This window comes from Anomalospiza imberbis, chromosome 1 (genome assembly GCF_031753505.1).
Source record: "Anomalospiza imberbis isolate Cuckoo-Finch-1a 21T00152 chromosome 1, ASM3175350v1, whole genome shotgun sequence".
NCBI classification, from domain to species: Eukaryota; Metazoa; Chordata; class Aves; order Passeriformes; family Viduidae; genus Anomalospiza; species Anomalospiza imberbis.
The window spans coordinates 4,865-282,520 of record NC_089681.1 but is presented as its reverse complement, the minus strand read 5'-3'; the positions used below and the strand labels follow the sequence as shown (position 1 = coordinate 282,520).

The following is a 277,656-nucleotide window of genomic DNA, read 5'->3' as shown; positions in this document are numbered from 1 at the left end:
GGAGCCTTGTGATCCAAAGTCAAGCTGGAGTTAAACTTCAAATGAAGTAACTCAAGAGTCGTATCCATGATGCCAACACTGTTCAACATCCTCAAAAATGGCATGGTCAGTGTGGGCAGTTCTGGGTTCCGCAGGGGAGGAGGCCCACAGAATTAATGAAACAAGGCCAGTTGAGGGCTACCCAGGTATTTAAAGGCCTGGAGGATTTTTCACAGAGGACTGAGAGCGAGGGAGTTCCAGGAGACAAGGCTGGATGGGCGGTTGTTACCAGTGTGTGTAAATCGCAGATGGCAGGGAATGAAGCCGAGGGATCACATCTGTTCTCAGTGCTGCACATGCAATGGAAAAGTCTGCAACGACACAAATGAAAACAGATGGAATTCCATGGACAGAGCAGACAAGCCTTTTTTAGTGTGAGAGTGGTCAGAGAGTGGAAGAGGTGCAGGAGTCTCTCTGTCCAGGGAGATGAAAACCTGAACTGTCCATGGCTCTGGAAACCCTTCTCTGGGTAGCCTCACTTGAGCAGAGGGGATGGAAGCCCTTGCAGCACTTCCCGAGTTTCTCTGAGAGTGGATGATATTGTGATTGTTTGTATGGTTTGATAGTTCTGATGAGAGGAGATACTGTCAAAGTTATGCTGGAATGGAGAGACTTTTCCAGAGCAATGAGCAGGAGAGCATTGTTGTGTTAAAGCCTTTGGTATAGCAGGTGATGTGTTTTTGTCATGTTCTGTCACCCTTCAACCCAGCTTCCGTGCCAGTCTTGGTTATTGCTGGTGGGTGCCTACTTGTTTTGGAAGGTGTTGTGCCCCTTTGCCCTGCACACCATGGATGAGGGTGTGAGCTGTTTGGAATTCAAAAAAGAAGAGGAAACGTGAGGTTTTAATGCAGGAAATCTTTATTGCTGCAAAAGAATGAAAAGGCAAAGAAAATAATTTGAAGAGATACGGCATAAGGTAGAAGTAGGGCAACCACCAGCCGAGGTGCTTTGCTTTCTGGAGCTGTTGCCAGAGAGACCAGAGCTGGTGGTGTCAGGGGTGGTGCTGAGGGCCCTTAGCAGATGTAGCCATAGCCCCTTCTGCCATAGCAGCCCAGGCCTCCCAGGCCGTAGCCAAGGCCAAAGCCAAATCCACCAGAGATGGGCTGTCCCTGGGCACTGAATTCAGTGCCCAGAGCAGCCGAGGAGGTGGATCCAACGGCGGTGTTCTGGGGGAAGGAGGTCATGATGGGTCCTGGCAGGGTGACCAGCACAGGGGAAGGGTTGATGATGACGCGGGAATCCTGGCATTGCAGGGCACAGGGCTCGTTGCAGCTGTTGGCCAGCGGGGTGGGTCCGCAGGGTTGGCAGAGGTTGTTGCAGGCCATGGGTGTGGTGTGGAGGGTGCCTGGAAGAGAGAGGGGTGAGGCAGGACAGGTACATGGGGGTGCAGGGGGCACTGATGCAGGAGGGTGATGCAGGGTGGAGGTTGCTGTGGGGCTGTGGGGAGTTGGACGGGCTGCTGAGGCTGGGGCTGAGCATGCTGACAGAGAGGGGCCAGGAGTGCAGGAGCTGGAGGGTCAGGGACTTGAGACTCACCTGGTTGTTAGCAGGAGGAGAAGGTGTCAGGAGAAGTGTGTGAGGGAGAGAGGCTCTGGGCTGGCTTTTATGCTGGTTCTGGAGGGGTGGGACAGCCTTGTCCCATGGCCTTGGGGCATTTTGTAGGCCACAGTTCCTGTTTGGCTCAGAGTGATGAGTCCTAAAGTGGGCAGTGTTTTCCATCCCACAGCTCTGCAGTGTTATGTCCAGCTTTTGAGTCCGTGTCTGTCTGACCTTGTTGGCAGCTTTTAAATGCAAGTATTAGAGACCAAAGTCTGTTGATGTTGATGAAGATGTTTTTTGTGGTGGACGGAAGATGTGGCTTGAGCTTTGGGCAGTCGGGTGTCATCACTGTAGTCACCCTCTGGCCCTGGTGTGCTGTGGTATGTGGTGTCTTGTGGAGAGGGTCCTCATTCCCCCACAGCCACATCAGGCTCATCTGGACTTTGCAGCTCTTGTGGGCGTGACGAGTGTCACCGTGCAATACATTCTGTCTGTCCCTGTCCTGTTGCCAACATTCTAAACCTGTGCCTATACCAGACCTTTCCTGCAGGACAGGGGAGATCAATTCTTATGACACCTCCCCTGCTGTCCAATGCCTTGTGCTGGTTCATCCGTAGTGATGGTCTCAACTGGGCCCAACAAGGTCACGCTCTGGGGTCCCATTGCTGGGCTCTGCGTGAAACCTAGAAAGGAACAGTGTTGCAGGATAAGAAGACATGAAGGGCACTTGAAGGAACTGCTGGCTTTCGCTTTTCAGAATATGCGTGTTGACCTTGGAACTCTCTAGAGGTGCCATACCTAGAGTTATCTTTTTTGTCAGTCACAGCCTTTCAAGTCATGAGGTGGAGAGAGTATTCCTCCCCACAACTCTGCCCTGTCATGGCTTTTGAGGTCATGTCCATCTGACCTTGGTGGCAGCTTTAATGTGAGACTTGGTATTTGGGAGGATTGCCATGGGTGATATGTGTCAGAGAAACCAAAATATATGACAAAAACCCAAGAAAAATATGGGTGTCACCAGTGAGGTCATTTTGTGGCATTTGTGTGCTTTAGTTTGTGGATGTGCTGTGAAGAGGGGCCCCATTCCACTGCAGCCATGTCAGGCTGGTGTGGGCTTTGCAGCTGTGCTGTGCATGAGGAGCTGCCCCTTCCATCATGGTCATTCCTCCTGTAAAGTGTGAGTGTTTGAAACCAAAGGCTGATGTTGATGGTGCGTGTCAAAGGGGACTGAAGATGTGACCAAGATTTGAGAGCTGGTGTGTCATCAGTGAGGTCAGCCTGTAGAACTCATGGTTTTGGGTTTGTAGTTGTGTGGTGAAGAGGTGCCCCAAACTATCCCAGGCCTGTCAGCCTGGTCTGGGCTTTGCATCTGTCCCAGGGGTGAGTGCCAGGACTCTTCCATTCCATGTGGGCAGTAGGAGAATTGCCCCCTCAGCGAGCTGGCAGATGGTGGAGTGTTTGAGACCATACTTGTTTGATCCACCATTCAGAGGGATCTGGAGTCTAGGGATTAACAGAATCTCCTGTATTTCAAGTGCGGAAAATATGAATTTCGGCATCCAGACAGAAATGCATTGAGCCCCAGGTCCTGCTCTGGGCTGAGAGTGTGGAAAGTGGCTGGTGGAGAATGAAGAAACCACAAGTTTGCAGTGGAGCTTTACTTCAAAGGATGGCACCAGTGTCCAGGATAGATTTCTGAAAATTGTTGCCATGAAGTGAGGAGAGGTGGCCCTTCCTCTCTTTAGAGCACTGGTGGAATCTCGTGTGGAGTGGTGTGGACAGTTCTGGCCTCCACAGGTTAAGAAGCACAAGGGGGTAGTGGACAAAGACCAATTGAAGGGCACTAGACAGTGCAAGTGCTGGAGAATCTTTGCTAGAGGAGGGACTGAGAGAGCTGGGACTGTGAGATACAAAGCTGGACAGAGGGGTGTCACCAGTGTGTGGGAGCCCAGCTGTTCTCGGCACTGCACACATGAAGGGAAAGAAGGCACGTGCGCATTTGAAACACAAGGTAATACCATAAGCAAGGAAGCAAGAATTCCTCAGACTGTGGATGTTCACAGAGCAAAAGAGGCAATGGGGTCCCTCTTCATGGAGGTCCAAATCTGAAATGGCCATGATTTCTGTTCCTGCTGCGTCTGCTTAAGCAAAGGGGTTGGAAGCACTTGCTCTCCTGATTTCTTTTCCAAGTGGATGCTCTTGTTCTTCTGTTATCTGAGAGTGATGCTGGGAAGAGAATTTTTACAGTGTGTGCTGGTATAAAGTGACTTTGGCATAGCAGTGCCCAGGAGAGAATTGTTGTGTCAAAGCCTTTGGTAGATGAGGTGATGGACTTGTGTCATGTTCTGGAAGGTTTCCCCCTCTCCCCTGTTTGCCAGGTCAGTGTTGGTTGTTACTGGTGGGGATATATGTGATAAGAAATGTTCTTTGCTCCCTTTCCATCCCACGTAATAATTGAGTGCTGGCATTACACAGAGTGAGGATGTGAGACCATTGGAATTCAAAACAAAGAGGCAGCAACTCAGGCTGTGATGCAAGAAAAATTTTATTGAAGTGAAAGAATGATGAGAAGGAAAAAGCTGAAGGAATCAGGTGTGAGGTACAACTCGAGAGACCAGCAGCCGAGGTGCTTTGCTTGCAGGAGCTGTTGTCAGAGGCCAGAGCTGGTGGTGTCAGGGGTGGTGCCGAGGGCCCTTAGCAGATGTAGCCACCCCTTCTGCCATAGCAGCCCAGGCCTCCCAGGCCGTAGCCAAGGCCAAAGCCAAATCCACCAGAGATGGGCTGTCCCTGGGCACTGAGTTCAGTGCCCAGAGCTGCCGAGGAGGTGGATCCGACGGCGGTGTTCTGGGGGAAGGAGGTCATGATGGGTCCTGGCAGGGTGAGCAGCACAGGGGAAGGGTTGATGATGACGCGGGAATCCTGGCATTGCAGGGCACAGGGCTCGTTGCAGCTGTTGGCCAGCGGGGTGGGTCCGCAGGGTTGGCAGAGGTTGTTGCAGGCCATGGGTGTGGTGTGGAGGGTTCCTGGAAGAGAGAGGGGTGATGCAGGACAGGGATGTGGGGGTGTGAGAAGCAGTAATGCAGGAGGATGAGGGAGTGTGGAGGCTGTTGTGGGGCTGTGGGGAGGCGTGGGAGCTGCTGCAGCTGGGGGTGAGTATTCTGGCAGAGAGGGGCCAGGGCTGCAGGAGCTGCATGCTCAGGGGCTTGAGACTCACCTGGTTCTTTGCAGGAGTAGGACAGAATGTGTCAGGAGAAGTGTGTGAGGGAGAGAGGCTCTGTGCTGGCTTTTATGCTGGTTCTGAAGGGGCAAGACAGCCTTGTCCCTTGGCCTTGGGGCATTTTGTAGGCCACAGTTCCTGGTTGGCTCAGAGAGGTGAGTCCTGAGGTGGGGAGCGTTTTGCATCCTGCAACTCTGCAGTGTCATGTCCAGGTTTTGAGTCGGTGTCCATCTCACCTTGTTGGCAGCTTTGAAATGCATGTGTTAGACTCCAAAGTCTTTTGATGATGAAGATGTTTTTTTTGTGGAGCGCTGTGGACGTGACAAGAGCTTTGGACAGTGGTGTGTCATCACTGAAGTCACCCCCTGGCCCTGGTGTGCTTTTTTTTTGGGTGTCTTGTGGAGAGGGTCCTCATTCCTCCAGAACTGCATCAGGCTCATCTGAGCTTTGCAGCTCTACTGGGAGTGATGTGTGTCCCCGTTCATCACATCCTTTCCCTCCCTCTCCCATTGCCAATATTGTAAACCTCTGTATATGTCAGGCCTTTCCTGCTGGATATGGGAGAACAGTCCCTGTGACACCTCCCCTGCTGTCCAATTTCTTGTTTTGGTTCATCCCTAGCGCTCAGCTGGGTCCAGCAAAGTCACAGTCTGTGTTCTCATTGCTGGGCTCTGAGTGAGACCTAGATAGGAAAAATGGTGACGGATAAGAAGATGACTTGTCAGGAGCAGTTGGAGGACCTGGGTGCGTTGGATTTTCAGAACAAATGTGTAGACCTTTTTACTCTCAAGGTACTTGAATGAAAATCATAACATTTTACCTGGCACAACCTAGTGAGTCATGAGCTATGGGCTGTTTTCCTTCCTGCAACTCTACAATTCCATATCCAGCTCCTTTACTTGTGTCCATCTGACCTTGGAAGCTGCTCTAAAGTGAGAGTTGGTATTTAGGAGGATTTACTTGGAAGGTGCGTGTCGGAGCAACCAGAATAAACCACAAATGCCTATGAAAATTGGGATGTCATCGGTGAGGTCAGCCCACGGGACAAGTGTGTTTTGGTTTGTGGTTGCATTTGAGAGAGGGACCCCATTCCTTTACAGCCCTGTCCGGCTGGTCTGGGCTTTGTGGCTGTGCCAGACTTTAGGACCTTCCCCTTCCTGTGCATTTACTCCCTCCCACCTTGACCATGGATTTCCAGGGATCTTGTTCCTGCACACAAGGATGGGACAATTCTCTCCCCTACAGAGCATTTCCAAGTGCAGCTTGTACAAGGTGATGAGGAGCAGTTAGAGTTGATTTTGAAGGGCAAAACCATGTCTTAGTAACCTCCATGTTACGTAGAGAACAAAAAAATTATACTGTGGATGATGAGGGAGCCATGGCTGGTGTTTACCTCCACCTCTTAGCAGTGTCTTTGGCATTGTCTCCTACTGCATCATGCCAGACTCTGCAAGGATGTACAGGTGGTGTAAAGGTCAGTGAGGTGGACTGCTCTATTTATATAATATTTAAACAACATGACGTGGAGCCTTGTGATCCAAAGTCAAGCTGGAGTTAAACTTCAAATGAAGTAACTCAAGAGTCATATCCATGATGCCAACACTGTTCAACATCCTCAAAAATGGCATGGTCAGTGTGGGCAGTTCTGGGTTCCGCATGGGAGGAGGCCCACAGAATTAATGAAACAAGGCCAGTTGAGGGCTACCCAGGTATTTAAAGGACTGGAGGATTTTTCACAGAGGACTGAGAGCGAGGGAGTTCCAGGAGACAAGGCTGGATGGGCGGTTGTTACCAGTGTGTGTAAATCGCAGATGGCAGGGAATGAAGCCGAGGGATCACATCTGTTCTCAGTGCTGCACATGCAATGGAAAAGTCTGCAACGACACAAATGAAAACAGATGGAATTCCATGGACAGAGCAGACAAGCCTTTTTTAGTGTGAGAGTGGTCAGAGAGTGGAAGAGGTGCAGGAGTCTCTCTGTCCAGGGAGATGAAAACCTGAACTGTCCATGGCTCTGGAAGCCCTTCTCTGGGTAGCCTCACTTGAGCAGAGGGGATGGAAGCCCTTGCAGCACTTCCCGAGTTTCTCTGAGAGTGGATGATATTGTGATTGTTTGTATGGTTTGATAGTTCTGATGAGAGGAGATACTGTCAAAGTTATGCTGGAATGGAGAGACTTTTCCAGAGCAATGAGCAGGAGAGCATTGTTGTGTTAAAGCCTTTGGTATAGCAGGTGATGTGTTTTTGTCATGTTCTGTCACCCTTCAACCCAGCTTCCGTGCCAGTCTTGGTTATTGCTGGTGGGTGCCTACTTGTTTTGGAAGGTGTTGTGCCCCTTTGCCCTGCACACCATGGATGAGGGTGTGAGCTGTTTGGAATTCAAAAAAGAAGAGGAAACGTGAGGTTTTAATGCAGGAAATCTTTATTGCTGCAAAAGAATGAAAAGGCAAAGAAAATAATTTGAAGAGATACGGCATAAGGTAGAAGTAGGGCAACCACCAGCCGAGGTGCTTTGCTTTCTGGAGCTGTTGCCAGAGAGACCAGAGCTGGTGGTGTCAGGGGTGGTGCTGAGGGCCCTTAGCAGATGTAGCCATAGCCCCTTCTGCCATAGCAGCCCAGGCCTCCCAGGCCGTAGCCAAGGCCAAAGCCAAATCCACCAGAGATGGGCTGTCCCTGGGCACTGAGTTCAGTGCCCAGAGCAGCCGAGGAGGTGGATCCGACGGCGGTGTTCTGGGGGAAGGAGGTCATGATGGGTCCTGGCAGGGTGATCAGCACAGGGGAAGGGTTGATGATGACGCGGGAATCCTGGCATTGCAGGGCACAGGGCTCGTTGCAGCTGTTGGCCAGCGGGGTGGGTCCGCAGGGTTGGCAGAGGCTGTTGCAGGCCATGGCTGTGGTGTGGAGGGTTCCTGAAAGAGAAGGGATGAGGCAGGACAGGGATGAGGGGGTTGCAAGTGGTGGCGATGCAGGGGAATGAACGAGTGTGGAGGCTGTTGTTTGGCTGTGGGGAGGCGTGAGGGCTGCTGCAGCTGGGGGTGAGCATGCTGGAAGAGAGGGGCCATGGGTGCCGGAGCAGCATGGTCAGAGGCTTGAGACTCACCTGGTTCTTTGCAGGAGCAGGACAGAATGCGTCAGGAGAAGTGTGTGAGGGAGAGCGGCTCTGTGCCGGCTTTTATGCTGGTTCTGAAGGGGCGGGACAGCCTTGTCCCTCGGCCTTGGGGCATTTGGCAGGCCACAGTTCCTGGCTGACTCAAAGTGGTGAGTCCTGAGGTGGGGAGTGTTGTCCATACCTCAACTCTGCAATGTCATGTCCAGCTTTTGAGTCCGTGTCCATCTGACCTTGGCAGCAGCTTTGACATGCTGGTGTTATTGACCAAATACTGTGGGTGATGATGTTTTTTACGAGGACTGTAAACGTGACCTGAGCTTTGGATTGTGGGGTATCGTCACTGAAGTCACCCCCTGGCCCTGGTGTGCTGTGGTTTGTGGGTGTCTTATGGAGAGGGTCCTCATTCCCCCACAGCCACGTCAGGCTCATCTGAGCTTTGCAGCTCTACTGGGGGTGACAGGTGTCCCCTTCTGTCATGTTCTCTCCCTCCCTGTCATGTTCTCTCCCTCCCTGTCCTGTTGCCAACATTCTAAATCTGTTTGTATGCCAGGCCATTGCTACTGGATATGGGAGAGCAATTCCTGTGACACCTCTGCTGCTCTCCAATGTCTTGTGTTGGTTGATCCGAAGCGCTCGTCTCAATGGGGCCCAGCAAGTTCAGACTCTGGGGTCCCATTGCGGGGCTCTGAGTGAAACCAAGAAAGGAGAACTGGTGAAGAATACGAAAAAGACTTGAGGAGTAGTTGAAGGAACTGTCAAAATTTATTTTTCAAAACCAAACAGTTAATCTTATTACACTCTATTTATTCTTGAATGGAAATTGTAATGTTGGTTTTGTGTGGCATAGATTTGCAGTTCTTGATTTGGGGACTGTTTTCCTTCCCTCAATCCTTGAGTGTCATCTCCTGCTCTTGAGGGTATGTCCATCTGACCTTGGTGGTGTCTTTAAAGTGAGAGTTGGTATTTGGGAGGATTTTCCTGGAAGATGTGTGTCAGAAAAACAAAAATATATAACAAAAGCCCAGGAAAAACATGGGTGTCATCAGTGAGGTAATTTTGTGGCACTTTTGTGATTTAGTTTGTAGATGTGCTGTGAAGAGGGACCCCATTCCACTGCAGCCATGTCAGGCTGGTGTGGGCTTTGCAGCTGTGCTGTGCATGAGGAGCTGCCCCTTCCATCATGGTCATTCCACTTTTAAAGTGTGAGTGTTTGAAACCAAAGGCTGGTGTTGATGATGCGTGTCAAAGGGGGCTGAAGATGTGACCACGATTTGGAGAGCTGGGGTGTCATCAGTGATGTCATCCAATGGAACTCATGGTTTTGGGTTTGTGGGTGTGTTCTTTAGAGAGGCCCCAAACTATCCCAGGTCTGTCAAGCTGGTCTGGGCTTTGCACCTGTGCCAGGTGTGAGCACCTCAACTCTTCTGTTCCACGTGGGCAGTAGGAGAGTATGTTGGGTGATGATTAAGTGTCTGAGGCACTTCTTGACCTCTCCACCACTTAGAGTGGTCTGGAGTCAAGGGGTTAAAGGAATCTCCTGAAATTCAAGCAATGTCAATGTGAGGCTCTGCATCTGGAAAGGAATAGTACTTGACCCTGGATAATGCTGTGGGCTGAGGATCTGAAGTTTGGATTTTGTGCGCAGGACCCTGTGGTGCTGGTGGAGAACAGGGAGACCAGAGGGCTGCAGTGGGGTATTACTTCAGTCACTATCACCCGTGTCCAAGACAGATTTCAGAAAATTGTTGCCATGAGGATCAGAGTGGTGGCCCTTCCTCTCTTTAGAGCACTGGTGGGATGGCATGTGAAGTAGTGTGGACAGTTCTGTCCTCGACAGGTGAAGAAGCACAAGGTGATAGTGGACAAAGTCCCCTTGAAGGCCACCAGATACTTAAAAGCCTGGTGGATCCTCACTAGAGGAGAGACTGAGAGAACTGGGACTCTGAGGAGACAAGGCAGGGCAGGATGGTGTCACCAGTGTGTGGGAGCCCAGCCATTCTCAGCACTGCACACATGAAGGGAAAGAAGGCACATGCACATTTGAAAAAAAGTGGATACCTAAGGCAAAGGAGGCAAGTATTTTTCAGTGTGTGTGGATGGTCACAGAGTGTAAAAGAAATTGGGGTCCCTCTTCTTGGAGATCCAAAACTGAACTGGCCATAATCTTGGAAATCCTGCACTTCCTGTGTCTGCTTGACCAGAGGAGATGGAAGCACTTGCTCTCCAGTTTTCCTGCAAAAGTGGATCCTTTTCCTCTGTTCACTGGGAGGACTCAAGAGTGCTGCTGGGAAAAGAATTTTTCAAGTGTGTGCTGGCATAGAGTGACTTTGGCATAGCAGTGCCCAGGGGAGAATTGTTGTGACCAAGGCTTTGGCAGATCAGCTGATGGCTGTGTATAATGTTTTGGAAAGTCTCCCTCTCCCCTGTAACTCATGTCAGTGTTGGTTGTTACTGGTGGGGACATATCTGATAAGAAATGTTCTTTGCTCCCTTTCCATCCCACGTAATAATTGAGTGCTGGCATTGCACAGGATGAGGATGTGAGACCATTGGAATTCAGCAAGAAGAGGGAGGGACTCAGGTTGTGATGCAAGAGAACTTTATTGAAGTGAAAGAATGATGAGAAGGAAGCAGCTGAAGGAATCAGGTGTCAAGTACAAGTAGAGCGGCCACCAGCAGCGGTGCTTTGCTAGCAGGAGCTGTGGCCAGAGGCCAGAGCTGGTGGTGTCAGGGGTGGTGCTGCAGGCCCTCAGCAGATGTAGCCACCACTTCTGCCATAGCAGCCCAGGCCTCCCAGGCCGTAGCCAAGGCCAAAGCCAAATCCACCAGAGATGGGCTGTCCCTGGGCACTGAGTTCAGTGCCCAGAGCAGCCGAGGAGGTGGATCCGACAGCGGTGTTCTGGGGGAAGGAGGTCATGATGGGTCCTGGCAGGGTGACCAGCACAGGGGAAGGGTTGATGATGACGCGGGAATCCTGGCATTGCAGGGCACAGGGCTCGTTGCAGCTGTTGGCCAGCGGGGTGGGTCCGCAGGGTTGGCAGAGGTTGTTGCAGGCCATGGCTGTGGTGTGGAGGGTTCCTGGAAGAGAGAGGGGTGATGCAGGACAGGGATGTGGGGGTGTGAGAAGTGGCAATGCAGGATGGTGAAGGAGTGTGGAGGCTGTTTTGGGGCTGTGGGGAGACGTGAGGGCTGCTGAGGCTAGGGCTGAGCGTGCTGGCAGAGTGGGGACAGGGGTGCAGGATCAGGAGGATCCGGGGCCTTGAGACTCACCTGGTTGTTGGCGGGAGCAGGAGGTGAAGGCGTCAGGAGAAGTGTGTGAGGGAGAGAGGTTCTGTGCCGGCTTTTATGCTGGTTCTGGAGGGGTGGGACAGCCTTGTCTCTTGGCTTTGGGGCATTTGGCAGGCCACAGTTTCTGGCTGACTCAGAGTGGTGAGTCCTGAGGTGGGGAGCGTTTTCCATCCCACAGCTCTGCAGTGTTATGTCCAGCTTTTGAGTCCGTGTCCGTCTGACCTTGGCGGCAGCTTTGACATGGAAGTCTTAGAGACCAAAGGCTGTTGATGATGATGATGATGTTTTTTATGGAGGGCTGTGGACGTGACAAGAGCTTTGGACAGTGGTGTGTCATCACTGAAGTCACCCCCTGGCCCTGGTGTGGTGTGGTTTGTGGGTGTCTTGTGGAGAGGGTCCTCCTTCCCCCACAGCCACCTCAGGCTCATCTGGGCTTTGCAACTCTTCTGGGCGTGATGGGTGTCCCCTTGCATTCCATTCCATTCTCTCCTTCCCTATCCCGCTGCCAACATTCTAAACCTGTCTATATGCCAGGCCATTGCTGCTGGATGTGGGAGAACAATCCCTGTGATGCCTCCGCTGCTGTCCAATGCCCTGTGTTGGTTCATCCGTAGCGCTCGTCTCATGTGGTCTCAGCAAAGTCACACTCGGGGGTCCCATTGCTGAGCTGTGAGTGAAACCTTGGAAGGAAAACTGTTGCCGGATAACAAGAAGACATGAGGAGTAGTTAAAGGAACTGCAAACATTCACTTTTCAGAGAAAGAACATTCTCTTTGTAGGGTACCATATCTAGAGCTATCATATCTGTTTTGTCAGTCACAGACTTGCAAGTCATGAGGTGGGGAGAGTATTCCTCCCCACATCTCTGCCCTGTCATGGCTCTTGAGGCCATGTCCATCTGTCCTTGGTGTCAGCTTTCATGGGAGACTTGGAATTTGGGTGCATTGGCATGAATGATGTGTGTCAGAGAAACCAGGATATACAGTAAAAGCCCAAGAAAAATATGGGTGTCAGCAGTGAGGTAATTTTGTGGCACTCTTGTGCTTTAGTTTGTGGGTGTGTTGTGAAGAGGGGCCCCATGCCACTGCAGCCATGTCAGGCTGGTGTGGGCTTTGCAGCTGTGCTGTGCATGAGGAGCTGCCCCTTCCATTGTGGTCATTTCTCCTTTCACGTGTGAGTGTTTGAAACCAAAGGCTGGTGTTGATGGTGCGTGTCAAAGGGGACTGAAGATGTGACCAAGATTTGAGAGCTGGGGTGTCATCCGTGAGGTCAGCCTGTAGAACTCATGGTTTTGGGTTTGTGGTTGTTTTGTGAAGAGGTACCCCAAACTGTCCTAGGTCTGTCAGGCTGGTCTGGGCTTTGCGCCTGTGCCAGATATGAGCGCCTGGACTCTTTCATTCCTTCTGGGCAGTCAGAGGGTTGTCCCTTCCGCAAGCTGGCAGGTGATGGAGTGTCTGAGGCCCCACTTGTCCGTTTCACTGGTCAGAAGGAACTCGAGACTAAGGGTTAAAGGAATCTTCCAAAGTTCAAGTAAGGGAAATGTGAAGTTTTGCATCTGGACAGGAATTGTACTTGGCCCTGGATAATGCAGTGGACTGAGTGTCTGGAAAGTGACGTTAGTGGGCAGGACCCTGTGGTGCTGTTTGAGAACAGAGTGACCAGCAGGTTGCAGTGAGGAATTACTTCAGTGGGGTGTCAACAGTGTCCAAGAGAGAGTTCTGAAAATTGCTGCCATGAAATTGTGAGAGGGGACCCTTCCTCTCTTTAGAGCACTGGGGAGATTCAGTGTGGGTGGTGTGGACAGTTCTGGCCTTGAGAAAGGAAGAAGAACAAGGGGATAGTGGACAAAGACCAGTGGAGGGCCACTAGATAGGTAAAGTTCTGGTGGATCTTTACTGGAGGAGAGACTGAGAGAGCTGAGACTCTGAGGTGACAAGGCTGGGCGGAGGGCTGTCACCATTGTGTGGGAGCCCAGCTGTTGTCAGCTCTGCGCGCATGCAGGTAAAAGGGGCATGTGCAAAGGTGAGAAAATAGATGGAATTCCATGGGCAAAGGAAGGCAGAATTTTTCAGTGTGTGTGGAAGGTCAAAGAGTGTAAGAGGAAATAGGGTCCCTCTTCTTGGAGGTCCAAAACTGAACTGACCATAATCCTGGAAATCCTGCTGGGCCTGATTCTGGAAGAGAAATGGAAGGATTGGCACTCAGGAGTTCCTGCCCACGTGTATGATGTTATTCGTCTGTTCAGTGGGAGGTCTCGAGAGTGCTGCTGGGAAGAGAATTTTTCAAGTGTGTGCTGGTATAAAGTGACTTAGGCATGGCAGTGCTCAGGAGAGAATTGTTGTGTCAAAGCCTTTGATAGATGAGGTGATGGCTGTGTGTCATGTTCTGGACAGTCTCGCCTCTCCCCTGTTTGCCATGTCAATGTTGGTTGTTACTGGTGGGGACATATGTGATAAGAAATGTTCTTTGCTCCCTTTCCATCCCACGTAATAATTGAGTGCTGGCATTGCACAGGATGAGGATGTGAGCCCATTGGAATTCAAAACAAAGAGGCAGCAACTCAGGTTGTGGTGCAAGAGAACTTTATTGAAGCGAAAGAATGATGAGAAGGAAGAAGCTGAAGGAATCAGGTGTCAGGTACTAGTAGAGCGGCCAGCGGCTGCGGTGCTTTGCTTGCAGGAGCTGTTGTCAGAGTCCACAGCTGGTGGTGTCAGGGGTGGTGCTGCGGGCCCTTAGCAGATGTAGCCACCCCTTCTGCCGTAGCAGCCCAGGCCTCCCAGGCCATAGCCAAGGCCAAAGCCAAATCCACCAGAGATGGGCTGTCCCTGGGCACTGAGTTCAGTGCCCAGAGCAGCCGAGGAGGTGGATCCGACGGCGGTGTTCTGGGGGAAGGAGGTCATGATGGGTCCTGGCAGGGTGACCAGCACAGGGGAAGGGTTGATGATGACGCGGGAATCCTGGCATTGCAGGGCACAGGGCTCGTTGCAGCTGTTGGCCAGCGGGGTGGGTCCGCAGGGCTGGCAGAGGTTGTTGCAGGCCATGGGTGTGGTGTGGAGAGTCCCTGGAAGAGAGGGGGGTGAGGCAGGACAGGGATGTGGGGGTGTGAGAAGTGGCAATGCAGGTGGGTGAAGGAGTGTGGAGGCTGTTGTGGGGCTGTGGGGAGGCGTGAGGGCTGCTGAGGCTGGGGCTGAGCATGCTGGCAGAGTGGGGACAGGGGTGCAGGATCAGGAGGATCCGGGGCCTTGAGACTCACCTGGTTTTTGGTAGGAGCAGGAGGAGAAGGCGTCAGGAGAAGTGTGTTAGGGAGTGGGGCTCTGTGCTGGCTTTTATGCTGGTTCTGGAGGGGCGGGACAGCCTTGTCCCTTGGCCTTGGGGCATTTTACAGGCCACAGTTCCTGGTTGGCTCAGTGTGGTGAGTCCTGAGGTGGCGGACAGTTTTCCATCCCACAACTCTACAGTGTCATGTCCAGCTTTTGAGTCGGTGTCTATCTGACCTTGTCAGCAACTTTTAAATGCAAGTATTAGAGACCAAAGTCGTTTGATGATGATGATATTTTTTTGGAGGAGTGAAGATGTGACAAGAGCTTTGGACTGTGGGATGTCATCACTGAAGTCACCCCCTGGCCCTGGTGTGCTGTGGTTTGTGGGTGTCTTGTGGAGAGGATCCTCATTCCCCCACAGCCACGTCAGGCTCATCATGGCTTTGCAGCTCTTCTGGGGGTGACAGGTGTCCCTTTGCATGACATTCACTCCTTCCCTATCCTGCTGCCCAAATTCTGAACCTGTTTTTATGCCAGGCCATTGCTGCTGGATGTGGGAGAACAATTCCTGTGACTCCTCCCCTGTTGTCCAATGTCTTGTGCTGGTTCATCCATAGCACTCATCTCAGCTGGGCTCAGCAAGGTCACACTCTGGGTTCCCATTGCTGGTCTCTGAGTGAAACCTAAAATGGAAAACTGTTGCCGGAGAAGAAGAAGACATGAAGGGCAGTTGATGAAACTGCAGACATTTACTTTTCAGAAAAAGAGGGTTGACCCTGGATATCTCTAGAGGTACCATATCTGGAGTTATCCTATCTTTTTTGTCAGTCACAGACTTGCAAGTCATGAGGCGGAGAGAGTATTCTTCCCCACAACTCTGGCCTGTCATGGCTTCTGAGGTCATGTCCATCTGACCTTGGTGGCAGCTTTAATGTGAGACTTGGTATTTGGGAGCATTGCAATGGGTGATGTGTGTCTGAGAAACCAGAATGCACAACAAAAGACTAAGAAGAATATGGGTGTCATCAGTGAGGTCATTTTGTGGCACTTTTGTGCTTTAGTTTGTGGGTGTGTTGTGAAGAGGGGCCCCATGCCACTGCAGCCATGTCAGGCTGGTGTGGGCTTTGCAACTGTGCTGTGCACGAGGAGCTGCCCCTTCCATCATGGTCATTCTTCCTTTAAAGCATGAGTGTTTGACACCAAAGGCTGATGTTGACGGTGCGTGTCAAAGGAGACTGAAGATGGGGCCAAGATTTGAGAGCTGGGGTGTCATCCGTGAGGTCAGCCTGTAGAACTCATGGTTTTGGGTTTGTGGTTGTGTGCTGAAGAGGGTCCCCAAACGATCCCAGGTCTTTCAGGCTGGTCTGGGCTTTGCACCTGTGCCAGGTGTGAGCACCTGGACTCTTCCATTCAATGTGGGTAGTGGGAGAGTTGCCCCTTTAGTGAGCTGGCCGGTGATGGAGTGTCTGCGACCCCACTTGGTTGATCGACCCTTCAAAGGGATATGGACTCTAGGGGTTAAAGGAATCTCCTGCATTTCAAGCGCTGTAAATGTGAAGTTCTACATCTGGACAGGAATGTCACAGGGGCTCGGTCAGGCTATGGGCTGAGTGTCTGGAAATTCACTGGTGGAGACTGAAGGAACCTTAAGGTCGCAGTGGGGCTTTACTTCAAAGGATGGCACCACTGTCCAAGACAGATTTCTGAAAATTGCTGCCATGAAGTCAGCGGAGGGGGCCCTTCCTCTATTTAGAGCACTGTTGGGATCCCACATGGAGTGGTGTGGCAAGTTATGGCCTCCACAGGTTAAGAAGTACAAGGGACATAGACCAGTTGAGGGCCAGCAGACAGTACTACTGCTGGAGAATCTTTGCTAGAGGAGGCAATGAGAGAGCTGGGACTCTCGGGAGACATGGCTGGGCAGGGGGATGTCACTACTGTGTGGGAGCCCAGCTGCTCTCAGCACTGCAGACATAAAGGGGAAGAAAGAAATTGCACAAGTGAAAATACATGGAATTCCATGTGCAAAGGAAGGAAAAGTTTTTCAGTGTATGGGTATGTTCACACAGTGAAAGAGAACATGTGGTCCCTCTTCTTGGAGGTTCAAAATTGAACTGGCCATAATCCTGGAAAGCCTGCTCCTGCTGGGCCAGCTTGAGGAAGGAGGATGGAAGCATTTGCACTCAGGAGTTCCTGCCCAAGTGCATGATGTTATTTCTCTGTTCATGGGAAGTACTCAAGAGTGTTGCTTAGAAGAGAATTTTTCAAGTCCCTGTTGGCATAGAGCAACTTTCGCATAGCACTTCCCAGGAGAGAATTGTTGTGTTAAAGTGTTTGGCCGATGAGGTGATGGCCTTGTGTCATGTTCTGGAAGGTCCCCCACTCTCTATTATTTACCATGTCAGTGTTGGTTGTTACTGGTGGGGACATATGTGATAAGAAATGTTCTTTGCTCCCGTTCCATCCAACATAATGGACGAGTGCTGGCATTGCACAGAGTGAGGATGTGAGACCAGTGGAATTCAAAACAAAGAAACCGCTACTCAGGGTGTGATGCAAGAGAACTTTATTGAAGCGAAAGAATGATGAGAAGGAAGAAGCTGAAGGAATCAAGTGTGAGGTACAAGTAGAGCTACCATCAGCCACTGTGCTTTACTTGCATGAGCTGTTGCCAGAGAGACCAGAGCTGGTGGTGTCAGGGGTGGTGCTGAGGGCCCTTAGCAGATGTAGCCACCCCTTCTGCCATAGCAGCCCAGGCCTCCCAGGCCGTAGCCAAGGCCAAAGCCAAATCCACCAGAGATGGGCTGTCCCTGGGCACTGAGTTCAGTGCCCAGAGCAGCCGAGGAGGTGGATCCGACGGCGGTGTTCTGGGGGAAGGAGGTCATGATGGGTCCTGGCAGGGTGACCAGCACAGGAGAAGGGTTGATGATGACGCGGGAATCCTGGCATTGCAGGGCACAGGGCTCGTTGCAGCTGTTGGCCAGCGGGGTGGGTCCGCAGGGCTGGCAGAGGTTGTTGCAGGCCATGGGTGTGGTGTGGAGGGTCCCTGGAAGAGAGGGAGGTGAGGCAGGACAGGGATGTGGGGGTGTGAGAAGTGGCAATGCAGGTGGGTGAAGGAGTGTGGAGGCTGTTGTGGGGCTGTGGGGAGGCGTGAGGGCTGCTGAGGCTGGGGCTGAGCGTGCTGGCAGAGTGGGGACAGGGGTGCAGGATCAGGAGGATCCGGGGCCTTGAGACTCACCTGGTTGTTGGTAGGAGCAGGAGGTGAAGGCGTCAGGAGAAGTGTGTTAGGGAGTGGGGCTCTGTGCTGGCTTTTATGCTGGTTCTGGAGGGGCGGGACAGCCTTGTCCCTTGGCCTTGGGGCATTTTACAGGCCACAGTTCCTGGTTGGCTCAGTGTGGTGAGTCCTGAGGTGGCGGACAGTTTTCCATCCCACAACTCTACAGTGTCATGTCCAGCTTTTGAGTCGGTGTCTATCTGACCTTGTCAGCAACTTTTAAATGCAAGTATTAGAGACCAAAGTCGTTTGATGATGATGATATTTTTTTGGAGGAGTGAAGATGTGACAAGAGCTTTGGACTGTGGGATGTCATCACTGAAGTCACCCCCTGGCCCTGGTGTGCTGTGGTTTGTGGGTGTCTTGTGGAGAGGATCCTCATTCCCCCACAGCCACGTCAGGCTCATCATGGCTTTGCAGCTCTTCTGGGGGTGACAGGTGTCCCTTTGCATGACATTCACTCCTTCCCTATCCTGCTGCCCAAATTCTGAACCTGTTTTTATGCCAGGCCATTGCTGCTGGATGTGGGAGAACAATTCCTGTGACTCCTCCCCTGTTGTCCAATGTCTTGTGCTGGTTCATCCATAGCACTCATCTCAGCTGGGCTCAGCAAGGTCACACTCTGGGTTCCCATTGCTGGTCTCTGAGTGAAACCTAAAATGGAAAACTGTTGCCGGAGAAGAAGAAGACATGAAGGGAAGTTGATGAAACTGCAGACATTTACTTTTCAGAAAAAGAGGCTTGACCCTGGAAATCTCTAGAGGTACCATATCTAAAGTTATCCTAACTTTTTTGTCAGTCACAGACTTGCAAGTCATGAGGCGGAGAGAGTATTCTTCCCCACAACTCTGGCCTGTCATGGCTTCTGAGGTCATGTCCATCTGACCTTGTTGGCAGCTTTAATGTGAGACTTGATATTTGGGAGCATTGCCATGGGTGATGTGTGTCTGAGAAACCAGAATGCACAACAAAAGACTAAGAAGAATATGGGTGTCATGAGTGAGGTCATTTTGTGGCACTTTTGTGCTTTAGTTTGTGGGTGTGTTGTGAAGAGGGGCCCCATGCCACTGCAGCCATGTCAGGCTGGTGTGGGCTTTGCAACTGTGCTGTGCACGAGGAGCTGCCCCTTCCATCATGGTCATTCTTCCTTTAAAGCATGAGTGTTTGACACCAAAGGCTGATGTTGACGGTGCGTGTCAAAGGAGACTGAAGATGGGGCCAAGATTTGAGAGCTGGGGTGTCATCCGTGAGGTCAGCCTGTAGAACTCATGGTTTTGGGTTTGTGGTTGTGTGCTGAAGAGGGTCCCCAAACGATCCCAGGTCTTTCAGGCTGGTCTGGGCTTTGCACCTGTGCCAGGTGTGAGCACCTGGACTCTTCCATTCAATGTGGGTAGTGGGAGAGTTGCCCCTTTAGTGAGCTGGCCGGTGATGGAGTGTCTGCGACCCCACTTGGTTGATCGACCCTTCAAAGGGATATGGACTCTAGGGGTTAAAGGAATCTCCTGCATTTCAAGCGCTGTAAATGTGAAGTTCTACATCTGGACAGGAATGTCACAGGGGCTCGGTCAGGCTATGGGCTGAGTGTCTGGAAATTCACTGGTGGAGACTGAAGGAACCTTAAGGTCGCAGTGGGGCTTTACTTCAAAGGATGGCACCACTGTCCAAGACAGATTTCTGAAAATTGCTGCCATGAAGTCAGCGGAGGGGGCCCTTCCTCTATTTAGAGCACTGTTGGGATCCCACATGGAGTGGTGTGGCAAGTTATGGCCTCCACAGGTTAAGAAGTACAAGGGACATAGACCAGTTGAGGGCCAGCAGACAGTACTACTGCTGGAGAATCTTTGCTAGAGGAGGCAATGAGAGAGCTGGGACTCTCGGGAGACATGGCTGGGCAGGGGGATGTCACTACTGTGTGGGAGCCCAGCTGCTCTCAGCACTGCAGACATAAAGGGGAAGAAAGAAATTGCACAAGTGAAAATACATGGAATTCCATGTGCAAAGGAAGGAAAAGTTTTTCAGTGTATGGGTATGTTCACACAGTGAAAGAGAACATGTGGTCCCTCTTCTTGGAGGTTCAAAATTGAACTGGCCATAATCCTGGAAAGCCTGCTCCTGCTGGGCCAGCTTGAGGAAGGAGGATGGAAGCATTTGCACTCAGGAGTTCCTGCCCAAGTGCATGATGTTATTTCTCTGTTCATGGGAAGTACTCAAGAGTGTTGCTTAGAAGAGAATTTTTCAAGTCCCTGTTGGCATAGAGCAACTTTCGCATAGCACTTCCCAGGAGAGAATTGTTGTGTTAAAGTGTTTGGCCGATGAGGTGATGGCCTTGTGTCATGTTCTGGAAGGTCCCCCACTCTCTATTATTTACCATGTCAGTGTTGGTTGTTACTGGTGGGGACATATGTGATAAGAAATGTTCTTTGCTCCCGTTCCATCCAACATAATGGATGAGTGCTGGCATTGCACAGAGTGAGGATGTGAGACCAGTGGAATTCAAAACAAAGAAACCGCTACTCAGGGTGTGATGCAAGAGAACTTTATTGAAGCGAAAGAATCGCAAGAAGGAAGAACCTGAAGGAACCAAGTGTGAGGTACAAGTAGAGCTACCATCAGCCACTGTGCTTTACTTGCATGAGCTGTTGCCAGAGAGACCAGAGCTGGTGGTGTCAGGGGTGGTGCTGCAGGCCCTTAGCAGATGTAGCCACCCCTTCTGCGATAGCAGCCCAGGCCTCCCAGGCCGTAGCCAAGGCCAAAGCCAAATCCACCAGAGATGGGCTGTCCCTGGGCACTGAGTTCAGTGCCCAGAGCAGCCGAGGAGGTGGATCCGACGGCGGTGTTCTGGGGGAAGGAGGTCATGATGGGTCCTGGCAGGGTGACCAGCACAGGGGAAGGGTTGATGATGACGCGGGAATCCTGGCATTGCAGGGCACAGGGCTCGTTGCAGCTGTTGGCCAGCGGGGTGGGTCCGCAGGGCTGGCAGAGGTTGTTGCAGGCCATGGGTGTGGTGTGGAGGGTCCCTGGAAGAGAGGGAGGTGAGGCAGGACAGGGATGTGGGGGTGTGAGAAGTGGCAATGCAGGTGGGTGAAGGAGTGTGGAGGCTGTTGTGGGGCTGTGGGGAGGCGTGAGGGCTGCTGAGGCTGGGGCTGAGCGTGCTGGCAGAGTGGGGACAGGGGTGCAGGATCAGGAGGATCCGGGGCCTTGAGACTCACCTGGTTGTTGTCGGGAGCAGGAGGTGAAGGCGTCAGGAGAAGTGTGTTAGGGAGTGGGGCTCTGTGCCGGCTTTTATGCTCGTTCTGGAGGGGTGGGACAGCCTTTTCTCTTGGCCTTGGAGCATTTGGCAGGCCACAGTTCCTGTTTGGTTCAGAGTGGTGAGTCCTGAGGTGGGGAGCGTTTTCCGTCCCACAGCTCTGCAGTGTCACGTCCAGCTTTTGAGTCCGTGTCCATCTGACCTTGGCGGCAGCTTTGACATGGAAGTCTTAGAGACCAAAGGCTGTTGATGATGATGATGATGTTTCTTATGGAGGGCTGTGGACGTGACAAGAGCTTTGGACAGTGGTGTGTCATCACTGAAGTCACCCCCTGGCCCTGGTGTGCTGTGGTTTGTGGGTGTCTTGTGGAGAGGGTCCTCCTTCCTCCACAGCCACCTCAGGCTCATCTGGGCTTTGCAACTCTTCTGGGCGTGATGGGTGTCCCCTTGCATTCCATTCCATACTCTCCTTCCCTATCCCGCTGCCAACATTCTAAACCTGTCTATATGCCAGGCCATTGCTGCTGGATGTGGGAGAACAATCCCTGTGATGCCTCCGCTGCTGTCCAATGTCCTGTGTTGGTTCATCCGTAGCGCTCGTCTCATGTGGTCTCAGCAAAGACTCACTCAGGGGTCCCATTGCTGAGCTGTGAGTGAAACCTTGGAAGGAAAACTGTTGCCGGATAACAAGAAGACACGAGGAGTAGTTAAAGGAACTGCAAACATTCACTTTTCAGAGAAAGAACATTCTCTTTGTAGGGTACCATATCTAGAGCTATCATCTGTGTTTTGTCAGTCACAGACTTGCAAGTCATGAGGTGGGGAGAGTATTCCTCCCCACAACTCTGCCCTGTCATGGCTCTTGAGGCCATGTCCATCTGTCCTTGGTGTCAGCTTTCATGGGAGACTTGGAATTTGGGTGCATTGGCATGAATGATGTGTGTCAGAGAAACCAGGATATACAGTAAAAGCCCAAGAAAAATATGGGTGTCATCAGTGAGGTCATTTTGCTGCACTTTTGTGCTTTAGTTTGTGGGTGTGTTGTGAAGAGGGGCCCCATGCCACTGCAGCCATGTCAGGCTGGTGTGGGCTTTGCAGCTGTGCTGTGCATGAGGAGCTGCCCCTTCCATTGTGGTCATTTCTCCTTTCACGTGTGAGTGTTTGAAACCAAAGACTGGTGTTGATGGTGCGTGTCAAAGGGGACTGAAGATGTGACCAAGATTTGAGAGCTGGGGTGTCATCCGTGAGGTCAGCCTGTAGAACTCATGGTTTTGGGTTTGTGGTTGTTTTGTGAAGAGGTACCCCAAACTGTCCTAGGTCTGTCAGGCTGGTCTGGGCTTTGCGCCTGTGCCAGATATGAGCGCCTGGACTCTTTCATTCCTTCTGGGCAGTCAGAGGGTTGTCCCTTCCGCAAGCTGGCAGGTGATGGAGTGTCTGAGGCCCCACTTGTCCGTTTCACTGGTCAGAAGGAACTCGAGACTAAGGGTTAAAGGAATCTTCCAAAGTTCAAGTAAGGGAAATGTGAAGTTTTGCATCTGGACAGGAATTGTACTTGGCCCTGGATAATGCAGTGGACTGAGTGTCTGGAAAGTGACTTTAGTGGGCAGGACCCTGTGGTGCTGTTTGAGAACAGAGTGACCAGCAGGTTGCAGTGGGGAATTACTTCAGTGGGGTGTCAACAGTGTCCAAGAGAGAGTTCTGAAAATTGCTGCCATGAAATTGTGAGAGGGGACCCTTCCTCTCTTTAGAGCACTGGGGAGATTCGATGTGGGTGGTGTGGACAGTTCTGGCCTTGAGAAAGGAAGAAGAACAAGGGGATAGTGGACAAAGACCAGTGGAGGGCCACTAGATAGGTAAAGCTCTGGTGGATCTTTACTGGAGGAGAGACTGAGAGAGCTGAGACTCTGAGGTGACAAGGCTGGGCGGAGGGCTGTCACCATTGTGTGGGAGCCCAGCTGTTGTCAGCACTGTGCGCATGAAGGGAATGGGGGCATGTGCAAAGGTGAGAAAATAGATGGAATTCCATGGGCAAAGGAAGGCAGAATTTTTCAGTGTGTGTGGAAGGTCAAAGAGTGTAAGAGAAAATAGGGTCCCTCTTCTTGGAGGTCCAAATCTGAACTGACCATAATCCTGGAAATCCTGCTGGGCCTGATTCTGGAAGAGAAATGGAAGGATTGGCACTCAGGAGTTCCTGCCCAAGTGTATGATGTTATTCGTCTGTTCAATGGGAGGACTCGAGAGTGCTGCTGGGAAGAGAATTTTTAAAGTGTGTGCTGGTATAAAGTGACTTTGGCATAGCAGTGCCCAGGAGAGAATTGTTGTGTCAAAGCCTTTGATAGATGAGGTGATGGCTGTGTGTCATGTTTTGGAAAGTCTCGCCTCTCCCCTGTAACTCATATCAGTGTTGGTTGTTACTGGTGGGGACATATGTGATAAGAAATGTTCTTTGCTCCCTTTCCATCCCACGTAATAATTGAGTGCTGGCATTGCGCAGAATGAGGATGTGAGACCATTGGAATTCAAAACAAAGAGGCAGCAACTCAGGTTGTGGTACAAGAGAACTTTATTGAAGCGAAAGAATGATGAGAAGGAAGAAGCTGAATGAATCAGGTGTCAGGTACAAGTAGAGAGCCACCAGCTGCGGTGCTTTGCTTGCAGGAGCTGTTGTCAGAGTCCACAGCTGGTGGTGTCAGGGGTGGTGCTACGGGCCCTTAGCAGAGAGCATTGGAATTCAAAAGGAACAGAGTCATCTGAGGCTTTGATGCAAGAGAACTTTATTGAGGCAAAACACTGGAAAGACAAAAGAAAAAAGTGGAAGAGATTGTGGAAGGTGTAAGTAGGGCAACCATTAGCTGAGGTGCTTTGCTTGCAGGAGCTGTTGCCGTAGGATCAAATTCCCTGTGTCAGGGTGGTGCCGAGGGCCCTTAGCAGATGTAGCCATAGCCCCTTCTGCCGTAGCAGCCCAGGCCTCCCAGGCCGTAGCCAAGGCCAAAGCCAAAGCCACCAGAGATGGGCTGTCCCTGGGCACTGAGTTCAGTGCCCAGAGCAGCCGAGGAGGTGGATCCGACGGCGGTGTTCTGGGGGAAGGAGGTCATGATGGGTCCTGGCAGGGTGACCAGCACAGGGGAAGGGTTGATGATGACGCGGGAATCCTGGCATTGCAGGGCACAGGGCTCGTTGCAGCTGTTGGCCAGCGGGGTGGGTCCGCAGGGCTGGCAGAGGTTGTTGCAGGCCATGGGTGTGGTGTGGAGGGTCCCTGGAAGAGAGGGAGGTGAGGCAGGACAGGGATGTGGGGGTGTGAGATGTGGCAATGCAGGAGGATGAAGGAGTGTGGAGGCTGTTGTGGGGCTGTGGGGAGGCGTGAGGGCTGCTGAGACTGGGACTGAGCCAGGTGGAAGAGAAGGGCCAGGGGTGCAGGAGCAGAAGTGTCAGGGGCTTGAGACTCACCTGGTTGTCAGCAGGAGCAGAAGGCGTCGGGAGAAGTGTGTGAGGGAGAGCGGCTGTGGGCTGGCTTTTATGCTGGTCCTGGCAGGGTGGGACAGCCTTGTCCCATGGCCTTGGGCTATTTTGCAGGCAGCGCCTCTTGGCTGACCCAGCGTGGTGAGGGATGAGTTGGGAATTGTTTTCCATGCCATATTTCTGCTATTCCGTGTCATGTTCTGGAGTCTGTGTCTCCATCTGACCTTGGTGGCAGCTTTTAAATGCGAGTAATAAAGACCAAAATTTGATGATCATGTTGTTGTTTTTCAGGGAGGGCTGGCAACATGACCAAAGCTTTGGACAGTGCGGTGTCATGCATGAAGTCACTCCACAACACCGGTGTGCTGTGGTTTGTGGCCATCTTGTGAAGACGGGCCCCGTTCCCTCCCATGTCTGTTAGGATGGTCTGGGATATGCAGGTATACTTGGAGGGACAGATCTGGACCTTTCATCATGTTTTCTTCCTCCCCACCTTGGCTCCACATCTCTAGGCCTGTCTCTATGCCTTTCCTTTCCTCTTGGAGACGGGAAAGTGATCCCTGTGATTTAGGGAGGTCTCCCATGTTCCCCAAAGTCTTGTGTTGGTTCATCTATAGCACTCATCTTACTTGGGCCCCGGAAGGTCACACTGTGGTGCCACACAGCTGGGCTCTGACACATGGAAAGGGAAAGTGGTGAAGGATAAGGAGAACAAGACACATGAGGAGCAGGTGAAGCAACAGGGGATGTTCAATTTTCAGAGCAAGGTTGTCCTTGTTGCCCTCTGGAGTGACCTGAATGGAAATAATTTGACCTAAGTCTTGTCTTCCTTTTATCCAACCATGGGAGAAGAGGGAACGGAGTCAATTGGCCCCAGGGCAGGTTGAATTTGGAATCAGGGGAAGTTTCTTCACATGAAGAGATTTCAGGCCCTGTACATGACTGCCCAGGAGAGTGGTATAGTCACCGTTGCTGAATGAATTTAGAAGCCGTGGAGATTTGGACTTTGGGAAGTTTCATGGTGGCTTTAGAAGTGATGGAGGAACAGTTGGACTTGATGCCATTTTACATGTAAGTCTTCTACAAATGGACCATTTCTGAGATTGGTGGCATTCACAGATTAGTTTTAGAGTTGGACTGAATGTGAAGAGTCTTTTCCAGCTGAAGGGATTCCATGGGTGTTGGGGCAGCTGAGCAAGGGAGGAGAGGGTAGATGGGAGCAGCAGCAGGTGAGGGGTGAGCCAGGCCTTGGTGGTCTTGAGTTGTGGCAAGTGCCGATGGGTGAGGCCACTTGGAGGATTTCCCTTGAGGAAATGGTGCCTGGCTGAGCTGTGTGTCTGCTCTGTGCCAGTGACTCAGCCTGGGCATGAGGGGAGAGCTGTGGCTGCTGTTGAAGTCAACCCTTTTGTGAAGCCGTTGATGCTCCTTCCCATTCTCCACTCCCAGAGCACCCGAAGAAGCCCAGGTTGCCAGAGAGTGCAGTGAGTGGCCTGTAGTGGTTGAGAGGCTGGCCCAGAGGCTGGGGATCAGTGGCATGAAGTCCAGATGGAGTCAAGTCTCAAGGGAAGCATGTCAGGAGTTGCATCCATGAGGCCCACCCTTTTCAAGATCCTCAGCAACGATGGGGGCAGTTGACTGTGAAAGAAGACCAGTGGAGGACCAGCAAGATCCTGAAAGGGTGGAGAAGCTTTCCTAGAGGAGAGCTGAGCGAGCTGGGATTCCCAGGGGACGAGGATGGATGGGGGTGTCACAAGTGTGTATAAATCCCTGACGGCAAAGGATGAATCCAGGGAGCCCGGCTGTTCTCAGCACTGAAGGAGAAGGGGGAAGGGCGCAAAGGAAGATGGATGCAATTCTATGGGCAAAGAAGGCAAGAACTTTTCATTGTGAGAGTGGTGAGAAAGTGAAAGAGGTGATGGGGTCTGTCCAGGGTGAACCAAAAGTCAGCTGTCCATTGTGCTGGCAATCCAGCTCTTGCTGACTCTGCTTGATCAGTGGGGTGGAAGCGCTTGCACTCTAGGGTTTGTGCCCAAGTGAATGGTGTTATTTCTTTATTTGTGGTGGAGTTTCAAGAGTCTTGCTGGGAAGAGATTTTGCCAAGTGCGTGCTGGCCTGGAGTGACTCTTCCAGTTTTATGCTCAGGAGAGGATTGGGTCGAAGTCTTTGGAGTATCAGGGAATGGGCTTGTGTTGTGTTTTAGAAGGTGTGCCCCCAGTCTCTGCTTGCCATAACAGACTTGGTGGTTCCTGGTGGTGACCGAATTGTTAAGAAAGGTTTTTTTCCCCTTTTCCATCCACCCCAATGGCCTGTTCATTGCAATAAATGTGTCAGGTGAGGGTGTGAGAGCATTGGAATTCAAAAGGAACAGAGTCATCTGAGGCTTTGATGCAAGAGAACTTTATTGAGGCAAAACATTGGAAAGACAAAAGAAAAAAGTGGAAGAGATTGTGGAAGGTGTAAGTAGGACAACCATTAGCTGAGGTGCTTTGCTTGCAGGAGCTGTTGCCGTAGGATCAAATTCCCTGTGTCAGGGTGGTGCCGAGGGCCCTTAGCAGATGTAGCCATAGCCCCTTCTGCCGTAGCAGCCCAGGCCTCCCAGGCCGTAGCCAAGGCCAAAGCCAAAGCCACCAGAGATGGGCTGTCCCTGGGCATTGAGTTCAGTGCCCACGGCAGCCGAGGAGGTGGATCCGACGGCGGTGTTCTGGGGGAAGGAGGTCATGATGGGTCCTGGCAGGGTGACCAGCACAGGGGAAGGGTTGATGATGACGCGAGAATCCTGGCATTGCAGGGCACAGGGCTCGTTGCAGCTGTTGGCCAGCGGGGTGGGTCCGCAGGGCTGGCAGAGGTTGTTGCAGGCCATGGGTGTGGTGTGGAGGGTCCCTGGAAGAGAGGGAGGTGAGGCAGGACAGGGATGTGGGGGTGTGAGATGTGGCAATGCAGGAGGGTGAAGGAGTGTGGAGGCTGTTGTGGGGCTGTGGGGAGGCGTGAGGGCTGCTGAGACTGGGACTGAGCCAGGTGGAAGAGAAGGGCCAGGGGTGCAGGAGCAGAAGTGTCAGGGGCTTGAGACTCACCTGGTTGTCAGCAGGAGCAGAAGGCGTCGGGGGAAGTGTGTGAGGGAGAGCGGCTCTGGGCTGGCTTTTATGCTGGTCCTGGCAGGGTGGGACAGCCTTGTCCCATGGCCTTGGGCTATTTTGCAGGCAGCGCCTCTTGGCTGACCCAGCGTGGTGAGGGATGAGTTGGGAATTGTTTTCCATGCCATATTTCTGCTATTCCGTGTCATGTTCTGGAGTCTGTGTCTCCATCTGACCTTGGTGGCAGCTTTTAAATGCGAGTAATAAAGACCAGAATTTGATGATCATGTTGTTTTTCAGGGAGGGCTGGCAACATGACCAAAGCTTTGGACAGTGCGGTGTCATGCATGAAGTCACTCCACAACACCGGTGTGCTGTGGTTTGTGGCCGTCTTGTGAAGACGGGCCCCGTTCCCTCCCATGTCTGTTAGGATGGTCTGGGATATGCAGGTATACTTGGAGGGACAGATCTGGACCTTTCATCATGTTTTCTTCCTCCCCGCCTTGGCTCCACATCTGTAGGCCTGTCTCTATGCCTTTGCTTTCCTCTTGGAGATGGGAAAGTGATCCCTGTGATTTAGGGAGGTCTCCCATGTTCCCCAAAGTCTTGTGTTGGTTCATCTGTAGCACTCATCTTACTTGGGCCCCGGAAGGTCACACTGTGGTGCCACACAGCTGGGCTCTGACACATGGAAAGGGAAAGCGGTGAAGGATAAGGAGAACAAGACACATGAGGAGCAGGTGAAGCAACAGGGGATGTTCAATTTTCAGAGCAAGGTTGTCCTTGTTGCCCTCTGGAGTGACCTGAATGGAAATAATTTGACCTAAGTCTTGTCTTCCTTTTATCCAACCATGGGAGAAGAGGGAACGGAGTCAATTGGCCCCAGGGCAGGTTGAATTTGGAATCAGGGGAAGTTTCTTCACATGAAGAGATTTCAGGCCCTGTACATGACTGCCCAGGAGAGTGGTATAGTCACCGTTGCTGAATGAATTTAGAAGCCGTGGAGATTTGGACTTTGGTAGTTTCATGGTGGCTTTAGAAGTGATGGAGGAACAGTTGGACTTGATGCCATTTTACATGTAAGTCTTCTACAAATGGACCATTTCTGAGATTGGTGGCATTCACAGATTAGTTTTAGAGTTGGACTGAATGTGAAGAGTCTTTTCCAGCTGAAGGGATTCCATGGGTGTTGGGGCAGCTGAGCAAGGGAGGAGAGGGTAGATGGGAGCAGCAGCAGGTGAGGGGTGAGCCAGGCCTTGGTGGTCTTGAGTTGTGGCAAGTGCCGATGGGTGAGGCCACTTGGAGGATTTCCCTTGAGGAAATGGTGCCTGGCTGAGCTGTGTGTCTGCTCTGTGCCAGTGACTCAGCCTGGGCATGAGGGGAGAGCTGTGGCTGCTGTTGAAGTCAACCCTTTTGTGAAGCCTTTGATGCTCCTTCCCATTCTCCACTCCCAGAGCACCCGAAGAAGCCCAGGTTGCCAGAGAGTGCAGTGAGTGGCCTGAGAGTGGTTGAGAGGCTGGCCCAGAGGCTGGGGATCAGTGGCATGAAGTCCAGATGGAGTCAAGTCTCAAGGGAAGCATGTCAGGAGTTGCATCCATGAGGCCCACCCTTTTCAAGATCCTCAGCAACGATGGGGGCAGTTGACTGTGAAAGAAGACCAGTGGAGGACCAGCAAGATCCTGAAAGGGTGGAGAAGCTTTCCTAGAGGAGAGCTGAGCGAGCTGGGATTCCCAGGGGACGAGGATGGATGGGGGTGTCACAAGTGTGTATAAATCCCTGACGGCAAAGGATGAATCCAGGGAGCCCGGCTGTTCTCAGCACTGAAGGAGAAGGGGGAAGGGCGCAAAGGAAGATGGATGCAATTCTATGGGCAAAGAAGGCAAGAACTTTTCATTGTGAGAGTGGTGAGAAAGTGAAAGAGGTGATGGGGTCTGTCCAGGGTGAACCAAAAGTCAGCTGTCCATTGTGCTGGCAATCCAGCTCTTGCTGACTCTGCTTGATCAGTGGGGTGGAAGCGCTTGCACTCTAGGGTTTGTGCCCAAGTGAATGGTGTTATTTCTTTATTTGTGGTGGAGTTTCAAGAGTCTTGCTGGGAAGAGATTTTGCCAAGTGCGTGCTGGCCTGGAGTGACTCTTCCAGTTTTATGCTCAGGAGAGGATTGGGTTGAAGTCTTTGGAGTATCAGGGAATGGGCTTGTGTTGTGTTTTAGAAGGTGTGCCCCCAGTCTCTGCTTGCCATAACAGACTTGGTGGTTCCTGGTGGTGACCGAATTGTTAAGAAAGGTTTTTTCCCCTTTTCCATCCACCCCAATGGCCTGTTCATTGCAATAAATGTGTCAGGTGAGGGTGTGAGAGCATTGGAATTCAAAAGGAACAGAGTCATCTGAGGCTTTGATGCAAGAGAACTTTATTGAGGCAAAACACTGGAAAGACAAAAGAAAAAAGTGGAAGAGATTGTGGAAGGTGTAAGTAGGACAACCATTAGCTGAGGTGCTTTGCTTGCAGGAGCTGTTGCCGTAGGATCAAATTCCCTGTGTCAGGGTGGTGCCGAGGGCCCTTAGCAGATGTAGCCATAGCCCCTTCTGCCGTAGCAGCCCAGGCCTCCCAGGCCGTAGCCAAGGCCAAAGCCAAATCCACCAGAGATGGGCTGTCCCTGGGCATTGAGTTCAGTGCCCACGGCAGCCGAGGAGGTGGATCCGACGGCGGTGTTCTGGGGGAAGGAGGTCATGATGGGTCCTGGCAGGGTGACCAGCACAGGGGAAGGGTTGATGATGACGCGGGAATCCTGGCATTGCAGGGCACAGGGCTCGTTGCAGCTGTTGGCCAGCGGGGTGGGTCCGCAGGGCTGGCAGAGGTTGTTGCAGGCCATGGGTGTGGTGTGGAGGGTGCCTGGGAGAGAAAGCATGAGGTAGGACAGGGCTGTGGGGCTGTGAGTGGTGGTGATGCAGGAGAGTGGGAGAGTGTGGAGGCTGTTGTGGGGCTGTGGGGAGGCGTGAGGGCTGCTGAGGCTGGGGCTGAGTGTGCTGGCAGAGAGGGGCCAGGGTTGCAGGAGCAGGAGGGTCAGAGGGTTGTGGCTCACCTTAATGACAGCAGAGCAGAAGGGTTCAAGAGAAGGATGTGAGGGAGTGCAGTTCTAGGCTGGCTTTTATGCTGATTCTTGAGGGGCGGGACAGCCTTGGTCCCAGACCCTGGGGCATTTTGTGGGCTGCAGCTCTTGCCTGGCCCAGCCTGGTGAGTCATGATGTGGCGAGTGATGTGGCGAGTGGTTTCCTTCCCACAGTTCTGCAGTTCCATGACTTGCTTTTCAGACCATGTCCATCTGATCTTGGTGGCAGCTTTAAGGTGAGAGGTGTTATTTGAGGCTTCAGCATGGAAGTTGTGTGTCAGAGAAACCAAAATATACAGCAAAACCCTAAGAAAAATATGAGTGTCATCAGTGAGGTCATTTTGTGGCATTTGTGTGCTTTAGTTTGTGGGTGTGCTGTGAAGAGGGGCCCCATGCCACCGCAGCCATATCAGGCTGGTCTGGCCTTTGCAGCTGTGCTGTGCATGAGGAGCTGCCCTTTCCATTGTGGTCATTCCTCCTTTCACGTGTGAGTGTTTGAAACCAAAAGTAGGTTTTGATCGTGCGTGTCAAAGAGGACTGAAGAGATGACTGGTACTTTGTAGAGCTGGGGTGTCATCGGTGAGGTCACCCATTGGAGCTCATAGTTTTGGGTTTGTGCTTGTGTGCTGAAGAGGGGTCTGAAACTATCACAGGTGTGTCAGGCTGATCTGGGCTTTGTCTCTCTTTAGCTGTGAGCACCTGGACTCTTCCATTCCATTCACTCCTTCCTCTCCTTGCCTCCATCTCCCCAAGCCTGTCTATATGCCTGGCTTCTCATGTGGGTGATGGGAAAGTGGTTTCTGTGATTTAGGGAGGCCTTCCGTGCTCACCACACTCTTGTGTTGGTTCACCCATAGTGCTCATTTTACCAGGGCCTAGGAAGGTCCCTGTGGGGTCACAGGACTGGACTGTACACGTGGAAAGGGAATGTGGTGAAGGATAAGGAGACCAAGACACATGAGGAGCAGGTGAAGGAACTGTGGGTGTTCAGTTTGAGGCCCTAAGCTCAGAGGTTGTTAAACAGTGGCCCGAAGTCTAGAAGGAGTAAGGTCTCAAGGGAAGGAGGTCAAGAGTTGTATCCATGATGCCAACTCTGTTTGACCTCCTCAAAAAGGATGTGGGCAGTGGCACTGTTATCCCCTCAGCAAGTTGGCAGCCCATGGAGTTGCTGAGGCACCACTTGATTCTGCCACCAGTCAGAGGGAGCTGGAGACTGAGGGTTAAAGGCATCTGCTGAAGTTCCAGAGCAGAAAATGCGAAATTCTGCATGTGGGCAGGAATGGCAATGGGCCCCAGGTCGTGCTGGGGGCTGAGAGGCTGGGTAGGAGCTTTGCAGAGCAGGATCCTGTGGAGCTGGTAGTGAACAAAGGGACCACAAGGTCTCTCAAGCCTCACTTAAAAGGGTGTCCCCAGTGTTCAAGATTGGTTTCAGAAGATTGTTGGACAAAGTCCATAGGCTCAGTGAAGCAAGTCGAGTTCAGGGCCAGAAAGATTCTAAAGGGGCTGGAGGACCTTTTGTAGAAGAGAGGCTGAGAAAGCTGGGACTCTCAGGAGACAAGGCAGGATGGGGGTGTTATCAGAGTTTGCAAATTCCTGCTGGCAGGGAATGAAGTGAAGGAGCCTGGCTGTTCTCAGCAGTGCACATGTCCAGGACAGGAGCCCAAGGGCAAAAGGGAAAAGAGATGGAATTCCTTGGGTAAAGAAGGGAAGAATTTTTCATTGTCAGGGTGGTCACAGGCGGGAAGAGGTGGTGGAGTGTCTGTGCTGGGTGAGCCAAGTCTGAGCTGTCCATGGTGCTGGAGATCAAGCTCTTGCTGACTCTGCTTGAGCAAGGGAGTTGAAGCACTTACACTCCAGACTTTGTGCCTAATTGGTGTGAGATAGTTTCCCCTCTTTACTGTAAAGGATTGAGATTCCTGCTGGGAAGATATTTTGTCAAGTGTGTGCTGTCACGGTGAGATTTAACCAGAACCATTGATGAGCTGGAGAGCACTGATTTGTCAGTGGCTTTGGTGTAGAAAGTGATGGCTTTGAGTCCTGTTTTGGAAGGTCACCCCCTTTACCAATTTTCCCGTACCAGTCTTGGTTGTTACTGGTGGGAGCCTAATTGTTTAGGAAGGTGTTGTGCCCCTTTGCCATCTGCCCCATGGCAGTGGGTTGGTTAAATGTGTGAGAGCTTTGGAATTCAAAAAGGAGATGTGAGGCTTTGATGCAGGAAAACTTTATTGCTGCAAAAGAATTAAGAGGCAAGGGATAGAACTTGAAGAGATCCAGGGTGAGGTGAAAGTAGGGCAACCATCAGCCGAGGTGCTTTGCTTGCAGGAGCTGTTGCCAGAGGCCAGAGCTGGTGGTGTCAGGGGTGGTGCTACGGGCCCTTAGCAGATGTAGCCATAGCCCCTTCTGCCATAGCAGCCCAGGCCTCCCAGGCCATAGCCAAGGCCAAAGCCACCAAATCCACCAGAGATGGGCTGTCCCTGCACACTGAGTTCAGTGCCCAGAGCAGCTGAGGAGGTGGATCCGACGGCGGTGTTCTGGGGGAAGGAGGTCATGATGGGTCCTGGCAGGGTGACCAGCACAGGGGAAGGGTTGATGATGACGCGGGAATCCTGGCATTGCAGGGCACAGGGCTCGTTGCAGCTGTTGGCCAGCGGGGTGGGTCCGCAGGGACGGCAGAGGGTGTTGCAGGCCATGGGTGTGGTGTGGAGGGTGCCTGGAAGAGAGGAGGGTGAGGTAGGGCAGGGGTGTGGGGGTGTGAGGGGTGGTGATGCAGGAGAGTGAGGGAGCGTGGCAGCTGTTTTGGGGCTGTGGGGAGGCATGAAGGCTGCTGAGGCTGGGGCTGAACGTGCTGGAAGAGAGGGGCCAGGGTTTCAGGAGCAGGAGGGTGAGGGGCTTGAGGCTCACCTGTTTGTCTGCAGGAGCAGGAGGAGAAGGCGTCGGGAGAAGCGTGTGAGGGAGAGCGGCTCTGTGCTGGCTTTTATGCTGGTCCTGAATGGGTGGGATAACCCTTCCCTTGGCTTTGGGGCATTTTTTAGGCAGCAGGTCTTGTCTGGCCCAGCCTGCTGAGTCATGAGGTGGGGACTGTTTTCCTTCCCAAAACCCTGCAATTCCATCTCCCATTCTTGAGTCTGTGTCCATTTGTCCTTGACGGCAGCTTTAATGTGTGAGTTTAAGAGACCAAAGTTTGTTGGTGATGATGTTTGTCAGGAAGGGCTGAAGTCATGACCGAAGCTTTTGACAGTCAGGTGTCATTAGTGAGGTCACCGTGTGTAATCTGCTTTGTTGGTGTCTTGTGAAGAGGTGCATCATTCCCCCAACAGACACACCAGACTGGTCTTGGCTTTGCTGCTCTTTTGGAGGTGAGCGGTGTCCCCTCCCATTACATTCTCTCCCTCCCTACCATGTTTCAAACCTTCTAAACATGTCTGTGTGCCATGATTTATTTACTGGAAATGGGCAGGCCATTTAGGTGTTTAGGAATGCCTCCTGTGCTCCCCAAAGTCTTGTGTTGGTTCATCGTAGCTGAAAGATAAGAAGACCAAGACGTGAGGAGCAGTTGAAGGAACTGGAGATGCTGAATTTTCAGAAAAAGAGAGTAACTTTGTTACTCTCTAGAGACACCTGAATGGAAATCATAACATCTGTTTTGCCTGGTGCAGCTGTGCGAGTGATGGGGAGGTGGAGAGTGTTTTCCTTCCAGCAACTGTACAACTCCATGTCCTGCCCTTGAGTCTGCATCCATCTGACCTAGGCAGCAGCTTTTAAGTAAGAGTTGGTATTTGGGAAGAATTGCTTGGAAGGTGTGTGTCAGGGAAGCCAGAATATCCACCAAAACCTAAGAATAATATGGGTGTCATCAGTGAGGTCATTTTGTGGCATCTGTGTGGTTTAGTTTGTGGGTGTGTTGTGAAGGGAAGCCCTCTTCACCCTGCCAGGCTGCTCTGGGCTTTGCAGCTGTGCTGGGCATTCACACCTGCCCCTTGCAGTGCATTTACTCCCTGTGACTTTGCTAATGGCTTTCCAGGAACCTTGTTCCTGCAGACAATGATGGGACAGTTTTTAATTCTGTTAAGCACTGCCAAGAGCGGGTCAGACAAGAAGATAATCAGGAGATGTTAGCAGTAGTTTTGGGGGCAAAATCCTATTTTAGTGACCTCTGTATTACCTACAGAGAAGAACAGCTAACTGGGGATTATGAGAGAGACATGGCTGGTGTTAACCTCCACCTTTCTCCTAGGGTATTTACTGTGTCTCCTACAGCATCATCCCAGACAGTCCCAGAATGGACAGGTTGTGTAAATGGTCAGTGAATTGGACAGCTAGATTTATATCATATATAACATTCTGGGCAAGATCCGAAGTCCAGGTGAAGTCAAGTCTCAAGAGACATAGGTCAAGAGTGGTATCCATGGAGCCAACACAGTTCAACATCCTCACCATTTAGATGGGTTGGTGTGGGCACTTCTGAGCTCCCCAACAGAAGAACTCCATGGACTTCTTGAAACAAAACCGGTACAAGGCCACCAAGATAATATAAGGGTTCTTTCACAGAGGATTGAGATACCTGGGACTCCCAGGAGACAAGGATGGACTGGGGAGTGTCATCAGGGTGTGCAAATCCCTGACGGCAGGGAATGAAGTCAAGGGAGCCTGGCTGTTCTCAGCATTGCACACGTGCAGGACAAGAGGGCAAGGACAAAGGGAAAACAGATTGAATTTCCTGGGCAAAGAAAGAACTTTTCATTGTGGAGGTAGTCAGAGAGGGAAGAAATGGTGGAGTCTCTTTCCTTGGCAATCCAAACCTGAACTGTCCATGGTTCTGGAAATGCTGGTCTTGCTTGAGCAGGAGGGTTCCCCAGGCTTCCTGCCCAAAGCAATGATGTTGTTTTTCTGTTTGTAGTGAGGGTTTGAGAGTCCGACTGGGAAGAGAATTTATCAAGAATGTTCCAGCATGGAGTGTCTTTGCCAGAGACATGCCCAGGAGAGCATGGATGTGTCAAAGCCTCTGGTGTTATCAAGTGAAGGGCTTGTCTCATGTTCTGGAAATTCGTCCTCCTCCTCCCTTACATCCTTTGACAGTCCTGGGCAGAACAGGTGGTGACATCTTTGCTAAGTGAGATGTTTTGCCCCTTTTCCATCTACCCCAATGGCCTTTTCACTCCTGGCACTGTGCTGTGTAAGGAGGTGAGACCAGCGGGATTCAAAACCAAAAGGAGGTGTCTCAGGTTGGATGAAACAGAACTTTATTGAGGCAATAAAAATGAAGAGAAAGGAGAAAGAAATTGAAGGGAACAGGCTTGCAGAGCAGATAGGGCAAACACCAGCCAAACACCTGCTTTGCTAGCAGGAGCTGTTGCCGGAGGCCAGAGCTGATGGTGTCAGGGGTGGTGCTGAGGGCCCTTAGCAGATGTAGCCACAGCCCCTTCTGCCATAGCAGCCCAGGCCTCCCAGGCCATAGCCAAGGCCAAAGCCACCAAATCCACCAGAGATGGGCTGTCCCTGGGCACTGAGTTCAGTGCCCAGAGCAGCCGAGGAGGTGGATCCGACGGCGGTGTTCTGGGGGAAGGAGGTCATGATGGGTCCTGGCAGGGTGACCAGCACAGGGGAAGGGTTGATGATGACGCGGGAATCCTGGCATTGCAGGGCACAGGGCTCGTTGCAGCTGTTGGCCAGCGGGGTGGGTCCGCAGGGCTGGCAGAGGGTGTTGCAGGCCATGGGTGTGGTGTGGAGGGTGGCTGGAAGAGAGAGGAGTGAGGCAGGGCAATGCCATGGGGGTGTGAGAGGTGGAGTGATGCAGGAGGGCAAGGGAGGCAGGGGAGTGTGGAGGCTGTTGTGGGGCTGTGGGGAGGCATGAGGGCTGCTGAGGCTGGGGGTATGCCTGCTGGAAGAGAGGGCCACGAGGAAGGAGGGAGGATCAGGGACTTGAGGCTCACCTGGTTGTCGGCACCAGAGCAGAAGGCGTCAGAAGTGTGTGAGGGACAGAGGCACTGGGCTGGCTTTTATGCTGGTTCTGAAGGGGCGGGACAGCCTTGTCCCATGGTTTTGGGGCATTTTTTAGGCAGCAGCTCTTGGCTGGCCCCGCCTGGTGAGTCATGAGATGAGGAGTGTTTTCTTTCACCCAGCTCTGCAGTGTCATGTCCTGCTGTTGAGTCCATGTTCATCTGACGTTGGCGGCAGCTTTAATGTGACATTTTTTATTTTGGGAGGATTTGCATTTCAGATGCATGTCTGAGAATGCAGAATAGACAACAATAGCTTAGAGGTGTCATCAGAGTCCGCACCCTATTGCTCTTGTGTAGTTCGGTTTGTGGGAGTGTTGTGCAAAGGGGCCCCATTCCATTACAGCCCTGTCAGGATGGTCTGGTCTTTGCAGCTGTGCCATGAGTGAGGAGCTGACTTTTCCATCATGGTCATTCTTCCTCACCTCACCACCTGGTCAGCAGACCTGTCTTTTGGACTTGCCTTTCTCCTTAGTTCTGCTCCGGCTTTGCCATCCTGGTGTTACAATGGTTCTTTTGTGGTGTGACACATCCTAGGAACAGCTGCTGAGGGATCTGGAGAACAAGATTTTGAGTAGTGGTTTTAGGAACTGCAGTTTTTTAGAGGCAGACAAGGCAGCCAAAGGAGAAATTGTCTCCCTTTCTTCAGCTCTCTCAAAGGAGTTTTTTGTAAGACTATTATTGCTCTTTCCTCCCTTTAAGCAAGTGATGGGACAAGTGGAAATGGCCTCAAGTTACTAAACCTTGAGTTGACAAAGGTTATGGGCAGCCTTGTTGAGCTGTCCTTCCTTGAGCAGGTTGGGTTGAACTCCAGGTTCTCCTACACAGAGAGTGATGGAACAAGGGGAAATGTCTTCCCACTGCCAGAGGGTAGAGTTAGATGGGGTATTGTGAAGAAATTCTTCCCTGTGTGGGTGATGAGGGCCTGGCACAGGTTGCCCAGAGAATCTGTGACTGCCCCAATGCTGGTAACGATCAAGGCCAGGTTGGCCAGGGCTTCGAGCAACCTGGGATAGTGGAAGGTGTCTTTGTCCACTGCAGGGGTTTGGACAAGAGAATCTTCATGGTCCTTTCCAAGCAAAACCATTCTACAATGAGTCTTTGGTCACCTCCAAGAAGTTCCTTGTGCACTAATGATTCCTTTTGCTGTGATTCTGCTTCCTGGGATGGGCACAGCGTCATGCTGAGGGAGAAGGTTCCTTACCCGGGAGCAAAATTCAATTCAATTCAATTCTTCCTAATCCAATGAGGATGGTCAGTGGCAGACTTGTGTGTGGCACTGAATTGATCCACGTAAGGGCTTCCAAGCCACTTGCTATCTTTTGCCAGCACTCCTGGCTAACTGGAGAGGTCCCAGTTGATGCAGGCTTGAAAATGGGATTCTTTCCTAGAAGAAGGGCCAGAAGAAGGGTCTGGGCAACTCCAGGCCTTTCAGTCTGAGCCTAGTGCTGCAGAAGCTGCTGGAGCAGATAATCTTGAGAGTATTTAATGGCCCTTGCAGAACCACCAGGTGATCAGGCCCAGCCAGCCTGGCTTTAGCAAAGTCAGGTCCTGCTTGGCCAACCTCATCACCTGAGGTGTCAATGTGACCTCCTTAGTAAGCGACAAAAAGGCTGTGGATGATTTTTACTTGGAATTTAGTAAAGACTTAAATTTCCAGGTTTGGGAAGGAGCGACGAAGAAGCTGCCTATGGGAAAAGGAGCTGGGGGTGCTGGTTGACTGTAGCTGAACATGATCCAATGTGTTCCCAGGTGGCAACGAAAATCAGTGGCGTCCTGGCTTGTATTACCTATAGTGGAGCCAGCAGGACCACTGCAGTGGCTGTCCCACTGTGTTGGGTACTGGTGAGGCCACACCCTGAATCTGAGCTCAATTTTAGGTCCCTCTCAGCAAGAAAGACATTGAGGTGCTTGAGGGTGTCCAAAGAAGAACAAGGATGTTGGTGAAGAATGTACAAAACCATTTCTGTAAGAGGCAGCTGAGGGAAGGGTGGTTGCTTTGTCTGGGGATCAGGCTAGCTTGAACTAATGGATTTCCCCGGGTTCCTTGTGCACTCCTGTGCATTCCAATTCTGGGATGTTCAGAGAGTCCTGGTGGGGAAGAGTTGGACCAATGTGTGCTGACATTGGGAGGTTGTTCTGGGGTTATGGGCACAAGTGCAGCGGTGTGTCCAAGGCTTTGGGAAAAGGAAGGGCCTATGCTGCATCCTAGATGCCCAGTGGATGGTTCTGTTGTTGACAGACATCCCAGGAAAGGTCTTGTGGCCCCTTTTCCAGACACCAATGGGCTGCTGACCCTTGACTTTGTGCTAGGTGAAGTTGCAAGAGCCTTGGTAGAACAAAGGAGGAGGAGACGTGTGAGGCTGTATTCCAGGAAAACTTTATTGAGGCAAAAGAATTACAAGACAGGAGAAAGAAGTGGGAAGGGAGGTGGTGTGAGGTGCAATAGGGTGACCAACAGCTGAAGTGCTTTGCTTGCAGGAGCTGTTGCCACAGCACCAAGATGGTGATGTCAGGAGTGGTGCTGAGGGCTCTTAGCAGATGTAGCCGCCCCTTCTGCCATAGCAGCCCAGGCCTCCCAGCCCGTAGCCAAATCCACGGCCATAGCCAAAGCCATAGCCAAAGCCAAAGCCAAAGCCACCAGAGATGGGCTGTCCCTGGGCACTGAGTTCAGTGCCCACGGCAGCCGAGGAGGTGGATCCGACGGCGGTGTTCTGGGGGAAGGAGGTCATGATGGGTCCTGGCAGGGTGACCAGCACAGGGGAAGGGTCGATGATGACACGGGAATCCTGGCATTGCAGGGCACAGGGCTCGTTGCAGCTGTTGGCCAGCGGGGTGGGTCCACAGGGTCGGCAGAGGGTGTTGCAGGCCATGGGTGTGGTGTGGAGGGTTCCTGGAAGAGAGGGGGGTGAGGCAGGGAAGAGATGTGAGGGTGTGAGGGGCAGTGATGCAGGAGAGTGAGAGAGTATGGAGGCTGTTTTGGGGCTGTGGGGAGGCATGAAGGCTGCTGAGGCTGGGGCTGAGCATGCTGGAAGAGAGGGACGAGGAGTGCAGGAGCAGGAGGGTGAGGGGCTTCAGGCTCACCTGGTAGTCGGCAGGAGCAGGAGGAGAAGGTGTGCGAAGCTTGTGAGGGAGAGAGGTGCTGGGCCGGCTTTTATGCTGGTCCTAGAGGGGCGGGATGGCTTTGGCCCATGGCCTTGGAGCAATTTGCAGGCCAAAACTCTTGCCTGGCCCAGCCTGGTGAGTCATGAGGTGAGGAGTGTTTTCCTTCATGTAATTCTGCAATTCCATGTTCAGCTGTTGATGCTGTGTCCATCTGACCTTGATGGCAGCTTTAGGGTGAGTTGATATTTGGGAGGATGTGATTGTTCAGCGTGTGTCAGGGATGGCTGAATAAACAACCAGAGCCCAGGAGCGGTGCAATGTCATCTGTGAGGTAATTTTGTGGCACTCATGTACTGTGGTTTTCAAGGGCCTTGTGAAGCCTGGACTCATCCCTTTGTGTCTTGAATGAGATCAAGGTAGAGAAACTGGAATACCAGGTGCTGGTCAGGCTTTGTTGAATTTTTATGGTCCATTTGGATTTCAGGAAATGACATGACAATGAACTCTTTCATTTTAAGTGTATATCTTAACATCATTAAGGAATCGAAAAAACCCACCAGTCAACAGTGTCTGATCCTTTTTTTATGACGGCTGGTCGGTGACTTCAGTTCTGTTATTGTGCATTCAAACTGTAAGGTTTCATATCTTACATCCCTTAAACCTTAATACTGTGCTCCTGGTAGCAAAAACCAATAATTGCTACCTGATGGTCAGCATGCTCTTCTTTCCTTCTTTGTCACGGTATGGGCATTTCTTAATGAAATTCTATGATTCCATGTCATTCTCTTGAAGCCTTGTCCATCTAACCTTGACAGCAGCTTTTAAGCACAAGTTAGTATTTGAGAGGGTTTGCATGGAAGATTAGTGTTAGGCTGGGCCCAATAAACGGCCAAAATTTAGGAGAGGTGTGGTGTCATCAATGAAATGACCCTGTAACGCTCTTGTGCTGCGGTTTGTGGATGTGCTCTCATGAGGAGCCCCATTCCTTCCCAGCCCTGTCCAGCTGCTCTGGGATTTGCAGCTGTGCTGAAGGTGTTGCCCCTTCCCTCACATTCCATTGCTCCCCACCTGGATAAGCCTGACGCTAGACCTGACTTTTCCTGTTCACTCTCCTGTGTGGATATCTTGGTGCTCCTCTTGCTTTTAAGCTTTTGCTATCCAGGGTAATTAGGTTTCAACTCAGTGCAAAGGGCTCAGGCCACTTGTGGTTGTCAGAAAGAGGATTGGGGGGTCAGCCAGGGTTGTTGCAGGTGAGCATTTAATGATCTTTGACAACCAGGCAAGTCCAGGTTGTGTCAGGGCCCAGCGTGGTGGACTGAGAAAAATCTGAAGAGCTGGACCCGGAGGCTTGTGGTCAGTGTCCCAAAGTCCAGATGGCAGCAAGCCCCCAGTGCTGTAGCCCAGGAGTTGGATCTATTGGGGCAACCCTGAAAATCTGGTGCTGAAATTCAGCAAGGGCTTCTGCCAAGGGCTGTTTGTTGGGAGGAGTCACCCCAGGTAGGAAGGAATGTATGAGTATCAAATGTAAGAATAGTTTTCTTCTGAGAAATCACCCTTGTGTTTCTTAGTGAGCAAAAGTGGAGCAGCCAGTGTCCCTGTACCTTTTCCCTGTAGGAAAAGGTACCCCAAGTCTTCAGGTCAGGACTGGGAAAAGTGTTGTGATGAAGCAGGAGGAGGTGACTCTTGGTGTTACCTGAGCCTTGGTGAGGTCCCATGTGAGGTGTTCTGGGCTTCCCACATGTAAATTAAGTAGATTTAGTGAACTGACACCAGTTCAGGGCCAAAAAGATTCTAAAGGGCCTGGAGGATCTTTCCCAGAGCAGAGGCTGTGAGAACTGGGACTTCCAGGGACAAGGCTGGACAGGGGGGTGTCATCAATGTGTGCAAATTCCAGATTGCAGAGAATGAAGTCGAGGGAACCTGTCTGTTCTCAGCAATGCACATGTGCAGGACAAGAGGGCAAGGACACAAGTGAAAACAGATGGAATTTCCTGGGAAAGGCAGAAAAGCCTTTTTCAGTAGGAGATTTGTCCTAGAGTAAAAGAGGTGGTCGAGTACCTGTTCTGGGAGAGCCAACTCTGAACTGTCCAAGGTCTTGGAAATCTGGCTCTTGCTGACTATGACAGAGCAGAAGAGAATGAAGCAATTGCACTCCAGAGTTCCTGCCTAATTTGGATGATGTTGTTCCTATTTTTTGGGGAGGGTTAGGGATCCCTGCTAGGAAGAGAGTTTATCAAGTGTGTACTGGCCCAGGGAGACCTGGAGAGAGCCATGAGCAAGAGAGATTTGTTGTGTCAAAGCCTTTGGTGTAGTAGGTGAAGGGTTTGTGTCTCCCCTCAATCCCTGCTTACCATACCAATCTTGATTGTTACTGGTAGTGATGTATTTTCTAAGAAAGGATTGAGACCTTTTTTCCATTCAGTCCAATAGTCTATTTATTCCTGGCACTGGGTTGGGTAAGGAGGTGAGACCACGGGAATTCATAAAGATGAAGAGACATGTCAGGCTTTGATGAAGGAAATCTTTACTAAGTCAAAAGAAAAAAAAATAGACAGGAGAAAGAATTTGAAAGGATTGGTCTGAGGTAGAAGTAGGGCAACCATCAAACGAGGTGTTTTGTTTGCAGGAGCTGTTGCCAGACACCAGATCTGGTGGTGTCAGGGGTGGTGCTGAGGGCCCTTAGCAGATGTAGCCATAGCCCCTTCTGCCATAGCAGCCCAGGCCTCCCAGGCCGTAGCCAAGGCCAAAGCCAAATCCACCAGAGATGGGCTGTCCCTGGGCACTGAGTTCACTGCCCACGGCAGCCGAGGAGGTGGATCCGACGGCGGTGTTCTGGGGGAAGGAGGTCATGATGGGTCCTGGCAGGGTGACCAGCACAGGGGAAGGGTTGATGATGACGTGGGAATCCTGGCATTGCAGGGCACAGGGCTCGTTGCAGCTGTTGGCCAGCGGGGTGGGTCCGCAGGGACGGCAGAGGTTGTTGCAGGCCATGGGCGTGGTATGGAGGGTGCCTGGAAGAGAGGGGGGTGAGGCAGGACAGGGGTGTGGTGGTGCAAGGGACAGTGATGCAGGAGGATGATGGAGTGTGGAGGCTGTAGTGGTGCTGTGCGGAGGCGTGAGGGCTGCTGAGGCTGGGGCTGAGTGTGCTGGCAGAGCGGTCAGGGGGGCAAGGGTTGGAGGTTCAGGGGTTTGAGACTCACCTGGTTATCAGCAGGAGGAGAAGGAATCAGGAGAAGTGTGTGAGGGAGAGAGGTGCTGGGCTGGCTTTTATGCAAGGTCCTGGCAGGGCGGGACAGCCTTGTCCCATGGCCTTGGGGCATTTTTTAGACAGCAGTTCTTGGCTGGCCCAGCCTGGTGAGTCATGATGCACGGAGTGTTTTTCTTCCCACAACTCTGCAATGCCATGTCCAGCCCTTGAGTCTGTGTCCATCTGACCTTAGCGGCAGTTTTCATGGGAGAGTTGGTATTTGGGAGGATTTCATTATTGAATGTGTTTAAGGGAGGACTGAATAAGCAACCATAGCCCTGCAGAACTACAATGTCATCAGTGAAGTCATTTTGTGGCACTTATGTGCTGTGCTTTGTCGGTTCCTTGTGAAGACTGTGACTCTGTTCTGTGCCATTGGATGTCCATCAGTCATTGTGTGGCACCCAGGAATGCTGAGGGAGCTGCTGATGTTCTGGGGAGGTCACTGCAGTACAGCTTGGAAAGGTCACAGTGCCTGGGAGTGTTTCCTGATGGATTAAAGAGAGTTTATGGTGTTCTGTCTTAAATGCAATGAAGGGAGAGCATCTGGAAAAGGAGAGGCTGTTCAGGCTGAACTTGTTCCAATGTTATGGCCCTTTCAGAATTCTCAGCTGTACATGATAACGTACTCTGCATTTAAATTGTATTCCTTGACCTCATTAAGAGACCCATTAAACAAACAAGAAACGGGTGCCCAGGCAGGTCTGTGACATCAGTTGTCTTATTCCACATTAAGGTCATACAGTTTCATAATTTGTATCCTTTAAGGCTTAACATTGTGTTCCTGTGAGCAAAACCCAATAATTACTAGGTCTGCTCAGCAACATCATCTTCCTTTCCCTGTCACGGTGCAGGTGTTTGTTTTTGGAATTTGGTTATTCCATGTCCTTCTCTTGAGTCTGTGTCCATCTGACCTTGGTGGCAGCTTTTAAATGTGATTATTAGAGGTTAAAGACTGATGTTGATGGTGCATGTCAGGGTGGGGTGAAGATGTTACCAAAGCTTGGGAGAGGTGGGGTGTCATCGTTGATGTCACCCTGTGATACTGGTGTGCTGTGGTTTTTGTGTGTGTTGTGAAGAGGGGCCCCATTCCCTGCCAGCCTTGTCAGACTGGTCTGGGCTTTGCAGGTGTTCTGGGGCTGAGGCGCTGCTCCTTCCAGTGCGTTCCTGCCTGCCTTGGCTCCATCTCTCCTGCCCAGTCTATATGCCAGGACTTTCTCGGTGGAGATGGGAAAGCAGTTCCTGAGATTTTTGAAGGTCACCCAAGCTCCCCAAAGTCCAGTGCTGGTTGATCCATAGCAGTCGTCTCAGCTGGACCCAGCATGGTCACACTGTGAGGTCACAGTGCCGAGTTCTGACTGACACATGGAAAGGAAAACAGCTGAAAGATAAGGAGAACAAGATAGGAGAGGAGAAGTTGAAGAAACTGGAGTTGTTCAGTTTTCAGAAGAAGAGGATTGACCTTATTGCTCTCTGGAATTGTCTGAATGGAAATTTTTTAACACCAGTCTTGTCTCCCTTTCACCAAGCTGTAGAATAGAGGGAATGAATTTAGGTTTCCCTAGTGGAGGTTTAGTTTCCTAACAGGGAAATTTAATTCATGAAAACACAGGACAACCAACATACAGAAAGGGCTGGAGAATCTTTCATAGAGGAGAGGCTGGGAGAGCTAGGACTTCCAGGAGACAAGGATGGGCAAGCGGGGTGTCATCAATGTATGAAAATCCCTGATGGCAGGGAATGAAGTCAAGGGAGTCCATTTATTCACAGCAGTGCAACCATGTAGGAAAAGAGGGCAAGGACACAAGTAAAAACAGATGGAATTCCATGGGCAAAGAAGGGAGGGATTTTTCAGTGTGAGGGTGGACAGAGTGCAGAAGACATGCTGGAGTCTCTGTCCTAGGAGAGCCAAATCTGAATTGTCCATGGTACAGGAAATCCTGCACTTGTTAGTCTTTCTTGAGCAGAGGGGAGTGAAGCACTTCCATCCCAGAGTTCCTGCCCAAGTGGATTATTTTGTGACTCTGCTGAGAGGGTGCAAGAGTTCTGCTGGGAAGAGTTTGCCAAGTGTGTGCTGGCATGGAGTCACTCTACCAGAGCTGTGCTCAGGAGACCATTAATGTGTCAAAAGTCTGGTATAGCAGGTGATGGGCTTGTGCCAGGTTCTGGCTTCTCCCAGTCCTGTGCTTCCTGTGTCAGTCTTGGTTGTTAATGGTGGTGGCATATTTGCTAAGAAACGTGTTGTGCCCCTTTTCCGTTCACGCCAATGCCCTGTCTGACACTGTGTGAGGTGAGGATGTGGGACCACTGTAATTTACAAAGATGAGGAGACATGTCAAGCTCTTATGCAGGACAACTTTATTGAGGCAAAAGAATTAAAAGGCAGGAGAAAGAAGCAGAACTGATCCAGTGTGAAGTGCAAGTAGGAAGACCATCAGCCAAGGTGCTTTGCTTGCAGGAGCGGTTGCCAGAACCCCAAGGTGATGCCTTTAGCAGGTGTAGCAGCCCCTTCTACTATAGCAGCCCAGCCCATAGCCATACCCACGACCATAGCCAAAGCCATAGCCAAAGCCACCAGAGATGGGCTGTCCCTGGGCACTGAGTTCACTGCCCACAGCAGCCGAGGAGGTGGATCCGACGGCGGTGTTCTGGGGGAAGGAGGTCATGATGGGTCCTGGCAGGGTGATCAGCACAGGGGAAGGGTTGATGATGACGTGGGAATCCTGGCATTGCAGGGCACAGGGCTCGTTGCAGCTGTTGGCCAGCGGGGTGGGTCCGCAGGGACGGCAGAGGTTGTTGCAGGCCATGGGTGTGGTGTGGAAGGTTCCTGGAAGAGAGGACGGTGAGGCAGGGCAGGGATGTGAGGGTGCAAGGGACAGTGATGCAGGAGGGTGATGGAGTGTGGAGGCTGTTGTGGGGCTGTGGGGAGTTGTGAGGGCTGCTGTGGCTGGGTCCAGGCATGCTGGAAGAGAGGGCCAAGGGGGCAGGAGCAGGAGGGTCAGGGGCTTGAGACTCACCTGGATGTCAGCACCGGAGCAGTAGGTGTCAGGAGAAGTGTGTGAGGGAGAGCGGCTCTGGGCCCACTTTTATGCTGGTTCTGGAGGGGCGGGACAGCCTTGTCCCTTGGCCTTGGGGCATTTTGCAGGCAGCAGGTTTTGCCTGGCCCAGGCTGTCATGTCATGATGTGGGGAGTGTTTTCCTTCCCACAACTCTGCCGTGTCATGTCATGCTCTGAGAAGACCATGTCCATCTGACCTTGGTGGCAGCTTCTAATTGGGAGTTGGTATTTGGGAGCATTGGCATGGAAGTTGTGTGTCAGAGAAACCAAAATATTCAAAAAAAGCCTAGGAAAATGATGGGTGTCATCAGTGAGGCACTTGTGTGGTTTAGTTTGTGGGTGTGTTGTGAAGAGGGGCCCCATTCCACCACTGCCATATCAGGCTGGTGCGGGCTTTGCAGCTGTGCTGTGCATGAGGAGCTGCCCCTTCAATCTTGGTCATTCCTCCTTTAAAATGTGCAGGTTTGAAAACAAAGGCAGGTGTTGATGGTGTGTGACTGAAGAAATGACCAAGATTTGTAGAGGTGGGGTGTCATCAGTGAGGTCATTCTGTGGAACTCATGGTTTTGGGTTTGTGGATGTGTTATTTAGCAGGGCCCCAAACTGTGCCTGGTCTGTCAGGATGGTCTGGGCTTTGCATCTGTGCCAGGTGTGTGCACCTGGACTCTTCCATTCTCTGTGCGCAGTTGGAGAGTTGCCTCCTCAGCGAGCTGGCCAATGGTGGAGTGTCTGAGGCAGCACTTGGTTGTGTCACCAGTGTGAGGGAGCTGGAGACTGAGGGTGTAAAGGGAATCTCCTGCATTTCATGAGAGAGAAATGAGAAGTTCTGGATCTCGGCAGGAATAGCACTGGGCCCTGGGTCATGCTGTGGGCTGAGAATCTGGAAAGCCGCTTTGCTGAGCAGGACCCTGTGATGCTGGTGGAGAACAAAGAGACTACAAGATCACAATGAAGCTTTAGTTGAAAAGGCATCATCCGTGTCCAAAATAGATTTCAGACACTGCCTGCCATGAAGTTGGGAGACGTGACCCATCCTCTCTTTAGGGCACTAACTGGGTCCCATGTGGTGTGGTTTGGGCACTTCTGGGCTCCCCAGTGGAAGATGCTCATGGACTTAGAAACAAAAACAATTCATGGCCGACAAGATTCTAAAGGGGCTGGGAGATCTTTCATAGATGAGACACCGAGAGAGCTGTGACTCCCAGGAGACAAGGATGGAGAGAGGCATGTCATCAGTGAGTGCAAATCCCTGATGGTAGGGAATGAAGATGAGGGATCACAGCCATCCTCAGCAGTCCACATGTGAAGGATAGTAGGGCAGTGACACAAGTGTAAACAGATGTAATTTCATGGGCACGGAAGAGAAGTATTTTTCAATGTGAGGGTGGTCACAGAATGGAAAAGGTGTTGGAGTCTGTCCAGGGAGAGCCAGAACTGGAACTGCCCATGGTCGTGGAATTCCTGCTTTTGTTGGTCTGACTTGAGCAGAAGGGAAGGAAGCTCTTGCTCTCCGATGTTCCTCCCAAAATGTATGATTTTGTGACTGTTTACAGGGAGGGTTTGAGGATCCAGCTGGGGAAGAGAGTTTGTCAAGTATCTATTGCCATGTAGCAGCTTTTTCAGAGCCATGAGCAGGAGAGCATTGGTGTGTCAAAGCCTTAGGTGTAACAGGTTATGGGCTTGTGGCATATTCTGAAAGGTCACACTTCCACCCTCCTTCCTGTGCAATTCTTGTGATTACTGGTGGGGACATATGTCCTAAGAACGTTGTTCCAACCCTTTTTCTGCCTATGCTAATGACCTGTTAACGCCTCACACTGTGCTGAGTGAGGATGTGAGACAATTTGAAATCAAAAAGAAGAGGAGACATATTAGGCTTTGATGCAGGAAAACTTTATTGAGGAAAAAGACTGAAGACAGAGGAGGAAAAGATGGAAGGCATGCAGTGGAAGTTGCAAGTAGGGCAACCATCAGCCAAGGTACTGTGCTTGCAGGAGCTGTTGCCAGAGCCCCAAGATGGTGAACCAGTCCTTAGCAGGTGTAGCAGCCCCTTCTGCCATAGCAGCCCAGGCCTCCCAGACCATAGCCATAGCCCAGCCCATAGCCAAATCCACGGCCGTAGCCAAAGCCGTAGCCAAAGCCACCAAATCCACCAGAGATGGGCTGTCCCTGGGCACTGAGTTCACTGCCCAGAGCAGCCGAGGAGGTGGATCCGACGGCAGTGTTCTGGGGGAAGGAGGTCATGATGGGTCCTGGCAGGGTGACCAGCACAGGGGAAGGGTCGATGATGACACGGGAATCCTGGCATTGCAGGGCACAGGGCTCGTTGCAGCTGTTGGCCAGCGGGGTGGGTCCGCAGGGTCGGCAGAGGCTGTTGCAGGCCATGGGTGTGGTGTGGAGGGTCCCTGGAAGATGGGAGAGAGAAGCAGGGCAGGGGTGTGGGGCTACGAGGGTTGAGGGAATTTGGAGGGTGTTGTGGGGCTTTGAGGAGGCGTGAGGGCTGCTGAGGCTGGGGTTGAGCGTCCTGGCATAAAGGGTCAGGGGATGCAGGAGCAGGAGGGTCAGGGGCTTGAGACTCACCTGGTTGTTAGCAGGAGCAGGAGGAGAAGGCGTCAGGAGAAGTGTGTGAGGGGCAGAAGCTCTGTGCTGGCTTTTATGCTGGTCCTGTAGGGGTGGGACAGCCTTGTCCCATGGCCCTGGGGCATTTTGCTGGCTGCAGGTCTTGCCTGCTGAGTCCTGAGTTGGGGAGTGTTTTCCTTTTTGCGATTCTGCAATTTTATGTCTTTCTCTTGAGGCAGTGTCCATCTAACCTTGGTGGCTGCTTAAAGGGAGAGTTGGTATTTGGGAGGATTTGATTGTTGAGTGTGTGTCAGCGAAGAATGAATAAACAACCAGAACGCCAGAGAACTGCAATATCATCAGGTAAGGTAATTTTTTGGCTCTGATGTGCTATGGTTTGTGGCTTCCTTCTGATGACTGGTCCCCTATTCTGTGCCACTGGATCAGTCATTGTGTTGCATCCAGGAATGCTGAGGGATCTGCTGATGTCCTGGAGGTCACTCTGCCAGAGCTTGGAAAGATCCTCATACCTATGAGCAGTTTCTGATGGATGAAAGGGAGCTCATCCCCTCATGTCTTCAGTGGGATGAAGTGACAGCATCTGGAAAATACAAGGCTGTTCAGGCTGAAATTGTTCAATTTTTAAGGTCCATTTGGAATTCTCAACTTTACATGACAATGTACTAGGACAGTTAAAGTCTATTTCTTGACCTCGTTCAGAAATTAAAAAAAAAACAATCAGCAAACCTGGCCTGATTACTTTTTACCCCAGGTTGTTCTGTGACATGACTTCACTTATTCCACATTCAAGGCATGAGGTATAACTTGTAAGTCTTTATATTTCATTCCTGTTAGCAAAAACCAATAATTACTGATACTCAGCAAACTACTTTTTCCATTTCTGTCATGATGTGGGTATTTCTTTATGGAATTCTATGATTCCATGTCCTGCTCTTGACTCATTTTCTTTCTCACCTTGGCAGCTGCTTTTAAGTGTGAGTGGGTATTTGGGAGGATGTGCATGGAAGGTTGATGTCAGGGAGGGCAGAGTAAACAACCAAAGCATTGGAGCAGTGGGGTGTCATCAGTGAGGTCACTGCGTGAAATTCATGTGCTATGGTTTGTGGATGTGTTTTGGAAAAGGGCCCCATCCCCTCCCCGCCCTGTCAGGCTGCTCTGGAATTTGCAGCTGGAGGTGTTGCCCCTTCCATCACATTTCATCCCTCCCCACATTGATCCCACCTGGCTAAGCCTTAAACTAGACCAGACCTTTGATATTGACTCTGCTCTGTGGGTGTCTTGGTGCCCCTCTTATTTTTAATCTTGTGATATCTGGGGCCTTTTGGATTTTTACATGGGCTGTGTGCCAAAACATGAGGTCGCTTGTGATTGTCAGAAGGAGCATTTGGAGGCCACCTAGGATTGTTGGAGGTGAGCATTGCATGATCCTCAAAAACAACCCAGGCAAGTCCAGGTTGTGTCAGGGCCCAGCGTGGACGTCTGAGAAAGGTCTGAAGGGCTGGACCTGGAGGCTTGTGGTCAACATCCATAAGTCCAGATGGCAGCAAGTCCCCAGTGCTGTAGCCCAGGAGTTGGATCCATTGGGCCAACAGGGAAAACCTGGCAGGTGCTGGATGTCTTATGGGGTTCTGTCAGGGCAGAATGGGGTTCTGCCAAGGGCTGTTTGTTGGGAGGAGTCATCCCAGGTAAGAAGGAATGCCTGGGTATCAGTTGGAACAATTGTTTTCTTCTATGAAAAAGCCTTTTTTTTGTGGTTGTGGTTGAGAAGGAATGGAGCAGCCAGTGTCCCTGTGTGGGAAAAGGGAACCCAAGTGTCCAGGTTATGATTGGGAAAAGTGTATGACCAAGCAGGGGGAAGTGAGCTGTCTGCTCAGCACTGGTGAGGTCCCACATGAGGTGTTGTGGGTAGTCCTGGGCTCCCCAGTGTGAAAATGAAGTACATTTAGTGAATACAGACCAGTTCAGGACAACAAGACTCCGAAGGGGTTGGACAATCATTCCTAGAAGATAGTCTGAGCTGGGACTCACAGGGGACAAGGATGGATGGGGGGGTGTCATCAGTGTGTACAAATCTGTGATGTCAGGAAATGAAGTGAAGGAGTCTGGCTGTTCACAGCAGTGCTCATATGCAGGGCAAGAGAGCAAGGTCACAAGCGAAACCAAATGGAATTCCCTGGGCAAAGAATACAAGAATCTGTCATTGTGAGGGTGGCCACAGAGTGGAAGAGGTGTTGGAGTGTCTGTCCTGTGAGGGCGAACACTGAGCTGTCCATGGTGCTGGAGATCCGGCTCTTGCTGACTCTGCTTGAGCAGGGGAGTTGAAGCACTTGCAGTCCAGATTTCCTGCCAGAGTGGTTGATGTAGTTCCTCAGTTTGCTGGAAGGCTTCAAGAGACCTCCTGGTAAGAGAGTTTGTCAAGTGTGCACTGGCATGTAAAGACTTTACCAGAGCTGTACCCAGGAGAGCACTGATGTGTCGAAGGCTTGGTGTATCAGCTAAGGCATGTGTGACAGATTCTGGAAGGTGTTCCATCCTTTGCTTCGCATGCCAGACTCTGTTATTGGCTATTTTGACATATTTGTGAGGGAAGGTGTTTTTGGTTTATAATATGTACCCCAATGTTGAGCTGTGGAAGGTATTCAGTGAGGATGTGAGACCATTGGAATTAAAAAGAACAGGAGGCACCTCAGGTTTTGATGCAGAAAAGGTTTATTAAGGCTAAGGAATGAAGAGGCGGGAGAAAAAAGTGGAAGGAATCAAGTGTAAGGTGCAAGTACAGCAACCTGAGGAGATTGGCTAGCAAGAGTGGTTGCGGAGTCCCGAGCTTGTGATGTCCGGAGTACTGATGAGGGTCCTTAGCAGATGTAGCCATAGCCCCTTCTGCCATAGCAGCCCAGGCCTCCCAGACCATAGCCACAGCCATAGCCAAATCCACGGCCGTAGCCAAAGCCACCAAATCCACCAGAGATGGGCTGTCCCTGCACACTGAGCTCAGTGCCCACGGCAGCCGAGGAGGTGGATCCGACGGCGGTGTTCTGGGGGAAGGAGGTCATGATGGGTCCTGGCAGGGTGACCAGCACAGGGGAAGGGTCGATGATGACGCGGGAATCCTGGCATTGCAGGGCACAGGGCTCATTGCAGCTGTTGGCCAGCGGGGTGGGTCCACAGGGTCGGCAGCGGTCGTAGCAGGCCATGGGTGTGGTGTGGAGGGTGCCTGGAAGAGAGCGGGTGAAGCAGTGCTATTGGGGTGCGAGGGGTGGTGATGCAGGAGGGTGAGGGAGTGTGGAGGCTGTAGTGGGGCTGTGGGGAGGTATGAGGGCTGCTGAGGCTGGGTCCAAGCATGCTGGAAGAGAGGGGCCAAGGGGGCAGGAGCAGGAGGGTCAGGGGCTTGAGACTCACCTGGTTGTCGGCAGGAGCTGAAGAAGAAGGAATCAGGAGAAGAGTCTGAATGTGAGAGGCACTGGGGTGGCTTTTATGCTTGTCCTGGATGGGCGGGACAGCCTTGTCTCCTGATCTTGGGGCATTTTTTAGGCAGCAGCCCTTGGCTGACCCAGCCTGGTGAGTCATGATGTGGGGAGTGTTTTCCTTCATTATGTTCTGCAGTTCTGTGTCCTTCCCCTGAGTCCATGTCCATTTGACCTAGACCAATTGGGAGAAAAAAAAGGCCAGTGGATTGGTACTGGGTTTGTTTTGAATGTAGTAGAGGCAAACAAAGACTACAGGAATTTGGGTGTTGTTTCATGTCTTCAGCTAACCCCCAGCCATTCCTTCTGGCCAAACCTACTTCTCTGTGGCCTGGGATATGGTCACTTCTCTGGGCTGAAATTTCATAAATGAGTCATGAGGTGGCCATGTACCCTTGGCTATGAAAAGCTCCAGCAGTTACTTGGACCAGATTAGGAAAAGAAATACAAGCAGGCTGAGGGATTTGATCCTCCTGTTCCACACCACTGATGGGGCTTCTCAGTGGAATAAGGCCATGAACACAGTTGGCCAAGAGCAGTGCAGGGAAACCATGAAACAGATGGGAGTGGAGGATCCTTAAGATGAGGAGAAGCTGAGAGAGCTGAAATTTCTTTGAGGCAGGAGGCAAGAATGCAAATGGGACAATATGCCATGTCAAGGTGCCATGGAATGACCTCAGTGATGACACCACAAATCTCCTAAGCTGTGGTTGAATCTATGATGTGTCAAGACACGCACAATCAACAACACCTTGGTCTCTAATTCTTGCAACTAAAACCTGCCACCAAGGTTAGATGGAGATTGCCTCGGGAGCAGAACATGAAATTGCACAATTCCACAGAGGAAAAACTGCTCCATGACACAGAAGGAAAGAAGAGCTTACTGGCTGTCCGTTAGTAATTATTGGGTTTGCTCACAGGAATAACACATTAAGACTTATTAATTATAATTTCTAAAAACTTGTGGCTTGAATGCGGAAAAAAGGAATTGATGTCATAGACCAGCCTGCGAAAAAAGGAATCGGGCCATGTTTGTTCTTTATTGGATTCCTGAATGAGGTCAAGGAATACACTCTAAATGACAGAGTATATTGTCATGTAAATTGTGTAAATTTCAAAATACAAGTAGACTGGAAAAATTCAGCCCTGAATTGGCTTTTATTTTCCAGATCTTCTTTCTTGATATCATTTAAAACACAAGAGGGAGGAGGTTTCTTTCCTCTGTCAGGAAGGACTCTCAGGCACTGTAATCTTTCCAAGCTCTTGCAGAGTGACCTCCCCAGGACATCAGCAGCTCCCTCAGCATTCCTGGGTGTCACACAATGACTGATGGACATCCAGTGGCACAAAACAGTCACAGTCTTCACAAAGCACCCACAAACCACAGAGCACAACTGTCACAAAATGACCACACTGATGACATTGCACCTTTCCTGGGTGCTGCTTCTATATTCACCATCCCCTGACACGCACTGAACAGCCAAATCCTCCCAAAGACCAACTCCCAGTTAGAAGCTGCCACCAAGGTCAGATGGACACAGTCTCAAGTGCAAGATATGGAATTGCAGAAAGGGATGTAGGAGAACACTCCCCACCTCATGACTCACCAGGCTGAGCTAGGTGAGAGCTGCTGCCTAAAAAATGCCCCAAGGCCATGGGATAAGGTTGTCCCGCCCATACAGGACCAGCATAAAAGCCAGCCCAGAGCCTCTGTCCCTCACACACTTCTCCTGATACCTTCTCCTCCTTCTCCAGTGCAGACAACCAGGTGAGGCTCAATCCCCTGACCCTCCTGCTTCTGTACCCCCTGTCCCTCTCTTCCAGCATGCTCAGCCCTCATACCAGCCCTCTTCCAGCCTCAGCAGCCCTCATACCTCCCCACAGCCCCACAACAGCCTCCATGCTCCCTCACCCTCTTGCATCACCACCCCTTGCATCCCTCACCCCTGCCCTGCCTCACCCCTCTCTCTTCCAGGGACCCTCCACACCACACCCATGGCCTGCAACACCCTCTGCCAACCCTGCGGACCCACCCCGCTGGCCAACAGCTGCAACGAGCCCTGTGCCCTGCAATGCCAGGACTCCCGTGTCATCATCGACCCTTCCCCTGTGCTGGTCACCCTGCCAGGACCCATCATGACCTCCTTCCCCCAGAACACCGCCGTCGGATCCACCTCTTCGGCTGCCGTGGGCACTGAGCTCAGTGTGCAGGGACAGCCCATCTCTGGTGGATTTGGTGGCTTTGGCTACGGCTTTGGCTATGGCCGTGGATTTGGCTACGGGCTGGGAGGCCTGGGCTGCTATGGCAGAAGGGGCGGCTACATCTGCTAAGGGCCCTTGACACAGCATGCTCCAACTGTGGGGCAGGAAGGCACTGATGATCTGGAAAAACCTCCTCCAAGCAATGGGCTTTGGCTGGTTGCCCTACTTGCACTTCAGCCTGGCTCATTTCCATTTGCTACCTATGGCCTTTCAGTCTTCTACCTCAATAAAGTTTTCCTGCATCACATTTTATGATGAGTCCTTCTTCTTTCTTCTCCCAAGACTTTTCCAGTCTCACTCAGCTCTCAGCCAGGCTTCCAGAGTCCACTGAGGGTGGGTGAAAAAGTGCTCCAAGACCTCTTCCATGATTTATTTCCCAGTTCTCCTACCCACTGGCACACTTTGCTCTTCTAGTGCATCCCACAAATCCTTCAGCTACTAAATCACAGACCTAGATACACTAAGACAGATCTATCCGTGCCTCTGACACAAGCTTCTCTGTGTGGTGTGTTCACTTTTGCTGGACAGCAGTTGCTTCTGTCCCTCATCCTCTTCCATGCCCTTCTACAGATCCTATGAAGTAGGTCCATTCTTCCTTGTCTCTGTGGGCTCAGAGTTCAACACAGAACTCTGATCTTAGTACAGGAGAGCAGAGGCTGAGATTCCCTCACTCTCTTGTGCTGCCCATGCTGTGGGGATGAGCCCAGGACACCGGGGGAATTCCTGGTCAGTGAGTGCACATGGCTGGGGCACATCCAATATCCAGTTCTTCATTCACCAACACCCCAAGTGCTCCTCCTTGGGCGTGCTCTCAATCCCCTCATCACCCAGCCTTTATCCTGCTTGTTTGGGATTGCTCCAATGCAGGTGCAGCAGGTTCTGCTCCTCTGCTCTGGTGATATTGTAGAACTCTTAATATCTGGCTTACTGGGAACAAGGAAGACAAGACTCTGCTGGAGAAGATAAAGAGTATGGCGTTGAGGATGATCCATGGGTGAAGGTTTGGGACAGCTTTGGCCCATGACATTGGGACATCTTCCAGGCAGAAGCTGTTGCCTGGCACAGCTTGGTGAGTCATGAGGTTGGGCCTGTTTTGCTTCAAACAGCTCTGAAACCTGCCTTGGTGGCAGGTTTTCCATGTTCTGCTCTTGAGGCCACATCCATCTGACCTTGGCAATAGCTTTAATGGGTTGGTATTGGTGTGCTACCACAATACTGGTTCCACTATGGGTGAATGAGGGAAGGTGAACCAGTATCCTGTACCTGGACTTGTGCAAAAATTTGTCCCTGTGCCAGACAACATCCTTGTCTCTAAGAAGGAATCGATGGTTGGACCTCTGCTGGATAAGAAATGGGCAGGATGGTCTCACTCAAAAGTTGTGGTCACTGGCTCCATGTCCCAGTGTGGAGAACAGGGATTAGCGATGACCTACAGGGATTCATATTGGAACCACTGTTACTTCCCATCTTTGTCAGGGAGGGTTTAAGCAGAGAGCGGGTTTAAGCGTCCCCTTGGCAACATTGGGGATGACACCAAAGTGAGTGCTGTGGTTTACTGCCTGGAAGAAGGGAATGACATCCAGAGGGTTCTGGACAGGCTGGAGAGATGGGCTGGTACGAAGCTTGTGAAGGTTAACAGGGCCAAGAGGAAGGTCCTGCACCTGGATTGGATCAAGCACAATAATGGATGTTGGATGGGCAAATAGTTAATTAACAGCATTCCTGAGGAGAAGGACGTTGCATGTCAGTGGAGGAAGAATTGGACATGTCCAATGAGCTGAGCAAAAATCCCCCATGTCCTGGGGTTATCACCCCACAATGTGAGCAGCACATTCTGCACCTCTACTGCACTCTGATGAGGCTGGACTTGTGTGTTCCACTCTGAAGACGCAAAAAAAAGGGAAGACATGGACCTCCTCCAGCAGATCTGTAAATGGCTTTAGGAGATGATGAGGCTCTGGAGGAACTGGTGCCCAGCCAAGTGAACACACCAGCCAGGAGGGCCTTGTGTCAGAGTCACAGACAAACCTGCATTGCGGTATCCAGGCGTGTGTTCAAGCAACTGAAAAGTTGCTGTGGTGCACTGGAAGAGCAAAGTGTACCAGCGGGTAATGGAATTAGGGAAATAATTCCTAAAAGAGGTCTTGGAGCACTTTTTTAACAATCCCAGCAGCCTCAACAGCATTGGCCTAGTCTCAAAGTATCTAAGGAGAAGAATGAAGGAGGAGTCTTGTGAGGTTATGATGCAGGAAAACTTTATTGAGATAGAGCAGTGAAAACTCAGGAGCAGCCAGTGGAAGGGAGCTGGTCTGAGGTGCAAGTAGGGCGACCATCAGCCGAGGCCCCTTGCTTGCAGATGGTTTGGTTAGAGCATCAAAGCCTTCCCGCCTCACAGTGGAAGCAGCCAAGCAGAGGTGCCCAATGGTCACTGGCTTGGGAGAAGGGGTTTGCAGCAGAGGGAGCTGGACAGAGCTGAAGGGGCAATGCAGAGCAGGGTGTGGGAGAAGAGCAGGAACAGAGATGGGCCATGTTTGCAGGCAGCCCAGGCTGGCCTCTTGGCTACTGCCTTGCTTGGTGGCCTGAGATCAGGAGCTGGAAGTGCTGAGCCCATTTGAGAGCCTTGGTCCAGAGATGTTTCATCAATGTCTGAGATGTGTTCCAGGGAGTGGGTGGTTGGTGTCGGGGTGGTGCTGAGGGCCCTTAGCAGTTGTAGCCATAGCCCCTTCTGCCATAGCAGCCCAGGCCTCCCAGACCATAGCCACAGCCATAGCCAAATCCACGGCCGTAGCCAAGGCCATAGCCAAAGCCACCAAATCCACCAGAGATGGGCTGTCCCTGCACACTGAGCTCAGTGCCCACGGCAGCCGAGGAGGTGGATCCGACGGCGGTGTTCTGGGGGAAGGAGGTCATGATGGGTCCTGGCAGGGTGACCAGCACAGGGGAAGGGTTGATGATGACGCGGGAATCCTGGCATTGCAGGGCACAGGGCTCGTTGCAGCTGTTGGCCAGCGGGGTGGGTCCGCAGGGTCGGCAGAGGGTGTTGCAGGCCATGGGTGTGGTGTGGAGGGTGCCTGGAAGAGAGAGGAGGGTGTGGCTGGGCAGGGATGAGGGGCTGGCAGTCAAGGGAATTTGGAGGCTGTTGTGTGGTTGTGGAAAGGCATGAGAGCTGCTGAGGCTGGGGCTGAGCCTGCTGTGAGAGAAGGGCCAGGGGAGGAGGAGCAGGAGGGTCAGGGGATTGAGGCTCACCTGGTTGTCGGCGGGAGCAGAAGGAGAAGGCGTCAGGAGAAGTGTGTGAGCGAGAGAGGCTCTGGGCCGGCTTTTATGCTGGTCCTGTAGGGGCGGGACATCCTTGTCCCATCGCCTTGGGGCATTTTTTAGGCAGCAGCTCTTGCCTTGCTCAGCCTGGTAAGTCATGATGTGGGGGATGTTTTCCTTCCTGATGTTCTGCAGTGTCATGTCTTCTTTTTTTTTTGTGTCCATGTGACATTGACGGCAGCTCATAATTCAAGACCAGTGTGGGTTTTTTTGATTACATGTATCGAGACATGTAGAAGATTCAACCAAAGCTAAGGAGAACAGGGGAGACATCAGTGAGGTCATGCCATATTGACAACATGTCCCATTTGCATTCTTGCCTCCCATCTCAAGAAATTCCCAGATCTTCCAGCTTCTCCATGTTTTGAGGATACCCCAGTATTGTCAATGTCATGGTTTCCCTGCACTACTCTTGGTCAACCATGTCCATGTCCTTGTTTCCACTCTGGAGCCCCAACAGTGGTGGGGGACAGGAATGTCAACTCCTTCAGCCTGCTTATATTTCTTCTCCTACATTACATATCCTGGTAACTGCTGGATATTTTTATTCCCAAGAGTACATGTCCACCTAATGACCCACTTAAGCTCCAGCAGCACTACAAGGACCTTCCCTTCTAGAATGTTTTGGTTGCCAAGGGAATGGCAATTGGTGTCATCCTGAACTTCTGTCAGGGCTTTAATGCAGTCTCAAGTAACATCTTTATCTCTGAACTGCAGGCAGGTGGGTTTCAAAAGTGGTCTAATGAATGGATGAGGAGCAGCCAGATATTGATGGTCAATGTCTCTCTGTACAGGGAGAGGCCAGTGACAAGGCTGCCAGGCCTCTGCCCTGGACTGATGATTTTGGATACCTTTATCAAGGAGATGAGCAGTGAGATTGAGACCACCCTCAGCATGTTTGCAGGTGCCAGGGAGCAGAGCAGTGCAGTTGACACAAGAACAACGAGGGATCCCTCCAGGAGGGACACTGGGAATGTTGAGAACGTAAGAACCTTGTGTGGTTGAACAACTCCAAGTTCAAGGTCCTGCATCTGGTCTGGGAGAGTCCCAGACATGAGCACAGCTTTGGAGAGGAACTCCTTGAGAGCAATTCCACAGAGGAGAATTGCCGGTTCTGGTGGACCAAAACAACACAGCAATGTGAATTTTTAGCCCAGAAAAACAACCATATCCTGGTGTAAAAACAGGTGTGGCCAACAGGAATGCCTGGGTGTCATTTGAAGACAGGAGAAAACAGCCAAATTTCTGTCAGCTTTGTTTGCATCTTCTACATTCCTGAGTCAAACTAATACCAAAACCTTGACCTGTATTGCTCTTAATTAAAAGCTGCTGCCAAGGTCAGATGGACACTGCCTCAAGGGGAGGGCATGGAATCACAGAATATCAGGAAGGAAAACAGTCCCCACATCATGACTCACCAGGCTGGGCCAGGCAAGAGCTGCTGCGTAAAAAATGCCCCAAGGCCAAGGGACAAGACTGTCCCACCCCACCAGGGCCAGCATAAAAGCCGGCCCAGAGCCTCTGTCCCTCAACACTTCTCTTGACGCCTTCTCCTTCTGCACCAACAACCAGGTAAGTCTCAAGCCACTGACCATCCTGCTTCTGCACCCCTGGCCCCTCTCTTCCAGCACGCTCAGCCCCAGCCTCAGCAGCACTCACACCTGCCCACAGCTCCACAACAGCCTCCACATTCCCTTGCCCTCTTCCATGACTGCCCCCGGCACCCCCATGCCCTTGCCCAGCCTCACCCTCCTACCCTCCTCTCTCTTCCAGGGACCCTCCACACCACACCCATGGCCTGCAACAGCCTCTGCCGACCCTGCGGACCCACCCCGCTGGCCAACAGCTGCAACGAGCCCTGTGCCCTGCAATGCCAGGACTCCCGTGTCATCATTGACCCTTCCCCTGTGCTGGTCACCCTGCCAGGACCCATCATGACCTCCTTCCCCCAGAACACCGCCGTCGGATCCACCTCTTCGGCTGCCGTGGGCACTGAGCTCAGTGTGCAGGGACAGCCCATCTCTGGTGGATTTGGTGGCTTTGGCTATGGCCTTGGCTACGGCCGTGGATTTGGCTATGGCTGTGGCTATGGTCTGGGAGGCCTGGGCTGCTATGGCAGAAGGGGCTATGGCTACAACTGCTAAGGGCCCTCAGCACCACCTCGACACCAACCACCCACTCCCTGGAACACATCTCAGACATTGATGAAACATCTCTGGACCAAGGCTCTCAAATGGGCTCAGCACTTCCAGCTCCTGATCTCAGGCCACCAAGCAAGGCAGTAGCCAAGAGGCCAGCCTGGGCTGCCTACAAACATGGCCCATCTCTGTTCCTGCTCTTCTCCCACACCCTGCTCTGCATTGCCCCTTCAGCTCTGTCCAGCTCCCTCTGCTGCAAACCCCTTCTCCCAAGCCAGTGACCATTGGGCACCTCTGCTTGGCTGCTTCCACTGTGAGGCAGGAAGGCTTTGATGCTCTAACCAAACCATCTGCAAGCAAGAGGCTTCGGCTGATGGTCGCCCTACTTGCACCTCAGACCAGCTCCCTTCCACTGGCTGCTCCTGAGTTTTCACTGCTCTATCTCAATAAAGTTTTTGTGCATCATAACCTCACAAGACTCCTCCTTTATTCTTCTCCTTAGACACTTTGAGACTAGGCCAATGCTGTTGAGGCTGCTGGGATTGTTTAAAAAGTGCTCCAAGACCTCTTTTAGGAATTATTTCCCTAATTCCATTACCCGCTGGTACACTTTGCTCTTCCAGTGCACCACAGCAACTTTTCAGTTACTTGAACACACGCCTGGATACCGCAATGCAGGTTTGTCTGTGACTCTGACACAAGGCCCTCCTGGCTGGTGTGTTCACTTGGCTGGGCACCAGTTCCTCCAGAGCCTCATCATCTCCTAAAGCCATTTACAGATCTGCTGGAGGAGGTCCATGTCTTCCCTTTTTTTTGCGTCTTCAGAGTGGAACACACAAGTCCAGCCTCATCAGAGTGCAGTAGAGGTGCAGAATGTGCTGCTCACACTGTGGGGTGATAACCCCAGGACATGGGGGATTTTTGCTCAGCTCATTCACGTGGCCAGGACATGTCCAATTCTTCCTCCACCAACATCCAAAGTCCTTCTCCTCAGGGATGCTGTTAATTAATTAATTACCCATCCAACATCCATTATTGTGCTTGATCCAATCCAGGTGCAGGACCTTCCTCTTGGCCCTGTTGACTTTCACAAGCTTCACACCAGCCCATCTCACCAGCCTGTCCAGAACCCTCTGGAAGTCATCCCTTCCTTCCAGGCAATCAACCACACCGCTCACCTGACTGTTATTCACATTCTTTCTTTGGGGACACACAATTGTGCTCCCCATGTTCCTGGCAGAGATGGGAAGTGATAACGGTTGAACACGCATCTCTGCGGGTCACCACTCATCCCTGTTCTCCACACACACATGGAGCCCTTGACTCTTTCATAACTCTCTCAGTGAGACCATCCCACCCATTTCCTTCTTAACCAAATGGTCCAACCAAGCTCCACATCTCTCAGGTTAGAGACAAGGATGTTTTTTGGCATAGGAACAAATACTGTGCACAAGTCCAGGTACATGTTATTGGTCCCTCTTCACTCATCCAGCAATGCTGGAACCAATACAAACTCATCAAATCTGCTGCCAAGGTCAGATGGACACAGCCTCAAGAGTAGGACATGACAATGCAAAGCTGTGGGAAGAAAAACCCTCCAACCTTATGATTTGCCAGGCTGTGCCCAGAAAAAGTTGCTGCCTGAAAAAACGCCCCGGGATAACTGGCCAAGGCTGTCCCAAACCTCCAGCCATAGATTGTCCTCAAGGCTGTGTTCCAGATCTTCTAAACCAGAATCTTGTCTTCCCCATAGATCAAGAGTTCTCCCCTGTCACCAGAGAGGAGCTGAGGGGCAGAATCTGCTGCATCTGGATTGGAGCAATGGCAAACATGCAGGATAAAAGCTGGTTGATGAGGGGATTGAGAGCAGTCCCAAGGGGAAAGGATTTGGGGTGTTGGTGGATGAAGAATTGGACATGCCCTGACCATGTGCACTCGCAGACCAGAAACTCCCTGTGTCCTGTGCTCATCCCCACAGCGTGGGTGGCAGGTGAGGAGGGGATTCATAGCTTCTACTCATGTCTGGCAAGACTGGAATTGTGTGTTCAACTGTAGGACCCCTACAATAAATAAACCTCGCACATATCCCATTTCCAATCACAACAAGGATTCTTCGGTCCCCTCAACCTCTTGCTGTTCCTACACTCTTCTTGCTTCACTAAGTCCATGTCTTTCTTCCACTGTAAAGCCCAGCACATCACCCCAAATCAGATATCCTTATCTCTGAGGAGATAGGAAGTGTCAATCTGCTAGAAACCCTGTTCCTGAAGTTCTTTTGCTGCACGGATGCATGGCCATGATAAGAAAGACATGGACCTGCTTGAGCAGATCTCTAAGTGTGCTGAGGAGATGATGAGGAGCTGGAGCAACTGGTGTCCACCCAAAGCAAACACAGCACCCAGAGGGGCTTGTGCCAGCAGCAGGAAGAGACCTGCTTTAGTGTATCCAGGCCTGTGTTCTACAAACAGAAGGGTTTCTGGGATGCACTGGAAGACCAAAGCATGCCAGTGAGTGGTAGAACTGGGGAAATAAATCCTAAAAGAGGTCTTGGTACACTTTTTAACCCCAGTGATATCTACAATTTTGGCTTAGTGCTAAGTGAGACTGGAAAAGTCTTGGGAGAAGAAAGAAGGAGGAGTCATTGGAGGCTATGATGCAAGAAAACTTTATTGAGGTAGAAGAATGAAAGATCATGAGCATCCCAGTAGAAAACAGTAGGCTGAGGTGCAAGAAGGGTGACCATCAGCCAAACCTCCTTTCCTCACAGGAGGTTTTTCCAGAGCAGCAAGGACTTCCAGCCCCACAGTGGGAGCAGCCCAGCAGAGGTGCCCAATGGTCTCTGGCCTGGGAGAAAGGGTTTGCAGCAGAGGAGACTGGATAGAGCCAAAGGGGCCATGCAGAGCAGGGCGTGGGAGAAGATGAGCCAGATGGGCCATGCTTGCAGGCAGCCTGGGCTGGCCCTTAGCAGATGTAGCCGCCCCTTCTGCCATAGCAGCCCAGGCCTCCCAGACCATAGCCACAGCCATAGCCAAATCCACGGCCGTAGCCAAGGCCATAGCCAAAGCCACCAGAGATGGGCTGTCCCTGCACACTGAGTTCAGTGCCCACGGCAGCTGAGGAGGTGGATCCGACGGCGGTGTTCTGGGGGAAGGAGGTCATGATGGGTCCTGGCAGGGTGACCAGCACAGGGGAAGGGTTGATGATGACGTGGGAATCCTGGCATTGCAGGGCACAGGGCTCGTTGCAGCTGTTAGCCAGCGGGGTGGGTCCGCAGGGTCGGCAGAAGCTGTTGCAGGCCATGGGTGTGGTGTGGAGGGTCCCTGGAAGAGATGGGGTGAGGTAGGGCAGGGGTGTGGGGGGTGTCAGGGGCGGTGATGCAGTAGAGTGAGGGAGTGTGAAGGCTGCTGTAGGGCTGTGAGGAGGTGTGAGGGCTGCTGAGGCTGGGGCTGAGCGTGCTGGAAGAGAGGGGCCAGGGGAGGAGGAGCAGGAGGGTCAGGGGCTTGAGACTCACCTGGTTGTCAGCAGGAGCAGGAGCAGAAGGAATCAGGAGAAGCGTGTGAGGGAGAGAGGCTTTGGGCTGGCTTTTATGTTGGTCCTGGATGGGCGGGGCAGCCTTGTCCCATGGCCTTGGGGCATTTTTTAGGCAGCAGCTCTTGCATGGGCCAGCTTAGGGAGTCATGAGGTGGGGAGTGTTTTCCTTCATGCAATTCTGCAATTCCATGTCCTGCTCCTGAGGCTGTGTCCATCTGACCTTGGCAGCAACTTCATTGCATTTGTATTTCGGCAGATTTGATTCTTGGATGTGACTCAGGGAGGTCTGAATAAACAACCAGAGCCCAGCAGACATGCAATGTCATCAGTGCCGTCATTCTGTGGCACACGTCCTGTGGTTTGAGGGTACCTTGTGAAGACTGGGACTCTTCTGTTCCACTGGATGTCCATCAGTGATTGTGTTGTCCCCAGGAATGCTGCGGTAGCTGCTGATGTCTTGGGGAGGTCAGTTTGCAAGTGCTTGGAAATGTTCCAGTTCCTGGGACCTCTTCGTGATAGATGAAGGAGACCCCATGCAGATGTTTCTTGTGTAGGATCAAGAGAGAAGATCTAGAAATTAAAGCTTCCTTAGGCTGAACTTGGTCCAATGCTGTGGTCCATTTGGATTTCTCAACTTTCCATGGAAACATACTCTGTCATTTAAAGTGTATTTCTTTACCTCTTTAAGAAATCAAATAAACAAGTAACCAATGATGCATTGATCACATTTTACCCAGGCTGGCCTCTGACGTGAATTTGCATATTCTGCATTCAAGCCATATGGTTTCATAACTTATATCCTGTCAGATGTAATATTTTGTTCCTGTTAGGAAAAAACACTAATTGCTACTCGATGGTCATTGTGATCCTATTTCCTCCTCTCTGTCATGGTGCTGGAGTGTCTTTGTGGAATTCTGTGATTCTGTGTCCTTCTCTAGAGGTTGTGTCCATCTGATCTTTGTGGCAGTTTTTAATTTTGAGGAGTAGAGGCCAAAGGATTCATATTACTAGTATGTGTTAGGCACATAGAAGACAACAACAAAGCCTACAAGAATTGGGGTGTTATGAGTGAGGTCATACCATGAAACACTCACAGCATCTCCTTTGTCCATTCTTCCCTTCTTGCAAAAATAAACCTCACACATCTCCCATTTCCAATCACAACAAGGATTCTTCGGTCCCCTCAACCTCTTGCTGTTCTAACACTCTTCTTGCTTCACTAAGTCCATGTCTTTCTTCCACTGTAAAGCCCAGCACATCACCCCAAATCAGATATCCTTATCTCTGAGGAGATAGGAAGTGTCAATCTGCTAGAAACCCTTTTCCTGAAGTTCTTTTGCTGCAAGGATGCGTGGCCTTCTCTTGAACCTTTTGGTCTCTATTGGTGTCCCTATTTGGGTCCCTATTTTGTTACCTATTGGTGACAATAATAACATTCTCATGTCTCCAATTAACCCCCAGCTATTTCTGCTAGCCACACTTCTTTCTATGCAGCCCAGGAAATGGCTGGTGGCCTGGGCTGAAAATTCACACTGCTGTTTCCTTTTAAGATTTTGGTCCACCAGAACCCTCAGGTCATTCTCTGTAGAACTGCTCTTAAGGATTCCCTCTCCAAAGCTGTGCTCATGTCTGGGACTGTCCCAGCCCAGGTGCAGGACCTTGAACTTGGAGTTGTTGAACCACACAAGGTTCTTATGTTCTCAACATTCCCAGTGTCCCTCCTGGTGGGATCCCTCGTTGTTCTTGTGTCAACTGCACTGCTCTGCTCCCTGGCACCTGCAAACATGCTGAGGGTGGTCTCAATCTCACTGCTCATCTCCTTGATAAAGGTATCCAAAATCATCAGTCCAAGGCAGAGGCCTGGCGGCCTTGTCACTGGCCTCTCCCTGTACAGAAAGCCATTGACCATCAATATCTGGCTGCTCCTCATCCATTCATTAGACCACTTTTGAAACCCACCTGCCTGCAGTTCAGAGATAAAGATGTTACTTGAGACTGCATTAAAGCCCTGACAGAAGTTCAGGATGACACCAGTTGCCCCTCCCTTGGCAACCAAAGTATTCTAGCAGGGAAGGAAGGACCTTCTGTTCCTGGTGGAGCATAAATGGATCTTGGGGTCACCATGTGCCCTTAAAAACCTCCAGCAGTTAGCAGGACAGGATTAGGAACAGAAATAAAGTAGGTTGAAGGAGTTGAACCTCCTGTTCCCCACCACAGGTGAGGCCGTATGGACAAGAACATTGACCAAGAGCAGTGCAGGGAGACCGTGACACTGATGGGAGTGGCGTATCCTCAAGATGAGGAGAAGCTGAGAGAGCTGGGAGTTCTTCCAGGCAGAAAGCAAGAATGCAAATGGGAGATGTTGTCAATATGCCATGGGATGACCTCAGTGACGGCACCCCAGTCCTTGTAAGCTTTACTTGAATCTTCTACATGTCCTGACAGCCACTGGCCATGTGCATGTCCTGGCATGCAACATTAACAACAACACCTTGGTCTCTAATTCTCGCCACTAAAAAATAACACCAAGGTCAGGTGGAGATGGCCTCAGGAGCAAAACATGAAATTGCACAATTCCACAAAGGACCAACCAAACCATGGCAAAGAAGGAAAGAGGAGCTTGCTGGCTGTCCATTACTAATTATTGGGTTTTGCTTATAAAAACAAAACATTAAGACTTATGATTATAAGTTGTGACACCTTGTGGCTTGAATGCGGAAAAAGTGAATTGATGTCACAGATCAGTTTGGGAAAAAAGGGATCAAGCCTGGTTTGTTATTATTTACAGGATTTCTTAATGAGGCCAAGGAATACACTTTAATTGAAGAGTACATGGTTGAATAAATTTCAGAAATCCAAATGGACCATAACAATGGAACTCGTTCAGCCTAATCAGCCTCCATTTTCCATATTCTCCCTCTTGCTCACATACAAGACGCAAGAGAATAAGCTCTATTTCAGAAATCAGGAGCAGCTCCCACAGACCAGAACATTTCCAACATATTACTCAGTGACCTCCCCAGGACATCAGAAGCTCCCTTGACCTTCCTGGGTGCAACACAATGACTGATGGACATCCAATGGCACAGAAGAGGAGCCCAGTCTTCACAGGGCAGCCACAAACCACAGAACACCAAGGCCAAAAAATGACGGCACTGATGACATCGCATTTCTGCTGGGCTCTGTCTGTTTATTCAGCCCTCCCTGACACACATCTAAGAATCAAATCCGCCTAAATACCATCTCCAAAAGCTGCCGCCAAGGTCAGATGGACACAGCCTCAAGAGCTGGATATGACACTGCAGATTGGTGGGAAGGAAAACACTCCCCACCTCATGACTCAGCAGGCTGGGACAGGCAAGAGCTGCTGCCTAAAAAATGCCCCAAGCCCAAGGGACGAGGCTGTCCTGCCCCTCCAGAACCAGTCTAAAAGCCAACCCAGAGCCTCTCTCCCTCTCACACTTCTCCTGATTCCTTCTGCTCCTGCTCCTGCTGACAACCAGGTGAGCCTCAAGCCACTGGCCCTCCTGCTCCTCCTCCCCTGGCCCCTCTCTTCCAGCACGCTCAGCCCCAGCCTCAGCAGCCCTCATATCTCCTCACAGCCCTACAGCAGCCTTCACACTCCCTCACTCTACTGCATCACCGCCCCTCACACCCCCACATCCCTGCCCTGCCTCATCCCCCTCTCTTCCAGGGACCCTCCACACCACAGCCATGGCCTGCAACAACCTCTGCCAACCCTGCGGACCCACCCCACTGGCCAACAGCTGCAACGAGCCCTGTGCCCTGCAATGCCAGGATTCCCGCGTTGTTATCCAGCCTTCTCCCGTGCTGGTCACCCTGCCAGGACCCATCATGACCTCCTTCCCCCAGAACACTTCTGTCGGATCCACCTCCTCGGCTGCCGTGGGCACTGAACTCAGTGTGCAGGGACAGCCCATCTCTGGTGGATTTGGTGGATTTGGCTATGGCCGTGGATTTGGCTACGGGTTGGGCTATGGCCGTGGATTTGGCTACGGGCTGGGAGGCCTGGGCTGCTATGGCAGAAGGGGAGGCTTCATCTGCTAAGGACCCTCAGCACCACTCCTGATGGCCACTCTCTGGAACACATCTCAGGCATTGAGGAAACATCTCTGGTCCAAGGCTCTCAAATGGGTTCAGCACTTCCAGTTCCTGCTCTCAGGGCACCAAGCAGGGCAGTAGCCACACAGCCAGCCTGCAAAACAGGCCTATCTCCCTCCTCCTCTTTTTCCATTCCCTGCTCTGCATCACTCCTTTGTTTATGTGCAGTCTCCTCTGCTGCAAACCCCTTCTCCCAAGCCAGAGACCATGAGACACCTCGGCTGGACTGCTCCCTCAGTAAGGCAGAAAGCCTGGCACAACCTCCTGCATGCAAAGATGCAAAGCAGCTCGGCTCATGATCGCCCTACTTGCACCTCAGACCATCTCCCTTCCACTGGCTGCTCCTGAGTTTTCACTGTTCTACCTCAATAAAGTTTTCCTGCATCATAGCTTCAGATGAGTCCTTCTTTGTTTTTCTCTCAAGACTCTTCCAATCCCTGCTCAGTACTGTACCAGGCTTGTAGAGACCACTGGGGTGGGTGAAAAAGTGCTCCAAGACCTCTTTTATATGTTACTTCCCTAGTTCTACTACCCCCGGCACACTTGGCTCTTCCAGTGCATTACATCAAAGCTTCAGCTACTGAATCACAGGCCTGCATACACTAATGCAGATCTCTCCCTGCCTCTGACACAAGCCCCTCATCTTCCAGGCTGTGTGTTCCCTTTGGCTGGACACCTGTTGCTCCTGACCCTCATCATCTTCCATGCCCTTCTACATATCTGCTCAAGCAGGTCCATGTCTTCCTTCTCTCTGTGGGCTCAGAGTTCAACACAGAACTCTGATTCTAGTACAGGAGAGCAGAGGCTGAGATTCCTTGGTCCTGCTCTCAATCCTCTCCTCACTCAGCCTGTATTGTGCATGTTTGGGATTGCTCCATTCCAGATGAGGGAGATTCTGCCCCTCTGCTCCTCTCTGCTCACACTAGAAAACCATATTTATCTCTGGCTTACTAGGAACAAGGAAGACAAGATTCTGCTGGATAACATCCAGAGTATGATACTGAGGATGATCTGGGGCTGAAGGTTTGGGGCAGCCATTAGCCATGTCATGGGGCATTTTTTCAGGCATCATCTCTGGCAAATCATAAGGTGGGAAGTGTTTTGCTTCCCTCAGCTCTCCTGTATCATGTCCAGCTACTGGGGATGTGTCTGTCTGACCTTGGTGGCACCTGTTAATGAGCTGGTATTGGTTCCAGCCTTGTTGGATGAGGGGAGAGGGAACAATATCATGTACCAGGACTTGTGCATAGCATTTGTTCCTGTACCAGAAGGCATCTGCGTATTCACTCTGGAAAGATGTGGAGTTGTGGTTGGACCATGTGGTTGATAAAGAATGGATGGGATGGTCTAACTCAAAGAGGACAGTCTAAGTCAAGCCGTTGTAGCTCCATGTGTGTGGAGAAAAGCAATGACTGGTGACAGGCAGAACCCCCTATTGGGACCAGTATTATTTCCCATCTTTGTCAGGGACAGGGACAGTGGGATTGAGTGGGATGTTCAGCAAAATCAGAGACCAGAATAAGCTGAGTAGTGGGGTTGGTTGTCTGTAGGGAAGGGATGGCATAGAGGGGCTGGAACAGGTTGGGGCAGTGGGATATTATCAGTTTCATGAAGCTGAACATGGCCAAATGCAAGGTCCTGCATGTGGTTTGGAGCAATGCCAAACATGGCTGTAGACTGGACAGTGCAGGGGTTGAGAGCAGCCCAGAGCAGAAGGACCTGGGATGTTGGTGGATGAAGAATTGAACATGCCCTGGCCATGAACACTTACAGACCAGAAACTCTCCGTGTCCTGGCCTTATCCCCACAGTGTGGGCAGCAGTGAGAGGGGAATTCTGTCCCTCTGCTCTGCTCCTCAGAGACGGGCAATGTGTATTTGGAAGACATGGACATGCTCAAGCAGAGCTGTAGATGACCTTGGAAGATGATGAGGGTCTGGAGCAATTGGTGTCCAGCCAAAGTGAAAACAAGACCCATACACGGAGACTATCAGAGGCAGGGATAGACCTGCATTAGTGTATCCAGGCCTGGGATCAAGCAAGTGAAGAGTTTGTAGGATGCAATGGAAGAGAGAAGTGTGTCAGTGTGGGCCCGTGAAGAAAGAGGACACTTCACAGTGTGCAATGCAAATTAATTTTATTGAGGCACAAAGACCAGTGAAAGTCATGAGCAGTAAGTGGAAGAGGCCAGGCTGAGGTACAAGGAGAGCAAACAACAACCGAGGCCCCTTTGCTTGCAGATGGTTTGGCCAGAGCATCAAAGCCTTCCTGCCCCATAGTGGAAGCAGCCAGGCAGAGGTGCCCAGTGGTCACTGGCTGGGGAGAAGGGATTTGCAGCAGAGGGAGCTGGACAGAGCTGAAGGGGCAATGCAGAGCAGGGAGTGGGAGAAGAGCAGGAACAGAGATGGGCCATGTTTGCAGGCAGCCCAGTCTGGCCCCTTGGCCAATTCCTTGCTTGGTGGCCTGAGATCAGGAGCTGGAAGTGCTGAGCCCATTTGAGAGCCTTGGTCCAGAGATGTGACCTCAATGCCTGGGGTCACTTCCAGGGAAGGGGTGGCTGGTGTCAGGTGTGGTGCTGAGGACCCTTAGCAGTTGTAGCCATAGCCCCTTCTGCCATAGCAGCCCAGGCCTCCCAGCCCGTAGCCAAATCCACGGCCATAGCCAAGGCCATAGCCAAAGCCACCAAATCCACCAGAGATGGGCTGTCCCTGCACACTGAGCTCAGTGCCCACGGCAGCCGAGGAGGTGGATCCGACGGCGGTGCTCTGGGGGAAGGAAGTCATGATGGGTCCTGGCAGGGTGACCAGCACAGGGGAAGGGTTGATGATGACGCGGGAATCCTGGCATTGCAGGGCACAGGGCTCGTTGCAGCTGTTGGCCAGCGGGGTGGGTCCGCAGGGTTGGCAGAGGTTGTTGCAGGCCATGGGTGTGGTGTGGAGGGTGCCTGGAAGAGAGAGGAGGGTGAGGCAGGGCAGGGGTGTGGGGGGTTTGAGGGGAAGTGATATAGGAGAGTCAGAGAGTATGCAGGGTATTGTTTGGCTGTGGGGAGGTGTGAGGGCTGCTGAGGCTGAGGCTGAGGATGCTGGAAGAGAGGGGCCAGGGGGTGCAGGGACAAGATGGTCAGGGGATTGAAGCTCACCTGGTTGTCAGCAGGAGAAGTAATCGGGAGAAGTGTGTGAGGGAGAGAGGCTCTGGGCCAGCTTTTATGCTGGTCCTGGAGGGGTGGGACAGCCTTGGGCCATTTTTTAGGCAGCAGCTCTTGCCTGTCCCAGCCTGCTGAGTCATGAGGTGGGGAGTGTTTTCCTTCATGCAATTCTGCAATTGAATGTCCTGCTCCTGAGGCTGTGTCCATCTGACCTTGGCAGCAGCTTTTAATTGCAAGAATTAGTGACTGTTTTCTTGTTGCTTGTGCCTTTCAGGACATGTCGAAGATTCAAACAATCCTGAGGACAACTGATGTGTCATCAATGAGGACATGCCATGGCATAATGACATCATGTCCCAATTTCCTTCTTTCCTCCTGCTTAAAAGGGCCCTCAGCTCTGTAAACTTCTTGTTTTAAGGGTACTCTAGTTCCATAGGTCTCCTGGCACTGCTCTTGGTCAACCATGTCCATGTCCTTGTTGCACTCTGCAGCCCCATCTGTGGTGCACAATAAGACGGTTGACGTTCTCATCTTCCTCATATTACTTTTGTTATTTTGTATTTCCTAATTCTCTCCTGGTAATTGCTGGAGCTTTTTTCATCAGAGGGTCCATGGCCACCTCATGATCCATTTATGCTCCATCAGGATCACAAGGTCGAATGCTATTTTTGACAAGGGAATGGCAACTGGTGTCATGTTCCTGGAATTCTATCAGGGCCTTAAAATAGTTCCACAGGCCATCCTTATCTCTAAACTGCAGACACGTGGGTTTGAAGGGTTGACTAACCAATAGATGAGAAATTGTTCCCCTCATGCTTCTTCCTCTCCTTATCCTCCACGAGGTTTCCTTTCCATGTGTCAGTCACAGCCCAGCAATGGGACCCCACATTGTGACCTTGCTGGGCCCAGCTGAGACGAGCACTACAGATGAACCAACACAAGACTGTGAGGAGCAGAGGACACCTCCCTAAGTCATGTGGATTGCTTTCCCATCTCCAATGGCAAAGGCCAGGAATATAGACAAGCCTGGAGAGATGTAGCCAAGGTAGGGAGGAAGAGAACGTGATCAAAGGGGCAGATGCTCACCCCCAGAACACCTGCAAAGCTTAGAGCAGCCTAAAAAGGGGAGCTGGGGTTGTTTATCCTGGAGAAAACGAGACTCAGGGGTGACCTTATCAGTCTCTACAACTTCCTGAAAGGGGTTGTAGTCAGGTGGAGATTGGTCTCTTTCCCCAGGTTCTGACAGATTGAGAGGACACCGTCTCAAGCTGCATCAAGGGAAATATAGACTGGATATTAGGAAAAAGTTTTTCACTGAAAGAATGATAAAGTACTGGAATGGTCTGCCTGGGGAGGTGGTGGAGTCGCTGTCCCTGGATGTGTTTAAAATAAGACTGGATGTGGCACTCGGTGCCATGGTTTAGTCGAGATGTTAGGGCATGGGTTGGACTCGATGATCATGAAGGTTTCTTCCAACCTGGTGATTCTATGAATTCTATGAATTCTGTGAATTCTGTGAAAAGCTCTATGAGGAAATGGGTCCCTTTTCACCACACACACAAAACACAGCACATCAGTGCCGTGGGGTGACCTCACTGGAGACACCCCATCTCCACAAAGCTTTGGTCACATCTTCAATCCATCCTGACATAAACCATCAAGACCAACATTTAACCTCTAATAATCACACTTTAAAACCTGCCACCAAGGTCAGATGGACACGGCCCGAAGAGAAGGATGTGGAATCACAGAATCACACAAAGGAATGCCAGCACCATGACAGAGAAGGAAAGAGCAACTCACTATCTGACCTTAGTAATTATTCCTTTTTGCTAATAGGAACACAATATTACATTTACAGGATATAAGTTATGAAACCCTTTGTCTTGAATGCAGAATAAATAAATTGACATCACACACCAGGCTGAGAAAAAAGGGATGGGCCCACATTTGTTGTTGGCTATTGGATTTCTAAATGAGGTCAAGAAATACTCTTTAAATGATAGAGTGGCTTGTTGGGTAAATTTTACAAATCAAAATGGAATATAAGATTGGAAAAAGTTTAGTCTGAGCAGCCTCTACTTTCCAAGATCCTCTCTCAATCCCATTCAAGACACAAGAGCAAGAGCCCACTTTCATTCATCAGAAGAAACTCCCAGGCACTGGGACCTTGACAAATAATTTCAGAGTCACCTTCCCAGGACATCCCTCAGCATACCTGGGAGAAGGACAATGACTGATAGACATCCAGTGGCACAGAACACAGTCCCAGACTTCACAAGGCACCTGCAAACCACAGCCCACAAGGGCCACAAAATTACCCCACTGATGACATTGCACCTCTGCTGGTCTCTGCTTGTTTATTCAACCTTCCCAGACTGTTAGATTGTTTCTAACAATCAAATGTTCCCGAAGACCAATTATCACTCAAAGGCTGCTGCCAAGGTCAGATGGACACGGCCTCAAGAGCATGACATGACACTGCAGAATTCTGTGGAGGAAAACACTCCCCACCTCATGACGCACAAGGTTGGGCCAGGCAAGAGCTCCTGCCCGCAAAATGCCCCAAGGCCATGGGACAAGGCTGTCCCACCCCTCCAGGACCAGCATAAAAGCCGACCCAGCACCTCTCTCCCTCACACACTTCTCCTGACTCCTTCACCTCCTGCTCCTGCTGACAACCAGGTGAGCCTCAAACCCCTGAACCTCCTGCACCCCTGGCCCCTCTCTTCCAGCACACTCAGCCCCAGCCCCAGCAGCCCTCACGCCTCCCCACAGCCAAACAACAGCCTCCACACTCCCTCGTCCTCCTGCATCACGGTCCCTCACACCCCCTCATCCCTGTCCTACTTCATCCCCCTCTCTTCCAGGCACCCTCCATACCACACCCATGGCCTGCAACACCCTCTGCCAACCCTGCGGACCCACCCCGCTGGCCAACAGCTGCAACGAGCCCTGTGCCCTGCAATGCCAGGATTCCCGTGTCATCATCAACCCTTCCCCTGTGCTGGTCACCCTGCCAGGACCCATCATGACCTCCTTCCCCCAGAACACCGCCGTCGGATCCACCTCCTCGGCTGCCGTGGGCACTGAACTCAGTGTGCAGGGACAGCCCATCTCTGGTGGATTTGGTGGCTTTGGCTACGGCCTTGGCTACGGCCGTGGATTTGGCTATGGCTGTGGCTATGGGCTGGGAGGCCTGGGCTGCTATGGCAGACGGGGCTATGGCTACAACTGCTAAGGGTCCTTAGCAACTCTCCTGACACCATCCAGCCACTCCCTGGAACACACCCCAAGCATTGAAGATGCATCTCTGGGCAAAGGTTGTCTTAGGGGTTCAGCACTTCCAGCTCCTGCTCTCAGGCCACCAAGCAAGGCAGTAGCCAAGGGGCCAGCTCCGACTGCCTGCAAACATGGCCCATCTCTGTTCCTTCTCTTCTCCCACTCCCTGCTCTGCATCCCCCTTTTGGCTCTGTCATCGCCCCTTCTGCTCTGCTTCTCCTGAGCCAGAGACAGTTGGGCACCTCTTTTGGGCTGCTCCCACTGTGCGGCTGGAAGGCCTTGATGCTCTGGCCAAACCATCTGCAAGCAAAGGAGCTCAGCTGATTGCCGCCCTACTTGCACGTCCTACTTGCACTGCCCTCTTCCAGTGGATGCTCATGACCTCCCACTGTTCTGTTAGCTCAATAAAATTCTCTTGCATTACAGCCTCAGATGTCTCCTTTCCTTCACTGACACACACTGCCACACTTGGCCTTTCTGGTGCATTCCACAAACCCCTCACTTGCTTCATCCCAGGTGTGGATACACTAATGCAGGATACACTAATCCCTGGCTCTGATAGAAGCTGTGTATGGGTCTTGTTTTCACTTTGGCTGGACATGAGTTACTTCACACCCTCATCACCTTCCAGGGCCATCTACAGCTCGGCTTCAGCACATCCATATCTTCCATATCCTTGAGTTCCCATAGTTGACCACACATCTCCAGTCTCTCAAGAGCTGAGCAGAGGGTCAGAATTGCCCCCTCACCTGCTGCCTACACTGTGGTGATGAGCCCAGGACACGGAAGGGTTTAGATCTACGAGTGCACATGGCCAGGGCATGTCCAATTCTTCATCCACCAACATCCCAAGTCCTCCTTGGGCATGTTCTCAATCAATTCATTTCCCATCTGTTATCCATTACTGAGATTGCTACATGTCTGAGGGAACAACACTGCTCAGCTCATTATTTAGGATGTTGCACAGAGCTGACCCCATGGATCTGACTCCAGGGCTGCAGTACTGGGGACTCACCTCCATTTGCACTTTGGGCCACTGATCAGAAGCCTCTGGCCTCAGCCCCTCAGCCACTCTCAGGCCACTCACTACACTCTCAGGCAACCTGGACCTGCTCAGCTGCTCTGAGAGTGTAGAATGGGAAGGAGCCTCAAAGGCTTCACAAAAGGGTTGTGTCCAACACCAGCCACAGCTCTCTCCTCATGCCCAGGTTGAGTCACTGGCACAGAGCAGACACAGAGCTCAGCCAAGCACCACTTCCTCAAGTGAAATGCTTCAAGAGAAGTGACCTCAGCTCTGGGCACTTGCCACAACACAAGGCCCCAGAGGCCTGGCTCACCCCTCCCCTGCCGCTGCTCGCATTTTCATGAAGGATAAATTCTTCCTGAAAAGTTTGATGGGGTTCCAACACTGGTGAATGGCAGAAGAGCAACTGATATCATGTACATGGACTCATGCAAAACATTTCTTCCTGTGGCAGACAACATCCTTATCTCTGACTTGGAGAGATGTGGAGTTGATAGCTGGAGCATCAGCTGTGGGGTGGAAAATGGACAGGATGGTCTCACTCACAGAGTTGTGGTCAACAGCTCCATGTCTGTGAGGAGAACAGGAATGAGTGGTGACCTACAGAGGCTTGTATTGGGACCATTCTCACTTCCCATTTTGTCAGGCACAGGGACAGTGCAATTGAGTGTCCCCTTATCAAGAATGGGAATGACATCAAGGTGAGCAGTGCGGTTGATTGTCTGGAGGGGAGGGATGGCACCCAGAGAGCTTTTGACAGGCTGGGGTGCTGTGATTGTCATGAGGGTCAACAGGACGAAGTGCAACATCCTAGATCTGAATTGGAGCAATCTCAGTAACGGATATTGGATGGCTAATGAGTCGATAAGAGCATCCTTGAGGAGAAGGACTTGAGGAGTTGGTAGATGAAGAATTGGACATGCCCTGGCCATGTGAACACGCCAAATAGAAACTGCCCATGCCATGGGCTCATTGCTACAGTGTGGGCAGCAGGTGAGGAGGGAATTCTGACCCTCTGCTCTGCTCTGCTCTGGTGAGATTGGAGTTCTGTGCTATGCTCTGGGGCCTCAAGGGTAAGGACCTGCTCGTGTGGATCTGTATATGGGCTAAAGAGATAGTGAGGGACTGGAGCAACATCTGTGTAGCCAATGTAAAAACGTGGCCCAGAGGGGCTTTTGTCAGAGGCAGGGATAGATCTGCCGTAGTGTATCCAGGCATAGAATCACGCAAGTGAAGGGTTTGTAGTATGTATTGGAGGAGGAATCTGTGCCCGTGTGTGCCCATGAAGGAAAAGGAGACATAACAATGCTGCAATGCAAGAGAATTTTATTGAGGGAAGAGTGAGAGGTCATGAGTGGCAAGAGGAAGGGAAGTGGTCTGAGTGGCAAGTAGGGTGGCCATCAACCGAGATCCTTTGCTTGCCGGTAGTTCAGCCAGAGCATCAAGGCCTTCCTGCTCGGCAATAGAAACAACCTGATGGTGAATGTTCCTAATAGTCTCTGACTTGGGAGAAGAGATATGCAGCAGAGGGAGCTGGACAGAGCCAAAAGAGAGTGAGAGAAGACCAGGAGGCAGATGGGCCATGTTTGCAGGCAGCCCGGGCTGGCCCCTTGGCTACTGCCTTGCTTGGTGCCCTGAGAACAGGAGCTGGAAGTGCTCAGCTGGTTTACAGCTTTGGCTCAGAGAGGTGTCTGCAGCACCTGGGGTGTGTTCCAGAGAGAGGGTGGTTGGTGTCAGGAGAGGTGCTGAGAGACCTTAGCAGTTGTACCCATAGCCCCTTCTGCCATAGCAGCCCAGGCCTCCCAGACCATAGCCGTAGCCCAGCCCGTAGCCGAATCCACGGCCATAGCCAAGGCCATAGCCAAAGCCACCAAATCCACCAGAGATGGGCTGTCCCTGGGCACTGAGTTCAGTGCCCACAGCAGCCGAGGAGGTGGATCCGACAGCAGTGCTCTGGGGGAAGGAGGTCATGATGGGTCCTGGCAGGGTGACCAGCACAGGGGAAGGGTCAATGATGACACGGGAATCCTGGCATTGCAGGGCACAGGGCTCGTTGCAGCTGTTGGCCAGTGGGGTGGGTCCACAGGGATGGCAGCGGTCATAGCAGGCCATGGGTGTGGTGTGGAGGGTGCCTGGAAGAGAGAGGAGGGTGAGGCAGGGAAGGGGTGTGTGGCTATGAGGGGCAGTGATGCAGAAGAGTGAGGGAGTGTGTGGCAGCTGTTGAGGGGCTGTGGGGAGGCGTGAGGGCTGCTGAGGCTGGGGCTGAGCATGCTGGAAGAGAGGGCCCAGGGTGCATGAGCAAGAGGGTCAGGGGATTGAGGCTTACCTGATTGTCGGCAGGAGCAGGAGGAGAAGGTGTCAGGAGAAGTGTGTGAGGGAGAGAGGCTCTGGGCCAGCTTTTATGCTGGTCCTGGAGAGGTGGGACAATCTTGTCCCATGGCCTTGGGGCATTTTTTAGGCAGCAGCTCTTGCCTAGCCCAGCCTGGTGAGTCATGAGGTGGGGAGTGTTTTCCTTCATAGAATTCTTCAGTGTCATGATCGGTTCTTGAGGCTGTGTCCATCCGACCTTGGCAGCAACTTTAAAGTGAGAGTTGGCATTTGGGAGGTTTTGATTGTTTGATGTGTGTCAGGGAGGGCTGAATAAGCAACTCTGCCCAGCAGAGTTGCGATATCATCAGTGAGGTCATTTTGTGACACATGTCCTTTGTTTTGTGGGTGCCTTGTGAAGACTGGGACTGGGACTCTTTTCTGTGCCGCTGGACGCCCATCAGTCATTGTGTTTCTCCCAGGAATGCTGAGGGAGCTGCTGATGTCCTGGGGAGGTCACACAGCAATAACATGGAAATGTTATATTGCGTAGGAGTGTTCCTATAGATGAAAGACAGCTCACAGCCTTGTGTCTTGAATTGGATCAAGAAGGAACATCTGGAATAGTAGAGGCTGGTCCAGTTGAACTTGTTCTGGTGTCATGGTCCATTTGGACTTCTCATCTTTACACGGCATTGTACTCTGTCATTTAAAGTGTATTCCTTGACCTCATTAAGAAATCCATTAAACAAAGACCCAACCCAGCTTGATCCATTTTTTCCCAGGCTGGACTGTGATGTCCTTTTTTTTATTCCGCATTCAAGCCATAAGGTTTCATATCTCATATCCTTTTAGTTTTAATAATCTGTTCCTGCTAGCAAAACCCCGTAATTACTAATGGTTGGTCAGCACAGTTGTCTTCCCTCCCATGTTATGGTGCGGGCATTCCTTTGTGGAATTCTGCAACTCCATGTACTTCTTTTGAGGCCATGTCCATCTGACCTTGGCGGCAGATATTAAGTGTCTTAGAGGTTAAGGGCAGGTGTTGATGGCATGTGTCATGGTGGGCTAAAGACATTTCCAAAGCCTTGGAGAGATGGGGTGTCATCAGTGAGGTCACCCCATGGCACTGGTGTGCCCTGGTTTTGGGTGCATTGTGAAGTGGTGCCCCGAGTCATCTGGGGCCAGCTCTGTCAGGATTGTCTGGCTTTGCAGGAGCACTGCTTGTGAGGAACTGCCCTTTCCATGATATTCTCTCCATCCCCACCATGCTGCAAACATTCAGAGCCTGTCTATATTCCCAGCCTTTCCTGCTGGAGATGGGAAAGCAATCCCTGTGGTTTGGGATGGCCTCCTGTGCTCCCCAAAGTCTTGAGTTGGTTCATCCATAGCACTCATCTCAGCTGTGACCAGCAAGATCACACTGTGGGGTCCCAGTGCTAGACTGAGACTGACCCATGGAAAGGAAAAATGCTGAAGGATAAGGAGAACAAGACACATGAGGAGAACAGTTCCCCATCCATTGATTAATCCACTCTTGAAACCCATGTGCCTGAGCTATAGAACAGTTGAGGGAGTGAACAGTCCTGGTCCCCAGCACTGTGGGGGCTCCCTGGTGGAACAAGGATATGGACATGGTTGACCAAGAAGGCTGCAAGGACACCATGACACTGATAGGACTGGGGTATCCTCAAAACAAGGACAAGATGAGAAACCTGGGAGTTCTTTCAGGCAGGCAGCAAGAATGCAAATAGGAGATATCATCAATATGCCATGGTGTGACCTTACTGACAATACCCCAATTATCCTAAGATTCGGCTGAGTATTTTACATGTCCTGGCACACACCATAAACAATGAGATAATGGTCATCAATTCTCCTAGTTAAGATATTTTGCCAAGGTCAGATGGACACAGCCTCAAGGGAAGAACACAAAATTGCAAGACTGCAGGAAGGAAAACCCTCCCCACCTCATGACTCACGAGGCTGGGTCAGGCAAGGGCTGCTGCCTAAAAAATGACCCAAGGACATGGGATAAGGTTGTCCCGCCCCTCCAGGACCTGCATAAAAGACAGCCCAGTGCCTCTGTATCTCACACGCTTCTTCTGACACTTTCTCCTTCTCCAGTGCAGACAGAAAGGTGAGTCTCAAGCCCCTGACCTTCTTTCCCCTGCTGCCCTGGTCCCTGTCTTCCAGCATGCTGAGTCCCAGCCTCAGCAGCCCTTACACCTCCCCATAGCCCCACTACAGCCTCCAGACTCTCCCTCACTCTCCTATATCACTGCCCCGCACACCCCCAAACCCCTGCCCTGCCTCTAAGCTCTCTCTCTTCCAGGCACCCTCCACACCACACCCATGGCCTGCTACGACCGCTGCCGTCCCTGTGGACCCACCCCACTGGCCAACAGCTGCAACGAGCCCTGTGCCCTGCAATGCCAGGATTCCCGTGTCATCATTGACCCTTCCCCTGTGCTGGTCACCCTGCCAGGACCCATCATGACCTCCTTCCCCCAGAACACCGCCGTCGGATCCACCTCCTCGGCTGCCGTAGGCACTGAACTCAGTGTGCAGGGACAGCCCATCTCTGGTGGATTTGGTGGCTTTGGCTACGGCCTTGGCTACGGCCGTGGATTTGGCTATGGCTGTGGATTCGGCTACGGGCAGGGCTATGGCTATGGGCTGGGCTGCTATGGCAGAAGGGGCCGCTACAACTGCTAAGGGTCCTCAACACCACTCCTGACACCACCAGCTCAGGCCTCTGGCAACAACTCCTGCAAGCAAAGCACCTCAGCTCGTGGTTGCTCTGCTTGCTCCTCACATTGGATCCCGACTTCTCCTTTCTCCTGTCTCTTCATTCTTGTGCCTCAATAAAGTTTTCATGCATCAAAGCCTGAGATGCCTCCTGTTCTTCTGTAATTCCAGTGGTCTCACTTCCTTAGCAAGTACATTCCACACCTCAACAGGTCTTTGGGGTATGTGCAACAACACCTTTCCTCACTAATATGTCAAAACAACTAATAAGAATGCCTGGCATAGGAAGCACAGGAGCTGCCACTTTCCAGAACATGACCAAATCCTTTACCTGATAGACCAAAGCCTTGGACATATCCACGCTCTCCTGGTGGAGTCATTCTGTGTCAGCACACACTTGGCAAGCTCTCTTCCCCACCAGGACTCTTGAACTCTTCCAGCAAAGAGAGTCCCAAAAGCCTCCGCTTGGGCAGGAAATCTGGAGTGCAAGTGCTTCAACTTCCCTGCTCCAGCAAGACCAACAGGAGCAGGATTCCCAGCACCCTGGACAGTTCAGTATTGGATCTCCCAGGACTGACAGTAAAACACCTTTTCCATTCTGTGAGCACCCTCTAAACGAGAATTTCCTGTCTCCTCTAGCGATTGCATTCCATCTGTTTTCCCTGTGCCCTTGCCCTCTTGCCCTGCGCATGTGCACTGCTCAGAACAGCCGGGCTCCCTCGACTTCATTCTATGCAATCAGGAATTTGCGCACACTGATGGCACCTCCCTGTCCACCCTTGTCCCCTGGGCATCCCAGTTTCTCACCTAGCAATGATTCACCAACCCTTTTGGAATCTTGGTGGCTCTGAACTGGTCGCTATTCACTAAACTGACTTCATTGTCACACTGGGGAGACTAGAATTTCACACACCCCCTCCCATGGGACCTCACCAGTGCTCAGAAGACACCAAGCGTCTTCTCTTCCTGCCTTATCACAGCAATTCTCCCCAGTCCTGATCTGGAGACTGAGGGTGCCATTTTCCCCGACGATACAGGGACACCTTCTGGCCCATTCCTTCTAACCCAGAACCACAAAGGCGTTTTCAGAGAAGAAAACAATTGTTCCAAGCGACACACAGGTATTTCTTCCTACCTGGGACGACTCCTCCCATGAAAAAGCACTTGGCAGTTGCCCTTGCTGAAGTCCAGCAGATGTCCAGAACCCAGCAAGTTCTCAGTGTTGGCCCAGTGGATCCAACTCCTGGGCTACAGCACTGGGGATTTGCTGCCATCTGGACTTTGGGACACTGGCCACAAACCACTGGGCCCGGCCCTTCAGACCTTTCTCAGTCCACTACGCTGGGCCCTGACACCCGCTGGACTTGCCTGGGTTGTTGAGGATCATGAAATACTTGTCTCCGACAGCCCTGGTCAGCCTCCAAATCCTCACTCAGACAATCACAAGTGGCCTCAGCCTTTGGCTCTCAGCCCAAGGGATGACAGAAAATATCAAAACCTTTGAGGTTAGACTATCGCTTGTGCACCCACTGAGCATGTCCAAATTGAAAGGTGAGGTCTGAGGGCAGGCTTTGCCAACTGGCATAAATGCATGGAAGGGTGAAGGCAATGTGTCAGGGGTCTGGAGGTCAAGATGATCCCGAGATTGTAAAAGTCTTTTTCTCTCAGCCCGCGCAGCCAAAGAAGAAGTCAGAATGCATAGGTTCGGCTTCTCGACGTTGTTTATTTTCCCTAATCTATAACATGCTTTCTCCAGGAGCTGTGGTCTGTCTAGCAGGTCAGTCTGCGACAGACTCCAACCCCCTTGGGGTAGTGTTACCATTTTATACTTAAAATTACGTGTTTACTATGTTTACAATAACGTGCCAACATCCATCATTTATGTTGGACCGTGTGTCTTTACCTTAAACCAATAGAAACGTGTCACCATCACAGCAAGACATGGAGGGCAAGAAGAAGGAGAAGAAGGTCAGGACATGCCCAAATCCCTCCATCTTGTTCCCTTGAACCCCTTATTTTAAAACCCTAACATTCTAATTTTTCACCCTGTGTTAATTCAACTACCACACTACTCAAACCCTTGTGGCTTGTAATTCCTCAGACAAAGTTGGCGGTTTTTTCCACAGGCTAAAATCGAAGCCACAAGTGTTTTTGACTTTGTGCCAAGGTCTCCGAGCCCACTGCCAGGGTCTCGAGGCAGCCAGGGTAACCAGAGGGATGTCCTGGGTTCCCACAGCAATGGAAGTTGCAACACCTCCTCCTTGGCACAGCTGCAGAGCCCAGGCCAGCCTGTCAGAACTTTGAGACATTTGGGGTAATTTTTCAGCAGGCACCAACAAACCACAGCACATGAGAGCCATGAGGCGACCACAGTGATGACGCCCCACCTCTCCAAAGCTTGGGTCATGTCTTCAGCCCTCCCTGACATGCACCACCAACAGAAAAATTTGTCCTCTTAGAACTTGCAATTAAAAGTTACCGCCACAGGTGGACAGGGCCTCAGGAGCAGGACGTGGAATTGCACGATTCCACAAAGACACGCACCCGCCTTGTCAGGGAAGGACAGAGGAGCTCATAGATTGTCAATGAGTAATTATTTGTTATTTGCTTACAGGAACACAATGTTAACAATTTCAGGTTAGGAGGTATGAAAACTGTGTCTTGAATGCGGAATAAGCTGCTTGAGGTCACTGACAGCCTGGGAAAAAAGGGATCCCTCCCAGTTTGTTGTTTCCTTAATGGATTTCTTAACAAGGTCAGGGAATACAGTTGAAATGGCAGAGTACATTGTCATGTGAATTGGAGAAATCCAAATGGGCCGTAACACTGGAACAAGTTCAGCCTGAACAGCCACTCGTTTTAAATGTCCTCTCTCGTGACCCCATTCAAGATCCAAGGCCTTGAGCGCTCTTTCATCCAACAGGTGAAGCTCCCAGGCCCTGGGATCTTCCCCAGCTCTTGCAGAGTGACCTCCCCAGGACGTCAGCAGCTCCCTCAGCATTCCTGGATGCAACACAATGACTCATGGACATGCAGTGTCATGGAACAGAGTCCCAGGCTTCACAAGATACTCACAGACCACAGAACATGAGTGCCGCAAAATGACCTCACTGATGGAACCGCAGATCTTCAGGGCTTTGGTTGCTCATTGAACCAACCCTGACACACATGGAACGATCAAATCCACCAAAATACCAAATTATTAAAGCTGCTGCCAAGGTCAGATGGACACAGCCTCAGGAGCAGGACATGGAATTGCAGAATTGCATGAAGGAAAACACTCCCCACCTCATGACGCACCAGGCAAGACCTGATGCCTGCAAAATGCCCCAAGGCCATAGGACAAGATTGTCCCACCCCTGCAAGATGAGCTTAAAAGCTGGCCCAGCACCTCTCTCCCTCAAACACTTCTCCACACGCCTTCTGCTCCTGCCAACAACCAGGTGAGTCTCAAGCCCCTGACCCTCCTGCTCCTGCACCCCTGGCCCCTCTCTGCCAGCACGCTCAGCCCGAGCCTCAGCAGCCCTCACGCCTCCCCCCAGCCCCACTACAGCCTCCACACACTTTCAAACTTCTGCATCACTGCTGATCACACCCCCACATCCCGGCACTCACTCACCCCCTCTCTCCTCTAGGGACCCTCCACACCACACCCATGGCCTGCAACACCCTCTGCCGTCCCTGTGGACCTACCCCGCTGGCCAACAGCTGCAACGAGCCCTGTGCCCTGCAATGCCAGGATTCCCACGTCATCATCAACCCTTCCCCTGTGCTGGTCACCCTGCCAGGACCCATCATGACCTCCTTCCCCCAAAGCACTGCTGTCGGATCCACCTCCTCGGCTGCCGTGGGCACTGAACTCAGTGTGCAGGGACAGCCCATCTCTGGTGGATTTGGTGGCTTTGGCTATGGCCTTGGCTATGGCCGTGGATTTGGCTATGGGCTGGGCTGTGGCTACGGGCTTGGAGGCCTGGGCTATGGCAGAAGGGGCCGCTACAACTGCTAAGGGTCCTCAGCACCACCTCTGATATCAACAGCATGTTTGCAGCTCTGGCAGCAGCTCCTGCAAGCACCTCTGATATCAACAGCATGTTTGCAGCTCTGGCAGCAGCTCCTGCAAGCAAATCGTCGTGGCTGATCGTCGCCCTACTTGCGTCTCACACTGGATTCCTTCTAGTTCTTTCTCCTGTCTTCATTTTTTCCCCCTCAATAAAGTTCACCTGCATCAAAGTCTGAGATGTCTCCTCATCTTTTTCATTTCCTATAATATCATATCTTCTCCTAGTAATATGCCAGATAGACCATTGGCATGGATGAGTAAGAAGCAGAACACCTCTCTTAGGTAAGATGTCACCACCAGCAATAACCACGACAGACACTGAAAGCAGGGGTTGAGGGCACACTTTTCAAAACATGACACAAACCTGGGACCACTGCCTCAAGTATTTTGACACTTTCATGCTCTCCTGCTCATGGCTCTGGTAGAATCTCTCTGTGCCAGCACACACTTGAAAAACTCTCTTTCCCATCAGGACTCTTGAACCCACCCAGCAAACAGGAGGAACAACATCATCCACTTTGGCATGAACTCTGGAATACAAGTGCTTCATTTCCCTCTCCTCGTGGAAAGTCCGCAAGGGCAGTATTTCCAGGTCCGTGGCCAACTCCATTTTGGTTCTCCCAGCAGAGACTCCACCAGCTTTTCCACTCCAAGACCACTCTCCCACTAAAAAATTCTTGCCTTCTTTCCCCATGGAATTCCATTTGTTTTCCCTTCTTCCCGTCCTCACTTTTCTTCTCCCGTGTGCACTGTTGAGAACAGCCAGGCTGCCTCAACTTCATTTCCTGCCGTCAGGGATCTGCCTTGTCTCCTGGGAGTCCCAGCTCTCTCTGCCCTCTAGGAATGATTCTCCACCCTTTCAGCATCTCGGTCGCACTGATCTGGTCTTGTTTCACTAAGCCTTTGTGCTTCTTTCCCTGGACAGCCCAGAACTGCCCAGACCACCCCACACAGGACCCCACCAGTGCTCTAAAGAGAGGAAAGGTCACTTCCCCCAATTTCTGGGCAAGAATTGCCTGAAATCTATCTTGGATACTGGTGATGCCTTTTCCAGGAAGGAAAGCATTGAGATTTTGTGACCCATTTGTTCTCCACCAGCACCACAGGGTCCTGCTCTGCAAAGCTCCTACCCAGCCTCTCAGGCCCCAGCATGACCTGGGCCCCATTGCCATTCCTGCCCAGATGCAGAATTTCACATTTCCCTTGACTGAGCTTCAGGAGATGCCTTTAACCCTCAGTCTCCAGGTCTCTCTGACTGGTAGTTGTGCCTCAGCCACCCCATGGGCTGCCAGCTCGCTGAGGGCACAACAGCCCCACTGCCCACATCATTGTTGAGAAGGTTGAACAGGGTTGGCCTCATGGATACAGCTCTTGACTTACTTCCCTTGAGATTTGCTTCAATTTGAATTTTGGGCCACTGATCCCCAGCCTCTGGGCCCAGCCCCACAGCCGCCCTCAGGCCACTCCCTGCCCTCTCAGGCAACCTGGATTTGCTTGGTTGCTCTGGGAGCATGGAAGGGGAAGGAGCCTCAGAGGCTTCACAAAAGGGTTGCATCCAACACCAGCCACAGCTCTCTCCTCATGCCCAGGCTGAGTCACTGGCACAGAGTAGACACAGAGCTTGGCCAACCACCATTTCCCCAAGGGAAATCCCCCAAGACAACAGGCCTCACCCCTCAGCATTTGCCACAACTCAAGACCCCAAAATCCTGGCTCACCCCTCCCCTGCTGCCTCTCCCCTTTGGCCTCTGCTCCCTTGCACAGCTGCCACCAACACACAGGGAGTCAGCTCTGATGGAAAAGCCTCTTGACATGGAGTACAACTGTTAAAGCAGGACTACAAAATCGGCCACTAAACGATCACATCTTAAAAGCATTTTTGTTGCAGAAGATCTAAAATTTAAGTACAAAGTCTAACCATTCCCTCTGCACTACCAAAGCCAGCATTAACCCGTGTCCCCAAATTACACATTTACAGGGATATTAAATCCCTGCAGGGATGATGACTCCACCATTATGCTGTGCAGTCTGTGACAACAATGGCAACCCTCTCCATGAAGGAGGATTCCATAATAGCCAACCTAAACTTCTCTTGAAGACACTTGGACTATTGATTCCTGCTCTCCTGTGGCACAGCACAAGGGAAACAGGTTTCACATCCAGCTTATTACGAGTGAGTCCATTCAGAAAACAGACATCTGAAATTGTGATGCAAGAAAAATTTTATTGAGACAAAATAGTGAAAAAGCAGGAGCAGCCAGTGGAAGGGAATTGGGCTGCGGTGCAATCAGAGTGACCAACAGCTGGGGTCTATTGCTTGCAGAACATTTGGCCAGAGCATCAAGGACTTCCTGCCCACAGAGGCAGCAGCCCACCAGAGGTGCCCAATGGTCTCTGATCTGGAAGAAGGGGTTTGCAGCAGAGGGGACTGGACAGAGCTGAAAGGGGAGAGCAGAGACCAGGAAGCAGGGAGAGGAGAAGTGAAGGAGGCAGATGGGCCATGTTTGCAGGCCGCCCAGGCTGGCCCCTTGGCTGCTGCCTTGCTTGATGCCCTCAGAGCAGGAGCTGGAAGTGCTGAGCCCCTTGGAGAGCCTTGACCCAGAGATGCGTCTTCAATGCCTGAGTTGTGTTCCAGGGGGTGGGTGGTTGGTGTCAGAGGTGGTGCTGAGGGCCCTTAGCAGATGTAGCCACCCCTTCTGCCATAGCAGCCCAGGCCTCCCAGCCCGTAGCCAAATCCACGGCCATAGCCAAGGCCGTAGCCAAAGCCACCAAATCCACCAGAGATGGGCTGTCCCTGCACACTGAGCTCAGTGCCCACGGCAGCCGAGGAGGTGGATCCGACGGCGGTGCTCTGGGGGAAGGAGGTCATGATGGGTCCTGGCAGGGTGACCAGCACGGGAGAAGGCTGGATAACGACGCGGGAATCCTGGCATTGCAGGGCACAGGGCTCGTTGCAGCTGTTGGCCAGCGGGGTGGGTCCGCAGGGTTGGCAGAGGGTGTTGCAGGCCATGGTTGTTGTGTGGAGGGTGCCTGGAAGAGAGAGGGGTGAGGCAGGGCAGGGGTGTGAGGGGTGATGATGCTGGAGGGTGAGGGAGTGTGGAGGCTGTTGGGAGGCTGTGGAGAGGTGTGAGGGCTGCTGAGGCTGGGGCCAATGGGACTGAGAGAGGGGCCAGAGGTGCAGGTGCAGGAGGGTCAGGGGATTGAGACTCACCTTGCTATCTGCACAGGAGAAGGCGTCAGGAGAAGTCTGAGGGAGAGAGGCTCTGGGCTGGCTTTTATGCAGGTCTTGGAGGTGTGGGTCAGCCTTGTCCCATAGCCTTGGGGCATTTTTACGCAGCAGCTCTTGCCTTGCCCAGCCTGGTGAGTCATGAGGTCGGGAGTGTTTTCTTTCCTGCAACTCTGCAATTCTGTGTTGTTTCCCTTGAGGCCGTGCCCATCTGACCTTGGTATAACCTCTTAGTTGAGAGAATTAACAACCAATAGCTTGTTGTTGATAGCAAGTGTCAGGACATGCAGAGTACTTACCAAATGCTCTGGAGAACCAGGGATTTAACACTAGGTCATGCCATGGCATATTGACAATATCTCCCATTTGCATTTTGTCTCTGTCTGAAATTCCAGGTCCCTAGTTTCATCTCATTTTAAGGATGCTCCAGTTCCATCATTGTCTTGGTCTCCCTGAGCTGCTCTTGGTCAACCATGTCCATGTCAGTGTTCCACTGTGGAGTCCCAGCAGTGGTCACTGAAAAGATGGGCACTGCCCTCAAGCTGCTTGTATTTCTTTTCCTAATCCCGTCCTGGTAACTACTGGAGTTTTTTGCAGCAAAAGGTACTTGGCCAAAGGGTGGATTAATCAGTGGTTGAGGAACAGTTCTCCTCACATTCTCCTCATGTTCTCCTTATCCTTCACCATTTTCCCTTTCCAAGCGTCAAGCAGAGCTCAGCACTGTGACCCCACAGTGTGACCTTGCTGAGCCCAGATAAGATGAGCACTATGGATGAACCAACACAAAACTTAGGACAGCATGGGATCCTCCCTAAACAACAGGATTGCTTTCCTGCAGCCAGAAAGGTCTGATATACAAAAACACCTGGAGAGATGGCAACATGGTGGGGATGGAAACAATGGGATGAAAGGAGCAGACTCTCACAAGCAGCGCTCCTGCAAGGCCCAGACCAACCTGACAGAGCTGTGACGGTTTGGGGCCCATTTTCACAATGTACCCACAAACTACAGAACATGAGTGCCCTGGGGCAACCTCACTGATGAGGTGGCTTTGGTCATGTCTTCACCTTGCCCTGACAAGGCCAACAACACCAGCATTTAACCTCTGATACTTGCATTTAAATATTGCCATCAAAGTCAGATGACAAGACCTTAAAAAAAATGGCTTAGAATCTCAGAATTCCAAAAAGGAATGCCAGCACCATGACACAGGAGGGAGGAGGAGCTCATTGATCGCCCATTAGTAACAATTAGCTTCTGCTAACAGGAAGAAAATATTAAGACTTAGAGATTTTAAATTATGAAACCTTGTGGCTTGGATGTGGAATAAGAGAATTGACATCACAGACCAGCCTGGGCAAACACGGGCTTGTTGTTTGTTTATAAGGTTCATGAATGAGGTCAAGGAATATGTTTTAAATGACAGTGTATGCTGTCGTGTAGATTGCAGAAATCCAAATGGACCTGACAAATAAAACAAGTTCAGCCTGAACAGCCTCTGCTTTGCTGGATCCTCGCCCTTGATCCCATTCAAGGCCAAGAGCTCTCTTTCATTCATTAGGAAGGGCTCAAAGGCACCAGAATCCTGCCAGGTTATTGCAGAGTGACCTCCTCAGGACATCAGAAGCTTCCTTGACCTTTCTGGGTGCAACACAATGACTGATGGGCATCCAGCAGCACAGAAAAGAGTCCCAGTCTTCACAAGGCACCCACAAACCACAGCACATGAGTACCACAAAATTACCTCAGTGATGACACTGCACATCTCCAGGGCTCTGGTTGTTTATTCAATCCTCCCTGAAACACATGGAACAATCAAATCTGCCCAAAACCAATTCTCACCCTAAAGCTGCCGCCAAGGTCAGATGGAACCAGCCTCAAGAGCAGGACATGGAATTGCAGAAAGACATGAATGAAACCACTCCCCACCTCATGACCTCATGCCAGGCTGGGCCAGAGGAGAGCTGCTGCCTGCAAATTGCCCCAAGGCCATGGGACAAGGCTGTCCCACCCCGACAGGACAGCCATAAAAGCCAGCCCAGAGCCCCTCTCTGTCACACACTTCTCCTGATTCCTTCTGCTCCTGCTCCTGCTGACAACCAGGTGAGTCTCAAGCCCCTGACCCTCCTGCTCCTGCAACCCTGGCCCCTCTCTTCCAGCATGCTCAGCCCCAGCCTCAGCAGCCCTCACGCCTCCCCACAGCCCCACAACAGCCTCCACACTCCATCACGCTCCTGCATCACTACCCCTCACACCCCCACACCCCTGCCCTGCCTCACCCCTCTCTCTTCCAGGGACCCTGCACACCACACCCATGGCCTGCAACACCCTCTGCCAACCCTGCGGACCCACCCCGCTGGCCAACAGCTGCAACGAGCCCTGTGCCCTGCAATGCCAGGATTCCCGCGTCATCATCAACCCTTCCCCTGTGCTGGTCACCCTGCCAGGACCCATCATGACCTCCTTCCCCCAGAACACCGCCGTCGGATCCACCTCCTCGGCTGCCGTGGGCACTGAGCTCAGTGTGCAGGGACAGCCCATCTCTGGTGGATTTGGTGGCTTTGGCTACGGCCTTGGCTATGGCCGTGGATTTGGCTACGGGCTGGGAGGCCTGGGCTGCTATGGCAGAAGGGGCTATGGCTACATCTGCTAAGGGCCCTCAGCACCACCCCTGCCACCACCAGCTTGGGTCTCTGGCAACAGCTCCTGCAAGCAAAGCACCTCAGCTGATGCTTGCCCTGCTCGCACCTCACAGCAGATTATTTCCACTTCTTTCTCCTGACTTTCCATTGTTTCACATCAATAAATTTTACCTGCATCAAACCTGCAACGCCTCCTTATCTTTTTTATTCCAGTGGTCTCACATCCTCACCCACCACATTCTAGAGCTGAACAAGCCACTGGAAGGATGTGGAACTAGGCAACAACAATTTTGCTTACATATATCTCAAAACAACTAATAACAAATTACTTATAGGAGTGACTAACAGGCATAGGAAGAACAGGAAGGGACATCTCCTAGAACATGTCACGCACCCTGCAAGCTTCTACACCAAAGTCTTTGACACAAACGTTCTCTCCATGGCACAAAAATGGAAAAGTCACTCCATGCCAGTGCACACTTGACAAACTCTCTTCCTGGCCAGGACTCCTGAAGCCTTCCAGCAAAGAGAGAAACATCATCAACCTCTTGGGCAGGAGCTCTGGAGTGCAAGTGCTTCAACTGCCCTGCTCAAGCAAGACCAACAGAGGAACATTTCCAGAACCAGGGACAGTGCAGATTTGGATCTCCCAAGACTGCGACTCCACCACCTCTTCCACTCTACAACCTTTTCCACTCTGTGGCCACTCTCACGATGAAAGATTCTTGTCTACTTTCCCCGTGGAGTTTAATCTCTTTTCACTTGTGCCCTTGGTCTCTCACCCTGCACGTTTGCACTGCTGAGAACAGCCGGGCTCCCTTGTCTTCATTACTCACCATCCAGGATTTGCACACACTGATGGCACAGCCCTGTCCATCTTTGTCCCCTGGGAGTCTCAGCTCTCCCATTCTCTCCTCTAGGAAAGTTCCACCAGCCCCTTTAGAGCATTGCTGGCCCTGAAATGGTTTAGATTCAATAAATGGATTTCATTTTCATGCGGGGGAGCCCAAGACCGGTCGTAATACCCCACATGGGATGTCAGCAGCTTTCAGGACACAGCAAGAATCACCTCCCCCGGTCTCATCTCAACATTTTTCCCACTTCTTCCCTTGAACCTTCAGGTCCCTTTTCCCACTCAAAGGCACCCCCTGGTCCATTTCTTCTCAGCCACAACCCCAAAGTCTTTTTCAGAGAAGAAATACATTGATCCAAGTGACTCCAAGACTTTACTTCCTACCTGGGATGACTCCTACCAACAAACAGCCCTTGGCACCTGTCCTTGCTGAGCTCCAGCAGATGTCCAGGACCACTCAGGCTTTCAATGTTGGCCCAGTGGATCCAACTCCTGGCCCACAGCACTGGGGATTTGCTGCTGTCTGGACTTTGGGACACTGTCCACAAGCCTCTGGATCCAGCCCTTAGGAGCCTTTTGCGGCCACCACTGACACAATCTGGACTTGCCTGGGGTATTTTCAAGGATTATGCAATGCTGTCCTCCAACAACCCAGGGGAACTGCCCAATCCTCTTTCTGACAACCAGACATTGCCCAGAGGAGTGATCTCAGTCCTTAGCCCAAGAAACGACCCAGAAGACCCTGGATATCAAAACTCTAAAAATAAGAGGGGCACCAAGACTCACAGAAAGCACAACCAACAGGAAAAAGATGGTCCAATGTCAGCCATTGCCAGCTGGAAGAAAAGCTAGGAGGGAGGGCATGTGATTGAAGGTACAACACCTCCTACTTAGCACAGCTGCAAAATGCAGACCAGCCTGACAGGGCTGCCAGAGAGTGGGGGCAACTCCTCCCCACACAGCCACAAACCACAGCACGGAAGTACCATGGGGTGACCTCAGTGATTACACCCCACTTCTCCAAAGCTTTGGTCACGTCTTGAGCCCACCCTGACACAAGCCATAAATACCAGAATATGTTCTCCAAAACTCACACTTAAAAGCCGCCGCCAAGGTCGGAAGGATATGACCCCAAGAGAAGGACATGACACTGTAGATGTGGGGGAAGGCAAGGAATCCCCAACTCATGACTTGCCAGGTAGGACCATCCATGAGAAGGAAGAAAAGGACCAGCTCAAGCAGACTTGTAGATGAGCCTCGGAGATGATGAGGCACTGGAACCAAAAGTGAACACAGAGACCACAAGAGGTTTGTGTCAGAGGCAGGCAAAAACCTGCACTAGAATATCCAGGCCTGATCTCAAGGATGTGAAGGGTTTGTGCAGTGAAATGGAAGACCAAAGTGTGCTAGGGGTAGTGCAACTGGAGCAATATTCCCTAAGACAGGGCTTAATGCACTTTTTCATCCACGCCAATTGTCTGCACAAATTTGCCTTAGCACTGAGTGAAACTGGAAGAGTCCTGGGAGAAAAAAGAAAGAGCCATGTGAGGTTGTGATGCAAGAAAACTTTATTGAGGATGAAGAGTGAAAACTCAGGAGCAGCCAGTGGAAGAGAGCCGGTCTGGGTTGTGAGCAGGGTGACAATAAGCAGAGAAGCTCTGCTTGTAGGTCTGGCCAGAGCATCAAGGCCTTCCAGCCCCACAGCAGGAGCTGCACACCGGAGATACCCAATGGTATCTGGCTTGGGAGAAGGGGTTTGCAGCACAGGGGACTGGACACAACTAAAGGAGTGATGCAGAGCAGAGAGTGGAAGGAGGAGGCAGATGGGCCATGTTTGAAGGCAGCCTGGGATGGCCCCTTGGCTGCTGCCTTGTTTGGTGCCCTGAGATCAGGTGATGCCTAAAGGCATCACAGGAACTGGAATCGCTGAGCCCATTGGGGAGCTTTGGTGCAGAGACATGTCCTCAAAGCCTGAGATGTGTTCCAGGGAAAGGGTGGTTGGTTTCATGAGTGGTGCTGAGGACCCTCAGCAGATGTAGCCGCCCCTTCTGCCATAGCAGCCCAGGCCTCCCAGCCCATAGCCAAATCCACGGCCGTAGCCAAGGCCGTAGCCAAAGCCACCAAATCCACCAGAGATGGGCTGTCCCTGCACACTGAGCTCAGTGCCCACGGCAGCCGAGGAGGTGGATCCGACGGCGGTGTTCTGGGGGAAGGAGGTCATGATGGGTCCTGGCAGGGTGACCAGCACAGGGGAAGGGTCGATGATGACGCGGGAATCCTGGCATTGCAGGGCACAGGGCTCGTTGCAGCTGTTGGCCAGCGGGGTGGGTCCGCAGGGTCGGCAGAGGGTGTTGCAGGCCATGGGTGTGGTGTGGAGGGTCCCTGGAAGAGAGAGGGAAGTGAGGCAAGGCATGGGTGTGGGGGTAAAAGGGGAAGTGATGCAGGAGTGTGATGGAGTGTGGAGGCTGTTGTGGGGCTCTGAAGAGGTGTGAGGGCTGCTGAGGCTGGGGCTGAGCGTGCTGGAAGAGAGGGGCCAAGAGGGCAGGAGCAAAAGGGCCAGGGGCATGAGGCTCACCTTGCTGTCAGCAGGAGGAAGAAAGTGTCAGGAGAAGTGTGTGAGGGAGAGAGGCTCTGGGCTGGCTTTTATGCTGGTGCTGGAGGGGTGGGACAGCTTTGTCCCATGGCCTTGGGGCATTTTTGAGGCAGCAGCTCTTGCCTCACACAGCCTGGTATGATGTCATGCGGTCGGGAATGTTTTCCTTTGTCATGTTCTCCAATTCCGTGTCCTGCTCTTGAGTCTGTGTCCATCTGATCTTGGCGGCAGTTTTCATGGGTTGGTATTTGGCAGGTTTTCCTTGTCAGATGTGCGTCAGGGAGGAACAAATAAACAACCAGAGCCCTGGAGATTTGCAATGTCATCAGTGATGTCACTTTGTGGCCCTTGGGTGCTGTGGTTTGTGGGTGCCTTGTGAAGACCTCGACACTGTTTTGTGTTGCTGGATGTCCTTCAGTCATTGTGTTGCACCCAGGAATGCTGAGGAAGATGCTGATGTCCTGGGGAGGTCACTCTGCAAGAGCTTGGACAGATGCCAGTGCGTGCGAGATGTTCCTGATGGATGAACAAGAGCTCTTGGCCTTTTGTATTGAATGGGATCACAAGATCTGGTAAACCAGAGGCTGCTCAGGCTGAACCTGTTCCATTTTTATGGTCCTCTTGGATTCCTCAAATTCTAATTTCAACACACTCTTGCATGTAAAGTGTATTCCTTGACCTCATTCAGAAATCCAATAACAAACAACAAACAGCATCCGATCCCTTTGTTCCCAGGCTGCTCTGTGGTGTCAATTCCCTTATTCCACATTCAAGCCATCAGGTTTCATAATGATTTATATCCCGTGAATCCTAATATTGTGTTCCTGTGAGCAAAACCCAGTAATTGCTACCTGATGATCAGCATGCTCCGCTTTCCCTCTCTGTCATGATGTGGGTGTGCCTTTATGGAATTTCACGATTCCACATCCTCCTCTTGAGGCCCTGTCCTTCTGACCTTGAGGGTGGCTTTCAAGTGTGAGTTACTGGTATGTGAGGGTTGGTGGGGAGGGTTTGCTCTGCGGGTGAGTGTCAGGGAGGGCTGAATAAGCAACCAAAATTTTGGGGAGGTGCGGTTGTCATCGGTAAGGTCACCCTGTGGCAGGGGTGTGCTGTGGTTTGTAGGGTGTGCTGTGAAGAGGAGCCTCATTCCCTCCCAGCCCTGTCTGGCTGGTCTGGGACTTGCAGCTGTGCTGGAGGTGTTGCCCCTTCCCTCACATTCCATGCCTTCCCACCTTGATCCCACCTGGCTAAGCCTGACACTAGACTTGACCTTTCCTGTTGACGGTGCTCTGTGGGTGTCTTGGTGCTCCTCTTGCCTTTAAGGTTTTGGTATCGAGGGCCATTGGGGTCTTTACTGGGGCTGAGTGCAAAGGGTGAGGCCACTTGTGATTAACAGAAAGAGGATTTGGCGGTGTTCCAGGGTTGTTGGAGGACAGCCTTGCCTGATCCTCAATGACCAGGCAAGTCCTGATGGTGTCAGTGGTTTGAGAAGGGTCTGAAGAACTGGGCCCGGAGGCTTGTCCCAAAGTCAAGATGGCATCAAGGCCCCAGAGTTGGATAATTTTGGCCAAAACCACAAACCTCAGTGGTCCTGGACATCTGCTGGAGCCCAGCAAGGGCATTTGCTGAGGGCTGTTTCTTGGGAGGAACAAGGATGTCATCCCAGGAAAGAAGGAATATGTGGGTATCAATTGGAACAATTGCTTTCTTTTCCAAAAAGCCTTTCGGGTTGTGGATGACAAGAAATGAAGCTGGAGGTGTCCCTGTGCCCTTGTGGGAAAAGGGATCCCAAGGTTCCGGGAATGATATGGACAAGTGTTGGGATGAGGCAGTGAGAGGTGATTGTTGGTGTTTGCTCAGCACTGGTGAGCTCCTGTGTGAGGTGTTGTGGGCAGTTCTGGGCTCCCCAGTGAGACGAGCTCAGGGCCACCCAGATACAAATGGGCCTGAAAGATGATTGCAAGATGGGAAATGGAGAGAGCCAGGACTCCCGGGGGACAAGCATGGACATCAGTGAGCAGCAGTGTCCTGGACATCAGGATGTGCAAATCCCTGATGGTGGTGGGTGAGCCTGACAAGGGAGCCTGGCTGTCCTCAGCAGTGCACACGTGCAGGGCAAGACAGCAAGGGGACAAGTGGAAAGAGATGGAATTCCATGGGCAAAGAAGCCCAGAATCTTGCATTATGAGGATGAGGTAGTGGAGTCGCAGTCTTGGGAGATCCAAATCCGCACTGTCCCTGGTTCTGGAAATCTTCCTCTGTTGGTCTTGCTTGAGCAGGGCAGTTGAAGCACTTGCACTCCAGAGCTCCTGCCCAAGAGGTTGATGATGTTTCTCTCTTTGCTGGAAGGCTTCAGGAGTCCTGGCCAGGAAGAGAGTTTGTCAAGTGTGCACTGGCATGGAGTGACTTTTCCATTTTTGTGCCATGGAGAACATTGATGTGTCAATGTCTTTGGTGTAGCTGTTTGCAAGGTGTGTGGCATGTTCTGGAAGATGTCCCCCTCCTGTGCGTCCTATACCAGAACAGGTTTTTAATTGTTTTGTATATATAAGGAAAAATGTTGCTGCCCTGTCCCAGGCACCCTCAATGACCTGTTGAAAGCTAGAGAGTGGTGGGTGAAGATGCAAGACTACTGGAATAAAAAGGATCAGGAGACATCCCAGGTTTGATGCAGGAAAACTTTATTAGTGCAAAAGAATAAACATTCAGGAGAAAGATTTGGAAATAATCGGTTGTGAGGTGTGAGTAGGCCGTCCATCAGCCGAGGTGCTTTGCTTTCTGGAGCTATTGCCAGAGCCCCAAGCTGGTGGTGTCAGGGGTGGTGCTGAGGGCCCTTAGCAGATGTAGCCATAGCCCCTTCTGCCATAGCAGCCCAGGCCTCCCAGCCCGTAGCCAAATCCATGGCCATAGCCAAAGCCGTAGCCAAAGCCACCAAATCCACCAGAGATGGGTTGTCCCTGCACACTGAGTTCAGTGCCCAGAGCAGCCGAGGAGGTGGATCCGACGGCAGTGTTCTGGGGGAAGGAGGTCATGATGGGTCCTGGCAGGGTGACCAGCACAGGGGAAGGGTCAATGATGACACGGGAATCCTGGCATTGCAGGGCACAGGGCTCGTTGCAGCTGTTGGCCAGCGGGGTGGGTCCGCAGGGTCGGCAGAGGGTGTTGCAGGCCATGGGTGTGGTGTGCAGGGTCCCTGGAAGAGAGAGGGGTGAGGCAGGGCAGGGGTGTGGGGGTGTGAGGGGTAGTGATGCAGGAGTGTGATGGAGTGTGGAGGCTGTTGTGGGGCTGTGGGGAGGCGTGAGGGCTGCTGAGGCTGGGGCTGAGCATGCTGGAAGAGAGGGGCCAGGGTTGCAGGAGCAGGAGGGTCAGGGGCTTGAGACTCACCTGGTTGTCAGCAAAAGCAGGAGGAGAAGGTGTCAGGAGAAGTGTGTGACGGAGAGGGGCTCTGGGGTGGCTTTTATGGCTGTCCTGTCGGGTGGGACAGCCTTGTCCCATGGCCTTGGGGCAATTTGCAGGCAGCAGCTCTCCTCCGGCCCAGCCTGGCATGAGGTCATGAGGTGGGGAGTGGTTTCATTCATGTCTTTCTGCAATTCCATGTCCTGCTCTTGAGGCTGGTTCCATCTGACCTTGACAGCAGCGTTCATGAGGTAGCGCATGGGTCAATTTGATTGTTCCATGTGTGTCAGGGAGGGGTGAATAAACAACCAGAGCTCTGAAAAGGTGCAATATCATCAGTGATGTAATTTCGTGGCACTCATCTGCTGTGGTTTGTGGGTGCCTTGTGAAGACTGGGACTCTTTTCTCTGCTACTGGATGTCCTTCAGTCATTATGTTGTAACCAGGAATGCTGAGGGAGATGCTGATGTCCTGAGGAGGTCACTTGGCAGTAACTTTAAAGGCGTGAATGCTTGGATGAAAGAGAACTTCTAGGCTTGAGTCTTGAATGGGATCAAGAGAGAGGATCTGGAAAGCGAGACTCTTTTTGGGCTGAACTTGTTGCAGTGTTCTCGTTCATTTGCATTTTAGAAATTTATACAACAGCATATGCTGCCATATAATGTGTAGTTCTAGACCTCATTCAGAAATCTAATATTGAGGAATAAACCCGGTCCATTCCATTTCTTGCCACTGCCGGACTGTGATGTCAATTTCCGCATTCTGCATTCAAGCCATAAGCTTTCATAACTTCTATCCTGTAATCTCAGTTTTCTGTTTCCGTTAGCAAAAGCCAGTAATTACTAGAGAAGTGTCAGCAAGGTCCTCTTCTCTCCCAGTCATTGTGGTGGCAAAAAACGCCAGCAGTTACCAGGACAGGATTTGGAAAAAAAATACTAGTGGGTCGAAGGCAGTGTCCATCATTTCGCCCACCACTCCTGGGAGTCCACAGTGGATCAAGGATCTGGACGTGGATGACCAAGAGCAGTGCAGGGAGATTATGACAATGATGGGACTGGAGCACCCTTAAAACGAGATGCTGAGAGAGCCGGGAGTTCTTTCAGGCAGGAGGCAAGGATACACATGGGACATTGTCAACATGCCATGGAATGACTTCAGTGATGACTTCCCAGTTCTCCAAAGCTTTTCTTGAATATTCAAAATGTCCTGACACCTGCTGTCACCAATGAGATAATGGTCACTAAATTCTCTCCATTAAGAGGTGATGCCAAGGACTGATGGAAACAGCCTCAAGTGGAGGACATGGAGTTGAAGAGTTGCAGGAAAGAAATCACTCCCCACCTCATGACTGAGCAGGCTGGGCCAGGCAAGGGCTGCTGCCTCAAAATGCCCCAAGGCCATGGGACACGGCTGTCCCACCCCTCCAGGACCAGCATAAAAGCCAGCCCATTCCCACCCTGCTTCAAACACTTCTCTTGACTCCTACTGCTCCTGCTCCTGCTGACAACAGGTGAGTCTCAAGCCCCTGACCCTCCTGCTCCTGCCCTCTTGGCCCCTCTCTTCCAGCACGCTCAGTCCCAGCCTCAGCAGCCCTCATCCCTGCCCACAGCCCCACAACAACTTCCACACACCCTTCTCCTTCTGACACATTGCGCCTCACGTTCCCATGCCTCGACCCTGCCCCCTCTCTTCCAGGAACTCATCACACCACACCCATGGCCTGCAACACCCTCTGCCGACCCTGCAGACCCACCCCGCTGGCCAACAGCTGCAACGAGCCCTGTGCCCTGCAATGCCAGGATTCCCGTGTCATCATCGACCCTTCCCCTGTGCTGGTCACCCTGCCAGGACCCATCATGACCTCCTTCCCCCAGAACACCGCCGTCGGATCCACCTCCTCGGCTGCTCTGGGCACTGAACTCAGTGCCCAGGGACAACCCATCTCTGGTGGATTTGGTGGCTTTGGCTACGGCTTTGGCTATGGCCATGGATTTGGCTACGGGCTGGGAGGCCTGGGCTGCTATGGCAGAAGGGGCTATGGCTACATCTGCTAAGGGCCCTCAGCACCACTCCTGACACCACCAGCTTGGGGCTCTGGCAACAGCTCCAGAAAGCAAGCACCTCGGCTGATCGACGGCCTACTCACACCTCACAACCGATTATTTCCAAATCTTTCTCCTGACTGTTTATTCTTTTGCACTAATAAAGTTTTCCTGCATCAAACCTGGGATGTCTCCTGATCCTTTTTATTCCAGTGGTCTTGCATCTTCACCCACCACTCTCTAGCTTTCAACAGGTCATTGAGGGTGCCTGGGCAGGGCAGCAACATTTTTCTTTATATATACAAAACAATTAAAAACCTGTTCTGGTATAGGACGCACAGGAGGGGACACCTTCCAGAACATGCCACACACCTTGCAAACAGCTACACCAAAGACATTGACACATCAATGTTCTCCATGGCACAAAAATGGAAAAGTCACTCCATGCCAGTTCACACTTGACAAACTCTCTTCCTGGCCAGGACTCCTGAAGCCTTCCAGCAAAGAGAGAAACATCATCAACCTCTTGGGCAGGAGCTCTGGAGTGCAAGTGCTTCAACTGCCCTGCTCAAGCAAGACCAACAGAGGAACATTTCCAGAACCAGGGACAGTGCGGATTTGGATCTCCCAAGACTGCGACTCCACTACCTCTTCCACTCTACAACCTCTTCCACTCTGTGGCCACTCTCACGATGAAAGATTCTTGTCTACTTTCCCCATGGAGTTTAATCTCTTTTCACTTGTGCCCTTGCTCTCTCACCCTGCACGTTTGCACTGCTGAGAACAGCCGGGCTCCCTTGTCTTCATTACTCACCATCCAGGATTTGCACACACTGATGGCACAGCCCTGTCCATCTTTGTCCCCTGGGAGTCTCAGCTCTCCCATTCTCTCCTCTAGGAAAGTTCCACCAGCCCCTTTAGAGCATTGCTGGCCCTGAAATGGTTTAGATTCAATAAATGGATTTCATTTTCATGCGGGGGAGCCCAAGACCGGTCGTAATACCTCACATGGGATGTCAGCAGCTTTCAGGACACAGCAAGAATCACCTCCCCCGGTCTCATCTCAACATTTTTCCCACTTCTTCCCTTGAACCTTCGGGTCCCTTTTCCCACCCAAAGGCACCCCCTGGTCCATTTCTTCTCAGCCACAACCCCAAAGTCTTTTTCAGAGAAGAAATATATTGATCCAAGTGACTCCAAGACTTTACTTCCTACCTGGGATGACTCCTACCAACAAACAGCCCTTGGCACCTGTCCTTGCTGAGCTCCAGCAGATGTCCAGGACCACTCAGGCTTTCAATGTTGGCCCAGTGGATCCAACTCCTGGCCCACAGCACTGGGGATTTGCTGCTGTCTGGACTTTGGGACACTGTCCACAAGCCTCTGGATCCAGCCCTTAGGAGCCTTTTGCGGCCACCACTGACACAATCTGGACTTGCCTGGGGTATTTTCAAGGATTATGCAATGCTGTCCTCCAACAACCCAGGGGAACTGCCCAATCCTCTTTCTGACAACCAGACATTGCCCAGAGGAGTGATCTCAGTCCTTAGCCCAAGAAACGACCCAGAAGACCCTGGATATCAAAACTCTAAAAATAAGAGGGGCACCAAGACTCACAGAAAGCACAACCAACAGGAAAAAGATGGTCCAATGTCAGCCATTGCCAGCTGGAAGAAAAGCTAGGAGGGAGGGCATGTGATTGAAGGTACAACACCTCCTACTTAGCACAGCTGCAAAATGCAGACCAGCCTGACAGGGCTGCCAGAGAGTGGGGGCAACTCCTCCCCACACAGCCACAAACCACAGCACGGAAGTACCACGGGGTGACCTCAGTGATTACACCCCACTTCTCCAAAGCTTTCGTCACGTCTTGAGCCCACCCTGACACAAGCCATAAATACCAGAATATGTTTTCCAAAACTCACACTTAAAAGCTGCCGCCAAGGTCGGAAGGATATGACCCCAAGAGAAGGACATGACACTGTAGATGTGGGGGAAGGCAAGGAATCCCCAACTCATGACTTGCCAGGTAGGACCATCCATGAGAAGGAAGAAAAGGACCAGCTCAAGCAGACTTATAGATGAGCCTCGGAGATGATGAGGCGCTGGAACCAAAAGTGAACACAGAGACCACAAGAGGTTTGTGTCAGAAGCAGGCAAAAACCTGCACTAGAATATCCAGGCCTGATCTCAAGGATGTGAAGGGTTTGTGCGGTGAAATGGAAGACCAAAGTGTGCTAGGGGTAGTGCAACTGGAGCAATATTTCCTAAGACAGGGCTTAATGCACTTTTTCATTCACGCCAATTGTCTGCACAAATTTGCCTTAGCACTGAGTGAAACTGGAAGAGTCCTGGGAGAAAAAAGAAAGAGCCATGTGAGGTTGTGATGCAAGAAAACTTTATTGAGGATGAAGAGTGAAAACTCAGGAGCAGCCAGTGGAAGAGAGCCAGTCTGGGTTGTGAGCAGGGTGACAATAAGCAGAGAAGCTCTGCTTGTAGGTCTGGCCAGAGCATCAAGGCCTTCCAGCCCCACAGCAGGAGCTGCACACCGGAGATACCCGATGGTATCTGGCTTGGGAGAAGGGGTTTGCAGCACAGGGGACTGGACACAACTAAAGGAGTGATGCAGAGCAGAGAGTGGAAGGAGGAGGCAGATGGGCCATGTTTGAAGGCAGCCTGGGATGGCCCCTTGGCTGCTGCCTTGTTTGGTGCCCTGAGATCAGGTGATGCCTAAAGGCATCACAGGAACTGGAATCGCTGAGCCCATTGGAGAGCTTTGGTGCAGAGACATGTCCTCAAAGCCTGAGATGTGTTCCAGGGAAAGGGTGGTTGGTTTCATGAGTGGTGCTGAGGACCCTCAGCAGATGTAGCCATAGCCCCTTCTGCCATAGCAGCCCAGGCCTCCCAGTCCGTAGCCAAATCCACGGCCGTAGCCAAAGCCGTAGCCAAAGCCACCAAATCCACCAGAGATGGGCTGTCCCTGCACACTGAGCTCAGTGCCCACGGCAGCCGAGGAGGTGGATCCGACGGCGGTGCTCTGGGGGAAGGAGGTCATGATGGGTCCTGGCAGGGTGACCAGCACAGGGGAAGGGTCGATGATGACGCGGGAATCCTGGCATTGCAGGGCACAGGGCTCGTTGCAGCTGTTGGCCAGCGGGGTGGGTCCGCAGGGTCGGCAGAGGCTGTTGCAGGCCATGGGTGTGGTGTGGAGGGTCTCTGTAAGGGAAGAGAAGGTGAGGCAAGGCATGGGTGTGTGGGTAAAAGGGGAAGAGGTTCAGGAGTGTGAGGGAATATGGAGGCTGTTGTGGGGCTCTGAAGAGGTGTGAGGGCTGCTGAGGCTGGGGCTGAGCGTGCTGGAAGAGAGGGGCCAAGAGGGCAGGAGCAAAAGGGCCAGGGGCCAGGGGATGAGGGCTCACCTTGCTGTCAGCAGGAGGAAGAAAGTGTCAGGAGAAGTGTGTGAGGGAGAGAGGATCTGGGCTGGCTTTTATGCTGGTCCTGGAGGGGTGGGACAGCCTTGTCCCATGGCCTTGGGGCATTTTTGAGGCAGCAGCTCTTGCCTCACACAGCCTGGCATGAGGTCATGCGGTCGGGAATGTTTTCCTTTGTCATGTTCTCCAATTCCGTGTCCTGCTCTTGAGTCTGTGTCCATCTGATCTTGGCGGCAGTTTTCATGGGTTGGTATTTGGCAGGATTTCATTGTCAGATGTGCGTCAGGGAGGAACAAATAAACAACCAGAGCCCTGGAGATTTGCAATGTCATCAGTGATGTCACTTTGTGGCCCTTGGGTGCTGTGGTTTGTGGGTGCCTTGTGAAGACCTCGACACTGTTTTGTGTTGCTGGATGTCCATCAGTCATTGTGTTGCACCCAGGAATGCTGAGGAAGATGCTGATGTCCTGGGGAGGTCACTCTGGAAGAGCTTGGACAGATCCCAATGCGTGCGAGATGTTCCTGATGGATGAACAAGAGCTCTTGGCCTTTTGTATTGAATGGGATCACAAGATCTGGTAAACCAGAGGCTGCTCAGGCTGAACCTGTTCCATTTTTATGGTCCTCTTGGATTCCTCAAATTCTAATTTCAACACACTCTTGCATGTAAAGTGTATTCCTTGACCTCATTCAGAAATCCAATAACAAACAACAAACAGCGTCCGATCCCTTTGTTCCCAGGCTGCTCTGTGGTGTCAATTCCCTTATTCCACATTCAGGCCATCAGGTTTCATAATGATTTATATCCCGTGAATCCTAATATTGTGTTCCTGTGAGCAAAACCCAGTAATTGCTACCTGATGATCAGCATGCTCCGCTTTCCCTCTCTGTCATGATGTGGGTGTGCCTTTATGGAATTTCACGATTCCACATCCTTCTCTTGAGGCCCTGTCCTTCTGACCTTGAGGGTGGCTTTCAAGTGTGAGTTACTGGTATGTGAGGGTTGGTGGGGAGGGTTTGCTCTGCGGGTGAGTGTCAGGGAGGGCTGAATAAGCAACCAAAATTTTGGGGAGGTGCGGTTGTCATCGGTAAGGTCACCCTGTGGCAGGGGTGTGCTGTGGTTTGTAGGGTGTGCTGTGAAGAGGAGCCTCATTCCCTCCCAGCCCTGTCCGGCTGGTCTGGGACTTGCAACTGTGCGGGAGGTGTTGCCCCTTCCCTCACATTCCATGCCTTCCCACCTTGATCCCACCTGGCTAAGCCTGACACTAGACTTGACCTTTCCTGTTGACGGTGCTCTGTGGGTGTCTTGGTGCTCCTCTTACCTTTAAGGTTTTGGTATCGAGGGCCATTGGGGTCTTTACTGGGGCTGAGTGCAAAGGGTGAGGCCACTTGTGATGGTCAGTAAGAGGATTTGGCATTTGCCAGGATTCTTGGAGGTTGCCTGATCCTGGACATCCAGGCAAGTTCTGATGGTATCAGTGGTTTGAGAAGGGTCTGAAGAACTGGGCCCAGAGGCTTGTCCCAAAGTCCAGATTGCAAGAAATCACAGTGCTGTATCCCAGGAGTTGGATAATTTTGGCCAACAATGAAAACCTGAGTGGTCTTGGACATCTCCTGGAGCTCGGCAAGGACATTAGCTGAGGGCTGTTTCTTGGGAGGAACAAGGAAGTCATCCCAGGAAAGAAGGAATATGTGGGTATCAATTGGAACAATTGCTTTCTTTTCCAAAAAGCCTTTCGGGTTGTGGATGAGAAGAAATGAAGCTGGAGGTGTCCCTGTGCCCTTGTGGGAAAAGGGATCCCAAGGTTCCAGGAATGATATGGACAAGTGTTGGGATGAGGCAGTGAGAGGTGATTGTTGGTGTTTGCTCAGCACTGGTGAGCTCCTGTGTGAGGTGTTGTGGGCAGTTCTGGGCTCCCCAGTGAGACGAGCTCAGGGCCACCCAGATACAAATGGGCCTGAAAGATGATTGCAAGATGGGAAATGGAGAGAGCCAGGACTCCCGGGGGACAAGCATGGACATCAGTGAGCAGCAGTGTCCTGGACATCAGGATGTGCAAATCCCTGATGGTGGTGGGTGAGCCTGACAAGGGAGCCTGGCTGTCCTCAGCAGTGCACACGTGCAGGGCAAGACAGTAAGGGGACAAGTGGAAAGAGATGGAATTCCATGGGCAAAGAAGCCCAGAATCTTGCATTATGAGGATGAGGTAGTGGAGTCGCAGTCTTGGGAGATCCAAATCCGCACTGTCCCTGGTTCTGGAAATGTTCCTCTGTTGGTCTTGCTTGAGCAGGGCAGTTGAAGCACTTGCACTCCAGAGCTCCTGCCCAAGAGGTTGATGATGTTTCTCTCTTTGCTGGAAGGCTTCAGGAGTCCTGGCCAGGAAGAGAGTTTGTCAAGTGTGCAGTGGCATGGAGTGACTTTTCCATTTTTGTGCCATGGAGAACATTGATGTGTCAATGTCTTTGGTGTAGCTGTTTGCAAGGTGTGTGGCATGTTCTGGAAGATGTCCCCCTCCTGTGCGTCCTATACTAGAACAGGTTTTTAATTGTTTTGCATATATAAGGAAAAATGTTGCTGCCCTGTCCAGGCACCCTCAATGACCTGTTGAAAGCTAGAGGGTGGTGGGTGAAGATGCAAGACCACTGGAATAAAAAGGATCAGGAGACGTCCCAGGTTTGATGCAGGAAAACTTTATTAGTGCAAAAGAATAAACATTCAGGAGAAAGATTTGGAAATAATCGGTTGTGAGGTTTGAGTAGGCCATCCATCAGCCGAGGTGCTTTGCTTTCTGGAGCTGTTGCCAGAGCCCCAAGCTGGTGGTGTTAGGGGTGGTGCTGAGGACTCTTAGCAGATGTAGCCATAGCCCCTTCTGCCATAGCAGCCCAGGCCTCCCAGCCCATAGCCAAATCCACGGCCATAGCCAAAGCCGTAGCCAAAGCCACCAAATCCACCAGAGATGGGCTGTCCCTGCACACTGAGCTCAGTGCCCACAGCAGCCGAGGAGGTGGATCCGACAGCGGTGTTCTGGGGGAAGGAGGTCATGATGGGTCCTGGCAGGGTGACCAGCACAGGGGAAGGGTTGATGATGACGCGGGAATCCTGGCATTGCAGGGCACAGGGCTCGTTGCAGCTGTTGGCCAGCGGGGTGGGTCCGCAGGGTCGGCAGAGGGTGTTGCAGGCCATGGGTGTGGTGTGGAGGGTCCCTGGAAGAGAGAGGGGTGAGGCAGGGCAGGGGTGTGGGGGTGTGAGGGGTAGTGATGCAGGAGTGTGATGGAGTGTGGAGGCTGTAGTGGGCCTGTGGGGAGGCGTGAGGGCTGCTGAGGCTGGGGCTGAGCATGCTGGAAGAGAGGGGCCAGGGTTGCAGGAGCAGGAGGGTCAGGGGCTTGAGACTCACCTGGTTGTCAGCAAAAGCAGGAGGAGAAGGTGTCAGGAGAAGTGTGTGACGGAGAGGGGCTCTGGGGTGGCTTTTATGGCTGTCCTGTCGGGTGGGACAGCCTTGTCCCATGGCCTTGGGGCAATTTGCAGGCAGCAGCTCTCCTCTGGCCCAGCCTGGCATGAGGTCCTGAGATGGGGAGTGGTTTCATTCATGTCTTTCTGCAATTCCGTGTCCTGCTCTTGAGGCTGGTTCCATCTGACCTTGGCGGCAGCTTCATGAGGTAGCGCATGGGTCGATTTGATTGTTCCATGTGTTTCAGGGAGGACTGAATAAACAACCAGAGCTCTGAAAAGTTGCAATATCATCAGTGATGTAATTTCGTGGCACTCATCTGCTGTGGTTTGTGGGTGCCTTGTGAAGACTGGGACTCTTTTCTCTGCTACTGGATGTCCTTCAGTCATTATGTTGTAACCAGGAATGCTGAGGGAGATGCTGATGTCCTGAGGAGGTCACTTGGCAGTAACTTTAAAGGCGTGAATGCTTGGATGAAAGAGAACTTCTAGGCTTGAGTCTTGAATGGGATCAAGAGAGAGGATCTGGAAAGCGAGACTCTTTTTGGGCTGAACTTGTTGCAGTGTTCTCGTTCATTTGCATTTTAGAAATTTATACAACAGCATATGCTGCCATATAATGTGTAGTTCTAGACCTCATTCAGAAATCTAATATTGAGGAATAAACCCGGTCCATTCCATTTCTTGCCACTGCCGGACTGTGATGTCAATTTCCGCATTCTGCATTCAAGCCATAAGCTTTCATAACTTCTATCCTGTAATCTCAGTTTTCTGTTTCCGTTAGCAAAAGCCAGTAATTACTAGAGAAGTGTCAGCAAGGTCCTCTTCTCTCCCAGTCATTGTGGTGGCAAAAAACGCCAGCAGTTACCAGGACAGGATTTGGAAAAAAAATACTAGTGGGTCGAAGGCAGTGTCCATCATTTCGCCCACCACTCCTGGGAGTCCACAGTGGATCAAGGATCTGGACGTGGATGACCAAGAGCAGTGCAGGGAGATTATGACAATGATGGGACTGGAGCACCCTTAAAACGAGATGCTGAGAGAGCTGGGAGTTCTTTCAGGCAGGAGGCAAGGATACACATGGGACATTGTCAACATGCCATGGAATGACTTCAGTGATGACTTCCCAGTTCTCCAAAGCTTTTCTTGCATCTTCAAAATGTCCTGACACCTGCTGTCACCAATGAGATAATGATCACTAAATCCTCTCCATTAAGAGGTGATGCCAAGGACTGATGGAAACAGCCTCAAGTGGAGGACATGGAGTTGAAGAGTTGCAGGAAAGAAATCACTCCCCACCTCATGACTCAGCAGGCTGGGCCAGGCAAGGGCTGCTGCCTCAAAATGCCCCAAGGCCATGGGACACGGCTGTCCCACCCCTCCAGGACCAGCATAAAAGCCAGCCCATTCCCACCCTGCTTCAAACACTTCTCTTGACTCCTACTGCTCCTGCTCCTGCTGACAACAGGTGAGTCTCAAGCCCCTGACCCTCCTGCTCCTGCCCTCTTGGCCCCTCTCTTCCAGCACGCTCAGTCCCAGCCTCAGCAGCGCTCATGCCTCCCCACAGCCCCACAACAACTTCCACACTCCCTTCTCCTTCTGACACATTGAGCCTCACGTTCCCATGCCTCGACCCTGCTCCCTCTCTTCCAGGAACTCATCACACCACAACCATGGCCTGCAACACCCTCTGCCGACCCTGCGGACCCACCCCGCTGGCCAACAGCTGCAACGAGCCCTGTGCCCTGCAATGCCAGGATTCCCGTGTCATCATCGACCCTTCCCCTGTGCTGGTCACCCTGCCAGGACCCATCATGACCTCCTTCCCCCAGAGCACCGCCGTCGGATCTACCTCCTCGGCTGCCGTGGGCACTGAGCTCAGTGTGCAGGGACAGCCCATCTCTGGTGGATTTGGCTTTGGCTACGGCCTTGGCTACGGCCGTGGATTTGGCTATGGGCTGGGAGGCCTGGGGTGCTATGGCAGAAGGGGCTGTGGCTACAATTGCTAAGGACACTCGGCTCTACTCCTGACACCAATCCCACACTTTTTGGAACATATCTCAGGCATTGAAGATGGATCTCTGGGCCAAAGATCTCAAAAGGGTTCAGTATTTCCAGCTCCTGCACTCAGGTCAGCAAGCAGTTCAGTAGCCAAGGGGCCAGCCCAGGCTGCCTGCAAACATGGCCCATCTGCCACCTTCTCTTATCCCATCCCCTGATCTGCCTGGACCCTTTGGATCTGTCCACTCCTCTCTGGACAAACTTCTTCTCCCAAGGTAGACACCATCTGGCACCTCTGCTGGGGTGCTCCCATCGCAGGGGAGGGAGGCCTTGATGCTCTGGCCAAACCTCACCAAAGGAAGGGACCTTGGCTGATGGTCGCCCTCCTTGCATCTCAGACCAGCTCCCTTCCACTGGCTGCTCCTGAGTTTTCACTCTTCTACCTCAATAAAGTTTTCTTGCATAGCCACCTCAGATGACTCCTTCTTTCTTCTCCCAAGCTTCTTCCAGTTCCACTCAGCACTAAGCCCGGGTTGTAGGGGCCTCTGGGATGGGTGAAAATGTGCACTGAGAACGCTCTTAGGTATTATTTGTGCTGTTCCACTACGCAGTGCCACACTTTGCACTTCCAGTGCATGTTCACATAAATCCTTCAGCTATTGAAACACAAACCTGGACACACTAATGCAGGTGTCTCCTTGCCTCGGGAACAAGCCCCTCGTCGGTGGTGTGCTCAATTTTTATGGACACAAGACGCTCCTGCTCGTCATTGTGTTCCAGGGCTCTGTCCAGCTCTGGTCGGGCAGGTCCATGTCTTCCTTGTTTCCAGGTCCCAGAGCTGAACACATATCTCCAGTCTCACCAGAGTGGAGCAGAGGAACTGAATCTCCCCCTCACCTGCTGCCCACGCTCTGGGGATGAGCCCAGGGCACAGCGGGGTTTCTGTTTGGCACATTCACATGGTACAACATGTCCATTACTTCATCCACCAGCACCCCAAGTGCTCCTTCATGGGCTCAATCCCCTCATCACCCCGCCTTTATCCTGCATGTTTGCGATTGCTCCAATCCAGGTGCAGCAGCTCCTGCCCCTCTGGCCTGCTCTGATGATTTTGGAGAACTCTGATAATCTCTGGGTTACTGGGAGCAAGGAAGACAAGACTCTGGTGAGGGATATCCAGAGCACGGCCTCAAGGATGATCCATGGCAGAAGCTCTGGGACAGCCATTGCCCATGACATTGGGGCATTTTTCAGGCTCACTGCTCTTGGCTGGCACAGCCTGGTGTGTCCCGAGGTTGGGAACACTTTGCTTCCCACAGCTCTGCAATTCCATATCACACTCTCGAGGCTGTGCCCATGTGACCTTGGCAGAAGCTCTGATGAGTTGTTATCCACTCCAGCATGGGTGGATGAGGGAAGATGGGCCAGTATCCTGTACCTGGACTTGTGCAAGTCCTTTGTTCCTGTGCCAGACAACATCCTTGTTTCTAAGCTGCAGAGATGTGGAGTTGATGGTTGGACCATTTGGTGGGTAAGGAATGGGCGGGATGGTCTCACTCAAAGAGTTGTCGTCAATGGCTCCACGTGTCTGTGTGGAGAACAGGGATGAGTGGTGACCCACAGAGACTCCTGTTGGGATTGTTATAATATTGTATCATTGTCAGAAATCAGGGCACCGGGGTTTAATGGGATGATCAGCAAAAGCAGGGACCACTGCCAGCTGAATAGTGGGGTTGGTTGTCTGGAGGGAAGGCATGGCATTCAGAGGGGCTGGAACAGGTTGGGGCAGTGGGATATTGTCCATCTCAGGAGGCTGAACAAGGCCAAGTGCAAGGTCCTGCATGTGGTTTGGAGCACTGCCAAACATGGCTGCAGACTGGACAATGAGTGGATTGAGAGCAGCCCAGAGGAGAAAGACTTGGGATGTCTTTGGATGAAGAACCGGACATGCCCAACCACATGAATGAGCTGACCAGAAACTCCCCTGAGCTCAGGTCCATGGCATGGGCAGAAGGTGATGGGGGGATTCTGCCCCTCTGCTCTGGTTGGGGTGGACTGGAGTTGTGTGTGGAACTCTGGGAGATGAAAATAAGGGAGACATGCAGCAGCTTGAGTGGATCTGTAAATGGGCCTGGAAGATGATGAGGGTCTGGAGCAACTGATGTCCAGCCAAAATGAACACAGCGCCCGTGAGGGGCTTGTGCCAGAATCCAGGATAGAGCTGCATTCTTGTATCCAGGCCTGTGATTAAGCCAGTGAGGTTCTTCTCTGTGATGGACACAAAGTGTGTCAGTGTGTCCCAGTGGGTAGTGGAACTGCCGAATCAATTCCACGAGTGGTATTTTTGCAGTTTGCACCCACCACAAATGGCATGTGGAGACATGGATTTGTTCCAAGTGTGGTTGGCACACCTTTGTCAGAAAGAAGTTGAAGGAGACGTCCCAGGTTGCAAGGCAAGAAAATTTTATTGAGGCAGAAGAAGAGTGAGAGGTCATGAGCAGCCAGTAGAAGGGAGTTGGTCTGATGGGCAAGCAGGGCCAAGGTCCTTTGATTGCAGTAGGTTTGGTCAGAGCATCAAGGCCTTCCTGCCCTGCAGTGAGAGCAGCACTCCAGAGGTGCCTGATGATCTCTGGCTTGGGAGAAGGGGTTTGCAGTTGAGGGGAATGGACAGAGACACAGGGGCAGTGCAGAGCATGGAATGGGGAAATGGAGGAGGCAGATGGGCCACGTTTGAAGGCAGCCTGTACTGGCCCCCTGGCTTCTGCCTTACTTGGTGCCCTGAGAGGAGGTGGAAGCGTCAAGTCCATTTGAGACCCATGGCCCACAGATGCGTCCTCAATGCCTGAGATGTGTTCCAGGGAAGTGATTGTTGGTGTCATGAGTGGTGATGAGGACTCTTAGCAGATGTAGCCACCCCTTCTGCCATAGCACCCCAGGCCTCCCAGCCCACAGCCAAATCCACGGCCGTAGCCAAAGCCGTAGCCAAAGCCACCAAATCCACCAGAGATGGGCTGTCCCTGGGCACTGAGTTCAGTGCCCACGGCAGCCGAGGAGGTGGATCCGACGGCGGTGCTCTGGGGGAAGGAGGTCATGATGGGTCCTGGCAGGGTGACCAGCACAGGGGAAGGGTCGATGATGACGCGGGAATCCTGGCATTGCAGGGCACAGGGCTCGTTGCAGCTGTTGGCCAGTGGGGTGGGTCCGCAGGGTCGGCAGAGGGTGTTGCAGGCCATGGGTGTGGTGTGGAGGGTCCCTGGAAGAGAAGGGAGTGAGGCAGGGCAGGGGTGTGGGGGTGTGAGGGGTGGTGATGCAGGAGGGTGAGGGAGAGTGGAGGCTGTTGTGGGGCTGTGGGGAGGCGTGAGGGCTGCTGAGGCTGGGGCTTAGCATGCTGGCAGAGAGGGGCCAAGTGGGCAGGAGCAGGGGGGTCAGGGACTTGAGGCTCACCTGGTTGTTGGCAGGAGCAGGAGGAGAAGACGTGAGAATTTTGTGAAGCAGAGCAGTGCTGGGCCGGCTTTTATGCTGGTCCTGTAGGGGTGGGACAGCCTTGTCCCATGGCCTTGGGGCATTTTGCAGGCAGCAGCTCTTGGCTGGCCCAGCCTGGTGAGTCATGAGGTGGGGAGTGGTTTCTTTCCTGCAACTCTTCAACTCCATGTCCTCCACTTGAGGCTGTTTCCATCTGAACTTGGCGTCACCTCTTAACGGTGAGAATTAGTGATCATTATCTTGTTGGTGACAGCTCATGTCCGGACATGTAGACAATTTCACCAAAGCTTTGGAGAACATGGAATTCATCACTGAAGTCATTCCGTGGCATGTTGACAATATGTCCCATGTGCATCCTTGCCTCCTGCCTGAACAAAATCCCAGCTCTCTCTGCTTCTCATTTTAAGGATGTTCCAGTCCCATCATTGTCGTGAACTCCCTGCACTGCTCTTGGTCATCCACGTCCAGATCCTTGATCCACTGTGGACTCCCAAGAGTGGTGGGCGAAAGGATGGACACTGCCCTCAACCCGTTTGTGTTTCTTTTCCGAATCCTGTCCTGGAAACTGCTAAAGTTTTTTGCAGCAAAGGGTACATGGCCAAGAGGATGGATTAATCAACGGATGAGGAATTGTTCTTCTCATGTGTCTTTTCTCCTTATCCTTTACAACATTTCCTTTGCAGGAAGAAGAGTCCAGAGCCCAGCACTGTGACCCCACAGTGCGACCTTACTTGGCCCAGGTGAGACAAGCTTTACAGATTGACCAACACGCGACTTTGAGCAGCATGGGAGGCCTCCCCGTATCCCAGGGATTGCTTTCCTATATCCAGCAGGAATTACCAGTCATGTGGAAAGGCATGGAGAGAGGGCAACATGGTGAGGAGGGAGACAATGTGATGGAAGTAGTAGCCCTGCAAAAGCAGCGCCCCTCCAAACCCAAGATCAGCCTGACGGTGTGGAGGGGTTAGAAGGTCTGAGGCCCCTCCTCAAAACACAACAGCACGCAATGCCATGCGGTGACTTCACTGATGATAGTCCACCTCTCCTAAGCCTTGGTCATGTTTTCAGCCCTCTCTGGTTCGCATCATTAACACCATCTTAACATCTAAAATTTACGTTTAATATTTTCTCCAAGGTCAAATAGAAAGTGTCTCAAGAGAAGGACATGGAATAGCGAAATTCCAAAAATATGTGCCCCCACCATGACAGAGGAGAGAATAGGACCTTGCTGAGCCTCCTGCAGTAATTACTGGCTTTTGCTAACAGAAACACAAAATAAAGATTTACAGGATAAAAGTTGTGAAACATAATGGCCTGAATGCAGAATTTGGAAACTGATATTACACATCTGCCACAGCAAGAAAGGGACTGGACCAGGATTGTTCTGCATTATTAGATTTCTGAATGAGGTGTAGAAATACACTTCATATGACGGGGTATGCTGTTGTATAAATTTGAGAAATCCAGACAAACCAGAAAGCTGGAACAAGTTCAGCCTAAACAGAGTCTCGCTTACCAGATCCTCTCTCTTGATCCCATCCAAGACACAAGGCCAGGAGCTCACTTTCATCCAAGCACTCAGACCTTTAAAAGTTATTACAGAGTGACCTCCTCAGGACATCAGCATCTCCCTCAGCATTCCTGGTTACAAAATAATGACTGATGGACATCCAGTAGCAGAGAAAAGAGTCCCAGTCTTCACAAGGCACCCACAAACCACAGCAGATGAGTGCCACGAAATTACATCACTGATGACATTGCACCTTTTCAGAGCTCTGGTTGTTTATTCACCCCTCCCTGACACACATGGAACAATCAAATCGACCCATGCGCTACCTCATGAACGCTGCCACCAAGGTCAGATGGAACCAGCCTCAAGAGCAGGACACGGAATTGCAGAAAGACATGAATGAAACCACTCCCCATCTCAGGACCTCATGCCAGGCTGGGCCAGAGGAGAGCTGCTGCCTGCAAATTGCCCCAAGGCCATGGGAGAAGGCTGTCCCACCCGACAGGACAGCCATAAAAGCCACCCCAGAGCCCCTCTCCGTCACACACTTCTCCTGACACCTTCTCCTCCTGCTTTTGCTGACAACCAGGTGAGTCTCAAGCCCCTGACCCTCCTCCTCCTGCACCCCTGGCCCCTCTCTTCTAGCATGCTCAGCCCCAGCCTCAGCAGCCCTCACGCCTCCCCACAGTCCCACAACAGCCTCCACACTCCATCACACTCCTGCATCACTACCCCTCACACCCCCACACCCCTGCCCTGCCTCACCCCTCTCTCTTCCAGGCACGCTCCACACCACACCCATGGCCTGCAACACCCTCTGCCGACCCTGCGGACCCACCCCGCTGGCCAACAGCTGCAACGAGCCCTGTGCCCTGCAATGCCAGGATTCCCGTGTCATCATCGACCCTTCCCCTGTGCTGGTCACCCTGCCAGGACCCATCATGACCTCCTTCCCCCAGAACACCGCCGTCGGATCCACCTCCTCGGCTGCCGTGGGCACTGAACTCAGTGTGCAGGGACAGCCCATCTCTGGTGGATTTGGTGGCTTTGGCTTTGGTCTTGGCTACGGGCTGGGAGGCCTGGGCTGCTATGGCAGAAGGGGCTATGGCTACATCTGCTAAAGGCCCTGCAGCACCACCCCTGACACCACCAGCTCTGGACACTGGCAACAGCTCCAGAAAGCAAAGCACCTCGGCTGATGGACGGCCTACTCACACCTCACAACCGATTATTTCCAAATCTTTCTCCTGAATGTTTATTCTTTTGCACTAATAAAGTTTTCCTGCATCAAACCTGGGACGTCTCCTGATCCTTTTTATTCCAGTGGTCTTGCATCTTCACCCACCACTCTCTAGCTTTCAACAGGTCATTGAGGGTGCCTGGACAGGGCAGCAACATTTTTCCTTATATATACAAAACAATTGAAAACCTGTTCTGGTATAGGACGCACAGGAGGGGACACCTTCCAGAACATGTCACGCACCTTGCAAACAGCTACACCAAAGACATTGACACATCAATGTTCTCCATGGCACAAAAATGGAAAAGTCACTCCATGCCAGTGCACACTTGACAAACTCTCTTCCTGGCCAGGACTCCTGAAGCCTTCCAGCAAAGAGAGAAACATCATCAACCTCTTGGGCAGGAGCTCTGGAGTGCAAGTGCTTCAACTGCCCTGCTCAAGCAAGACCAACAGAGGAACATTTCCAGAACCAGGGACAGTGCGGATTTGGATCTCCCAAGACTGCGACTCCACTACCTCATGCTCATAATGCAAGATTCTGGGCTTCTTTGCCCATGGAATTCCATCTCTTTCCACTTGTCCCCTTGCTGTCTTGCCCTGCACGTGTGCACTGCTGAGGACAGCCAGGCTCCCTTGTCAGGCTCACCCACCACCATCAGGGATTTGCACATCCTGATGTCCAGGACACTGCTGCTCACTGATGTCCATGCTTGTCCCCCGGGAGTCCTGGCTCTCTCCATTTCCCATCTTGCAATCATCTTTCAGGCCCATTTGTATCTGGGTGGCCCTGAGCTCGTCTCACTGGGGAGCCCAGAACTGCCCACAACACCTCACACAGGAGCTCACCAATGCTGAGCAAACACCAACAATCACCTCTCACTGCCTCATCCCAACACTTGTCCATATCATTCCTGGAACCTTGGGATCCCTTTTCCCACAAGGGCACAGGGACACCTCCAGCTTAATTTCTTCTCATCCACAACCCGAAAGGCTTTTTGGAAAAGAAAGCAATTGTTCCAATTGATACCCACATATTCCTTCTTTCCTGGGATGACATCCTTGTTCCTCCCAAGAAACAGCCCTCAGCAAATGCCCTTGCTGGGCTCCAGCAGATGTCCAGGACCACTGAGGTTTGTGGTTTTGGCAAAAATTATCCAACTCTGGGGCCTTGATGCCATCTTGACTTTGGGACAAGCCTCCGGGCCCAGTTCTTCAGACCCTTCTCAAACCACTGACACCATCAGGACTTGCCTGGATGTCCAGGATCAGGCAAGGCTGTCCTCCAACAACCCTGGAACACCGCCAAATCCTCTTTCTGTTAATCACAAGTGGCCTCACCCTTTGCACTCAGCCCCAGTAAAGACCCCAATGGCCCTCGATACCAAAACCTTAAAGGCAAGAGGAGCACCAAGACACCCACAGAGCACCGTCAACAGGAAAGGTCAAGTCTAGTGTCAGGCTTAGCCAGGTGGGATCAAGGTGGGAAGGCATGGAATGTGAGGGAAGGGGCAACACCTCCAGCACAGCTGCAAGTCCCAGACCAGCCGGACAGGGCTGGGAGGGAATGAGGCTCCTCTTCACAGCACACCCTACAAACCACAGCACACCCCTGCCACAGGGTGACCTTACCGATGACAACCGCACCTCCCCAAAATTTTGGTTGCTTATTCAGCCCTCCCTGACACTCACCCGCAGAGCAAACCCTCCCCACCAACCCTCACATACCAGTAACTCACACTTGAAAGCCACCCTCAAGGTCAGAAGGACAGGGCCTCAAGAGAAGGATGTGGAATCGTGAAATTCCATAAAGGCACACCCACATCATGACAGAGAGGGAAAGCGGAGCATGCTGATCATCAGGTAGCAATTACTGGGTTTTGCTCACAGGAACACAATATTAGGATTCACGGGATATAAATCATTATGAAACCTGATGGCTTGAATGTGGAATAAGGGAATTGACACCACAGAGCAGCCTGGGAACAAAGGGATCGGACGCTGTTTGTTGTTTGTTATTGGATTTCCGAATGAGGTCAAGGAATACACTTTACATGCAAGAGTGTGTTGAAATTAGAATTTGAGGAATCCAAGAGGACCATAAAAATGGAACAGGTTCAGGCTGAGCAGCCTCTGGTTTACCCGATCTTGTGATCCCATTCAATACAAAAGGCCAAGAGCACTTGTTCATCCATCAGGAACATCTCGCACGCACTGGGATCTGTCCAAGCTCTTCCAGAGTGACCTCCCCAGGACATCAGCATCTTCCTCAGCATTCCTGGGTGCAACACAATGACTGAAGGACATCCAGCAACACAAAACAGTGTCGAGGTCTTCACAAGGCACCCACAAACCACAGCACCCAAGGGCCACAAAGTGACATCACTGATGACATTGCAAATCTCCAGGGCTCTGGTTGTTTATTCGTTCCTCCCTGACACACATCTGACAAGGAAAATCCTGCCAAATACCAACCCATGAAAACTGCCGCCAAGATCAGATGCACACAGACTCAAGAGCAGGACACGGAATTGGAGAACATGACAAAGGAAAACATTCCCGACCGCATGACCTCATGCCAGGCTGTGTGAGGCAAGAGCTGCTGCCTCAAAAATGCCCCAAGGCCATGGGACAAAGCTGTCCCACCCCTCCAGCACCAGCATAAAAGCCAGCCCAGAGCCTCTCTCCCTCACACACTTCTCCTGACACTTTCTTCCTCCTGCTGAAAGCAAGGTGAGCCTCATGCCCCTGGCCCTTTTGCTCCTGCCCTCTTGGCCCCTCTCTTCCAGCACGCTCAGCCCCAGCCTCAGCAGCCCTCACACCTCTTCAGAGCCCCACAACAGCCTCCACACTCCATGACACTCCTGCATCACTTCCCCTTTTACCCACACACCCATGCCCTGCCTCACTTCCCTCTCTCTTCCAGGGGACCCTCCACACCACACCCATGGCCTGCAACACTCTCTGCCGACCCTGCGGACCCACCCCGCTGGCCAACAGCTGCAACGAGCCCTGTGCCCTGCAATGCCAGGATTCCCGCGTCATCATCGACCCTTCCCCTGTGCTGGTCACCCTGCCAGGACCCATCATGACCTCCTTCCCCCAGAGCACCGCCGTCGGATCCACCTCCTCGGCTGCCGTGGGCACTGAACTCAGTGCCCAGGGACAGCCCATCTCTGGTGGATTTGGTGGCTTTGGCTACGGCTTTGGCTATGGCCGTGGATTTGGCTACGGGCTGGGAGGCCTGGGCTGCTATGGCAGAAGGGGCTATGGCTACATCTGCTAAGAGTCCTCAGCCACAGCACCACTTCTCACACCAGCCACCAACTCACTGGAACACATCTCAGGCATTGAGGATGCATCTCTGGACCAAGGCTCCCAAATGGGCTCAGCAATTCCAGTTCCTGTGATGCCTTAAGGCATCTCCTGCTCTCAGGGCACCAAGCAAGGCAGAAGGCAAGGGGTCAGCCTGGGCGGCCTGCAAACATGGCTCATCTGTCTCCTCCTATTCTCCCACTCCCTTTCAGCTCTGTCCAGCTCCATCTCCTGCAAACCCCTTCCCCCAAGCTGGAGACCATTGGGAACCTTCACCATCAGGTTGCTTCTGCTGTGGAGCAGGAAGGCCTTGCTGCTCTGGCCAAACCTACTGCAATCAAAGGACCTTGGCTGATGGTTGCCCTGCTTGCCCCTCAGACCAGCTCCCTTCTACTGGCTGCTCATGACCTCTCACTCTTCTTTCGCCTCAATAAAATTTTCTTGCCTTGCAACCTGGGACGTCTCCTTCAACTTCCTTCTGACAAAGGTGTGCCAACCACACTTGGCACAAATTCATGTCTCCACCAGTGGTGGGTGCAAACTGCAACAATACCACTCGTGGAATTGGTTCTGCAGTTCCGCTACCCACTGGGACACACTGACACACATTGTATCCATCACAGAGAAGAACCTCACTGGCTTAATCACAGGCCTGGATACAAGAATGCAGCTCTATCCTGGATTCTGGCACAAGCCCCTCACGGGCGCTGTGTTCATTTTGGCTGGACATCAGTTGCTCCAGACCCTCATCATCTTCCAGGCCCATTTACAGATCCACTCAAGCTGCTGCATGTCTCCCTTATTTTCATCTCCCAGAGTTCCACACACAACTCCCGTCCACCACAACCAGAGCAGAGGGGCAGAATCCCCCCCATCACCTTCTGCCCATGCCATGGACCTGAGCTCAGGGGAGTTTCTGGTCAGCTCATTCACGTGGTTGGGCATGTCCGGTTCTTCATCCAAAGACATCCCAAGTCTTTCTCCTCTGGGCTGCTCTCAATCCACTCATTGTTCAGTCTGCAGCCATGTTTGGCATTGCTCCAAACCACATGCAGGACCTTGCACTTGGCCTTGTTCAGCCTCCTGAGATGGACAATATCCCACTGCCCCAACCTGTTCCAGCCCCTCTGAATGCCATGCCTTCCCTCCAGACAACCAACCCCACTATTCAGCTGGCAGTGGTCCCTGCTTTTGCTGATCATCCCATTAAACGCCGGTGCCCTGATTTCTGACAATGATACAATATTATAACAATCCCAACAGGAGTCTCTGTGGGTCACCACTCATCCCTGTTCTCCACACAGACACGTGGAGCCATTGACGACAACTCTTTGAGTGAGACCATCCCGCCCATTCCTTACCCACCAAATGGTCCAACCATCAACTCCACATCTCTGCAGCTTAGAAACAAGGATGTTGTCTGGCACAGGAACAAAGGACTTGCACAAGTCCAGGTACAGGATACTGGCCCCTCTTCCCTCATCCACCCATGCTGGAGTGGATAACAACTCATCAGAGCTGCTGCCAAGGTCACATGGGCACAGCCTCGAGAGCAGGATATGGAATTGCAGAGCTGTGGGAAGCAAAGTGTTCCCAACCTCGGGACACACCAGGCTGTGCCAGCCAAGAGCAATGAGCCTGAAAAATGCCCCAATGTCATGGGCAATGGCTGTCCCAGAGCTTCTGCCATGGATCATCCTTGAGGCCGTGCTCTGGATATCCCTCACCAGAGTCTTGTCTTCCTTGTTCCCAGTAACCCAGAGATTATCAGAGTTCTCCAAAATCATCAGAGCAGGCCAGAGGGGCAGGACCTGCTGCACCGGGATTGGAGCAATCGCAAACATGCAGGATAAAGGCGGGGTGATGAGGGGATTGAGCCCATGAAGGAGCACTTGTGGTGCTGGTGGATGAAGTAAGGGACATGTTGTACCACGTGAATGTGCCAAACAGAAACCCCGCTGTGCCCTGGGCTCATCCCCAGAGCGTGGGCAGCAGGTGAGGGCTCAGAGCTGATTCTGCTCCACTCTGGTGAGACTGGAGATATGTGTTCTGCTCTGGGACTTGGAAACAAGGAAGACATGGACATGGTCAACCAGAGCTGGACATAGCCCTGGAACACAATGACGAGCAGGAGCATCTTGTGTCCATAAAAACTGAACACACCACCAACGAGGGGCTTGTGCCCAAGGCAAGGAGACACCTGCATTAGTGTGTCCAGGTTTGTGTTTCAATAGCTGAAGGGTTTATGTGAACATGCACTGGAAGTGCAAAGTGTGACACTGCGTAGTGGAACAACAGAAATAATACCTAAGAGTGTTCTCAGTGCACATTTTCACCCACCCCAGAGGCCTCTACAACCCGGGCTTAGTGCTGAGTGGGACTGGAAGAAGCTTGGGAGAAGGAAGAAGGAGTCATCTGAGGTGGCTATGCAAGAAAACTTTATTGAGGTAGAAGAGTGAAAACTCAGGAGCAGCCAGTGGAAGGGAGCTGGTCTGAGATGCAAGGAGGGCGACCATCAGCCAAGGTCCCTTCCTTTGGTGAGGTTTGGCCAGAGCATCAAGGCCTCCCACCCCTGCGATGGGAGCACCCCAGCAGAGGTGCCAGATGGTGTCTGGCTTGGGAGAAGAAGTTTGTCCAGAGAGGAGTGGACAGATCCAAAGGGTCCAGGCAGAGCAGGGATTGGAGAAAAGCAGGAACAGATATGGGCCATATTTGCAGGCAGGTTGGGCTGGCCCCTTGGCTGCTGCCTGTCTTGGTGCCCTGGGAGCAGAAGGTGGAAGAATTGAGCCTCGTTCAGAGCCCTGGTCCAGAGATGCATCTTCAACGCCTGAGATGCGTTCCAGGGAGTGGCTGGATGGTGTCAGGAGTGGTGCTGAGGACTCTTAGCAGATGTAGCCACCCCTTCTGCCATAGCAGCCCAGGCCTCCCAGCCCGTAGCCAAATCCACGGCCATAGCCAAGGCCGTAGCCAAAGCCACCAAATCCACCAGAGATGGGCTGTCCCTGGGCACTGAGCTCAGTGCCCACGGCAGCCGAGGAGGTGGATCCGACGGCCGTGCTCTGGGGGAAGGAGGTCATGATGGGTCCTGGCAGGGTGACCAGCACAGGGGAAGGCTGGATAACGACGCGGGAATCCTGGCATTGCAGGGCACAGGGCTCGTTGCAGCTGTTGGCCAGCGGGGTGGGTCCGCAGGGTTGGCAGAGGGTGTTGCAGGCCATGGGTGTGGTGTGGAGGGTGCCTGGAAGAGAGAGGGGTGAGGCAGGGCAGGGGTGTGGGGGTGTGAGGGGTGGTGATGCAGGCGGGTGAGGGAGTGTGGAGGCTGTAGTGGGGCTGTGGGGAGGCGTGAGGGCTGCTGAGACTGCGGCTGAGCAGCTGGAAGAGGGGGCCCAGGAGGGCAGGAGCAGGAGGGTCAGGGGCTTGAGACTCACCTGGTTGTCAGCAAAAGCAGGAGGAGAAGGCGTCAGGAGACGTGTGTGAGGGAGAGAGGCTCTGGGCTGGCTTTTATGCAGGTCCTGGCAGGGTGGGACAGCCTTGCCCCATGGCCCTGGGGCATTTTGAGGCAGCAGCTCTTGCCTGGCCCAGCCAGGTGAATCATCAGGTGGGGAGGTTTTTTCTTCATGCAATTCTGCGATTTCATGTCCTGCTCTTGAGGCCATGTCCAGCTGACCTTGAGGGCGGCTTTCAATCGGGAGTTGGTATTTGGGTGGATTTGATTGTTCAGTGTTTGTCAAGGAGGGCTGAATAAACAATCAGAGCCCTGGAGATTTGCAACGTCATCAGTCAGGTCATTTTGTGGCCCTCGTCTGCTGTGGTTTGTGGGTGCTTTGTGGAGACCTGCACTTTGTTCTGTGCCACTGGATGTCCATCTGTCCTTGTGTAGTACCCAGGAATGCTGAGGGAGCTGCTGATGTCCTGGGGAGGACACTCTGCAAAAACCTGGAAGATTCCAGTGCCTGGGAGTGTTTCCTGGTGGAAGAAAGAGAGCTCCTGGCCTTGTGTCTTGAGTGGGGTCAATGGAGAGGATCTGGGAAGCACAAGGCTGCTCAGGCTGTATTTGTTACAGCGGTATGATCCATTTGGATTTCCTAAATTTTAACAGCAACCTCATCTGTCATTTAAAATGTATTTCTTGACCTCATTCAGAAATCTACAAAACAAACAACAAATGGGGCCCATCCCTCTGTTTCCAGGGTGCCCTGTGATGTCAATTCCTTTATTCCGCATTCAAGCCAAAAGGTTTCATAATTTACATCCCTCGAGTCTTAGTATTATGTTCCTCTTAGCAAATAACCATTAATTACTAACGGACGGTCAACAACCTCTTCTTTCCTTCTCTGCCATCACTTGGGCATTTCTTTGTGGGATTCTCAGATTCCACATCCTCCTCTTGAGGCCGTGTCCATCTCACCTTGGCGGCAGCCTTTAGGTGTGCATTTAGAGATGGAATTTTGGTGTTGTGGGTACAGCATGAAGACGTGACCAACGCTTTGGAGAACTGAGGCCACCCTGTGGCACTGGCCTGCCGTGGCTTGTGGGTGAGTTGTGAGAGTTGCCACCAGCCTCTCTCAGCCCTGACAAGCTGGTCTGGGCATTGCTGCACTTCCAAATATCTGGTGTTGCCCCTTCCACCCCATTCCCTCTCTCCACACCATTTCCCCAACTGTCAAAGACTGGAGACATCACCTTTACCATTGGTTGTGCCCTGAGGGTGCCTCGGTGTCCCTCTTGTCTGGAAGGATTTGATACTCAGGGTCTTTTGGATCTTTACTTGGACTGAGTGTGGAGCAGGCAGATCACTCCTCTGGGCAACGTCTGATTGTCAGAAAGAGGATTTGGAAGTTGTCCAGGGCTTTTGGAGGCCAGTATTACACAATCCTCAACAACCCAGGCAAGACCAGGTGTCCAGTGTGGTGGCCTGAGAAGGATATGAATGGCAGGGCCCAGAGGGCTGAGGTCCACGATTTCCCTTAAAACAGGCAGAAGCTGAGAGAGCTGGGAGTTCCTTCAGGCAGGAGGCAAGAATGCAAATGGGACATGTTCTCAGTACACCAGGGAATGACCTTGGATGACACCCAAGTTTTCCTCAGCTTTGGCTGAATCTTCTACGTGCCCTGACACGCGACATCAACAACCACACACTGGTCTCTAATTCTGGCAGTTAAGAGGTGCCGCCAAGGTCAGATGGACACCGCCCCCAAGGGAAGGACCTGAAACTGCCGAATTCCAGGAAGGAAAACACTCCCCACCACAGGACGCAGCAGGCTGGGCCACGCAAGAGATGCTGCCTCAAAATGCCTCAAGGCCATGGGACAAGGCTGTCCCACCCTGCCAGGACCAGCATAAAAGCCGGCCCAGAACCTCTCTCCCTCACACATTCTCCTGAAGCCTTCTCCTCCTGCTCCTGCTGACAACCAGGTGAGCCTCAATCCCCTCACTCTCCTGCTCCCGTACTCCTGGCCCCTCTCTTCCAGCACGCTCAGCCCAAGCCTCAGCAGCCCTCACGCCTCCCCACAGCCCCACAACAGCTGCCACGCTCCCTCACCCTCCTGCATTGCCACCCCTCACACCCCCACACCCCTTCCCAGCCTCTCTGCCTTCTCTTCCAGGCACCCTCCATACCACACCCATGGCCTGCAACACCCTCTGCCAACCCTGCGGACCCACCCCGCTGGCCAACAGCTGCAACGAGCCCTGTGCCCTGCAATGCCAGGATTCCCGCGTTGTTATCCAGCCTTCCCCTGTGCTGGTCACCCTGCCAGGACCCATCATGACCTCCTTCCCCCAGAACACCGCCGTCGGATCCACCTCCTCGGCTGCCGTGGGCACTGAACTCAGTGCCCAGGGACAGCCCATCTCTGGTGGATTTGGTGGCTTTGGCTACGGCTTTGGCTATGGCCGTGGATTTGGCTACGGGCTGGGAGGCCTGGGCTGCTATGGCAGAAGGGGCTATGGCTACATCTGCTAAGGGGTCAGCCACAGCAACACTTCTCACACCAGCCACCAACTCACTGGAACACATCTCAGGCATTGAGGATGCATCTCTGCACCAAGGCTCCCAAATGGGCTCTGCGATTCCAGTTCCTGTGATGCCTTAAGGCATCTCCTGCTCTCAGGGCACCAAGCAAGGCAGAAGGCAAGGGGTCAGCCTGGGCGGCCCGCAAACATGGCCCATCTGCTTCCTCCTCTTCTCCCACTCCCTTTCAGCTCTGTCCAGCTCCATCTCCTGCAAACCCCTTCCCCCAAGCTGGAGACCATTGGGAACCTTCACCATCAGGTTGCTTCTACTGTGGAGCAGGAGGCCTTGCTGCTCTGGTTAAATCTACTGCAATCAAAGGACCTTGGCTGATGGTTGCCCTGCTTGCCCCTCAGACCAGCTCCCTTCTACTGGCTGCTCATGACCTCTCACCCTTCTTTCGCCTCAATAAAATTTTCTTGCCTTGCAACCTGGGACGTCTCCTTCAACTTCCTTCTGACAAAGGTGTGCCAACCACACTTGGCACAAATCCATGTCTCCACATGCCATTTGTGGTGGGTGCAAACTGCAACAATACCATTCGTGGAATTGGTTCTGCAGTTCCACTACCCACTGGGACACACTGACACACGTTGTGTCCATCACAGAGAAGAACCTCACTGGCTTAATCACAGGCCTGGATGCACGAATGCAGCTCTATCCTGGATTCTGGCACAAGCCCCTCATGGGCACTGTGTTCATTTTGGCTGGACATCAGTTGCTCCAGACCCTCATCATCTTCCAGGCCCATTTACAGATACACTCAAGCTGCTGCATGTCTCCCTTATTTTCACCTCCCAGAGTTCCACACACAACTCCAGTCCACCCCAACCAGAGCAGAGGGGCAGAATCCCCCCCATCACCTTCTGCCCATGCCATGGACCTGAGCTCAGGGGAGGTTCTGGTCAGCTCATTCACGTGGTTGGGCATGTCCGGTTCTTCATCCAAAGACATCCCAAGTTTTTCTCCTCTGGGCGGCTCTCAATCCACTCATTGTTCAGTCTGCAGCCATGTTTGGCATTGCTCCAAACCACATGCAGGACCTTGCACTTGGCCTTGTTCAGCCTCCTGAGATGGACAATATCCCACTGCCCCAACCTGTTCCAGCCCCTCTGAATGCCATGCCTTCCCTCCAGACAACCAACCCCACTATTCAGCTGGCAGTGGTCCCTGCTTTTGCTGATCATCCCATTAAACCCCGGTGCCCTGATTTCTGACAATGATACAATATTATAACAATCCCAACAGGAGTCTCTGTGGGTCACCACTCATCCCTGTTCTCCACACAGACACGTGGAGCCATTGACGACAACTCTTTGAGTGAGACCATCCCGCCCATTCCTTACCCACCAAATGGTCCAACCATCAACTCCACATCTCTGCAGCTTAGAAACAAGGATGTTGTCTGGCACAGGAACAAAGCACTTGTACAAGTCCAGGTACAGGATACTGGCCCCTCTTCCCTCATCCACCCATGCTGGAGTGGATAACAACTCATCAGAGCTGCTGCCAAGGTCACATGGGCACAGCCTCGAGAGTGTGATATGGAATTGCAGAGCTGTGGGAAGCAAAGTGTTCCCAACCTCGGGACTCACCAGGCTGTGCCAGCCAAGAGCAGTGAGCCTGAAAAATGCCCCAATGTCATGGGCAATGGCTGTCCCAGAGCTTCTGCCATGGATCATCCTTGAGGCCGTGCTCTGGATATCCCTCACCAGAGTCTTGTCTTCCTTGCTCCCAGTAACCCAGAGATTATCAGAGTTCTCCAAAATCATCAGAGCAGGGCAGAGGGGCAGGACCTGCTGCACCGGGATTGGAGCAATCGCAAACATGCAGGATAAAGGCGGGGTGATGAGGGGATTGAGCCCATGGAGGAGCACTTGGGGTGCTGGTGGATGAAGTAATGGACATGTTGTACCACGTGAATGTGCCAAACAGAAACCCCGCTGTGCCCTGGGCTCATCCCCAGAGCGTGGGCAGCAGGTGAGGGCTCAGAGCTGATTCTGCTCCACTCTGGTGAGACTGGAGATATGTGTTCTGCTCTGGGACTTGGAAACAAGGAAGACATGGACATGGTCAACCAGAGCTGGACATAGCCCTGGAACACAATGACGAGCAGGAGCATCTTGTGTCCATAAAAACTGAACACACCACCAACGAGGGGCTTGTGCCCAAGGCAAGGAGACACCTGCATTAGTGTGTCCAGGTTTGTGTTTCAATAGCTGAAGGGTTTATGTGAACATGCACTGGAAGTGCAAAGTGTGACACTGCGTAGTGGAACAACAGAAATAATACCTAAGAGTGTTCTCAGTGCACATTTTCACCCACCCCAGAGGCCTCTACAACCCGGGCTTAGTGCTGAGTGGGACTGGAAGAAGCTTGGGAGAAGGAAGAAGGAGTCATCTGAGGTGGCTATGCAAGAAAACTTTATTGAGGTAGAAGAGTGAAAACTCAGGAGCAGCCAGTGGAAGGGAGCTGGTCTGAGATGTAAGGAGGGCGACCATCAGCCAAGGTCCCTTCCTTTGGTGAGGTTTGGCCAGAGCATCAAGGCCTCCCACCCCTGCGATGGGAGCACCCCAGCAGAGGTGCCAGATGGTGTCTACCTTGGGAGAAGAAGTTTGTCCAGAGGGGAGTGGACAGATCCAAAGGGTCCAGGCAGAGCAGGGATTGGAAAAAAGCAGGAACAGATATGGGCCATATTTGCAGGCAGGTTGGGCTGGCCCCTTGGCTGCTGCCTGTCTTGGTGCCCTGGGAGCAGAAGGTGGAAGAATTGAGCCTCGTTCAGAGCCCTGGTCCAGAGATGCATCTTCAACGCCTGAGATGCGTTCCAGGGAGTGGCTGGATGGTGTCAGGAGTGGTGCTGAGGACTCTTAGCAGATGTAGCCACCCCTTCTGCCATAGCAGCCCAGGCCTCCCAGCCCGTAGCCAAATCCACGGCCATAGCCAAGGCCGTAGCCAAAGCCACCAAATCCACCAGAGATGGGCTGTCCCTGGGCACTGAGTTCAGTGCCCACGGCAGCCGAGGAGGTGGATCCGACGGCGGTGCTCTGGGGGAAGGAGGTCATGATGGGTCCTGGCAGGGTGACCAGCACAGGGGAAGGCTGGATAACGACGCGGGAATCCTGGCATTGCAGGGCACAGGGCTCGTTGCAGCTGTTGGCCAGCGGGGTGGGTCCGCAGGGTTGGCAGAGGGTGTTGCAGGCCATGGGTGTGGTGTGGAGGGTGCCTGGAAGAGAGAGGGGTGAGGCAGGGCAGGGGTGTGGGGGTGTGAGGGGTGGTGATGCAGGCGGGTGAGGGAGTGTGGAGGCTGTAGTGGGGCTGTGGGGAGGCGTGAGGGCTGCTGAGACTGCGGCTGAGCAGCTGGAAGAGGGGGCCCAGGAGGGCAGGAGCAGGAGGGTCAGGGGCTTGAGACTCACCTGGTTGTCGGCAAAAGCAGGAGGAGAAGGCGTCAGGAGAAGTGTGTGAGGGAGAGAGGCTCTGGGCTGGCTTTTATGCTGGTCCTGTAGGGGTGGGACAGCCTTCTCCCATGGCCCTGGGGCATTTTGAGGCAGCAGCTCTTGCCTGGCCCAGCCAGGTGAATCATCAGGTGGGGAGGTTTTTTCTTCATGCAATTCTGCACTTCCATGTCCTGCTCTTGAGGCCATGTCCAGCTGACCTTGAGGGCGGCTTTCAATCTGGAGTTGGTATTTGGGTGGATTTGATTGTTCAGTGTTTGTCAAGGAGGGCTGAATAAACAATCAGAGCCCTGGAGATTTGCAACGTCATCAGTCAGGTCATTTTGTGGCCCTCGTCTGCTGTGGTTTGTGGGTGCTTTGTGGAGACCTGCACTCTGTTCTGTGCCACTGGATGTCCATCTGTCCTTGTGTAGTACCCAGGAATGCTGAGGGAGCTGCTGATGTCCTGGGGAGGACACTCTGCAAAAACCTGGAAGATTCCAGTGCCTGGGAGTGTTTCCTGGTGGATGAAAGAGAGCTCCTGGCCTTGTGTCTTGAGTGGGGTCAATGGAGAGGATCTGGGAAGCACAAGGCTGCTCAGGCTGTATTTGTTACAGCGGTATGATCCATTTGGATTTCCTAAATTTTAACAGCAACCTCATCTGTCATTTAAAATGTATTTCTTGACCTCATTCAGAAATCTACAAAACAAACAACAAATGGGGCCCATCCCTCTGTTTCCAGGGTGCCCTGTGATGTCAATTCCTTTATTCCGCATTCAAGCCAAAAGGTTTCATAATTTACATCCCTCGAGTCTTAGTATTATGTTCCTCTTAGCAAATAACCATTAATTACTAACGGACGGTCAACAACCTCTTCTTTCCTTCTCTGCCATCACTTGGGCATTTCTTTGTGGGATTCTCAGATTCCACATCCTCCTCTTGAGGCCGTGTCCATCTCACCTTGGCGGCAGCCTTTAGGTGTGCATTTAGAGATGGAATTTTGGTGTTGTGGGTACAGCATGAAGACGTGACCAACGCTTTGGAGAACTGAGGCCACCCTGTGGCACTGGCCTGCCGTGGCTTGTGGGTGAGTTGTGAGAGTTGCCACCAGCCTCTCTCAGCCCTGACAAGCTGGTCTGGGCATTGCTGCACTTCCAAATATCTGGTGTTGCCCCTTCCACCCCATTCCCTCTCTCCACACCATTTCCCCAACTGTCAAAGACTGGAGACATCACCTTTACCATTGGTTGTGCCCTGAGGGTGCCTCGGTGTCCCTCTTGTCTGGAAGGATTTGATACTCAGGGTCTTTTGGATCTTTACTTGGACTGAGTGTGGAGCAGGCAGATCACTCCTCTGGGCAACGTCTGATTGTCAGAAAGAGGATTTGGAAGTTGTCCAGGGCTTTTGGAGGCCAGTATTACACAATCCTCAACAACCCAGGCAAGACCAGGTGTCCAGTGTGGTGGCCTGAGAAGGATATGAATGGCAGGGCCCAGAGGGCTGAGGTCCACGATTTCCCTTAAAACAGGCAGAAGCTGAGAGAGCTGGGAGTTCCTTCAGGCAGGAGGCAAGAATGCAAATGGGACATGTTCTCAGTACACCAGGGAATGACCTTGGATGACACCCAAGTTTTCCTCAGCTTTGGCTGAATCTTCTACGTGCCCTGACACGCGACATCAACAACCACACACTGGTCTCTAATTCTGGCAGTTAAGAGGTGCCGCCAAGGACAGATGGACACCGCCCCCAAGAGAAGGACCTGAAACTGCCGAATTCCAGGAAGGAAAACACTCCCCACCACAGGACGCAGCAGGCTGGGCCACGCAAGAGATGCTGCCTCAAAATGCCTCAAGGCCATGGGACAAGGCTGTCCCACCCTGCCAGGACCAGCATAAAAGCCGGCCCAGCACTGCTCTGCTTCACAAAATTCTCACGTCTTCTCCTCCTGCTCCTGCTGACAACCAGGTGAGCCTCAATCCCCTCACTCTCCTGCTCCCGTACTCCTGGCCCCTCTCTTCCAGCACGCTCAGCCCAAGCCTCAGCAGACCTCACGCCTCCCCACAGCCCCACAACAGCTGCCACGCTCCCTCACCCTCCTGCATTGCCACCCCTCACACCCCCACACCCCTTCCCAGCCTCTCTGCCTTCTCTTCCAGGCACCCTCCATACCACACCCATGGCCTGCAACACCCTCTGCCAACCCTGCGGACCCACCCCGCTGGCCAACAGCTGCAACGAGCCCTGTGCCCTGCAATGCCAGGATTCCCGCGTTGTTACCCAGCCTTCCCCTGTGCTGGTCACCCTGCCAGGACCCATCATGACCTCCTTCCCCCAGAACACCGCCGTCGGATCCACCTCCTCGGCTGCCGTGGGCACTGAACTCAGTGTGCAGGGACAGCCCATCTCTGGTGGATTTGGTGGCTTTGGCTACGGCTTTGGCTATGGCCGTGGATTTGGCTACGGGCTGGGAGGCCTGGGCTGCTATGGCAGAAGGGGCTATGGCTACATCTGCTAAGGGGTCAGCCACAGCAACACTTCTCACACCAGCCACCAACTCACTGGAACACATCTCAGGCATTGAGGATGCATCTCTGCACCAAGGCTCCCAAATGGGCTCTGCGATTCCAGTTCCTGTGATGCCTTAAGGCATCTCCTGCTCTCAGGGCACCAAGCAAGGCAGAAGGCAAGGGGTCAGCCTGGGCGGCCCGCAAACATGGCCCATCTGCCTCCTCCTCTTCTCCCACTCCCTTTCAGCTCTGTCCAGCTCCATCTCCTGCAAACCCCTTCCCCCAAGCTGGAGACCATTGGGAACCTTCACCATCAGGTTGCTTCTACTGTGGAGCAGGAGGCCTTGCTGCTCTGGTTAAACCTACTGCAATCAAAGGACCTTGGCTGATGGTTGCCCTGCTTGCCCCTCAGACCAGCTCCCTTCTACTGGCTGCTCATGACCTCTCACCCTTCTTTCGCCTCAATAAAATTTTCTTGCCTTGCAACCTGGGACGTCTCCTTCAACTTCCTTCTGACAAAGGTGTGCCAACCACACTTGGCACAAATCCATGTCTCCACATGCCATTTGTGGTGGGTGCAAACTGCAACAATACCATTCGTGGAATTGGTTCTGCAGTTCCACTACCCACTGGGACACACTGACACACGTTGTGTCCATCACAGAGAAGAACCTCACTGGCTTAATCACAGGCCTGGATGCACGAATGCAGCTCTATCCTGGATTCTGGCACAAGCCCCTCACGGGCGCTGTGTTCATTTTGGCTGGACATCAGTTGCTCCAGACCCTCATCATCTTCCAGGCCCATTTACAGATACACTCAAGCTGCTGCATGTCTCTCTTATTTTCATCTCCCAGAGTTCCACACACAACTCCAGTCCACCCCAACCAGAGCAGAGGGGCAGAATCCCCCCCATCACCTTCTGCCCATGCCATGGACCTGAGCTCAGGGGAGGTTCTGGTCAGCTCATTCACGTGGTTGGGCATGTCCGGTTCTTCATCTAAAGACATCCCAAGTTTTTCTCCTCTGGGCTGCTCTCAATCCACTCATTGTTCAGTCTGCAGCCATGTTTGGCAGTGCTCCAAACCACATGCAGGACCTTGCACTTGGCCTCGTTCACCCTCCTGAGATGGACAATATCCCACTGCCCCAACCTGTTCCAGCCCCTCTGAATGCCATGCCTTCCCTCCAGACAACCAACCCCACTATTCAGCTGGCAGTGGTCCCTGCTTTTGCTGATCATCCCATTAAACCCCGGTGCCCTGATTTCTGACAATGATACAATATTATAACAATCCCAACAGGAGTCTCTGTGGGTCACCACTCATCCCTGTTCTCCACACAGACACGTGGAGCCATTGACGACAACTCTTTGAGTGAGACCATCCCGCCCATTCCTTACCCACCAAATGGTCCAACCATCAACTGCACATCTCTGCAGCTTAGAAACAAGGATGTTGTCTGGCACAGGAACAAAGGACTTGCACAAGTCCAGGTACAGGATACTGGCCCCTCTTCCTTCATCCACCCATGTTGGAGGGGATAACAACTCATCAGAGCTTCTGCCAAGGTCACATGGGCACAGCCTCAAGAGCAGGATATGGAATTGCAGAGCTGTGGGAAGCAAAGTGTTCCCAACCTCGGGACACACCAGGCTGTGCCAGCCAAGAGCAATGAGCCTGAAAAATGCCCCAATGTCATGGGCAATGGCTGTCCCAGAGCTTCTGCCATGGATCATCCTTGAGGCCGTGCTCTGGATATCCCTCACCAGAGTCTTGTCTTCCTTGTTCCCAGTAACCCAGAGATTATCAGAGTTCTCCAAAATCATCAGAGCAGGCCAGAGGGGCAGGACCTGCTGCACCGGGATTGGAGCAGTCGCAAACATGCAGGATAAAGGCGGGGTGATGAGGGGATTGAGCCCATGAAGGAGCACTTGGGGTGCTGGTGGATGAAGTAAGGGACATGTTGTACCACGTGAATGTGCCAAACAGAAACCCCGCTGTGCCCTGGGCTCATCCCCAGAGCGTGGGCAACAGGTGAGGGGGAGATTCTGTTCCTCTGCTCCACTCTGGTGAGACTGGAGATATGTGTTCAGCTCTGGGACCTGGAAACAAGGAAGACATGGACCTGCCCATCCAGAGCTGGACATAGCCCTGGAACACAATGACGAGCAGGAGCATCTTGTGTCCATAAAAACTGAACACACCACCGACAAGGGGCTTGTGCCCGAGGCAAGGAGACACCTGCATTAGTGTGTCCAGGTTTGTGTTTCAATAGCTGAAGGGTTTATGTGAACATGCACTGGAAGTGCAAAGTGTGGCACTGCATAGTGGAAGAACAGAAATAATACCTAAGAGTGTTCTCAGTGCACATTTTCACCCACCCCAGAGGCCTCTACAACCCGGGCTTAGTGCTGAGTGGGACTGGAAGAAGCTTGGGAGAAGGAAGAAGGAGTCATCTGAGGTGGCTATGCAAGAAAACTTTATTGAGGTAGAAGAGTGAAAACTCAGGAGCAGACAGTGGAAGGGAGCTGGTCAGAGATGCAAGGAGGGCGACCATCAGCCAAGGTCCCTTCCTTTGGTGAGGTTTGGCCAGAGCATCAAGGCCTCCCACCCCTGCGATGGGAGCACCCCAGCAGAGGTGCCAGATGGTGTCTGGCTTGGGAGAAGAAGTTTGTCCAAAGAGGAGTGGACAGATCCAAAGGGTCCAGGCAGAGCAGGGATTGGAGAAAAGCAGGAACAGATATGGGCCATATTTGCAGGCAGGTTGGGCTGGCCCCTTGGCTGCTGCCTTGCTTGGTGCCCTGGGAGCAGAAGGTGGAAGAATTGAGCCTCGTTCAGAGCCTTGGTCCAGAGATGCATCTTCAATGCCTGAGATGCGTTCCAGGGAGTGGCTGGATGGTGTCAGGAGTGGTGCTGAGGACTCTTAGCAGATGTAGCCGCCCCTTCTGCCATAGCAGCCCAGGCCTCCCAGCCCGTAGCCAAATCCACGGCCATAGCCAAGGCCGTAGCCAAAGCCACCAAATCCACCAGAGATGGGCTGTCCCTGGGCACTGAGCTCAGTGCCCACGGCAGCCGAGGAGGTGGATCCGACGGCGGTGCTCTGGGGGAAGGAGGTCATGATGGGTCCTGGCAGGGTGACCAGCACAGGGGAAGGCTGGATAACAACGCGGGAATCCTGGCATTGCAGGGCACAGGGCTCGTTGCAGCTGTTGGCCAGCGGGGTGGGTCCGCAGGGTTGGCAGAGGGCGTTGCAGGCCATGGGTGTGGTGTGGAGGGTGCCTGGAAGAGAGAGGGGTGAGGCAGGGCAGGGGTGTGGGGGTGTGAGGGGTGGTGATGCAGGAGTGTGATGGAGTATGAAGGCTGTTGTGGGGCTGTGGGGAGGCGTGAGGGCTGCTGAGGCTGGGGCTGAGCAGCTGGAAGAGGGGGCCCAGGGGTGGGCAGGAGCAGGAGGGTCAGGGGCTTGAGACTCACCTGGTTGTCAGCAAAAGCAGGAGGAGAAGGCGTCAGGAGACGTGTGTGAGGGAGAGAGGCTCTGGGCTGGCTTTTATGCAGGTCCTGTAGGGGTGGGACAGCCTTCTCCCATGGCCCTGGGGCATTTTGAGGCAGCAGCTCTTGCCTGGCCCAGCCAGGTGAATCATGAGGTGGGGAGGTTTTTTCTTCATGCTATTCTGCAATTCCATGTCCTGCTCTTGAGGCCATGTCCAGCTGACCTTGAGGGCGGCTTTCAATCGGGAGTTGGTATTTGGGTGGATTTGATTGTTCAGTGTTTGTCAAGGAGGGCTGAATAAACAATCAGAGCCCTGGAGATTTGCAACCTCATCAGTCAGGTCATTTTGTGGCCCTCATCTGCTGTGGTTTGTGGGTGCTTTGTGGAGACCTGCACTCTGTTCTGTACCTCTGGATGTTCATCAGTCCTTGTGTAGTACCCAGGAATGCTGAGGGAGCTGCTGATGTCCTGGGGAGGACACTCTGCAAAAACCTGGAAGATTCCAGTGCCTGGGAATGTTTCCTGGTGGAAGAAAGAGAGCTCCTGGCCTTGTGTCTTGAGTGGGGTCAATGGAGAGGATCTGGGAAGCACAAGGCTGCTCAGGCTGTATTTGTTACAGCGGTATGATCCATTTGGAGTTCCTAAATTTTAACAGCAACCTCATCTGTCATTTAAAATGTATTTCTTGACCTCATTCAGAAATCTACGAAACAAACAACAAATGGGGCCCATCCCTCTGTTTCCAGGGTGCCCTGTGATGTCAATTCCTTTATTCCGCATTCAAGCCAAAAGGTTTCATAATTTACATCCCTCGAGTCTTAGTATTATGTTCCTCTTAGCAAATAACCATTAATTACTAACGGATGGTCAACAACCTCTTCTTTCCTTCTCTGCCATTACTTGGGCATTTCTTTGTGGGATTCTCAGATTCCACATCCTCCCCTTGAGGCCGTGTCCATCTCCCCTTGGCGGCAGCCTTTAGGTGTGCATTTAGAGATGGAATTTTGGTGTTGTGGGTACAGCATGAAGACGTGACCAACGCTTTGGAGAACTGAGGCCACCCTGTGGCACTGGCCTGCCGTGGCTTGTGGGTGAGTTGTGAGAGTTGCCACCAGCCTCTCTCAGCCCTGACAAGCTGGTCTGGGCATTGCTGCACTTCCAAATATCTGGTGTTGCCCCTTCCACCCCATTCCCTCTCTCCACGCCATTTCCCCAACTGTCAAAGACTGGAGACATCACCTTTACCATTGGTTGTGCCCTGAGGGTGCCTCGGTGTCCCTCTTGTCTGGAAGGATTTGATACTCAGGGTCTTTTGGATCTTTACTTGGACTGAGTGTGGAGCAGGCAGATCACTCCTCTGGGCAACGTCTGATTGTCAGAAAGAGGATTTGGAAGTTGTCCAGGGCTTTTGGAGGCCAGTATTACACGATCCTCAACAACCCAGGCAAGACCAGGTGTCCAGTGTGGTGGCCTGAGAAGGATATGAATGGCAGGGCCCAGAGGGCTGAGGTCCACGATTTCCCTTAAAACAGGCAGAAGCTGAGAGAGCTGAGAGTTCCTTCAGGCAGGAGGCAAGAATGCAAATGGGACATGTTCTCAGTACACCAGGGAATGACCTTGGATGACACCCAAGTTTTCCTCAGCTTTGGCTGAATCTTCTACGTGCCCTGACACGCGACATCAACCACCACACACTGGTCTCTAATTCTGGCAGTTAAGAGGTGCCGCCAAGGTCAGATGGACACCGCCCCAAGGGAAAGACCTGAAACTGCCGAATTCCAGGAAGGAAAATACTCCCCACCACAGGACTCAGCAGGCTGGGCCACTCAAGAGATGCTGCCTGCAAAATGCCTCAAGGCCATGGGAGAAGGCTGTCCCACCCTGCCAAGACCAGCATAAAAGCCGGCCCAGAACCTCTCTCCCTCACACATTCTCCTGACACCTTCTCCTCCTGCTCCTGCTGACAACCAGGTGAGCCTCAATCCCCTCACTCTCCTGCTCCCGCACCCCTGGCCCCTCTCTTCCAGCACGCTCAGCCCAAGCCTCAGCAGCCCTCACGCCTCCCCACAGCCCTACAACAGCCTCCACACTCCATCACTCTCCTGTATCACTGCTGCTTGCACCCCTACACCCCTGCTCTGCCTCACTGCCTTCTCTTCCAGGCACCCTCCACACAACAACCATGGCCTGCAACACCCTCTGCCAACCCTGCGGACCCACCCCGCTGGCCAACAGCTGCAACGAGCCCTGTGCCCTGCAATGCCAGGATTCCCGCGTCGTTATCCAGCCTTCCCCTGTGCTGGTCACCCTGCCAGGACCCATCATGACCTCCTTCCCCCAGAACACCGCCGTCGGATCCACCTCCTCGGCTGCCGTGGGCACTGAGCTCAGTGTGCAGGGACAGCCCATCTCTGGTGGATTTGGTGGCTTTGGCTACGGCTCTGGCTATGGCCGTGGATTTGGCTATGGGCTGGGAGGCCTGGGCTGCTATGGCAGAAGGGGCGGCTACATCTGCTAAGGGCCCTCAGCACCACCCCTGACACCACCAGCTTGGGGCTCTGGCAACAGCTCCTGCAAGAAAAGCACCTCGGATCATGGTCATCCTGCTTGCAGCTCACTCTGGATCCCTTCCATTTCATTCTCCTGTCTCTTCATTCTCTTGCTTCAATAAAATTTTTCTGCATGAAAGCCTGAGATGCCTTCTGTTTCTTTTTGAATTCCAGTGGTCTCACATCCTCAGCCCGCACAGTGCCGGGGCTCAACAGGACTTTGGTTAAAGCAAAAGGGGCACAAGACTTTTCTCTAGGAAATATGTCAGCAATATTTAACAGAGCCACCACCCCCAGTAACAAACAACACCTGCAAAGGAAGCAGAGAAAAGGGGGGAATCTTCCAAGATATTTTACCAGCCAAACACCTGCTACACCAAAGGCTTTGACACATTAATGCTCTCCTGCTCATGGCTCTGGCAAAGCCTCTCTCTGCCAGCACACAAACTCTCTTCCCAGCAGGACCCTCAAACCCTCTGAACTAACAGTCAGAAACTCTTCCACTTGGGCGGGGAGTCTGGAGTGCAAGTGCTTCATTCCCTTCAGCTCAAGCAGGCCCAGCAAGAGCAGAGTTTCTCAGCACCACGGACAGTTCATGTTTTGCTCTCCCAGCACGGTCTCCACCGCCTCTTCCCCTCTGTGACCAACCTCACACTGAAAAATCCTTGCTTTCTTTTCCTGCAGAATTCCATCTGTTTTCCCTTGTGCCCCTGCCCTCTTGTCCTCCTCGTGTTCACTGCAGAGAACAGCCGGGCTCCCTCGACTTCATCTTCCGCCATCAGAGATTTGGACACACTGATGGCTGTGAGTCCCAGCTCTCTCAGCCTCTCCTCTAGGAAAGATCCTCCTTTAGAGCATTGCTGGCCCTGAAATGGTCTCGATTCACTAAACTGACTTCATTTTCACACTGGGCTGGCCAGGACTGCCCACAAGCCCTCACATGTGACCCCCCCAGTGCTAAACAGACAGCAAGAGTCACCTCTCCCCGCTTGGTCATAACAATATTCCAGGTCCTGGACACTTGAGGTCCCTGCTCCCACCATGCTACAGGGACAACTCTTTCTGCATTTCTCCTCAACCACAACCACAACGGCTTTTTTGGAGAAGAAAACAATTGTTCCAACTGACACTCAGACATTTTATCCCATCCGGGATGATTCCCCCCCACCAAGAAGCAGGGCTTGGCACCTGTCCTTGCCGAGCTCCAGCAGATGTCCAGGACCACTCAGGCTTTCAGTGTTGGCCAAAAGGATCCAACTCTTGGGCTACAAGCACTGGGGACTTTGGGACACTGACCACAAGCCTCTGGGCCCAATTCTTCAGAGCCTTCTCTGGCCACCATGCTGGGCACTGAGACAATTCGGGCTTGCCTGGTTGTTGAGGATCATGCAATACTCGCCTCCAAAAACACTGCGCAACCTCCAAATCCTCATTCTGACCATCAGATGCTGCCCAGACAAGTGACCTCACACCTCAGCCCAAGTTGGGACCTAAAATGCCCTGGATATCATAACTGTAAATTCAAGAGGGGCACACAGAAAGCCGAAGAGCATGACCAACATGAAAAACAAGGTTTAATGTCAGGGTTTGCCAGACTGGGGAAACGCAGAGAAGAAGGGAATGTGATGGAAGGGGCAGCAGCAGATACTTGGCACAGCTGCAAAGCTCAGACCGGCCTGACAGGGCTGAGAGAAGCTGGGGGCAACTCTTTACAACACACCCAAAAGCCACAGCACACGAGGGCCACGGGATGACCTAAATGATGACACCCCAGCTTTCCAAAGTTTTGGTCACGTCTTCAGCCTGCCCTGACATGAACCATCAACAGCAGAATTTGGTCGCTATAATTTGCAATTAAAAGAATTAAAAGCTGCCACCAAGGTCAGATGGACATGGCCTCAAGAGAGGGACGTGGAATCACAAAATTTACAAAGACATGCCGGAACCGTGAGAGGGGAGGGAAGAGGATCGCACTGACTGTCCGTTAGTAATTATTAGGTTTTGTAGAGGGACACAACATAAAACATAAAACATAAGTTATGAAACCTTGTGGCATGAATGCGGAATGAGAGAATTGAGGTCACAGCCCCGGCAAAAAGGGATCGGGCACAGGTGTGTTGTTTGTTTACTGGATTTCTAAACCAGGTCAAGGAATGTGCTTTAAGTGACAGAGAATGCTGTCGTGTAAATTTGAGAAATACAAATGGATCCAAACTTTGGAACAAACTCAGCCTGACCGTGCTCTCATTCTCCAGATCCTCTCTATTGACCCCACTCAAGACACAAGGACAAGAGCTCTCTTTCATCCATCACTAAGGACTCCCAGGCACCTGGACCTTGCCAAGCTATTCCAGAGTGACCTCCCCAGGACATCAGCAGCTCCCTCCGTTCTGGGTGCGACACAACGACTGATGGACATGCAGTGTCATGGAACAGAGTCCCAGTCTTCACAAGGCACCCACAAACCACAGCACTTGTGTGCCGAAAAATGACCTCACGGATGACATCGCAGATCTTCAGGGCTCTGGTTGTTTATTAAGCCCTTCCAGAATCACACTGAACAATCACATCCATGCAAATACCAAATTATTGAAGTTGCTGCCAAGGTCAGAAGGACACGGCAACAAGAGCTAGTCACAAAACTGCACAATTGTGTCAGGGAAAAACACTCCCCCCACAATGACTCACCACTAACAAAAGAGCTGCTGCCTAAAAAATTACCCCAAGGCCATGGGACAAGGCTGTCCCACCCTGACAGGACCAGCATAAAAGCCGGCCCAGAACCTCTCTCCCTCACACACTTCTCCTGACGCCTTCACCTCCTGCTCCTGCACACAACCAGGTGAGTCTCAAGCCCCTGACCCTCCTGCTCCTGCCCACCCCTGGCCCCTCTCTTCCAGCATGCTCAGCCCAAGCCTCAGCAGCCCTCACAACTCCCCACAGCCCCACAACAGCCTCCACACTCCCTTGCCCTTCTGATGCTTTCCCCCTTGTGCCCCCACACCCCTGCCCTGCCTCACTGCCTTCTCTTCCAGGCACCCTCCACACCACACCCATGGCCTGCAACACCCTCTGCCAACCCTGCGGACCCACCCCGCTGGCCAACAGCTGCAACGAGCCCTGTGCCCTGCAATGCCAGGATTCCCGCGTCGTTATCCAGCCTTCCCCTGTGCTGGTCACCCTGCCAGGACCCATCATGACCTCCTTCCCCCAGAGCACCGCCGTCGGATCCACCTCCTCGGCTGCCGTGGGCACTGAGCTCAGTGCCCAGGGACAGCCCATCTCTGGTGGATTTGGTGGCTTTGGCTACGGCCTTGGCTACGGCCGTGGATTTGGCTACGGGCTGGGAGGCCTGGGCTGCTATGGCAGAAGGGGCGGCTACATCTGCTAAGAGTCCTCAGCACCACTCCTGACACCATCCAGCCACTCCCTGGAACACATCTCAGGCATTGAGGAAACATCTCTGGACCAAGGCTCTCAAACAGGTTCAGCTCTTCCAGCTCCTGCTCTCAGGCCACCAAGCAAGGCAGCAGCCAAGGGGCCAGCCTGGGCTGCCTGCAAACATGGCCCATTTCCATTCCTGCTGTTCTCCTCTCCCTGCTCTGCATGGACCCTTTGGAGCTGTCCATTCCCCTCTGGACAAATCCCTTCTCCCAAGCCAGAGACCACTGGGCACCTCTGCTGGGCTGCTCCTATTGCAGGGTAGGAAGTCCTTGATGCTCTGGCCAGACCTCCTGCAATCAAAGGATCTGTGCTGATGTTCGTCCTCTTGCACCTCAGACCAGCTCCATTTCATCTATTTATCCTGCTTTTTTTTTTTTCTCAATAAAATTTTCCTGCATCGTAGCCTCAGGTGACTCCTTTTTCCTTAATCTCCCAAGACTGTTCCAACCTCTCACAGCCTGAATCCAGCCTGAATCCGGCTCAATTTTCCATCACCTTCAGCAGGCCTCGGGTTTGGTGTTCACCCTTTTTCCATTCTGGCCAAGCCACTCATCCCAGTGATGACCTTCCAAGGTGCCAAGACTTATTCACCCCATATTTCACCCCAAGTATTTCACCCCAAACAACTTTTGGTGAAATTTTTCCTTCTTTGTTGACCAACCTCCTTCCCTAACACCACTCAAGATCCATAACGAAAAACAGAAAGGAATTCTGGAGGCAGGGAGGGAAAGGAAGAGGAGGGAAAAGAAGCGGGAAAAACGCCTTATTCCTTTCCATGGGTTCAGCACTGACTTCAACGTCCCCCTTTGTTGCAGTAAGGTAGAAAAATTATGAAGCAACGCCTCATAAAATCAAGCCTGCTCTCCTAAAATCAGTGGCTGGCCTTGCCAAGCTAGCACTTTGCAAGTTCCCATGTGAAAGCAATCCTGGTGTGGGCAGCTCGTTAGCGTAACAATCTGTTCCTGGGTGAAAAAACAACTTGCACCTGTATAAACTGTTTTTACACCATTAGATAGAAAAATCAGAACTATCTATCACAAACAGCTTTTCCTGAGTGACCAATCAATACAGGGTAACACCGTGTTAATAACCAATAAAGTAATTGGCAAGAAATTACTAACCAGTTGGAGTCCGTAAAACTGGATAAAAACGAGTTACGTGAATAAAGAACGGGCTTTTTCCACCACTGAAGAAAATGGAGTAATATAAACGTGTTCTATTCCAATACCCATTCCATAACCTGTAAAGCACCGACCAAACAGGCTCTGGCCCCTTTTCCACAGGGACCATCACTGTCCGAGGCATCTCCTGTGTCCTGCACCAAGGAATGGCAAAGGAATGGCCACAAAAACCATCCCGTGCCTCACTTCTATCCCTGGAAGAGCTCGAGGCCAGGCTGGGTTGGTATGAAAACAATTTCCCGTGGTGTTGGAAATATTTGCTTTGGAAACTTCAGTGATTAGTGACCAGAGACTGGAAAAATTGTGGATGAGTAGAGGGAATCATCATGAGACCCTACGAACAGGAGGGGCTCAGCCTGGACAAAAGAAGGCTTGGGGGAACCTTCTGGAAGGACGGTGGAGCCAGGTGGGGGTTGGGTTCTGTTCCCAGGGAACAAGGGAGAAGAAGAACTGGTGTCAAGTTGTGCCAGGGGAGATTCAGTTGGATATTAGGAAAAATTCCTTCCTGGAAAGGGTTGCCCAGCCCTGGCACGAGTGCCCATCCCTGAGAGGGATCAAGGTCCATGTGGGTGTGGCACCTGGGGACATGGCTCGGAGTGGCTTTGGCACTGCTGGGGGAAGGAGAGTTGGACTCAGTCTCAGAAGGCTTTTCCAACCTCAACAATTCCACGATTCTATGCCCCTTTGGAAGCTGATTCTGAGATTTCAATTCCTTACAGTAAATACAGAACCAATTTTGCCACCTGGAACCTATGGCTCAGTCCCTCTTCTAATTGTGGCCAATCCTAATGAACCACTTAATTGATAAGAACGATAAGCCAGTGATAAGCCAGCGATAACCCCATGATAAAATGCCAATAAGCCTTCTTAAACCTTTGTTATCCACATAAATAATTCTAAATTAATTCTAATTTGATGTTCCCTTTTATGTCTCGTCCATGTTGGCGATCTTGGAGGCCTTTCCCAACCACAATCATTTTAGGATATGATTTTAATTCGTAGAGTGGACCTTCCCATCAAACCGTATATTGACAAAATATAAAAAAATGTAATTTATATAAAACCAGCTTTTGTTGCTGCCTTTGACAGTGAGAGTTTAACCAACCTGAACGATTAATTTCACGACACTTTGGTGTGGAAGTGAAAGTGCTGTTCACCTCTTCCATGTCCTGTGGAATCATGGCCCCTGATTCTCCAGTTTATAATAATAATAATAATAATAATAATAATAATCCCTCAAAACCATCTGCAATTGATAAATCCATCGACAGACCCCCACAAGCAGATGGGGAAGGAAAAATAACCCCATGAAGATTAAAAAACCCCCCAAAAAATTCCTGTTTTAAGTGAATCCATAAAGCCCCACCAGAATAAATCAGAATAAATGCCAAAACCAAACCACCCAGCAAAGGCCTTCTGGGGGAGAAAGGCTGCCAAAAAATAGGAAACATCTGGTTACAAAACCCCACCTAAAGCAATTATTAAGATTGAGCAATGAGCCCAGAAAAATAGAGGGAAAAAGGGAAAAGGATCAATTTTCACAAAAAGAGGGGGGAAATGGCAAAACCCCACAATATATAAACTGTGAGAAAGGGGGAAGAACAATGATCCAAAGGCAAAAAGTTCCTAAAAATGTTGATAATAAGAACAAACGCTGAATTTTTCCAAAGCAAATCTGCAGGTGCCACAGATTCCCCAATTCCATGTCAGTATTCACCATCCAGAGGGTCCTTGGACCAACGATTTGGGATGTTGTCACCTCCTGCTCTCCCTGTCCCCACCCTGACGGAAAGTTTGGGGCAACCCAGAGCACCCAGGTCAGGGAATTGTGGAAGGGTTTGGGTGGGAAGGGACCTTCAAGATCTTTAATTCCAACATTTTGCCAGGGCAGGGACACCTTCCACCATCCCAGGTTGCTCCAAGCCCTGTCCCACCTGGCCTTGGACACTTCCAGGGATGCAGGGGCAGCCACAGCTTCTCTGGGAATTCCATTCCAGCCCCTCACCACCCTCACAGGGAGGAATTCATTCCCAATATCCCAAATTCCCTCTGTTAATTTAAAGCCATTCCCCTTGTCCTGCCCCTCCAGGCTCTTTCCCAAAGATTCCAGTCAAATCAAACTTTCCACGGGAAACAAAGGAAACAAATCCATCAGCCAGGATCCCTTCAGGATCCTGTTGTCAGCATCCCGTTATTCCCAGGGGGCTACACCCGACCCTGGGAAGGGAGCCCAAGTCCCTCCACCTTGGAAAAGCCTCTGGAGTGATGGCTCTGCCTGAACCAAATCCCACGGCCATGGAATTCACCTTTTGGAGAAAACCTGCCCGGACAAAGGGATTGGGCTAATCAGGGGATGGAACCGGGTGGACTTTAGGGTCCTTCCCAACCCAAACCATTCCATAAGGATTTTGGAGCCCAACCCGTTCACCTCAACAGGGCAACCCTTTAAAGGGAATTTTCCGGGTTTCTTCCTGGGCCTCCTTTGGCCGGTGCACATCAGGACGCTCCGAGCCTTCCTCTCCTCCCAGGTTTTGTTATTCCCTGGCAGAATTGCTCAAGAACCAGGAGAGGACTCTGGTACAGGCTCCCAAGGACTGAAATTATATTTTCCACTCCCAAAATCCGGTGTTACCCAAGAGGACTTTGTGACTGGTGGCTGAATTCCTGCGGCTCCCGCTCCCAGGTGGGACAACAACAACATTTCCCAATTTCCCAGCTGGACACGGACACCTTCCAGAGAAGCCAAGCAAACAGAAATGAAGATTTTATATGAATTTAGAAACTGCTCAGGGTTGTGTGAACATCAGGAGAGCCAGGAAAGCAAATTCACCAACATGGGAAAAAATCATCCTGAAAAATGCCCTCCAGTCCTGAAGGAGTCTTGTTCTCCAGCTCCATTCCTTAAGGTTGGATTTGGAACAGGCCAGGGGGAACGGAGAAGGAGCAGCGTGTTAAAATATGGGATTAAAACATCAGCACTCCAAGATTTGGGCTGTGGAGATGCAGTGGAATAAATGGGATTGGGTTTTTTTTCATGGAATGGCTCGGGTTGGGAGACACCTTCAAGATCATCCATTCCCATCTACTTTTTGATGGAAAAGTGGATTTAATTTTTCCACTCTTCCTCTTGTTTAATCGTTGAGGGGGTTTCAGAGTGTTTGCAAGCCTTTATATAACTTAAAAATATTAAAAGACAACAGTCTCGCGTTTCCATGGTGACGGAGACAGCGGGAACACATGGGCTTGAGTTGCTGGCATCTCTTTTTTAATCAAGGTTTAAAAGTCAGAGAAATTTGCTTGGAGCTTCCCTGAAAAGCTCCAGGCAGAACAAAGAGAGGCCGTGCCCAGGAATAGAATCATGGAATGGTTTTGAGGTGGAAGGGACCTCGACCATGTCCCCCAAGTGCCGCATCACTCCCCTCAGATACATCCTGATTTCCCTCTGGAAGCGTCCAAGGCCAGGTTGGACGGGGCTTGGAGCACCCTGGGGTCATGGGAGGTGTCCCTGCCCATGGCAGGGGGGTGGAACTCGATGAAATTCCCTTCCAACCCAAACCATTCCATGATTTGGTGATGGAATGGATTTTCTCGGATCAGGATGCTTAGAGAAAAGGACAAAGTTGCTCCTTTATTCTGCACAAATCATGCTAACTTGAAAAAAAAAACACAAAAAAAAAAAACCCCAACCAGCCCAAAACGAAATATATTCCCAAAACTAAACCTAAAGAGCAAGAGGAGGAGGAGAAAAACCCCCAAAATTTTACTGACTCACCCTTTCCCAGCCTCCATCCCCCTCCATGCATGTCCCAAAGGAGCTCAGAGGAGAAAACCTGACGGGTTTTGGGTCCTTCTGCTCCCAAAAAAAAAACCACGGGGTGAACGTGAGGGAGCTCTCGCAGCTGTGGAAAAGAGAACATGTGAGCAGCACCCCGGGCACGGCGGAGCCGCCGATCCTGCTGAGACAGCCGGCCAAATTCCTGGAAAAATTGCAAGTCAGGGATTATGCTGAGGCTGGAAAGGGAATAAAAGGGTTTTGTGGTTGGTTTCGTGCCGTGACCGAACTTGTCCCCTCCTGGCAGATTGAATTCCCCAAGTTTTGGCCACGGGGTGAAAGCTGCTCCGAAGGTCTCGCGGTGTCCTCAGCTCCGCTGTCACCCTGGCCAGCTGTCCTTTATCCTCCCGAAAATATATTTTGGGCTCCGTCCTCGGGGTGTGTTGAGTTTTGGGCTGTGTTGATGGACATCCCAGAGAGGGAAAGTCTGAGGGCGCAGCAGGAAGGGGTGGTGGGGTCGAGGGAAAAGTTTGGGGTGGACAAATCTCAGCGGCGACCCCCAGGCTGAACAGACCTGGGGGGGGGGGCCGGAGGGGTTGGAGCCTCCCAGCTTGGGGTCTCCATCCCCACCCCAAATGCACCAGGGGGGGAATGGGAACATGGATGTGGGTGGGGGGCACAGGGGGTGGGGACACGGGGGGGACAGTGGATGGTGGGGCACGGGTCCCACAGGGTACAGCGGGGTGTTTTGGGATGCTGGGGGACACGGGGGGTGGCGGGGGGGGAGTGTCACAGACCCCGGGGGGGAACTCAGGGGCCGCACGGTGGCACCGAGGGGTGAAGGTCCCGGGGGACCCGTGGGTGCCGGGGTGCTGGGGCACCCACGGGTGTGAGCCTGGCGGAGGTGCACACCCAACACGCACAGAGTGCCCGCGGCAGCTCCCACGCGTGTTTCTCCCCCCTGCCCGCTTCGTGCGCCTCGGGAAATACGGGATTACCGTATTTCCAAATGTGCGTGCGCGCCGCGGGTACCATAATTTTTCCTAATGCGCATCGCGCCGGTACCGTAATTACCAGCGCGCATGCGCAGTGCCGCCGCCGTTATTTCAAATGCGCATGTGCAAAACAAATAACCAGATTTTTGCGTGCGCGTCGGACCGCTACCGTAATTTCACCTTGCGCATGCGCACTGACAGCAACGTATTCTAAATGCGCATCACACGGTTACCGTAATTCCCGACGCGCACGCGCATCACACAATTACCGTACCTCGACAGGCGCATGCGCGCCTCAAGTACCGTAATGTCCAAAGTGCATCGAACTATTCCCGTGTGTGCAAGAGCGCACGCGCACAAGAAGCATCGCAGTTCCAAAGGAGGATCACGCAGTACCGTATTTCCCAATGCCCATGCGCATCACACTATCGTTTCCAAACGCGCCTGCGCGCCATCGCTACCGTATTTCCAAGTGTGTATCGCGCCCATTCTGTATCTCCCAGTGCGCATGCGCAACACAACTACCGTAATTCCAACATCCTCTAATACCAGAACTACGATGTTTCTAAACGCGCATGCACACAATTACCGTATTTCCCAAAGAGCAGCACAATGCCGGAGTCAAAAATGCTCTTGCGCGCCGCGGCTACCGTATTTCCGAGTGTGCATCCAACACAACTACCGTAATTCCCAATGCGCATCGCAACACAACTACCGTATTTCCGAGTGCGCATCACAACACAACTACCGTATTTCCCAGTGCGCATCACAACACCACTACCGTATTTCCCAATGCGCATCCACACAACTACCGTATTTCCGAGTGCGCATCCAACACAACTACCGTATTTCCCAGTGCGCATCGCAACACAAGTACCGTATTTCCCAGTGCGCATCGCAACACAACTACCGTATTTCCGAGTGCGCATCGCAACACAACTACCGTATTTCCCAGTGCGCATCGCAACACCACTACCGTATTTCCCAATGCGCATCGCAACACAACTACCATATTTCCCAGTGCGCATCACAACACAAGTACCGTATTTCCCAGTGTGCATCGCAACACAACTACCGTATTTCCGAGTGCGCATCGCAACACCACTACCGTATTTCCGAGTGCGCATCACAACACAACTACCGTATTTCCCAGTGCGCATCGCAACACCACTACCGTATTTCCCAATGCGCATCGCAACACAACTACCATATTTCCCAGTGCGCATCACAACACAAGTACCGTATTTCCAAGTGCGCATCGCAACACCACTACCGTATTTCCCAGTCCGCATCACAACACAACTACCGTATTTCCGAGTGCGCATCGCAACACCACTACCGTATTTCCAAGTGCGCATCGCAACACAACTACCGTATTTCCCAGCGCGCATCGGAACATAACTGCCGTAATTCCGGGTGCGCATCACAAAAAACTACCGTATATTCAGGGACGCATGCGCGCAACGAACCGGCCGTAACCACGAGCGCGCGCCGCATCGCCGTGGTTACCGTAATTCCCAGCGCGCACGCGCACCACGCTCCACGCCCCCTTCCCCCCCCCCCCGCTCCGCGCTACCGTATTTCCCAGAACGCACGCGCACTCCACCCCCCCGCCCAAAACCCCATCCTCCAACCCCCCTCTCCCATCATCCCCCGCGGGGTTTTTTTCCCCACGCCCCCTCATTTGAATAGGGGCGTGGTCTCCGGGGCAGGACAAAGGGGCGTGTCCCCGGCGCGTCCCCGCCCCCCAGCGCTGCCCCCATTGGCCGCGCCGCCGTTGTCGCTGGTGACGGGGACGCGGCGGGGCCGCCGCGCTCGGAGCGCGCCGGGAGCGGCCGCGGAGCGAGGAGGGGCCGGGGGGTGGGGGGGCTCGGGGTCGGTCACGGGGGGGGCCATGGGAGCCCGAACCGGGGCCGGGGCCGGCGGCGGCGAGCGGTAGGAGCCGCCGGGGATCATGGCGGAGAGGTGAGAAGCGGCATCGCGGCGGGGAAAAGGGTGGGGGGGGGGGGGGTGGGCGCGTTTGGGGAGGGGGGGTTGGGCTGGGTGGGGGGGCTGCGCCTCCTGGTGCAAACCCCCCCCCCCAAACCCCCTTTAGGGACCCCTTCTTGCACCCCCCTCCTCTTCATATGGCGCTTGTGGGGGTGAACCCCCCCCACCCCTTCTTTGAGGTGCCCTTGGGGGGTGTTTACCCCCCCCCATCAGCACTTTGGCGGGGGGGGGGTCTCAGCCCTTTTTTGGGAAAGGAGGTGTTCCCTCCTCCTCTGGCTCCGTTCCGGGGGCTCCACTTCGATGTTGGGGTGCCGGGTGGGGGCATGCCCACCTGCGCTGCATCCAGGTGTTGGTCTGGCTGGAGGATTCCAAACCCCCCCTCCCCGATTTTGGTGCATGGAGTGGGGGGGCTGGATGCGCCCACCTGGTTCCCCGTGGCTGCAGGAAGGGGATGGAAAAAGGGGGATGGAGCTCAACCCCACCCTGGATTTCGGGGAGGATTGGGAAAGGAGTCGGGGGGGGGGGTTGGATCCCATCCTGCTCCCAGTGGAGGGGCTGGATCCCACCCAGCTCCCTTTGGAAGGGGTTATGGAGGGGCTGGATCCCACCTGGAGCGGCTGGATCCCACCCTGCTCCTCTCAGGGGGTTTTATGGAGGGGCTGGATCCTATCCTGCTCCCCTTGGCTGGGGCTGGATCCCCGTTCCCTGGTTCATGGAGGGGCTGGATCCCAGCCTGACATCCTGAGAGGGGTTTGGAGGGGCTGGATCCCATCCTGCTCCTTATGGAGGGGCTGGATCCCATCCTGCTCCTTATGGAGGGGCTGGATCCCACCCTGTTTCCCTTTTTAGAGGGGTTTGGAGTGGCTGGATCCCATCCTGCTCCTCACAGGGGATTTTATGGAGGTGCTGGATCCCATCCGGCTCCCTATGGAAGGGTTAAATCCCATCTTCCTTCCCTTTTTCAGGGAGGTTTGGAGGGGCCGGATCCCATCCTGATCCATATGGAGGGGCTGGATCCCACCCTGTCCTTCCTGAGAGGGATTTGGAGGGGCTGGATCCCACCCTGCTCCTTAGGAAGGTGCTGGATCCCACCCTGCTCGCTCCGGAGGGGTTAAATCCCACCCTGCTTTCCCTTTTTGGGAGCGTTTGGAGCTGCCGAATCCCATCCCGCTCCCCATGGAAGGGGTTTGGAAGGGCTGGATCCCACCCTCCGGAGGATGGGGGTTGGAGGGAGGGGGGGGTTAATCCCAACCTCCTCCCTCGGAAAGGTGATGGAAGGGCTGGATCCAACCCCATCCCGCTGCCCTGCTCGGGCTGGGGCCGGGGGAAGGTGGCTGCTGCCCGGGATGGATCCCATGGGATGCGGGAGGTGTTTTCATGGAGGTGTAAGGTGTGGCAGGGCGAGGGGGGGGCAGCTCCCGGCGGGGAGGGTGGGAGTGGGTGTGGATGGATGCGGGGATGCGCCGGGAAAGGGGAGCGGGCAGGGATGGAGCCGGGTGGGATGGAGAGGAGGGGAGGGGAGGGGGCTGCAGCGGGATGCGCAGCGCCGGAATTTGGGGCGGGGATCTGGAGGACCAAATCCGCTGGTTTTGGAAAGGTGGAGGGGCAGAGTTGTTTGGGATTTATTTTATTTCCCGAGGACGACGGAGCCGCCGGTTCGGGATTTTTATTTTTTTTTTTTTTCCCCCTCCCCTCCTCTTCCCTTCGCCGTTTCCCCCCCCTCCATTCCTTGCATTTCCCTCCGGCTGCGAAAACTGCAGGATGGGAGTGGAGTTATTTATTTATTTCCTCATTTATTTATTTCCTCACTCATTTGTTTGTTTCCTCGTTTGTTTATCCCCCCCCGCATTTATTTGTTCCCTCGTTTTTATTTATTTTCCTCGCTTATTTGTCCCGTCATTTATGGAGTCATTTATTTATCCTCTTATTTATTCCCACTTTAATCAACCCCTTGAGTGACCTCTACGGAGAAATCCGCAGCTGCTCCACGGCTCCGGAGCCTCACCTGGCACACGCAGCTGGGTGGGATTAAGGGGGAAAAAAAAACACACACACACACAAAAAAACCCACAAAACACATTTTCCATGGAAAACGGATGGATTTGGGATGTTTGGAGCGAGCAGCAGGTGGCTTGGACAGGGTTGGAATTGGGATGTGGCGCTTCCCTCCGTGCCCATCCAGGGATCGGGGTTGGTTGGGCTCCTTCCCCCATGGAATGCCTTTTCCTGGATGGAAGCTCACGGAGCCCAAAATCAGCGGGATTGCGAAATGTGGGGAGCCAGGTTTGGTGCTGCCGGTGGTTTTGGGGAAGGGGGAGAGCGGCGGGATTTGGTCGTGGATGTGGATTCCTTCGGGAATGTGGGATCTCAGGTTATTTGTGTGGTTTTGTGTTGGATTTTGGAGTCCTCCGAGTGTTATTCCGTGTGGATTTTGGTGGGGATCGAGGGTTGTATTCCCACGGGATGGGTGGAGGAGGAGGGAGAGCACCCGGCGGCCTTCCCTTTCCTCCGAAGGGATTTTCTTGGAATATCCCGAATTACAGAATCCTGGAATGGTTTGGGTTGGAAGAAGCCTTAAACCCGATCTAATCCCACAGGAATCCCATTTTCCACAATCCCAGGTTTCTCCAAGCCTGATCCAACCTGTCCTGGAGTTGGAGTGCCGGATCTTGGGGTCGCTGACAGGGAGCAATTCCAGGCCCAAAAAAGCCTAAATTTGGGTGAATTTAACTGCAGAAATTGGAGTTTCGTGTCACTGGTGGTGGCACAACTCATCCCACCAGAACCAGGGATGGATTTTCAGGATAATCCCAACATGAATCCCATTGGGAAAGAGCATTTTGATGCTTCCTTTGGGAAGAAAGGCCTGTGGGGAGGCCCTCATTTTCCAGGGAAGTCTTCGCTTTTCCCACCCAAATCCTGGATTTTTCCAGCGGCAAATCCGCGCAATCCAAAGTCTGGGCTGTCTGTCAGCCAGATGTCCTCGGGCTGCTCTTTTCCAGAGGGGCTGGAGATGGGTTCAAAGGGATTTTTGGGAATGCCCCGCTGTGCCATGGGATTGGCTGCTTGGCATGGTGGGAGCAACGAGGGGTCAGGGATTTATGGAATGGTTTAGGCTGGAAAAATCCCCTTAAAATCATGCAGTTCAACCCTAAAAAGGTTGGAAGGAAAGGGAGGCTCCTGAAGGTTTTCCAAATCCTGACTCAGGTTGTGTTTCACCATGGGTTTTCCTGATATCCATGAAAATTGGTCAGTTCAGTTTTATCCCAATTTTTTTTTGGGGGGGGAGGGGGATTTTATTCATTGGTGACGCTGTTTTCTTGGGACAAGGAGCTTTTTTACCCCGGATGCAACCCCAGGTGGTTTTTATGGATTGTCCAACCTTTGTAGGGTTTCCAGGCCTTTATATCGCTGGATCATCCCAAATGACCCACAATCATTTTAAAAAAAGGTGTTTCCTGGAATTCCAGGCTTCTGGAAAATGCGGGAATGTTGTGTGTGGGGTTGGTTGGACATCACAACTCCTGGGAACGTGTGGAATCCACTCCATGAAAATCTCGTCCTGTGGGCCACCAAAATCCCTTCTTTAGAGGGAAGTTGGAGAATTCCTGATGCATCCCATAGGTCCTCCTTATGGATAATCCTGATGTTCTCAGGTAGAGCTCCAGGGAAGCAATTCCCTCAACTTTGTGCTCCTTTAAAGCTTCCCCCCCTCCCCCCACACCATTTCCCAGAAAATTTGGATGAATCCGTAGTTCTTTACCTGGATTTGATGGTGACCTACTTAGGCCTTGATCCCAAAATTCCAGGCTTCTCAGAACTCCTTAAACCATTCCCAGAAAACCAAAGCTTTGCGTTGCCGTCGTTCCTTTCCCGAGAAGTGATGGATTTTGGAGTCCCACCTCTGGGAATTTGGGAACAGACACCACAAAAATCCCAACCAAATAATGACCCCAAAACCTTTTAAAAAAATCCCGAATCCAAGCCACAAAATACAGCTGGGAATTCAGGCAGATTCCAGAGTCAAATTGATGTCAAATCCCGTAAAACCATGTGTTCCCCGATGGTGGAACAGAGCCGTGGAGGGGCCTGGATTTAGGGGAAGGATCCCAAATCATCGGATCTGGGATTTTTGGGGCTGTGCTGTGGCTGCTGTCGCTGCTTTATGGGGGTTTTATTTAGGAATGCTTGCTCCAGATGATAAATATCAGTGGGAATTTCGTTTAGATGATTAGGATTTTGTTACGATGATTCCAAAGTTGTTCCGGTGACCTCTTCCTTAAAAAAAAAAAATCCTTTAAATTACCATTCCTTGCTCTTCCTCCATCCTCTCCCTCCCGCATTTTTTGCTCCAGTGATTATTTCCTTACATGCTCTAAATAACGCATTGAACCCCGACCTTTCCTCTTCCTCCTCTGGCTCTTCCCAAAAATAAACATTCCGGATGGAATTTATTTCCCCCCCCCCCCCCCCCCTCCACTTTCCAACTCATCCATGCTGGCTATTTTTAATTCCAGCCGCCAAGAAGTGTTTGAGGGATAAATGTGCTCCAGGTGCCGAGGGGAAGAAGTGGAGCGCTCCAGACCTCCCAGTGCCCTTGGGAATTTGTTGTTATCCCTGAAATTGCTCCCAGGGATCCCCAAATCCCGATGTTTTTTTTTTTGGTTTTCCAGCTCCTGAAAGGATCACATTGTGCTGTTCCAGTTGGAGGTGCCTCCCAAGTCTCAAATTCTTCATCCCTTGCTCTTTCCTTGACCTTCACAGATCCAGGGATTTGGTTTATTTCCTTCCTCCTGCTCCTGCCCTTTAAACATTCCCACATCCAGCTCCCCCATCCTGATTTTTAGGGAATAAACCCACCAATACCATTTTTTTTAGCAAGCTAAAAACATCACCCTGACTTTTGGGAAGCTGGATATCCCCATCTCCATAGTCCCAAGAGGAAAATAAATCTTATTTCCAGTTTTTTTCAAGTCTTTCTCAACAATAAACGGGAAGAGGCAGCGGAGTGACCCAGTGGTGTCATTCCAAGACCAGGATTCGCCGTTCCCGCAGGGAAGGACGTGGGAATTTCTGATTGTTGAGGAAGGTCTCGTAAGACTTGGAGCAAATGAGGCCTGGAATGGACTCTCAGAGGGAGAAGGTTTTGTTTGCTGGATTTTCCGGAAGAGGGGGATCCTGGCAGGTTTTGTTCCTGGCTGGAAGTCTGGGGTTCTGGGTTGGAGCAGAGCTTTCGGGACGGTTTGGGTGGGAAGGGGACCTTCAAGACCACCCATGGGCAGGGACACCTTCCAGAATCCCAGGGGGCTCCAAGCCTCGTCCAACCTGGCCTTGGGTACTTCCAGGGATCCAGGGGCAGCCACAGCTTCTTTGGGAAGATTCCATCCCAGCCCCTCACCACCCTCCCAGGGAAGAATTCCTTCCCAATATCCCATCCATCCCTGCCCTCTGGCAGTGGGAAGCTATTCCCAGTGTCCTGTCTCTCCGTCCTTTGTCCCAAGCCCCTCTCCAGCTCTCCTGGAGCCCCTTCAGGCACTGGAAACATCTCCAAAGTTTTCTTCCCTTCTCCAGGTGAACACCCCAACCCTCTTCCCATTTTCCTGGGATTTCATCTCCTGGGCCACAACAGCCTTCACCCACACTGTCCCTTTATTCTTCACCTCCAAAAAGCAGGGAAAAAATCCCTGGATTGAGGCATGGCTCCTTCCTTACGGTCTTTTCCCTACGGAAAACCCGTGTGCCCGATCCGTTTGCGCCGGGGCCGGATTCCAGCGGATTCCGGGCCGCCTCTTCCCGAGGTGCTGACGTTTCCCTGCCGGCCTCGTTGTGTTTTTATTGATCTTCCCTCTCTGCTCCGTGCCGGAATGGAAACGACTTCCAGCGGGTCCGCGTGTCCGGGAAACCCATTGGAAAACGTTACTGTGGGAAGCGCCGCCACGGAATTACAGTTTTCTTTATTGATCTTCCTTGTGCGCTTCACACCCGGCTGGGAGAGGTCATGGAAAAGCACGGAAAAGTGCAATTATGGGATGGAAATGGGGCAGTTTCCTGTCTGCAAGAGGAGGATGGACAATGAGGTGCCTGGGAATAACGTGGGAATTTCTGTTGCTTTGGAATTTCAACCCGCCGTCGGTCCGGGGCGTTGGAACCGCTGAAGTCATGGAATCATGGAATTGGGTTGGATGAGGATATAAAGATCACCCAGTTCCACCCCCTTGCCATGGGAAAGGATAATTTCCGCTATCCCAGGTTGCTCCAACCTGGCCTTGGACACTTCCAGGGATCCAGAGGCAGCCACAGCTTCTCTGGGAATTCCATCCCAGGTCCTCACCATGCTCCCAGAGAGGAATTTCTTCCCAATATCCCACCTAACCCTGCCCTCTTGCCTCCATTCCCTGTTATCCTGTCATTCCATGCCTTTTTCCAAAACTCTTTTGGGAAAACTCTTCCCCAGCTTTTTTTGGGATGTCTTTGGACTCTAAATCCTTTCAAAGGCTCCAAGTGAAGCTGTCCCTGGATTCTGAGTTCCAGGTGGGCTTGGAAGGGAAAATGCTGCTCCTTGAAGAGCCCATCTCCCTTCTTTTCCATATTCCAGGGTTTTTTTTTATCTTTTTGGTGTCTGTTTTTAAATTCCTCACCTTCAGGGACGCACCCCAAGCTGCCCCAAGCACGGACACAAGGATTTGGTGGATCTATGGATGCATCCTGAATTTTACTGGGAATTATGCTGCCTCGTAGGGGTTTTCTGGATCCATTTTTGGACCTGGACTTGGATTTCTGGATGCTTCCTAAGGTTCTTTGCTCCCTTTAATCCAAATGGTGCATCCATGGATCCATGTCCTCTCAAAGACATGGAGAGGAGGAATTCCATGGAGCCCTTTTCCAGTTGGGCTGCTTGAAAAAAAAAGAATAACAGAACAAAAATCCTCAGCAAGATTTAACGTAGTCAGAAATATTTGGGAATAATTAGGGAAAAGGGGGAAAAATAATTAGGAAAAGAGGAAAAATTCCTTTTGGAAGAAGAGGAATTGAGGGATTCGTGCTCACAGATCTCTGACCACTTCAGTGGGCTCTGGGTGAGGTGGGAGGGGATTTTCTTCCACTTTCCATAAAAAATAGGGGGATTTGGGTCGGAGGTTGTTGGCTGAGGCAGCTGGACTCGGAATCACCCACAGGGCAGGAATTCTTCTTAATCATGGAGTCATGGAATGGGTTGGAAGGGGTTGGATTAAAAACTATCTCATTCCAACTCCTGCCATAGGCAGGGACACTTTCCCCTATTCCAGGTTGCTCCAAACCCTCTCCAGCCTGACCTTGGACACTTCCAGGGATGGGGCAGCCATGGAATTCCCTGGGAATTCCATTCCGGGCCTCTTCACCCTCTCTGTAATAAATTGCTTCCTTAAATCCAGTCTGAATGGCTCAGGAATCTTGCTGGGTTGGAGGTCTTGGGTTGCTGATTCCTGTGGGGATGGTGCCAGGACGGGAGCGGCTTCCCTCGGGATTGGTGCGTCCCTAATTAAGTGTGTCTGGATTAAATGGAGCAGTCGGGCAACAAAAACGTGGAAAAGCCTCTTTATTTTCCTTTAATTCCACATCAAATTGATTTTTATTGCAACCTCTGCCTCTCCCAAGGAGCAGAGATCATTCCCTTCCCTATTCCCACCTTCCATGCCATTTTTTGGAGACGCCATCGGATCTGTCAGAGCTGCCAGGAAGGAGAAAATTCCAAACTAATCCATCCTTTTAGGAGCCTTTTTCTTTTCCCCCCTTCTTCTCCTGCCTCTCGGACATCTCCTGAAAGTCACCCTCAGGAATCCATATCGGAGCGTGGCGGTTCCATTCCAGGGATTTTCTTTTTGGTAGTGGGTGCTGCTCCCCAGAAAAAAACCCAAAAAAAACCCAATCCCATAGTGATCCAGAGAACACATTTTTTGTCTGGGAATTTTCTGCTTAATTTTCTGTTTTAACAGGAAGTTCCTGAGGGTTTTTTTTTTTTTTTTTGATTGAGGACAATCCTGTGCTCAGGACTCTCCAAACCCCATAAGTGTGTCTGGAATTATTCCTGTTCTGTCACGCTCTGGCTCACCTGAACAATTCTCCCTTTTTTCCTCAGCTGGGAGGGGCACGGAAAGGGATTTTTATCAGGATGGAAGTGGGAATAAGATCAAAGAATGGGTTGGGTTGGAAAGGGGGACCTTAAAAAGTATTCCCAACCCCCTTCCATGGGCAGGAACACCTTCGACTATCCCAGGCTGCTCCAATCCCGTCCAGCCTGGCCTTGGACACTTCCAGGGATGGAGCAGCCACAGCTTTTCTGGGAGTTCCATTCCAGCCCTTCACCATCCTCATCGCAATGCTCGGAGCACAGAACGAGGTTGGGAAGGTTTTTTGTGGGAAAACCCATGGGAATAACACAGGGAGGAAAACAGATCTTAATGTATCATGTCCGTAATCCCCCAAAGTGTTTTTTGGGAAGCTCCAAGCAGGAAATCAACGCAAACCCTTGGGAAAAGCCAAGCTGGGTGTGCAGGAGGAGCAAGTTTGGCAATAGATCCCGGTGCTTTTCCACGTAGGAAAATCCCGATCCAGACTTTTAAGCCACAGGTGAGATTTGCTTCATTCCATGCATTGCCTCAGCCTTATCAGCTCATTAAGTGCCTTATCAGCTCATTAAGTGCCTTGTCAGGAGGGATCTGTGGCCTTTGGAATTCTGAGGTGCCCGTACTTTGGGCAGTAGGGATCATAGAAAAATCGGGATACTCCTGGCATGTGCAAAAAATCTTCCCTTAAGGCTTTTAACTACGGAAAAAATTACTTTTTCTGGGGATAATTTTGTGGGAATACCTGGATCAGGGAAGTGACAATCCCACTGTGTCGATGGACCTCAAATCCTGGGATCGGTTTTGGGCCCTTCATGGCAAGAAGGACATTGAGGGGCTGGAGCGTGTCCAGGAAGGGAAATGGATTTGGGGAAAGGGCTGGAACACCAGGAGTAGCTGGGGGGGGGGGGGTGGTGGGGGGTGTCTCATCCTGGAAAAAATGAGTTATTTTAGGGATAAATAGGCTGAGCTTAAGAGTTGTCCCTCCTTGTGTCAAACCCCACTGCAAATCCGGGAATTCCGATTCCATTCCTTCTTCCCTTTCCCTCCATCGGAGCATGGAAAACTCCTAAATTTGGAAAACTGAGACCCTGGATATTTCAGTGCCGCGAAAATTTTTCCTGCAGTTGGTTTTGTTCCGGAGAACCTGGAAGAGGGAATTTCAGAGGGTACAAACCTGCCCGTGGCAGCGATTAAAGGTTGTCGGTGACTCATGGATCTCCCTCGCCCACATTCCCTGATCCAAGCGCCTTTTCCTCATTCATGTCAGATTTTCCTGGGTGGCAGAAATCATTTCACCTTCAGGAACGCTCCGAGGAGATCTTGGAGCTTCTTCCAGTGCCTAAAGGGGCTCCAGGAGAGCTGGAGAGGGATTTGGGATAAGGGATGAAGGGACAGGACACAGGGAATGGCTTCCCAATGGTTGGATGGGATACTGGGAAGGAATTCTTCACTTTGAGGGGCTGGAATGGAATTCCTAGAGAAGCTGTGGCTGCCCCTGGATCTCTGGAAGTGTTCAAGGCCAGGTTGGATGGGGCTTGGAGCAACCTGGGATAGTGGAAGGGAGTTGGAACTGAATGGGTTCTGATCCAATCCCTTCCAACCCAACCCATTCCACGATTTTGTGAACTTAAAGAGAAGAACTTAAAGCTCCATGGAATTTTGGCTCAAGCAGGATTTAGAGCGGGGATGGAAAGGCACAAATGTCCGAGGAGTCTGCAAAAACCTGGAAAACTCTGAGAAAAAACAGGGATTGGGAAGGAAAAGATGAGAGGGGAATGAGGAATCAATTACTTGGGACCCATGTGGGTAAAAAGTAGAATTGCGGAATTGTTTAGGCTGGAAAGGAGCTTTGAGGTTGAGCCCCAGCTCTTCCAAGGCCACCATTGACCATGTTCCCCAAGTGGATTTTGGATCTCTCCTGGACAGCCCTTTCCAGGAGGAATTGTCCCAAAAATATCCCACCTAAACGTCTCCTGATGCCACTTGAGGCCATTTCCTCTTGTCCTGTCCCTCATTCCCTTGGGAGAAAATCCCGACCTTCACCCGGCTCCAACCTCGGAGCAGAAAAGTGGCGGGGGGGGGTGGGAAACCCAATAAGTGTGGAATTAATCCAAAGGGACAGAAACCCGGGAGAAGAAAACTGGATGTGAAGGAGGCTGAGGATGCTCCAGGCTACGCGTGGAAGTTGCATGCATGGAGAGGGATGTGGAGGCTCTTTGATTGTGATCAGGAAAGAAGTGCAGGCTCGGGAAAAAAAAACAGGGAAGTTTGGAATGGTTGCGAGGAAAAAACAGGCAGCGCTTCAGTTCCTAAATCCCTGTTTATGGGGAATGCGAAAATATTCCAGCCAAACTTAAATCCCGGGGAATGAAGGGAGGTTTGGTGCCGCCTCTGTGGGTTTTTTAGGAATTGTTGTTCCTGGAAAGTCGTGGAATTAGGGAAGCCTTTGAGGCAGGAAGGGCAGGAATAAATGAGATTTTGGATTTGCCTGAAATTGTGGGAATGAGAGTGGACCAGACAGACTTTTTAAGGAAGCATCTTTTTTGGAGCTTCTGGATTGGTGGGTAGTATTTTCTGTAGTCAGATAAATGCATAAAAATCCCCTTTTTTTGATCAGGAAAATTTACAGCAGGAATTTCTGGAGCAGGAACAGGAGAAACCATGGAGCAAGGGTCAAATCACCAAGAAACCATTCAGTGATTTGAGGCTCTTGTACCTCGCGCTTCCGCTCCTTCACAGAACCGAGAATTCCAAGGGAATGCTCGGGATTGGGAGAGGTTCTGCCGTTCATCCCGAACATCTGAGGGACAAGGGAACAGGCAGGATGTGATCTCACAGAGATGGTCTGAGGATACCCCAGAACAGATTTTATTTGGGATCCTTCTCCATGAATGAACTTTTGTATTTTCGACAAAATTTCCCTGGAAATGTTTTTTTATCCCATCTTTTCCCTGCGAGATACTGAAGGAATGGCAGAGGAAGCGATGGGAGTGGGAGGGCAGGAGAATTGGGGAGAAAAAGGACAAAAAGCGTGGCCGTAGCAGGAGCTTCACATTTGGAGAAATTCCAAGTAAAACTTGGACATGAGGAGAACATTTGGGAAGATGCTGATGGAACATTGGAGCTGTCTGGGGGTTGGGATCTGCTCCCAGGGAAAAAGGGACAGGACGAGGGGAAACTCCAGCCATACCAGGGGAGGTTTAGGCTGGATTTGGGGAAAATTCTCCCTGGAAAGGGCTTGGCACAGAGAGACTCGGGAATATTTTTGGCTGGGAATGATAACGCAGAATCCATTTGAGGCAGGATCCATTTGATGCAGGAGATCAGAGGAAGTCCAGTTAAAAATCCCAGGACAGAGGAATAGGAATGACAAAGGGTGTGGGATCTCTCCTTGTCTTCTAAATCAGAGGGAGAAGCTCCAGTTGAGCTTCCAACCCTTTAATCCACCAAAACATATTTCCAAGGAATGCCTTTTTTCCCCTATTCCTCAATGTAATTGGAAACTCTTCCAACCTGCTCTGTGTGTTGCACTTACTCCTTTCCCAGTTTTAGATTCGCTTCCCCTTGACAAATTTCCTTTTATCCCTAAAAAAGGCCTTGAACTGCTCCAAAGGGCGAAAACACTCGGAGCAGATTTGGGTTTTTTCCCACATCTGACTCAGGAACTCCTCTGTCAGCTGGAGGAGGAGGAAGAATAATTTAAAATATTCAACCCTTCACCAGCAGTGCTCCAAGAACATTTCTAATGCAGCCGGAATAAGATTTGGGTTTTGGAGCTCTCTCGGTATTGATTTGTTGCTTCAATTTGTTCGTTGTGCAGGGAGGGAGGAAAACGTTTTCTAAAAAGATTTCTGAGCACACCCGGCGATGGCTGGGCCAGCACGGAGTTGCTTTGGCTGTTCATGGTTAATTTGATTTCTATTTAAATCCAGCAGGGATTTATTTTGTCGCATTTCAAAGGAGAAAAAGGGAGGAGTGGGCGGATCTCATTGGGACCCTGATTTAGGAGATGTCTCCTCCTTCCCCAACCTCAAATCGGAGCTTTTTTATCCTAAATTTCTGTCTCACCCTCGCCTGGGTGCAAGTGGCATTTGTCAGCCCGAGGAGAGTAAATGATAAACGTCCTAAAATACCCCAAAACCTGAAACAAACCCCAAATCTTGATGTTTAAGGAATTTTCCTGCTCACCTCATCGTCTTCCGTCATTTTTAGCTGCACTTTTCAACCGTAGCTTCCAAGAGCACGGGTCATTGACTTTGAGATTGGCAGATGAGATTCCCTCTGGCTCCGACGTCGCTCCGAGGAATCCGTGTCCAGACAGGCGGAATTGAGCTGGGTGGGCACCGTTGGGTGAAGAACCCAATGAAGGCATTGGCTGGGGTTTGGAAATGCCCTCGGAGCGTGGCAATGTCTGGCAATTCCTTTTCATCCCTGGAAATTTGTTGCCCAGGCAGTTGGAAGAGGTTTTTTCTCGGGGTTGGAGTTGAGGTCGGACTCCCGGGATCTTGGAAAGCCGCGCCATCCTGGAATCTCTGCCTCAGTTTCTGAGCAGGGATGTTGGATGGTTCTAGATGAGTTTCTGCTCAAATGTTTGGGTTTAAAGGGTCTCAGTTGGGAAGGCCTTGAGGGTTGGGATTGATTTTCCTTTCCCAGAAAAAATCGGATCATGTTGGAACAGGCTGGGAAGAGCTGGGAATGTCCAGCCTGGAGAAGGGAAGGATCCAGGGAGACCTCAGAACCTTTCCAGTGCCTGAAGGGGCTCCAGGAAAGCTGGAGAGGGACTTGGGACAAGGGATGGAGGGACAGGAGACAGGGAATGGCTTCCCACTGCCAGAGGGCAGGGATAGATGGAATATTGGGAAGGAATTCTTCCCTGTGAGGGTGGTGAGGCCTGGGATGGAATTCCCAGAGAAGCTGTGGCTGTCCCATCCCTGGAAGTGTCCAATGCCAGCTTGGACAGAGCTTGGAGCAGCCTGGGAGAGTGGAAGTTGTCCAAGGCAGGGAGTTGGGACTGGTTGGTCTTGAAGGTCATTTCCGACCCAACCCATTCCGGTATTTTGTCCTTCTGGTGCCACTTTGGGAGGAGGATCCTGCCGGATAACGAGACCAGCTCCCCGTCCAACACCTCGGAGCTGTGGCCATTGTGTGGCCAAGGTCCAGCTGGCTGTGGACCTTCTCTGTGGACGCTCAGCGTGCTTGGAGAACATCCCAAATGGCTCAGACTTATGGACAAACAACTTTTTGGATGGTTTATGGTGGGAAACATTCCTGGTGAACTCACTCAGGTGAGTCGCCCGCGTCGCCCGAAACCCGTCCCTGTGCCAGACTGGCTGAGCGAGTCCTGGAGGCTCCAACAACGTCTCATCCATGCCCAAACAACCGCTGCCACCCCCCAAATGTTGGGATGAGATCGTTTATCCCGGGAGGCAGCCGGTGTGGTTCCTTCAAGTGTCTGGGGGATGATTTCCCTAATTTTCCTGCTGCTCCAAGGGTTTAATCAGCCAGCAAATTGCAGGCCTGGCTGATTCCCACCTTATCTCCCGGCCTTGCTGCTCGGGTTCAAGGGCCCTGCTTGGCTTTGTCATTTCGGGATGAGCTCCCAAACTTCTTTGAGGGTGGAATTAGCGGGATTAAAGGCTTTGGGCACACAGGACCTGCTGGTTTGAGCAGCTTCTCCAGGAGAGCAAACTTTGTTTAACCACAGGAAGCATTTTGGACTCTTTGAATCTTTCCAGGTGAGGAGGAGCCTTTCCATGAAAAGCCCCCCACCCCGCGACTCAGCCACATCCAGTTCAAACCCTCAGGAATTGCGTTAAATTCGCCAAATTCCCCTGTCATCCGTAAAAATTCCATGACGTAGCATCCCTTTAACCTGGTTACCTGCTTTTCCTGTGATCTTTCAGAGGGATCCCTGTGTTTCCTCTGCCCTATTTTCCCTCGGCAGCTCCGTCGCGAGGGTGACACGGATAAGAAGGGAAATTTTCTGCTCTCCCACGGGGCCCAGAGCCTGATTTGCTCACGGAAGGCATCGCTGGGATAATCAAACCTTCCAGCTGCTTTGTTCCAGGCACCTATTATTGGGAAAGGAGGCTGCTGTGAACTCTCACAAAGGGTTTGGAAGGCTGGAATTCAAAGGGAGGCAGGTTCAGGAGGAGGATTTGGTCACCTCACCCTTTTGGAGAGGGTGTGGGAGTTGGGATTTGGGTCATTTGTTCTTCCTGCGTAATAAAAACAGATCCTAATTGCTACAAGTTCTTGTTGTTATGCCAAAATTACCGTGACAGGTAAACCATTCCCAACGTTGTCGTTCCAAAAAAGACAATACAAAAAATGAATCATTTTCCCGGTGATAATTCCCTGTTTTTCCAGTCCACAGCTCCAGAGCTTCCAAGATGTGGGTGATGGGTGGGCTGGATGAAGCTCTTCCTGTTCCGTGGTGGTTTCTCTCTCTCTCCTGTTTTGTTCTCCAGAGTGGTGGAGTTTGGCCTCCTGGTCCAAGGAACCTTTGGAAATGGCTCTCTAGGATATTCTGGGATTTTGGGGGCTGTCCTGTGGTGGACTCGACAACCCTTGTGGAATAGTTCAGGTTATTGACTATTTTGATTCCGTGTCTTTGAGAATCTTTCTGTGATTCTCACCCTTTGTTTTGGGGTGCTAGGAGTTGGAAAAACCTGGGAATACGGGGAAGGAATAATTTTACTCTTAAAATCAAATTACTGGCCTTTAAGCAGGGAATAATTCCATTGTGGATGGAGTGTGGGTGATGGAAATGGGCTCTTTGCTGTAGAGTAGCCCCAGCACCATCAGAATTCCTAAAAATGTTTTATTTTAAGGATCCTCTTCATGAGCACCCAAGACCACCCTGACTTCTGTTCCAAAATATTCTTCCTTGGGAGAAATGAGTTCCTGGCGCGTAAACCTCCCCGAACTGGTTTAAAGCTCTGCTTGGAGCCCTAAAGACTGGGAAAATCCTTATTTAAATATTCCTTATGCAAAGTGGAGCTCCTGACTCGACTGGTGCCGCAGGTATTCCCCTGTTTTACAGCCTGATTATCCCACAACAGTTTCTCCTACGTTTTCAGCTCCCGTCTGCAGCTCCAACCACAAATCCCAAAGTTTTGAGTCAGCTCCTCATCCCAGCTGCCTCCGGAGTGCTTCTCTCCCACACGCACCCAGCTCCTCTTTCCCTTGGCTTTCCCACTTACCAGCCCAGCAATCGTTCCCTGCTCTGGTGGTGGAAAAATCGGGATTAATCACCCTGACAGCTCTGTGATGACTTCCAGGGCACCTGATTTAAACGGGATGAGACAAAATCTTATTTCTCGTGTCTGCCTTTGCCAGTCGCCTGCTCTTTCTCCTTTCCTTTGCTATTTGTTTAAGACAGGCTTGGATCTGTTGGAGCAAATCCAGGAGACGCTCCAAGGGCTGGAGAGAGGCTGGGAGAGCTGGGAATGTTCAGCCTGGGGAAGAGAAGGCTTCAAGGAGACCATAGAGCCCCTTCCAGTGCCTAAAGGGGCTCCAGGAGAGCTGGAGTGGGACTTTGGACAAGGGATGGAGGGAGAGGACACAGGGAATGGCTTCCCACTGGCAGAGGGATGCTGGGAAGGAATTCCTGGCTGTGAGTGTGGTGAGGCCTGGAATGGAATTCCCAGAGAATCTGTGGCCACCCAATCCCTAGAAGTGTCCAAGGCGAAGTTGGAGCAACCTGGGATAGAGGAAGGTACACTATTCCATGGGATAAGATTCTGGGAATCTGGGAGAGACTTCCATGCCCATGGCAGGGGGTGGGGCTGGATGATCCTGAAGGTCTCTTCCCACCCAAACCATCCCATGATATTTATTTCTGACTCAGCTGTGCTCCAGCAAGACATTAAAAATCACAACCAATTATTCAATTTTCTTCAACTCCTCACCATTCCTGGGCTCCATCCCCCCGAAAACCTCATTCTGCCTTATTTTTTTGGGATTTTGGAAGGGTTTTTTCCCTTCTCCTCATCTTTCCCCTTCCAAGGCCTTCAACCAGAGCGTTCTACTCATGCCTTGGTTCTTCTCCTACCTGTGGAATACAGGGCTGCTAAACCAAGATTTTCCTGGCTATCCCAAACTTTTTACAGGCCTGGAAGGTCTGAGAAATTTATTGAGAAAATCCTTGTGGGATTTGCTGGAAAATTTGCCCCCTCCTGCCTTTATTTCTCACGTTTTCCTTCTGCTCCATTTCTCCTCGCTTGCTTTTTTCACACCTTCCGCGTCCTCCTTCACGGCTCCGGCAGAAACTCCTTCATCCCCACGAGGAGAGACTCGGAATTCTGTCAGAAAGCTGCAGAAGCACAAAAATATCCCTTCTGGCTGCTTTTCACGGAGCTCCTGGAGTCCGGTGGAGCCGCAGGGATGTGTGAGCTCCATCCTCAGGTGTTTCACAGAGTTGCTCCTCATTTTTCTGTGCCTTTTTCTGCCCTTTTCCCCTAGGATCAACCTTTGAGTTTCCTCCTCCTCCCATCGTTTTTTGGTCATTCCTTGTTGGAATTATCTCGTATCAGGTTTTTGAGTATGTCTCTTAGAATGACGGAATTGATGGGGTTGGGAAAGATTTCCATGCCCAAGGAGTCCAACCATTCCTTCAGCACTGCCAAAGCCACCACCGGCCATGTCCCCATGCGCCACATCCACAGGGATGTCGAATCCCTCCAGGGATGGGGATTCCACCTCTGTGCCAGAGCTGGACAGCCTGAATATTCCCAGTATCCAACCTAAACCTCCCCTGGCACAGGTTGAGGCCGTGTCCTCTCATTCTTGTTCCCTGGGAGCAGATCCCAACCCCCGGCTGGCTCCAACATCCTGTCAGCATCTTCCCAACTGTTTTCCTCGTGCCCAAGCTCTGCCGTTCCCTTGGAATTTCTCCAACTGTCGAGCTCCTGCTACAGTCACACTTTTTTGTCTTTCTTTTTTTTTTTTTTTTCCCCCCATTCTCCTGTCCTCCCACTCCCATCACTCCTGCTGCCATTCCTTCAGTATCTCGCAGGGAAAAGATGTTTTCATACTCCGGGATCTCGTGGAGTCTTTGATGCTCGGATATGCAAATTTATTTGCATCTCCTTTGTGCTGCTGGTACCTTGCTGTGTCTTTCAGGTGCTGGATTGTTGATCCAGCTCCGCTGTATCCCAGTGGGAATTAACCCTCATGCTGGGAGACTACTGGTTGCTGTTAATCCGTGGGAAAAAAAATAAAAACCCCGAAACTGCATTAATTCCTGCCAATTTTAGCACAGAGTTTTTTGGCTGCTGTGAGTCGTGAACAAGAGGCTGGAGGGAAAATTCGGGGTGTGGAATTTGGAAAAAATGTACAGAAAAGAGAAGTTGTGGCAAGGCTATCCCGTGATCTTCCTTCTGCTGGAGCGAAATGGGCCCCGGTTTTGTCAAATTGGGAGGAAATTATAAAATTTTTCATTGCTTTCGTCAGGATTCCTTGGGAAGAACTTGGGAGTTTCATGGGTGGTTTGAGGTGCTTTCCCTGCTGGATGAGGATCCCTCAAAGTGGGGATTGGAGGGCTCTGTCTCAGTTGCAATTCATGGAATCATGGAATGGTTTGGGTTGGAAGGGACCTTAAAGATCCCATTACAAATCGTTGCTGAGTATCCATTTCCCCATCTGTTGGGAAAGTGACTCCTATCCACGGATATCCATCCCATTTTCCTCGAGGAAAAATGCAACACAATCCCTCTGTGGAAGAACTTAAAATTTGAGGGTGTTCTGAAGGAAGGAGAAGTCTGGAGCAGCCAGGTCATTGAGCTTTTTTGTATCCAAGTTTTGTTATGGATACGGCACGTCTCCTTCCAATGGTGATGGGAATGTGATCCATGCCGTGCAGCCAATGGGCTGGCTGGGAAGCCAAAATAAACAGTGTGGAGTAGGAGGAGGAATTTTGATGTGGCAGGGAACAAAATCCAGTGTAGGTTGGTGTGGAGTTGATTCAAGCCTCAAATGGGAGGATTTTAACCCGGAATTCTTTCACAGAATCTGATGATGAATTCCCTGTTTGCTTCAGGAGTGTTGATGAGCAGCGTTGTCCTGCCCTGCCATGGATTGCTCCATTTTTGGAGTCTGTGGAAAGGGGTTGGGTGGGAAGGTGAGGAAGGGTCGGTCCAGTGTGGAAGGTTGGGAATGATTATTCTGGAAGGCGAGGAAGAGTCCGGTGTGGAAGGTGAGGAATGTTCTGGTGTGGAAGGTTGGGAGTGGTTGTTGTAGAAGGTGAGGAAGGGTCTGGTGTGGAAGGTGAGGAATGATGGGATGTGGAACATTGGGAATGGTCATTGTGGAAGGTGGGGAATGGTCCAGTGTGGAAGATGAGAAGTTCAATGTGGAAGGTGAGGAATGATTTAGTGAAGAAGGTGAGGAAGAGTCCAGTGTGGAAGTGAGGAGCAGTTCAGCATGGAAGGAGGGGAATGGTCCAGTGTGGAAAGTGAGGAATGGTCCAGTGTGGAAAGTGAGGAATGATTCCTTGTGGAAGGTGGGGAATGGTCCAGTGTGGAAGGACTATGTGGAAGGTGAGGAATGATTTGGTGAGGAAGGTGAGGAAGGGTCTGGTGTGGGAGATGAGGAGCAGCTCAGTGTGGAAGGTGAGGAATGATTCGGTGAGGAAGGCGAGGAAGGCTCTGGTGTAGAAAATGAGGGACAATCCCATGTGGGAGGTGGAACTTGAGGAGCAATCCCACATGCCCTGCCATGGATTGCTCCGTGAGGTATTTTTGGAGTCTGTGGAAAGGGGTTGGGTGGGAAGGTGAGGAATGGTCAGTCCAGTGTGGAAGGTTGGGAATGATTATTCTGGAAGGTGAGGAAGAGTCTGGTGTGGAAGATGAGGAAAGCTCCAATGGAGAAGGTGAGGAGCAATCCCATGTGGAAGGTGGGGACCAATCCTGTGTAGAAGGTGAGGAAGGCTCCAGTGGAGACTGATCTGTGGAAGGTGGAGAAGGACCTGGTGTGGAAGGTGAGGAAGAGTCTGGTTTGAAAGGGGAAGAAGAGTCAAGTGTGTGAGGTGAGAAAGGGTTCGGTGTGTGAGGTGAGGAGGCGTTCAGTGGGGAATGTGAGGAACGGCTCAGTGGGGAAGACGAGGAACAATCCCATGTGGAAGGTGAGGAAAGCCCCATTGTGGAGGGTGTGGAGCAATCCCGTGTGGAAGGTGGGGACGGATTTTATGTGGAAGATGAGGGAAAATCCCATGTGGAAGGTGAGGAAAAGTCTGCTTTGAAAGGGGAAAAAATCTGGTGTGTGACACGAAGAGGAGTTCAGTGTGGAAGGTGAGGAAGGGATCAGTGGGGAAGATGAGGAGCAATCCCATGTTTGTGGGATTGGTGAGGAATGGTCCTCTGTGGAAGCTGGGGACCATGGAAGGTGAGGAACGATCCCATATGGAAGATGACAAAGAATCTGGTGTGGAAGGTGAGGAAAGCTCCAGTGTGGAGGGTGAGGAGCAATCCCATGTGGAAATTGAGGAAAACTCCAGTGTGGAGGGTGAGGAGCAATCCTGCGTGGAAGGTGAGGAAAGCTCCAGTGTGGAGGGTGAGGAGCAATCCTGCATGGAAGGTGAGGAAAGCTCCAGTGTGGAGGGTGAGGAGCAATCCCGTGTGGAAATTGAGGAAAGCTCCAGTGTGGAGGGTGAGGAGCAATCCTGCGTGGAAGGTGAGGAAAGCTCCAGTGTGGAGGGTGAGGAGCAATCCCGTGTGGAAGGTGAGGAAAGCTCCAGTGTGGAGGGTGAGGAGCAATCCCGTGTGGAAGGTGAGGAAAGCTCCAGTGTGGAGGGTGAGGAGCAATCCTGCGTGGAAGGTGAGGAAAGCTCCAGTGTGGAGGGTGAGGAGCAATCCTGCGTGGAAGGTGAGGAAAGCTCCAGTGTGGAGGGTGAGGAGCAATCCTGCGTGGAAGGTGAGGAAAGCTCCAGTGTGGAGGGTGAGGAGCAATCCCGTGTGGAAATTGAGGAAAGCTCCAGTGTGGAGGGTGAGGAGCAATCCTGCATGGAAGGTGAGGAAAGCTCCAGTGTGGAGGGTGAGGAGCAATCCCGTGTGGAAGGTGAGGAAAGCTCCAGTGTGGAGGGTGAGGAGCAATCTCGCGTGGAAGGTGAGGAAAGCTCCAGTGTGGAGGGTGAGGAGCAATCCTGCGTGGAAGGTGAGGAAAGCTCCAGTGTGGAGGGTGAGGAGCAATCCCGTGTGGAAATTGAGGAAAGCTCCAGTGTGGAGGGTGAGGAGCAATCCCGTGTGGAAGGTGAGGAAAGCTCCAGTGTGGAGGGTGAGGAGCAATCCCGTGTGGAAGGTGAGGAAAGCTCCAGTGTGGAGGGTGAGGAGCAATCCCGTGTGGAAATTGAGGAAAGCTCCAGTGTGGAGGGTGAGGAGCAATCCTGCGTGGAAGGTGAGGAAAGCTCCAGTGTGGAGGGTGAGGAGCAATCCTGCGTGGAAGGTGAGGAAAGCTCCAGTGTGGAGGGTGAGGAGCAATCCTGCGTGGAAGGTGAGGAAAGCTCCAGTGCGGAGGGTGAGGAGCAATCCCACGTGGAAGGTGAGGAAAGCTCCAGTGTGGAGGGTGAGGAGCAATCCTGCATGGAAGGTGAGGAAAGCTCCAGTGTGGAGGGTGAGGAGCAATCCCGTGTGGAAATTGAGGAAAGCTTCAATGTGGAGGGTGAGGAGCAATCCTGCGTGGAAGGTGGGGATGGATTTTATGTGGAAGGTGGGGAACTGTCCAGTGTGGAAGGTGAGGAAGAGCCTGCTGTAGAAGACAACCCAAAGAACCATTTGGGGTGGGCTGGAAGGGCCTCGTGCCTGTGATCCCGCAATCTCCTGGTGTTCCATGGCCCCCACAAGCCACGTGCAGCGCTCGTTCTGTGCCACCCCTGAGCCAGACCTCCCCCAGTGCAGCTACAGCAGGATTTAAACTGACAACCAAAACCTGGTTTTATCCTCCCGGCCCTCAGGTCCATCCCAAATCCCACGGCGGATGCTGAGGAGCGCTCTGGCTCCCGGCAATTAAACCCCGCTAACGATGGAATCGCTTGTTCCATCCCTCGTGATTGCAGAGGGACGCTCCTGGCGCAGCCTCTTAACGAGCGCCTTCCAACACGGTTCTGCAGCACTGGAAAGAAAAAAAAATAATAAAATAAAAAATGCATATTTTAAGGAGACAGATTGCTGCCTTCATCTGGCTCCCTGATTAGATGCCAGGGCGGCACTGTGCGACAGGAATTCCATTCTTTTCCTTCCCTTCCGTCTCTCTTTTCCCTCTTCTATTGAAATATTGTTGCGCTGGGTGATTTTTGATTCTCTGGAAAGATTCACTGCTGGGGGCAGGTCCCTCTTTGCTGCCTGAACTTGTGAAAACCTTGAAGCCTCCAGGCCCAAAGGTGACCTGCAGAGCTCTGCAGGATTTTTGGGAAGCGGGAACACGGCGGTGACAGCGCCGTTGGCTCCGGGAAAAGGCGGATATAAAGCACAAGTTGGGCTTGTTTTGCCCGTGCTGCTCTTCATCGAAATCTGAATTTTCAATGTAGTTTTCAAAGGTTTCCAGGCAACCGTGTGTGGTTGGCTTTGGCACAATCCCAGCATCCTCTCTCTTCCTTTGGGATGGCGCCAGCCAGGAAGCTTCCTGCTGGCTTGGAGTGGTGGGAGACGGCCATCAATGTCCTCTGCTCCGGGAACCCGCTGGCTGCTGCTGCCAGGCCACGGAGCTGGGGAAGTTATTCCTAGGAATTGCAGATTCCAAGGGTTTGGGAGCTTCTGCCTGGACAGAATCCCTGTGATCTTGAGAATTATGGGAAATGGGATCCTGCCATTCTCCACTCACGGATAGCTGGTATCCAGTTCTGGGGTGTCCAGCACTGTAGGGATGTGGAGCTGCTGGAGCAAGTCCAGATGAGGCCTTGGACCTCCTCCAAGGGCTGGAGCCCCTCTGCTCTGCAGCCAGGCTGGGAAGAGCTGGGAATGTCCAGCCTGGAGAAGGGAAGGATCCAGGGAGACCTCAGAGCCCCTCCCAGTGCCTGAAGGGGCTCCAGGAGAGCTGGAGAGGGACTTTGGACAAGGGATGGAGGGACAGGACACAGGGAATGGCTTCCCACTGCCAGAGGGCAGGGATGGATGGGATACTGGGAAGGAATTCTTCCCTGGGAGGGTGGTGAGGGGCTGGGATGGAATTCCCAGAGAATCTATGGCTGCCCCTGGATCCCTGGAAGTGTCCAAGGCCAGGTTGGATGGGGCTTGGAGCAGCCTGGGATGGTGAAAGGTGTCCCTGCCCACGACAGGGGGGAGGAATGAGAGGAGTTTAAGATCCATTTCAGCCCAAACCATTCCACAATTCCGTAACGAAATGGATTTGGCTGGTGTCCACTGTGGTGTTTAATGCTGTAAAAATACTTTGCTCTACCACGACCTTTTCTGTGATGCTCTGATGGTTTTTTTTTTCCTGTTTTGCTGCACACCCTGGGAATAAAATCCAATCCCATTTTTTCCACTGTGTCTCCACAGCCCAAATCTTGGAGTGCTGATGTTTTAATCCCATATTGATATTTTAACACGCTGCTCCATCTCCGTTCCCCCCGGCCTGTTCCAAATCCAACCTTAAGGAATGGACCTGGAGAACAAGACTCCTTCAGGACTGGAGGGCATTTTTGGGGATGATTTTTTCCCATGTTGGTGAATTTGCTTTCCTGGCTCTCCTGATGTTCACACAACCCTGAGCAGTTTCTAAATTCATATAAAATCTTCATTTCTGTTTGCTTGGCTTCTCCAGAAGGTGTCCGTGTCCAGCTGGGAAATTGGGAAATGTTGTTGTTGTCCCACCTGGGAGCGGGAGCCGCAGGAATTCAGCCACCAGTCACAAAGTCCTCTTGGGTAACACCGGATTTTGGGAGTGGAAAATATAATTTCAGTCCTCGGGAGCCTGTACCGGAGTCCTCTCCTGGTTCTTGAGCAATCCTGCCAGGGAATAACAAAACCTGGAAGGAGAGGAAGGCTCGGAGTGTCCTGATGTGCACCGGCCAAAGGAGGCCCAGGAAGAAACCCGGAAAATTCCCTTTAAAGGGTCGCCCTGTTGAGGTGAACGGGTTGGGCTCCAAAATCCTTATGGAATGGTTTGGGTTGGGAAGGACCCTAAAGTCCACCCGGTTCCATCCCCTGATTAGCCCAATCCCTTTGTCAGGGCAGGTTTTCTCCAAAAGGTGAATTCCATGGCCATGGGATTTGGTTCAGGCAGAGCCATCACTCCAGAGGCTTTTCCAAGGTGGAGGGACTTGGGCTCCCTTCCCAGGGTCAGGTACAGCCCCTCAGGAATAACGGGATATTGACAATGGGATCCTGGAGGGAAGGGGTGTAGCCGATGGATTTGCTTCCTTTGTTTCCCGGGGAAAGTTTGATTTGACTGGAATCTTTGGGAAAGAGCCTGGAGGGGCAGGACAAGGGGAATGGCTTTAAATTAACAGAGGGAATTTGGGATATTGGGAATGAATTCCTCCCTGTGAGGGTGGTGAGGGGCTGGAATGGAATTCCCAGAGAAGCTGTGGCTGCCCCTGGATCCCTGGAAGTGTCCAAGGCCAGGTTGGAAGGGGCTTGGGGCAACCTGGGATGGTGGAGCAAGGTTGGAACGAGATGATCTTGGTGGTCTTTTCCAACCCAAAGCATTCCATGATTCCATTTTAAATTGTAACAGCAGCATTTCTCTGAGGGCTCCTGTTGTGCTTGGTACCTTTTTGATGGAATTTAATTTAATTCTGATTTGTAGGAATTTTAATTAGTAGAGGGAGGAGAATCTAATTGGCATCTCCTGTTGAGGAATAACGATGCCAAACTTCCTCTTAACCAAAATGTTGCTGCTGTTGTTGCTGGGATTATTTTGGTCGGAAAAGACCTCCCAGGTCATAAATTCCAGCTATTAACAGCACAGAGCCGTCCTTTCAGCCGGAAAGGTCAGCACAGGTTTTTAGGTGATATTTAAGGTGAGCACACAAACAGAGATTTGGTTGGAAACCCAGGACAAGAATCCTTTTCCTGGACTTCCAGGATTCCAGGTGGCTCCGAAAGGAAGGAGCAGTCCTAACATGGTGTTTTAATGGATTACTGGGAGATCAGAAAAATCACTCTGCAGCAGCATTGATCATCCCCTCGTGTTTTTAGGAAGGTGGCTGCATCCTAAAATTCTGGCGGAGTGGGGGATCCTGGCTGGCTCCCGACGGATTGGGAATTTCTCTCCGTTCCAGGTGGATTTTGAACACGCAGGCCTTGATGAGTTGTGATGCTTCGTTAGCTCCAGAGCAGCTAACGCGGAACCAGTATGGCAGGCTTTGAGCAAGTCATGGAATTGTGGAATGATGGAATGATGGAATCATGGAAAGGTTTGCGTTGGGAGGGATCTTGAGGATCATCCAGTCCCACCCCTCTGCAAAGGGCAGGGATACCTTCCACTATCCCAGGTTGCTCCAAGCCCAGTCCAACCTGGCCTTGGATACTTCCAGGGATGGGCAGCCACAGCTTTTCTTGGAATTCTATTCCAGTGCCTCAACACCCTCATGGGGTGGAATTCTTTCCCAGTATTCCATATAATCCAACTCTTTGTCCATTTAAAGCCCCCACCTTGTCCTGGGATTCCCAACCCTTAGGTCCAGAATCTTCATGTGCATTTTCCAGGGATGGAAGCAACTTCCCCCAACCTCCTTTTGATGAGGTCCAGGACCAAATTGAACCTTTAATTTTATTAAATGGAATTAGCAGAGTAAAGCCCTAATTAAGAAGGGTTTAACAATAATCTCTCGGAATGAGCAAAGTCGTGGTATCCTGCCTGTGGACTGGGCCGTGCTGCACTCCCTGTTTTGGGTTTTTTTTTTTGGGGGGGGAATGTTTTGTAATATGGCTTTTGTAACAGAGTTTTGTGGCCCTTCCTGACTACGAATTTATTTACAAATCCATCCCTCCCAAGGGATGACTGGGAAAAGGGGTCATGGAGCATGGTGGAGTCACCACCGCCTTTTAGTTTAACGCATCTTAAATATTTCATTTTCACCCTTCCAAGTCACTTTTTTTTTTCTTGTTTTTTTTTTGGTGCAGGTGAAGCAAATTTTGTTTTGCTTAACTGAAATTCCCACCTTTGCCCACAAAAACTCTGGGAATCGGTCAGAGAATTTTAAAAGGCAATGGGACAAGATATTATTGTTGTTGAGGGAATGGTCTCCCGGGGGGAAATCCATGAATGTCAACTTTAACATTTTGACTGCTCTTCCTACGCTTTCCCGGAATCCACCAGGCGAGTGGGTTTTCCTGCCCTGTCAACCTTTAGGGATGAATATTCCTTTTATTACTCCTCCTTTCTCTCCCTGTGATGTACGAGCCATGGGATGATGTCACGGGAGCTGAAATATGGCCGGGGAACAAATAAATGTTGTGAGGGCTGGGACAAAGGTGGGTGTTTTCCTGGGAAGGCTCAAAGCACTGGAAAAATGCCAGCACCCTCCCTTCCTGGGATTGAGGCTGCTCTTGTGGGGTTGGGAATTCCAGGAGAGCTCAATATCTTGTGGGGTTGGGAATTCCAGAGGAGCTCACCCTCTTGTAGGTTTGGGAATTCAGCAGGAGCTCAACCTCCTTTGGGGTTGGGAATTCTGCGATAGCTCCATTTCTTGTGGGGTGGGAATTTAGGAAGAGCTCCAATCCCCCTTTTGTCTGGGAACAGCCCCCCAGCTCCCTCAAATGCTCCTTGGAAATCCCTTCCCAGCCAAGGGAAAGAAGTCAGGAAGTGCTTCAACCTTTCCCTCATCCTCTGTTCCCTTTCCCTGTCCATCCCACAAAGGATGGAGATTCTCCTCTGCCCCATTTTCCATGGATCCATGGGAATATCTTCCATTGCCTTTTAGCTGCAAGAACCCAGATTAATTGCAGTTGGGATTTGCGGCTTTTCCCATTTTCTCCCTGACCAACCTCCCACCATCCTTATGCTTCCTTCCAGAGGCCACAAACTCCCTGCTTTCCACAAATTCCAAGCTGGAAAGCCCTTTCCAGGAGGAATATTCCCTAAAATTCTGCCTAAACCTTCCCTGGCACAGCTTGAAGCCATTTCCTCTCATCCTGTCCCTTGTTTCCTGGGACCAGATCCTCACCCCCACCTGGATTCACCCTGGGATACTTTTGATCCAGTTTTTCTCCAGGATGAGCCTCTCAAGCTCCCTCTGCCTCTCCTGGTTCTCCAGACCCTTCCCAGCTCCATTCCCATCTCTCGGCACGCTCCATCCCTCCAGGTTGCTCTTCTAACGTGACTGACATATTCCCAATTAGCATCCAATTCCTTTTTTTAGGCCCAATTCTCCCCCAGAATTCCAGTCCAACATTTTGAATGGAGGTTCTGACGAGCAGGAAGCACTAATCCATGAGATCTCCATGGACATGTTGTCCTAGGCAGGAACAGGAAAGAGACAAAAAAAAAAATTCCTTTTCTAGAAGGACAAACATGAATCATTTTGTGTTTCTCTGTGAGTAATCCTGCAAATCCACGGTGCCCGGCAGGAATTCTGCCAGATCCCACCCCGTCCGTGCTTCCATGGAGTAGCATCTCCCAGCTGGGTGAACCGGAGTTGAAGATAAAATTTAGAACAAGTGATAAAAGCCCCTCGTGGGCTTTCTAAAAATACGGCGCCCTCTTGTCATCGGCATCACAGTTTTCCCGAGGAGCCAACGGGAACATTTTTCCCTGAGGGAAATGGGATTTGTCATCAGCAAGCTGTTGTGGATCCAGTGACCTGCTGGCTCGGGAGGAACCCTTGGGAATTTGGTCCCAAACGTGAGGAGGAGTGGGTGGCTTTTGAGGGTTGGTGTTTGGAGCTGGGGCATCTTCGTGGTCTTTTCCAACCTGGATTATTCTGAGGATGATGGGACAGGACACGGGGAATGGTTTCAAACCTTCAAAGATGGGAAGTTGGGAAGGAATTCCACCCTGTGAGGCCCTGGAATGGAATTCCCAGGGCAGCTGTGGATGTCCCATCCCTGGAAGGGTCCAAGGCCAGGTTGGATGGGGCTTGGAACAACCTGGGGTAGTGGAAGTCATCCCTGCCCGTGGCAGGGGTGGTGGAATTCCATGATCTTGAAGGTCCCTTCCAACCCAAACTATTCCATGATTTTATTGTGATTCCATGCTTTTAGAGTCTCCATTTGTAAAAGCAAAACTCTCCTTATTTGTGGAAATGTTATTTTCATTCCTGGTGGCTCCTGGTGACAATATTTGGAATTTTGTGGAATCACTCTGGGTAAAACTTGGATCCCCATGTCCCCTTCTCTCAGCCCTTTTCCATCGTAATTCAACTTTGGAAAATCATTCCTTAAAGCCAAAATCTGCCCAAGGGAAGAGATTTTTCAGGGCTTTTCTTGTCCTGAGGTCAATCCTTCAATTTGCAAAGTTGGAAGGAAGGAGAAATCCTCCAGAAAAATTGGGAGACTTCTCGGATGGATTAGGTCTCATCCCTGGCTTTGCTAAACCCTTCTGTAATGCAGACTGGGTTTAGTCCCTTGGTTTTACGGACTAAACCCCATTTTTTGGTATTTACTGGGTGTTATTTCTGTGGCACTTGATGGTGGTAGTGGGAAGGGAAGGGAAGGGAAGGGAAGGGAAGGGAAGGGAAGGGAAGGGACAGATTCCCTAACTTATTGACACACGTATCCAAGATTCTGAGTGAAATTTACTGGCAGGGACAGACTTTGTGGGACCTCGAAATCTGGTCTTGGATTTTCCTAACTCCATCAATTTCCTAAATTTGCTCCAGGTTTTGTCATTCTACACCTGTTACAGGTGTCCCATGGGACACCACAATTCCTAGGGTCTGGATCTGATTGATCTCATAAGTCCCTTCCAGCTCAGGATATTCCGTGGTTCCACGATTGATATTCCATTATCCCCGGTGCTGGTGCTGGTCTGAGTGCAACATTCAGCCTGGAAATTCCTGGAATCACGGAATCATGATTGGAAAAGCCCTCTAAGGACACAGAGCCCAACCATTAACCCAGCACTGCCAAGCCCACACTAAAACAAATCTCTACATCTCAAATGTCATGGAGCATCTTCTCTTGGATCAGGGGTTGATTTTTGGTTGGTGTCACCTTCCAACCTTCGTTCCTGGCCTAAAAAGATGGAAAAGCTGGTGGAGGATCAAAGGATGTGGAGGTTTTGCTGGGAGAGCAGGTTTTGGGTCTTGTTCCATTATTTTGGTGAGACTTTTGGGTAAATATTGCATTGGTTGGATTTTTAAGCTGCTTAAAAACTGATATTGCTCCCAAATCCTTGTTTTGTCCCAAATAGGAGCTTTGGACATGGATTCATTTCCAAGGCCACACCAAATTCCTTTGACTCCCTTTTTTTTTTAACGGGTGTCACAATGATGGCACCTCAGGGTGTTCAGGCTCAGCTGGGAAGCTCCAAGAAGGAAAACAGAAGGAATTTGGAGACACCAGCCTGGTTCTGGTGGAGCTGGGTTTAGTTCCCCCTCCCTGAGCATCTCTGTGTTTAAACAAAGGTCTGAATTTGTTCCTTTCAAAACAAAGAGGCAGGGCCAAGCAACAGACGTAACTTTATCCCTGATGTTCCCAAGATTCCGCTCTCCCTTTATCCAACTTCCCAGCTGACGGACAAAAACGAGCCCATCCCGTTTAGATCATCAGCGTGGTGATGATTAACAGGGATCAGCAGCAGGAGGGAGGAGACAAAAGACTCTCCTGAATATTTGATTCCTCATCCTCTCAACATTTCAGTTGTTCCAGGTCAAAGGCTGAGTGGGGATGGGGAAAAAAAAAAACCAACCTGGAATTTGGGCTGAGGGTCTGCAGAAAAGTTAAAATTTGCCGCTCTGCTCTCGCTTGAGGACTCAAAGTTTATCCCGGGTCTGGGTTGGAGAAATGGAAGTTTGAAGTTGTGAACGTCTCTGAGATTGCCTCACCCCCTTGGAATGGCTCATCCCGGGATGTGGCGGGCAGAACAAGGCGGGCATTGAGGGAGTGGGTGCTCGGCCAGATGTTTTCAGGGAGTTTCACAATAGTCCTTTCATTTCCTGGGCCCGAGTTCCGGCCAGAATCCGGGGCGAGGAGGGAGGATCGTGGTGGTTGATGGAGCTGCCGGGTGGGAGGCTCCTCATGGGAGCGAAATCCCAGGATGAAAGGATAAAAGAGAGGTGTCTCTGAACTTGGGAATTCCATGGAAGAGAAAATGAATATCCTCAATCTGTTGGATTCCCCAAAAAAAGGGAAATCTAGTCCTGCCTTCCTTTTTCTTTGGGGGACTCGGGGGGGAAATGTTCTGTGGGTTGGATTTCTGAGGCCCTTCAAAGGTGACATTTGTCCGAGGTGTTTGTTTTGTCCCAAATCTGGTGTCGGACTTTCCTAACTCCATGAATTTCCCAATTTTGCTCCAGGTTTTGCCGTTCTGCAATTGTTACAGGTGTCCCATGTGACACAACAATTCCCATGTAACACCACAATTCCTGGGGGTTGGATCTGGTGTATTTTTAAGGTCTGTTCCAAACCAAACCGCTCCATGGTTCCTTCCAACATTCCTCCCAGATTCCTTCCTTGAAGGTCCCTCTAGAAGTCGTTCCAGATGCTTTGAAGCTCAAGGTGTGAATCCTTTTCTGTTATTAATCCGTGGAGAAAGTGTTGGTAGGTCCACAAATAATTTGGAGAGCTCATGGAATCTCCATCCTTGGAGATGTCCAGAATCCAACCAGACACAATCCTGATCCATCAGCTCTGGATGGGCCTTCCATGGTTGGATTAGGTGATCTCCAGAGGTGCCTGCAAGCCTCAGGTGTTCTCTCATTCCATGAAAAAAAAAGCTCTTTTAGGATGCAGGACTCAATTTTTGGGGATGTGGGAGCTTTTCCAACTCATCCTACCCAGTCAGGAGCTCTCCTGTTGTGTTTTTTTGGGAAGTTCCCAGTGCCTCCTGCGTGGATCCACTGGGAGGAAACCTCTGGAGCTGATTTTTGCACAGAGGACTGAGGTTGAATTGGGGTTTTGAGCTGAAACGGAGATAAATCAGATTCCAGAGAAACATGTTTTTATTGGATGTTTGCGCTGTAAATGACCCGGACAAGGATTAATTGCCTTTTTCTTAGGGAATTATTAGGGATTTGTCTGGATAGAGGATGGTTAACAACTGTGGAAGGCTGGAGCTGCTCCAGTTATGGAAAAGTTGGGTGATTAAAGAGCGGGATGTTTGTGGATTCAGGAGGATGATGTTCCAGTGAATCCAGAGGGACTCAAAACTGCCCAGGCTGGGAATTGGGAACGTCACAGGAGTGAGCAGGAGATGAGTTTGGAACAAGGCAGAGGACCCTGGCACAGTTTTCCCAGAAAATCCTTGGCTGCCCCATCCCTGGAAGTGCTCTAAGCCAGGCTGGACAGGGCTTGGAGCAACCTGGGATAGCAGAAAGTGCCTGTACCGATGGAATTGGAAGATTTGAAAGCCCCATCCAACCCAAAATATTCCATAACCCTATGAAACAGCTCTGCTGCTGCCACAGCCGGAAAAGTACGGATCTGTTCTGACCCGGCGAGGGTGTCTCCCATCTTCACCAATAAACGACTGGATTCCATGATTTGGATGTGTCAGAACTCTTCAGTTGGTGCTCGAATTGCTGCCTTGCAATTCCTTGATTTTATTTCTTGTTTCCATTTCTGTGGAGAACGGCTGGAGAGGCCCACGTGGATCCTCAAGTTAATGGTTTCCAGAATAAATTGGGCCAGAGGTGACCCTGAGGATCTGCGTGAGCCGGAGAGAGGCTGGGACTGGAAAAAATATCTGGTTTCTATTGGATATTGGGAAGGAATTTTTCCGTGTGTGGTGAGGGGCTGGGATGGAATTCCCAGAGAAGCTATGCCTGCCCCATCCCTGGAATTGTCCAAGGTCAGGTTGGACAGGGCTTGGAGCAACCTGGAATAGTGGAAGGTGTGGAAAAATAGAGGTGGAACTAGATGATCCCACGGATCCAAACCATTCTGGGATTCTGGGTTTTTTTCCCCTCCATTCCTTACAGGAATGTCCTTTGCAGGAGAAGCAGTTCCTGATTATCTGCAGGAGCGGAAGTGTGGGTGCACAATTTCCCTTCTAAAATTGGATTTAAATTGGAAATGGAGCTTTATTGCACCCTCCAAGAACTACTTTGTAACTTCCTCGGGTGAGATGAAGAGCTCTCCCGGCTAATATCCAATAATATCCAATAAAATGGGAAGCTGTCAAGGTTAAAGGAAATAATTGTAATTAAAGGCCGCCCTTAAAAATGAAGTTGGCTTTAAAATAAGAAGATTTATGCTGCTCTCAGATATCGAACAGCCAGAACAGAGTTCAAGGCTCTACTCATTGGTTTTTTCCACATTTTTCATTTTGACTTCAGGAAGAGAATTTTCACCATTGCTTAATCATTTTATCCCTAATTATTCCATAAATAAATTAAAAACTGCCAAAAAAAAAAAAAAAAGTCCAAACCGCCTAATTGACAAAAATCTAAATTTGAGTCTTGCAGTGCTTTGACGGTCTCACATCACCTTTTTTTTCTTCCCCCATTTTGAGACCTTTTAATTTTCTTTTCTGAGAGATTTGAATCCTTGCTCGGCGACAGGGCATGGATTGTCCTAAATTTCTGCACATCCCAGAGGCAGGTGAGGAAGAGAAAGCTTTCATTCCATGCAGAGGATGAAGGACGCAGCCCTGATTTTCCCCTCCGGAGCCACAGCTCCGAAATTTCCAATGCTTTAGGAATGTCTGGGGTAATTTGAAGTTCACATTAAACTCGCGCTTGATTATTTGAGTTTTCCTCTCGAATCCCAACCCCATTTCCTGTTAATTCCACGCAGATCCCTCGCCAGTCACGGCGCCGGGGCACAGCAGAGGAATTGTTTATGAATTCATAACTTAACAGGGAAATAAACAGCGATTTATCCCCCAGAGCTGCGCTCCGGAGAATTATGGATACGGATAATAAAGCGCAGGGGGATCCTTGGGATAGTGACGTGAGGGGCTTGAAAAAATAACAGATATGATTTAGACCCAAATACATGATTTTTTTGTGGAATTTCAGGCTCACGAAACACACCCCAAACAGGATTTGAAGTTTCAAAAGCTCAGTGCAGAGCAGGAATCTGAAGGACTTTTTTATTTGTATCACCTGACACAGGAGCCTCCTGAACTTGTCTCGGAATTTCAATATATCCTCGGTTTTGGAGATAAAATTGTTATTTTAGAACCTAAGGGCACTTCTGAAGCACATGACGGCGCCTCTGATGGGTTTGTTGATCGAAAAAGTTGCGGCGTCTCGGAAGGAAAAGTGAGGAGGATTTTAGGGAATAGCAAAACATCAAAGCAGCCGCTGCGGGAGAGCGGGATGAATCATTGGGAGCTGGGATTGATTTCTGAGAGCAGAGAGATCGTGTCAAAAATGCCGGGAATTCAGATGGAGATCGGTTGTTTTTTGAGAGCCGACCCCAGTGTTCTTGTGCGTTGTCAAAAGGGATTTTTTTGGGGGCCTGTTTTCTGGGAGAGAAGAATCCGAAGTTGTTCGGGGACAATGGGTGGGGCTGTGTCGCATCCCCTTTGAAATTAAAGTGGAGTTATGGAATGCTGTGGTGGGAAGGGACCTTCAAGATCATCCCAATCCAACCCCCTGCCATGGACAGGGACACTTTCCACTATCCCAGGTTGCTCCAGCCTGGCCTTGGACACTTCCAGGGATCCAGAGGCAGCCATAGATTCTCTGGGAATTCCATCCCATCTCCTCACCACCCTGAAAGGGAAGAATTCCTTCTCAATATCCCATCTATCCCTGCCCTCTGGCAGTGGGAAGCCATTCCCTGTCTCCTGTCCCTCCATCCCTTGTCCCAAGTCCCTCTCCAGCTCTCCTGGAGCCCCTTTAGGCACTGGAAGGGGCTCTGAGGTCTCCCTGGATCCTTCCCTTCTCCAGGCTGGACATTCCCAGCTCTTCCCAGCCTTTCTCCAATGAGTGACTCATCCTTATCTTGTTCACCTTAATTTGAGGTGATTTGCTTCTAAAAGGGCAAAAAATTATCCGCGAAAAATCCATCTGAGTATTTTTCTGACGCACGCTCAGCTCCGAGCGGGAATGTGGCTCCGACAACAAAATAATCGGCTCAAAGGCAGGTGGTGTTGTGAGTTCCTAATGAAGTGCGTGCCAGAGCTGCGGGTGGTAAAGCCGGAATATCATTGTCTGCCTCAGGAATTATCCGGATTTTTTATTCATAACGTTCAAAGAGCTGTAGTGAAAGGAAGTTGGTGTTAAGTGGATGTGGAATTCTGGGTGCGGAGCTCAGAGCTCGCACCTCGGATGTGGCAGAGGGGTTGCTCTGAAGAACTTGGGATTTGGATAAAAAGGGTCCAAAAATTGGGGATAAACGAAATAAAATTATAGATTAGTTGTAGTTCTTGTGTTGTCTGGGATTCTTCACTCCAAATCTACCTGAAGGAATGAATATTCTTTTAATTGGAATGGCCTGATCAGCCAGAATTCCGTACTGAAGGGGGATGGAAGGGTGGATTCCATGGCTGTACAGGTGTGGAAATGAAAAAAAACACCTGGCGTTCACCCAAGCTCATGGTAAAACCTTGGATGGACGCCCACACCACGACTGGGATTTGGCTGCAAAACTCATCCCATTTCCAAATAATCGGATATTGGCCTCACCATCATGATTTGCTACCATCCAAAATCCATAACTCTGTGATAAAAACATCCAGCGAGACAACAGTTTCTAGACAGAGCATCATGAAACTGCTGAGGCTGCTTTTGCCCCGATCCTCGTTTGCTGAAACAAGCACATGAGCGGAGATTTTTCCCCCCCGCAGACTTCCCGGTGTCAGTTCTCCTATGGATCCCTGGCAGGGATGTCTTGTATAAATAGACTTCGACTGGTTGTTACTGGAGCTCCCAGTTCCCACGCTGATTCTTATCAAAGTAGATTAGTTCCCAGCCAAAGCTGGGTTTTTCTTTCTTTCCAGGGATTTATCACATCCAAACAAGGCCGTGGCCTGGCGGACGTGGCCACGTTTGTGTCCTCAGAACTCCTGAGCCTCTTGAAAATGGGATGGGGCTGTTTTATCCCTCCCTGCCTCTTTGGGAAGCAGGACCTGGATCCTCTCTGGTGCACTGAACTAATCTGCATTGATTAGTTCTCAGCCAAAGCCAGGTTTTTCTTTTTTTTTTTGAGGGATTTATTGCATCCAAACAAGGCCATGGCCTAGCGGAAGTGGCCACGTTTGTGTCCTCAGAACTCCTGAGCCTCTTGAAATGGCATGGGGCTGTTTTATCCCTCCCTGCCTCTTCAGGAAGCCTGGAAGCTGGACCTGGATCCTGTGTGGCATGCTGATTCTTATCAAAGCAGATTAGTTCTCAGCCAAAGCCGAGTTTTTCTTTCTTTCCAGGGATTTATCACATCCAAACAAGGCTGTGGCCTGGCGGAAGTTAGGAGGTCCTGAGCCTCCTGAAATTGGGATGGGGCTGTTTTATCCCTCCCTGCCTCTTTGGGAAGCAGGACCTGGACCCTGTCTCGTACACTGAACTAATCTCCATTGATTAGTTCTCAGCCAAAGCCGAGTTTTTCTTTCTTTCCAGGGATTTATCACATCCAAACAAGGCCGTGGCCTGGTGGAAGTTAGGAGGTCCTGAGCCTCCTGAAAATGGGATGGGGCTCTTTTATCCCTCCCTGCCTCTTTGGGAAGCAGGACCTGGATCCTCTCTGGTGCACTGAACTAATCTGCATTGATTAGTTCTCAGCCAAAGCCAGGTTTTTCTTTCTTTTGAGGGATTTATTGCATCCAAAGAAGGCCATGGCCTAGCAGTAGTGGCCACGTTATTGTCGTCAGATTTCCTCAGCCTCTTCAAAATGGGATGGGGCTGTTTTATCCTCCCTGCATTTTCAGGAAGGCTGGAAGCAGGACCTGGCTCCTGTCCGGCAGCTTCGGATAATCACCTCCTGCACGGGGGGTGAGGTTTCACCCCAGTGCTTCCATTCATTCTCCCGGCCTTTGGACTGCATTGAGCAGTCCTGATGGCATCAGGTTGTTTATTTTTCCTGGAGTGCTTGGCTCCGTCCTGGCACAATGGGATCCAACCGGCTCCTCCACGGATCACCTCTTTGAGAGGCGCCCGCCGGGCTCTGCCGGAAGCTAAACCCGGAGTTGAGTTCATTTAAGGATTAAGTGTTTGCAAAATTCCTGTAATTGCCCGGCCAGACCAAAGCCAGGGAATTAAACCAGGATAACACAACCCTCCTGTGGATATTTGAAGCCCTGATAGCATCAGGACCCGGGGAACGCCACAACTTGTGGTTGGAAGAGCCATTAAGGAGATTTTCCTGCTTTTCCAGTTGTCAACCTCTCTCATTGAAGCCAAGAGCCCCCACTTTGGCCAAGAAAAGTCCTGTCTTTGGGACATCTCCTGCTTCCTTGTCTGGCTGAGGGTCTGAGTTGCTTCCTGGATTTTTTTTTAATTGGGAGGGGAATTATCTCACCTCTAAATTTGATGTTTGTAGTTATTCTATAGGAGATGCTGTTAAATAATTCTGGGAAACAAAATTGGGTGGGAAGAGGGCTGGGGGCGTGGCTGGCGCTGTTTTTTCCCCTCTTTAAGTCATACAAGGAAAACGGGGCTTCCTTAGAATGTAGAAATCCAGGGTGGAAAAGCCATGGAATGGTTTGGTTTGGAAAAGGGATCTTCAAGACCATCTCATCCCACTCCCATTCCATGGGCAGGGACACCTTCCACTATCCCAAGTTGCTCCAACCTGGCCCTGGACACTTCCAGGGATGGGGCAGCCACAGATTCTCTGGGAATTCCTCCAAAACCAGATTTCTTCTAGTTCTTTATCCTTCTACTTCTTCCCACTCACCCCCGCTTAATTCCCGCTGCTAAACTGGAAATAAAATTCTGGAAACGGCTAAAAATCCGCTGTGGAGAGCACAACCCCTGTGGAATGAGGGAATTGCGCACTTTTTGCATAACAAAAAACTCGAGATCCACTCGCTGACGCCGTCGTCGACATCGTGGGTGTTGATAAAAGCTCGTTTTCCCCGGGGGCGATGCCGTCCGCGGATGCAGTTTTCTTTCGGAAATTCCGCGGGGAACGACACCCGGCAGCCACCAGGGCCTGAAGTAACGTCACGGAAATGAATAAAATTATGTCCCCTTGGGTGGCCAAGCACTTTCTTTCTGACCTCTCCCAATTCCAGTTCTGCTCTGTAAATATTACAGATTTTTTTTTTTTTAAGCGTTTGAGTTCCAACAGGACGTGAAGTGGTTCCAGGGCAAAATCCCTTTTAGGGGTGTGGATTTAGGCATCCACCACCCTCCCAGGGAAGAATTCCTTCCCGATATCCCTCCCCATCCCTGCCCTCTTGTTGGAGCACACCATTCCCTGTGTCCTATCAACTTTTCCAATGTGAATTCCCTCTCCAGCTCTCTTAGATCCCATTCAGTCGCCAGAAAGATTTATCAGGAAATTTATTTATCAGGAGTTATCAGGAAAAACTCACAGCCTTGGTTTCCAGAAAAAATTTCCAGGCTTTTGAGTAAAAATCCTCCTCTCCAAAAAATATATCAGATCTGTGAGAAGGATTTTTATTGCCTTCATTAAAATCATTACAGGAATGTTTTGGAAGCAATTCCAGCCCTTTCCTTGATCCACCAAGCCTGAGTTGGACTGGGAAAACTCGTTCCACCAGTTGAGATTTGCCAAGTGGAGGAATCTCCGCATTCTTTGCATCGCTCACATCAAAAAATTCGCCTGTTTTTCCCACTTTTGTTGTTTTTCCTATTAATCCATGATTTCTGGTGGGCTTCTTTGGGAAGAAGCCACACATTCCTCACTGGCAATGGCTGTCCCTGGGGAGTTTTTGGGATCTCCCTTCCCCAAATCCATGCTCGGTGCCTGTGATTTGATAGCAGGGCTTGCACAGCAAATTATCTTCCCTGGCGATCAAGTATGAAACGCTCGGAGCGGTCGAAATTAATAGATGGGATGGGATGAAATTAATGGGATGGGATGAAGGTCAGGAGGACTCAGGTGCAGACTCAGCTCTTGCTTAACTATTTTAGGCCACGCTTAAGTGGGTTGACACCGTGACCCTGAACTTCGAGGCGTTGAGTGTTGATGGAAATTTCAACTCCAGGCTTTGACTTGTCGCCGTTGCCGCTCTCACGTTGCTTCTGCAATTCCAAGCTTTGAGGTTGAGACGGGAGTTTTAGGCAATTCTTCGCAATTTCGAGCGGAATTTTTAGAATTCTGCCTCTCTGCTGGAATTCCCGCCTGGAATTCTTCATCCAGCTCCAGGGTCCAATATCAGGAGGACATGGAACTGCTGGAGCATATCCAGAGGAGGTCAGGGAGTCGCTCCAAGGGCTGGAGCCAGGCTGGGAGAGCTGGGAATGTCCAGCCTGGAGAAGGGAAGGATCCAGGGAGACCTCGGAGCTCCTTCCAGTGCCTGAAGGGGCTCCAGAAAAGCTGGAGAGGGACTTGGGACAAGGGATGGAGGGACAGGATACAGGGAATGGCTTCCCACTGCCAGAGGGATGGCTGGGATATTGGGAAGGAATTCTTCTCTGTGAGAGTGGGAATTCCACCGGAATAGAATTCCCAGAGAAGCTGTGGCTGCCCCTGGATCCCTGGAAGTGTCCAAGGCCAGAACAAAAACCCCAGGCCAGACCCCCAAAAACCCCGCAAAGATCCGGTTCTTTTTGCGGGATTTTTGCAGGATTTCTGCGGAGTTTAATCGAGACATTTTCCCAAGCAACGTTCTCCCATCTTCAATCCAGCTGACAAATCCCAAATTCCCTGACATGCCTGTAATTAGCTGCAAACATCTGACTTGGAGCCGGACAAAAACCTGCTAAATTTGCCGTGTTCTCTGCTGTTATTTCGAGTTATTCATCTCGAAACACCGTCCTTCACCCCCAGAAGCTCACGGCGCCAAAAAAGATTCCACACTCTGGGAGAAGCAGGATCAGCACTCGGCAGTTTCCCGGCCTTTTATCCCGGCTCTCCATCCACAGGATCCAAATCTCCCCCTGTTTCTTGCTCCTGAGCGCTGCAGGATGAATTTCCTGGAGGAATTCGGCTTCTCAGGAGGGATTTGAGTGCAAGGAGCCAAATTCTCCTGGGAAAAGAGCAGATTCCTGTTTTTCCCACCCGCTCTGTTCCCAGTGGGAATTACGAGGTGCTGCATCGTTTCTGTGACCTATTTGCATGCCCAAAGCTGTGGCTTGGTATTAGATTTTATGGGATTAGTGATCATCCCTCATCTCGTTTTTATGGATAACTGGGATGAGGTTATGTCATTATCACCCCCCCTTTCCTTGTGGATGAAGAGAGGGATGTGGTAGGATCGTGGAATCATGGAATTTGGTTTGGAAGGGATGTAAAGGATCATGGAATTCCAACCCCCAATCTTCCACTTATCCCAGGCTGATCGTGGAATCATGGAATTTGGGTTGGAAGGGATGTAAAGGATCATGGAATTCCAACCCCCAATCTTCCACTTATCCCAGGCTGCTCCAAACTCGCCTTGGACACTTCCAGGGATCCAGGGACAGCCACAGCTTCTCTGGGAATTCCATCCCAGCCCCTGAAAGGGAAGAATTCCTTCCCAGTATCCCATCTATCCCTGTCCTCTGGCAGTGGGAAGCCATTCCCTGTGTCCTGTCCCTCCACTCCTCATCCCAAGTCCCTCTCCAGCTCTCCTGGAGCCCCTTTAGGCACTGGAAGGGGCTCTGAGGTTTCCCTGGATCCTTCTCTTCTTCAGGATGAGAAGGAATCCCATTCCATTCAACCCCATCCTAGCCCAGTCTTTTTTCTTCCTGCTTCTTCTCAGTGTTTTAGGAATGACCAAAAAGGAAAAAATTCCAGGTATTTTCCTTCCCCTTGCCTTTTAGGCCTCTCCTATTTTTTTTGGTTTTTGTTCCCACCTATATTTTGTGTTTCCTGATAAATTTCCATCCTGATTTTCCTACTGGTTGTCCTTTTCCTCAGGACTCCTCTCCTCATCCCCAAACCTCAGTTTGGGAACTGTCAAAACCCAGAGTAAAGTTCCCTATTTTGGCAAATTGATGGCGGGAATTCGGATTACAGGGGAAAACGCGGATCAGGGGCTTCCAAACCCTCTGGTGGTCTCTTAATGACTTTGCGGAATTCCCGCCTCTCCAGCGCCTCCCGTTTGGATTCTCTTAAATCATTAAAAATAAATAAAAAGTAAAAAAAAAAAAAAAAAAAAAAAAAAAAAAAAAAAAAAGTAAAGAGAAGAGCGCAGGCTCTCCACGCTCCTGCCAAGTAGGTCAGGCTTTTCCCAGTTGGATGGTTTGGGAAGAGGAGACGTTATTCGGAGTGACTTTTTCCCAGGTTTTTTTTGATGAGTTGAAGACAACTGGAAGCACAGAAGAGGTTACAAATGTTGCTCCAAGACTGGAATTTCAGGGACAGTAAAAACATCCCAATTAATCAGGGCCAGGTTAAAATAAATATTGGTGAAATCCAGGAAAACAAGTGAAGCATTCCTGGGTTTTTCCATGCGGGAAAAGCTGCAGGACTGGGACAACACGGCCTGAAAGAAGGGAAGAGTGGGGAATTGGGGCTGCATAAAATGGGACAGAGATCCCTCCGGGCATTTTAAGCTGTGGAAAACGCCACCACAAGCTTTTCCCAGAGGAAAAGCTGGAATGGTTGAGCTGCCGCTGTTGGATTGGGTTTTTATTTTTTTTTGCCAGAATTACAGCAAGGAAGGAATGCCTGGACATGGAATCTCCAGGATATGGAATGTCAGTGTGGTGTCACCACCTCTGTGAGATGAGGTTGGGAATGTCCAACCTGGAGAAGGGAAGAGACCATGGAGCTCCTTCCAGTGCCTGAACGGGCTCCAGGAGAGCTGGAGAGGGGTTTGGGATGGAGGGACAGGGCACAGGGAATGGCTTCCCACTGGGAAAAGGGACATTTGGGTGGGATATTGGGAAGGAATTCTTCCCTGGGAGGGTGGTGAGGAGCTGGAATGGAATTCCCGGAGAAGCTGTGGCTGCCCCTGGATCCCTGGAAGTGTCCAAGGCCAGGTTGGACAGGGGTTGGAGCAACCTCGGATCTTGGAAGATGTCCCTGCCCTTGGGAACAAGTGGATCTTGAAGGTCCCTTCCCACCCAAACCATTCCATGGTTCTGTGACCAAACTTAATCCAGGAGACCGGATTAATAAACTGCTTTATTAATTTATTAATTGCTCTGCTTTCCAGAGCAATTCCTCTGGAATTGTGCATGGATAATCATGGAATGATTTGGGTGGGAATGGACCTTAAAGCCCATCCAGTTCCACCCTTTTCCATGGGCAGGGAAGCCTTCCACTATCCCAGGCTGTTCCAAGCCCTATCCAACCTGGCCTTGGACACTTCCAGGGATCCAGGGGCAGCCACAGCTTCTCCAGGAATTCTACTCCAGCACCTCCCCACCCTCACCAAAAACATTTTTCTTCTATCTCCTTGGAATCTTCCCTTTTTTTAATATAAATCCATAAATCTCGTGTCTAATCCAGGCCCGTATCGACTCCCTGGAATTTCTCTGCCTGGAAGGAATAAAAAAAAGCCTCTTTCAGGAAATAATTCATTTATGCCACGGCTCCTTCAAGCTGAGAGAATCCTTAAACTCCCAATCCCTCCACTGTCGTAATTTTAATTTCATATTAAAGCACTCCGGATAAACTGTCGCTCCGAAAATTTTTTAGGCAGAAAGACACATCATGAAAAAGAATACGGAGCATTAAAAACGGATTACACGGTGTCACTTCTGGACTCCCTGCCTGAGCTATTAAATATTTAGGATCTGAATCCCAGATTTGATCTTGATTTCTCCACGGCTCTGAGGCTTTCCAGGTCTTTTCCAAACTGCTTTTTCCTGGGGAAAATTGGATTTTACCTTGAGTGGAGCTCACCTTGTGGCTTGGCAGGGGAACCTCTGCTCGTGTCAAGTCCTTTTTTTACCAGATTTTAAAATTTTTGAGCCTTTTCTCCATCACCTTCCCCACCAATCTGCGAGTTCAGAACCAAAGCGCAGCGAGGTCAGACTTGCCTTTTTTTTTTTTTCCCCTTTTCTATTTTTTTTCCTGAAAAAAGGCGGATCTGAGGATGGTCTGGTCTTAAACATCAGGATTAGGGAATAACACACGGGGTCACCTCCTGGTTGAAGTGGGAAGATCGGAAACTTTCCGGGGGTGGTGGTGGGGGGGAGAAAAAAAAGGGAACAAAACAAGAAAATCCCAAATAACACCACCAAAAAAAAAAAAAAAAAAATGCAACCCCTTTTTTCCCGTCTCCCAACTAATTAAACTCTTCTGAAAAAAGCCGGGAAAAAAAAAAACAACTTCTCAGTGGTTCCTTTCTGTTGCAAAATCCCGGGGGAGGCTGGATCGGGGAGGGCAGCGCCGTCACCCACACGGCTCCGGAGGGGAGGGCTCTCTGCCAGGCCCTCTGGAGACTCCGTCTCCTCGGGAAAGGCGTGCGGAGGCTCGCTCGTGGATTTGGGAATCGCGCCCCCCTCCCCCCCATCCCCCAAATTAGACCCTTCGGGGTGGATGCGGCGTCAACGGAGAGAGGAGGGAGAAGGTGGCCCTGGAGTGTCCTGAAGAGCCCCGGAGGGATGGTGGGAGATGGCAGATGAAGGAATGATGGGATCTCTCCGCGGAAGGAGGTGGGCGTCGGGCTCGGCGGCACCGGGAACGGGTTTGGCGCAGTTGTTTCTGGCGGATTTTGGGATTTTCTCCCGCTTCCCTGGGCTCGGTGACGCTTTGGGAGGAGAAAACTTGGTTAAGAAAAGGTGGAAGGACGGAATTGTTGAGTGGTTTGGGTTGGAAGGGGGTTTAAAGCTCATGAAATTCCACCCACCTGCTGCTTCCAACCTTCCAAAATCCCAGGTTGCTCCAAGCCTCATCCAGGCTGGCCTTGGACACTTCCAGGGATCAGTTCCCTGGGAATCCCATTCCAGGGCCTTCCCACTCTCCCAGGGAAGAATTTCCTCTCTAATTTCCCACTCAAACCCGTCTTCCCCAGCTTCACGCTGCCCCAAAAGCTCCTCGGTGCCACCCTGCAGGTGCATGGGGCTGTAATTCCCGAACTTCCCCCTCTGAAGCTGGAATCAGCCTCAGGGAGAGCGGGAATGACGGAAGGAGGGGACATCCAGAGTCCCTTTTCCTGGGCAGGTGGAACACTTTTGGCAACGGTGGCTCCTGGGCCGAGCTTCGCCTCCATCCTGAAATTCCTTCAGAGCACAATTTTCCTGCATTTTTTTAGTGCTGATTATCCATTTTCCATGTTTTTGGTTTGTTTTTTTTTTTTTTTTTTCCCTGTGGTGTTTTGATTAGGATCACGGTTCAGGGGAATTGGTGCTTAAAGCGAGGCAGGAGAACATCAAATATTCCCTCAAATTTAATACTTCCCATTAAACCCTCGCGCTCGCGTGGTCAGCTCCCGAATACACCCAGGACTGACGGATTTTGGGAATGCTTAAGGATTACTGGGAGCAAAACACTCCCTGGAATTGGGACAGCTTTGTCCAAGCCCTTTTCCATGCAGAGTGAGGATGGAAAAGGGCTGGGAGGAACACTGAAGGCTCTGTTCACATCCCGGCGGATGCGGTCAAGGGCCACGATCCGTACGGAATTATCCTGGAGGCGACGGGATCCTCTGGAAAAGGCTACAAAACTCCAAGAGCCCAGAGCTGCCCCAAATCTTTTCATTGCTAAATCTGCTCTATCCTAATTTATGCTAATGAGGGGAGCTCTCATCCCGTCTCCGAGCTCTTCCATGGCGTGTGTCACCGTCTGGAATGCTTTGCTTGGGATTGGGAATGTTTTCCGTGTGAGCTGGGACCAGGGGAATGAGCTGGGGGTGGTTTTATTTTTTTGTGCTCTTAATTTGAGAGTCGACGGCTTTTTTTGTGCTCTAATCAAGAGGGTTTTGATGCCGTAATTAAAAACATGGAGTTAATGGGTGTTCCGTGGGATGTAAATTCGCCGGGAAAATCTGGAGTCGAGAGAACTTCGGAGACCAAAGCGCTTTTTGTCTATTGTAATTAGGGGTGTGGTGCTTAAGGAATATTAATTAGCCCCACGGGGGAGGTTGAGGAGCCAGAAAAATGCTGCCTCCGCCCCTAATTCCCGGTGGGAGTTCAGGAGCTGGCGGATGAGCCAAGCCTGGGAGACGGCAAGGAGTAGGGAGATGGGAAGGGAAGGGAAGGGAAGGGAAGGGAAGGGAAGGGAAGGGAAGGGAAGGGAAGGGAAGGGAAGGGAAGGGAAGGGAAGGGAAGGGAAGGGAAGGGAAGGGAAGGGAAGGGAAGGGAAGGGAAGGGAAGGGAAGGGAAGGGAAGGGAAGGGAAGGGAAGGGAAGGGAAGGGAAGGGAAGGGAAGGGAAGGGAAGGGAAGGGAAGGGAAGGGAAGGGAAGGGTATCCCCCATCCTCCTCCTTTAAAAACAAACAAACAAAGGGAATAAAACCCAAACAAATCCAATCTCGGGAGCTGGGTGAGACTTTCTGTGGGAGCTGGGTTTGCCGAAGGGATTTAAATCCGCGGAATTGCGGTTGTTGGTCTCATTGGAATGGCAAATTTGGGATGATTTGTTGCTGGGAGAGCTGGAGAGGGACTTGGGGCAAAGGATGGAGGGACAGGACACAGGGAATGGCTTCCCACTGGGAAAGGGGAGATTTGGGTGGGATGCTGGAAAGTTTAGGTGAATTTTTTTAAAAAAGTCATATAATTTACAGCAAATAAATCATAGACTGGGCCAGGTTGGGACCTCAAAAGATCCAAGGTTTTATGGGAATGGAGCAACTGTAGGAAAAGCTCTTCAGACCAGAGTCTTGGAAATTAAAGAAACCAGAAAATCTGAATAAAAGCTGATTTTTACACCAATAAAAAGGGCAAACACAAAGATCCAGGTGATTGTTCCGGAAACCTGGGGGTTATTTTGGGGGGAAGAATGTGTTGGGTGGATGAAAAATATTAGTAAAGGAGAAGAAAACAGGCTGAGAAAGGTGGGAATGTCCAGCGTGAAGCCATTCCCAGTGTCCTGTCCCTCCATCCCTTGTCCCGATTCCCTCTCCAGCTCTCCTGGAGCCCCTTCAGGCACTGGAAGAGTCTCCCAAGGTCTCCCTGGATCCTTCCCTTCTCCAGGCTGGACATTCCCAGCTCTCCCAGTCTGACTCCAGAGCAGAAGGGCTCCAGCCCCGACCTCCCGTTCTGCCCATCCACCCTGTGGATAAAACATTGGGAAGAGAAGGATTTCCAGTGGAATGACGTGGTCTGGGAAGAGGATGAGGCTCCCACAGTGCCGGGGACTGGAAAGATGGAGAAATTCCAGGCCATCCTCTTTGTCCTTAAGGGATGGGAGGGATGAGGCAGGTTTTGGGGTTGATCCATATCCAGATGGGAATTTCAACAGGACCAACAATTCCAGGTTTAAAAAAGAATTTTTTTTTTTTTTTTTTTTGCTCTGGTAGTGGAGCAAAAAACTTCATCAGATAATAGAAATTTCATGGAAATTTCACGGAAAAACTTCATCAAATGCTCAAACCCAAGGTTTGGGTGGGAAGGGAAAATCCCTATCCCAGGTTGCTCCAAGCTGGCCTTGGACACTTCCAAGGATAGGGCAGCCACAGCTTCTCTGAGAATTCCATCCCAGCCCCTCACCACCCTCCCAGCCAGGAATTCCTTCCCAAAATCCCATCTATCCCTGCCCTCTGGCAGTGGGAAGCCATTCCCTGTATCCTGTCCCTCCATCCCTTGTCCCAAGTCCCTCTCCAGCTCTCCTGGAGCCCCTTCAGGCACTGGAAGGAGCTCTGAGCTCTCCCTGGATCCTTCCCTTCTCCAAGGGCTGGACATTCCCAGCTCTCCCATCCTGTCTCCAGCCCTTGGAGCAACTCCATGGCCTCCTCTGGACCCTCTCCAACATCCCCACATCCTTCTGCTTTTGCACCCCAGAGCTGGATGCAGAATTCCAGGTGGCAATTCCAGCAGAGGGGCAGAATTCCCCCCTTTTCCCGCTCTAAAATGTTTTCCATCCCCATTTCAGCCACAGGAGAAACGGGACTGGATAAAATGGGATCGGGATCACCCCTCCCCCTCCCCCCTCTGCTTTCCAAGTATTTCCCTGCCTGACTCAACTAATAAATATCCAGGATTTATGATAATTAATTCCGAACACGCCCTGGAGTTGCGCAGGTGCCTGGAGTGTCACTCCCTGGGCACTAGGAATTAATTTGGGAGGATTTATTCCATGCCTGGGCTTGACACGGAAGTGCTCTGGTCTTCTGCACATTCCCAGACTTTTCCTGGAATGCTGAGCCACAGAAAGCAGAGCGAAAAGGGAAGTGATTTGCATGTGGTTGCCTAATGAAGCTGTGGAAAATTAGGGATTAAACAGCACTGGGAGAGCTGGAAGTTTACCAGGGATGAGAGTTCCCATGATCCAAGGGCTTTGGGAATTGTTCCCTGGGAAAAGGGGATCCCCTCAAGGGGTTCCAGGAGAGCTGGGAAGGGATTTTGGAAAAGGGATGGAGGGACAGGACACAGGGTATGGTTTAAACTGGCAGAGGGAATTTGGGACATTGGGAAGGAATTCTTCCCCTGGGTGGGTGGTGAGGGGCTGGGATGGAATTCCCAGGGAATTCCATAGCTGCCCCATCCCTGGAAGTATCCAAGGTCAGGTTGGACGGGGCTTGGAGCAACCTGAGATAATGGGAAGTGTCCCTGCCCATGGAAAAGGCTGGGATCAGATCATCTTCCAAACCATTGCATGATTCCGTGAACTTCACCTCCTGGCTGCAAATTTCACAAATATCCCAAAAAATTATGGTCCTGGCTGAAAAAAAATAATCAGGGAAATATCCATGAAATGGGGGAAAACAAGGAAGGGATGTGCACTTGCTAGGAATTTTTTGCCAGAGCCTGGAAAAATCCTGCAGGGAAAGGTGCCACAGGGAATTCTTTTCAGCTGAGGGTGAAATCTGGGACTCAGAGAGCATCAAGGTTCAGGATTTTTGCTGGGAAAATCCTTAGGAAATGGAGCTGCCAGCCCAGTTCCATTCTCCGCCATGCGATTTCCTCATGTCTTCATTCCATATTCCCTCTTTTTTCCTATTTCCTTATCTGTACAGGATTTTTCCTTGCTTAACATCCTTTATTACCTGCCTTGAATCCAAAAAAAATCGACTTGGCATGATGCAGGATCTCTCTAGGGACTTTAAAAGTCCTTTTGGGTCCAGCTTTCAGGTGGGAATTCCAGCTGGGAATTCCAGGCTCACCCACATAGCGCAGCGCTTGCTGTTAGGATTTGGGAATCTCCTGATAAAATATGGGAATTTAATGGAGCCGTGAAGATTCCAACTTGATTCTCCAGCCTGTTTTCCCGTCATCCCAACAGCAAAGGGAAGTTGGACTGATGTCGGATCAATCTCGGATGTGCATCCCTTGGGATGCAACCTGAGGAAAACTGGGAAGGGAGGTGCAGGAGGAGTGGGAATGACTCGGGAAAAGCTGGAATGGATGCTCTGGCAGCTGCCCAAGCCGTCTGTCGGATAGAGGGAAGGGGGAGCTGGCCGACCTCCCCTCCATGTGCTCCGAGATCCCGATAAAAACACCGGAGCGTTCTCCAGACGGATCCAGGGATGGAGCGCAGCCGCTCAGTCTATCCCTGGAAAAACAAACAAAAAAACCCCCCAGGAATTCATCCACAGCTTGTTCAGCTCCTTATCCCAAGCTAAAAAAACCTCTCGGGATCGCTTCTCCCGTTTTGTTGGTGAGCTGGGAATGTCGGGAAGAATTTTTGGGGGGTTGGAGGAGCGCCTCGCGTTCCTGCACGTTCCCACCCCAGGAAGTTGTGGGGCATCCCAGAGAACCGGGTGGAAAAACAGGAGTCTGAGTGGAATCAGTGCTATCGGAGACGTCAATCTGGTTCGTTAGAGGAAAATGAGTTATTAAGTGGATTTTGGTAATTAAAAGTCGTTATCAATTAAGAGCTGATAACGAGTCCTGCCACGGGGCCCTTCTTATCAGGGGCCTTGCTGGAACAAATCCGGGCCCACCAAGGATGACGATGACGATGACGTCGGTTCGGGGCCGTTTTAGTGGATCAAAGCTCAGGTTTAGGATCAAAACCTCAAGTTTGGGATCCAAACTTAAGATTTAGGATCAAAACCTTAGGTTTGGCATCCAAACCTCAGGTGTAGGATCAAAATCTCAAATTTCAGGAGCAAAACCTCAGGTTTGGGATCAAAACCTCAGGATTAGGATCCAAAACTGAAGTGTAGGTTCAAAACCTCAGGTTTGGGATCAAAACTTCAGATTTAGGATCAAAACCTCTGATTTTAGGAGCAGAACCTCAGGTTTAGCATCCAAACCACAAGTTTAGGATCAAAACCTCAGGATTAAGATCCAAACCCCAGATTTTAGGATGAAAACCTCAAGTTTGGGATCAAAACTTCAGGTTTAGTATCCAAATCTCTAGTTTAGGATCAAAACCTTCAGTTTAGGATCCAAACCCCAGACTTTAGGATCAAAACCTCGGGTTTGGGATTAAAAACTCAGATGTTAGGATCAAACCCTCAGGTTTGGGATCAAAACCTCTGATTTTAGGATCAAAACTTCAGGTTTAGTATCCAAATCTCTGGTTTAGGATCAAAACCTTTAGTTTGGGATCCAAACCTCAGGTTTAGGATGAAAACCTCAGATTTGGGATCAAAACCTCAGATGTTAGGATCAAACCCTCAGGTTTTAGGGTCCAAACCTCAGGTTTAGGATCCCAGACCTCAATTTTTTAATTCCAGAAGCCTTTTCCTTCCATCTATAACACCGAATCGAGACTTGAGAGCGTTTTGGGATTTTTTTCCGTTCATCGCCAATGCGATTCCGCACGAGCTGGTGCCGATCCCTCTATGGAAAAAACACGGATATGACCCAAAAAAAAAAAAAAAAAACCTCCAAAAAGCTTTTCTTGGGCTCCCAGCAGGAGTGAGGAATTACCCCTGGAGCTGCCACAGGGAAGGAGGAGCCGCTGCCACTCCAGGCCCGGAGCAGCCGCTGCGGTAATTTTGGGGGCGGCGCCGACGGAACCATTGGATTTTGCTCCGGGAATGTTTTTCTCCAAGGGTGCCCAGCAGCAGGCAAAGCCTGGAATAGCTCGGGATGAATGGAAAATCCAGGAGGTTGGAGGCCTCTGTGATTTTTTTTTCCCATTATCTTTTGTGTTTAATCCTGAATTAACGAACGCGGCTCTTTTATTCCCGCGTGGCTCTCCCGGAATTTTGGGGGAGGAGGAGGAGGAGGAACAGGAACAAAAGCCCTGAGCCATGGATATAATTTTGGAATCAGCACGGAGCTGTTGATAAACCTGGTTGCGCCTAGCCTGCTTCCAAACCCTGGAAAAATGGGATTTAATGGCGGGTTTCCGTGCTTTTTCCCAACTGGAGTCCTCCAGAGGGTTGGGATCCTCGGAATTTTCAAGCTCTAAATGTTTGATGGGCCCCATCGATGCCATGGAATGGGATGGACACAAAATCTCCATAAATGGGATCAACAGCTGGGATTGAGGGAGCGGCTCACAGGAAACCCTGAGGTGGCTGCAGCCAATTCCGAGGATTTTGGGATGTGGCAGATGCAGGAGGTTTAAGGGGAGTGGAACACGTGGGCTTCTCCTCCTGCTGTTCTCCAGAGGATCCCTTCCACTCCGGAATGTTTTGTCCTTCTTGCTGCACGGCTGGAGAATTCCTCTTTGACAAAAAAAAAAAAAAAAAAAAAAAAAAAAGGATTTCAGCATCCCAAGCTCTCTCTGGAACAAGGATGGAGGGGAATAAGGAAAAGCCCTCCTGCTGCTGGAGGAGCTGCTCCTTTCCTTCCTGGATCCAGGCTGGGGGATGAAGGGATGGAGAGCAGTTCCAAGCAGAAGGAATTTTGGGTGTTGGTGGGTGAAAAACGGGACATGCCCCATCACGTGTGCCCTCGCACCCCAGAAATTCCCGGTGTCCCGGGCCCATTCCGCAGCAGGGAAGCAGGAAAGGGGGGAATTGTGCCACTCTGCCCCAATGAAGTGAGATCCCACCTGGAATTCCTCATCCAGCTCTGGGGTCCAATATCAGGAGGACGTGGAGCTGCTGGAGCAATTCCAGAGGAGGCCATGGAGATGCTCCAAGGGCTGGAGAGAGCCTGGGAGAGCTGGGAATGTCCAGCCTGGAGAAGGGAAGGATCCAGGGAGAGCTCAGAGCTCCTTCCAGAGCCTAAAGGGGCTCCAGGAGAGCTGGAGAGGGACTTGGGACAAGGGATGGAGGGACAGGACACAGGGAATGGCTTCCCATTGCCAGAGGGCAGGGATAGATGGGATTTGGGAAGGAATTTCTGGCTGGGAGGGTGGTGAGGGGCTGGGATGGAATTCCCAGAGCAGCTGTGGCTGCCCCTGGATCCCTGGAAGTGTCCGAGGCCAGGTTGGAGGGGACTTGGAGCATCCTGGAATAGTGGAATTTGTCACTGCCCATGGAAAGGGGTGGAATTCCATGATCCCTAATGTCCCTTCCCACCCAAACCGTTCCATGGCTCCCTGTGATGACTGGGATGGATTTATTCCGTCTCCCACATTCCTTGGCTGCTGTTCCTGAGTCTCCCCAGTTTTCCCAACCCGGCATCACCAGAGAAGGGAGGAGAAATCTGGGTGTGAAGCCAAATTTTTCCAGGCTAGAGACAGCACAGGAACAGCTCTAAATCCTCCAAATGGGATTCCTGCCCTCAAAACCCTCGGAAAAATGGGAATGAAGACCACGCCATGGGAGCAGGGACTTGATGGGTCCAGCTTCCATGGGCTGGACAGTCTGGGATCCTTCCCCATGGATTTTTCCTGCTTTTTGGCATGCTGGAGCAGGCTGGGATAACAGAACCACATACGGATGACTTTGAATGACAGAGATCCCAAAAAACAGATTATGGAAAGGCCGGATCGCTGGGATCTCTCCCAGATTCCGTGAGGAGTGTCCAGGACCAGGCTCTGGGGATGGCTCTGGTGGTGGAGCCGAAGCTCTGGCCCCGATGGTGCCTCCTGATCATTCCCGGAATGTCATCCCAAACCGTCGGATAATTGGGAGTGGGGGAGAGCCTCTCCCAGATGGGTCTGCCACGGATTCCGAGAGGGCAGCACGTTAACGCTGGCGCTTAATGAGCGCCTCCAGCCCAGAGAGGAGGCTGGGAATGGATCCAAGTGCCCTCTCCACCTAAAGGGGTGGTGGGGAAGGGAAAACCAGGATTTTCCATGGGAGCGCTGCACGGCTGCAGCATGGGAGGGTCTCCCATTGGTCGTTTTCCATAGTTTTGGCCAGCAGGAATGGTGGGGAGACATCCATGCTTGGAGATGGTGGAATTTGGATGCTGAATGGGAGAATTCCAGGTTTCCTGTGCTTGGGGGAGGAAGGGAATGTGGCCCAGGTCACCTCCAAACCAATCCTAAAATATTAGGGAAACACGGCTATAAAAGCAGGGGAAAACGGTATTGGGGAACTGCAGTTTCCCATCTCCCACCTGGAATAAGGACTGAAACCTTGGAAAAGGGAAGGGTGGGGGGAGGTGTTCTGGCTCTCCTGGCTTGGGTTTTTTTTTGGGAAAGATTCCCAAAAAATTCCTAAATTCCTTCCCCCTTTTCCCTCTCCGATTGGGACGCTGAGTTTTCCTTTTCTCCCGTATGTACGGAAGCTCCTGTAGCCCAAATATCCAAGATTTTTAGAGGAAAATGAGCCTTCCTCATCCTCACTGCCCATCCAGGCCAGGTTTTGAGGAGTATCCAATGGGTGTGAGCCTCTGGAATCCGCTCCTCCTGCCAGAGGAGCCTCTGGAAGCAGCAGATGCTCCCGCACCTGCCAAGTCACTCTCCCGGGGTGGGTTTGGGATGAGCTTTTGCTCTTTGGGAATTCCTTCGGCAAAGTTCCTTCCAAGGAGTGGCAGAACGTGGAAGTGTTTGGGTTCCCCACGTGATTTCGGTGCCAAAGGAGCATTTTTAGGTGGAATTCCTATTGTTGGGTTCCCTGATTTAGTTCCCAAAGTTAAATATCTGTGTTTTAATCCATGGATTGGGGGGAAAAAACCCCACATCTATTTCTGGCATTCTGGGTTTGGTGTTTTTTTTGGAGTTTCAAGGATATTTAGGCCTGTTTGGAATTTTTCTTGGAGTTTATGAGCTGGTCTAGTCCTGGATTTGGTGTGTTTTAATTCCCTTTAAAGCTTTGGAATGGAGTCATAATTCCCTGTGGGAACCCTCGGAGCTCGAGGGATGGTGTTTAGAGGGATTTTTCTCCAGCATCCAGAGGGAACTGGATCCACTGGGATCCACTGGAATGTGAGGATGGATCCATTGGCAGCTCTGGATACAAACTCCGGATGCTCCAAGGATACAAACTCCGGATGCTCCAAGCATGGTCTAACAGCAGCACAAAATCCTGGAATGGTTCGGGTGGGAAGGGACCTTCAAGATCATGGAATTCCATGGGCAGGATGGAATGCTTCCACTATTCCAGGATGCTCCAATTCCTGACCTTGGACAATTCCAGGGAGCGGGCAGCCACAGCTTCTCTGGGAATTCCATCCCAGCCCTTCTTCACCCTCCCAGCCAGGAATTCCTTCCCAATATCCCAAATTCCCACTGCCAGTTTGAAGCCATTCCCAGTGTCCTGTGACTCCATCCCTTGTCCCAAGTCCCTCTCCAGCTCTCCTGGAGCCCCTTTAGGCACTGGAAGGGGCTCTGAGCTCTCCCTGGATCCTTCCCTTCTCCAAGGGCTGGACATTCCCAGCTCTCCCAGTCTGGTCCCAGTCCTTGGAGCATCTCCGTGACCTCCTCTGGATTTGCTCCAACATCTCCACATCCCTCTGCTCTTGGACCCCAGAGCTGGATGCAGAATTCCAGATGGGATCTCACCTGAGTGGGTCGGAATTCCCCCCTTTTCCTGCTTCCCACATCTCCAGCGGGAAGCTGCGGATCAATATTTCTCCAGGATGAGGAGAAGGTTTGGGAAAAGGTGAAAAGCTGGGCAACATCCCGCTTTTTCCACCTCCCTTCCCCTCTGCCTGGCAGCCGGGACGACAGATTCCACACCAACTGTGCCGAGCCCTCGGATCACGGATCCCGGGCACGAGTCACGCTATCGGAGCGGTTTATATCCACAGAACATATGGCCCCGTTTCCCTGCGGATAACAAACGCTTCCCTCCGTTTTCCCTCTGCTTTTCCTCCCCGCTTATGTCCGGAGGAACAATCCTGGCTCTTTTTTTCTGGATTTGGGAGCGGGACAGGGAGTAGGGAAGCAGCACAAACTCTGAGAGCCGTACAGATCCCGTAATTTTCCTTCTATGAAGGATTGAAGGATTTTGCAGCTCCGCTCGGCAGCAGGGGGAGGAGGAAGTTCTTTTCCCAAATGGGATTTGATTTGCTGTCTGCAGCGCCTGTCTTGGAGCTTGGAATGTTTTCCAGCCTTATCTCCCAGTCCTAAAAATATCCCGGCAGGAAGAGGGGGAGAGCCGCTTCCCTGTCTTTCTCCCTATTGGAGAAGGAGCGGGAGGTCATCGGATATTTAGGAGGTGACCTCGGGAAGGCCGTCTCATTTTTCACCTTCTAATTGCTCCCATCATCCCAGGGATGTTTTTTTATTTTTTTTTTTTTCAGGGATTGAATTCCACAGGGAGTTAAACGGAGTTGACATCCTGGGGAAACAAGGATTCCTTGTTTTCATCCCAAATCCTCCTCCTCCTCTTCCTCCTGGATTCTTCCCTCATCCCGATCCCAGCCGTGGTGGGGGACTCAAATGACGACAGGTGGCCTCAGAATCACCTGCTCCCCGGCAGCTGCCGCTTCCTGAGGACAAGGAATAACCATTCAAAAGCCCCAGCTCAGGATTTCCAAGGAATTCGACCCCCCCCCGGAGGAGCTGTGCCCAATGTTTGCTGTGGCTCTGGCAAGGAGGGAGGAGGAGGAGGAGGAGGAGGAGGAGGAGGAATATTTTTCTCTCCAGCTCAGATTTGCTGTTTGTAGTTCCCTGCTCTTTTTCCGACCTCATTCCATGAATATTTTGGAGTTCAGAAAGCACGGGATGTGCTCTCCGAGCCTCGTTTTCCTCTCAGACCTGGGCTTAGCAAGGAAAACAAAACTTTTTCCAAGTTTTTCCTCGGTGCTGCTTTTGCCTTAGGCTTGTTGTGGATTAATCCTTGTTTTTTGCTGTTATTGAATATTCCCTTTTTCCTCCCAGTGGCAAATCTCGGGAAAGGCGGACTTGGAATTGGGATTTAAAGTTAATCCATTCTGGAATGTAACTTAAGGATGCTTATTTAGATTTTATTTTCCCCACGTTAAATCCATAAAATACTGACCTCCCATGCTCTGATATCTCTTGAATTCCCAAAAAAAGTGCATTTTTTACTGTTTTGTTGGAATTTTTGTCCTTCTCCCGCTGTTTTCCGACCTCTGTGGCTTTGGGGATCCCGCTTTTCCAATCTTCATCCACACTTGGGCTTTTCCTCCATCCAGGCTCAACCTTTTTAAGTTGAAAGCTTTAAATTGAATCTTTTTCCCTCAGGATTGTGATGAGTGGAATTTTTTTTATGGAAATGAGGTTTTCCCTAAGGAGTTAAAAAAATAGCAGTTCAAGGAAAGGGTGTTTTGGACATGTGGTGAGGAGGGTCGGGATTCAGCAGCTGCCGCCGGAATTTTTCCCTGCTCCTCTCCCTCTCTGTCTCCCCCCAGCTGCCACTGCCCCAGAAAGCCAAACCTGGCCTTTTTTCCCTTAAAAAAAAACCCCATCCTTAGGGGAAAATCAGGGATATCAATCATGGAATGGCTTGGGAAGGGAAAATCCCATCCAGTCCCCTGGACACCTTCCACTATCCCAGGGTGCTCCAACCGGGCCTTGGACAATTCCAGGGTTGGGGCAGCCACGGTTTCTCTGGGAATTCCATTCCAGGGCCTCACCACCCTCCCAGCCAGGAATTCCTTCCCAATATCCCATCTTTCTCTGCCCTCTGGCAGTGGGAAGCCATTCTCTGTGTCCTGATGATCCAGGAGGGCAAAAAATGGGAATTTTAAAAAGAAAAAAGCAACAGTTTAGCTGAGCCAGGGTGATTCCTGAATCCCTCTCATCAAGGCAGCAGCAAAACCACCGGGAATTCCGGGAAAATAAGGAAAAATAACACCCTTTCCTGTATTTTTACGGAATTTTCTGGCCAGGAGTTTTTGTGGTATTGGATTTCCAGCCCCTGATGTTTTTCTTTACATGGAGTACGAAATGGAGACACCTGAGGTTGGCAGAATTCCTTTTCCTGCAGGAATTTTCAGGGTGGGGAGAAACTTCCTTCCCTTAATCCTCATCATTCCGGGTTTTTCTCAGATTTGGTGCAGGTTGTTGCTTGTTCCCGGGCTTTTGGCTCAGAGTTCAAAGCATTCCTCTCAATATTCCCCATTTCCAAAGAGCTTATTCCCATTAATCGTCCTTTCCTCGGAGTATTCCGATTGGAAAAGCAAAATGAGATTAATTTATTACGGATTTTTAGGAAGTGTTTGAGTCGGTGTTGGCAAGTCCCACTCGGATAATCTTCACTCCGATTTCTGGAAAGTTCAGGAATGAAAATTTGGGACTTGGGAGCAAATTTTAGCTGATTTGAGGAGTGGGATTTCATGGAATGCCACCATCCAAAATGATCCATCCTCAAGGTGGGAATCATCTTCACCCAACCCCCATCCTGGTCCCACCTCCGAGGTTGGAAAACCGGTTCTTCCCATCCCAAAACTGTCCCACAAAACCTGGGAATGTGGCTTTTCCAAGAGGACAAGTCAAGGGAAGGTGTCCTCTTGGTTGGAAAGGTGGAATTTGGATCCATTGGTTTGGGTCTGGTTTGGATTTGCTTTGGATGGAAACCAATGAGGACCTAAAGGTTTATTAAAAAAGGTTTATTAAAAAAAAGATAATGGATCACTAGGTTCTCCTGGAATAATGGATCTTCTGGGGCATCTTCAGTTCATGAAGCTTCTTATCAATTAAAACACTCCAAGGTTTTTTTTGGGAATGCAAGGTTCTCCCTGAACCTTGGAGAAGATGTTGGATGGGCATCCTGACCCCCGCCAGCCCCTTCCCTGGGATCTCCAGCTCCTCTTTCCCTCCCATCCCATCCCATCCCATCCCATCCTATCCCATCCCATCCCATCCCATCCCATCCCATCCCATCCCATCCCATCCCATCCCATCCCCTCCCATCCCATCCCATCCCATCCCATCGCATCCCATCCCATCCCATCGTGTCGTCCAGCTCCTCTTCCAGCTCAATCCCGGTCCCGTTTGGTCTCCCACCCCTCAGCAAAAAGAATTCCCATCCTTCTGTCCTCACTCGCCCTCTTCCCTTTAAATCTGAACTTTTCCAGGGCTGATATCTCCAAGCCCTTAACCTCTCCGAGGTTTAAAAAGGCAAGAGGCTAAAAAAGTGATTAATTGGCACTGGGAGAGATATCGGATCACAAAAGCGTCCGGATAAAATTCCAGAGCTCCTTTGAGAGGCTCGAAGTCATCCTGGCGATTTCACTGCTTTCATGCGGATCCTCCATTCATCCTTTGCCTTATCAGCTCTCCAGCAGCTCCCTAAATTCCATTTTCTTCTCCCTGGAGTTTAAAGGAGATGCCGGAGCTGTGAAGTTCGGATCGGGAGCGTCAGAAAGCGGCCTCACGCGCTCCGATAAGACGGAAAAAATATCTGTCCTTTCCCTTTTCTGAAGCTGCTCTTTGAAGCCTCCACGGTTTTTTTTGGGACTCTTATCCATGTGTCCTCCAGGCCAGAAGGGATGGGACAATGCCAAAGACATGGATGCAAAGTGGGATGCTGGGAGATGGGAGGGGTAGGAATGTTTTTCGTGGCTGCGTTCCATTCTCCACGGCAAAAATTCCTCCAAAAAAGGGGAAAAATTCTTCTGAAAAAGGGAAGGGTGAACCTTGCCTGCTCCCGGGGATTTCCTGACCTTGGAATATTCCGTTTAAAAGCTCTTGTCCTCCTTGAACTCATCTAATTCTCTTTTGAACCTATTTATGGGATTTGGCTGCATTGCCAAATTCCACAGCTTAATTAGGAGCTACGGAAAGTCATTTCCCGGAGTTGTCTTTTGAACTCCGGAGCAACCAATTAAAGGGGGAAAGGTGTGGAGTCATTCCCTGCTCCTCTTCTCCACGGTGCTTTTTAGGAATAACAGGGAAAATTGGGTTTTTGCACTTGTGAAACAGCCTTTGGTTGTTCCTAAGGCTTCTTTGGGAATTCTTTTCCTCCAAGGGTGTGATTTGTGGAACTTCCCAGAGAGGTTTTGGATGTCGCATCTCTGGAAGTGTCCAAGGGCAAGTTGGAAAAGGATTGGAGCAACCTGGGATAGTGGAAGGTGTCCCTGCCTATGGAATGGGGTTGAGCGAGATGGTCTTGGAGGTCCCTTCCAATCCAAACCATTCCATGGCTCAACTCATCCCAAATCTCAAGGATTTTGATTCCCAGTGGAATCAGGGCATTTGCAGCAGGGATGGGATTTTGGGTTTCGTAGAACGTCACTATTTTGGAGCCTTTGGATGTTGCTTGATCCAACACTGGGGAGCATCAGATTCCCTCTTGGATTCCACCTCCTGATTCTCCGTCAGAATCAGCTAATGGAGATGCTCGTTTTCCATGGGTTTCCCCACTCAGGGAAGTCATAATTCCATGAATTCCATGTGTAGCCACCCTCAGTCGCTTGAGCACCAAAGCTCAAGTGAGGCCTCTGTAATTCCCAGATCCATTGGATCTGGGAATCAATATTTAAAATTATCCAGATATTTACTCCTTCAGGAAGGAGCTGGCAGGAGCTGCAATTCCAAGCTGGCAGAGAAATCCGGAAGCTTCATCCCTATGCAAAAAATTCTTCCCCCATGGTTTGGCTCCCAAAAGTGCTGAGGAAGAGCTTGGCCAGCCGGCAGCTTTCCCAGAGCTCATTCCAAGCCGTGGCACATCCCAGGACACGTTATCCCGGTTTATCTGGGTCCAGGAATTATGCTGGTGGTGTCATTTGGGGTGCAAATCATTCCCGGGTTGCAAATCCTGGAGTTGTATCTCCGGAAAATCAAAGTGGGAAGTTGAGCTCCGACACTGTCGGATCCGTCGGGCCGTGTTATCCCTGCATTCCGCCTCTTCCAGAGCAGCTGGATGAGCAGGAATATCCCAGATTTGGATCTCTGGTGGTCTGTGGATAAATAAATCATCCTCAGGGTCCTGTCACTCCTTTTATGCTGTTAAATTTTCTTGGGACAATTAAATATCCGACAGTTTTCCAATCATCGCGGTCAGCGGCAAAGGGAATGGTTGGGACGGTGCAGGGCGGAACAAAAGGTCTTGAGGTGCCTTCAACGCCCCCCGCGGAGCAGGAAAAAGGATCTTCAAAGTCCTTGGAATGGTGGTGGAAAGGGAAAGGACCTCCTCATGTCAAGGCTGGGAAATTGAAACTAAAAATTGAGAGATTGGGAAGGAATTTGGTTATGGTGACAGTTGGTGAGGGCCTGGAATGGAATTCCCGGAGAAGCTGTGGCTGCCCCATCCCTGGAAGTGTCCAAATCCAGGTTGGAGCAGCCTGGGATGGGGGAAGGTGTCACCACTCACATCCAGGTGAGCTTTAAGGTCCCTTCCCACCCAAACCATTCCATGGTTCCATGAAGCATGACAGTTCAATGGTGTTAAATTGGGAATTATCATTCCCAGGCTTCTCCCTTCGGGAAGGAATTCCTCCCCAGGAGACCCTGGAATGTAATTCCCAGAAAAACTGTGGCTGCCCCAAGGGGATGGGGCAGCTTTAATTAAAGTCAACTTTCCCTTAATTAATGATTCCCCCTCCTTTTTTAAGCACCTTGACTTCTCCATCCTTGGAATTCCTCCCATCTCTGTATTCCCAGCTCCAGATTTTTTCCCATCCCAGCTCTTGCAGGAGCTGGATCAGCTCCCAGATTTCCTCCCAGTCCTTTATGGATTTATTTCACTGCTCAGGGATCGATCCGACACCTGTTCCCGGGAGTCGCCAGCCGGGAATCTGCTGAGCAAGGCAGGGACAAAGCTCTTCATCATCATCAACATCCAGAGGAGGATTTTTCTGTTGGATCAGCCTTTGGAGATGCTTTTCCCAACAAAAAAAACCCCTCTTTGTGTTGATGTTTTGGAGGAACCAGCCACAATTTATAGGATAATGGAGGGTTTTTTTGGAATTTTCGTGGTAGTAAGGTCATTAAAGTCTCATAGGATCATGGGAACATCACATGGATTGGGTTGGGAAGGACTTTTGGAGGTCATGAAGCCCGGTCTTCCACTGGACCGGGTTGCTCCAATCCCACTCCAAGCTGGATTTAAGCTGGGTTTTAAGGAGCTGGAATTTGTGTCACTGAGGTTAATTTGGCCTCAGGGCCCCTTGGGACCTGACCCCTCCCTCGGTGTCACCTCGGTGCCACTCCTGGCGCCGGGGTTAACTCCATCAGCCGACCTGGCTTAGGACAAGCTTAAACTTCCCAGCGTTCCGCACCTAACATCAGTTGGAATTTATTGATCGCTGCAGCCCGGGGGGGGAAAAACAGCTGAACAAGCGTTTTTTGGGATCAGAGAGAAACGGGATCAGATTTCCGCATCAATTCCTGTGATTTTGGTTGGAAAGGAGCAGCTCCAAGTGAAGACCTGAGGGGAAGAAGTTGGAGGAGTTGTTTTAAATCCCTGAACCGTCCAAAAAGAGGGAAATTAAGTTCAAGAAGGATCAGCTTTACCCAGGGTTGAGGCTTCAAGTTGTCAGAGGAACAGGGACGGGGGGAAGGGTTTGGAATTAAAAATGGAGAGGTTTAGATTGGAATTTGGGAAGGAATCCTTCCCTGGGAGGGTGGTGAGGCACTGGAATGGAATTCCCAGAGAATCTGTGGCTGCTTCATCCCTGGAATTGTCCATGGCCAGGTTGGACAGGGCTCGGAGCAACCTGGGATAGCAGAAGGTGTCCCTGCCCATGGAATTCCATGATCTTTAGGCCCCTTCCAAACCATTCCACGATTCCTCCCGACCATCCCATGATATTCCTGCTGACATCTCCTCTTCACCGCGGCCACCCTTGAACCTTAGCCCAACATTGCCCAGGGAGTCACATCCCCTCTCCATCAAAGCAGCGTCGCGTGAACACCCGGATCCGATGGCTCCTGCCTCCCGGAGCTGGATTTTTTCCCTCTTTTTATTTAATTGGAAAGGAACGAGCAGCGGCCGGGGCGGATCGATGACGGATTCGCTTTGATGGAGGAGTTGTTTTTTCCCTGAGGTGGATTTAGGGTCCGCGCTCTGCCTTGTCAGCGATTTTGGCGCTGGAATTGCCGTGGATTTGGGATGGAGCAGAGGGCTCGGGTTTCTCCCACTGTCCTGGAATAGCTTTTCCCAGCAGGGAATGCAGGATTCTTTTCCAGATTCTTCCAAACCCCAGAGCTCCCGGTGTTTGTGTTGTTATGGATCAAGGCCGGGAGCTGCCGGAGCATCTGCCCGGGTCCTGAGCTCTGATTTTGCCGGACATTCCCTCCTGTCCTCTGGGATTGATAAAAAACCAGGATTTGACCTGGCGGTGTGTGGCCACATCCCAAAAATTCCCAGTGGACAGCAGGAAAGGAGAGACTTCTGCCCCTCTGCCCTGCTCAGGTGAGATCCCACCTGGAATCTTCTTCCATCTCCAGGATCCAACATCAGGAGGATGTGGAGATGTTGGAGAAGATCCAGAGGAGGCCATGGAGTTGCTCCAAGGGTTGGAGACAGGCTGGGAGAGCTGGGAATGTCCAGCCTGGAGAAGGGAAGGATCCAGGGAGAGCTCCGAGCCCCTTCCAGATCCGGAGGATCTCCTGGATCCTCTCCTGGGGATCCAGGAGAGCTGGAGAGGGACTTGGGACAAGGGATGGAGGGACAGGAGACAGGGAATGGCTTCCCAGTGGAAGAGTGGGAATTTGGGTGGGATATAGGGAAGGAATTCTTCCCTGTGAAGTTGGTGAGGCCCTGGAATGGAATTCCCAGAGAATCTGTGGCTGCCCCATCCCTGGAATTGTCCAAGGCCAGCTTGGAGCATCCTGGAATAGTGGAAGGTGTCCCTGCTCATGGAAAGGTGTTGGAAGAAGATGACCCTCAAAGGTCCCTTCCCACACGGAAAAATTCCATGGTATTCCATGGTAATCACCATTACTGAGCCATGGTGGACCTGGAGTCACACTACCACAGGGTTGCCTTGGAATTCTGGGGAGAGGGCACTCAATTTCTCGAAATCCCATGGCCAGGGATGGGACCACAGCGATTCCATGGCAAAACCACCGGAGCAGTTTTCCCATTCTCCATGGAGTGGCTGAGGATCCACCCCTCTCCTGGTCCTCATTCCATGATGTTTTTTCCATTTAACATTTCGGTTCCGGGTTTTCCGAGGTCTGGCATCAAGGAATTGTGGTTTTCTTCCCATATTTTAAGTCAAATATTCCTGAAAAAGCAGTAATAAATAAAATAATGGGTGTAATAATTAAAGGAATAATAATGAAGCGGATGATAAGTAAAGTAATGGGGATAATGAATAAAATAAAGGGTGTAATAATGAACGTTAATTGATTAATCAATAATAAATAAAATATCAGGCAGGGGTTGGAACAGATGAGCTTTAAAAGCTCCTTTCGCCCCAACCCATTTAATAATTCCATGATTAATTTAAATTTTTATGAAGTTTTGCAGGGGGTTTTAATTAATTTTAAGCAGGGAAATAAGATAGGAAATAAGATGGGAATTGTCCTCTCCTGGGAATTTTGCACTGATGGGGGGATTTGGCTTCTTGGACATTTTGGGTTCTTGGAAATCTTGGATATTTTGGTTCGTGATTCCAAAGGGATCACCTGGGAGTGGGAAATTTGGGGAGCAGAGCACCCCCAGTGCTGCAGAGCCATTTCCAAGGTCTCCAAAACCTTGCCGGGCATCGGGAATTCTAATTGCTCCTCATAAAAACATGGAATGGTTTAGGTCGGAACGGATCTTCAAGATCATCCCATTCCCTTCCCTGGCCACGCCCCAGCCCCTCAATATCCTGGGAATCCCAAACCTTCCCTGGGCTGGGACAGACCAGGTGCCATTGGCCACCTTGGCCGGTTCTTTGGCCAATCCCAGTTCTCCAAAGCCGGAAGTGGCTTCCAGTTTCGGTTCCGTGCCGGATCGGATCCAAGTTTTGCGGAATGAGACGAGCCACGATTTAGGACCGACTCTCCTCCAACTGCTTTTAGTCTGTTCTGCAGGGAAAAGCTCAATTATGGATTTTCCTCTCATTTCCAAGAGGAGCTGGACACGTTTTCCTCCTTTAGGGGGGTTTGATCCAAGCTGGAATCCCACACCATGAAAATCCCACTCTTTTTTTCCACCCAGAGGTTTTTAAATCCTGTTGGAAAATGAGCTGGACCAGCTGAGGGCTGACACCTGGGACGCTCCTCCGGGGATTTTTTTTCTTTCAAATTGGGTGTTTCTGAAGAGCCTCCAGGGGTTCATTCCCAGGAAAAGGCATCGGGATGCGATCCATGTGATCCATCATTGTCTGACTCCCTGGATGTGTCAGGTTTAAGTGGCACCTTCCTTGATAAGCCTCACTGAGCTTTTTCTTCCTCCTCATCTATTTCTAGACATTCCTCAAAAGCCATGGAAATGTAGACAAGGATAAATCCCATATAACTTCATTAAATTCCTTTTTTTTTTTTTTTTTTTTTTAATAAAAACCCACACAAAAGAGGAATTTTAAAAAATATGCGGATCCCGGAACATCTCAGGTACCCTCTGGATTATCCAGAGGTGACAAGTGCAGTGTTTGGGGTAATCTGAAAAATCATTGGAATTCTCAGTTTCTTGGGATTACGACTTCTTTTAATCCTCTTTGGAATTTCTAAGCTCCCGTTTGCTGCTGGATGATCCCGAAAATCCCTTTTGTTGTGTTTTTGTGTGAGCGGGGTCAGGGCAATTCCAGGAAAACAAGGATGGGGGGGAAAGGATGGAGAGCAGCCCTGGGGGAGAAGGGATTTGGGGGTGTTGGTGGGTGAGAAGCCCCACAGGACGCATCCATGCTGTGGTCCTGGAAATTCCCAATGTTCTGGGCTCATCCCACAGCATGGGCAGCAGGAAAAGGGGAATTCTGCCCCTCTGACCTGCTCAGGTGAGATCCCACCTGGAATTCTGCACCCAGCTCCAGGGTCCAACAGCAGAAGGACCTGGAGTTGCTGGAGCAGATCCAGAGGAGGCTATGGAGTTGCTCCAAGGGTTGGAGACAGGCTGGGAGAGCTGGGAATGTCCAGCCTGGAGAAGGGAAGGATCCAGGGAGACCTCAGAGCCCCTTCCAGTGCCTGAAGGGGCTCCAGGAGAGCTGGGGAGGGACTTGGGACAAGGGATGGAGGGACAGGACACAGGGAATGGCTTCCCATTGCCAGAGGGCAGGGATGGCTGGGATATTGGGAAGGAATTCCTGGCTGTGAGGGTGGGGAGGTGCTGGGATGGAATTCCCAGAGAATCTGTGGCTGTTTCTGGAACCCTGGAAGAGTGCAAGGCCAGGTTGGACAGGACTTGGAGCACCCTGGGAGAGCGGAAGGTGTCCCTTACCCATGGGACCATCCCATCCCATCCCATCCCATCCCATCCCATCCCATCCCATCCCATCCCATCCCATCTCATCCATCCCTTCCCACAGAGCCCAGGACACGGTTGGGCCTGTTCAGCCCTCACCATCTCCATCCCTGCCACCGGCAGGTTTCGATGTTGGTGCCGCCCGTGGTTGTCACCCAGCCCAGGTGTGTTGGGGACGGTGGTTTTGGGATGGCGCCGGAGGTGGAACCCACGGAGCCGACGCCTTTTCCCGGTGTTGAAATCGGGACAGAAGGAAGGAGCTTTGGGATCTCCGGAGCTGCGCTGCTCCAGCTGGACCGGGGGAGGTCGAATCCCCAGTTTTGGAGTTTTTGTGGGAAATGCTGCCGGGTTTGGTGGTGTGGGTGGCAGCGCCGGGCTGTGGGGTCATGCAGGAGAAGTTCATCTCCAGGTTGGTGATTCCAGTCCCTCCAGTCCTTCCCATTCCCTCACAGAATGTGCTTTGATCCCTGGCTCTGGACCTTCAAGGGTTTGGGGTGGATGCCGTGATCCCGGGTGGACGTTGGGGTGCTCCAACCCGGGCGTGTGTTTTGCAGACTTGTTGTGTTTCCCTGGGAGCTGAAAATCAGGGATTGGTTGGAAACCCTTTGGAAAATTGGCTGTTTTGTGTAAATAATTCTGCAGGAGTCGCTGTGGGTGGAAGAAAGCGTTGTGAGGTCGCTCTTCATCCCGCGCTCGCTGCGAGCATTGATCATGGAACCATTGGATGGTGGGGGTTGGAAGGGATCTTGGTTGAATTTCCCCTCTCTCCTTGTTTTTTTCCAGACGGAAATGGGTGGGAATCACTGAGCCTTGGACATGGGAGACTTTATAGGGGTGGAAGGACAAGTTGTCAAATTGCTCTTTTCCAACTTATGAGCACCGAGTCACGGAACCATCGGGTGGTTGGGGTCGGGTGGGACCTTGGTTGATGCTTCCCCTCTCTCCCTGTTCTTTTCCAGGCTGGAATGGGTGGGAATCATCGGGCCTTGGACACGGGAGGCTCGATGGGAGTGGCGGGAAGAGTTGAGAAGTCGCTCTTCTCCATCCCGTGTTTGTGTCAAATCACGGAACCATTGGGTGGTTGGGGTTGGGTGGGACCTTGGTTGATGCTTCCCCTCTCTCCCTGTTCTTTTCCAGGCTGGAATGGGTGGGAATCATCGGGCCTTGGACACGGGAGGCTCGATGGGAGTGGCAGGAAGAGTTGAGAAGTCGCTCTTCTCCATCCCGCGCTCACGTCAAATCACGGAATCATCAGGTTGGGCGACCTTCCAAGATGGCTCAAGGCTGACGTTTCCCTTCTCTCCTTGTCCTTCCCCAGGCTGGAATGGGTGGAAATCATCGAGCCTCGGACCCGGGAGCGCATGTACGCCAACCTCATCACGGGGGAGTGTGTGTGGGACCCCCCCGCCGGGGTGCGGATCAAACGCACCAATGAGAACCAGTGGTGGGAGCTCTTCGACCCCAACACCTCCCGCTTCTACTACTACAATGCCACCACGCAGAGGACGGTGTGGCACCGTCCCCAAAACTGCGACATCATCCCGCTGGCCAAGCTGCAGACGCTGAAGCAGAACACGGAGTCGCCGCGGGCTTCCACGGAAAACAGCCCCGGCAGGAGCAGCAATGTCAGCAGGGAGGGAAGCACCAGCTCGTCCTTGGAGCAGGAGCTGGAGGGCAACGAGAAGGTGCAGGAGCAGCGGTCGAGCCGCCAGTCCAGCCAGTATTCCGTGGTGAAGGAGGAAACGGAAAGGTAAAGGTGGGATGGGTGGGAGAAAACCGGGAATTTCCGGTGCTGGTGGTCTCCAAGAGCAATCCTGCAGGTCTAGGGTAAAGATGTTTTGTGGATGGTTCCTCCTGCTCGAGCCTTGGTGGGTCTCCACCGACGTGGATCCTCCACAAAACAAGGAGGAAGAGGGAAAAAACATCAGGAAAAAGTGTTTCTCCACTGTAGGGATATTTCAGATGTTCCCTGCGGGAAGGTTCCCTAAAGGAATAATTTCTTGTCCTCTGAAATTCGTTTTTAGGATTGGAAATCCGGGTTTAGAGCCCGGCGTGGTTTTTAATTATTTCTCTGGATAAGATCTCCCTGAAGAGTCGGGATGATTCTTGCCACAACCACAGCTTGTCCCACAGGTCTGGGGAGCCCCTGGCAGGGATAATTTCCCTCGGGAAGGAGAAGGGAGTCAGTGCTCAATTCCCAAGGGCAACATTCAGAGATGCTCGTGTCACTCCTCCGTTGTCGTTTCATTTTTTATGGATTAAAATCTGCAAATCAAGGAATCATGGAATGGTTTGGGTTGTAAAGGAGCCTTAAAATCCATCTTTTTCCACCTCTTGCCATGGGCAGGGACACCTCCCACCATCCCAGCCTGACTTGGGACAATTCCAGGGATGGAGCAGCCACAGCTTTTCTGGGAGACCTGAGGCGAGTCGTTAATTAATGTATTTGTCTTCTCTTAATTGATGTTTTCGACCACATTAAGGACACAGCCAGGCTGAGGAGACCAATCTGGGGTGGAATTCCCATTTCCAGCTCCTGTGGCTGGATGGGAACAGGAATTCCCGGCTCAGCAAGTGCTTTCATGTGGGACAGCAGAGGCGGCCTCAGCTCCGCACCTCGAGGGAGGTCCCACCTTCCCAAGGTCCTGGGAGAGGCTCTGATGGAATCTCTGAGCCTGGGAATGGGGAGTCCTCGTAGGGCAGGGGGATTTTGGGGAGGGAGATGGGTTTGGGTTCGTTCACTTCAGGTGGATGTGGAATCAGAGGGTCTTGGAGTTACGGAATCATGGAATGGTTTGTGTTGGAAGAGGCCTGAAAGATCACGGAATTTCAGCCTTTTCCATGGGCAGGGACACCTTCCACTATCCCAGGTTGCTCCAAGCCCCATCCAGCCTAGCCTGGGACATTTCTAGAGATCCAGGAGCAGCCACAGATTCTCTGGGAATTCCATCCCAGCCCCTCATCACCCTCCCAGCCAGGAATTCCTTCCCAATATCCCATCTATCCCTGCCCTCTGGCAGTGGGAAGCCATTCCTTGTGTCCTGTCCCTCCATCCCTTGTCCCAAATCCCTCTCCAGCTCTCCTGGAGCCCCTTTAGGCACTGGAAGGAGCTCTGAGCTCTCCCTGGATCCTTCCCTTCTCCAAGGGCTGGACATTCCCAGCTCTCCCAGCCTGGTTCCAGAGCAGAGGGGCTCCAGCCCTTGGAGAATCTCTGTGGCATTCTCTGGAATTGCTCCAACATCTCCACATCCTCCTGGTGTTGGATCCTGGAGCTGGATGCAGAATTCCAGGTGGAATCTATCTGACCTGAGCATTTCAGAGGGGCAGAATTCCCCCTTTCCTGGTAGAAAATGATCCCAGAAGATGTTGATGGAGGAGGATCCCATTCCCAAAGTGGTGTGAAGAGTTAACAGGGATCAGGGGATGGATTTTAAATTCCGTGGGATTTGCTGCAAGAACAGGGGTCTGATCAGGAGTTTCCTGGGGAAAGGATCATTCCGAAGATGAGATCAGGAATTTTCTGGGGAAAGGATTATTCCTGAAGTGGAATCAGGAGTTTCCTGGGGAAAGGATCATTCCCGAGGTGGGATCAGGAATTTCCTGGGGAAAGGATCATTCCCAAGCTGGGATCAGGAATTTCCTGGGGAAAGGATCATTCCCAAGCTGGGATCAGCATCTCTCTGGGGGATTCTCACATGGGATCCATATTCCCACATCAGACCCAGCACAGACACTCCAGGTCACTAATCCTTGGTGTCCTCCACCCACACGTTCCCTGTTCCCATTATGGGATGGAAATCTGCTGGATCAGGTGGGAGGAGGGCTGGACTCTCAAATAAAAAGGTTTAATCCCTGGAAATCTCCTGGAAGAGAAAAGGAATTCAGCCCTGGGCTGGGTTTGGTCGATGAGACGTTGTGTGTCCTCGAATCTCCAGGAATTCCAAGTCTTGGCCGTTCCAGGGATGGGGGTTGAGTGGATACCGGGTCTTGGAGCTTTAAAAAGTCTTTTTTTGTTGTTTTTTTTTTAATTCACATGCCACTAGAGGGAGCAGAAATTCCTGCTGACTGGAATTGCCACCTGCATCCCTGGAGGTGACAGGGATGAGTCCCATTGGCTCAGCCAAACCATGGCTTCATCCCACTCTTGATCCTCATATCCTGTCTGGAAAAAAAAACCCATTCCTGCATTTTCCCCATCCCTGGAAGTGTCCAAGGCCAGGTTGGAAGGGGCTTGGAGCAACCTGGGATAGTGGAAGGTGTCCCTGTGTAATTCCATGATCTTGAAGGCCCCTTCCAACCCCAGCCATTCCATGATTCTGTGAGATTCTGTGATTCTTGGCTGCGTTTCTCGCAGAAGATCCGCAGCTGGAAGGAGCTCCAGGGGTTTCCTGGTGGAACCTCCCAATCCAGGTTTCATCCCATGAAATCTTATTTAAAGGTTTCTGGCTAAGCTCAGCTCATCTGGTTGGAAAAGGGAATTCAGGATAAGTGGGAAAGTTTTTATTGGAATTCACAGCCAGGACTTCCCTTAAAATTTAGGATTTAGGAACCAGAGCGTCTCCAGGTTTGGCTGGAGATGCTGGAGGCCTCTCCCAATCCATTCCTCACATCCACAGGGATGTTCCATCCCACCTGTGTGGGTCAGGGATGCGTCAGCCCTTGGAATTCACAGGGAATTTGACATTGCCAAGTGCCTGGATCCCACCGGAATCACCTCGTGCTTCCATGGTGAGGTGGGATTTGTTCTAATTAGCGGCCGGATCTGGCTCAGGAATCAACCCTGGGATCTCAACAGCAGCTTTGTCCTGATGGTCAGCAGAGCTTTCCCAGTGGGATTTCCCAGCTTCTCCCTGGAGTTTTCCACGCTTGTCTTAAAATGGTGGCTTTTCTCTGGAGCGTGACTTGACAGCCGTGAAATCTCAGAGCGGGAACGTCGGCCGGATTTTGTGTCAGGTCACTGGGATTTTCCATGCCGTCAGGAAGTGTCTGAGGTTATTGGCTTGAAATCCTTGGAGAAGGTGTCAGGCAGGGAAAAAGAAGCCTTTTCCATGGAAAACACAGCTCTGATGATGCTTCTCCGAGGAGGAATTCCAAGTGGAAGCTTGAAGGACAAGGAAGTGCATTTTTGACCATCAGGAGCATTTTCCTTGGACCAAAATGCAGGAATCCTGGAATGCGAGGGATCTTCACCCAAATCCCATCTGCTGGGAAATTGTGCCCAAGTTATTCCTCGGGATTCCCACTCTTTTTTAGCGCGTCCCGGTTCTGAAGGCGCCAGGATACGAGAGATAAAACGCAGCATTTAAATCCTCCTGGATTAAGTTTGGCTGAGCTGGAATATCCAAGGGGAATTCTCTCCAAATCCAATCCCTGGAATGCACCTGCCGGATCTCTCTGGCATCAAAAACTCTCCCCCTTACAGGCAGCAGCCATTTCCTGACTTCAAAAGATCCCAAAAAAAGCAGGTTTGTGGAGTAAAAGATGCCTCAAAGCTCAAAAATATCCAATTTGAGTGTCCCAGGATTTTTCCTTGGAATTCTCTCAGTTTATTTCCTTTCCCAGGAGGCGCTGGGAAGAACCTGCAGTGCCCAGGTTCGGAAAACAGGTGGATCAATGACATAAATCTCTGGAGCACCTGCTGCCCGAGGGTTTTCCAGGTCCCTGCAGGGATTCCCAGCCTTCCTCCAAGACGAGAAGGAACAGAAACCAAGGACTTGGAGCTGCTCTGGAAAACCATGTGGAAGGACCGAGGCACGGAGAGGATCCTCAAGGGTTTCCTTCCCCATGTCCAGCCCCCAGCAGGAGCTTAAGGCTTGGAATTCCGGGCATTTCTTCACCCAAATGTTGGATTTTCGCAGCGGGATGACATCTGGTGTGAGGAGCCAAGAGGAACTTGGGAGAACTTGGAATGTTCATGTGGAGAAGGATCCAGGGAAACCGCAGAACTCCTTCCAGTGCCTGAAGGGGCTCCAGGAGAGCTGGAGAGGGACTTGGGACAAGAGATGGAGGGACAGGAGACAGGGAATGGCTTCCCACTGCCAGAGGGCAGGGATAGATGGGATATTGGGAAGGAATTCCTGGCTGGGAGGGTGATGAGGGGCTGGGATGGAATTCCCAGAGAAGCTGTGGCTGCCCCTGGATCCCTGGAAGTGTCCAAGGCCAGCTTGGAGCAACCTGGGATAGGGATTTTCCCTTCCCACCCAAACCTTGGGTTTGAGCATTTGATGAAGTTTTTCCATGAAACTTCCATGAAATTTCCATTATCTGATGAAGTTTTTGCTCCACTACCAGAGCCAAAAAAAAAAAAAAAAAAAAAAAAAAAATTCTTTTTTTAAACCTGGAATTGTTGATCCTGTTGAAACTGCCACCCGGATCTGGATCAACCCCAAAACCTGCCTCATCCCTCCCATCCCTTAAGGACAAAGAGGATGGCCTGGAATTTCTCCATCTTTCCAGTCCCTGGCGCTGTGGGAGCCTCATCCTCTTCCCAGACCACGGCATTCCACTGGAAATCCTTCTCTTCCCAATGTTTTATCCACAGGGTGGATGGGCAGAGCGGGAGGTTGGGTCCCCCTGGGCTCCAGTGGCCAGGAAAACCATCACGAGCTCTTCCTGCCCTTGGAGCAGACTCCAAGGAATCCCAGTCCCTGATTCCAGCTCTGGAAGGGAATGTTGGATGGAATTCTTGCAATTCAGAAATTTTTTTTCCCTCCCTTTTATTTGCTGCCTGTGGCAACAAATTCCTGCTTTTTCCAGTTCCATCCCCCTGGGACAACTTTCCCAAAATCCCAGGCTGCTCCAAGCTCCATCCAACTTGGCCTTGGATGTTTCCAAGGATGGGGCAGCCACAGATTTTCTGGGAATTCCAGTCCAGTCTTTGTTCGCTTTGCTTTTTCCCGTTTTCACCTCTTTTGGACACACCTTGCACAATCCAAGGATCCCTTCCCTCAGGACATGGAATTATCTCCTCTTTCCACCCTTGTGGAATCCATGACAAGGAGTCGGATCCATCCCAGCTGAGTTGTCCTGGAGATTTTTTTCATTTAGGGATCACCTGCAAATTCCCTGGCTTCAGCCTCTTCCCCTCGTTCCACGAGATCCTCAGTTTCCCAAATTGTGAGGCAGGATCTTGGGAAGGATCCCAAATTCAGTCTTCCAATGGTTTTTTGTGGTGTTTTGTCCCTGGTTTTGTCTTATTCCCACTTATATCACGGCAAAAATCCAGCTCAGAGTGACGCTAGATGTCCCTGTCCATGGCCAAGGGGTCAGAATTCCGTGGTCTTTTCGGTCCCTTCCAACGTTTTGGGTTGCTCCAATCCTGGCCTTGGACACTTCCACGGATGAGGCATTGCCAGAATTCTTTGATAGGATCTCCCAGCATTCCCAAATTTATCCAAAGATTTGATTTCCCCCCACGGGAGATTTTCCTACTCCAAAATTCCTTTGGCTTCAACTTCCTTTCCCCTTCTCCAGCACTGGGGGTGCTCCAATAGTGCCAGATCTCATTCCACCCATCTGGGTGAATTTTCCATGGAATTGTTAAGGTCAGAAAAGACTTCCAAAATCCTTGAATCCATTTTCCAGGCTCCTTCCTTAATCCAATTCCTCACTATGATCCTTGAGTTTATTGAGACCCTAAAGCTCCGGAGGGATGGAACCATCCGAGGAAATATTTGGGGATAACCAGTGGAAAACACATTCCTGGCATAACCCAAACAAGATTGAACTCCCTCATTCCATCCTCAAATACTTCCCAGAATATTAAAAAAAAGCTCATATCCGGCATTTCTTGCTCCGAGCCGGGGTGGAAATTGGGGGCTGAAGCTTTTTAATATCCTTTCCTTGAATTCCCCGCTTCCCGTTGAGAAACACGGGCCCGGATTAGGCGGATGTTTGCCTAATTCCTCGGAGCGCTTGCGTCGGCGGCCGTCCCCAAAATTCCGGTTGCATAATTCCAAAGAAAACCATCTTTGAAGTTTTATTGGAAGCGGGGGCTGTAATTAAGAGTATGAAGTGCGGCGATTAAAGCCGAGGATTTGGAGCCAGGATTTCATTTCTATTCCTGGCTTTTGCCATGGAGCCGAGCTATTTCAGGCCGCTCACTTTCCCTGATTTTCCAAAAGCTGGGGAATGGTGCCGTTTCCTGTTCTAGGCAGGGGGAAAAAAAAAACAAAACTTGCTGTATTTATTGATTTTTGTTTAAAAATTTCGTTAGGTTTTGTTGTTGTGCCAGAGGTTCCCAGGATAAATTTGGGTCTGGGCTGGAGGCTTTGTAAGCCGTGGTTTAGGGAAAATTGTTGAAGGAAAATTAATTTTATTGATGTAAAAGCATCTTGGTTAATGGAAAAACACCTTTATTAGTGCAAAATCACCTTTTTCATTGGAAAATCCCCTTTATTAATGGAAAATCACCTTAATTATTGCAAAATCATACTTATTAATGGAAAACCATCTTGATTACTGAAAAATCACCTTTATTAGTGGAAAAAGCACCTTAATTATTGGAAAATCACCTTTATTAATGGAAAATCACCTTAATTATTGGAAAATCACCTTAATTATTGCAAAATCACGCTTATTAATGGAAAACCATCTTGATTACTGAAAAATCACCTTTATTAGTGGAAAAGGTACCTTAATTATTGGAAAAACCACACTTATTAATGGAAAATCATAATGATTACTGGAAAATCACTTTTATTAGTGGAAAAATCGCCTTAATTTTTGGAAAACCACCTTTTTCATTGGAAAATCACACTTCTTAATGGAAAATCACCTTTAGTTATGGAAAACCACCTTCAAAGTATCCCAGAAAGGCTTTGGATGTATCCCTCATCCAGCCAGAGACACGATTTGATGGATAAAAACCGGATTGTCCGGCTCGGAGGGTGGCGGTTGGGGTTCATTCCCACTGCTTGGCTCCTCCCAGGCTGATCCCGGCTCCTCTCATGATCCTTATCAATAATATGGATATCCTTATCAATAATATGCAGAGCCACCCCCGGCTCCAGACAAGCTGGAGGGCAGGGCTGGAGCTTTGAGGGATTCTATGGATCAAGGACAGGTTGGGAAGAACTTCCTGAAGCTCAGCAAGGCCGGGTGTAGCCACGGGATGGACAAACCGGTGGCTGCCCAAGGATTCAGGAATGCTGGGAAGTGTTATCCCAAGGGCAGGTGAGGAAGGGAAGTTGGGAACACCTCAGAAGGTCCAGCGAAGATTTAAACCTCATTTGACCACAACTGGGCAACCTTTGGGTTATCCAAAACCTGGAAAACCTGGGAGAATCCAGTGGGGAATCACTGGGATGGAGCTCAGGATGTGTGAGGAGAAAATGAGGGAGCCAGGCTGGTTTTGCATGGAGAAGGATTTTGGGGAGACCTCAGGACACTTTCCCAAAACCAAAGCCAGGTTTCCAAACCGGTCGGGTTTTTGGTTGGAACCGGTTTTGCTTCCTGTGATCAGCTCGGTGCTGTTTTGCCGTTTTGGGATTTCTGGGATGCGATCCAGTGCCTGTAGCCCTGTGCTTGTGGAAGCCCTTGATGCCCACTTCGGGAATTCGTTTGGGTTGAGCTTTCCAGATTATTCCGGTTGTTCTGGGCTGGTCAAGGACAGGTTGGGTGGGAGTGTCTGGCTTGAGGACACAAACTGGGCCAAGGTGGAGATTGCAGGAAAGACATTAAACATGGAATGGTTCAGCTTGGAAGTGACCTCAAAACCATCCAGTTCCACCCCCCTTCCACGGGCAGGGCCACCTTCCACTATCCCAGGTTGCTCCAAGCCCCATCCCACCCAGCCTGGAATATTCCAGGGATGGAGCATCCACAGGTTCTCCCGTGTTTCACCACCCTCATAGTAAAATTCCTCCTTTAATCCAACGACTCTGTCAGTCAAGCAAAATCCATAAGGATTTGGCTTAAAAACCTTGGAAAAACAGCTGGCCAAGGGTAGGGGCCACGCTCCGTTGCATCCCTGCCCACGGGAAGCCGGGATAGTTGGAATCCAGCAGAGCTGTTGTTTAAATATTAACCAGGAACCAACTGGGAATCCTGCCCTGGGCTCTCCGGCCAATTCCAGAGGCTGCTTGTTAACGCTGGAACTTCAGCAGGTGGTTTTTAATGATTCCCAAAAACTCGACTCATCCCAGAAAAGCGAACACGGCCAGCTCGGCCACCGGTGGGAATGTGAAACCACGGCTCCGTCCTCCTGCAGATCCCTGCGGAGATTCCCTGCCCAGCTGCCCCCAGTCGGAATCTCTGGGATGGATTCGCTCATCCATCAGCTCCGTCTGCGCAGAAACCTCGTCGGAGATGGATGGGAGGAGGCCTGGAGTTCATTTGGATGGGGATAATTAATGCTGATGGGAAATGGAACAGCGGGAGAAAGGATGGATGGAAACCAAGCCATGGCTCCGATGGATTGGGAAGATCTTGGAAGCAACAGCTCTGAAAAACTCCAAGAAAAAGCCACCCATCCTCGGGCTCGGCCAAAGTAAAGGATGGAGGAGCATGTGGAGCTTGATCCTGGCACATGGAACAGAAACCTAGGATCCAGAGGAGTGGGAATTCCGTCCTGGAGGGGTGTGTGCCTTGCTGATGGCAGTGGGCGGAGCTGTTGGTCCATCCCACACGGGGAATTCCAGTGCCCGTTGGGTTTGACAATCCCGTTTTGGCCGTGGCCGGGTTCCAGTGGAGTTTTTAGACGGAAAAACCGAAATTCCCACCAGACTTTCCCCAGGGATGCTGCTGTACGGGATGGGGGGTGGAATGATGGGAAGCAGATCCGTAGGGAAGGACCTTGAACAGCTCCTGAACTCTCCTGGAATCACGGAATGGTTTGGGTTGGAAAGGGCCTTAAAGCTCATCCAGTTCCTGGGCAGGGACACTTTCCCCTATCCCATGTTGCTTCAACCTGGCCTTGGACACTTCCAGGGATGGGATCCATCTGGATTCCACCATGGATGTGGGGATCCATCTGGATTCCACCATGGAATTGAGGAGCCATCGGGATTCTGCCATGGATGTGGGGATCCTTCTGGATTCTGCCATGGAATTGAGGATCCATCGGGATTCTGCCATGGATGTGGGGATCCATCTGGATTCCACCATGGATTAGGGTACAGCACTGGGATCAGAGGTGATGCCTTTGTCTCAGGAATCCTGGAGGAGGAGGAGGAGGAGGAAGAGGAGGAGGAGGAGGAGAAGGAGGAGGAAGAATTCCATTCATACACACTGGCAAGGAAAAGGGGATTAAGCAATTCCACACAGCCGTAATTCCAGGGCTAAATCCCATTAAAATTAGCTTTGACAGAAGCTTAATTTTATTGCCTCCTTGCTCCACTACATTTTTGGAGCTTTATCCTATTAGGAAGATTTGGTTTCTTTCCCTCTTTTTTTCCTCCTGAAACCAACATCGGATCTGAATTTTAATAATGGGAGAGGAATAACAAGGAAACGGGGGATTTTAGGGGTGGTGGTTTTTTTGGAGTAAAGTTATTTCTCCAGATATTTTCTGGAGAAATATTTGCTCTGTGTTTTCCAAATGGGACCGAATCCGAGCACATTCCCACTGGGAAGGGCCGTTAAGGCAAAAATAAACCTTTTCCTGTGCTCATTTGCAGCGGGATTGGATAATATCGGAAAGACAATGATCAATACCTGGTTTCTGGGGAGTCTTGGAGGGTCTTGACATGGATTCCCGGCCATTGGAAAAGTGTGGAGCCAAAAATATGGCGCAAGAGTGGGTTTGATCCTCCTTGAATCCCACAAAATCCTTCTTGGACTCCAAGTTTGAATTCCTGACCCCACCAAGTCCAAAAAATCAGTTTGGAAATTCCATCCCGCGCTTCCAGATGGGTTTTTTTCCCCATGTTTTTCCAAGTGTGGTGTCTCTTGGAGTGGGATGGTGGTGTGACCTTCTCCATCTCCTCCGAACAAGAGCTCTGCAGGCTCAGATTTTGATGAAAATGTGGCAAAAATGGGTTTTTTGCAGATTTTCCTCTTCCCACATTGGCTCTGACCATCTGAGGTTGTTGAAGAGCGGTAGCGGCACTCGGAAAGGGTGGGATGAAGCCGGGAGATGGTTGGTATCTTCTCAGATGTTTTAACGGAAAATTTGGTCTTTGAAGGGTTGGACATGGGTGGCTTGGTCATCATCCGGCCAACAACTCAAAATAAAAAATCAATGACTCCAAGCTCGAGCAGGTCCCGGGAGCAGATCCAGGACAGGTGGATCCCATCCTGATGGGATTCATCTCCATTAATCCTAGAGGAGACACTGATGTCTCCATTGGTAACTCCTCGTCCACATTCCTGTTTTCCAGTTCGTCGCCTTCCGGAGTGTTCGAGAAGGAGTACGACATTTATCGGGATTACAGCACGGAAGGACAACTCCTGCACTACAGGTAGCCGGAATTTCCCTCCCGGATCGGGGTTGGGATGGGTGGGGCAGTGAATGTCACTGATCTTTTATTCCCGACGGATTTTTCAATCCTTCTTCTCATCCCTTCCATTCATGTGTTGCCTTCAGGTCTTTGTGGAATTCCGTAAGTCCTCATGGAACCCCTAAAGTCCTTCTTGAACCCTACCAAGTCCACCTTGGACCCCAAATCCTCATGGAACACCCAAAATTCCTTCCTGAACCCCCACCACACCCTTGCTGAGCCCCAAAAATCCTCACTGAACCTTCAAATTCCTTCCTGAACCCCAAATCCTTATTGAACCCCCAAAATCCTCATTGAACTCCAAATTCCTTCTTGAACCCCAAATCCTCACTGAACCCCCAAAATCCTCACTGAACACCAAAATTCCTTCCTGAACCCCAAATCCTCACTGAACCCCCAAAATCCTCATTGAACCCCCAAATTCCTTCTTGAACCCCAAATCCTCACTTAACCCCCAAAATCCTCACTGAACCCCCAAATTCCTTCCTGAACCCCAAATCCTCACTTAACCCCCAAATTCCTTCCTGAACCCCAAATCCTCACCAAACCCCCAAAATCCTCATTGAACCTTCAAATTCCTTCCTGAACCCCAAATCCTTATTGAACCCCCAAAATCCTCATTGAACTCCAAATTCCTTCTTGAACCCCAAATCCTCACTGAACCCCCAAAATCCTCACTGAACACCAAAATTCCTTCTTGAACCCCAAATCCTCACTGAACCCCCAAAATCCTCATTGAACCCCCAAATTCCTTCTTGAACCCCAAATCCTCACTTAACCCCCAAAATCCTCACTGAACCCCCAAATTCCTTCCTGAACCCCAAATCCTCACTGAACCACCAAAATCCTCATTGAACCCCAGAAGTCCTTCTTGAACCCCCCCCCAAGTCCTTGTTAGACCCCTCCAAGTCCTTCTTGAATCCCCCATGTCCTCACTGAACCCCAAAAGTCACCATTGGACCCCACCAGGTCCTTGTCACACCCCAAAAATCCAAGATGGGAATAAGAACAGATTTTGGGGATTTATGGGTCACTCCCTGCCTGGTTGCTCTAGGTTTTGATAAAACCCCAAAATCCCGGGTTTTTTCAGGAGTTGGGGATGAGTGGAGGCACCTCCAGCTCCTCCTTTGCTTTCCATGCTGGAAATGGTGACCCCAAAGGCCACCAAGGGATGCTCCTCATCCCTCTTCCCGGAACATTTTCTAGCTGTTCCAAGCTGATCTCCATTCTGATCCAAGAGATGTGCAGGTGAAAAATCACATTCCATCCCACTTTTCCCTGGAATTCACTGCTGCCGAGTGACCTCCTGGGAACTGTTGGAATTAATTGCCACTTAAGGAAGAGAGGGGAAAAATTCCGACCTTTCCAGGAGGGAAAACCAGCAGGGCGATGGGATCGGGCTTTTATCCTCGCCAGCTGAACGCTGTCCATGAATCCATGGACAACCTGATCCCACCCGCGAGCTGGGCGGATGCAATTCCCAGGAAGGGTGGGAAGGAGCGAGAATTGGGAAGCATGGAGATGTTTGGTTGGGAGAGAGGGATTGGCAACGGGAGCCAAGCCAGAATCCGGTGGGATTTGTTGGTGATGGGGACAACGCGGATTTGGGCTGGTGGCAATCAAAAGCTTCAGTGTCACGCACTCATGAGCTGTTGGCATCAGCCATGCCGCAGGAGACGCCTCCGTCTTCCCAATCCCATAAAAACCCACGGAGCAGCCCTGACCGCCCTTCCCCCTGCCCGCTGCCAGCCAAGGAGCTAATTAGCAGCTTTGCTTAATTAGCTGTGAGTGGATGTCCTTTGGTTTAACCCCGTGAGCGCCACGAGCTGGAATCAGAGCTCGTGATGAATTCCTGATAATGGGATTAATTCTGAGGGGGGAAATTATTCATGGAATCATGGAATGGGTTGGGTGGGACCTCAAAGGTCGTCCAGTCCCAGCCAAACCATTCCAAGGGCAGGGACACCTTCCAGTATCCCAGATTGCTCCAAGCCCTGTCCAACCCGGCCTGGGACACTTCCTGGGCTGGAAGTGCAGTGGTGCTCCAGGACCTTTGGACAGGGATTGGGAAGTCTCTGGTTGTCCCATCATGGAGATGACGGATTTGGAGCTGGATGGAACCCAACCAAAGCTTCATCGATCCATCATGGAGTGGGATGATGGAGCCAAAACGCTCCCACTGGAGCTGCCACAGCTCCCTCACTTCCAAACCCTGTTTGTAAAACAATCCCGGAGGTTCCAGATCAGCTGGAAAATCAGGTCTGCAAGCCAGCAGCCTTCCCAGGTCTTTCCAACCCTCTTCTCCTCAAGTCTGGCATTAATTCCAGAGGTTTTCCTCTGGAAAATGGCAGAGGGACATAGGATTGAGTCCCACGATTCATCCATGGTTCTCTGGTGGGTGGGAAAGCGTGGTGAGACTCAGGTCATGGTTCCTGCCTTCCTCCATCCCCTCTGGCCGGGAAAGGAGAAGCTGGAGAACTCCCAGATGCTGGGACTAAGTGTGGGATCAAGGTGGCTTGTGGAGAGAAGCCGGATCTTGGCTGAGAAATCCCATGGGATTCAGCTGGGGATCCTCACCCATGGAATCATCACCACGTCCAGGTGCAGCTCTCGTGGATCACCCCAGGAGCTGCAGCACCATCCTCGGGAGCAGGGAAGGATTTTTCCGCTTCCTTGGAGCTCCCGGACAACAATTCCTATGGGAGATTCTTCCAAAGTAATGAAGGTTAGTGGGTGTCATTAAGAGGATGACGTCATGCTCCGTCTGCCAAGAAGGCTTTTGTCAGGAAGCCCTGGAATCCCAAATCCCATAATTCCCTGCTCTTAACCATTTCCCTCTTCATTCCCTCTGGATTTGTGGTCCCCAGAGCTGCTTCATGTCCTCGTCCCGTTGAGGGAGTTGAACTCTTTGCTAATCCAAAATCAATCAATCAATCAATCAATCAATCAATCTTCCCACGGGGAAATCCACTTGTTTGTGGAAGAAATCCCAAATTTCTGTCTTCATCCCATGGTCACATTGGCCAATCAGTGGATGGAAGGTCCAGGGCTGCTCAAGCTGAATTTTAGACCAAAAACCTTCAGCATTAAGGACCTTCTTCTCCTTTTCTCCTCCCGACTGCAGGGATGGCACCAAAGTTCTCCAAAGCTGTGGGGAATCCGTCATTCCAGGCTTGGGAGCAGAAGGTGCCCCGTTGTGTTACAGCTCTTTGTAGAGAGTTGGGATGTCCAATCCATGAGCAGAAAGAATCCCGGTTCTTCCATGGGTGTTTTAGGAGAGCAGGATTGTGGCTGCTTCACCTGCAGGGGATCCTTGGCTTGGTCATCCTCCATTTCTCCTGGACCTCCACATCCAGGAATGTTTAAAGAGGTCTTCAATCTTCTTGTGGTCAACAGGAATCACTTCACAGCAAAGAAATTGGGGAATAAGGAGAGAATTGGGGTTGGCTCCCAAAATTCCGGGCACCACCATTCGGAGCTCCACAGAACCTCACGTGGAGGCACCTGATGTGGTTTCAGAGGTGGGTTGGTGTCTGCTGGGGTTTAGGAGGTGGTCATGGTGGTGGGGCCACCTCTGTTTTGGGAGACAGCCATAATTTGCCAAAAGTTTGTAATTTTCCAGCTGTTTTCACCTCTTGGCTCCCACAGGAGTTTTTGGATTCATCCTCCATGGTTGGAGGTTCAGTGTCCAAATGGTTCAGTGTCCAAATCCTGCCCTGGCCGTGTTCAGCCCTTCTCCATCTGGATTTGTTGTCCTACTGCCATGTGGATTCAGGGAATGGCTGTAATTCAGCAGAGTTGTGTAAATCCAGGCCCAAAATCCAGGAAGAGACTTGCAGGAGCTTTGGAGAAACCTGGGAAGGAGGTGAGGAACCACCAAGCTAGATTTTGAGCACGGTTCCAACCGCGAGTTAATAAATGTGACCGTTCCTGATTTTTAGAGGTCATTCCATTCCCTGGTTCCCTTGGAAGTGAGGAAGAGGAGCAGAACTGACACCAGTGATTCCCTGGGGAGTCATGAGACGAAAATCCCATCTTTTGGGAAAAAAGGGATGAGGGTTGATGGTTGCTTTTGGTGGTATCAGAGTGGTGGGACCTCCCGGGCTGGGCCTTCTGCCCAACCCTCATCCAACCTGGCCTTGGACACTTCCAGGATGGAGCAGCCACAGCTTTTCTGGGAATTCCATTCCAGCACCTCACAGGGAAGAATTCCTTCCCAAAATCCCCCCTAACCCTGCCCTCTGGAAGTGGGAAGCCATTCCCTGTGTCCTGTCGGGGATGAACGATTCAGGCTGGAGACACCAAGAGGAGGAAAGGCTTTGGCACAGGGAATGCACTCCAGGAGATGTGAAATCCACTCGGAACAGGCAAGAGCTAAAAAAAAATCACCATTTTTGGAACTCTTTGTCGCGCTCCCGGAGCCAGCGGGACAGATTCCCTATTGATCGGCTATTTCGGGAAATGTCACTTCTGGTCTCTTTGTTCTTCCCAGCTGATTCCTCAGAACGATAAAGGCTCTTCTGTGCTCCTTTCGCAGCATTCCCTCCTCCCTTCCCAGTCTGGAAAGATCTCCTCTTGTTTTCGGTGACATTTGGATTTCGGGAACGAAGCTATTTTTGGGGGATTGCTTTAATTGGGATGAGCAGCTCCGATTGGCTCCCAGGAATTTGGCGTCCGTGTCCTCCGTGCCCGGCTCAGTTGTTTTGGTCTTGTGCTTCCTCCTGGTGGGTTCCTGATGGGATTGATCCCAGAGGAGATCACTGGAGACCCCCTGGCCATCATGATGTCCCAAACCAAGAGGACAAGATGGGTGACCTTCAGCAAGGTCAACTTGACCTTCAGCCAAGGGACTCAACAGGAGCGATCGTCCGAGTTCATTTTGGTGTTTCCTCATCATCGACATCCCATAAAATCCTTTGGTTATGGATTCGTGGCCTCCAACGTCCTGACCTGACCATCCCACCCAAACAGCTGCCTGAAAATGGCAAAAATTCATCCTCCCGGCCCTGCTTCTCCTGAAAAAAAAAGTGGGAATGGGATGGCAAGGGATGGGATGGGTCGTTGTCTCCCTCTGGTCTTGATCAACTTATGTGGATGTTAACTAGCAATGATGCCACCGGCGCAGCAGAACATCGGAGATGTTTCGCGGAGAGATTTGGTGTTGAGGGTTTGGAGCTAAAAGTGATCCCATAGCGCCATCCGGAGACAGGGATTGGACAATCCCTGAGAATTTTGGAAAAACAATAGGATTTTCTTTTTTTTTTAATGGTATTTTGATGGGTATAATCCTTCGGGAATATTTTAGCTGGAGAACGGAATTGTGTGTGGAGGAGCTTCAGGAGGTTGTGGACATCCATCAAACCAAGATTGGATGTCAACAGACTTTGGGCTTCAACATTCCCATCACTCCAAAATTCCCACAGAAAGACCAAACTGGATTTTCCCTTCCCGGGATATCCCATGGATTGTGTTGTATCCATCAAATCATCCTGGGAAAACTCGATCCTGGTGCTCACCTTCTTCCCAAATATCCATTTTATTGGCCAAATTATGCAAATTTCACCTTGCTCATTCTGGTTTATCTAAAAATCAGCTTCAAACAATCAAAAAGGCTTCCTAGAAAAATTAACTCCAAGGAGGAAATGACGCTTCCGGGCTCCTAAAGATGGGAAGAGGGATTGGAAGTGTGGGAGAAGGGTTGGAGAGGCCATGGTGGGGTTGTGAGAACCCCAAATCCCACAAAAACAGAATCGAGGGCCTGAGCAGGAATTTAAAATTTGAAATTTTAAAATGCAGAATTTAAAATTCCAGTCCAAGCCCTGGGATATTTATATATCCGGAATTCCACAGAATTCCATGTCAATGTTTGGGAAAAGCACTACTTGCAGGTGAAGAGCAGCGAAACCTTAAGGATGGAGGTTTTCGGCATTTCATCACATAGCTTAATTGAATTATAAATTAACATAAAATACGAGTTTTTGCACAATTACAGAGGCTGGATTCCTGTCCTGAGGACATTTTCCCAGCTGGAAAATTTCCGATGGATCACAGGAGATTCCAGGTGGAAGCCTGGGCATCTTCAGGCTCTTGCTGCTCACCTTTCCCTGCTTTTTTTCACTGAGATTTTCGTGCTGCCGGAGCGGCGCCGGGCACCGTGCCAGGCACAGGGGGGGTTTTTTCCGCCGCCGGCTCATCCCTGACCCCGGAGCTCCCAGCGGGATGCACTCGGAGCAGGCGGTGCCCAGCTGGGAGGGAAGAGGGGCCGGGCTGCTTCCCTCATTCCCATCCCAGTTTAGCCCTGGAAAAGGGAATTTTAAGCTCAGGTGGAAGGCGGAGGGAGAAGATGCTCCCAAATCCCGCAGCTGGGGGAGGAAGGTGAGGAAGAGCGAGGGCACGGTGGGAATTCGTGATTTTGGGAATTTGGGATGGCACCAGGAGCTGGGATGGTGGGGGATGCCCAGGGATCTTTTGCTTTTCCCGGAGAATCCTGCTGTGTTCCGATACTTGAAATATTCAAATCAGGGCTTTTTCCCCTTTTTACAGGGAGGGGAAAATCCACTTAATCCTGGCTCTAAATTTTAATCTTTACCTGCAAAGTCTAAACAACACCGGGGTAGAGGAAGAAATCTTGGGAAAATGCATGGTTTGGGTCGGTTTAGGAAATAGTCTTGCTTTTAAAACCTCAGGTCTCTCCGTCATTCCATCAAAAACCAAATAATTCTGGTTTAAAATAATGAAATACTATTTTAAGTTATATTGTTTTATTTATTATTTTCACTAAAATAATGAAATATTATTTTTAAATAATTCTGCTTAAACCCGGCTGTGATTTATTCCCTCAGTCCCACCTTGATGAAGTGGAGCTGCCCCTTGGCCCCGTTAAAAGCATCAGGAATGTGAAAAATCCATAATTTTGGTTGTTTTTATGGGATTTTAAGGAATTTTGAGCTATGCACGGTTGGGACTCTTGCTGAAATGAATAATGGTATGTAAATGAGGAGGGGGATTACCTGCAGGTGTGGGGTCTCTCCAGAAAAAACAACAGGAAGCAAAGGAATTCCCGGATGAGGGATCCCGGTTTCTCCTCTCCCCTCCATCGTTGACTTCCCAAAGGTTGGAAGATCGAGGAGGAGGCATTGGAGCAGGGAAGGAAATTTAGGAGAACATGGGAAAATCCTGTCCTAAACCAGATGGAAACTATTTGGGAATCACACAAATTTCCAAAGAAATCCATTTCTTGGATAGGAGATGTGGAGGGATTTGGGAAGAGGTTTTGTCATGGAAATGTACAGAGTAGAAAAAACCTTCCCCACGTGGAGAAAACAGCAGGGAGAACCCGGTGCCAAGCCAGAAATAACAGGAATACTTGGAATTTCTGCCCGATGCCCCGTGCCAGCATCCCTTGAATTTCCTGGAGCGGCCGTGCCGCTCGTGGGCAGCAATTTCAGCCCAAAAATTGCCTTTTTGGGATTCCTTTTACCAGCAGAAAATTCCATTTATTCCTTTTTTTTTTTCTTTTTTTTTTTTTTTTTGGTGGGGGTTTAGCCATAATCCACGGAGCTTTCAGGAATATTGCTTCCAAATATTTAATATTTGGGATTGAAAGCTCGGCCCGGACGAGGTGATTTGACGGAAGCGCCGCTGCTCCGTTGGGGATTTTTATTCGGATCTGCTGCTGCCAGATGCCACGGGCTGGAATATTAATGCCAACTGCAAATCTGGGAATTAAGCAGCGGTTTCACCTGGTTTGAGTGAAAACACCTGGATTTAGGAGGGATTTGAATTCGGGTGGGGGTGGGGAAAATGTGGAAACGTGGATTTCTGCACGGAACTTCCGGATCATCTCATTCCAACCCTTTTCCATGGGCAGGGACAACTTCCACTATGTCAGGTTGCTCCAAGCCCTGTCCAACCTGGACTTGGGCACTTCCAGGGATGAGGCAGCCACAGCTTCTCTGGGAATTCCAGTCCAGTTCCACTGGGAATCCTCTGTGGATCTTCTCTTTTCTTTCCTCGTGATTTTTGGGATCTGTGTTTAAAAATCAGGTTATTCATGAGGATTAAAGACCTCCACCTCTTCCTGAAGAAACATGGAGCCATCCAAGATTTTTGTGCGTGGTTTGAGCAGGAAAAGCAGATTTTTCAGGAGCAGAGCAAGGTTGGAAGGGGCTTGGAGCAACCTGGGATAGTGGAAGTTGTCCCAGCCCATGGCAGGAACTGGATGAGTTTTAAGGCCACTTCCAACCCAAACCATTCCATGAATCCATGATTTTGTGGTCACGGAGGGAATTTTGAGGGTCTGGAAGGGCGCCATAAGGGGTTGAGATCCATCAAACCAAGATGGAGAAACCCAAACTCATCCAGGTTTTCGGCAGCAAGAAGTTGGCAGGAGGCTCAAATCCCCAGGAGCTCCAAAGGTGCTTCCAAAGGTGGAAAAGGAAGGAATGAATTGTTCCCAAATCCCTTGGAGCAAGGACAAAGTCGTGCGCAAACAAGGAGAGACTGTGGAGCCTCCTGCAGGGAATTGTGGCTTTTTGTGGGAATTTTTCTCTCAAAACTCAGTGACTGAACTCACTGCACCTTTCCCTGGGGGACAGAAGGGACAAATGGCTGGGAATAAACGAGAACTGGAGAGGGATGAACTGGGAGAGCAGACGGTGCCTCCGGCATCTTCTGTTCCAGCGTGGGATTGGTGACAGGATGTGCTTCTCTGTGCCTTGGGAACAGCAAATTCCAGCTCGGATTCCCTCCTGTGAGCCGGGCAGCTCCATAAAATCCATCTTTGCTCTTCCTCCTGAGTGTCCCAAGGACTTGGAACAGGGAGAGAGGAGATGAAAATCCACCGTGCCAGGGAAGAATTCCTCTCGGGAGAATTTCTTCCCAACATCCAATCCCAAGGCAGGGACACCTTCCACTATCCCAGGTTGCTCCAAGTCCTGTCCAACCTGGCCTTGGGCAATTCCAGGGATGGAGAAGCCACAGCTTCTCTGAGAATTCCATTCCAGAGCCTCCCCACCCTCACAGCCGAGAATTCCTTCCCATTATCCCATCCAACCCTGCCCTCTGGAAGTGGGAAACCACTCCCTTTGTCCTGTCCCTCCATGCCTTGTCCAATATCCAACCCCATCCAATCCCTCCCATCTCCGTCTCACGGGAATATCCATCCTCCAGGCTCTGCGGTGGTTCGGGAGGTTTGGGACCAGCGATCCCAAATTTTGGTGGAATTCTGACCCCTCCCCCTGTGATGTTTCTCCCCGCAGGACCTCATCCCTCCGATGGAACGCCGGCACCAAGGAGCGGATGCTGATTAAGGTGACGGATCGGGAGCCCAGCTTCCTCCTCCACCAAGGCAATGGCTACACCCCGGAAAACCAACCGGGCTCCCGCTCCCGCCGACCCTCGGGTGGTCAACAGTCGCCCAACCTCCAAACCTTCTCCTCGGATGCCGACAACTCCGTCTTCTTCCCGGAGAGGAAGCAGTCGCCCTTCCTGAAGAGGGCCGAGCACGTGGGCAGCTGCTCGCCGCTGCTGGGCCGGGGCGATTCCTTCTGCTCGCCGCTCCAAGCCCAGCACCGCAAACATTCCAGCGAATCCCAGCCCTCGTCGCCCCGCTACGCCTACGAGCCCCCGCTCTACGAGGAGCCCCCCATGGAATACCAGGCTCCCATCTACGACGAGCCGCCCGTGGACATGCAGTACGAAGCCAGCGGGAGCTACAAGGCCGGGTCGCCGCAGAAATCGCCCATCCGGAAGCCTCACCCTTTCCTTCAGTCGCCCAAGCAAGGCTCCAACTCGCCGTACCAGCAGTTGGTGCTCACCAAGCAGAAATGTCCCGACCGCTTCATGAGCCTGGAATACAGCCCGGCCGGCAAGGAATACGTCCGGCAGTTGGTCTACGTGGAGCAGTCGGGCTCCAGCCCCAAGATGAAGACGGGCTTGAGGCACAAATATTCCCCCAACCCCATCGGCGGCTCCTACTCGCTGCAGCACAGCCCCTGCCTGGTGCGGGACCAACGCCTGGACATCAAATCGGGTGACTACAGCAGCATGGAGGGACCCGACTTCTGCCCCGGCCCCACCGGGGCCCAGGTGGTCCAGGGCGAGGACTCCATGTCGTGGTCCAGCCAGCAGGACACCTTGTCCTCCACCGGTTACTCACCCTCCACCAGGAAGAGGAAAAGCCGGAAGCCTTCGGTGAACCACGACACCAACGCCTCCTCCACGGATGGCTCGGGGGAGCGGGAGGTGTTGGGCGAGCTGGGTGAGGAACGAGCCACGCCGGGGCCCAACAGGTCGCCGATGAACCGGACGGAGAGCAAGGCGGCCGAGGCGGAGGCGGCGCGGGGCTTCCCGGAGCCGTTCCTGGCGCAGGCGCGCCTGGCGTGGGAAGCGCAGCAGGCCCACTACCACATGAAGCAACGGAGCAGCTGGGATTCCCAAAAGGACGGTTCGGGCTACGAGAGTGACGGAGCCCTCCCGCTACCCATGCCGGGCCCGGTGGTGCGAGCCTTCAGCGAGGACGAGGCGTTGGCGCAGCAGGAGAACAAGCACTGGAAGAGGAACACCTTCGAGAAGCTGGGCTTCCCCCAGATCCTGCTGGAGAAGAGCGTCTCCGTCCAGACTAACCTGGCCTCGCCCGAGCCCTACCTGCATCCATCTCAGGTAACGCCCTTGGGAAGGTTCTTGGTTTTGGGGGTCTTCACTGCATGGCCAATCCTGGTTGAAGGTCCTTCTCCTCCAGTGTAGATCCAGTGGGATGGTCCTTGCGGTGATCCCACAGCAGGATTTGCACAGGCATCTCTGTGCCATGGTGGCCTCAGCTCTGTGCTGTGGCTTCTCCTGCCTCGGTGTGGGGCAGATCCTGGATCCACGCAGCTCCCAGGAGGTTCCTGAGTGCCCATCCCTAGCTGATCCCTCAGGGAAGTTGGTCCTTGCCAAGGTGGTCCCTCAAAATTGGTCCTTGCCAAGGTGGTCCTTTAAAGTCGGTTCTTACCAAGGTGGTCCCTCAAAGAAGTTGGTTATTAGCAAGGTGGTCCCTCAAAGTTGGTCCTTGCCAAGCTGGTCCCTCAAAGATGTTGGTCCTGGCCAAGGTGGTCCCTCAAAGAAGTTGGTCCTTGCCAAGGTGGTCCTTCAAAACTGGTCCTAAGCAAGGTGGTCCCTCAAAGAAGTTGGTCCTTGTCAAGGTGGTCCCTCAAAACCTTGGGATGATAGAGCCACCAGTTTTCCAGGATTTGTTTCCCAGAGTGGTGGGCTGCCTGTTCCTTCCCTGGAGATCCCTCCAGCCCCAAACTCCCATTCCAGAGGAGACCCTGAGGCTCTGACCTGGAGTTGCTAGAGCTGGTGCATCCCATGTGCCCAGATTCCAGCCCACCAGGTGTTTCCCTGGTTCTTGGACTTCCTCCATCAGCTTCTGGATGTCCTCCATCAGTCCCTTCTCCTCCAGGGAAAGGCTGTCAGGGCTTCCAAAAAACAGGTGATGACGCCACGCGTGGGGATAAATCCCACCTGGAAAACTTCCTGGAAGAGGGAATTTGGTGTCAGCAGGAAGGAGACCCTGGACACAGACCTGGGAAACAGCAAACCATCTGGAAAATTCCTTTTTTGTCCACGGAAATGTGCAGTGAAATCGGTGGAGCATTGCATGCAAAGGCAGCAGAAGAAGATTCCTGAAGCACAAGTACTCCGTGCTGCACGAGGAGGTCCAAACCCAAAACTGGAGAGCTCCAGATCGGCTTTGGATCTTCATGCCAGGAGAAAAAGCTGCCACCATTAGTGATCCTACACCTTCTTCACAGAGCTTGGGATGTGGTGGGAATCTTCTCCACTCCCCAGAGGTTTCTGTCCTGGTGGTCCCATCTGTTGTCCTCGACCTCAGGGACACCAAGGTGGTGGGACACTGGCACCAGTTTCCCAGAGAAGCTGTGGCCGCCCCATCCCTGGAAGTGTCCAAGGCCAGGCTGGACAGAGCTTGGAGCAGCCTTGGATCATGGAAGGTGTCCCTGGCCATTGGAATGGGATGATCTTGAAGGTCCCTTCCAACCCAACCCCTTCCATGGTCTTGGCTGTGGTTGTCACCTGTGGAGTGTCCCCACGCTGAGGTGCATCCCAGCCCCATCCATGTGGCTCCAGGACCTTCTCCCTTGAGGATTCCCTAGTGTCTGAGGTGACACCATGGTCACCCCATGGCACAGGCAGGAGGTCACAGCCATTTGCAGTTGACACCCAATGGTTTATTCCCTTCTTGTAGGCCAGGGCATCCCCCAAGTTCATTTAGATGCTAATTAGAGCTAATTAGGGCTGAAGTTAATTTCCTATTGGCTCTGGCAGCAGAGGATCCATCACATTTCACTTCTGGTGCCACTCCCTGGCCTGACCCTTGGCTGGAGAAGGTTGCTGTCCTCAACCAATGTGGTCCTTTCCTTCTCCCTGGGTGTTCTTGGTGGCTCTGGTCCAGCCCATGGACCATCTCCTGCATCTCCTTCCACCCAGGAAACTCCACAGGCCAGGCTTCAGCTGACCAGGCTGGAGGACACAGAAGGACCTTTGGGGTGAAGTGGCCTCCACAGGGACAGCAGGGCTGGGTCCCTTTGAGGGATGAAGCTCCCGTGTCCGCATCCCATGTCCCTGCCATCGTCACCGTGGTCAAGATGGGAGTGGAGTGATGTCGATGGAAAGATCTCAACATTGGAAGAGGATGAGTTGCTGAAGAGACAAGAAGCTTGACTTGTTTGAAGAAGTAGAAGCTCGGTCATCTGACAGCAGCTCTGGTGGCTCTTTGGGTGACTTCCTTGTCCCCTCCTGGATTTTCCACCTCCTGGGTCTTTCCACCTTCTGCTTTTCTTCTGTTCCTCATCTGAAGCCCAACCCCAAGTCCCTGGCAGCACTGGAGTCACCTTGCCCACAGACTCTGCTCAGGGCCACCAACACTGCTCCTCCACATGAGGTGGGGACAGCAGTGTCACCTCTGGATGGTGTGGCATGTCCTTCCCTGCCACGGGTCACATCCCTAGGGACCCCAAACCCACGTGGTACCGGCCTGGATGCTGCAGAAGAGACGATGAAGCCACCTTGGCTGGCTGCAGGACCACAGAATTGTCCATCCCAATTGTCCCTTGACCTCCTCCATGCTGGCCACCAGCTATTGGGGTGTTCCTCCACCTCCTGGGGTGACATGCACAAGCTGTGCTGGTTCCTGTAGGAGGAGGACACTGGTCCACAGGGGTCCTCTGGGTCCTTCCCAGCTGGCTGCCCTGCAGAGGTCCAAGTTAAATCCTGAGCATCTCCTGTCCCTCAGGATGTTCAGAAGGACCATCCATGTTGCTCATGGCTTGGAGGAGTCACCAGCCTCCTCCTGTGGCTGCTGGAGAACCACCCTGGAAGGTGATTTTGGGTAGAGGGGTTTCCTGGGGGGCTGTTAAAGGTGAGTGTGTCTCCAAAGGACAGGTGGAACCCAAAACCACTCGCCCTTTGCTTCCCCCACGTTGCCACCAACTTCTTCTGTCCATGACTCCACTGACCAAGTGTGAAGAGAGTCCAGCCTGTCACTTGTCCCCACCAGTCCCCTCCCTCCTGATGCCAATCGGTGCCGCAGCCCACCTTGGCTGCTGGCACTGGGTCAGCTTCACTTGGCCATGATGGGATTGAGGAGAAGCTCCTTGGAGAGGATGAGGTTTATGGGAAGACCTCTGAATGCTGCAACAGTTGGTTGGTTGATTGATTGATTTGTTGGTTGATTGGTTGGTTGATTGATTGGTTTGTCGGATCAATTCATTGGATGGTTGGTTGATTTGTCTGTTGGTTTCTCCACTGGTCAGCTGGGTGATTGATCGGCTTGTTGGCTAATTTATTGGTTGGTTGGTTGATTGATCTTTTTTTTGGTTGGTTGGTTGGTTGATTGTTTGGTTGATTGATTGGTTCTTTTGTTTGTTGGCTGGTGAGTTGGTTTGTTGGTTAGTTGATTGATTGATTGGTTTGGTGGATCAATTAATTGGTTGGTTGGTTCAGTCATTCATGCATTGGTTGGTTGGTCTGTTGGTTTCTCCACTGCTCGGTTGGTTGATTGATTGGTTTGTTGGATGATTGGTTGATTGATTGATTGATTAATGGACTGGGTGGTTGGTTCATTGGTTTGTTGCTTGGTCGCTAGGTTGATTGATTGGTTCGTTGGCAGATTTATTGGTTGGATGATTAGTTGGTTGCTTGGTTGGTTCTCTGGTTGATTGATCAGTTTGTTGGTGGGTTGCTTGGTTGATTGATGGTTTTATTGGTTGATTGGTTGGTTTCTTCATCAATTGCCTTATTGATTGGTTTGTTGATCTGTTGATTTCTTGGTTGGTCCATTGGTTGACTGATTGATTCGTTGGTTGACTGCTTGGTTTACTGGTTGATTTGTTGGTTGATTGCTTTGTTAATTGATCAGTTTGTTGGTTGATTGGTTCATTGATTGATCTCTTGGTTGGTTGACAGATTGGTTTAGTGGTTGTTTCATTGGTTGGTTTGATCACTGATTGGTTTGTTGATTGATCAGCTGGTTGGCTGATTGAGCCATTGGTTGGTAGGTTGGTTGATTGAGCCATTGGTTGGTTGGTTCATTGATTGTGCCATTGGTTGGTTGGTTCATTGATTGCTCCATTGGTTGGTTGGTTCATTAATTGAGCCATTGGCTGCTTGGTTGATTGATTGAGCCATTGGTTGGTTGGTTCATTGATTGTGCCGTTGGTTGGTTGGTTGATTGATTGAGCCATTGGCTGCTTGGTTGATTGATTGCGCCATTGGTTGGTTGGTTGGTTGATTGAGCCATTGGTTGGTTGGTTCATTGATTGTGCCATTGGTTGGTTGGTTGATTGATTGAGCCATTGGTTGGTTGGTTCATTGATTGAGCCATTGGTTGGTTGGTTCATTGATTGAGCCATTGGTTGGTTGGTTCATTGATTGAGCCATTGGTTGGTTGGTTCATTGATTGCTCCATTGGTTGGTTGGTTCATTGATTGAGCCATTGGTTGGTTGGTTCATTGATTGAGCCATTGGTTGGTTGGTTCATTGATTGCTCCATTGGTTGGTTGGTTCATTGATTGCTCCATTGGTTGGTTGGTTCATTGATTGCTCCATTGGTTGGTTGGTTCATTGATCGTGCCATTGGTTGGTTGGTTCATTGATCGTGCCGTTGGTTGGTTGGTTCATTGATCGTGCCGTTGGTTGGTTGGTTCATTGATCGTGCCATTGGTTGGTTGGTTCATTGATCGTGCCATTGGTTGGTTGGTTCATTGGTTTATTGGCTGGTCGGTTTTTTGGTACGTTGCTTGATCGATTGATGGATCGATCGTCCCATCAGCACTCCCACCCCACCAGCACCGCTGACCTGTCCCGCCTGTTGTCCCCCAGTCCGAGGACCTCGGCGCCTGCGCGCAGTTCGAGAGCAGCCGGCAGACGCGGAACATGATGCCGAGCGCTAGCTGCGTCTTCCCCACCTTCAACCTGCGCAAGCCCTCCTCGGAGACGGACATTGAGAACTGGGCCTCCAAGCACTTCAACAAGCACACCCAAGGGCTCTTCCGGCGCAAGGTCTCCATCGCCAACATGCTGGCCTGGAGCAGCGAATCCATCAAGAAACCCATGATCATGACCAACGACCGCAACGTCAAGAAGGAGGCGTGCGAGATCTTCAAGCTCATCCAGATGTACATGGGCGACCGGCGGGCCAAGACGGACCAGCTCAACGTGGCCTTGGAGATCGCCACCAAAGGTTGGAGCATGCAGGGGCTGCGAGACGAGCTCTACATCCAGCTGTGCAGGCAGACCACCGAGAACTTCCGTTACGAGAGCCTGGCCCGCGGCTGGGAGCTCATGGCCATTTGTTTGGCCTTTTTCCCACCCACTCCCAAATTCCATTCCTACCTTGAAGGATACATTTACCGGCACATGGATCCGGTGAATGACACCAAAGGTAAGTGAGGAACCGCGGCCCGCTGGCTTCTGTGGTGGTCCTCGATCCCTGGAAGTGTTCCAGGCCAGGCTGGATGGGGATTGGAGCGACCTGGGATAGTAGAAGGTGTCCCTGGATGGTCTCTGTGGTCCCTTCCGGCCCAACCCATTCCATGATTCCATGTCCCAACCCGATGATTTGGTTCCTTTCCTCTTGGCTGATCTCCTCATGGAAAGGCGGATGAGGAACTCATCCAAAACATCTCCTGGAGGTGCACCCGGTGCTGTGGGGCCTTTCCCACCCTTCTCCTTCCCAGAAATCCAACAGGAATTGAGCTTTGATGCCTTTGCTGTGGGATCATCTTCACCTCTGGTCCCGGAACTTCTCCCATCTCCTGAAGTTCCTTCCAGTCCAACTTTGGAGGTCCCTTCCAACCCAAACCATTCCACGACTCCATGTTCCAACCGGTTGATTTGGTTCCTTTCCTCTTGGCTGATCTCCTCATGGAAAGGCGGATGAGGAACTCATCCAAAACATCTCCTGGAGGTGCACCCGCTGCTGTGGGGCCTTTTCCATCCTTCTCCTTCCTGGAAATCCAACGGGAGATCCAAGAGGAAATGAGCTTTGACACCTTTGTGGGATCAGTGTCACCTCCACTCCTGGAACTTCTCCCATCTCCTGAAGTTCCTTCCAACCCAACCTTCAGAGGTTCCTTCCAACTCAAACCATTCCACAATTTCATGGTTTCACCATCATTCCCACCTCCAGATGTTTCTTTTCTAGTAGCTTTGGATCCAAAATTCCGTGATTCCATGGTTTCCATCATTCCCATCTCCAGATGTTTCTTCTCAAGCAGCTTTGGATCCCAAAAAAAACCCTATGTTGGGATGAAACCCAGAAGATTCCCATCTCCTGAGGCTTTTGGTCATGGCCACAGAAGGAGACAGAAATTTGGGAAATTTGGGAATTTTAGGAGATCCTCTCCAGCTGTGGGATCGGTTATCCCAAATCCTTCATCATCTGGACACCCCCGTGAGTTGACGCCACCTCCCAGTGGGTCACGGATGAGGTGGGATTGAGAATCCAGGAGGATCTGGAATTTTGGATCCCAAATTTCTCCCGGGGTTCCGAGGTGTCCTTCAACTCCTGGAGGACACCAGCAGGGACATGGAGGGGACACAAGGAGATGGTCCCACCCCAGGTGGCCACAGAAGGTGGAGACGACCCCACACCGGAGCGTTCCCGATGGGAATTCCCGGGAATCTCGGGATGGGTTGGGTTGGTCCCACCAGAGGTGTCAAAGTCATCTCCCGCCAAAGGAGAGGCTCCGCCCCCAGCTCCCCCCCAGCCAATCAGAGCCCTTCCCTGGGAATTCCCAAATTCCACCCTCGTTCTGATTTGTCCGTGGTTTTTCCAGGAATTTCGTTGTCTTTGTGTTGATTGGTTTCCTTGTCGATGTTGATTTGTTTGAATTTGCGTTCTCGATTCCATCTCATTTGCTTAAATTTGCATTTTCATCACCATTTTAATTGGATTTTTATTTTCTTCCTTTTATTTTTGGTTTTAAATTGAATTTTTCTTTTAATTTAAATTTTTATTTTCTCTATTTCCTCTTTTTTCATTTCATTTCTACTTATTAATTTTTCTGGTCTTAATTTATATTTTAATTTATATCTTATTTAATTTTTTTTTCATTTTCCTCCTTTATTTTTCATTTTAATTTATTTCCTTTGGTTTTTTTTATTTTCATTTTTATTTTCTATAATTATTGCTTTAATACCTATTTTAATTTCATTTTTTATTTCTATTCCATTAAATTTTGATACTTTTCTTAATTTTTAAATCTTTGTTTACTTAAATCTATTTGATTTTATTTTTTATTACTTTGGTTTCATTTTATTAACGGATTTTTATTTTGCATTTTTACTGAACTGTATTTTTAAATTTCTATTTCCATTCCCATTTCCACTTCATTTCAGTGTTTTGTTTTCATTTCCATTTTATTTTTTCATTTTCCTTTCAGTTTTTCCTTTAATTTAATTTCAATTATTTTATTTTAACTTCAGCTTTCATTTAATTTAAATTTCTTTTTCATTTCAATTTTCCCTTGAATTTTTCCTTTAATTAATTTTTGGTTTTAAATTTCAATTTTAATCTCAATTCAATGTTTTAATTTCAACTTAAAGCTCAATTATGAATTTTCATTAATTTCAATTTTTCTTTTAATTTCAGTTTTTAAATTTCATTTCATTACAATTTTACAGTAATTTCAATTTCTATTTCAGTTTTAACTGGAATTTAATTTCAAAGTTTAATTTCAATTTTTTTAATTTCATTTCATGTTTTATTTTCTTTTCAATTTTCATTTAATTTCAAATTTTATTTCAGTTTTTAATTTTTTATTTCACATCAATTTTTATTTTAGTGTCAATTCCCATTTAATTTCAAATTTTAATTTCAATTTAAATTCTGATTTTCAAATTTTAATTTAATTTCAATTTGCATTTAGTTTCAAATTTCCCTTCAATTTTAATTTCAAATTCGATTTCCGCTTCAATTTCAATATTTCCATTGCAATTTCTATTTTGTTTCAAATTTTAATTTCAGTTTCAATTTAATTTATTTCTATTTCTATTAATTTTTTTTCCCGAATTAATTTCAATTGTAATTTCAAATTTCAGTTCATTTTTTACATTTTAATTTCAATTTCAATTTTTGATTCTAAATTTAATTTCAATTTTTATTTCGATTTTAATTTCTTTTTTCCTTCCCATTTCATTTCAAATTTTAATTTCAGTTTCAATTTAATTTTTTTCGGTTTCTATTTTAATTTCAATTGTGTTTTCAAATTTAATTTATTTTTTGCTTTAATTTCAATTAAAAATCTTTTGAACCCTAATTTTAATTTCAACTTTTAAAAATTGTGATTTTTAATTTTGATTTCAATTTTAATTTCGATTTTAATTTCTTTTTTTCATTTCCATTTCATTTCCATCCCACGCCCATTCCCGTTGTTCCCCCGCCCCCGCTGTCGTTCCCCGCGGGAATTCCCGGTGTTTTTCCCCAGTCTCGCGGCACCTCCGGCACCTCCTGGCAAGGACCAATCAGAAGAAACCCAAATTGCGAAAGAAACCAAAGCCCCAGAGCGAGGAGATCCCGGGTAGGGACCCGGAATTCCCGGAATTCCCCAGGGAGGGCACAGGGACAGGGGACAGAGGGATGGGGGGTCATTAATTAATTGGGGTAATTAATAGGGGTGAGACAGAGCTGGTGGAATTCATGTCGTAGTATCAGTATTAATATCAGTAGTATTAACATAATTCGTGTTAGTATTAGTATTAGTATTAATAGTAGTATTAGTACTGGTATTGGTATTGGCAGCACTATTAGTTTAAATAGTATTCTATTAATTGGGGTAATTAATAGGGGTGAGACAGAGCTGGTGTAATTCATGTCGTAGTATCAGTATTAATATCAGTAGTATTAACATAATTCGTGTTAGTATTAGTATTAATATAAGTATTAGTACTGCTATTGGTATTGGCAGCACTATTAGTTTAAATAGTATTCTATTAATTGGGGTAATTAATGGGGGTGAGACAGAGCTGGTGTAATTCATGTCGTAGTATTAGTATTAATATCAGTAGTATTAACATAATTCGGGTTAGTATTAGTACTAATATTAATAGTAGTATTAGTACTGGTATTGGTATTGGCAGCACTATTAGTTCAAATAGTATTCTATTAATTGGGGTAATTAATGGGGGTGAGACAGAGCTGGTGTAATTCATGCCGTAGTGTTAGTATTAATATCAGTAGTATTAACATAATTCGTGTTAGTATTACTATTAGTATTAATAGTAGTATTAGTACTGGTACTGGTATTGGTATTGGCAGCACTATTAGTTTAAATAGTATTCTATTAATTGGGGTAATTAATGGGGGTGAGACAGAGCTGGTGTAATTCATGTCGTAGTATCAGTATTAATATCAGTAGTATTAACATAATTCGTATTAGTATTAGTATTAATAATAGTATTACTACTGCTATTGGTATTGGCAGCACTATTAGTTTAAATAGTATTCTATTAATTGGGGTAATTAACAGGGGTGAGACAGAGCTGGTGTAATTCATGTCGTAGTATTAGTATAAATATCAGTAGTATTAACATAATTCGTGTTAGTATTAGTATTAATAGTAGTATTAGTACTGGTATTGGTATTGGCAGCACTATTAGTTTAAATAGTATTCTATTAAATGGGGTAATTAATGGGGGTGAGACAGAGCTGGTGTAATTCATGTCGTAGTATTAGTATAAGTATCAGTAGTACTAACATAATTCGTATTAGTATTAGTATTAATATTAGTATTAGTACTGGTATTGGTATTGGCAGCACTATTAGTTTAAATAGTATTCTATTAATTGGGGTAATTAATGGGGGTGAGACAGAGCTGGTGTAATTCATGTCGTAGTATTAGTATTAATATCAGTAGTATTAACATAATTCGTGTTAGTATTAGTATTAGTATTAATAGTAGTATTAGTACTGGTATTGGTATTGGCAGCACTATTAGTTCAAATAGTATTCTATTAATTGGGGTAATTAATGGGGGTGAGACAGAGCTGGTGTAATTCATGTAGTAGTATTAGTATTAATATCAGTAGTATTAACATAATTCGTATTAGTATTAGTATTAATATTAGTATTAGTATTAATATTAGTATTCATACTGGTATTGGTATTGGCAGCACTATTAGTTTAAATAGTATTCTATTAATTGGGGTAATTAACGGGGGTGAGATAAAGCTGGTGTCATTTATGTAGTAGTGTTAGTAGTATTAATATAATTAGTGTTGGTATTAGTATTAGTATTAAAATCATTCTAATTATTGGGGTATTTAGTAGGGGTGAGATAGAGCTGGTGTAAATTATGTAACAGTATTAGCAGTATTAATATAATTAGTGTTGGTAATAGCATTAGTATTATTCTAATTATTGGGGTAATTAATAGGGGTGAGATAGAGCTGGTGTAAATTATGTAGCAGTATTAGCAGCATTAATATAATTAGTATTAATATAATTAGTTTTGGCATTAGTATTAGTATTAATACTATTCTAATTATTGGGGTAATTAATAGGGGTGAGATAGAGCTGGTGTAATTCACGTAGCAGTATTAGCAGCATTAACATAATTAGTATTAGTGTTTGTATTAGTATTAGTATTAGTATTAGCATTAGTATTAACAGCACTGTTATTATAAATATATTCTATTAATTGGGGTAATTAATAGGGGTGAGATAAAGCTGGTGTCATTTCTGTAGTAGTATCGGTAATATAAATATAATTAGTGTTACTACTAATATAATTAGTGTTAGCATTAATATTAGTGCTGGCATTGGTAGCACTATTAGTATTAGTATGAATATTATTTATTAATTGGGGTAATTAATAGGGGTCAGATAGAGCTAGTGTAATTTATGTAGCAGTATTAGCAGCATTAATATAATTAGTGTTAGTATTAATATTAATATTAGTATTGGTCTTGGTCTTGGTATTGGGAGCACTATTAGTATTAGTATAAATATTATTATATTAATTGGGGTAATTAATAGGGGTCAGATAAAGCTGGGATAATTTCTGTAGTAGTATTAATATAATTAGAGTTAGTGTTAATCAAAATATTAGCATTGATATTGGTAGCACTATTAGTATTAGTATTAGTATTATTCTATTAAATGGGGTAATTAATAGGGTTGAGATAGTGCTGGTGTAATTTATGAATTAATAACATTATTATATTATATATATTTGTAATATTATATATACATTTTCATATTATATATATATAAGTTATAGACATTTTATATAATACTAAATTATTATTATTATTATTTTATTATTATTATTATTATTTTATTTTTGCTACATTAATACATCATTATTATACTATTATTTTAAGTATTAATTTATTATAATTAAAGTAATTGTTGTATATGTCAAATAATTAATTCATGGAATATATAATATAATAACAATTAATGCAACTTATGGTATAAGATATGTTATTAAGCACTGTATAATATATAATATTTATGTAAAATACACTAATAATTATATATTAATTCTAATTATAGATAACTCATTATAAATGATATAAATTTATATAACATTTTAATTATCATGATATCAACATACTTATAAATCATTAAAAAATCTTGCATTATACACAACATTTTCTTATTAAATAATAATTTGCTTATTAAACAATAATTTTCCTATTAATTAATATTTATTTATTATTTTATTTATGGACTATAATACACGATGATGTATTTCTATATGATACAATAAAATTATTAAAATTAATTTAAATTATTAAAATAAGTATTTCTATTACTTAACAATTATAATATTTAGAATAGTTTTAATTATTAAAAGTTATTAATGACAAGGATGTATAATATATATAATTTTATCTTTACCATTAAATACAACATTATTACATTATAATTATGTATATTATAATTATTACATAATTAATGTATTTTTATAAATTAATACATACAATATTTTTCATAAATTCATCCCATTAATACAAATAATTTTAAAATTAATTAATTTTATTACTATACCTTCTACCAAATAATAATAATAGTGAAATTTCAATAGTTTAATTAATATAACCATTTGATTGCTATCATTCATCCCATAAATATAATTAATTTATAATTCATTATGTAAATATAATTAAATTAATATAATTAATTAAATTATTAATTTAATTGAAAAAGTCCCCTAAAATACGTGATAATATAGTTTATTAAATCTAATATTAATAATGGTAATAATTATTAAAAGTTAATAGTTATTAATTTATGTTTTACATAATTAAAACATTAAATAGAAAACTATTTTATTATTAATATCTATTAATGCATATAATATTTATAAACCAATAAATTTTATATAATTAATCAATGAAAATATATTTAATTAAATAACTGTAGTTATTGACTATTTTAAGAGAGTCCATAGAATTAGTATGATTTGAATCGTATAATTTAATAATATAATTCATGCTGTCTATTTATTTGCATTAATTAGTGTAATTAATTGCATTCATTAATTAGTACAATTCATTTCGTTGAGGCAATGCCCTCCGAGTCGCCGGTGCCATCGAGGGAAATTCGGGATTTCCCGGGAGCTCCTCCCCCGGGAGGAGCCTCCAGGGGCACCAGGAAGGGCTTGGGGAGCTCCAGGAGCTCCAGGTGGGGCCGGTCCTCCAAAAATCGGGATCGGATCCCACCAGGTCCTCACCGGATCCCCACCAGATCCCATCAGGACCCACCAAATCCCACCCGTTCCCATCAGGACCCACCAGATCCCATCAGGACCCACCAAATCCCACCCGTTCCCATCAGGACCCACCAGATCCCACCAGATCCCATCAGGACCCACCAAATCCCATCAGATCCCATCAGGACCCACCAAATCCCACCCGTTCCCATCAGGACACACCAAATCCCATCAGATCCCATCAGGACCCACCAAATCCCACCCGTTCCCATCAGGACACACCAAATCCCATCAGATCCCATCAGGACCCACCAAATCCCACCCGTTCCCATCAGGACCCATCAAATCCCACCCGTTCCCATCAGGACCCACCAAATCCCATCAGATCCCATCAGGACCCACCAAATCCCATCAGGACCCACCAAATCCCACCTGTTCCCATCAGGACCCACCAGATCCCACCAGATCCCATCAGGACCCACCAAATCCCACCTGTTCCCATCAGGACCCACCAGATCCCACCAGATCCCATCAGGACCCACCAAATCCCACCCGATCCCATCAGGACCCACCAAATCCCATCAGATCCCATCAGGACCCACCAAATCCCATCAGGACCCACCAAATCCCATCAGATCCCATCAGGACCCACCAGATCCCATCAGGACCCACCAGATCCCACCCGTTCCCATCAGGACCCACCAAATCCCATCAGATCCCATCAGGACCCACCAAATCCCACCCGTTCCCATCAGGACCCACCAAATCCCATCAGATCCCATCAGGACCCACCAAATCCCACCCGTTCCCATCAGGACCCACCAAATCCCATCAGATCCCATCAGGACCCACCAAATCCCACCCGTTCCCATCAGGACCCACCAAATCCCACCCGTTCCCATCAGGACCCACCAGATCCCATCAGGACCCATCAGGACCCACCAAATCCCACCCGTTCCCATCAGGACCCACCAAATCCCATCAAGTCCCTCCACATCCCACCAGATCCCCACCAAATCCCATCAGATCCCTCCAAATCCCACCAGATTCCATCAAATCCCACCAGATCCCTCCAGATCCCCACAAATTCCATCAGATCCCACCAAACCCCATCAGATCCCACCAAACCCCATCGGATCCCACCAGATCCCATCAACTCCACCCTCTGGAGGTCCTTGATCTGTCTTCTCCTGGGCTGCATCCCAAAATCCAGCCTGGTCTCCTGGCAGGGGTTTGGATGAGTTGGTCCTCAGAGGTCCCTTCCCACCCCAACCATTCCATCATTCCACGAGCAGATTCCATGATTCGAGGCCACCCGGTGCTGGATGTCCAGAAGGTTCCACCAGGTCCTCAGGGCTTCTTTTGGGATGGTCCAGAAGGTTCCACCAAGTCTCCAGGGCTTCTTTTGGGATGGTCCAGAAAGTTCCATCAAGTCTCCAGGGTTGTTGGGATGGTCCAGAAGGTGCCAGCAGGTCCCAGAGGTTATTTTGGGATAGTCCAGAAGGTCCCACCAGGTCTCCAGGGCTACTTCTGGGATGGTCCAGAAGGTTGAAGGTTCCACCAGGTCTCCAAGGCTCTAGGAATGATCCAGAAGGCCCCACCAGGTCCCCAGGGTTGTTGGGATGGTCCAGAAGTGTCCACCAGGTCCCAGAGCTTCTTCTAGGATGGTCCAGAACGTCCCACCAGGTCTCCAGGGCTTCCTCTGGGATAGTCCAGAAGGTCCCACCAGGTCTCCAGGGCTCTGGGAATGATCCAGAAGGTTCCATCAGGTCATGAGGGCTTCTTTTGGGATGGTCCAGAAGGTTCCACCACATCTCCCAGGCTTCTTCTGGGATGGTCCAGAAGGTCCCATCAAGCCTGCAGGGGCGTTGGGATAGGCATCATCTCCTCACTGGAGGACATCAGGAAGAGGGGATGGGATGAAGATGGAAGTGGTGGGATCTGGAGAAGATAGATGGGATGGGAGTGGTGACCATGGCAGTGGTGGCCCCCAAAAGCCACCCAAGATGAAACCACCACGGAGCTCCAGAGCTCCACGTTTGGTGGTTCCTCCAAGGTTCTTGTGAGGTTTGAGGAGGACCTCATCCTCCTGTGAGTGGTGACAAGGGTGGAGACGGAGAAGCACCATGGGGAGGGGAAAGGGACAGGACAGGACCTCTTCCAGGTCCTGGAGGTGACATCCCACCACCCAGTGTGTCTTCTCTTGCAGGGGTGGCCATCAGCACTTACGCCAAGTACTGCTACAACAAACTCCAGAAGGCGGCGCTGACCGGGGCCAAGAAGGTACCAGAAAATGGGGTGGGCTTGGGAAGAGGTGGACAAGGAGGTCACCTCCCACCAGGGCCATCCAGGAGCTTCTGGGATTGGGGAAGGGGCTGGAGGAAGGAGGAGGGTGGTGATTGTGGTGAGGAGAACTTCTGGAGAACTCTTGGGGATCTGCTGGAGACCAGCAGATCTTCTGGGGAGCATCTGGGGATCGTCTAAGGACCTTCTGGAGAACTTCTGGGAACCTTCTGGAACATTTCCAGGAGAACGTCTTGTAGGGAGCTTCTGGGAAGCTGTTAAGGATCTTCTAGAGAACTTCTAAGAACCTTCTGGGAAGTTTTTGGAGAGCTTGAAAGGACTTTCTGGGCACCTCTTAAAACCTGTCTGGGGATCTTCTGGAGACCTTCTGGAGAACTTCGGAGAATTTTCTGAAGACTTTTGGAGACGTTCTGGAAATTTTCTGGAGAATTTCTGAAAAGCTTGTGAAGACCTTTAGGGGACCTTCCAGGAACCTTCTGGAAACTTTAAGGATCTTCTGTGGGCCTTCGGAAGACATTCCAGAGACCATCTGGAGATCTTCAGGAGACCTTCAGAAAACCTTGCAGGGAGGACCTTCTGGGAATTTTCTAAGGAACTTCTGGTGAATTTTTGGGATTCTTCTGGAGACCTTCTGAAGACTTTCTGGAGACCTTTTAAGGACCTTCTGTGGATCTTCTGAAGACATCCTGGAGACTGACTGAGGATCTTCTGGAGATCTTCTAGAAACTTTCTGGAGATCCTCTGGGAACTCTCTGAAGATCTTGTAGGGATCTTCTGGGAACCTTTTAAGGCTCTTCAGGAGAACTTCTGGGATTTTTTTAGAGACCTTCTGAAGACTTTCTGGAAACCTTCTGGAGACCTTTTAGAGATTTTCTGGGGACTTTCTGAAGACATTCCAGAGACCATCTGGTGATCTTCAGGAGACCTTCTGCAAACTCTCTGGACACGTCCTGGGAGCTCTCCAAGGAACTTCTGGAGACCTTCTGGAAACTCTCTGGAGACCTTCTGAAAACCTTATAGGGAGGGACCATCTGGGAACTTTCTAAGGAACTCCTGGAGACCTTCTGGAAGCCCAGCGCTGATGGTCAGCTTTCCAGAAGCATCCCAGATTTGTGGCTCGTTCTCCTCCTGGCAAAATCCATTGCTGGAGATCCTCCAGAGTGGCCATGGTCCCACCAAGCTCCATAGGGTTGGATCCACTTCCAAATCAATGGTGGATGGATGGATGGATGGATGGTTGGATGGATGGATGACAGATGGTGGAACCACCTTGACCAAGTTGCCTGGAATCCATCCATAGCTCCATCACCATCCCCATGAAGCTCAACCGGGGGGGTGGTGGGATTGAGCAGATCCCACCCTGGCCACCACAGAGGCCACCGGTGACCTCTGGTGTCTCCTGCAGGGCCTGAAGAAGCCGAACATCGAGGAGATCCGTCACGCCAAGAACGCCGTCTTCAACCCGTCCATGTTCGGCAGCTCCCTGCAGGACATCGTGGCCATGCAGAAGGAGCGGTACCCGGACCGGCAGCTGCCCTGGGTGCAGACCCGGCTCTCCGAGGAGGTCCTGGCGCTCAATGGGGACCAGACCGAGGGCATCTTCAGGTAAAGCCACCCCACGGTCATGGGGACATCTAATGGTGGTGGCAAGCTGGAGGTTCTCATAAGAATTGTCTCAAGATGGGGCAAGTTCACGTTCTTTGGGTGTTTTTCTTCTCTGGTGGGTTCTCCAAGGCCATGGGGGTTTCTTCATGGTGGCCACCAGAGTCACGGCAAGGTCTTGGTGGTACCATCAAGAGGTCCCTCCAACTTCTCCTTGCTCCACGGGGGTTTCTCCATGGTGATCACCAGAGTCATGGTGAGATCTTGGAGGCACCAAGCTCCCAAAACAGCTCAAAGGCCACGGAGGTTTCCTCATGGTGGCCACCTGTGATGGCAACATCTTGGTGGCACCATCCCTGGGTCCCTCCAACTTCTCCTTGCTCCATAGGGGTTTCTCCATGGTGATCACCACAGTCATGGTGAGATCTTGGAGGCACCAAGCTCCCAAAACAGCTCAAAGGCCACGGAGGTTTCCTCATGGTGGCCACCTGTGATGGCAACATCTTGGTGGCACCATCCCTGGGTCCCTCCAACTTCTCCTTGCTCCATAGGGGTTTCTCCATAGTGGCCACCAGAGTCATGGTGGGTTCTTGGTGCCACCAGCCAGGTGGATCCTCCCAACTTTCCCTCACTCCAAGGCCATGGAGGTTTTTCCATTGTGACCACCAGAGTCATGGCAGTGTCTTGGTGGCACCATCCAGTGGGTTCCTCCAGCTTCTCCTTGGTCCAAGACCATAGAGGTTTCTCCACAGTGGCCACCAGAGTTGTGGTGGGGTTTTGGTGCCACTAAGCTCACAAAACGGCTCCAAGGCCATGGAGATTTCTCCATGGCGTCCCCCAAGATGGGGTCTTGGTGGCACCAACCACCTCCATGCCCAGCTGATGTCCTCCCCTGGTTCTCCTGGAGCACCCAAAGCTGTTGAGCTGGGAGGTCCCCATCGGTCACTCGGCCACCGACGCCTCTTCCTCCCACAGGGTCCCCGGTGACATCGACGAGGTCAACGCCCTCAAGCTGCAGGTGGACCAATGGAAGATCCCCACCGGCTTGGAGGACCCGCACGTTCCCGGTAGGACCTCGGGGCGATGTTTGGTGGGACCAGAAGCTCCATCTGGAAGATCTCACATCTTCTCCTCTTCTCCGTGTCCTCTCCAGCGTCGCTGCTGAAGCTGTGGTACCGCGAGCTGGAGGAGCCGTTGATCCCCCACGAGTTCTACGAGCAGTGCATCTCCCACTACGAGAACCCCGAGGCCGCCATCGCCGTCGTCCACTCCCTGCCCCGGATCAACAAGATGGTGCTGTGCTACCTCATCCGCTTCCTCCAGGTACGAGCAGCACCTTCTGCTGGCCCACCAGGTGACCTCCAGCTCTGCTTCCTTCTCTTCAGGTGGTTATGGGCTCTCCATGGTCACCATGTGCTGGCCAAGAACCAGGAGATCCACCAACCCCAGCACCTCCATCTTCCTCCTCCCACCCCATGAGTTGGTGTTTCTGGTGACCCTCCTGGTTCCTTCTCTTGAGGGGGTTTTGGGTTCTCCATGGTCACCATGCGGTGGCCAAGAACCAGGAGTTTCATCAACCCCATCACCTCCATCTTCCTCCTCCCACCCCATGAGTTGGTGTTTCTGGTGACCCTCGTGGTTCTTCTCCTGAGGCGGTTTTGGGTTCTCCATGGTCACCATGTGGTGGCCAAGAACCAGGAGTTCCACCAATCCCATCACCTCCATCTTCCTCCTCCCACCCCATGAGTTGGTGCTCCTGGTGACTCTCCTGGTTCCTTCTCTTGAGGGGCTTTTGGGTTCTCCATGGTCACCATGTGGTGGCCAAGAACCAGGAGTTCCACCAATCCCATCACCTCCATCTTCCTCCTCCCACCCCATGAGTTGGTGCTGCTGGTGGCCCTCCTGGTTCCTTCTCTTGAGGGGTTTTTGGGTTCTCCAACTTCATCACATGGTGACCCATCATCTCCCTCAAGAACCAGGAGTTCCACCAACCCCAGCACCTCCATCTTCCTCCTCCCACCCCATGAGTTCATGTTCCTCGTTGATCCTTCTGGTTCCTTGAGGTGGTTTTGGGCTCTCCAAGGTCACCATGTGCTGACCCCCATTTTCCACAAAAACCAGGAGGTCCATGTGGTTCTTCCACCCATCTCCCACCAGCCCCATCACCTCCATCTTCCTGCTCCCTCGCTAGGTGTTTGTGTCCTCTTGTGTGATCTCCTGGCTTGGTTCCTTCTCTTGAGATAGTCTTGGATTCTCCAACTTCACCACATGGTGACCAAGAACCAGGAGTTCTACCAACCTCATTACCTCCATCTTCCTCCTCCCACCCCATGAGTTGGTGTTTCTGGTGACCCTCCTGGTTCCTTCTCTTGAGGGGGTTTTGGGTTCTCCATGGTCACCATGTGGTGGCCAAGAACCAGGAGTTTCATCAACCCCATCACCTCCATCTTCCTCCTCCCACCCCATGAGTTGGTGTTTCTGGTGACCCTCCTGGTTCCTTCTCTTGAGGGGGTTTTGGGTTCTCCATGGTCACCATGCGGTGGCCAAGAACCAGGAGTTTCATCAATCCCAGCACCTCCATCTTCCTCCTCCCACCCCATGAGTTGGTGTTTCTGGTGACCCTCCTGGTTCTTCTCCTGAGGCAGTTTTGGGTTCTCCATGGTCACCATGTGGTGGCCAAGGACCAGGAGTTCCACCAATCTCATCACCTCCATCTTCCTCCTCCCACCCCATGAGTTGGTGCTCCTGGTGACTCTCCTGGTTCCTTCTCTTGAGGGGTTTTTGGGTTCTCCAACTTCATCACATGGTGACTCCCATCTCCCTCAAGAACCAGGAGTTCCACCAACCCCATCACCTCCATCTTCCTTCTCCCACCCCATGAGTTCATTCTCCTGGTTGATTCTCCTGAGGTGGTTTTAGGTTCTCCAACCTCACCACATGATGACCCCCATCTCCCTCAAGAAGCAGGAGGTCCATGTGGTCCTTCCACCCATCTCCCACCGGTCCTATCACCTCTACCCACTCCAGATATTCATGTGCCCAGTGACCCTCCTGGTTCCTTCTCCTGAGGTCTTCTTGGGTTCTCCAAGGTCACCACATGGTGACCACCATCTCCTTCAAGAACCAGGAGGTCTATGTGGTCCTTCCACCCATCTCCCACCCACCTCCATCACCTCCACCCACCCCAGGTGTTCATGGCCTCCTGGATGACCCTCCTGCTTCCTTCTCTTGAGATGGTTTTGGGTTCTCTAAGGTCACCACGTGGTGAAGAACCAAGTCCACCTGGTCCTTCCACCCATCTCCCACCAACGCCTTGACCTCCACCTTTCTCCTCCCACCACCTCTAGGTCTTTGTGCAGCCGGCCAACGTGGCCGTCACCAAGATGGACGTCAATAACCTGGCCATGGTGATGGCCCCCAACTGCCTGCGCTGCCAATCGGACGACCCGCGGATCATCTTCGAGAACACGCGCAAGGAGATGTCCTTCATCCGTGTCCTCATCCAGCACCTGGACACCAGCTTCATGGAGGGCGTCCTATAGCGGCTGCCACCGCGCTGTCCCCACCCCGCCACTGGCCCCCTGTCCCCTCCGAGGGTCGAAGTCCCCAGGTGGTGGCACCTATCTCCATCAAGAAACAGGAGGTCCATGTGGTTCTCCACCACGTGGTGAGCTCCATCTCCACCAAGAAACAGGAGGTCTGTGAGGTTCTTCACCATGTGGTGAGCTCCATCTCCACCAAGAACCAGGAGGTCTGTGAGGTTCTTCACCATGTGGTGAGCTCCATCTCCACCAAGAAACAGGAGGTCTGTGAGGTTCTTCACCATGTGGTGAGCTCCATCTCCACCAAGAACCAGGAGGTCTGTGAGGTTCTTCACCACATGGTGAGCACCATCTCCACCAAGAACCAGGAAGCCCATGTGGTTTTTCACCGTGTGTGTGGTGGGTTCCATCTTCACCGAGAACCAGGAGGTCCATGAGGTTCTCCAACTTCACCACGTGGTGACCTCCATCTCCACCAAGAACCAGGAGGTCCATGAGGTTCTCCAACTTCACCACGTGGTGAGCTCCATCTCCAGTCAGCCCTCATGGACAGAGGGCGTCCAGGGATCGTCTCTGTCCCTTCCCACCTGGACAAGGAGAAGTCCTTGAGGTCCATCCCGACCTTCTGGCTGTGTCACTGCCTGGTTCTTCGCTGGGGGAGTCATGAGGAACGTCCTGGCTCTGTGGGGTCTCCATGGGCTTGGGAAGGCGGGAGAAGTTCACCTGGACACCAGGGGACTACAGTGACCATTGTCCCCCACAGGGAAGAGACCTGGGAGGTCCCCATGGGAGTGGTGGCCCGGGGGGGTCGTGGTGGCCGATTGTCCATCCTGGAAGAGCTGGGTGGGCTGGATGTCCCCCGTGTCACCATGTCCATCCTGTCCCACACATGTTGGCACCAGCAGGACCTGTCCCAGCACCCACCGGGTCTGCCCAGCCCTGTTGGACCTGTCCCAGGAACCTCCCATCTCCTCCTGGCTCTCCTGGGCCCATCATGGGGTCCATCATCTCCTCCTGGTCCTACAGGACCTGTCTTGGGGTCCTGAACATCCTGAACATCTCCTCCTGAACCCATCTCGGAGTCCACCATCAACTCCTGGAGCCATTTTGGGGTCCATCATCTCCTGGTCCTCCTGGACCCATCTTGGCCCTCATCATCTCCCCCACCTTCTCCTGGACCAGTTTTGGTGCCCTTCCCCTCCTCCAGATCCTGCCCAACCTCTCTTGGTGGCCCAGATCTCCTTCTGGACCCACCTTGGTACCCACCAACTTCTCTTGGTCCTGGAAAACCCACCCAGGACAGCTCTGCTTGACCCTTCTGGACCCAACTTGGTGCCCATCATCTCCTCCAGGACCCACCTGGGCACCCGTCTCCACTTGGTTCTGCCCAGCCCACCTCGGTGTTCTCAGTGTCCTCCAGGACCCATCTTGGTGTCCCTCATCTCCTCCTGGACCCACCTGGGTGGCCCCCATCTCCTCCAGGTCCAACCCTGGTGCCCCCAAATCTCCACCTGGTCTTGCCCAACCCACCTAGGCACCATCATCTGCTCTAGATCCCACCTGAGCACCCCCAGATCCCTCCAGGTCCTCCTGGTCTCCCCATATCTCCACCAGGTGACCCCAACCAACCTTGGTGCCTCCACCTCTTCCAGGTTTCACCTTGGTGACCCCAAATCTCCTCCAGGTCCTCCAGATCCCACCTTGGTACACCCATCACTTCCAGGACCCAAATCTTGGTGACCTCAAATCTCCTCCAACTCCAACCTTGGTTCCCCCCGATCTCCTCCAGGTCACACCTTGGTGCCCTCAGCCTCCTTCAGGACCAACCTTGGTGCCCTCAATCTTCTTCAGGACACCATCATCTGCTCCAGGTCCCACCTGAGCACCCCCCAACTTCCACCAGGTCCTCCAGGACCCACCTTGGTGCCCCCCAACCTCCAGCAGGTCCCACCTTGGTGCCCCCTCCTCTTCCATGTCCTCTAGATCCCACCTTGGTGACCCCAAATCTCCACCTGGTCCCACCTTGGTGACCCTCAACTTCCAGCAGGACTCCCTTGGTGCTCCCACCACTTCCAGGACCCACCTTGGTGACCCCAAACCTTCTCCAGGTCCCACCTTGGTGCTCCTGAATCTCCTTCAGGTCCTCTATGTCCCATCCTGATGGACCCCAACCTCTTCCAGGTCCTACTTTGGTGCCCCACAATGTCCACCAGGACCCATCTTGGTGCCCCCACCACTTCCAGGTCCCACCTTGCTGACCCCAAATCTCCTCCAGGTCCCACCTTGGTGCCCCCCAACCTCCACCAGGTTCCACTTTGGTGCCCCCCAACTTCTAGCAGGACCTCCTTGGTGCCCCCACCTCTTCCAGGTCCCACCTTGGTGACCCCAAATCTCTGCAGGTCCCACCTTGGTGACCCCAAATCTCTGCAGGTCCCACCTTGGTGCCCCCACCTCTTCCAGGTTTGACCTTGGTGACCCCAAATCTCCACGGGGGTCCCACCCTGGTGCCCCCAGATCTCCACCAGGTCCCACCTTGGTGACCCCAAATCTCCACGAGGTCCCACCCTGGTGCCCCCAGATCTCCTCCAGGTCCCACCTTGGTGATCCCAAATCTCCTCCAGGTCCCACCTTGGTGATCCCAAATCTCTGCAGGTCCCACCTTGGTGCCCCCAGATCTCTACAGGTCCCACCTTGGTGCCCCCAGATCTCCACCAGGTCCCACCTTGGTGACCCCAAATCTCCTCCAGGTCCCACCTTGGTGCCCCCAGATCTCCTCCAGGTCCCACCTTGGTGATCCCAAATCTCCTCCAGGTCCCACCTTGGTGATCCCAAATCTCTGCAGGTCCCACCTTGGTGCCCCCAGATCTCCACCAGGTCCCACCTTGGTGATCCCAAATCTCCTCCAGGTCCCACCTTGGTGCCCCCAGATCTCCACCAGATCCCACCTCCACCAGGTCCCACCATGGTGACCCCAAATCTCTGCAGGTCCCACCTTGGTGCCCCCAGATCTCCACCAGGTCCCACCATGGTGACCCCCAATGTCCATCAGCTCCACCAAAATGGGACAGGTCCCCAAGGCCTGGAGGTGTCCCCAAAATGGGGGCTGGTCCCAAAGCAGGGGGGTCCCGTGGAGGTGTCCCCAAGACCCCGGGAGGGTCCCCAAGGTGGGAGGGGGTGCCCAAAGTGGGGATGGTCCCCAAAATGGGGCTCCCATGGGTGAGGACCCCAAAATGCTGGGGGTCCCCAAAGTGGAGAAGGTCCCTGAAATGGTGGGGTCACCAAGGAGGGGACAGTCCCCAAAATGGGGGGGGGGGGGGGGGGGGGTCCCAGAGGGGATCCCATGGGCGATGTCCCGAAAATGGGGGGTCCCACAGGAGGGTCCCATGGGTGGGAGGTCCCCAAAATGGGGGGGGGGGGTCCCCAAAATGAGGGGATGGTCCCCAAAATGGAGTTCCCATGGGTGATGTCCCCAAGGATCCCCAAATGGCAGAAGGTCCCCAAGATGGAGTCACCAAGGTGGGGACAGTCCCCAAAATGGAAGGGGGGGGTCCCATGGAGGGGGTCCCCAAAATGAGGGGATGGTCCCCAAAATGGGGACGGTCCCATGGGTGATGTCCCCAAAATGGGGGGTCCCCCAAAATGGGAGGGGGTCCCCAAATTGGGAGAAGGTCCCCAAATTGGAGAAGGTCCCCAAAATGGAGTCAGTCCCCAAAATGGGGGTCTCATGGGTGATGGCCCCAAAATGGGGGGGGTCCCCAAATTGGGAGGGGGTCCCCAAATTGGGAGAAGGTCCCCAAAATGGAGTCAGTCCCCAAAATGGGGGTCTCATGGGTGATGGCCCCAAAATGGGGGGGGTCCCCAAATTGGGAGAAGGTCCCCAAAATGGAGTCAGTCCCCAAAATGGGGGTCCCATGGGTGATGGCCCCAAATTGGGGGGGTCCCCCAAAATGGGAGAAGGTCCCCAAATTGGAGAAGGTCCCCAAAATGGAGTCAGTCCCCAAAATGGGGGTCTCATGGGCGATGTCCCCAAAATGGGGGGGGTCCCCAAAATGGGAGGGGGTCCCCAAATTGGGAGAAGGTCCCCAAAATGGAGTCAGTCCCCAAAATGGGGGTCCCATGGGTGATGGCCCCAAAATGGGGGGGTCCCCCAAAATGGGAGAAGGTCCCCAAATTGGAGAAGGTCCCCAAAATGGAGTCAGTCCCCAAAATGGGGATGGTCCCATGGGTGATGTCCCCAAAATGGGGGGGTCCCCCAAAATGGGAGGGGGTCCCCAAAATGGAGTCAGTCCCCAAAATGGGGGTCCCATGGGTGATGTCCCCAAAATGGGGGGGTCCTCCAAAATGGGAGGGGGTCCCCAAATTGGAGAAGGTCCCCAAAATGGAGTCAGTCCCCAAAATGGGGACGGTCCCATGGGTGATGGCCCCAAAATGGGGGGGGGGTCCCCAAAATGGGAGAAGGTCCCCAAATTGGAGAAGGTCCCCAAAATGGAGTCAGTCCCCAAAATGGGGGTCCCATGGGTGATGTCCCCAAAATGGGGGGGTCCCCCAAAATGGGAGGGGGTCCCCAAATTGGGAGAAGGTCCCCAAAATGGAGTCAGTCCCCAAAATGGGGGTCCCATGGGTGATGGCCCCAAAGTGGGGGGGGGGGGGGTCCCAAATTTGGGGGAGGGGGGGTCCGCAAATTAGGGTGGGAGTCCCCAAAATGGGGTGTCCCCAAAGGGGAGAAGGTCCCCAAAATGGAGGGGACCCCCTCCAAAAAAAGGGGGGGGCGGGGGGGGTTCCCAAAATGAGGGGATCCCCAAAATGGGGGTCCCGTGGGTGATGTCCCCAAGGATCCCCCAAAGTGGAGACGGTCCCCAAAAAGGGGCGGGGGTGGGGGTCCCCAAATTAGGGTGGGGGTCCCCAAATTAGGGTGGGGGTCCCCAAATTGGGGTGGGGGTCCCCAAAATGGGGTGTCCCCAAAGCCTGAGGGATCCCCAAAGGGGAGAAGGTCCCCAAAATGGAGGGGATCCCCAAAATGGGGGTCCCGTGGGTGATGTCCCCAAGGATCCCCCAAAGTGGAGACGGTACCCAAAAAGGGGCGGGGGTGGGGGTCCCCAAATTAGGGTGGGGGTCCCCAAATTGGGGTGGGGGTCCCCAAGTTGGGGTGGGGGTCCCCAAAATAGGGTGGGGGTCCCCAAATTGGGGTGGGGGTCCCCAAATTGGGGTGGGGGTCCCCAAGTTGGGGTGGGGGTCCCCAAGTTGGGGTGTGGGGGAGCCCCCAAACTGGGCGTGGTGGGGACAAGCCAGCGCTACCTCCCAGCTCTGCTCACTGCCAGGGGACCCCCCCCCTTTTCCTCCACGTCCGCTCAATTAAGTTCTAATTAATTCTTAATTAATTAATTAATTCCTGGCCTTCGTTCCCCTCATTTTCAAATAATTTCCCCTCTTTTTTTTTTTTTTTTTTTCCCGGCTTTTTTTTTTTTTTTTTTCAAACCTCGAGGTTTTTATTTATTGTTATTATTATTATTAAAAAAAAAAAAGCGACTGGAAAAGAATTAAAATAAAAATCCCAACTTAACGGGACGGACCCGGCCCTCGCTCCCTGCCCGGGGCTTTCCCAAGGATTCCCCCGATCCCGGGAATTCCGGGAATTTTCCTTCCCCTCCCCGCCATCCCCAGAGGGGGGGGGATGGGGGTTGGATTTTGGGGGTCCCCCCAAAAAGGGGCCGCCGAATTCTGTATTTGGGGGGGCTCCGGCCTCCCCCCCGCGTGTGAATAAAGCTCCGTATGGAAAGAGCTGCTCGTTCCCGGTGCCTTGGGAGCGGGAAAAGGCCGGGATTTGGGATGGGAGCGGGAAAAAGGCGGGGATTTGGGATGGGAGGATGGGATTTGGGATGGGAGGATGGGATTTGGGATGGGGGGATGGGATTTGGGATGGGAGGATGGGATTTGGGATGGGGAGGATGGGATTTGGGATGGGAGGATGGGATTTGGGATGGGAGGATGGGATTTGGGATGGGAGGCGGGGATTTGGGATGGGAGGATGGGATTTGGGATGGGAGGCGGGGATTTGGGATGGGAGGGCGGGGGATTTGGGATGGGAGGCGGGGTTTTGGGATGGGAGGATGGGATTTGGGATGGGAGGCGGGGATTTGGGATGGGAGGCGGGGGATTTGGGATGGGAGGCGGGGATTTGGGATGGGATGGGATTTGGGATGGGAGGCGGGGATTTGGGATGGGAGGCGGGGATTTGGGATGGGAGGATGGGATTTGGGATGGGAGGCGGGGATTTGGGATGGGAGGCGGGGATTTGGGATGGGAGGATGGGATTTGGGATGGGAGGATGGGATTTGGGATGGGAGGCGGGGATTTGGGATGGGAGGCGGGGATTTGGGATGGGAGCGGGAAAAGGCCGGGATTTGGGATGAGAGGCGGGGGATTTGGGATGGGAGGCGGGGATTTGGGATGAGAGGCGGGGATTTGGGATGGGAGACGGGGATTTGGGATGGGAGGATGGGATTTGGGATGGGAGGATGGGATTTGGGGTGGGAGCGGGGAAAAGGCAGGGATTTGGGATGGGAGGCGGGGATTTGGGATGGGAGGATGGGATTTGGGATGGGAGGATGGGATTTGGGATGGGAGGCGGGGATTTGGGATGGGAGGATGGGATTTGGGATGGGAGGATGGGATTTGGGATGGGAGGATGGGATTTGGGATGGGAGGCGGGGACTTGGGATGGGAGGCGGGGATTTGGGATGGGAGGCGGGGATTTGGGATGGGAGGCGGGGATTTGGGATGGGAGGATGGGATTTGGGATGGGAGGATGGGATTTGGGATGGGAGGATGGGATTTGGGATGGGAGGATGGGATTTGGGATGGGAGGATGGGATTTGGGATTGGGAGGCGGGGATTTGGGATGGGAGGATGGGATTTGGGATGGGAGGCGGGGATTTGGGATGGGAGGATGGGATTTGGGATGGGAGGATGGGATTTGGGATGGGAGGCGGGGATTTGGGATGGGAGGCGGGGATTTGGGATGGGAGGATGGGATTTGGGATGGGAGGATGGGATTTGGGATGGGAGGATGGGATTTGGGATGGGAGGCGGGGATTTGGGAATGGGAGGCGGGGATTTGGGATGGGAGGCGGGGTTTTGGGATGGGAGGATGGGATTTGGGATGGGAGGCGGGGATTTGGGATGGGAGGATGGGATTTGGGATGGGAGGATGGGATTTGGGATGGGAGGCGGGGATTTGGGATGGGAGGCGGGGATTTGGGATGGGAGGCGGGGCTTTGGGATGGGAGGCGGGGATTTGGGATGGGAGGCGGGGATTTGGGATGGGAGGATGGGATTTGGGATGGGAGGCGGGGATTTGGGATGGGAGGCGGGGATTTGGGGTGGGAGGCGGGGATTTGGGATGGGAGGCGGGGATTTGGGATGGGAGGCGGGGATTTGGGATGGGAGGATGGGATTTGGGATGGGAGGATGGGATTTGGGATGGGAGGATGGGATTTGGGATGGGAGGCTGGGATTTGGGATGGGAGGATGGGATTTGGGATGGGAGGATGGGATTTGGGATGGGAGGATGGGATTTGGGATGGGAGGCGGGGACTTGGGATGGGAGGCGGGGATTTGGGATGGGAGGCGGGGATTTGGGATGGGAGGATGGGATTTGGGATGGGAGGATGGGATTTGGGATGGGAGGCGGGGATTTGGGATGGGAGGCGGGGTTTTGGGATGGGAGGATGGGATTTGGGATGGGAGGCGGGGATTTGGGATGGGAGGATGGGATTTGGGATGGGAGGATGGGATTTGGGATGGGAGGATGGGATTTGGGATGGGAGGCTGGGATTTGGGATGGGAGGATGGGATTTGGGATGGGAGGATGGGATTTGGGATGGGAGGATGGGATTTGGGATGGGAGGCGGGGACTTGGGATGGGAGGCGGGGATTTGGGATGGGAGGCGGGGATTTGGGATGGGAGGATGGGATTTGGGATGGGAGGCGGGGATTTGGGATGGGAGGCGGGGATTTGGGATGGGAGGCGGGGTTTTTGGGATGGGAGGATGGGATTTGGGATGGGAGGCGGGGATTTGGGATGGGAGGATGGGATTTGGGATGGGAGGATGGGATTTGGGATGGGAGGCGGGGATTTGGGATGGGAGGCGGGGATTTGGGGTGGGAGGCGGGGATTTGGGATGGGAGGCGGGGGATTTGGGATGGGAGGCGGGGATTTGGATGGGAGGATGGGATTTGGGATGGGAGGATGGGATTTGGGATGGGAGGCGGGGGATTTGGGATGGGAGGATGGGATTTGGGATGGGAGGATGGGATTTGGGATGGGAGGCGGGGATTTGGGGGTGGGAGGCGGGGATTTGGGATGGGAGGATGGGATTTGGGATGGGAGGCTGGGATTTGGGATGGGAGGATGGGATTTGGGATGGGAGGCGGGGGATTTGGGATGGGAGGATGGGATTTGGGATGGGAGGATGGGATTTGGGATGGGAGGATGGGATTTGGGATGGGAGGCGGGGACTTGGGATGGGAGGCGGGGATTTGGGATGGGAGGCGGGGATTTGGGATGGGGAGGATGGGATTTGGGATGGGAGGATGGGATTTGGGATGGGAGGCGGGGATTTGGGATGGGAGGCGGGGGATTTGGGATGGGAGGCGGGGATTTCAGATGGGAGGATGGGATTTGGGATGGAGGCGGGGATTTGGGATGCGAGGATGGGATTTGGGATGGGGAGGAGGGGATTTGGGATGGGAGGAGGGGATTTGGGATGGGAGGATGGGATTTGGATGGGAGGATGGGATTTGGGATGGGAGGCGGGGATTTGGGATGGGAGGATGGGATTTGGGATGGGAGGCGGGGATTTGGGATTCTGGCTGTCCCCAAGTGTCCCCAGGGCCCTGTTCCTCCGGTCCCCGCCCGGAGCCTTTTCACTGCCGCACCAAAGCGAGGCGGTGCTCCCCGCATTGCGGTCCCCCAGGCCGCCACTTCCGGTCGCCGCTGTCGCGACAGGGCGTGGTCCCGTGGGGGTCGCCGCTCGCTGTCGCGACAAAGAAGCCGCGAGTGCTTTTATGACCCGGCTCAGTGGGGGCTTTTTATAGGGGAATCTACAGAGGAAAACCCCAAACGGCCCCGCCCATCGCAGGGACCCCCGGAGCCTCCCCTAAAACCCCACAGGGAACCCCAAACCAGCCCAGGGACTTCCCGGAGACCCCCAAAACCACCCCAGGGACTTCCCCGGGACCCCAAAACCACCCCAGGGACTTCCCCCGGGACCCCCAAACCACCCCAGGGCCCCCAAAACCACCCCAGGGACTTCCCCGGGAGCCCCAAAACCACCCCAGGGACTTCCCCGGGACCCCAAAACCACCCCCAGGGACTTCCCCGGGACCCCCCAAAACCACCCCAGGGACTTCCCCGGGACCCCAAAAACCACCCCAGGGCCCCCAAAACCACCCCAGGGACTTCCCCAGGACCCCAAAACCACCCCAGGGCCCCCAAAACCACCCCAGGGACTTCCCCGGGACCCCAAAAACCATCGCAGGGCTCCCCCAAAACCACCCCAGGGACTTCCCCGGGACCCCCAAAACCATCCCAGGGACTTCCCCGGGACCCCCAAATCCACCCCAGGGACTTCCCCGGGACCCCAAAACCACCCCAGGGCCCCCAAAACCACCCCAGGGACTTCCCCAAGAGCCCCAAAAACCATCGCAGGGCTCCCCAAAACCACCCCAGGCACCCTCAAACCAGGCTTTCCCCCTCACCCCCCCTCCAATTCCAGGGGTTCCCCTCAGGTACCCCCCCTAAACCAACTCCCCCCAATACAGGACCCCCCCTAAACCACCCTAAAGACCCCAAAACCACCCCGAGGTCACCCCAAAAAAAACCCAGGACCTCCCTAAACCAAATCCTCACACTCCAAGGACGCCCTAAACCACCCTAAAGACTCCCTCAGACCCCACAACCACCCCAAGAACCCCAAAACCAGCTCGCCCCCAATTCCCGAGGTTCCCCTCAGGAATTCCCCCCTCACGAATTCCTCCCTCGGGCATCTCCCCCCTCACGAATTCCCGCCGCGGGCCCTCAGGAGGACCGGGCTGGGGTTGCGCCGCCGTTCCCGCAGGAATTCCGCTTCCCAGCGCTCCGGCAGCGCCCTCAGCTCCCGGTGCCGCTCAGCGGCCTCGGGATCGGGATCGGGATCGGGACCGGGATCGGGACCGGGACCGGGACCGGGATTGGGATCGGGACCGGGACCGGGAATCGAGAGAAGCTCCAGGAGGACGCTGGGGCCGCCTCACAGCGAACCTCGCGCTCCTGCCGCAGGCTAGCCAATAGGGAAGCAGGGATTCCTGATCGACAGCAAGAGGAGCCAATGAACATCAGAGTACCGCAAAACGCCCGCCCACACAACCAAAACCAATGAGAAGCTACGATGGCCTTTGACAGACACCTAGAAGAGCCAATAACACCTCGAGGCCCCGCCCCTTTTGTGGACTCGCTCGCTGATTGGCCGACGCAGCGCGCAGACCCGGAGGTGGAGCTTCCGTACGGGCAGGGGCGGGTGGGGGCTGCGGGCAGGCGGTGAGTGGGGGACGCCATGTTGGGGGGGGGCGCCGGGGCGGGTTTGGGGGTTCGGGGGGGTCCCTGGGGGGGTTCCGGAGATTGGGGGGACCCTGCGGGAGGTGGGGGGACCCTGCGGGAGGTAAGGGGGTCTGGGGGCGCTCCTTGGGGGGTTTTGGGGAATTGGGGAGGGGTTCCGGGCTGGATTGAGAAGGATGGGAAGGACCCTGTGGGTGGGACGGGTTGGATTGGGGGTCCGGGGGGGGGGGGGTCCCTGAGGGGATTTGGGGGGGTCCCAGGGGAAGGGGGAGCCTGAGGAGGGGGAGGGTTGGGTTTTGGGGTTCCTCGGTCTGGTTTGGGGACACCCCTGGGGTGGGTTTTGGGGGGCCGGGAGGGGTCTCTGGGCTGGGTTGGGGGGATTTGGGGAGTCCCGTGAAAGGTTTGGGGGTCCCGGGGCTGATCTGGGAGAGGTTGGGGCGTCCCTGGAGTGGTTTTGGGGATCCCTGGAGTGGCTATGGGCGTCCTAGGCTGTTTTTGGGGTTCCTGGAGTGGTTTAGGGGGTCCTGGACTGGTTTTGGGGCTCCCCGGACTGGTTTGGGGTTCCTCGGCCGGATTTGGGGTCCTTAGAGAGGTTTTGGGGATCTCTGGAGCGGTTTTCGGTTCCTGGGCCAGGTTTGGGGTCTCTGAACTGGATTTGGGGGATCCCCGGTCTGGTTTGGGGTTCCTGGGCCGGAATTGGGGTCCTTAGAGTGGTTTGGGGATCTCTGGAGCGGTTTTCGGTTCCTGGGCCAGGTTTCGGGTCTCTGAACTGGTTTTTGGGGATCCTGAACTGGTTTTGGGGGATCTCTGGAGCGGTTTTCGGTTCCTGGGCCAGGTTTGGGGTCTCTGAACTGGATTTGGGGGATCCCTGGTCTGGTTTGGGGTCCCTGGAGTGGTTTTGGGATCCCTGGACTGGATTTGGGGTTCCTGGGCCAGGTCTGGGGTTCCTGGACTGTTTTTGGGGTTCCTGGGCTGGTTTGGGGAGGTCTGGGGGATCTCTGGACTGGTTTGGGGTGTCCCTGAACTGGTTTGGGGTCCCTTCAGTAGTTTTGGGGATCCCTGGACTGGATTTGGGGTTCCCGGACTGGTTCGGGTGGTCTGTGGGATCTCTGGGCTGATTTGGGGCATCCCTGGACTGGGTTTGGGGTCCCTAGAGTTGTTTGGGGGATCCCTGGACTGATTTTCGGGTTCTTTGGCCGGATTTTGGGTCTCTGAACTGGTTTTGGGGGATCCCTGAGCTGGTTTTGGGGGATCTCTGGAGCGGTTTTCGGTTCCTGGGCCAGGTTTGGGGTCTCTGAACTGGTTTTGGGGGATCCCTGGTCTGGTTTGGGATCCCTGGAGTGGTTTTGCGATCCCTGGACTGGATTTGGGGTTCCTGGGTTAGGTTTGGGGTTCCTGTACTTGATTTGAGGTCCCTGGACTGTTTTGGGGGATCCCTGGACTGGTTTTGGGGTGTCTCCAGACTGGTGTGGGGGTCCCCGGAGTGGTTTGGGGATGCCTGGATTGATTTTCGGGTTCCTGGGCCAAGTTTGGGGTCTCTGAACTGGTTTTGGGGGACCCCTGGTCTGGTTTTGGGGATCCCTGGACTGGATTTGGGGTTCCTGGGCCAGGTTTTGGATTCCTGGACTGTTTTTGGGGTCCCCGGGACTGGTTTGGAGATCCCTGGAGCGGTTTTCGGTTCCTGGGCCAGGTTTGGGGTCTCTGAACTGGTTTTGGGGGATCCCTGGTCTGGTTTGGGGTCCCTGGAGTGGTTTTGGGATCCCTGGAGTGGATTTGGGGTTCCTGGGCCAGGTTTGGGGTCTCTGAACTGGTTTTGGGGGATCCCTAGTCTGGTTTGGAGTCCCTGGAGTGGTTTTGGGATCCCTGGACTGGATTTGGGGTTCCTGGGCCAGGTCTGGGGTTCCTGGACTGTTTTTGGGGTCCCCGGACTGGTTTGGAGATCCCTGGAGCGGTTTTCTGTTCCTGGGCCAGGTTTGGGGTCTCTGGTTTTGGGGGATCCCTGGTCTGGTTTGGGGTCCCTGGAGTGGTTTTGGGATCCCTGGACTGGATTTGGGGTTCCTGGGCCTGGTTTGGTTTCCCTGGACTGGGTTTGGGGGATCCCTGGACTGGTTTAGGGGTCCCTGGAGTGGGTTTGGGGCATCCCTGGAGAGGTTTTCGGGATCCCTGGACTGATTTTGGGGTTCCTGGACCAGATTTGGGGTCTCTGAACTGGTTTTTGAGGATCTCTGGACTGGATTTGGGGGATCCCTGGACTGGGTTTGGGGCATCCTTGGAGAGGTTTTGGGGATCCCTGGACTGATTTTGGGGTTCCTGGGCCAGATTTGGGGTCTCTGAACTGGTTTTCGAGGATCTCTGGACTGGGTTTGGGGCATCCTTGGAGAGGTTTTGGGGATCCCTGGACTGATTTTGGGGTTCCTGGGCCAGATTTGGGGTCTCTGAACTGGTTTTTGAGGATCTCTGGACTGGATTTGGGGGATCCCTGGACTGGTTTTGGGGCATCCTTGGAGAGGTTTTGGGGATCCCTGGACTGATTTTGGGGTACCTGGGCCAGATCTGGGGACTCTGAAGTGGTTTTGGGGGATCCCTGGAGCGGTTTAGGGATCCCTGGACTGGTTTTGGGGTTCCTCGGCTGGTTTAGAGGGTCCCTGAACTGGTTTTGGGAGATCTGGGGGGTCCCTGGACTGGTTTTGGGGTCCCAGGGCCGGGTTTGGGGATCCCTAGACTGATTTAGGGGTTTTTGGGCTGGTTTGGGGGTCCCTGAACTGGTTTTGGGGTGTGTCTGGACTGGTTTTAAGGTCTCTGGACTGGTTTGGGGGATTTTGGACTGGTTTTGGGGTCCCTGGACTGGTTCGGGGGTCCCTGGACTGGTTTAGGTGTCCCCAAACCAGTTATGGGGTTCTTGGACTGGTTTTGGGGTCCCTGGACTGGTTTAGGTGTCCCCAAACCAGTTATGGGGTTCGGTTCTTGGACTGGTTTTGGGGTCCCTGGACTGGTTTAGGAATCTCTGTGCTGGCTTTGGGGTCCCTGGACTGGTTTAGGTGTCCCCAAACCAGTTATGGGGTTCTTGGACTGGTTTGGGGGTCCCTGGACTGGTTTAGGTGTCCCCAAACCAGTTATGGGGTTCTTGGACTGGTTTGGGGGTCCCTGAACTGGTTCGGGGGTCCCTGGACAGGTTTAGGGTCCGAGGACTGGTTTGGGGGTCTCTGGACTGGTTTAGGAATCTCTGTGCTGGCTTTGGGATCCCTGCACGGGTTTAGGGGTCTCCAAACCAGTTTAGGGGGTTTTTGGACTGGTTTTGGGGTCCCTGGACTGGTTAAGGGGGTTTTGGACTGGTTTTGGGGTCCCTGCACTGGTTTTGGGGTCCCTGCCCTGGTTTGGGGTCCCTGCCCTGGTTTGGGGTCCCTGCACTGGTTTTGGGGTCCCTGCCCTGGTTTTGGGGTCCCTGCCATGGTTCGGGGTCCCTGCACTGGTTTTGGGGTCCCCTGCACTGGTTTTTGGGGTCCCTGCACTGGTTCGGGGTCCCTGCCCTGGTTTTGGGGTCCCTGCCCTGGTTTGGGGTCCCTGCACAGGTTTTGGGGTCCCTGCACTGGTTCGGGGTCCCCTGCCCTGGTTTGGGGTCCCTGCCCTGGTTTTTGGGGTCCCTGCACTGGTTTTGGGGTCCCTGCCCTGGTTTGGGGTCCCTGCACAGGTTTTGGGGTCCCTGCCCTGGTTTGGGGTCCCTGCCCTGGTTTGGGGTCCCTGCACTGGTTTTGGGGTCCCTGCCCTGGTTAAAGGGGGTTTTTGGACTCATTTTGGGGTCCCTGCACTGGTTTTGAGGTCCCTGCACTGGGTTTGGGGTCCCTGCACTGGTTTTGGGGTCCTTGCACTGGTTTTGGGGTCCCTGCCCTGGTTTGGGGTCCCTGGACTGGTTAAGGGGTTTTTGGACTGGTTTTGGGGTCCCTGCACTGGTTTGGGGTCCCTGCCCTGGTTTTGGGGTCCCCTGCCCTGGTTTGGGGTCCCTGCACTGGTTTTGGGGTCCCTGCCCTGGTTTGGGGTCCCTGGACTGGTTAAGGGGTTTTTTGGACTCATTTTGGGGTCCCTGCCCTGGTTTTTGGGGTCCCCTGCCCTGGTTTTGGGGTCCCTGCCCTGGTTCGGGTGCGCCTCACTTGGGGATGCTCCAGGCCCCCAATTTTAGGCACTCTCCACTCACCCTTTCCCCCAAACCCCCGTTCACCTCCCTTCCCCCACCCCGTTTCTCCCCCCAGCTTCCCTCGGCGGCGGCGGCGGCGGCGGCCGGAAGAAATCCCTGGAATGTCCGGAACGCTCCCCCGAGTGCCGCCATGGCTCCGTCGCGCAGCCGCTCCACCCACATCCCGCCGTGCATCCCCAAGCGCCAATTCCCGCCGGGATATTCCGATTCCCTCCTCTTCCTCTGCGCCCGCCGCATCGTCGCCCACCACCCCCTGCCCGTCCTCCCCGCCCTTCCCGCCCACCTCTACCCCATCCTCTTCCAAGCGGCGTTCCTGGACGGAAGACCCCTGGTCCTGCGCGATTTGGTGGCCGCGTGGCCGTTCCCGGTGCTCAACTTCCAGCGCCTCGTGGGGCGCCAGGAGCTGCTCCGGGACCATCCCTGCAAGCTCTGCGTCCAGGCCGTCATCCTGGCCGTGGTGGCGCAGCTCCGGCGGCAGCTGGAGGAGCCCGGCCACCATTCCAGGTGGGTTCTTGGCGACTCGGCGATGGTGGCGACCTCCGTTCCTCCGGTTCCTCCATCGCTTTTGGTGGTTCCTTCTCGGTTTTGGGGGTTTTCTTCTCGGTTTTGATGGTTCCTTCCCATTTCCGATGGTTTCATCCCATTCTTGGTGGGTTTCTTCTTGGTTTTGATGGTTCCTTCCCATTTCCGATGGTTTCATCCCATTCTTGGTGGGTTTCTTCTTGGTTTTGATGGTTTCTTCCATTTCTGATGGTTTCATCCCATTCTTGGTGGGTTTCTTCTTGGTTTTGATGGTTCCTTCCCATTTCTGAGGGTTTCATCCCATGTTTGATGGTTTCCTCCCATTTTCCATGGTTCCTTCCCATTTCTGGTGGTTTCATCCCAATATTTGATGATTTCTTCTTGGTTTTGATGGTTTCATCCCATTTTGATGGTTTCTTTTCATTTCTGATAGTTTCTTCTCGTTTTTTGATGGTTTCTTTCCATTTCTGATGGTTTCTTCCTGGTTTTGATGGTTTCTTGCCATTTCTGATGGTTTCTTCCTGGTTTTGATGGTTCCTTCCCATTTCTGATGGTTTCATCCCATGTTTGATGATTTCTTCTTGGTTTTGATGGTTTCATCCCATTTTAATGGTTTCTTCTCATTTTTTGATGGTTTCTTGCTATTTTTGATGGTTTCCTCCTGTTTTTGATGGTTCCTTCCCATTGGTGATGGTTTCTTCCAGTTTTTGAAGGCTCCTTCCCATTTTCGATGGTTTTCGTTCTACATTTGATGGTTCCTTGCCATTTTTTGATGGTTTCTTCCCATTTTTTACCGTTTCCTCCTGTTTTTGATGGTTTCCTCCTGTTTTTTGATGGTTTCCTCCAGTTTTTGTTTATTCCTTCCCATTTTTGATGGTTCCTTCCTTTTTCTTGACTTCCTTCCAATTTTTGACGGTTTCCTCTCATTTTTGACAGTTTTCTCCTGTTTTTGATGGCTCCTTCCCATTTTCGATGGTTTCGTTCTACATTTGATGGTTCCTTTCCTTTTTTGATGATTTCTTCCTGTTTTTTTACTGTTTCCTCCCGTTTTTGATGGGTTTCCTCCAGGTTTTGTTTATTTCTTCCCGTTTTTGATGTTTCCTTCCTTTTTCTTGACTTCCTTCCAATTTTTGACGGTTTCCTCTCATTTTTGATAGTTTTCTCCTGTTTTTTGATGGTTCCTTCCCATTTATGATGGTTTCTTCCAGTTTTTTGATGGCTCCCTTCCCATTTTAGATTGTTTCTTCCCATTTATGATGGTTTTCTTCCAGTTTTTGATGGCTCCTTCATGTTTCTGATGGTTTCCTTCCCATTTTAGATTGTTACTTCCCATTTTTGATGGTTTTCTTCCTGTTTTTTCAAGGCTTCTTCCCATTCTTGATAGTTTCCTCCTTTTTTTTGATGGTTTCTTCCCATTTTTTGCAGTTCCTTCCATTTTTTGATGGTTCCTTCCCATTGTCCATGGTTTTCTCCCGTCTTTGATGGTTTCCTCCTGTTTTTCATGGTTTCTTCCTGTCTTTGATGGTTCCCTTCCTCATTTTTGATGGTTTCCTCCTGTTTTTCATGGTTCCCTCCAGTTTCTGATGGTTTCCAGGTTTTGATTGTTTTTTTCCCGTTTTTGATGGTTTCCTCCAGTCTTTGATGGTTCCTTCCCATTTGTGATGGCTCCTTCCCATTTTCGATGGTTTCGTCCGGCATTTGATGGTTTCTTCCCATCTTTGAATTTTTCTTCCTGCTCTTTATGGTTTCCTCATGGTTTTGATGGTTCCTTTCCTATTTTTGATGGTTTTTCATCTGGTTTTTGGAGATTTCTTCCCATTTTTGATGGTTCCTTCCAATTTTTTGATGGTTTTCTTCCCATTTTTCATGGTTTCTTCCTTTTCTTGATGGTTTCCTCCTATTTTTGATAGTTCCTTCCCTTCTTTTACACTTCCTACTTCTTTTTGATGGTTCCTTCCTGTTTTTTTATGGTTTCCTCCTGTTTTTGATGGTTTCCTTCCCATTTTTGATGGTTTTCTTCCTGATTTGTTTCTTCCCATTTTTTGATGGTTTCATCTTGTTTTTGATGGTTCCTTCCCATTTTTGATGGTTCTTTTCTATTTTTTGATGGTTTCTTCCTGTTTATGTCTACTTCCCACTTTTGATGGTTTTCTTCCCATTTCTGATCGCTTCCTCCATTTTTTCATGGTTTTTCTGTTTGATGGCTTTCTCCCATTTTCGATGGTTTCTTCCAGTTCTGATGATTTCCTCCCATTTTTGATGCTTTCTTCCCGTTTTTTGATGCTTTCTTCTCATTTTTGATGGTTTCTTCCCATTATTCCCAGCGCATGTCGCCTACGTGTACTGGACGTGACGGGAGTTCCGGACGATCCAGCCGGCCGCACTCCAGATGGGATGAGCACGCCCTGGTCCGGCACGGTGGCTTTTGGCCAAGGCTTTGCGTGGAGGTGTCCAAGCACCAGCGGGAGTTCCAGAGGCGCGGATCCAAGCGGCACAAAGGCCGCTCCGGAGCCGCCATTGCCGTCGGGCCGCTCCGCAGCCCCCGGGCGTGGACGTCCACGCCGACCTGTTCGTCAACGGAATGTCCTACGGAATCCTGCGCGACGCCCTCCAGACCGGATCCGCCAGCCCGCTGCGCCTCAAGTGCCGCGAATTCCAAGCAGAGAAGCTCTCCCTGGCCGGCATTGTGAGCCTGCTGGAAACTCTGGATCCCTCCTGTGTGCGGAGGGTGGATCTGCGCTTCCGGAATTTGGGATTGACCGGGCTCTCGGTGATCCTGCCGCACCTCTCGCGCTTCCCGGAGCTGCGCAGCCTCAAGCTCCAGTACAGCAACGTGGACGTGCGGCGCCCGACGCCGGAATCGGGCCATCGGAATCCGGTGCCTGGCCGGGCAGCTGGGAATGCTGCCCAGCCTCCGCGAGCTCAACCTGGGATCCTCCCGGCTCTCCGGGAATCTGCGCCAGATCCTCTGGTGAGTTCCCCACGGAGCAGGGCTCGGCCGGGCCCTTCCCGTGCTCCGCGGGGATTCCCAAGGGTTGGGGATCTTGGGGGTCTTTTCCAGCCTGAATGTTCCCGTGCTTCCGGGATTTCATGATCCCGATGTTGCCATGATTCCGTTATCCCAGTAGTTTGTAATTCAGTGATTCCATTTTCCCCGTAATTCCATGATCCCAGGATTCTCAAAAGCTGAACTTGACGATCTTGGAAGTCTTTTCCAATCTTCGTGGCCCCGTGATTCCAGAATTTTATTTTCCCAATATTCCCATGATCCCCACGATTCTGTTATCCTGACAGTTTATGACTCAACGATTCCATGATCCCATAATTCCACGATCCCGTAATTCCAGGAGTCTCAAAGGTTAGGCTCAATGCTCTTGGATGTCTTTCCCAAGCTGAGAGATCCCATGACTCCAGGATTTCATTATCCCAATATTCCCATGATTCCTTTATCCCAATAGTTCGTGACTCAGTGAATTCCATTGTCCCAGAATTCTATGATCCCAGAATTCTGTGATTCCAAGATTCTCAAAGGCTGAACTTGACAATCTTGGAGGTGTTTCCCAACCTCAGTGATCCCATCATTCCTTTTTCCACGATTCCCAAGGTTTGGGCTCGATGGTCTTGGAGATCTTTTCCAACCTTAATGATCCCAGGTTCCCACGATCCCATAATCCCAATAGTCCGTGACTCCATGATTCCATAACTCTACGATTTTGTAGCTCCTTGATCCCGTAACTCCTTGATTCGAGGATTCCCAAAGGTTGGACTTGATCATCTTGAAGTCTTTTCCAACATCAATGGCTCCATGACCTCGTAACTCCATGATCCCCTAATTTCACGACTCCCTGATCCCAGAATCCCAATAGCCCATGATTCCATAATTCCATAACTCCATGATCCCAAGACCCCAGAACTCCACAATTCCACAATTCCCTGGCTCCATGACCCCAAAATTCCCTGATTCTCAAAGGTACAACCTGACGTTCTTGGAGATCTTTCCCAACCTCAGCCATCCCATGATTCCATGATCCCGTGACCACGTAACTCCATGACCCCATAATCTCATGGATCCATCATTCCGTAACTCCGTGATCCTCAAATGTCAAACCTGATGGTCTTGGAGACCTTTCCCAACCTGAATCATTCCATAATTCTGTGACCCCATCATTCCAAAACCCCAGGATTTTCAGAGGTTGAACGTGATGTTCTTGCAGCACTTCCCCAACCTCAGTCATTCCACAATTCCTTGGCTCCGTGATCCCATCATTCCATGATTTTTCAAACCTTGACCTCGATGCTCTTGGAGACCTTTCCCAACCCCAGCCATTCCCTAACTCCATGATCCCATCATTCCAAAATCCCAGGATTCTCAGGGGTCAAACCCGATCTTCTTGGAGCTCTTTCAGAACTTCAGCCTTTCCACATCTCCGTGGCTCCTATAATTCCATTATTTTTCAAACCCTGAACTTGATGGTCTTGGAGATCTTTCCCAATCTCAGCCATTCCATAACTCCATGATTCCAAGACCACGTAACTCCATGACCCCATAATCTCATGGATCCATAACTCCGTAACTCCGTGATCCTCAAATGTCAAACCTGATGGTCTTGGAGACCTTTCCCAACCTGAATCATTCCATAATTCCGTGATCCCATCATTCCAAAACCCCAGGATTCTCAGGGGTCAAACCCGATCTTCTTGGAGCTCTTTCCCAACATCTCCCCCATCCCACGATCGCACGGATGCAACCCCAGCTCTCATTCCCCGCGTTTCCCCCCCGAATCCCAACGTTCCCAGCTGCCACAAATCCTCCCTGGGGCCTCACCTCTCCCTTTTCCCTCCCGCCAGCGACCTCCAGGCTCCGTTGGAAAGCTTGGAATTGGCCTTCTGCTCCCTCGTTCCCGCCGACCTCGCCTTCCTCTCCCAAAGCTTCCACGCTCCGGCCCTCAAAAGGTTGGATCTGAGCGGCCACGACTTCTCCCAAGGCCTCCTGGAGCCGCTGCGGCTGCTCCTGGAGGAAACCTCGGCCTCGCTGCTGCACCTGGATCTCATGGAATGCCGCATGGCCGACTCCCACCTGGACGCGCTGCTGCCGACGCTGCGGCGCTGCTCCCGCCTGCGCTTCCTGGGACTCTACGGCAATTCCCTGTCCACGGCCGCGCTCAAGGATCTGCTCCAGAAAACCTTGGAGCTGCCGGATCTCCACCTGGTCGTGTATCCCTTCCCCGTGGATTGCTACAAGCCGGAAGCCCTCCACGCCGAGTGCCGGGATCCCGCCGGATTTACGAGGAGCCCATGGACGGTGAACGTTTGGCGGCGGCGACGGCGGAGATTTCCCAGCTGCTGGCGAATTCCGGAGAACCGACCTCGTCTGGACTTACAACCCCCTACGGCCACGGAACCCTGGACTATTTCTCCTTGTGATTTGGGAAAAGCTCGGAGCCTCCGTAGCGGAAAAGCGCCGCCGCTGCCTTCCCAAAATCCGGGCGTTCTCCGCCTCATCCCGGTGCTTTTTCCGCCTCATTCCAGTGTTTTTTTCCCTTTTATTTCGGTGCTTTTCCACCAGTTCTTGGTATTTTTTCCAGCTCATCCCGCTATTTTCCCTCCCCATCCCAAGTTTTCCCCCTGATTTCGTAGCTTTTCTGCCACCTTTTGAGTTTTTCCCTTCCCATCCCGATAGTTTTCCCCTCATCCCAATATTTTTTCCTTCCATTTCATTATTTTTCCGCCTCATCCCGATGGTTTTCCTCCCATTTCATTATTTTTTTCCAACCCATCCTGGTGTTCTTCCATCAGGATTGGCTTTGCATGGCCAAATTCCAGGGGGCTCCGGGGCTGGATTCCATGGGAAGCTTCCGGAAGCTTCTCCCGTGTCCGGCCGATCCCGTCGGGAACGGCGGCGACGCCTCTGGAGTAAGAATTAAGTCGGGAGAAACCAATCCAGGCACAGATGGAATTCTGGAGCAGGAATTTTTAAAAGGAACTACTCCGGAGATGATTCCAGGGTGCTGGAGTGGAAATTCCCAAAATTCCGTGGCACATCCCACAGGAGGCTCATCCTGGAGCTGGATCTGTGGATCCATGGAAAAGGAGCAGATTCCTGGGAGGAATCCTACGGATGAAAAAAACCTGTGGAGCAGGGTATTCCCAAAGGATTGACCCCTTGGAAAAATCCACGAGGAATTGTCTTCCATGGGAACGACGCGTTGGAGAAAATCCATGGAAAAACTCTTGCCTTGGGATGGATTCGCGTTAGAAAACGCATGGAAAACTTACATTGGGATGAATTCATGGAGAAACCCATGGAAGACTCGCAGTGGGATGGATTCACCCTGGAGAAATCCATGGAAAAACTCTTTCCCATCACCGAGAAACCCATGGACGACTCGCTGTGGGATGGATTCACCCTGGAGAAATCCATGGAAAAACTCTTTTCCCATCACCGAGAAAACCCATGGACGACTCGCTGTGGGATGGATTCACCCTGGAGAAATCCATGGAAAACTCCCCTGGGATGGCCTCCAGTGCTTCCATAGGGATTGAGGGAAAGCCGGGAACGAGGGAATTGGGGGAGGGAAAAGTTGGATTTGGGGTCTTCTTATCCTGCTCTGATTCCATTGGAAATAAACTCATCCTGCCCCAGATCCCGAGTCTGTTGTGCCCGGACGGGATTTCCCGAGGGATCTCTCCCGATCCTTCTCCCGATCCAAGAATCCTCCGTTATTTTCCTTCATTTTCCACCTCATTTTGGTCGTTTTTCCACCTCGTTCCAGTTTTTTTTCCCCTTTATACCGCTTGCTTTTCCACCTCATTTGGGTGGCTTTTGCCTCATCCCAGTATTTTTTCACTTTTTTCCCATTTTTCCACCTTTTCCCAGTGTTTTTCCCCTCGTCCTGGTGGTTTCCAGCCTCAGTTTTCTGTTTTTCCCCCTCATCCCACTGGTTTTCCACCTCATTTTTGGTGCTTTACAGCTCATTTTGGTACTTTTCCCCTCATCCCATTATTTCTCCCCTCATTCCCATGTTTTCTCCCTCTCCTTTCGATTATTTTCCACCTAAATTCGGGAGATTTTTACCTTACCCAAGTATTTCCCCCCTCATTCTGGTGGTTTTCAACTTCATTTTAGTATTTTGGGCTTTTATTCTGTTGTTTTTCCACCTAATCTTGTTTTTTTTTTTCCCCTCCTAATCTTGGTGTTTTGGCCCTTACCCCTCAGATTTCAGCATAATTTTGGTATTTTTTCCCTTTATCCCAGTGATTTTCCCACCTCATTTTCATAGTTTTTGCCTCATCCCAGTGTTTTCCCATCAATTCCTGGTGCTTTTCCACCTCATTTTCCTGGGTTTTTACCTCATTTCAGTGCTTGTTCCCTCATCCTGGTGCTTTCCCCCCTCCTTATTTATTTTTTTTTTATTTTTCACCCAATCTTGGTATTTTCCCCCTTATCCCCCTGGTTTATCCCCTCATCCCCGTGTTCTCCCCCCTCACTTTGGTGTTTTCCCCCTCATCCCGATATTTTCCCCCCTCATTTCCCAATTTCCCCCCTCATTTTCCAATTTCCCCTCTCATTTCCCCCCTCATTTCCCAATTCCCCCCCTCATTTCCAATTTCCCCTCTCATTTCCCAATTTCCCCCCTCATTTTCCAATTTCCCCCCTCATTTTCCAATTTCCCCCCTCATTTCCCAATTTCCCCCCTCATTTCCCAATTTCCCCCCTCATTTTCCAATTTCCCCCCTCATTTCCCAATTTCCCCCTCATTTCCCAATTTCCCCCCTCATTTCCCAATTTCCCCTCTCATTTCCCAATTTCCCCCCTCATCCCGATATTTTCCCCCCTCATTTTCCAATTTCCCCCCTCATTTCCCAATTTCCCCCCTCATTTTCCAATTTCCCCCCCTCATTTCCCAATTTCCCCCCTCATTTCCCAATTTCCCCCCTCATTTCCCAATTTCCCCCCTCATTTCCCAATTTCCCCTCTCATTTCCCAATTTCCCCCCTCATTTCCCAATTTCCCCTCTCATTTCCCAATTTTCCCCCCTCATTTTCCAATTTCCCCCCCTCATTTTCCAATTTCCCCCCTCATTTTCCCAATTTCCCCCTCATTTCCCAATTTCCCCCCTCATTTTCCCAATTTCCCCCCTCATTTTCCAATTTCCCCCCTCATTTTCCAATTTCCCCTCTCATTTTCCCAATTTCCCCCCTCATTTTCCAATTTCCCCCCTCATTTCCCAATTTCCCCCTCATTTTCCAATTTCCCCTCTCATTTTCCAATTTCCCCCCTCATTTTCCAATTTCCCCCCTCATTTTCCAATTTCCCCTCTCATTTCCCCCCTCATTTCCCAATTTCCCCCCTCATTTTCCAATTTCCCCCCTCATTTCCCAATTTCCCCTCTCATTTCCCAATTTCCCCCCTCATTTCCCAATTCCCCCCCCCCATTTCCCAATTTCCCCCCTCATTTCCCAATTTCCCCCCTCATTTTCCAATTTTCCCCTCTCATTTCCCAATTTCCCCCCTCATTTCCCAATTTCCCCCCTCATTTTTCCAATTTCCCCCCTCATTTCCCAATTTCCCCCCTCATTTTCCAATTTCCCCTCTCATTTCCCAATTTCCCCCCTCATTTCCCAATTTCCCCCCTCATTTCCCAATTTCCCCACCTCATTTCCCAATTTCCCCTCTCATTTTCCAATTTTCCCCCCCTCATTTCCCAATTTCCCCCCTCATTTCCCAATTTCCCCCCTCATTTCCCAATTTCCCCCCTCATTTTCCAATTTCCCCACCTCACCCCAGGTGGTTTTTCTGTCTCACCCCGGTGCTTTTTCCCTCATCCCGAGATTTTTCCGCCTCATTTTCCAACTTTCTCCCTCATCCCGGAGCTTTTCCCGGCGCCTGCGGGGCCCTGAGGGGAAAATGGCGGGAAACTGCGGGGGAGGGGCGGAAACCTATAGGAGCGCTATGAGGGCACGCAGCGCCCATGAGGGATCTATAGGGGGTTTTTATGGGATCGCTGAGGCCTTATAGGGCTCTGAGCCCCTATAGAAAAGGTCTGGGGGTCTCCAGGGGGATTCTATAGGATCTGGAAATCTATAGGATCCCCTATAGCGGCGAGACCCCCCCCCCGGCCGGCCCTTCTCCCTCCACTTCCGCTTCCCCCCGGAACCTTTTCACCGCCGCACCAGCCGCGGTGCCCGCACATTGCGGTCCCCCAGGTCACCACTTCCGGGTGGCGGCGGTGGCGCAGCTGTCGCTGTCGCCTGTCGCGACAGGGAGGTGGTGGCGCGGCCGCGTCGGGGCTCGCCGGTCGCTGTCGCGATGAGGGCGGGGGCGGTGCTGCGGCTCTGCGCGCGGCCGGGGCCGCGGTACCAGCAGGGGCAGCGGCCGGGGCCTGGAATCCGCGAGTATTTTTATTACGTAGATCACCAGGGCCAGGTGAGGGGGGATCGATAAGGGATCGATAAGGGATCGATAAGGGATCGATAAGGGATCGATGAGGGATCGATGAGGGATCGATAAGGGATCGATAAGGGATCGATGAGGGATCGATAAGGGATCGATAAGGGATCGATAAGGGATCGATAAGGGATCGATAAGGGATCGATAAGGGATCGATAGGGGCTGGGCGGGGTCGGGAGGGGGCTCTGCCGAACGGATCCCGCCTGGATTCTGGGCAGATCCCGAAAAAAATCGCAGGGAGGATCCGGGATGTGATCCCGGTAAAATCCCGGTGCGATCCCAAAGAAATCTCAGATTAAAGGCGGATTAAAGCTGGATTAAAGCCGGATTAATCCCGGGATTAAACCCACAAAAATCCCCAACGCATCCCAGCTGGATCCTGGCCAGATCCCAGACAAAATCCCACTCGCGCTCCGGAGGAATCCCAAAAGAACCTTTCGGTGGCCTC

The 277,656-nt window shown here is 51.4% G+C and overlaps 25 protein-coding genes and 4 long non-coding RNA genes across 47 annotated transcripts in view; 16 read left to right on the top strand and 13 right to left on the bottom strand.

Moving 5' to 3' along the window:
• Positions 1–79,900, top strand: part of LOC137463367 (feather beta keratin-like) — a 92,193-nt gene extending 12,293 nt beyond the window's left edge. The window contains exons 1-2 of one of the 7 annotated variants that reach the window (XR_010993937.1): positions 52,251–52,950; positions 53,227–53,802. Coding sequence is in view for 2 of the 7 variants with exons in the window: in XM_068174551.1 (XP_068030652.1) it covers positions 79,538–79,900 (363 nt within the window). In the remaining 5 variants the exon portion in view is untranslated. Of the gene's footprint in view, positions 1–25,782; positions 25,879–28,861; positions 28,946–52,250; positions 53,117–53,226; positions 53,803–59,407; positions 59,917–79,517 lie in introns of those variants that run through there. The other 6 variants (XR_010993935.1, XR_010993932.1, XR_010993952.1 and 3 more) reach the window with 6 other exon arrangements.
• LOC137473964 (feather beta keratin-like) lies at positions 51,449–51,919 on the bottom strand. The gene has a single exon (XM_068190175.1). The coding sequence runs from the start codon at positions 51,785–51,787 to the stop codon at positions 51,449–51,451; it is 339 nt and encodes a 112-aa protein (XP_068046276.1). The 5' UTR covers positions 51,788–51,919.
• On the top strand, positions 54,053–54,388 carry LOC137465255 (feather beta keratin-like). Its single transcript, XM_068177200.1, has one exon. The coding sequence runs from the start codon at positions 54,053–54,055 to the stop codon at positions 54,386–54,388; it is 336 nt and encodes a 111-aa protein (XP_068033301.1).
• LOC137473909 (feather beta keratin-like) lies at positions 56,783–57,386 on the bottom strand. The gene has a single exon (XM_068190055.1). The coding sequence runs from the start codon at positions 57,368–57,370 to the stop codon at positions 57,020–57,022; it is 351 nt and encodes a 116-aa protein (XP_068046156.1). The 5' UTR covers positions 57,371–57,386; the 3' UTR covers positions 56,783–57,019.
• On the bottom strand, positions 69,908–70,364 carry LOC137473849 (feather beta keratin-like). The gene has a single exon (XM_068189928.1). It carries the CDS (start codon positions 70,346–70,348, stop codon positions 70,010–70,012), a length of 339 nt encoding a protein of 112 aa, XP_068046029.1. The 5' UTR covers positions 70,349–70,364; the 3' UTR covers positions 69,908–70,009.
• Positions 73,460–74,050, top strand: LOC137473791 (feather beta keratin-like). The gene has a single exon (XM_068189808.1). The coding sequence runs from the start codon at positions 73,460–73,462 to the stop codon at positions 73,808–73,810; it is 351 nt and encodes a 116-aa protein (XP_068045909.1). The 3' UTR covers positions 73,811–74,050.
• Positions 76,217–76,987, bottom strand: LOC137473736 (feather beta keratin-like). The gene has a single exon (XM_068189689.1). It carries the CDS (start codon positions 76,985–76,987, stop codon positions 76,631–76,633), a length of 357 nt encoding a protein of 118 aa, XP_068045790.1. The 3' UTR covers positions 76,217–76,630.
• Positions 79,901–86,391: 6,491 nt separating the features above from the next.
• LOC137473669 (feather beta keratin-like) lies at positions 86,392–87,003 on the bottom strand. Its single transcript, XM_068189567.1, has one exon. The coding sequence runs from the start codon at positions 87,001–87,003 to the stop codon at positions 86,668–86,670; it is 336 nt and encodes a 111-aa protein (XP_068045668.1). The 3' UTR covers positions 86,392–86,667.
• Positions 87,004–89,533: 2,530 nt separating this feature from the next.
• Positions 89,534–89,872, top strand: LOC137465252 (feather beta keratin-like). Its single transcript, XM_068177185.1, has one exon. It carries the CDS (start codon positions 89,534–89,536, stop codon positions 89,870–89,872), a length of 339 nt encoding a protein of 112 aa, XP_068033286.1.
• Positions 89,873–92,740: 2,868 nt separating this feature from the next.
• Positions 92,741–93,076, bottom strand: LOC137465244 (feather beta keratin-like). The gene has a single exon (XM_068177171.1). It carries the CDS (start codon positions 93,074–93,076, stop codon positions 92,741–92,743), a length of 336 nt encoding a protein of 111 aa, XP_068033272.1.
• A 3,065-nt stretch (positions 93,077–96,141) lies between these two features.
• Positions 96,142–98,353, bottom strand: LOC137465236 (feather beta keratin-like). Its single transcript, XM_068177159.1, has 2 exons — positions 98,335–98,353; positions 96,142–96,500 (listed from the first exon to the last, which is right to left on the bottom strand). The coding sequence occupies exons 1-2, from the start codon at positions 98,351–98,353 to the stop codon at positions 96,142–96,144; spliced, it is 378 nt and encodes a 125-aa protein (XP_068033260.1).
• A 65-nt stretch (positions 98,354–98,418) lies between these two features.
• Positions 98,419–98,757, top strand: LOC137465229 (feather beta keratin-like). Its single transcript, XM_068177147.1, has one exon. The coding sequence runs from the start codon at positions 98,419–98,421 to the stop codon at positions 98,755–98,757; it is 339 nt and encodes a 112-aa protein (XP_068033248.1).
• A 2,845-nt stretch (positions 98,758–101,602) lies between these two features.
• On the bottom strand, positions 101,603–101,954 carry LOC137473612 (feather beta keratin-like). The gene has a single exon (XM_068189450.1). It carries the CDS (start codon positions 101,939–101,941, stop codon positions 101,603–101,605), a length of 339 nt encoding a protein of 112 aa, XP_068045551.1. The 5' UTR covers positions 101,942–101,954.
• Positions 101,955–107,294: 5,340 nt separating this feature from the next.
• On the top strand, positions 107,295–107,630 carry LOC137465226 (feather beta keratin-like). The gene has a single exon (XM_068177133.1). The coding sequence runs from the start codon at positions 107,295–107,297 to the stop codon at positions 107,628–107,630; it is 336 nt and encodes a 111-aa protein (XP_068033234.1).
• A 2,889-nt stretch (positions 107,631–110,519) lies between these two features.
• On the bottom strand, positions 110,520–110,855 carry LOC137465224 (feather beta keratin-like). The gene has a single exon (XM_068177118.1). The coding sequence runs from the start codon at positions 110,853–110,855 to the stop codon at positions 110,520–110,522; it is 336 nt and encodes a 111-aa protein (XP_068033219.1).
• A 2,560-nt stretch (positions 110,856–113,415) lies between these two features.
• On the top strand, positions 113,416–113,736 carry LOC137464754 (feather beta keratin-like). Its single transcript, XM_068176239.1, has one exon. It carries the CDS (start codon positions 113,416–113,418, stop codon positions 113,734–113,736), a length of 321 nt encoding a protein of 106 aa, XP_068032340.1.
• Positions 113,737–116,784: 3,048 nt separating this feature from the next.
• LOC137473542 (feather beta keratin-like) lies at positions 116,785–117,141 on the top strand. The gene has a single exon (XM_068189332.1). The coding sequence runs from the start codon at positions 116,803–116,805 to the stop codon at positions 117,139–117,141; it is 339 nt and encodes a 112-aa protein (XP_068045433.1). The 5' UTR covers positions 116,785–116,802.
• Positions 117,142–122,796: 5,655 nt separating this feature from the next.
• Positions 122,797–123,135, top strand: LOC137464318 (feather beta keratin-like). Its single transcript, XM_068175603.1, has one exon. It carries the CDS (start codon positions 122,797–122,799, stop codon positions 123,133–123,135), a length of 339 nt encoding a protein of 112 aa, XP_068031704.1.
• Positions 123,136–126,050: 2,915 nt separating this feature from the next.
• On the bottom strand, positions 126,051–126,386 carry LOC137463490 (feather beta keratin-like). The gene has a single exon (XM_068174722.1). It carries the CDS (start codon positions 126,384–126,386, stop codon positions 126,051–126,053), a length of 336 nt encoding a protein of 111 aa, XP_068030823.1.
• Positions 126,387–128,792: 2,406 nt separating this feature from the next.
• Positions 128,793–129,131, top strand: LOC137462984 (feather keratin B-4-like). The gene has a single exon (XM_068173857.1). It carries the CDS (start codon positions 128,793–128,795, stop codon positions 129,129–129,131), a length of 339 nt encoding a protein of 112 aa, XP_068029958.1.
• A 2,917-nt stretch (positions 129,132–132,048) lies between these two features.
• Positions 132,049–132,384, bottom strand: LOC137462717 (feather beta keratin-like). Its single transcript, XM_068173349.1, has one exon. The coding sequence runs from the start codon at positions 132,382–132,384 to the stop codon at positions 132,049–132,051; it is 336 nt and encodes a 111-aa protein (XP_068029450.1).
• Positions 132,385–134,794: 2,410 nt separating this feature from the next.
• Positions 134,795–135,130, top strand: LOC137487121 (feather keratin 2-like). The gene has a single exon (XM_068212760.1). The coding sequence runs from the start codon at positions 134,795–134,797 to the stop codon at positions 135,128–135,130; it is 336 nt and encodes a 111-aa protein (XP_068068861.1).
• Positions 135,131–138,216: 3,086 nt separating this feature from the next.
• LOC137486345 (feather beta keratin-like) lies at positions 138,217–138,552 on the top strand. Its single transcript, XM_068211580.1, has one exon. It carries the CDS (start codon positions 138,217–138,219, stop codon positions 138,550–138,552), a length of 336 nt encoding a protein of 111 aa, XP_068067681.1.
• A 7,814-nt stretch (positions 138,553–146,366) lies between these two features.
• Positions 146,367–253,078, top strand: ARHGAP39 (Rho GTPase activating protein 39). 9 transcript variants are annotated; one of them, XM_068212539.1, is made up of 12 exons: positions 146,367–146,518; positions 210,661–211,092; positions 221,663–221,743; positions 231,043–232,444; positions 237,164–237,725; positions 240,772–240,864; positions 247,214–247,287; positions 248,714–248,913; positions 249,886–249,977; positions 250,064–250,233; positions 252,258–252,769; positions 252,942–253,078. In XM_068212539.1, the coding sequence occupies exons 1-11, from the start codon at positions 146,508–146,510 to the stop codon at positions 252,450–252,452; spliced, it is 3,312 nt and encodes a 1,103-aa protein (XP_068068640.1). In that variant the 5' UTR covers positions 146,367–146,507; the 3' UTR covers positions 252,453–252,769; positions 252,942–253,078. The 9 variants fall into 9 exon arrangements, with proteins under 9 accessions (XP_068068640.1, XP_068068477.1, XP_068068562.1 ...); XM_068212376.1 differs by having other exon boundaries at positions 252,882–253,078; XM_068212461.1 differs by having other exon boundaries at positions 252,258–252,778; positions 252,951–253,078.
• Positions 232,508–234,205, top strand: LOC137487047 (uncharacterized). The gene is made up of 3 exons (XR_011005829.1): positions 232,508–232,750; positions 232,812–232,904; positions 232,966–234,205. It is a non-coding gene; the product is annotated as an uncharacterized lncRNA (long non-coding RNA).
• Positions 253,079–253,859: 781 nt separating the features above from the next.
• On the bottom strand, positions 253,860–255,269 carry LOC137486372 (uncharacterized). 5 transcript variants are annotated; one of them, XR_011005718.1, is made up of 7 exons: positions 255,134–255,258; positions 254,953–255,080; positions 254,904–254,919; positions 254,783–254,843; positions 254,687–254,750; positions 254,217–254,626; positions 253,860–253,879 (listed from the first exon to the last, which is right to left on the bottom strand). It is a non-coding gene; the product is annotated as an uncharacterized lncRNA (long non-coding RNA). The 5 variants fall into 5 exon arrangements; XR_011005737.1 differs by having other exon boundaries at positions 254,687–254,843; positions 255,143–255,269; XR_011005746.1 differs by lacking the exon at positions 254,953–255,080 and having other exon boundaries at positions 254,687–254,734; positions 254,828–254,843; positions 255,143–255,267.
• LOC137486506 (uncharacterized) lies at positions 254,679–255,099 on the top strand. The gene is made up of 3 exons (XR_011005753.1): positions 254,679–254,759; positions 254,883–254,912; positions 254,978–255,099. It is a non-coding gene; the product is annotated as an uncharacterized lncRNA (long non-coding RNA).
• Positions 255,270–267,303: 12,034 nt separating the features above from the next.
• Positions 267,304–273,181, top strand: LOC137486271 (leucine-rich repeat-containing protein 14-like). The gene is given in 7 exon segments (XM_068211469.1): positions 267,304–267,739; positions 270,082–270,187; positions 270,190–270,282; positions 270,285–270,620; positions 270,622–270,728; positions 272,606–273,038; positions 273,041–273,181. Coding segments are annotated over 7 exon segments (1,590 nt in total). The 5' UTR covers positions 267,304–267,365.
• Positions 273,182–273,380: 199 nt separating this feature from the next.
• Positions 273,381–274,772, bottom strand: LOC137486336 (uncharacterized). The gene is made up of 2 exons (XR_011005703.1): positions 274,221–274,772; positions 273,381–274,185 (listed from the first exon to the last, which is right to left on the bottom strand). It is a non-coding gene; the product is annotated as an uncharacterized lncRNA (long non-coding RNA).
• Between the last annotated feature and the right edge of the window lie 2,884 nt (positions 274,773–277,656).

What these genes read in the sequence shown, in the direction of transcription:
- LOC137473964 (XM_068190175.1), bottom strand. Translation starts at nt 51,787, where the DNA reads ATGGCCTGCTACGACCGCTGCCGACCCTGTGGACCCACCCCGCTGGCC.
- LOC137465255 (XM_068177200.1), top strand. Translation starts at nt 54,053, where the DNA reads ATGGCCTGCAACACCCTCTGCCAACCCTGCGGACCCACCCCGCTGGCC.
- LOC137473909 (XM_068190055.1), bottom strand. Translation starts at nt 57,370, where the DNA reads ATGGCCTGCAACACCCTCTGCCGACCCTGCGGACCCACCCCGCTGGCC.
- LOC137473849 (XM_068189928.1), bottom strand. Translation starts at nt 70,348, where the DNA reads ATGGCCTGCAACAACCTCTGCCAACCCTGCGGACCCACCCCGCTGGCC.
- LOC137473791 (XM_068189808.1), top strand. Translation starts at nt 73,460, where the DNA reads ATGGCCTGCAACACCCTCTGCCAACCCTGCGGACCCACCCCGCTGGCC.
- LOC137473736 (XM_068189689.1), bottom strand. Translation starts at nt 76,987, where the DNA reads ATGGCCTGCTATGACCGCTGCCATCCCTGTGGACCCACCCCACTGGCC.
- LOC137473669 (XM_068189567.1), bottom strand. Translation starts at nt 87,003, where the DNA reads ATGGCCTGCAACACCCTCTGCCAACCCTGCGGACCCACCCCGCTGGCC.
- LOC137465252 (XM_068177185.1), top strand. Translation starts at nt 89,534, where the DNA reads ATGGCCTGCAACACCCTCTGCCAACCCTGCGGACCCACCCCGCTGGCC.
- LOC137465244 (XM_068177171.1), bottom strand. Translation starts at nt 93,076, where the DNA reads ATGGCCTGCAACACCCTCTGCCGACCCTGCGGACCCACCCCGCTGGCC.
- LOC137465229 (XM_068177147.1), top strand. Translation starts at nt 98,419, where the DNA reads ATGGCCTGCAACACCCTCTGCCGACCCTGCAGACCCACCCCGCTGGCC.
- LOC137473612 (XM_068189450.1), bottom strand. Translation starts at nt 101,941, where the DNA reads ATGGCCTGCAACAGCCTCTGCCGACCCTGCGGACCCACCCCGCTGGCC.
- LOC137465226 (XM_068177133.1), top strand. Translation starts at nt 107,295, where the DNA reads ATGGCCTGCAACACCCTCTGCCGACCCTGCGGACCCACCCCGCTGGCC.
- LOC137465224 (XM_068177118.1), bottom strand. Translation starts at nt 110,855, where the DNA reads ATGGCCTGCAACACCCTCTGCCGACCCTGCGGACCCACCCCACTGGCC.
- LOC137464754 (XM_068176239.1), top strand. Translation starts at nt 113,416, where the DNA reads ATGGCCTGCAACACCCTCTGCCGACCCTGCGGACCCACCCCGCTGGCC.
- LOC137473542 (XM_068189332.1), top strand. Translation starts at nt 116,803, where the DNA reads ATGGCCTGCAACACTCTCTGCCGACCCTGCGGACCCACCCCGCTGGCC.
- LOC137464318 (XM_068175603.1), top strand. Translation starts at nt 122,797, where the DNA reads ATGGCCTGCAACACCCTCTGCCAACCCTGCGGACCCACCCCGCTGGCC.
- LOC137463490 (XM_068174722.1), bottom strand. Translation starts at nt 126,386, where the DNA reads ATGGCCTGCAACACCCTCTGCCAACCCTGCGGACCCACCCCGCTGGCC.
- LOC137462984 (XM_068173857.1), top strand. Translation starts at nt 128,793, where the DNA reads ATGGCCTGCAACACCCTCTGCCAACCCTGCGGACCCACCCCGCTGGCC.
- LOC137462717 (XM_068173349.1), bottom strand. Translation starts at nt 132,384, where the DNA reads ATGGCCTGCAACGCCCTCTGCCAACCCTGCGGACCCACCCCGCTGGCC.
- LOC137487121 (XM_068212760.1), top strand. Translation starts at nt 134,795, where the DNA reads ATGGCCTGCAACACCCTCTGCCAACCCTGCGGACCCACCCCGCTGGCC.
- LOC137486345 (XM_068211580.1), top strand. Translation starts at nt 138,217, where the DNA reads ATGGCCTGCAACACCCTCTGCCAACCCTGCGGACCCACCCCGCTGGCC.
- ARHGAP39 (XM_068212539.1), top strand. An exon ending in CCTACCTGCATCCATCTCAG is followed by an intron (nt 232,445 to 237,163) that starts GTAACGCCCTTG and finishes GTTGTCCCCCAG; the next exon opens with TCCGAGGACCTCGGCGCCTG. An exon ending in GGAGGACCCGCACGTTCCCG is followed by an intron (nt 249,978 to 250,063) that starts GTAGGACCTCGG and finishes TGTCCTCTCCAG; the next exon opens with CGTCGCTGCTGAAGCTGTGG.